The 288,358-nt window shown below is 34.6% G+C and overlaps 6 protein-coding genes and 2 long non-coding RNA genes across 56 annotated transcripts in view; 6 read left to right on the top strand and 2 right to left on the bottom strand.

The window, feature by feature from the left end:
• Positions 1-37,109: 37,109 nt before the first annotated feature.
• Positions 37,110-45,879, bottom strand: LOC112652095 (uncharacterized). Its single transcript, XR_003131245.3, has 3 exons — positions 45,784-45,879; positions 37,371-37,435; positions 37,110-37,209 (listed from the first exon to the last, which is right to left on the bottom strand). It is a non-coding gene; the product is annotated as an uncharacterized LOC112652095 (long non-coding RNA).
• Positions 45,880-46,432: 553 nt separating this feature from the next.
• On the top strand, positions 46,433-57,987 carry CSN1S1 (casein alpha s1). Of its 4 annotated transcripts, none has more exons than XM_025435685.3 (15): positions 46,433-46,588; positions 46,839-46,859; positions 47,262-47,300; positions 48,323-48,346; positions 48,745-48,768; positions 49,538-49,561; positions 50,601-50,633; positions 51,439-51,462; positions 51,565-51,609; positions 52,957-52,995; positions 54,480-54,497; positions 54,973-55,014; positions 56,015-56,172; positions 56,780-56,821; positions 57,638-57,987. In XM_025435685.3, coding segments are annotated over exons 1-14 (501 nt in total). In that variant the 5' UTR covers positions 46,433-46,579; the 3' UTR covers positions 56,781-56,821; positions 57,638-57,987. The 4 variants fall into 4 exon arrangements, with proteins under 4 accessions (XP_025291470.2, XP_025291471.2, XP_025291472.2 ...); XM_025435686.3 differs by having other exon boundaries at positions 51,568-51,609; XM_025435687.3 differs by lacking the exon at positions 48,745-48,768.
• Positions 57,988-62,359: 4,372 nt separating this feature from the next.
• CSN2 (casein beta) lies at positions 62,360-175,714 on the bottom strand. Of its 4 annotated transcripts, XM_049093024.1 has the most exons (10): positions 128,900-128,994; positions 126,165-126,287; positions 67,989-68,051; positions 67,222-67,248; positions 67,092-67,118; positions 66,011-66,034; positions 65,870-65,914; positions 64,141-64,755; positions 63,511-63,552; positions 62,360-62,590 (listed from the first exon to the last, which is right to left on the bottom strand). In XM_049093024.1, the coding sequence occupies exons 3-9, from the start codon at positions 68,037-68,039 to the stop codon at positions 63,547-63,549; spliced, it is 795 nt and encodes a 264-aa protein (XP_048948981.1). In that variant the 5' UTR covers positions 68,040-68,051; positions 126,165-126,287; positions 128,900-128,994; the 3' UTR covers positions 62,360-62,590; positions 63,511-63,546. The 4 variants fall into 4 exon arrangements, with proteins under 4 accessions (XP_048948981.1, XP_048948982.1, XP_048948983.1 ...); XM_049093025.1 differs by lacking the exons at positions 126,165-126,287; positions 128,900-128,994 and adding an exon at positions 175,650-175,714; XM_049093026.1 differs by lacking the exons at positions 126,165-126,287; positions 128,900-128,994 and adding an exon at positions 132,024-132,066.
• On the top strand, positions 128,834-184,419 carry STATH (statherin). 24 transcript variants are annotated; one of them, XR_007401737.1, is made up of 9 exons: positions 128,863-128,981; positions 131,514-131,577; positions 132,880-132,900; positions 133,394-133,420; positions 133,773-133,799; positions 134,566-134,592; positions 179,888-179,917; positions 181,183-181,255; positions 184,010-184,419. XR_007401737.1 is itself a non-coding variant. In XM_049093027.1 (8 exons), the coding sequence occupies exons 2-7, from the start codon at positions 131,527-131,529 to the stop codon at positions 135,713-135,715; spliced, it is 315 nt and encodes a 104-aa protein (XP_048948984.1). In that variant the 5' UTR covers positions 128,834-128,981; positions 131,514-131,526; the 3' UTR covers positions 135,716-135,723; positions 184,010-184,419. The 24 variants fall into 24 exon arrangements, 2 of the variants coding, with proteins under 2 accessions (XP_048948984.1, XP_035566741.1); XR_007401730.1 differs by lacking the exons at positions 132,880-132,900; positions 133,394-133,420; positions 133,773-133,799; positions 134,566-134,592 and adding exons at positions 176,502-176,522; positions 177,336-177,450; positions 178,274-178,300; positions 179,091-179,117 and having other exon boundaries at positions 128,870-128,981; XR_007401727.1 differs by lacking the exons at positions 132,880-132,900; positions 133,394-133,420; positions 133,773-133,799; positions 134,566-134,592 and adding exons at positions 176,502-176,522; positions 177,436-177,450; positions 178,274-178,300; positions 179,091-179,117 and having other exon boundaries at positions 128,878-128,981; positions 179,891-179,917.
• A 25,048-nt stretch (positions 184,420-209,467) lies between these two features.
• PRR27 (proline rich 27) lies at positions 209,468-224,662 on the top strand. Of its 19 annotated transcripts, none has more exons than XM_025435793.3 (8): positions 209,468-209,663; positions 212,031-212,172; positions 212,432-212,485; positions 215,337-215,464; positions 216,517-216,535; positions 216,984-217,042; positions 220,463-220,924; positions 224,566-224,662. In XM_025435793.3, exons 4-8 carry the CDS (start codon positions 215,417-215,419, stop codon positions 224,632-224,634), a joined length of 657 nt encoding a protein of 218 aa, XP_025291578.3. In that variant the 5' UTR covers positions 209,468-209,663; positions 212,031-212,172; positions 212,432-212,485; positions 215,337-215,416; the 3' UTR covers positions 224,635-224,662. The 19 variants fall into 19 exon arrangements, with proteins under 19 accessions (XP_025291578.3, XP_025291576.3, XP_025291577.3 ...); XM_025435791.3 differs by having other exon boundaries at positions 215,406-215,464; XM_049093033.1 differs by having other exon boundaries at positions 209,469-209,663; positions 215,406-215,464; positions 216,517-216,540.
• Positions 224,663-258,323: 33,661 nt separating this feature from the next.
• ODAM (odontogenic, ameloblast associated) lies at positions 258,324-267,191 on the top strand. Its single transcript, XM_049093082.1, has 9 exons — positions 258,324-258,335; positions 258,425-258,466; positions 259,871-260,104; positions 260,956-261,003; positions 263,106-263,210; positions 264,184-264,231; positions 265,005-265,086; positions 265,490-265,641; positions 267,132-267,191. Exons 1-9 carry the CDS (start codon positions 258,324-258,326, stop codon positions 267,189-267,191), a joined length of 783 nt encoding a protein of 260 aa, XP_048949039.1.
• An 8,217-nt stretch (positions 267,192-275,408) lies between these two features.
• Positions 275,409-279,556, top strand: LOC125752397 (uncharacterized). The gene is made up of 5 exons (XR_007401830.1): positions 275,409-275,475; positions 276,738-276,807; positions 277,212-277,244; positions 278,440-278,649; positions 279,471-279,556. It is a non-coding gene; the product is annotated as an uncharacterized LOC125752397 (long non-coding RNA).
• Positions 279,557-282,686: 3,130 nt separating this feature from the next.
• CSN3 (casein kappa) overlaps positions 282,687-288,358 on the top strand; it is a 15,484-nt gene continuing 9,812 nt past the window's right edge. For both annotated transcript variants that reach the window (XM_035711301.2, XM_035711315.2), the window contains exons 1-2: positions 282,687-282,719; positions 288,314-288,358. The exon at positions 288,314-288,358 is cut by the window's right edge and continues 98 nt beyond it. The gene's annotated coding sequence lies outside the window, so the exon portion shown is untranslated. The remainder of the gene's footprint in view (positions 282,720-288,313) is intronic.

The raw sequence follows: 288,358 nt of genomic DNA on the forward strand, positions 1-288,358 counted from the left end.
TTGCTGCTGTAAACATTTGGGTGCAGGTGTCTCAGCATGTCACTGCATCAGTATCTTTGGGATAAATACCCAGTAGTGCAAATGGTGGGTCTAGAGTAGCTCTCTTTAACATTTGAGAAACCTCTACACTGTTTTCCAGAGTGGCTGCAAGCTTGCATTCCCACCAACAGTGCAAGAGGGTTCCCCTTTCCCCACATCCTCTCCAACATTTGTGGTTTCCTGTCCTTGTTAATTTTCCCCAATCTCACTGGTGTGAGGTGGGATCTCATTGTGGTTTTGATTTGTATTTCCCTGATGGCAAGTGATGCAGAGCATTTTCTCATGTGCTTGTTGGCCATGTCTATGTCTTCCTCTGTGAAAATTCTGTTCATGTCTTCTGGCCATTTCATGATTGGATTATTTGTTTCTCGGGTGTTGAATTTGGTAAGTTCTTTATAGATCTTGGATACTAGCCCTTTATCTGATAGGTCATTTGCAAATATCTTCTCCCATCCTGTAGGTTGTCTTTTAGTTTTGTTGACTATTTCTTTGGCTGTGCAGAAGCTTTTTATCCTGATTAAGGCCCAATAGTTCAGTATTGCTTTTGTTTCCTCTGCATCCTTCATAGGATACATAGGATCCTTCATAGATGTATTTTGCGAGAAGTTGCTGTGGCCAAGTTCAAAAAGGGTGTTGCCTGTGTTCTCCTCTAGAATTTTGATGGACTCTTGTCTCACATTTAGATCTTTCATCCTTTTTTTTTTTTTTCTTTCATCCATTTTGAGTTTATCTTTGTGTGTGGTGCAAGAGAGTGGTCTAGTTTCATTCTTCTGCATGTGGATGTCTAATTTTCCCAGCACCATGTATTGAAGAGACTGTCCTTTTTCCAGGGATGTTCTTTCCTGCTTTGTCAATTATTAGTTGACGATAGAGTTGAGGGCCCATTTCTGGATTCTCTATTCTGTTCCATTGATCTCTGTGTCTGTTTTTGTGCCAGTACCACACTGTCTTGATGACCACAGCTTTGTAGGACAACCTGAAATCTGGCATTGTGATGCCCCTGGCTCCTGTTTTCTTTCTCAATATTCCCCTGGCTATTTGGGGTCCTTTCTGATTCCACACAAATCTTAAGATGATTTGTTCCAACTCTCTGAAGAAAGTCCATAGTATTTTGATAGGGATCGCATTGAACGTGTAAATTGCCCTGGGTAGCATAGACATTTTCACGATATTAATTCTTCCCGATCCATGTGCATGGAATTTTTTTCTATCTCTTTGTGTCTTCCTCCATTTCTTTCAGAAGTGTTCTGTAGTTTTTTTAAAAAAATATTTTATTTATTTATTCCTGAGAGACACGCATAGAGAGAGAGAGAGGCACAGACAAGGCAGAGGGAGATGCAGGCTCCTCACAGGGAGCCTGATGTGGGACTCGATTCTGGGTCTCCAGGACCACGCCCTGGGCTGAAGGCAGGTGCCAAACCACTGAGCCACCCGGGCTGCCCGTGTTCTGAAGTTTTTAGGGTATAGATCCTTTACCTCTTTGGTTAGGTTTATTCCTAGGTATCTTATGCTTTTGGGTGCAATTGTAAATGGGATTGACTCCTTAATTTCTCTTTCTTCAGTCTCATTGTTGGTGTATAGAAATGCCACTGATTTCTGGGCATTGATTTTGTATCCTGCCACTGCTACCGAATTGCTGTATGAGTTCTAGCAATCTTGGGGTGGAGGCTTTTGGGCTTTCTATGTACAGTATCATGTCATCTGTGAAGAGAGAGAGTTTGACTTCTTCTTTGCCAATTTGAATGCCTTTTATTCTTTTTGTTGTCTGATTGCTGAGGCTAGGACTTCCAGTACTATGTTAAATAGCAGTGGTGAGAGTGGACATCCCTGTCTTGTTCCTGATCTTAGGGGAAAGGCTCCCAGTGTTTGCTCATTGAGAATAATATTTTCTGTGGGCTTTTTGTTAATGGCTTTTAAGATGCTGAGGAATGTTCACTCTATCCCTACACTCTGAGGAGTTTTTATCAGTTTTGGATGCTGTATGCTGTATTTTGTGAAATGCTTTCTCTGCATCTATTGAGAGGATCATATGGTTCTTGTTTTTTCTCTTGTTGATATGATCAATCACATTGATTGCTTTATGAGTGTTGAACCAGCCTTGCATCCCGGGGATAAATCCTACTTGGTCGTGGTGAGTAATCTTCTGAATGTACTTTTGAATCCTATTTGGTAGGATCTTGTTGAGAATTTTTGCATCAGGGATTGTGTTCATCAGGAATATTGGTATATAATTCTCCTTTTCGGTGGAGTCTTTGGTTTTGGAATTAAGGTGATGCTGGCCTCATAAAATGAGTTTGAAAGTATTCTGTCCCTTTCTACCCTTCGGAACAGCTTTAGTAGAGTAGGTATTATTTCTTATTTAAACTTTTGATAGAATTCCCCTGGGAAGCCATCTGGTCCTGAACTTTTGTGTCTTGGGAGGGTTTTGATAACTGCTTTAGCTTCCTTGGTTGTTATTGGCCTGTTCAGGTTTTCTATTTCTTCCTGTTCCAGTTTTGGTAATTTATGGTTTTCCAGGAAGGTACCCATTTCTTCTAAATTGCCTCATTTGTTGGCATAAAGCTGCCCATAATATGTTTTTTAGATCATTTGTATTTCCTGTTGGTTGTGATCTCTTTCATGCATGAATTTATTAATTTGAGTCTTTTTTATTTTTAATAAATCTGGGTAGGGGTTTATCTACCTTATTAATTCTTTCAAAGAACCAACTCCTGGTTTTGTTGATCTGTTCTACAGTTCTTCGAGTCTCTATTTTATTGAGTTCTGCTTGAGTCTTTATTATCTCTCTTCTTCTGCCTGGTGTAGGTTTTACTTGCTGGTTTTGTATTGTGATGTATTTCCTTCATAGGACTGCATTTGCTGCATCCCAAAGATTTTTAATGGTTGTATCTTAATTTTCATTAGTTTATGTGAATCTTTTTAATTCTTCTTTAATTTCCTGGTTGATCCATTCATCTTTTAGTAGGATGCCCTTTAATCTCCATGTGTTTGAGTTTCTTCCAAATTTCTTCTTGTGATTGAGTTTCAAAGCATTGTGATCTGAAAATATGCAGGGGACAATCCCAATTTTTGGAGTCGGTTGAGACCTGATTTGTGACCCAGTATGTGGTCTATTCTGGAGAGTGTTCCATGTGCACTTGAGAAGAATGTGTATTCAGTTGCATTTGGATGCAAAGTTCTTTATATATCTGTGAAATCCATCTGGTCCAGTGCATTATTTAAAGCTCTTGTTTTTTAGTGATGTTGTGCTTAGGAGATCTGTCACTTGCAGAAAGTGCCATGTGAAGTCTCCTACTATTAGTGTATTGTTATCTAAGTACGTCTTTACTTTGGTTATTAATTGATTGATATACTTGACAGCTCCCACATTAGGGGCATAAATATTCATGATTATTAGGTCTTCTTTTGGATAGACCCTTTAATTATGATATAGTGTCCCTTTTCATCTCTACTATCGTCTTTGGGATAAATTTTAATTTATCTGATATGAGGATTGCTGCTGGAGCTTTCTTTTGAGAACCATTTGAATGGTAAATGGTTCTCCAACCTTTCATTTTCAGACTGTAGGTGTCCTTAGATCTAAAATGAGTCTCTTGTAGATAGCAAATAGATGAGTCTTGCTTTTTTTTATCCAGTCCAATATCCTGTGTCTTTTGATAGGATCATTTAGCCCATTCACATTCAGAGTTACCATTGAAAGATATGAATTTAGTGTCATCATAATACCTATTCAGTCCCTGTTTTTGTGGCTTATTACTTGGGCTTCCTCTTTCTTTTACAGAGTCTCCCTTAATATTTCTTGCAGAGCCAGTTCAGTGGTCACATATTCTTTCAGTTTCTGCCTATCTTTATCTCTCCTTCTATTCTGAATGAGAGCCTTGCTGAATAGAGCATTCTTGGCTGTAGGTTCTTCTCATTTAGGACCCTGAATATATCCTGCCAGACCTTTCTGGCCTGCCAGGTCTCTGTGGAGAGGTCTGCTATTAATCTGATTAACTTACATGGGGAATCTTTCTCCTCATATAAGTTAAGAATCTCTTGTCTCATGCTGGTTTAAGGATTTTCTCTTTATCTTTGAAATTTGCAAGTTTCACTATTAAATGTTGAGGTGTTGAATGGTTTTTATTGATTTTTTGAGAGGTGCTCTCTATCTTTTGGATTTGAATGCCTGTTTCCTTCCCCAGATTTAGGAAGTTCTCAGCTATGAGTTGTTCAAATATATTTTGTATTCCTCTCTCTCTGTCTCTGTCTCTTCTGGCATCCCAATTAGATGTATATTCTTCCTTCTCAAGCTATCATTTATTTCCCTAAGCCATTCCTCATGGGCTCTTAATTGTTTTTCTCTTTTTTCCTCAGCTTTCTTCCTTGCCATCAACCTGTCTTCTATGTCACTCATTGTCTCTTCCACCTCATTAACCCTAACAGAACATCCAGTTTGGATTGCATCTCATTTAATCTATTTTTAATTTCAGCTTGATTAGATCTCAATTCTGCAGTAACTAAGTCTCTAGAGTCCTTTATGCTTTTTTCCAGAGCACCAGTGGCTTTAAAATTATACTTCTGAATTGAATTTCTGATATCATATTGAAATCCAAATGCTGTATGTAACTCTGTGGCAGAGAATACTGTTTCCGGTTCTTTATTTTGTGGTGACATCTCCCTTCTCCTCATTTTCTCCAGTGCAGACTGGCTGTATGAGCAGGCTGAGTCAAAAATATCAACCAGAACCTGAGTAAAATATACCCTAGATGATTCTGAAGAGGTCAGAAACCAGAAAAATAAAATAAAAGAACAGAACAAAATAAAACAAAAGGACCGCTAAAGTGAAAAACAAATTTTAAAACAAAATAACAAAAGTAAAAAGCCAAAAATCAAAGCAAAGAAGAAAAAATAAAAAGAAAAAAAAGTAAAGAAAAGAGGAAGAAGTTGAAAAGAAAAGGAGGAAGGATGGTGGTGGTGAGGAAATGGTAGTGGGAAGAGAATGCAGTCTACCTAAGGGGTTCTAAAGGGTCACCTTCTTGGCTCTGAGTGTATTTTGTTCTGTAAATTATAAGATGCTCAAACCCAAATTTATATAAACCAGCAATACTTATAAAGCCCCAACATTGACCACTAAAACATAAAAAGATAAAAGAGGTGGGCAGTGTTGTGTCCAAGATTGCCTATCTGAGAAACCACCAAGGAGCTGACACCCATGCAAGTGAACAAGGGTTTATTTGCAAGCTTGAGCTTGGGTCCAAGTATACCCAACACAGCGGAGCAGGGACTTAGACCCCAAGGTTAAGAGGCATAGCAGGGATCCCTGGGTGGCTCAGCGGTTTCGGGCCTGCCTTTGGCCCAGGGTGGGATCCTGGAGTCCCAGGATCAGTCCCGTGTCGGGCTCCCTGCATGGAGCCTGCTTCTCCCTCTGCCTGTGTCTCTTCCTCTATCTCTCTATGTCTATCATAAATAAACAAAAATAAGTCTTAAAAAAAAAAAAAAGAGGCGTAGCAGTTTTGTAGGGACCAATGGCCAATGAGATTGTAACGCACACAGAAAGTTGCATAGTCATGTCAGTTCACACGCAGGTGGCCAATTGAATTACAATTTACCCTACAGGGACCTTTTGAACTAGCCTATCACTCTGGTCAGAATTGGTGCGCAGGTTTGGCGGGCAAAAGGTGGGGTTTACATTCTTATGAGCCGGTTTCCAGTAAGGGTGTGCTCAGCAGCTTGACTGGGATGGGGAGTGCCTTAAACAATAAGCAGGTCATGTGGGGGTTATACATGAGATGGTGGGTGTAGCACAAAATGGAGTTAGTCCAGCTCTGCTTGTCCAGGGGTAGGGGATTTTTGTTAAATTTCTTGGTCCCGCAGGCAGAATGGAAAAGAAGAGAGAATATAATCTCACAAAATAAACTAACATGGTGTTCCACTTGGTTCTGGGTGTATGTTGGTTGTGTTTTAGAAAGTACTAACTTCCACCATTATAAAACAAAATGAGGCAGAAATAAATTTAAAATAAAAAATAAAAAAATAATAAAAAAAACATATCTTGTATATCTACTGAAATTAAATTAAATACATTGAAGGGAACCCAGAAACGAAAAGTATATCTAAGACATGTAACTGTAAAAATATGAAAGTCAAAAAGGAAAAAACTTAAAAATGAGGAGCTGGTAAAATATTGTAAGTTAAGGTGAGAAAAGGTTAAAATATTGGAAATTTTTAGTCTGATATAAAAATAAGTCATAGGGCAGCCCGGGTGGCTCAGCGGTTTAGCACCACCTTCAGCCCAGGGCGTGACCCTGGAGACCCAGGATCCAGTCCCACGGCAGGCTCCCTGCGAGGAGCCTGCTTCTCCTCTGCTTGTGTCTCTGCCTCTCTTTCTCTCTGTGTCTCTCATGAATAAATAATAAAATCTTCAAAAAATAATAATAAATAAAATAAAATAAGTCATAATGGAAAAAGAAAAAAGAAAAAAATGGACCCTCTAGTTCTATATACTATTTTCCCTCAGTTCTGGAGCTTTCCAGTGATGCTTGGTCAAGAACTTGCTCTTCCCCTGTCCTTCCAGCTGGTCTTCTGGGGGAGGGGCCTGCTGTGCTGATTCTCAGGTAGTGTGTGCCTGGGGAAGCTGCCCCGCCTCCTGCCAGGTGCAGGGATCAGTGGGAGCTGTTTACCTGGTGAAGCCCCTCTTCCCTGATGGCTCTGCCTTTCCCAGGCACACAGTGAAACAAGGAGGAAGAACAACACTGGCAGCGGCCAGATCTCTAGCTCTGGAGTCAGCTCCCACAGTAACTAACCAGTCTCCCAGTCTGCACTGGCCTGGATGCTCCCAGAGTGGTGGGGGGCACTGATCTGCACAGCGTGGGGGCGCCCAGCAGCAGGAGAGTCCTCGCTGTCTTGGGCCCTCCCTGCCTCCACCTGTCCTGGGGGCAGCACAGGATCCCAGCTGTGTCCACTTGGAGCCCTGGGATCTGGGGCCTTGTGCTGCTGGAACTGTGCTCCCAGCGACTGTCTCTCCTGCAGGGAATAGGGCACCGCCACCTCCATCCAGAGGAGGCCCACCTAACCCACTGGTTTCTCTCAAATGTCCCAGAGGGCTGTGGTGCTCAGCCCTTTACGGATACCAGACCACGGTTTGCAGTGCCTTTCCCCCAGGCGCCGCTCCTCTTATGTGACTCTCGGAATCTGGAGGCTTCACTGCCCTTCCTGCGGTTCTGTCCAATTTCCCTGCTAAGCACTTTTCCATCAGGGAAAACTCCAGAGTGAATTTTTAAAGTTCCTGCTTCTCCAGGCCTGGGCTTTCCTGCCCTGGAGGCTTTTGCTGCTCCCCTTTAGCCTGAATACTCGTGGTTCCCCTCCCTCACTTTATTCTGTTTTTTTATTGTTTTTTTGTTTTTTGTTTATTTCCCGCCTTCCTATCTTGTTTGAAGCAAAAACTTTTCTCTGTTGCATTCCAGCTGTTCTCTCTTTAGGTGTCAGGTTGGAGATGTTTCAGGATGGTTTGAAAGTTATCTAGGTGAGTTGGTGGGGCCAGGTGAGTTGAGGACCCCTACTCCTCCACCATCTTATCCCTCCTTCTCAAAAAACTTTAAAAGGTGAATGATTGGTTTGCTCATCATTATTCAGTAGAATGTTATACCTATTTTAAAATTGGCTGCTTTGAAAAAGGAGAAATTTTTACACTTAGAAGTTAATCACATAATTATTGAAATAATAAATTCTCTAGATATTAAAGTAAAATTTCAAATCAGCCACCTAGGAGATGAAGTAAAGAATTTTGGGGGGACAGATTACTGCAAAGGTCAAGAAGACATAAAATGTAGAAGAATTAATATGTACCTGATATTCAAAGGTACCTAGATATTCAAAGACCCATTTAATAAGTATTCTAGAAAAATAGACATGAGAAAATGCAATGCAAAGGAAATAGAAAAAAAAACCCAGACAAAGTAGCGTTTTTTTTAAAAAGAACTATTATAGTGACAAGCAGTAAAAATGAAAAAACAAACAAAACCAAACAGACTAACAGACCTTTCCACATCTTTTTAAGAAAGAAACTTTCATTAATATCTTTATAAACAAACTGATTAGATTTTGCAAGGACTTTCTTCTATTTGCTGATAAGTAAGCATTTTCTGTTAAATCTGACCTTTTTCTCCATGTATGACGTAAATATAAAGAAATCAGAAAGGCAAATTATAAGTCATGTTGTAGACTCTTGACATCCAAAGGCAGAGGTCTGATGAGCTGCTTCTAATGGCTAGATAGAGAGTTAATTGCTCTCTGCATAAGCACATTTAGCACACCCACAGAAATGTTCTTTTCCATAGTGAAATAGCAATGCATACAGAAAAAACATAAACATGGACACCGATATAGGACATCTGAAGGTAATCAAGGAGAAAATTCAGAGCAGAGGGCCCAGTTAGGCATCAGAGTAAAGGGTAGAGCCCCTTGTCCAACATTATAACATAAGGCTTGGTTCTAGGATAACTTCACTAAAACTTTGGTGAATGGTGGTGCTGAAATTCTGCCTTGGGCAGATTGACTTACAGAGCTGCAGTGACTCAGCCCAGAATAGGTAAATGATTCTAGAATCCAACCTGCTGAAGGATCCAGGCTGGAAGAACAAGAAAATAGATACTCCCAATTCAACTTCCATTGTGGTATTTGGAAAAAAAAAAATAAACATTTGGCATATTCAAAGTTGCGTGAGTGTATTGCTAAGACACACAGACTCATTAAATTGCAAATGTGGACAAATAAATGTTTACTTTCTGAAAGAAGTCCTCTTTGCAGCTGTTACCTGGTATAACCTGGTTCCTCCCAGAAGAGATATTTAGATATGTACCCAGGTAAGTCAAACACAGTGTGACAAATCTAAGATGGAACTATGCACAAGGTTGGGTCACTTCTACCTGTGGAATTGAGAATCATGCAGTAGATGAGGTCCGAGCTGAGAATCAGTGCCCCAGGCTCTCACCAATCAGATGTAGAATGGGAGAGAAACAGCATCCCAGGCCATAAAGCAGTGCTAATAAGGATCAATGAGGAAAACAGACTAGAGCATTAAGAGAACTTCACACAGCTTGGGTCAATGTAATGCAAGACATGGCTAGCGAGTCCTGTGGGCAAAGACAAAACGTGAAGTGTTCGGTGTATATCCTGCAGGCAGGATATTCAGGAGAGTTTTATAGTTTTTAAGCAAGAAGTTGAATGCTCAGATTGACATTTTAAGTAGTTCTAAGACCAATTTCTAGGTAGAATAGAAAAGCTTGAGGCAGGAGGCAAAAGGCCTGAACCTTACTAATTTGATAGAGAGGAGATCACTGGCCGCATTTGATAGAAGGCTGTCCTTGGAGCAACAGTGAGAGCAAAGCTTGAAGAGTCACAGAAGTGGTTAGCTTTTTACTTTGGGAAGCTTCTAGCCACACCCATGACAGCAACAATGTGTCAGGAGGGTTACCTGCAGTTTTTTTTTTTTTCCCAGAGGGACATGGAAATAGGTGAATAAGTCTTTACAATTCTCTGACAAGGCAAGGCAGTCTATTCAAAGACCCCATACCTTAAAAGGCATCCATGAATTGTTAAAGGATTGTAGGATGCCACAGGTTTGTAATAGTCTTCCCACATAGTTTTAACCAAACAGTTCTCAAAATGTGATAGCCCTGGACCAGCAGCATCAATATCATTGACAGTTGAAAAATGCAAAATCTCAGATGCCACCTCAAACCCAGTGAATCATAAACTCTGAAAGTGGGGCATCTATAATTTGTATTTTAATTAGCCCTCGAGATGATTCTGAAGCATGTTATATTTGAAAACCACTAGTCTAACTCATTCCAAAGATCACATAAACAGATACATTAAGTAGAGGAACTAATTAAGGCCTAGTATCAACCCATTTAAGGAATTGTAATAATATTTTTTTTCAGCAATGTCACAATTGGATTTATTTGTGAATATTTATATCATACATTAAGTCAAATTCTATGACGTTGCTGTGCCCAAGATTGCGAATCTGAGAAACCACCAAGGAGCCGACACTGTTGCAAACACATGAGGGTTGATTTACAAGCTCGAGCTTGGGTCCAAGTACACCCGACACAGCGGAGCAGGGACTTGGACCCCCCAGGTGGGCTCCAGCTTAGTTTTTAGGGCTGGTCTAGGGGACCTCCAGAAGGGGGGGAGGAATTTCTCAAGTTCTGTTTACATTCTGATATGGGGCCCTCAAGGGCATTGAGCTCTGTTCTCATTCTAATAGGGGCTTCCTGCCCTTGGCCTGGGCTCTGTTCTCATTCTAATATGGGGCTTTCTAGTGTGTTAAGCTGTAAGCTGTTTTCTTCCTGTAACTGAAGTAAGGTAAAGTTCAGCTCTTCTTCACAGGGGCATGGGATGGCTGGACGTGTGCTAACGCTGAGCTTAAAGTGGAATGGCCTTAATTTTCTCGGCCTCCACAACGTCACACAGCTCTGTAAGGGCAAGCTTGAATAAAACTTGCCATTTGCATTTTCAGGCATAATCAACTCTGACTACAACTCGGTGATAAATAAAAATCTTACTATATGTTTCCCCACATCTATTCTATTAACAATAAAATCATGGTTAATAATCTGGTCTATTATTTTATTAACTCTGGTCGTCTTTGACAATACTCACCTAATAATTTTCCCTTTCATTTTAAGGAGACATCCCCACTGTATTATATTACTAGCTAACATAGATTGAATGTTACCATATGCCAAGTACTATTTCAGTCCTCAGAAAGCTCTATCAAGTCAAAAGAATTATCATCTACATTTTGTATATAAAGAAATAGAGGCACAGAATTGATAAGGAATGCATGCATCATCCTTCAACTAGAAGGTAAGAGAGCCAGGATGATTGTCCCAGAAAGCATAGTAGTCATCTTTCTAAATAATATTTTAAATTTTTTTGTTTGTTTTGTTTGTTTAAATCAGATATACTGAGGCATAGTGCTAGAGAGTAAAATTCACCATCTTTTATGGGCCAGTCACTGCCCACAATTCATTCTTTTCCTTTACAATAGTGGTTCTCATACAAAGTATGGTCCCCAGACTATTAGTCTCAACATCACTTGGAAAGTTGTTAGTCTACCTCAGTCTTACTGAATCAGAAACTCAGGAGGGAATGAAATCCAAACACAAGTTGTGTGTTAGATTTGCTAAAGTTAACATCAACAATGATAATTCATGTTAATAGTGTATATCCTTGATATGCTGAAATGAAAATAGCACTTACTCTGTGTGCTGCTCCTCCCCAAAACTCATGACTTTAGTCTAATGATGAGAAAACATTAGACAAATCCTAAGAGACATTCTACCTGGCAATTATCCTCAAAATTATCAAGGTCATTGTTGTGCCCAAGATTGCGAATCCGAGAAACCACCGAGGAGGTGATACCGTTGCAAACACACGAGGGTTTATTTACAAGCTCCAGCTTGGGTCCAAGTACATCCGACACAGCCGAGCAGGGACTTGGACCCCGAGGTGGGTTTCAGCTTAGTTTTAAGGGCTGGTCTAGGGGACCTCCAGAAGGGCTGGAGCAATTCCTCAAGTTCTGTTTACATTTTGATATGGGGCCTTCAAGGGCATTGAGCTCTATTCTTATTCTAATAGGGTCTTCCTGCCACTGGCTAGGGCTCTGTTTTTATTCCAATATGGGGCTTTCTAGGACATTAAGCTGCAAGCTGTTTTCTTCCTGTAACTGAAGTAAGGTAAAGTTCAGCTCTTACTCACAGCGGCCTGGGATGGCTGTACTTGTGCTAATGCTGAACTTAAAGTGGAATGGCCTTAATTTTTTCGGCCTCCACAGTCATCAAAACCAAGAAAAATTGTTACAGCCAAGGGGAGCCTAGGGGACATAAGGGCTTGTATGTAGTGTCCTAGATAGGGTCCTGGAACAGAAAAAAGGATATTAAGTAAAAACTAAGAAAGTCTGAATCAAATATGAATTTCAATTAATAATAATGTATCAATACTAGTGTATTCACTGTAACAAATGCACAATAGTAATGCAATATGTTAATAGAAGAGAAAATTGGGTTGGGTTATGTGAGAAATCTACTGTCTTCCATAATTTTTCTATAAATATAAAGCTGTTCTAAAATCAAAAGGCAATTAAAATAAACACATAATGAGATAATCGTTCAACTTAAAAGTTAGAAAAAATAACAATATATCAGAATAAACTTCAAATATGCAGAAAACAATTACAAACAAGAGCAGAAAATGAAAGAATACTTAGAGACAAAAAACAAAGACATGTAATCTTTCTCTTTAAATAAATATTACTCAACAAGAGAAAAACAAGAACCATATGATCCATGCAGAGAAAGCATTTCACAAAATACAGCAGCCAATCTTGATGAAAACTTTTCAGAGTGTAGGGATAGAGAGAACATTCCTCTGCATCTTAAAAGCCATCTAAAAAGCCCAGAGCAAATATCATTCTCAATGGGGAAATACTGGGAGCCTTTCTCCTAAGATCAGGAACAAGACAGGGATGTCCACTCTCACCACTGCTATTCAACATAGTACTGGAAGTCCTAGCCTTAGCAATCAGGCAACAAAAAGAAATAAAAGGCATTCAAATTGGCAAAGAAGAAGTCAAACTCTCCCTCTTCTCAAATGACATGATACTGTACGCAGAAAACCCAAAAGACTCCACCCCAGGTTGCTAGAACTCATACAGCAATTCGGCAATGTGGCAGGATACAAAATCAATGCCCAGAAGTCAGTGGCATTTCTATACACTAAGAATGAGTCTGAAGAAAGAGAAATTAAGGACTCAATTCCATTTACAATTACACCCAAAAGCATAAGATACCTAGGAATAAACCTAACCAAAGGGGTAAAGGATCGATACCCTAAAAACTACAGAACATTTCTGAAAGAAATGGAGGAAGACACAAAGAGATGGAAAAATATTCCATGCTCATAACTTGGGAGAATTAATATTGTGAAAATGTCAATGCTACCCAGGTCAATTTACTCGTTCAATGCAATCCCTATCAAAATACCATGGACTTTTTTCAGAGAGTTGAAACAAATCATCTTAAGATTTGTGTGGAATCCAAAAAGACCCCAAATAGCCAGGGGAATATTAAAAAAGAAAACCATAGCTGGTGGCATCACAATGCCAGATTTCAGGATGTACTAAAAAGCTGTGGTCATCAACACAGTGTGGTACTGGCAAAAAAAAACAGACACATAGATCAATGGAACAGAATAGAGAATCCAGAAATGGGCTCTCAACTTTATGGTCAACTAATATTTGACAAAACAGGAAAGACTGTCCACTGGAAAAAGGACAGTCTCTTCAATAACTGGTGCTGGGAAAATTGAACATCCACATGCAGAAGAATGAAACTAGACCACTCTCTTGCACCATACACAAAGATAAACTCAAAATGGATGAAAGATCTAAATGTGAGACAAGATTCCATCAAAATCCTAAAGGAGAACACAGGCAACACCCTTTTTGAACTTGGCTACAGCAACTTCTTGCAAGATACATCTGTGAAGGCAAGAGAAACAAAAGCAAAAATATGAAATATTGGGACTTAACCAAAATAAGAAGCTTCTGCACAGCAATAGAAACAGTCAACAAAACTAAGACAACCTACAGGATGGGAGAAGATATTTGCAAATGACATATCAGATAAAGGGCTAGTTTCCAAACTCTATAAAGAACGTACCAAACTCAACACCCAAGAAAGAAACAATCCAATCATGAAAAGGCCAGAAGACATGGACAGAAATCTCAGAGGAAGACATAGACATGGCCAACACGCACATGAGAAAATGCTCTGCATCACTTGCCATCAGGGAAATACAAATCAAAACCACAATGAGATCCCACCTCACACCAGTGAGAATGGGGAAAACTAACAAGACAGGAAACAACAAATATTGGAGAGGATGTGGAGAAAGGGGAACCCTCTTGCACTGTTGGTGGGAATGTGAACTGGTGCAGCCACTCTGGAAAACTGTGTGGAGGTTCCTCAGAGTTAAAAATAGACCTGCCCTACGACCCAGCAATTGCACTGTTGGGTATTTACCCCAAAGATACAGATGCAGTGAAACGCCGGGACACCTGCACCCCAATGTTTATATCAGCAATGGCCACAATAGCCAAACTATTGTGGAAGGAGCCTCGGTGTCCATGGAAAGATGATGGATAAAGAAGATGTGGTCTATGTATACAATGGAATATTCCTCAGCCTTTAGAAACGACAAATACCCACCATTTGCTTCAACGTGGATGGAACTGGAGGGTATTATGCTGAGTGAAGTAAGTCAATTGGAGAAGGACAAACATTATATGGTCTCATTCATTTGAGGAATATAAAAATTAGTGAAAGGGAATAAAGGGAAAGTAGAGAAAATTAGTGAAAATATCAGTGAGGGTGACAAAACATGAGAGACTCCTAACTCTGGGAAATGAACAAGGGGTTGTAGAAGAGGACGTGGGCGGGGGACTGGGTGATGGGCACTGAGGGGGGCACTTGGCGGGATGAGCCCTGGGTCTTTTGCTATATGTTGGCAAATTGAACTCCAATAAAAATTTTTTTAAAATAAATAAAAATTAAATAAATAAAAAGTATTATTGCCAAAACAGAATAAAATAAAATAAAATAAATAAAATAAATAAAATAAATAAATAAATAATAAATAAAATAAAATAAATTATTAAATTAAATTAAATTAAAATAAGTATGTTGGAAAAAAAATTAAATAAATAAACATAAATATTAAAATGGGATGGGCGTTTCACTGCATCTGCATCTAAGCAAATTGGACAAAGACAAAATATCACATGTATAAACAGTATCAGAAATGAGAACAAGTGATTTAAACATGAAAGTGATGAAGACATCTATAGGCACCTTTGTTTTTGTTAGCAAATTTAAAAAATAGATGAAATTAAAACATTCTCTACAAAATATGATTCTAATCAGCAACAAATGAAAACATCAAAACCATTATTTTGTTATATTTCTTTAATGATTATTGAATACTATATTGCCACATTAAGAAATTTAATAATTTATTCAGCAATTAAATAATATTGTAGCCTTTAAAGAAACTTAGTAAGCTATTTAGTACTTCACAAAATAAGTATCAGATTTGACAGTTTCACAGGAGAGATCTAATAAATATTCAAAGGACAAAGAATTGTTGATATTTCCATTTCTGCTTGTGTTGCAAGTGATATTCTCTTTAGTTCCAGTAGGAGGAGGTAAAACCTAAGGATTTTAAAGGGAAGCATCAGAAAAGAAACAAAACTAAGAGGAAAACACAGACTTCGAAATTTAACTCCACACACCTCTGTGAAGCATACTATGAGTCTTGAGGCAATTCCAAGTTTTGCCCCCTAGGTTACGTGTTTTCTGACCATTCTAAATGAAGATATTTGAATTTTGTGACTAGGGAAGAGTTGTGGTGGCAAAACAATATCAAATGAATGGACTAAGATTTGGAAACTACAAAGTACCACCTCTCCTCTCTTACACCTCCTTTTTTTCTCTGTCTCAGTCTTTCATTACATCTCACTCTCCTCTCTCACTCTCCTCTCTCTGTCTCTGTCTCTGTCTCTCTCTCTCTCTCTCACACACACACACACACACACACACACACACACACACACAAACACATTCATAATCAAGGGAGACTTAATCCACTCGGTACCCTATAGATTTGAGAAAGAATAATAGATCTATTTTCATTTTGATTCTTTTCTTTTCAGGAAAGAAGTATCACCTTTGATCATTAGGTGGCACCAAAGAGCAACATAATATGCTCAGATCAATAAATGTTAAGTAAAAGAGAAAAACTAAATAGGTCCTGCAATAATCATCTTCAATTAGACAGGCAGGACTGGACTGAAGTAATATTAAATGAATTTATTTAAAAATTTCCTGAAAGATCTGTCAATCACTAAAGATCATAGCAAAATACTTCAGTTAAAACTTCCACAAATTGGGCAGCCTTAGTGGCTCCGTGGCTTAGTGCCACCTTCAGCCGGGGGCATGATCCTGTCCCCGGGATCAAGTCCCATGTCAGGCTCCTGGCATGGAGCCTGCTTCTCCCTCCCTCTGCCTGTGTCTCTGCCTCTCTCTCTGTCTCTGTGTCTCTCATGAATAAATAAATAACAATCTTAAAAAAAAACTTCCACAAACATATGACTTGATATATGAATTATTTTGTCTTTGCTGATAAAAAAAGCATTACTAATTTGATTTGTCTAGATATTCCTATCACCAATGGATCAGCTTCTAGATATTTAAAATCATTAGTTACTAGACATGAAATGCACAAATAAATTTATTACCTACATGCATGTCTTTCTTTGTTTCTTTGAGTTTATGTTAAGACTATGGGGTAGGGATGAATAGCTAACTCAATTTCAGTTCAATTTATATTTCAAGTGCTGAATGTTGCTGATGAAACAGTGATGTCTGTTCTTGCCCTCAAAGATTTCACAATCGAGAAGGGAAGACAAAAGTGTAAGTAGGCAATTAAAATATGGTGTCAATATAGTACAATGTTGATTATGTGGAAGTTAAACACTGTCCAAAAGACCTCAAAGTAGGCGCACTTAAACAATGGAAGGGAAATGGTGACAAAGCAGGGGAAGGCCAGGAAGAGCAGGGATGTAGTGAAGTCATAGAACGTGGAGATATTCTACATGAAGGAAAAAACTAATGCATAGGGATGAAGGAGTAAGAGCTTCATGCATTATTGAAACCAAAAGTTTGTTGTGGATATACCTTTCAGAAATGATGAGTGTGCTGGTTGGTGAGAGATGGGGCTAAAGAAGTCAGCAATGATCATATCATGCAGGGATTTATGAGTGAGTTTAGATGGTTAACCATTATCCTATAAGCAATGGGGAGCCAATGGAAAAACAGGTACCATATCAGCTTTGCATTTTGAGAGATTCCTTGTTATTGGAACACAGATCAGATAGGAGCAATATTAGAGACAATGAGAGGACTGAAAGGATGACTGTTCAGTGAATTGATGATGGCACACTGTAGAGAACAAAAATGGAGTCTGTCATGTCAAGTAGGGTCCTGTGTCAGGCAATGATACAAGTAGTTAAAGGTTCTGTGTTACAAGATATCGCCAGGACCAGCACCAGCTGACCTCCCAGAACTGATAACAAGTAGAACCAGAGAAGGTCTGTAGGGGCCAGAGACTCATTAAAAATAAGGATTTGGGCAGGAAACTGTCAGTCTTCAGACATGACCCCCTCTATGTCTGACCACTTGAAATAGGCAACTGTCACCCAAAGTTCTGCCCACTTGATCTCCAAAAAGAACCAAAATCCTTCACTCCTTGAACACAAGAAGTAGTAAGTGCTAACAGCTGACTGGTACTTCAGACTGAGGCCTTATCTCAACTGCGCACCCACAGACTGACTTTGTGTTTGGTTTGTTGACTTTCTACACCCTTCTGTTACCTTGTTTGTTGTGTAGTTTCTCTTATGCCCTGCTCTGTGTGCTGTGTAAGAAGCCAAGTTTAATCACCTGGTGAAATGTCATTGAATTTGGAATCCTGCACCTGCTTTATAATTGTGATTAACCTTGCTTTATGATTGAATAAAGCAGACATTGTGGAAAGACACAGCTCATGTGTGCACCTTCATAATATGCTCTTGGTACGTAGACATCGGACATTTGGTAGGTAGACTCAAAAAACCATTAAGTACTACATTGGCAGTTGGGGAAAGAGAGAGCTGTCTGAACTGAACAATCGAGGGGAGATCTAGAGAAACAAGAGCTAGGCTCAGGCAGAAGGTGGTATGTTCCTCTTAGACTTACTGAGTTTGACATGCCTGTAAGGCTTTCCTGATCTTTTCTGCAGAACTGACTGTCAAGTGAAAAGGTCTAACACCTGTGTGTTATTTCCCTTACCCTCCATATCCTTGCTGTGAAGTTCATTACATGCTCAAAGTCTCTTTAATCTGTCCAGTTTTTTTTCCATCCCCACCAACCTTCTTATTTTAACATTATCATCTATTATTTGGATAACTTCAAAAGGTTCTGAACTGGTCTGCCTGTTTTCACTCCTCTATGAAGCCAGAGTGAGCTTTGAAGTACATATTTCTGATCTTGTTGCTTCCAACCATAATCCCACTTAAAACCTTTCAATAGCTCCCTGTTGTTCTCAGGATTAAGGCCAAATCCTTAAATTGGCCCACAAATCCCTGAATGGCCAAGCTCATATATCATATATCACCCCAACAAATAGCAGGTCCTCCCAGTCCCCAATTGCATCTTGATCTTTCTTCAATAGGCTTTGCACGTCATGCTCTATTTTTTCCAGAGTTTCCCTTCAATACTCATTTCAGCTCTCTCATTCTATTGACTGACTGCAGCTTTAAAAGCCAGTTCCTCAGGAAAAACACTTTAACAGGTCATGTCTAGATCAAGCATCTCTTTCACAGCATCCAGACCACCATGCAACCTCTCTATTGCTGAACTTGTCAAAATTGCACTTTTGCATATGTTTATGCTGATTGTGTCTCCTGACCCACTAAGTCAGCTTTCGTGAGGACAAGACTCAGTCTTATCTTAAGTCATTTTGGTGTTTAAAGAGCCTAGTCTGATGTTGGCAGATAGTGAACACATACTTTTTACTTGTTGAATAAAGAAATGAAGCAGAGAGGTACAGAGCATATTTTATATATGGATATGAAGCTTAAGAAACCAGTCTGCACAGGTCATATGAATCAGGTGTCTTTTCAAATAAAAAGTAATAATCATTATAATCATAGAAGTGAATCAGGTCACTCAAGGAATGCATGCGAGTAGAAAAGAAGGAAAATAGGAAGGGAGGGAAGAAGGAAGAAAATCAAGGCTATATTGATCACTATTCTCAGTTGCTGACATAAAAATCTATTCTGTGTTTAAGCAGGAAAAGAATGCATCAAAAGATATTTAGTAGTTTGCAAAATTTAGTTCAGAGATCCAGGCCTAGCACTAGACAGGAACAGTGCTAAAACCTTAAAACAAAGCATTTCTAGGGAAATACTGAAGCTCACACAGATTATGCCAGTTCCCTGAGGACTTATAGTTCATATAAATGATACTAGAGATAAAGCACCAGAAAGTCTACCACTCTGAAGAGCAAAAAACTAGTGCCCTCAACCATCATACTCACTAAGAGGTTAATTCCCCAGATACCTGCTTCTTTATGTTCACTGAATTTCCATATGTAGTACCTTGAGAATGAATCTAATGAGCAGAACCCAGGTCACATGTCTTACTGTAGCAGTGAGGGAGGCTCACAAAGTAAATTTTAGATTTCCACCATGAGAAGATGAGTCATAATATGAGAAATTAGCAAAATGCAGAGATGGCATTCTAAAGAAATTGAGTACCACTGCACATAAGAAATATATACTACAATGCCTCAGAAAAAAAAAAAAACCCTGAAAATATCAGTATATAAGGGATGGCTAAGGAAGTAGAGCTAGCTAAGGAAACGAGAGAGAAAAGAGGAAAACCAGAAGCATGTGTTCTTAGGGATGACATCTGAAGAGAGTGTTCTTTGAAAACAGGAGATCAGTGACACCAATGCTGCACAGAAGTTTAGCAGGATAGACTAGGAGTATCCACTGGGAACCCACCAGAGAAGGTCATTAGTAACCCTGGGGGAGGCAGTTTCTGGCAATAATGAGGCAAAGTTCAAATTTATAGTACATAAGGAAGTGAATGGGAAGAATGTAAGCAGCATAAGTGTAGGACATTATTACAAGAAACTTTTGGAAGCCTAGCAGTAGAATATGGGATTAAACGAGCCTTTATTGTTATTGTTTCTTCCGAAGAAATTCACAGTCCTGGAAAAAAATAAGTAAATGGCCACTATAATGAGATAAGTGTTGTGCTAAGGATAGGCATGAGAGGTTAAGAGTATAGAGGAGAGATACCTAAATAGCCTTAGAGATTATGGAAGGTTTAGGGGTTAAGGCAGGAGAGCGACATTTTCATATTTAAGCTTCAGAAACATCACTGAAGCTGCAATATGAAAAAGTCAAGTCCAGTCAGGAGGTGACTAGCAAATGGAGAGAGATGGAGTTGGTGTGAAGGTGGGAAGATTGCATTGAAGGGAATGGAGAGGAGGCTGATTTGCAAGAGACTTAAAGGGTAGTTCTGATTAATTTGTATTTAATTGAATGTAGGGGTTACTGAAAAGTGACAAGTCAAAGAACCCTTAGCCTACATCCCTGGTTCCTGAGGACATTCATTGTTAATATTAGTATCATAAAGAGGACACTTGGCTGGCTCAGTTTCAGGAGCATGTGATTCTTAATCTCAGGGTCATGAGTTCAGGTCCCACATTGAGTGTAAAGATTACTTAAAATAAAAAACTAAATTAAAAATAGTATCATAAAGGAGATAGTTTTGTTAGCCAGCTGATTAATATAATACATGATTTTTTCTTTAAATTCCCATTATTTAACATGTCATATTATATTGTATTAAGATGTAATTTCTTTAATTTCAAGAGAATAATTTAATGTTTAACAGGACAGGTTCCAGAATATTTCAAATTCTTGTTTTTTTGGTTTTTTTGTTTTTTTTTTTTTATCACAGTCGCCTGAGAATTCAGAGGAGGGTAGTGCTATTCATTTCTAGAAGGCGGCTCAAGATACTAACAAACCAGATGAAAAAAGTATGTGTCTTTGAGTTGTTGAGTTGTGTGAATTGTTGAGTTGTGATTTGAATGTTTACTCTTTTCTACTGATAAAAGAAGTTGCTATTGCAGAATCAGTCATTATATATCATGGTAGTGTTAGCTCTGAGGTTGAATATCTAGGTTCAGATTCTGGCTTTGCCACTTTCTACCTTGCCATGGATAAATTGTTCAACCTCTCTTAGACTCAGACTCCACATCTATAAACTACACATAATTTTATAGGTTGTTTAAGGAATAAAAGGCATAATTTATATAAAGTACTTGGAACTTTAATTATTCAATAAATGTGAATTATTATTATTATACTAAACAATCTAATGGTGATTTTCTAGGTGCATGGAAAAGAGTATAGAATATAATCATTAAAAACCTTGGAGACTTTCCAATAAAATTTCTGATACACACAAACACAAGTGATTAATATTGATATTATCTCTACATCTATATAGACCATACAAATATGTCACATAAATAATATAAATATAACACACATATATAAATTACATACATATGCATATACATATATACATATACATATAAATAAACCTAAATTAGTTTCATGTAATGCCTAATACTGACAGTCTTACAGAGACATAATATTTACCCTCTCAACATAACTCCATAATATTTACCTACCAGTTATCTATCAAGTTTCTGTTCTGATTCTACCCTGTTCATCAAGCTTTCCCAAATATTCCAACTGGAAATACATTCTCTCTTTTCTTTATAGTGATAAGATCTCTTGGAAGACTTACTTTCTTCTACTTTTATTATAGTTGATGTTGCACTCATTTATTTCCCTTCATATACTCTAGTTTCCACAAAGAGAAGGCCCATATTTTAAAGTATCTTAGTATCATTTGTACACTAATCTGCACAGCCTAAATCATTAATAAGTATTTTTGAATACATAAGTAAATAAATAACAGTTTAGTCGTTGGGCTTTGTGTAGACTCAAATTTCTATGGGACTAGGCAGTTAACAGCAAAAGGAAATGAACAAAGCAGGCTGCATATAAGTTGAAAGGGTCTAGTTGAACGTGTGTTAAATGAAAGTGCATACCCTGTATAAAGCAACTACTTACAACCTGAACTGTCAATATAGCCCTGTGGTATGGTAGACCTGGATTTGTCAAGTTATCTGCTATATCAAGAGAGGCTACAATTACTGAATTATGTATGAAAGATTTTTGATGTTTTTAACATTTGAATGTTTCAAGCAAAAGAAAATATTCAGCCTTTGGGATACTAGATAACCATCTCAGATACTGTAAATGTGCTGAGTAAGCCAGAGGTTCAAAAATTTATCTTCCCAAAAAAAAAAAAAAAAAAAAAAAAAAAAAAAAATTTATCTTCCCTATTTCCTCTCCCTTCTGCTTTCTCCTCATGACTCCTATTCCTGATGTTCTTTTCTTCTAAATTCCCACATCCTGTCACACAGTAAATTCACTTCTATTCTCATCTTTGATATGTTTGAGTTTGAGCCCAAAGGCATAGGTAAGCCTCTTTAGGATCGTTATGACCATTTAGCTACTCACAAAAGCAAATGCCTCATCTGCAAACAGGTGGTTACAGAGGGGAATTTGAAGGTGAAGTCTCAAGGGATCAAGGAAGACTTGGAATCATCAGCTGAATTGGGGGGATGAAGCATAGTACAAATTTCATCTGGTTAGTAAGGGGAAAAAATAGGTTTGAACCTCATGGACCAAACGATGAGATCAGGCCAAAATATATTGTAAGAAAGAACGAAGTCCAAAAGCAAAAACTGGGTGAAACTGATTTCTGATTGAGACTGTCAGGGACCTCAGTAGCTGCTGTGGTTTTATGCTAGCCATTTACTGGTTTGATATTTACTGGTTAGATAATGATCTAGGGTTGCTAATTAGAAATTTCAACCATATTTAGCAACCATGTTTGTTTTATGAATATTAAATATAAATATCACTTTTAGAATTTCATTTTCAAAGTATGTCTTTCTTCTCATTACCTAAGCCATTGATCAGTGCCCATATTCATATCATGAGGCATAATAGTATTATCTTTGATGATCAACATTTTTCTGTACCTCTTTTTCTTTTTCAAATATTAAAGGATTAACTTTTTTTTTCCTGAGCTCAATATGGCTTCAAATCCTGAGGATAAGTATTTATAAATTTTGCCAAATTATATTTTAAATGGTAAGAACTGATATATCAATATTAGCAGATCAGTAACAGAACTAAATTCTATTACACTGTATCATTCAAGTAGGTAACAATTTTCTAGCCCTTTCCTCTCCCAAATTCTGAGATTCCAAATTTAAAAAGCATGTGTGAAGTGATTACAGTTTGCCTCTAGATTCCAGTATAATTAACCTGTTATAGAGTCAAAGAGTAGCGTGTTCTTCTTCACATTTATACATTAGTCTTGGCTGAAGATATTGACACTGTAGATCTCATGTCACTGAAATATCCTTAGCAAAGAGTTTCCTGATTCTGTGTTTACCTTTACTTAAATAGTTGCCAGTTAGTTCAGAACATTTCTAGGAAGTGTATTGTGTTGATTTTCCAAGTACTTTATCTATGACATCCTAATTTCACAATGCCTCATTTTAACTTCTTTTATTATTTCAGATTATATGCCCCCAAACACAATATTTTCCTCATCATTTGTCTGTATTTAACCCTTTTAAAATATAACTCATATAATTTTATAAATAAATATCCATAAACATAACATATTTAGAGATCATAAAGTAATTAATGTACTCTTGAAATTGTATTTATCTAAACACTAACTTAATTTTTTTAAGTTTTCGTATAAATTCCATTTAATTAACATACAGCATATATTAGTTTCAGGTGTACAATATCATGATTCAACACTTCCATGCATTCCCCAGTGCTAAACACTATTAAAACCAATAGCAGAAACCATAAAGAGGACTAAATTTGATTTCTTAGAATAAAAATAGCCTTGTAAGGTATGGCATATCAATACAGAGTGAAATAACTTCTTTGTTATTTAAGAATCTCTAAATTACCATTTGGTAACCACGTTTTATTTCTTTTAACTGTTGAAATTCTACTTATTGGCTGTGTATATGGGTCAGGCACATTTTTAGGTGCTTAGCATACATTAGTGAACAGTGCTGGCAAGGACGGCTATCTTGTGGCACTTGGATTCTAAAGGAATGTAGTGGAACATAAACTTTTAATAGACATAACAAAAAGTATACATTACATTAGAATATGGCACAGAAAAGAAAAGAACTTGGGAGGCATGGCCAACTCTTGATTTTGGCTCAGGTCATGATCTCAGAGTTGTGAGATGGAGTCCACCTCAAGTCCCATGTTGGGCTCCCTGCTCAGTCTGCATGAGATTCTTTCTCTCCCTCTCCCTCCACCCCTCCCCTCTCTTGTACATGCTCTCATACAGGCACACCTGCATGTGCTCTCTCTCTCCTTCTCTCAATATAAAAAAGAACAAAGCAGGCTGACAGGAATCAGTATGGTAGGATACAAAGACTAAAGCTGTGAGGATAAGTGGCTTGCCACACAGAAGGCACTTGTCAAATGACAACTGTAATTCCCTTTGCTACCGATTTATTTATGACTTCAAGTAACAGAGTATCTCTATAAAATCAGATCTACTTAACATCAGGGTAAGCAATGTTTTCTGAAAGAATAAATTTGTTCACTTAGAAGTGATATCACTTTTATTTTGATAATCATATTTCGAAGGTTATCATTTTTATTTTATTTCCAAGTTCCAGGATTAAGTACATGCATGTGAAATAGTATCTGTTTGGTTTTAGATGAATATTAAAAGGCTATTCCTATTTATCTACCACCCTAACAAAGTCTAGAACTTAATTCCAAGTGGCAAATTTTTTGGCCAATAATTCAAATTTTAATTATGATATCACCAGTTGGGTTCATCTCGGCAGCTCAACTTTTTATAACAAAATAGTTAAATGGCTTTCATAGAAAGCTACCTAGATCTTTTATAGTTAAATGGCTTTCATAGAAAGCTGCCTAGATCTTTCAAACATTACCATGGATTATATTTTTATTATTCTTTGTGTTTCTTACCTTATTTTCCTGCTCTGTCTCTTCATTGGCTAACACGCATACCAAGTTTCAGATTGTTCATCATTAAATGATTGAATCATTGAATAATTCTAATTGATAAAAATGAAATACACCAGAGGGTAAAATATGTGAATAGCTATTGTTTGCACAGTATTATCATATTTATTTTACACCTAAAAGCTCAAATCCATAATTATAGGTTGGTAGTTGCTGTCTCTAAGACACAAAAAATCATGGTATATTTCAATACAAGAAATGTAATACTTCCCAGTTTTTAATATATTTACTCCCATATCTGTTTAGAAATATTGCATCTCTAGTAGATACAACATACTTTGAGGGTTACAAGAATAAATAATAATGCTTTGCCTTTCATGGAAAGAAAGAGAGAGGAAAAGAAAAAGAAGGAGCAGCAGGAAGAGGAGGAGAGGAAGGGAGAGAGGAAGGGAGAAAAGAGAAAGTATGAACAGAGACTACACAAACTTTATCATTATGGATGTTATGGCTTTTTAAATACTTTAATAGGAGTTCAATGTACTATAAAAGTTGAAAGTGAAGCAATCAGGGAGACGAGAACATAACAATCAGGGAGATGAGAACATGGCATTCTTACTGAAGCAATCCTACTGAAGCAATCAGGGAGATGAGAACATAGCATTCTTCGAGGGGAAAAGAGGAGTGAGGAATAATGAATTTAAAGTTATTGAACACCTCTATTCATAATATATTTCCAGATCTTTCTTTTTTTACTCTCCTTCTTTACAATAACATTAGGTGTCATATTATCATCATCTCCACGTTACAGTGGAGATTCATAAACTCTAACTTCCTAAAGTCACACAGTGAGTTTTCTCTTTTTCAGAGACTATCGTTTTCTCAAAATATCTTAATGAAACACCATAGAATCCCTTCCTGTGTCACCAAAGGAAATTGAGACCCCTCCAGGATATTGCTTTGGTTTTTCTAAACACTTTAAAGTCTTCATTCTGAACAGTTGCTCCTGGCATCAACTCTGGTGACTCCATCAAAATGTCTTCATATTGGATTCTTCTTAGTGTATTATTTTCATACAAGCATGAACACATGCTTCCTCTGCTTTCAGAGATATAAATTATACAAGGCTGTTGACTTTGTCAGAATTCCCTTACCACTTAATGTCAAAGGGGACTATAGTGCAGTGGAAAGGCAAAAACAACAACAACTCTGAAACTAAATGATCATAAATGACCCTGACATCCATTAGCTAAGCTCCAAAAGAAAGTCTTTTACAGGACTTCATTCTTCTTGACACCAACTAGCTGTCATATGCTGTTGTTTGTCTCTTCTGAAATCAGTTATTCATAACCTATCACACTTAGCTAGATTCAAGCTTCCTAAATCCTTGTCCTAAGGTACCTAATGGAAGCCAAAAATGAACTAGCATGTTAATATCTTTTTCATCTTTAACAGATGTTCTTTTACATCATTTTACAAAATAGTTCAACACCTCTTTAACCTAAGCTTTACCAGTCAAGGTTTTGCTAAGATTTTACAAAACTAAATGAAACTAAGCACATTTTTTTAGGAATGACAAAGGAAAGAAGAAATGAAAAAAAAAAAAAAAAAGGAAAGAAGAAATGTCTGCCTTTCATTTTATATTAATAAAAACACCTTTTCTGTTTGCCTAACTATGCTATTCTATGGAGCTTGATGCTGAACTGAAGTCTATGCTATTTCAGATCTCATTCTTTTTCCATTAAGTTACTTCTTTCACATAAAGGTAAGTATATTTCAATAATTTGGGAAGGAGTCACAAAGGCAGAGGTGAAAAAAAAATAACCCTAAAGGTAAGTTTGAGAAATGCAATTGGTCAGTTTAAAGAAGAACAGGTTATGTTAAAAACAATATTGTGAAAATTGGTTGGAAAGTTTCACTCCATATGTGAATAATTCAAAGTAAGGTATTTGGACATAATTCACCAAGTGCCATGCAGCCAACAAAATGGAAACTTGGGAAGATAAAAGAAGTTAGATGGATAAGTTCCACTGCCTAATGTAGAATATGGAGCTGTATCAGTTGTGTCCAAACCACCAACCTGGAACAATATCTGTTTGTCCACAGCATCCCATGTAACTGTACGCCTATCCTATTGTCTTCATTCCAACTTTTGAGCCAATAGTCTATATATTGTCTAGACACTTGCACAATATTCTCTTTATGGATTTAGTACCTATTCTATCGTTGCTATAGTAGAATGGAGGATCCAGACTATCCTTTGCTTTCCAAGATTGACCCAGACTACCTACTGAGTAACCTTGGACAGAAAATCAAGTAACAAATGAAACTGTGCTTTCATTTTAGAAAAGTTATGTTAAATTAGTATGTTTTAATGTTCAGTTAAATTTTTAAAAAATATTTTATCTCTTTAATTTTTAAAAACTTTTTATCTAAAATTTTTTTAACAATGGCTTCTAGTTTTCCTCAGAATGGTTATGTGTGGTTACATTGTTTCATTATATTTTTTATCCAGTCTCTTTACCTACTTTAACTATTGAATGGACTGGGCTCAAGCATAGATATATATCCATTTTTGCTTATAATTTTAAATTCTCCACCTCGCTGTTCTAGTTCTTTTAGATCTCTTACCTATAACACCAAAATTTGGTGATGAAATTGCATTCTTTTAATTCAGCATTATGTATGCAATAGCACAAAAAGTCAGGATTAACTTTTCTACTTTTCCCTTCCCAGCTTATATGACAACAACATGGTCCTCATCTCAAAATCATCCAAAACTTCAACGAAGCCTCCACCATTGTTGCTTTGTTAAAAACAAACAAAAAAATTACCAATAGAATAAAAAAATATGTATTAGATTAGAAATACTTATTCAGGTATTGCTAAATTACCTTTCTAAAAGAGATTATATATTTTTTCTTAGTTGTCTTTGTGAAAAGGGAAGTATTAGGGCCCTACGAGTAAGCTTAGACATAAATGTTCTTGGTCCTTGATTTTTATAAAAGATTTTCCAGTTCAAGAGATTGGAAAATGATCTAAATTCCACATCTAAAAAAATTAATTCAATTGTGTGAAACTTAGCATTTTAGTGATCCAGGTACCTTTGACAGATTACAAATTTTTTTCTAAGAAAAATATGATCAGTGTACAATGTTTTATATATTGTGTAAGTTTATGGATATTACTTTTGCAAAGAAGGTCACCATTATCTCTGCAATATTTGCCATAAAATTTGGTTTTATAAGTTATAGAATATTCTATAAAGTGGATTAATAACCTATACTCTTTTTGCCTATGAAACATAATTTCACTATATTATATGATTATAATATAGAACAATTCTGTTACTGCGATAATGCCACATAAAATTCTGTTAGTTAGAATATTAGAGCTGGAATGTTCTTTTGAATACTAAATTTAAGGAACCAAATATGAGTACTAGGACATTAAATCTCTATAAGCAGCCAATTCTATCATATATGTTGTCTTGATCTTCTGTCCTCAGGGACTATGATCTCAGTATTCTATTCATGTGTTTATTCATTTATTCAACCCAATAACATTAGTTGAATCTACCTTTACCGTAATTGACATCTACTGATAAATTACTGATTTGTTTTTATTACCATCAGAATTAGAATTTCTCTCAGCTATGAGATAATACAACCTATAGACCTCAACAGATCCTGGAAAAGTAAAGTTCTATATCACGTTATACAAATTGTCAAAGCTCTTATTCTGTGGTCCATACTACATTTGGATTACAACATGGCCAAAGAATACTCTATATCTTAGAACCACTCAACTTGCTAACTAAAACATTTTTATAGCACTGCAGGAATCATCATTTTATTTCAGAATAGCCAGTGGAAATGAATTTGACAACCTGGGAATGGACAACTTGTAGCAACAGGTGAGAATGGTAATAATCACAGCAAATAACTTATTTAAAAAAAATAAGATGCATCAACAAGGCCTCTTTCTAATTATTTGTCCTGGTATTTCCACAAATTTTCAAGGGCTTGTAATTGTAATCTCAAAAAAGAAAGAGTTCTTTTATCAAATATATTTTGGAAATACTGTACTGTATAACCTTTCTCTTGAAAAATTGTAAGGCAGATTAGTAAATTAAAGGATCTGAAAACTTTTGCAGGAAAAAAAAAAAGACTTTGATAGTCTTTAACCAATATTTACCAAATATATTTGATCATGGATCTTTCTGTCCTGGTAATATTTTGCAAAGTGCTATTTAGTTTACAAAATGCAGATTCAGAGTTATCAGTTGAATTCTGCATAGAAAAATGTAACTTCCTCAAGCTTGTTATAAAACCACTAACTGTTCCACAATTTTACTTATTTTATGCAGGATTCTTAAAGTGAAATAACCCTGACCACCAAGAAAGATGGTCCTTGTGTCAAACCTTATAAATTTCTCAAGGGTTGTATTTTCTCATTTAATTTTCTTGGAATTTGAAGAAAACCTCATCTTACAGCAATTATTCTCACAGTTATAAGGATATCCATAACAAATACATCATATAAATACTATTCTAGTGATTTCTTTTCATAGATTTGAAAAGCAGCCACATTTATTCAAATCAGAGCAGTGTTTTTTTATGCGATCAAAAGCCAGAAAGCCAGAAAACCATATATGACTTGTGGGGACTTCCAGTTTCTTTCAAGTTAATTAAACTAATTAGAGTGAGAGTGTTATCGTATAATATGAGAAGAACTCAGAAAATGAAATTCAAAGAACTTGTTATTCATTTCCTAACCATATGGGGAGTTATATTACCTCTGTATCTGGCACATACACTTTCAAGTATGTTGCTAGGTACTAAGACTAAGACAAAAAAGATTCCTGCCTACATTCTAATGGAGAATCCAGAAAAAAAAAAAAGCAAATAAATATATATCATTATTAAGAGATTATAAAATAGCATGCAGATATATGTTATCTATATTAAAATTTCCTTATGTACTAATTACTCCCTTTACCAATAAATGCAATTCTAGCTATATAGTAGATATCTAGATTTGCTACAATGCATCAAATATAAATGATTATAGAAATATAAAGCTACTGATTATGTGATTTATCAGTACAGTTGAGATCATTTCCATTCATGCTTCAGTAGGGTTTATATTAGGTAAATCTTCGAACTTCCACTTTTAAATAGCTTTCTGAATTCCTTTTGGAGATTCTTCTTTTCTCAATGGTGTGTAGTCTTAGTGTGAGAGTATGTGCACATACATTCTCACTATGGAAGCTCAAAGCACCAGATCCTAATTCTTTATGTTTTGTTATATGCAACATGACCAAGCTGGATAATCAGAACTTCTCACCTGCAATTTGAATCCTGATTGAATAATTCAAAAGTGAAGACAAGTCTATATATTTTCATTCAGCTGCTGTATAGAGCTCAGACTATTCTAGCCAGATGGACTTGCTGTTCTATCTTCTACCCTTAGAGTTATCTTGATCACTTAATATTAAAGTATTCTTTAATTCTGAATCCTCCTCTTCAATAACTTTTTACTTGAAGTAGTCAGTGTTAGTTTCAGGGGTTTGCAACCAAGAACCAAATCTTCCTGGTGTTTGAAAAATTCCTGACTCCCTAGTGCTATAACAAATACAGGGAAATTTAGATGCAAAGAGAGAAATAATGACTATTGTCCTGCAATTAAACAAAATGATGAAGTTTTAAGTTAGACACATTTCTAGTCTTTCTGTGATCACATAGGTGGCATTATTTTGCCAATATCACCAAATACTTAATAACTTTGTTACCCCAGGACCTCCCATAGCAGTACACCTCCTACAAATCCATACAATCCAGCCACTTCTGCTACTAACCTTTCAAAGTCTTTCCCTGTCTGCCACATTCAAGGTGTCCTAAGACTCTCACTGGTATAATTCTAATTTCTTCTAAATTGCCTAGTCTAAAAAACAAAACAAAATTTACTGCATATAAAAAATTAATCTATATCTTAATAGGAGAGATTAGGTGAAATGTACTACCTTTACCAAAATTCAGAATTTAAAACAGATAAAGTTGTAGGCGGGGATCCTTTATTATGCCAATTATAGCTCATAGGGCTTATTTATTTATTATATGTCTTTTGTTTGTTTAAGAAATCTGGGATTTTTATATATTTTCAGTAGTAATCTTAACATTTCTATATTTACATTTCCCTTCATTCAGAATTTTATTTTTTTTATTTTTAATTATTTTTTATTTTTATTTTATTTATTTATTTATTTTTCAGAATTTTAGATTAAAGTGAATAAGTCGTGATGCCTGGATGTCTCAGCGGTTGAACGTCTGCCTTCGGTTCAGGGCATGATCCTGGAGTTCCGAGATCAAGTCCCACATCGGGCTCCCTGTGGGGAGCCTGCTTCTCCCTCTGCCTGTGTCTCTGCCGTCTCTCTGTGTCTTTCATGAATAAATAAATAAAATCTTTAAAAAAGAGAGAATTAAGTCACAAACTTAAACAAAGTAACTGAAAGTAATGCAAAAAAGCATGGACTATCGGTTAACCAATAGTAGAATAGGAGAAAAAAAAAACACATCTAAAGAAACTAAAAAGGAGAGTCTTTTCACAAATATAAGTTCATAACCCATTTAATACTTTAAAAATGTCTCCTTTGAGTATTTCTATCCGTTTTATTTTATTGCTTTTTTTCTAGACTTCATTTTAAGAATTTTCCTTTCTTATTTCTGTTGATACTAATGTATAAAACAATTAAGCCCAAAAGGTCATGTGGTCTGTAAAAATTAACTCTGACCAAAATGTGATATAATTATGAATAAAACTGAAAGTCTTGATTCACAACTTTTTGAAGAGTTTTGATGACTTTTTTGAGTGATTTCCTGTTTAAAATTTAAATTGTTACATTTATCATATTGATTTCTAGATGCCAAGAGATTGATAATATCTTGAGTTGTATTGAAAAATCCCTTTACTCTGTTTATTAATTTGATGCTGTAATATCCATAATATTCCAAAACACTCATGGAAATAGTTCATACGAAAATTATCATTTTGCAAGGTAAATTGACTTTAGTCAATAACAAACTGCTTTGGCATTTTAGCCAAGTGTCCCCTTCAGTCTTGTGTTTGCTATCACTCTTATTATTTTCCTTTTGTTTATTTATTTTTTTTCAAGAGTCATTCATCAGAGAAAAGCTTAACCTCATTTTTGGTGGTCTCTCTAATATTTGTCTCCTTCCTTAGTTTCTTCTTTCCCAAAATCAAGAGCCCAAAACAAGATCTGCAAACTTCTCTTGCTTAAAAAGATTCCCATTGAGTGAACTCCTAAGTACTTCAAAATGTCTCAGAACTTTGGTTTCAGAAACTTCAAAGGGTCTGTGATTTTATTCTTCTTGTAAGATAATGAGACAGCCTGCCACAGAAATACCAGCAGAAGGCACTAGACTCCTGAACACAAGACAAAACTTTTATTACACAGCAATCACCGTAGAGTCTCAGCATCTGCACTAGTTCCTCGTCCCAGTTTTTACTGTGCTTTGTGAAAAGGGGCAGGTGATACCTGCATACACAGCAGGTTGTGTTACAGGGAAGAAATTCCACAAACTCCAGGAACTCAATTTTTCCATAATGAAACTTACCTGATATTTACTCTGGAGAGAGCCATTATCTTTATTATAACTGGACAGTAAGCAAGCCTGCCCTTTATTCTGAAGGAAGACTGTTCCTAGGATGTTTGCTATAAAAACATTCTTGAAAAGATAATTTAGAACAAAGGCAGCCAGTGTCTCTACTCACAAGACATTCAGAAAAACAAGAGATCCATGGGGACTGTCCTTCAATCTTCTAGGAAGATAGACCCATTTATGATTTTTCTTTACTTTTTTTTTTTTTTAGAGGAGAGAGAGAAGCAGAGAGAAAGAGAGAGAATCCTAAGCAGTTTCCATGCTACAGAGCCTGAAATGGGGCTCAATTTCAGGACCCTGAGATCATGACCTGAGCCAAAATGGAGTCGAATGCTTCACCAACTGAGCCACCCAGGCCCCCCATGATTTTTTACTCATTTTTTTCCTTAAAGACTTTATTTATTTATTTTAGAGAGAGAAAGTACAGTGGAGGAGCAAGGGGTGAAGAGTAGAGGGAGAGGGACAAGTAGACTCTAGCTGACCGCAGAGCCCCACACAGGCCTTGACCCCACAACCCTGAGATCATGCATGACCAAAATCAAGAGTTAGGCAATTAACCAATTCAGCCACCCAGGCAGCCCTCCTCATTTTTAAATTAGAGCTTATTTTTAACTTTATATCTACTCTCCAAAATGAAACCTGAATTTTAATACTGCTTGATGAGAAATATTTAGAGGGAGTTGTTTGTTAGACATACAGCCCTGACTCTTAACCCTTCTTCTGTAATATAAGAAGGGTAAAAATAAATAAATAAATAGATAGATAGATAGATAGATAGATAGATAAACAAACCAATAAATAAAAGACAACTTAAAGGAATACTGTTGCTTTTTTTTTTTTTTTTTTTAAGAGAAAGGAAATGGAAGCATGGAAAAATCATTGTTCTTATACTGTTTATAAGTTGTTAAAAAACAAATTTAACCAAGTGGATTTGAAAATCTAATTGACTTTATAAAGTGATTCATGAATGGGCAGTATTCCATCTAGGGAGCAGAAAGGAGCTCCACTGAGCTAAACAAAAGAAAGGCTTTTACAGGCAAAGAGAGGGCTTAAAAAAAGAAGAAAAAAGTAATTTATTAGCAAGGAATGCATTGTTTAGGCAAAATTGCCCTCCTCAGAGGAATAGGATGGGTCTGTCAGTAAATTTCTCAGTAGTGATCAGGAAATTCCATGTTGACTTGTTAGTGGTTGCATTCCTAGTTGGGGTTGAAACTACAGTTAGATTGGGTATTAAGTTGTGGTTTGCTAACACACGGAGCCTTACCTTAAGTAACTCCATCATGGGCCTGTGATTTTTTTTTTTTCACAAGATAAAGATCATATCCTATGTTATCCTCTCCCAGAATGTGAACATGACATTAAAATAAGCCCTTGTAAGTGACTATTACACTTAAAAATTATTAATGTTTAATAAATTTAAATAATATATACAGTTACAATTTTAAAATATTCGTATGTAACACGTTATGTATGAATGATAATTTAGATAAAAATTGCCCAAAATTATTGGATGTTTTTGTAAAATTTATATGCTGTAATAGAGACATTTGGTAGTTATTCCCTTTCTGACTTAATAAAGGACATATTTCTAATTTTATATCATAAAGCAGAAACTGCCCAGCCATTAGATAGTTCGTTGTTTTGAAGGACTGGCAAGCTATGCAACCTACCTAATGGAGACAAAGGCATTTTTAAGAGCCATACTGGATGTACCACAGAAGAGTTATTGCTTTTGTTTTTTAATTGAAGTATAATTAACATAAAGTGTTATATTAGTTTCAGGTGCACAATATAATAATTAAACAATTCTAAACATTTTTCAGTGTTCATGGGAAGAGCCATTGTATAATAGATGATGGATGCTTCTCTTATCTTTAGTGACTCATCTTAATACTATCCAAGATGACAAAAGAAATGTCCTTGACCTATGTCTTTAATGTTGCCTTAAACAAAAATAGAGCTGACTATTTTGACTTCCTGTTTTGTCTTAAAAATTAGTAACTCAGAGGCACTTGGGTGGCTCAATCCTTTAAGTGTCTGGCTTTGGCTCAGGTCTTGATCTCAGGGTCTGGGATCGAGTCCCACATCAGTCTCCCCACTCTGCAGGGAGCTTGTTTCTGCTTCTACCTCTGTCTCTCTTCTTTCTCTCTCTCTCTGTCCTTCATGAATAAATTAATAAAATTTAAACAATTAATAACTGAGAATTAAATATAAAGAAGGACAAAAGGGACAAGAAATTGATATTACAAGTAGTAATTTAGAAAATAAGAAAGCTAGGATCAGAACTGGGTGTAAGGCCAAATATCTCCCTCTGAAGGTTTGGATGCTTAGGATTTTTTCCCTAGGAATCAAGAAAAAATAATTTAACCATAAAAATATGAGGTTTTTAAAAAGTCCATTACAACAATCTATATTTATTATATCAACTCAGTAAATACAATATGAAATTATAATAAATATATATTTTTTAATTTTAGAGGCAATAAATACAGAAAAAAAGAAACACCAAATAACAAAAATTTAATTTGTTTGGTTATCTGAACATTGAAAACTCTTCAATATCAAACCTATCATTACTCTGAAAGGCAAGCTGCATGTCCACAAAGTTAATGACAAAACAAAAATATATTTATGATTAAATAAAAATATACAAAAACATAAAAGCATTCCCCTTTGAAAAGGATATGAAATAATGCAAACGAGTAGACATAGTATGCATGTTACAACCATACATATAATAGCAGAAAGCAAAAACTAAACTCTGAAAATATAAATCCCCTTTAAGGCAGCTAAATAAACTGTAACATGTCAATAAGATGAAATATTGTGGAGCCATTATAGAAGATTACATAGAACTATGGTTTTCCCATCTGTGGTCCACATAGCCTTAAGAGTCCCAGGGAAAGAAAAGGAGAATATTCCATCACGTGGGGAACTATTCCAATCAAGTAAGTACACGTTTATCTAACTTTCGTTTTGAATTTTGAAGAACCGGATCATTGCTCAAAATGTGTTAAATATTAGTAATCTCTAAATCTAGGACAATATGAGAAAATGATGATATGGCAGTGGAAAAAGCCGTTTATAAAATCAATGAAATTTACTGTACACAACACTCATATATAGCCAAAAACATACTCCACATTTTTTTTTCCAATGATTGGTTCTCTTTGGGTTGTGGGTTAACAAATTTTCTCTTTTCTCTTATTGATTTCTTAAAATTTTGTAAATGTTTAGCCACTAAACTCAAATTTGCAACTGTCCTACAAAAGTGAAAGCTGTCACTCAAACGCTGTATCTCACCTTACAAATTGAATGTTAGAAACCTATAAAACTGACTTCAGTGTTTCATTTAATCAACTTGATTATGAAAATTTAAATAATACAGCACAGAATACGATAAAGTTATTTGTTGGATTCTTATATAGAGAACGAAAAGTCCCAAAAGGGGTGTATTTTTAAAAATAAAGCACAAGGCTTAAGAGGGGGGCATTTAGGTAGAAAATAACTTGGTTCAAATAACTTGAGCCATTTTGTCTTAACCCAAGAAAGTTGTATAACTATTATAAAACTTAGTTTCCCCAACTCTAGCATTGAAATAAAAATAGTATTTACTTCCTTGGGTTGTCACAAGAAAGATCTTTATAATGAGCAAATCTTTAAAAAATGCTAACACACACTGTATGTTAACTGACTGGAATTTAAATAAAAACTTAAAAACATTTTTTTAAAAAGTGCTAACACAATGCTGAGCACTTGGCTTGTTAAACGTGCTCAGGAAAAGAAATGTTAGGCTGTTACTGCTGGAAGAACCTGATCGCATTAGAAGACTGGCACTATAATGAACAGTAAGTAGATGGTAGTGAATGTCTTCCCTTGTCTCCTCAGCAAAGGGCTTAGAAAGGAGAAAATCCGAAGGACAGCAATAGGGCATGGGAATTGTTGGGGGGGGGGGGGGTGAGTATGAACTCCTCTGTCCTTCTCAGAGAGCTTGTAGGCAGAGGAAGAGGAAGGCCTGGAGGTACTTTGGCTGGGACAGTCCATGACCTTCTTGATCTGAAACAAGAGGAAGTTAATGACATCCTGGAAAGAGCTGGAGTGGGAAGGACTGGGCAAAGGTGAAGAACACTGCAGAGCTTCACCGCCAGACCCTGGGGAGAGAGTGCCAGCCTTTCAGGCTTCTGCCTTCCTCCTAAGAAGGAAAAACTCCAGTTCTCAATATGAAGTCCAAACTCCTGTTTGTACTGTGTAGTCTTCCTACGGTTCTGCCTGTGGTGCAGTCACTGCACACCTGAACTACTGACACCTTCCCGCCGCCTCCTGTAATTCCCCTCTCCTCTTCCCTTGCTTCCTCAGCTCACATCTCATCTTCTAAGACTCCTTTCTTGCCCTTTTCATGGGAAACATAACACACTCTCTTTTGTGCCTTCAAAGTTCTTGTGTTCCTCACCAATGATAGCACTTTTCAATATATAAAATTTAATTATTCATGTTTGCTTCCCCAACAGAATAATTTTAGAATTTTAATTCCTCTGTCCGCGAGTCATTAGCACTGCCCTCATCTATAAACCTCCCTCGCTTCTCGACTTTCCAAATCTCACCCAAATATGACTGGTTGTTTCAAATTTTTGATCATCTCATCCCATCATCTGCGGTCTGTCTTCTGTACTTCTCTTGTGCTTCACTTATTGCATCAGCCATCTAGAAATTAAATCCTAAAATAAGTTCTACTTGTTACGTTTTTACGACTTTCCACGTGCCTCTGTGAAATCTTTTCCACCCCAGTACACCCTTCATTGCTCTGACTTAGTCACCTGCCATGTCAAAAATCCCCTGCCTGCTCTCTGCTCCTCCTTACTTACCTGAGAGCTATGCCTCTGCTGAATTACTCCAGCTCCACGGCCTCCGCATAGTCCCTTGCATATGTCTGCAAAAATTCAGTTATATTACTAGGAACTCCTTCATCTCTCACTTCCAAGAAAGACAGAATTTTGAACTTGAATTTTCCCAGATAAAAATACCCTATAACTCTCTCAAGTCGGAAAAGGTGCCCCTTCCCTATTGCCACTTCTATCCGGAGGTCCAAAAGAGGAGGTGGAAGTGTCATTGTGTCATTCCACCCCCACCACGGCCGGAGGACCTTCTGCTGACTGTGTGTACCAGGGGCCCCCAGACCTTGAAGTCTTACTCTCCTCAGGCCTCTTTCTTGTCTTATTCCTGCCACCTACTGTCCTTTAGGGTCCCTAACTCTATCCTTGTTCAGAGGTTTCTCACTCATTCCATCTATCTTGAAACCTGTCAGGATCCTGGACTATATTAGTACCCACGCAAATAGTCCAACTAAACTCCTGACCCATGTAACTTAAAAGACCTTCACCTGGAAATAAGTCAGAGAAAGAAAGTCCTTGTGTCTTTACTTATATGTAGAATCGAGAAAACAAAAGAACAAAGACCAAACAGACTCTTATGTACAGAGAACAAACTGGTGCTTGTCAGAGGAGAGGGGAGTGGAGTGGGCAAAACAGATGAAGGGGATTAAGAGGTGCAACTTTTAGTTGTAAAGTGATGAAGATAAAAAGTACAGCGTAGGGAATACAGTCAATAATATCATAATAGTGTTGGACAGCGACAGATGGTGACTGTACTAACCGTGGTTAGCACTGACGAGGGTATATAGACTTGTCAAAACAGTATGTTGTACACTTGAGACTAATATAACACCGTATGTCAACTATATATCAATAATAAATGATACAAAAGACCTTCACCTTACTTAACTAGTTGGCCTCTTTCTGGCAAGGGCTTCTTTACCTTTACATTTTTTCAATTCTAAAATTTTCCTTTCTGCTCTAATTTTTACTTTTAGGTACTTCAGTACTTCCCTATAGTGACAAATATTCTTACTAGCTATTAAAGGTCAGCTAACCTATGAAGAAACATTAATACTGATGAAGGTGTGGTTAGTAAAAGGAAAAAGGATCAGAAGAATGTGGTTGGATAATGTTGGAGTCAGGCAATTTGGTATCTGACAGTCTGCAGACTTCTCCAAAAGTAGGTGAAGTTTGTCTATAGTAACACTGTGACTTTTTTATTCTGCTAGTTCCTCTCACTCTCACACAATCTTCTGATGGCTTAAATCAGTTCATCTTACGTGGGTGTCAGGCATTCTTCTCCTTCTAGAATTTTACTTCCTCTATCACCTATCTAAGAATGCAATACTTTGTATACTTAAGTTCTCTTATTGAGTGGTATATTAGTAAGAACACAGGCTCACATGTTGGTAGCCACCATTTACTCATTAGTTGATGCATGACCTTGTATGGAAATAAATTTACTTAACTTAGGGACGGTTTGGTTTCCTTACCCTGCTTTCCCTACATTGCATGGTTCTTGTGAGGACAAAAGAGAATAATAACTAAGACTTTAAGAATTGTTAAGAACCATATAAATTAATAAATGAATATATTCCATTCTATTGCTGGATGGCTTATTATTCTGTCTGGGAAACTAACGGTTGACTCTGGTAGGTAATACCTTTTGTCAAAACCATTATATGTAATAATAACATTGTTAAACAAGGACATCCAATGATTAGATCCAGGAAAGAATATCCATTATGAAAACTATGTTCCATCAAGTCAGAGGAAGATATATTTCTGATAGGTAAAACTCCCTTGACACATCAAATTTCATGGCCTTTTAGAAAGAACTCACTAGGTAGCATTTCATAATTAAATTTTAACTCAGTTTTCTCAAATGTCTTGAGTAAGTAAACTCCTCATTAATGGCAAAATGAATAAATTTTGGTTGGCAGTGGCAAGAAGGTAGTAGTATTGGTAACACACAAACAAAAAGTTACTAATAGAATATCCTACCCACATAAAGAATATAAGGTTGGGTAAGAAAATGCTTTATTCTAGACCTTGTCATGAAGGTAAACAATGTCATGGAAATACGATTCAACACTTTTAAACATGTTTTTGCTATGTATGTTACATGTTTTTTTACAATTTTTACATGCTGTCAAGTATTTTTTTTTAACTTTTTTAATATGCCAATTTCACCATTGGTAAGTTTAAAGGAGACTATACATTACATTTTCAAATCTCCTAGTTCCTTGCTACTCAAGGTGTGTCTCACAGATCATCAGCAATGACATCACCAGAAAACTTGTTAAGAATGCAGGATCTCAGACACATCTCAGACCTACTGAGCGTGAATCTGAAATTTAACAAGATATCCTAGCGATTCATAAGTACATTAAAATTTGAGAAGCACGTTCTAATTCACAGTTCTGTGAAAATATCAAATAGTACAGGATTTCATTAATAAAAATTCTAAACTCTCTTTTCTAGTCCCTTCTCATATTGCAACTCAAATGTTCCCTGGTTTGTGGTCATTATTAGAAATTTTGTCTTTACCTTCTACACATTTTCTATGCATATACAAATATAAAAATGTAATTCATAAATTCTCAGAAGTTTACAAATCTATGAGGTAGGAAGACAATTTGAGCACAAAATAATTAGTTGAAATCTTTAAAAAATCATGTTCTAATAATGGATAATTTTAAACGAGTACCTTGTTTCAGTTACTGCACACTTCAAAGTGTGTAACTCATTTTTTTTCTCTCACGTAGGAAGTGGATGTTATTGAGCAGATGAGAACATTGAGGCACGGTGATTTATTCAAGATAACAGCAGGTTAATGAGTGCCAAGATTTAAACTTACAATATGACTCCAAAGCCCTACCTTGCAACCACTACTTATGCCACCTTACTCAGATTATGTGTTTTATTTTAGATCTCCAGAGATCTATTGAGAAGCCGCTGAAGAATTAAAAAGGAGCTTTTAAAAAATACAAACACAAAAGTAAACATGTTCCATATTTCCAGTGATGTCATATATTCATAGTAACCAACAACTTCCTGAAAAGAACTCTATTTTATTTCTGGGTACCAAGGTTCTGTTCATACAATACCTGAGAGTAGTTACTAAGCATCTATTGTTAATCCTCTGGTAGGTTCCAAATGACATGTGGGTTTCCAGAGAAAAACAAAGTTATCTTTCACATTTCCCAGTAGATTTCCTTCTGGAAGGTTAGCTGTTTATCACATAACTAAAGGACACTTTCCTAGAAGACTCACCAGCTATAAAGCCAAATGAGAGAATCATGACAAACTAATTTTGAAACTTTATGTTCTGAATTATTGACTGTCTCATACAAAGTAAGTCCACCAAAGAAAGTGTGAGTCTGGACCAGAACATGTTGCAACAATATACATAATCTCACATAGTAAATTTACCACTTAGTAAGTTTGAAAAATCTATGTCTATTGCTATGATACTTCTTTTCATTTTTGTGCTAGTTTTATTTTTTATTTTTTTTAATTTATTTTTTATTGGTGTTCAATTTACTAACATACAGAATAACCCCCAGTGCCCGTCACCCATTCACTCCCACCCCCCGCCCTCCTCCCCTTCTACCACCCCTAGTTCGTTTCCCAGAGTTTTGTGCTAGTTTTACTAACAAATATGAATTCAAGGAAGAAATTATTTTTCCAATACCAAAAAACTAAAAAGCAAAAAAGCCTTCTATTTAGTTGTCCCTTAACTAACCTATTTCCACTTTCATTTGTTGAGGGACTCCTGGATTTTCAAAACCAATTTGGTGTATCATTAGAGTGGCCATGCCATGGTGTGCCTGAAATAGTCCTAGCTTATGTTGTTTTTCTACTGTAATTACTAAGAGCAGACCATTTCATTATTAAGAATATTCACTGTTGAATGGTCAATTACATGTTCACCTCACTTATGACTCTATTACAACAGAAAATTGATATTCAGGTAATAATCTCATTTTTCCTTTACTCATGGGGCAAAAGCCAATTTGACTATAAATGGACCAAATATGTATTTCAAATCTAAGCTTTGCTTTACTGGCTGGAATAGATCAAATTTAACTGATAAAGCAAATGAAAAATATCAATAAAGATAAGTGAATTTAGGCTAAAATTTCGTAGGATTTGGCATTGTACAAATCTACAATGAACTCATGAAACCATGTTTTCTCAAAATTTAGTAAACAGTTATATTTTACAATGGTAAGAATAATTTATTAAAAATTATAGCCCAATCAACTATCTTCAATACCTAATTCAGACAAAGTGGAAATTAATCCTTATCTACGCAGATTATAGATAGAAAAATTTGAATTTTGAGTTCATGAGAAATCCCATGGTAGACATACAAATTCATTGAGAGATGGCTGCTCTTATTATGCAGATTAGACACTTCTAAAAGTCTGATTGTTTCCTTCTGATGACAAGCCTTATTATTATCAAATGTCTCCAAAAAGTATGGCCCCCAGACTGAACTGTCCATGGGTACTCTGGAGGTTCTGTTCAAATCTCTATTTATGGGCTCTCAAAAATTATATTATTTGCTTTTTGTGTGTTAATTACCACCATAGTACTAGGCCAGTGATTTTGTTTTGCTCAGCTTTATGTCCATAGTACCTTGTCCAGTTTCTTCAACTCCATGAATAAATAAGCAAATAAAAATAAATGAACAAATGAAGATATGATAGCTTTTTATAAATTACAGTACTTTTTGCTACAGTGTGATTCTGAGTAAGGCATAAATAATTCAGTCATTCTGGATACACCACTGAGAAAAGACAAAAATAAGGCATTATAATGCAGCTGAGGATGCTTGTTCTCAGCCCCTTGAATCAATCAGCGTACAGGCATACTTCATTTTATTGCATTTCACTTTATTGCATTTTTCAGATATTGCATATTTTACAAATTGAAGGTTTGCGGTAATCCTGAGTGCAGCGTCTATCAGCACCATTTTTCTAACAACTTTTGTTCGCTTTGTGTTTCTGTGTCACATTTTGGTAATTCTCACAATAATTCAAGCTTTTTCATTATTATTATATTTGAATTATTGCAATCTTGGTAAAATTTAAACAAAGAATTGCTTCCAATGGATGAGCAAAGAGAGTGGTTTCCTGAAATGGGATCTGCTCATAGTGAAGATACTGTGAAGATTGTTGAAATGACAACAGTGTGTTTAGAATATTAATAAACTTAGCTTATAAAGCAGCAACAGGGATTGAGAGGATAGATTCCAAATTTGAAAGAAGTGCTACTGTAGGTAAAATGCCATCAAACAGCATTGCACACAACAGAAAAATCATGTCTGAAAGGAAAAGTCAATTGATGCGGCAAGTTTCACTGTTATTTTAAGAGACTGCTACAGACACTCCTATCTTTGCAACCACCACCTTGATCTGTTAGCAGCCATCAATATCAAGGCAAAACTCTTCACCAGCCAAAGGATGATGACTCGCTGAATCGTCAGATGATGGTTAGTATTTTTTAGTAAGTATTTTTTAAATTAAGGTATGTACATTGGTTGGTAGACATAATGCTATTGCACACTTAACAGGCAACAACATAGTGTAAACATAGCTTCTACATGGATTGGAAAACCAAAAATTTATTTGACTCAATTTATCACAATATTCACTTTATCGCAATGGTCAGGACCCTGACCTGTAATATCTCCAAGGTATGCCTATAAATAGGAAACACTAGCAAGTTGTTAAAGTTGATAGGATGTAGTCAGCAAGGAAGATATAAGATATAAGAGCATCAATATGGAAAACCACAGTCTCTTCTGATTCCTGTTGTAGAGAACCTTAAACCACTCTGGTATTTCTTTTAACTCAGAATAATGTTCCTGTTATGATTGTGAATAGGCTGTAAACATCATTATAGCTTTATTTAAAAAAATTTAAAATATATGGGATGATTCCTTTCTGGTAAAAATGCACATATAGTTGACATTAATAACTTTTAAAACTTATGTATGGATATTTTCTTTAGCATATGATATTTTTTGTAAAATGTATGATGCCAGTTCATTCTAGGAATAGAATTGGTGATTAGATATAGGGACTTTTATATTTTTTCCTTTTATTCATTTTAAAAGATGGACAAATCAGAGGTATGGGGGTTTTTTTTGCAACATTTAAAATTTAATTCTCGAATAATTATTGCTTTTTTAAAAAATAATTATTGCTTTTAATTAAACAATCTAATAACTAAATTAATGAATGTTACCACAACTAATATCCACAAACAAGGCAAACAAAACATTATGTGATGTACTTAAAATGCAACCAAAATTTATAGGATAATTTTATTTCTTTTTTGGATAAAAAGATCTGAGCACATACAATGTAAGTTACCCCATAAAGTGAATAATTAAAAAAAATAATATATGATAAATTGAGTTTTAAGAGACAAAATAAATAATGAATTTTTCTCATGATCTAGTATGTTGGTAAAAATTGAAAAATTTTAAGACCCTAATTTGTCCCAAGAATTTTCTTTATAGGCATTAGATTTTTCAAAAGATAAAGAAAAGAGAATTTTATTGATATATTAGTCTTTCTAATTATCCATTTAATATAAAATCATGTTCTTATCATAACCATAAATCTAGAAATTTTTGTATTTTAATTCTGAATAATGCTGTTCCATTTCCTATATAGTCTGTATGATCTATTATAGCATGAATCACTCCTTTGTTGGAAACATTCCTCAGAATTTATAGTGAGAGAATTTGGACTGAAAATTAATTTCCTATTTCTAAGAGAATTCTTAGAATTTAAATTAACCTATTGGTTGAACTGAAACCACAAAATTAGCATTTTACTAATCACTAGCTTTAAATAGCTGTGAAGCAAAGACATCTGCCATCACCTTGATCATCAACCAAGGTTGCTTCTTTCCAGTCTTGGGTTCAAGGTATTGTCTTTACATTTAGCAAAACTACTTTGATCTCACATTGTCTAATCTCTTTCACTTTTCATTAAGATGCATCTGAAACTTTTCTGTGTGTTTGCAAATATTGATACCTTCTTATGATATACTGGTAGCTTAAAAATGCATTTGCAAATTTTGACACCATTCATCTCAGATCTTTAGGTGAGAAATTAATATAGTTTTGTAAAGGCCAAATTATTTTTTAATGACAGTAACTAAAACCTTGTATATTGAAAAAGTAGATACATAATTTCAGTAGAAACTATGGTGAAGTAGTTTGAATTATTTCGCCCAATTCAATAGAAACTTGTTAGGCAAAATAATTTCTGGTCTTTTTAATTACTGTAACAAAGACTATTTCTGATAGAATATTTCAAGGCCAGTTTTATTTCATATCATTTTGTTAATAAAATTAATCATATAAAGGTTATGTCAAAGATAGATATAAAAGACAACTTTTTGTAAAGATGGTTAAATTTGAATATTTGGAAGGATACAAATGGATAAAGATAGTAAATTCATTTTGGGTTTATAAATATACTTTCTTTACTAGTATGTTTAGATATTACATTTTATATATACTGCTCAGTATATATAAAAATGTCAGTATTAGCTTGTTGACTAAGGCATAAACAAATTGCACATATGATCTTAAAAAAATTATCTGTGAACTATTTTTCTACCGCATATAAATATCAGTAATTATAGATTACTGCAATTTGATGGAACTCCGGAAATCAAACACAACAAGGCACCTGAATCTTATGATTCTATCCAGTCATCTTCGTACAGTCAAGTCATGGATATTATCAGTATAGCTAAATATGAAGATTCTTTTAAAAAAATTGATAGAGGTTAATAGTTTCTACATAATGCACTGATATCATTTCTTATGAAGATTCTGAAAGAGCAAGATGCTCTGAAATAGGTTTAAAGGAGGAAGACATTTTCCAAAATTTTCAGATAAAATTAAATACTAGCTCTTAGGGGATTTTCATTTATTATCTATTTTGCAAATCTGATGCTCTAGATGGGAAAGCTTGGGTTTTTTAAAAATTATATTTAAATATTGATTATTCTCTATTTCTCTGACAAAACCATATTACCATATTCAAGAATCAAATGTTTTTTTTTAAAAAAAAAAAGATTCAAATGTTTTGTTTTAGAATGTTAGTAGATAAAATTATTGGTAAGCAATTGATATTTCTTAAAGCAAGCACTGAGCAAGACAACTAGAATCATAAACTAAATATATATTGAATAGCAAAATTTTAAAAATCATGTTAATTAAAATACCACTTCTCAAATGAACTTATTTTAGCATAAAATTTCCTTGCTGGAAAATCACAGATTTCTTTTTCATTTTTTATAAGATCTAACTTCTTTTTATTTCTCTTACATAGGCTTTGACAATCATGAAGTTTCTCATCCTTACCTGCCTTGTGGCTGTTGCTCTTGCCAGGCCTGTGAGTACAGCAAAGAATTTAGCAGGTTGTAGATTCTTGTTAGAAATGACCTGATATCTTATCAAACATAAAATATGGAGAATAATAATCTTAAAGCATGGGAAGATTTCTAATTAAAGTCTTGATATTAAAACTATGATAATGCTTCACAAGCCTCAACTCTAAATAAAATGTCTGCCTTGAAATATAAGCACTATTCAATAAAAAAAATTAAAAAATGAAAAGCACAAAAAGAAAATAACAAGATATTGCACAACACAATAAATAAGATCAAAGAATAGAATTAGACTCTTTCCCTGGATCCATTACAGAATTAGCAAATTTGTAGACATATAACAGGTCTCATTATTCCTTACCAAATAAACAAACCAGGGAAACTTGGTTTCAGATAAATTTTGCTATTAAAATATGAACCTTTCTTAAATAGCCATGTTTAAATTCATAGTGTATGTATATTGTGACATTATTATTATTGCATTCTAATTGCTTTTTTGTTTTGCTTTGTTTTACAATTCTCTTTTGTTTTTCACAGAAACTTCCTCTTAGACACCCAGAACTCACTCAAGTGAGTATTCTATTCTATGTTCTAAGAACTCTAACTATGGTATTTAAGTGATAATGTATTGGTAGATTCTAGGCCTGTTCTTCTCTTCTCTATAAAACAGTTTCACATTCACTGAGTTACAATATCTTCAGTTCAAGTGCCCACAAGTTTTTATTTGTTTTCACAAACTTTCTTAGAGAAGAGGCACATGGACTTACATAATGTTTATGGTAAATAAAAAACCTTAATATTCAAGAGAAATAATTAAACAGAATATGTTAACATGATTTATTTTAATGTATTCTTGCTTCTTTCTCTTCTACTTGTACTTTAACATGTGATTGATGATTTGGTTTCATTTTAAACACTGGATCTTAAATTAGATACCTCTACCACACATTTCTGCATGAGCCATGAATTCTCCACTCTGTCCACTGATTGAACTAATACCTTTTTATTTATTTATTTTATTCTTTTCAGAATGAGCTAGACAGCAGAGAGGTAAGATTTTACTCCACCCCAGTCCCCAAACTTTTCTGTTAGCTGTGATGGATAATGAATGTCTTTTTCACTCCAATTTTATCTATCTTCATATGTGTCCAAGTACTCAGTTACTTGGATTACTCTCTCAAATCTCTTTTTTGATTAAATCTTCATTCAATTCCTCCTTTAACATTTTAAGCATAGACTTACTAAATCTCTAGGCCTCGTAAAAAAAGGAACCAAATAGAAGGTCTCTTTAGTTTTAAAAATTAGATCATAAAACTAGAACTATTTACCTTTTCTTCTACCATAAGAAATATGTTACTTTATCTAATTAAAATTGATAACGTGTTCAAACGGACAAACATGCTCCTTCTTTGATATCTTTCATTTTTTATCACTCACAATTTAATTTGACAGGAAGTTCTCAAAGAAAGACAGTTTCTCAGGTTTGCTCTGGTGAGTATTATCTTTTTACCCTTCTTAAAGACAAGCATTTTTCTGGGAAATTTACTTTAATTTTAGTTTATAAATGATTTTTCACTTGGCTTGATCAAATCTCCCTTTCGTTCAGTCACCCAGGCACCCACAAAGAATATCAAAACCAGATATTCAAATATTAAAGAGCTGTTTTAGTTAGTACCTTATGCATTTGCTTCTTTGCAAAACACTCATGGTTTTTTTGCATAACCTAGGTAGAACACAGAACTTCCAAAAACATTACGATGGAACATTTTTTATCTCTAAATGATATCCCTTCATGTGTTGTATTTTGTATAGTTTTATGACTTAATTGCCAAATAAAACACAAATAGAAATTTTACTTCAAAACCAGTATTTTTTTGTATTTTTTTATTGGAGTTCGATTTGCCAACATATAGCATATCACCCAGTGCTCATCCTGTCAGGCGCCCCCCTCAGTGCCCATCATCCAGTCACCCCAAAACCCCGCCCACCACCCCTTCCACTACCCCTTGTTCTTTTTCCAGAGTTAGGAGCCTCTCATTTCTGTAATCCTCACTGATATTTCCCACTCATTTTCCCTCCTTTCCCCTTTAATCCCTTTCACTATTTTTTTATATTCCCCAAATGAATGAGACCATATAATGTTTGTCCTTCTCGGATTGACTTACTTCACTCAGCATAATACCCTCCAGTTCCATCCACGTCGAAGCAAATGGTGGGTATTTGTCGTTTCTAATGGCTGAGGAATATTCCCTTGTATACATAGACCACATCTTTATCAATTCATCTTTCGATGGACACTGAGGTTCCTTCTACGGTTTGGCTACTGTGGACATTGCTGCTATAAACATTGGGGTGCAGGTGTTTTGGCGTTTCACTGCATCTGTATCTTTAGGGTAAATCCCCAGCAGTGCAATTGCTGAAGACCACTATTTTAAGTTTGATAGGCAGCCCAACTTTGCTTGAGTGATTTTTAATGTAACTTTTCTTCTTTCTCTTTCTTTTTTTCTTTCTAGCCTACACCAAGAGAACTAAGAGAGGTAAGAAGATCTCCACAAAATATACTGTAGAGAAGCAAGTGTTGTGCTGTGCATTTATTGCCTTTTTATGGAAATAGATGCTCGGCTTATTGAACCAGACAGAAATGAGATCAAGAGAACTCAGAACTATAACTAAAACAAGATGAAAGATAACAATAAAATGTAGTGGGACAATTTTTAAAAATTATTTAAAGTGAATATTTTCATACAGCTTAAGCAAAGAACACTTAGCAAAGAGAAACTAATGTTAGAAGTGATATAGCAAGAAATATTAGTACATTCATAAAAACATTTATTTTTTAACTTACAGCAGCACAATGCAAGGTACATTTTCTTATAGATGTTCATTCATTTATGTCTCTGTTCACAACATTGTTCTTTTCTTTTCTATCCCTAAGGAATACTTCAGTGAACTGAGCAAGGTTAGGAACACCAATGATATTTAAATGATTTTAAAAGTTTATCCTTTCAAAAATAGATTTTATAAAGTATTGCTTATAAGCAATACTTTTTTAGCTTCAATAGAGAGAACTTCTGAGAGAAAAACAGAATGAAGGAATCAAGGTATCAAAAATTTTCTTAAAATAGTGTGGCAAAAAATATGTAGTCTTGAAGTAGGAAAACTGTTTTAATTTAGAAAAATTTAATTTTTCCATGGCATTTATAGTTTACTTGAACATTTCAGTCAGAAATTCAAAATAACTAATGAATTCTACTGAGAATTATAAAGAATACTGACTTTATTGCCATTACTTTATAGCTACAAGGAGACAAAACATTAGGATGGATGGATGGATGGATGGATGGATGGATGGATGGATGGATGAAGGAAGGAATGTGTGCATGTATGAATACAGCTATGTGCTGGCCAATTGTTTGCACTTGTTGCTAAAGCTGAAGAAATGCCTCATTTGGGACATTACATAAAGGAATATATCTGCTCCAAGAATGTTTTACGTAGTCACAGTTGATTATTCACTTTATTTAAACATGAATTTTAAATTCTGGATTGTCTACTAGATTTTTAATAGATTTGGTATTAAAAGATGACACTGGGTGTTTTTTTGTTTTTCTGATCACTTGGCTATTGCCTCAATTTTCTAATTTCTTGGCTATCTATTTTATTTAGTAACTATTATGTTACATTTGAATATTTATCATGAAACATAAAATTACTTCTCTTTTCCTAAGGTACAGGTCATGGAAGACCCTGAGGTAAGACACCTTTATTTTAATAAACACCACACTTACATATCATATGTAGTATATTCTGTATGCTTTATCTTAGCAAAACTATTTTCTCAAAGTGATTGAGATTTAATTTCTCAAACAGTCCTATTATATCCAAAAATGTACAATGCCATGCCGGATAAAGTTAAAATTGAAAGAGGGAATATGGCACTTGAATGCTAATCAATGGAAATATTGCTTATTTATTAAAATAAGAGCAAAAAGCAAAGTGTGCATGAATGTTCAAAAATGAACCATGAGGTTCCAACAAAAGCTTGCCTCTGCCATCCAGAGTATGAGCTCATTCAATTTTCAGGATAGTCCTTGGGCAGAAAAAATCTATTACAGCAATCACCTGGGATCGATGGGCTATGCTACCCAATCTAAAAATAGGGAAAAAACATCTGTTAGTCCATAATATATGGTTAATCGACTCTCCCAAGAGATGAACAGTCATTTGAATATTAAAATCAATCTTTTAAAATTGTATTTGGGAACAAAAATTATATCCATATATAAATTATAACATACATGACTTAGAAGGAAAACTACATATTCCAAAGGGTAGATGCTTTTAGAGCTAATGTCATATTAGCTCAATACTGAAATTGGTTGTAGTATTTTAATGTTTCCAGTTTATTCACATCAAAGTAGCTCCAGAGGTAGATGAGAATAAACACTGAACCCAGAACTCTGAGTAGCTCTGCTCAATAGGGCTTTTTCCTCAAGTTTCATTTTTTATCACAAAAATCCATATGTATTTTGCATCCTACTCCATCATATATCTGTGTTTATTTTAATAAAAACATTTTAAAATATTGGGTAAGTTATTATCCTCTTCCCACCATCTATTTTAAATAAAATTGACAATCCAAAAAAATGCATTACATTGGCCCTAAGCTTTTCACATCACTTTTTTCAAACCTGAAACCAAGACTTACCAACCCAGTATGAAAGTGTAGAACTTGTTTCCTTCCAATTCTAAAAGTCTCATGGTCAGTAACATTGGTTTTCTTTTTCTTAGCAAAGGCAATCCAGCAGCACTTCATCAAGCGAGGTAAATGATTTTGATGTTAATTCAATATCCCAATTACTTAGGAAACATTATGAAAGCTTATTGTACCATGAAGGTTACATATTCTATAAGTCTCATTGCACAAGGTGCTATGTATGCGGCTTTCTTTCAAAATTCTAACACATGTGAGTATCAACCCAACAGAAGTAAGAAAAGAACTATTTATCAGAGACAAAATTACAGAATTGTTTTTGGACAAACAATCATTATCTGGCCATCTGTGGTGTCCAAACATGTTTTTTTTTTTTTTTCCTTAGTTATCTTGCCCTTAACAGATTTTAGCAGAACTCAATCTTGTCATTAAAAAGTATAATGATGACTGTGCTTCTAAATAATGTAAACATGTTATATCCTGTGTAAAAACCAACCAATTTTAGGTTAATTAATCACAAATTCCTTGTCCCTTGTTAGCCTAAAGAAAAACAGTAGCAGGCATAGAAGGTGATGAAGTCCTTTTATTAACTTTGGGAGACCTGCTTGCAAATTATAAAATAAAACCAATCCAGTTATGTGGGGTTTCTGTAAATTCAATAAAGGTGACTATTTTATAACCACCTTCAACATTCTGAATAACCTGCCTGGTGACAGCAGGAAGAAGGGAAAAGGAAATCTGGATATAACATGTTATATCAAATTATTTATTTTGTCTCAGTAATGCATTATTTTGTGGCTAAAAATCAGTTAACCAGTTATTTAGTAATAGTGTCTAGTTAATTAGTATTCTTACCTTAAATATAAATTAATAAGTCACAAAATTAAAAGTGTGCTTGTTTCTGTTTTTTTGAAGGAAGTTGTTCCCAATAATACTGAGGTGAGATATATTAAATTTAAAAAATACTAGTATCCTAAGATTTGTTACAATTTACTTAAACAACATATATGTATATGTTTTGTTTGTTTGTTTGTTTTTTAGCAGAGGCAGATTCCAAGAGAAGACATACTCTATCAACGCTATCTGGTAAAATTTCATTAAAAGTTTATCAAAGGCAAATGTACCAAGGAATAAGAATGTTATATTGGTAAATTATTTCTCCATCTCATTACCTGCTAAAATCTAATCCATAACGAGTTGTCTGAAGGACTCTAGTTATTGACTGATCCCTCTCTGAAAGTAACACTAACAACTTTTTTATTTCAGGTATTTAATTCATACTTTCAGCTGAATATTTGTATTACATAGCCTGCTTTAGATCTGAATAGACTAGTATTTAAATGACAGTCTATAGATTTGACCAGACTTGAATTTGCCCCTAAGTTTTACCTTTTACCAGTGTGTGATGTTAGACAGTTTACTTTTTTTTTTTTTAAGATTTTATTTATTGGGACTCCTGGGTGGCTCAGTGGTTGAGCATCTGGCTTTGGCTCAGGTGTGATCCTGGAGTTCTGAGATCGAGTCCCACATCAGGCTCCCTGCATGGAGCCTGCTTCTCCCTCTGCCTATGTCTCTGCCTCTCTCTCTCTGTGTCTTGAATGAATGAATGTATGTATGAATGAATGAATGAATGAATGAATAAATAAATAAATAAAATCTTTTAAAAAATAAAGATTTTATTTATTTATTCATGAGAGACACAGAGAGATATGCAGAGACATAGGCAGAGGGGGAAGCAGGTTCCCCACAGGGAGGGAGCCCCATGTGGGACTCGATTCCCAGGATCCCGGGATCATGGCCTGAGCCAAAGGCAGATGCTCAACCACTGAGCCATGCAGGCATCCCAGACAGTTTACTTATCTGCTATAATTCTTAATCTAAATTCTAAAATGACCAATAATAATAAATATTAAATGATGTGAGAGCAGTTTAAAAAATCCATGCATAAAGTAAATGATCAATAAATGTGGCCAACACCAGAAGCATCAACATTTTTTCCCTCAGTTCATCCAATATTTTGATTTCATTTGACCAAGTTTAAATCTTTGATCAGAAAAAAAAAAAAAAAAAAAAAAAAAAAAAAAAAAAAAAAAAAAAAAAAAAAAAAAATCTTTGATCAGAAAGCAAAAGTCATTTCTAATTTTCTTAGTAATTCTGACACAAGATACTTTATAAGTAAAATTGCCTGAATACTCACTTATATCTGTATTTCAAGTTAAAAATAAGTTAAGAAAGTAGCTTTTGTAATGTCTTAAAAAATAATTGACGTAGTCCAAATTATTTGTGATAGAATTAACACTAAAGTACAATTAATAGTTCCTCATTCTTTACTTCTGGGAAAAACATTGTAGGATTCTAGCTTCATCACTTGATAATGATGGGATTGTACTGAATGGAACCCAAGCAACTGAGAATGTTTTTTCTTTTGAATAGGAACAGCTTCGTAGACTGAGCCAACACAACCAACTGCAGGTAGTAATATTTTATTTATAATACAAAATCATATTCTGCAGAACTAAAATACATTAAATTTTAAGTTGGATTCACTTTGAAAGTTGTATTCATCTTTCTCAAGAAATTACTCTAGCCTTGGTAGTTAACAACTGAAAGACTATTCATATGATTATCTATATATTTGCTATCAGAGCCATTTCTCTCTATTTATGCCTGGATTAATACTATCATATCCATAATTACTAACCATGGAGAAATTTACTTTGTCTAAATTCCACATCAAAACCTCTTACAGTCTCTCTGATGATGCATTATATTTAGGACTTTATCATGTGTTTATTTTCCCATGTCCAGCCCTGATTGAGAATTCTATAAACATTCCTGCTCATGAAAGCACGGATGTGTCAAATAAACTTTCCATTTAAGGAAATAGGAGGAACCTAGGAGTCCTAAACTTTCAAAACGTTTCTGTCAAACTCTGTAAGAAAGAATGGCCAAGTTGAGCTTGTCTCTGGACTTGTTTCCTTATGTATGTGAAATGGAAATATAGTTATTCTTGCTTCCCAGTGTTATTTGAATAATGAATTAACAATCTCCTACTCAGCTAGCCCTGAGTGGGGCTTGTAGCAAGTCCAATAAAATGTTCATTCCTTCTCCTCCTGTCTTTATTTCTCAGTCTCTATAGATTTTTTAAAATTATTTATGAGCGACATGAGAGAGAGAGGCAGAGACATAGGCAGAGGGAGAAACAGGCTCTCCACTGGGGAGCCTGATGCAGGACTCAATCCCAGGACTCCGGGACACTAGCTGAGCCGAGGCAGATGCTCAACTACTGAGCCACCCAGGGGTCCCTCTCAGTCTCTATAAAGTTTACTGTGCTCATGAACTTCTGACATTACGAAGGTCTTTTATCAAGAAGTGCATTTGAACTACAATATGGATAGATTAAAAACATAAATCAGCACAACCATTTAGTTTTAATCCTTTTGGTTATTATAAGGTCATTCACTTGGGAGGAGAAAAAAAAACCTTATTTTAGTTACATAAATCAACTTAATTAGTACTTTAGGGAAAAAGCCCTGTCCTAATTTAGCAAAATGACATTTTTCATTTTCTTCTCTTACCAATGTAGGAAAAGTCAATAATTAACTTAATTTGGACCCCAATTGTTACTCTTATATCAGTGTCCAAGTTGTTTGTGTTTAAAATAAAGTCCAATAAATTTAAATATATCAGTACCCTACTGAAATTTATCCTTAATGATCTAAGAAATTACCAGAATAATATATTTTATTATTTTAGCTATGATATGACTAAGCTATAAGGTTATAAGCAAGTATTATTATTATATTGGTCTTACAAAAGTGTTCATTGTATTTCATGGTTGTGTCCTGAGTGCTAAGCATAGTCATCCTCAAATATATGAAAGCACCTAGGAAATGTTCATTATTCATACATAAATAAAATCAATAGACTAAAACAAAATGTTTTCTCTTCCTTAGGGAACTATCCATGACCAGGTAAGATTATTTATTAAATATAAAATATCTTAATATTTTCTTCATGTGTTATGTTTTTATAATACGTGCTTCTCTTTTTTTAACAAATATATCCCAAAAGAAAAATTGTTCTGCTAATCATATTTGATAATATTTAAAAATTTACCAAAGATCAAATTTAAATAAATGATTATTAAATAGCCATGAAGAGAAAATATGTAGACAGAAAATTGGTAGGTTATTTTCCCTCAGTATGCGAACTTTACAAATTCTTTATTTTTCCAAACTATAGTTTGATTTTTTTTTCTAAAGTGCAAAATAAGAAGTGTTTTGAAACTTTTTCATAATTCTGGCATAGAATACAGTTTCTCCTGAATTTCATGGATCATGCTATATTTATGGGCATGAATTTTTTAAAATTTTATTTTTTGTAAAATGAATGTATTGTACCAGATGTATAAGTAACTCAAAATGTGCTTTATTCACTTTTATACAGCAACAACTTCGCAGAGTGAATGAAAACAACCTCCTCCAATTGGTAATATTTTGCTTAATAAATTGCACAGTAATAATATCCTGCAAAGTTTAAATGTGTTTGTTTTTAAATAGCCTCACACTTAGGAGGTGATTGTTTTCTTCTCCAATGGTTATTTTTCACTCCCAATTTCCACAATAATTTATATTCATTGATCTGAGAGATTAGAATTACTTGTCACTATTCTCTGGATGGGATCTGTTCTAGTCTGTCTGTTTTAGCTGATGTGAGAGCATTGTATTATAGTCATAAGCATTATGAAGTGTTAATCTCCTTGGTATATTAATTTCTCTTTTAACTTATTTCTTAATTATATATCTTTATGCCCATAATCTGTTTCTAAAACTCAGTTTCTATTAGGAATCTTGAACTCTCAAACTGGTAGACATACTTTTGTTTTAAAGAAACCATCTGGAGAGATACTGAACATCTCTGTAAAAATACTCTCTGATCTTGTTTTCTCATCTGTGAAATGAAATTGTCAGTAATACATAATAGATGCCAGTTTTTCCCCTGCCCTAAATTCCATTGATTTCACAGTGTTCCTAGGGATTCTGATTTCATTTTTAAGGCAATAAGTAGGTACTCTGTACTATGTGCTGCCATAACGGTTCTGATTCCTGTGAACAAGCAGGTCAATTCCATACTAGTTATGGAGCTCTCCAACCATTACTTGCCATTTAGTGAATCTTATAAAGGTTGCTGAAAATGTTTCACGTGTTTTAGAAGAAATTGACTTCAGGTAATATGATTGGCAAAATCAGTGTCACTGCCTAAGTCTCTAACATGAAAAGTATTTCAAATAGGTTGCTTCTTCCAATTTTGAAGCTTCATTCAGCCTTCAAAAGTAACTCTGACTCTTTTTCTTTCCAGAGATTTCACAGAGTAATCATCCCTTGTATTGCTAATAGCCATGTCAGAAATTAATGAAACAGTTCATTTTCAGAGATTCAAAACAGCAATTATTCATACCCTGTTGCTTTTCAATGGTCTTTCCTTCCAGCCTTTCCAACAATTCTACCAACTTGATGCTTATCCCTATGCTGCTTGGTATTTTCCTGCACAAATCATGCAGTATATTGCTTATCCACCATCCTTGGACATCACTAAACCCATTGCCTCTGAGAACATTGAAAATGCTGAGGTTGTGCCCCAGTGGTGGTAAGTTCATTTAAATTACTGCATAGTGATGTTCCTCCAAAAGACATAAAACAAAATCACTTACAGAATGTACCACAGAAACAGATGTAGAATCAACATGGCAAAGCAGTGTTTAGTGCCTCATTCTGAACCGGAAAATTGATAATACCTTCTGTGGCATCTATGGCTAACATTAATCCAATAGAATATGTGGAGCAGTGCTATCTATTCTATGAGTGAAATTCATTCTTGATGAGGTGGGAAAATAAGCTTTTCTCCAAAAAAGAATATGAAGAGTTCCGTTTTAGAATTCAGTTTTCTTCTCCTTGCACTTCTATTAATCTTTAAATGCCTTTCTTTTGGTTATACCCATGATATACATAAGAATAGAGCACAGGTTTTGGTATCCAGTAGTCCTAAATTCAAGTTCCAACTTTTTGCTTACTTAAAATAATAAAACAATGTTTATTTTTCATATCTCTGAAGGTGATTAAATATAGTCATCTTTGCAAAGTATAGTTCTGGGATAATAGACACAGGAAATAAGTAGCAGTCATTTTTTTGAGCTAATAAAATTTTATTGCTGACTATTTTGATCAAATAATTTTAATAATTTTTGTTCTTTCAGAAAAATTAAGAATTCTCAGGAACTCCACAATTATGGCTGTTGGTAAGTTTGGAAATTACCTGTCTAACCATTAATTGTATTTCCATTTGAAGGCAAAGTACAAAGATGATTGTAGGCTATATATTTTTTTTTTCTTTTTGTTGAAGTGTAGCTACTTGTGTGTGAACACAGTAGCACTTAAATAATTACATTAGCTTAGAAATTTATAATTTTTTTGTTTCCTAATCATACTATATTTAAACAGCAACTTAAAAATATCTAATTTTAACTAATATAATTTATAATATTGAAACGCCTATACAAATATAGAAGTGTGGATGTTACTAATTTTCTATGAAGATGTGACCTTGAGACTCAGGTGAACCCAACAGTTGTATCCAGTTCTTTGAAATCACTGCAGTAGAAATCCTTAGCAAGTGACATAGTGAAACCAAATGATCGTCTCTCAACAGGCAAATAGACTGAAATATCAACAGATTTTTTAAAATTACCTTCATCCACCATATTGGAGCTTTTAATTGTGTGTTTCCTTTCTCAATGGTGGAAACTTCTTTTTCAACAGATCAAACTAAAGTAAATGATAAATTCTGACCCACATGAAAATTTTATCTTCTAATTGCCTGCCATATGTTTTATATTACTGCAAAGGAGAATACTATCTACTAATAAATTCTTTTCAAAACTTAAAAATCAAGAGAAATGGATATACTTATTAGCAACAGGAAAGCACAAATAACATTGTGAATTTTATCTTAAAATGAAGAGAAAATGACAGTTAAAATGTGCATATCATAAAAGTGTCTCTTCAACTCAAAATATGTAGTATACCTAACCACATATTTGTTTTTCTATTTGCAGATGTGACTGAAAATTCCATTCTCTAAAATTTTCCTGTCTTCCATGTAAAACCATCTTATCCAAACATTTAGACTATTATTTTAGAAAAAGATAATCCCAAGTTTTTGAGGTCTTTACTGTGTATTAAACAGAATATCATTATTTTCCTTAAAACCAAAATTTCCTAACAGTTTATTGTCATGACATATGAAGGCCACTGAATCAGAGGGTATTGAAGTCTTTACTAAGTTTCTATTACGGAAATTTTGTTCAAAACTCTTTGAATTGCTTCTTCTGTGTCATCATTCCATGTAATTGTGTGCAGTGACTGAGATTTTTTCCTTTTCTTTTCAATAAATTACAATTTTAATGCACAGTCCACATTTTCTGTCTTTATTCCTATTCACCCGTGTTTACATAATCCTTTTAAGAATATATAGCATTTTGTTTTCACTAAATTTTATGATACTTTCAATCACATTTTAGTGAACATTAAAATGTCACTTCTGACTGATGCTGGCAAATTATAAACATGGTCCATGATCTTTCACTTGAAGTCAGTTGTTTGTAGAATATTTCCCATGAGTGTGGCTGCAGAGAGGACAGCACTGTGGCATTTGTGGGTATACTGGGAATTCGAAAGACCTAGTTATACAACTTATTTACACCATTAGGACCTATTTGGGCCCAACCTGCCTGATTATAGCTGAATTTATAGGTAGGAAGGTTAGTCATAATCATTTAAAGAGTTACCTAAGTACATAGTCACCTATTAGCTAAGTTGGGCTGTTCAGTAGCCTCCAGAGCCCAATGAAGAGCGCTTTCTCAAAATGACAATTGTTACTTGCTCTATTATCCTAAAAGCTCCACATGAGATATACTTTTGGGGGTATACTCCAGATTCCCAACTAACCTAACATGCCATGACCCTTTAAGAACCACTGTATCTACCAAGTGATAACATACAAGAGAGAAGGCCTTCTGTACCGTGGCCTAAGCCATAAACTGCTCTGCATCCTACCTATAATATATATTATATACACGTAACACCCAAACATAAATTTTTTGCCTTGAAAATGAAAAGAAAGCCATTTAGAGACTGGGTCTTCTCCCTTTTCTCGGGGTTAAGAAGTACATGCTGAAACAAGTTGTTTTTTTATCTAGAGAAGATTTGTCAACATACTCAGAGTACTGGACCTGCAGGAAGTTAATGGAGAGTACAGGCCCCTGTGTCTTCATAAAATTCATCTACCAGTTTCTGTCATTATGCCATTTCCCAAGCCCTCAAGGATACTGATTTTTCTGGTGTCATGAGTCCTAGAGAAATAAGGTCATCAAAGGGCACTTGGGTGGCTCAGTCTGTTGAGCCTTCAACTCTTGGTTTCCACTTAGGTCATGATCTCATAGATTGTGAGATCAAGTCCCATGTCAGGCTCTGCACTCAGTGAAGAGTCTGCTTGAAGATCCTCTCTCTGCCTTTTCCTTTGCTCTTTCCCTTTCTCAAGTAAATAATCTTTAAAGAAAAAATAAAGTCATCAATTTAATGAATGCATAATGATCGATGGAATAAAATAGTCATGTTTCCTGCAGACTAAACTGTGGTGCAAGACTAGAGTCGACTTGTCCTTAAAACTGTCCCATGAGGTGGAAGCCTCTGTTTGAAAGATAAAAAACAAAGACTAGCCATGTAACTAAAATATGCCTGCATAAAAAGATTTTTGTAAGAGACCCTCCCAACAAGTAGTTTTGAGATTCCTGGTACTGAGGTGTTTTGCTCAGTCAGCCTCTATGGATGGTTTAAGAGCTGGAGATAAAGTATATCCTGTGCTACCAAGCAGTGGGAGGACAAACAAGTTGCTCCTGAGATCTCAGCAACTTTTGTACTGTGTATCCTTCGCCTGCTGTTGCTGTCCTGTGTTTTTTGCCTGTCATAAAGCTGTTTTTATCACCGTATAAACTGCTTGGTCTTCTGAATCCTTTCAGCAATAAGAAACCTAAGATGATTGCATGTAATTAACAGAGGCTGCACGGAAGTACTGCACCTCTGAATAACATACAGAAAAAAATATAAAGCAGGAATTAATTTGCAAGTTCTCTCCCATCTCCTCTTTTCCATTTTTCAAATTTCACCCCATTAGGGGATAAAATCATACATTTTACAGTAGCATGATACAGCCATTCCATGGCTTCTGAGGAAATGAGGTCCATTGGCCTAGTATGGAATTATATTTAAGCCCAGAGGCAGAGAGGTGATTATTTATACATTGAGGAAGCTCCACTTTCAGGGAAACAGAAGGTAGGAAGACACTAATGAAGGAATACATGATTTTACATGTAATATACACTTAAATTTTGAAAGCAACAAACAAGCAATAGAAAAACACACACATCAAAATGTATTATCACAAAGTACCCATCATACAGGTTAAGGGAAAGAAGATCACTAGAATCTAAAAGCACCACTTCATCACTTCATGTTCCCTCCACCCCTCAGATAACAACTAGTCTGACTTACTGTACTATAAATTAATTTTTCATAGATTCTAATATATAATATTTATAGGGTTGTACTATCTTGTATTGAATGTGTCTCTGGCTACCATCATTCAATTTTATTTATATAAAATTCATCCATGTTGTGCATCTGTGGTATAACTCATTCATGTTAACTACAGTATAACATTCCACTCTATTGTATATTACAATTTACTTATACAAAATACTGTTGATTCACATTAGTGTTGATTTTAATTTTGGATATTAAAAATAATGCTGCTAGGAGCTTAAGTACTTATTTTTAGTGCACAGAATATGTTATTTCTGTCAGCTGTATACCAAAGAGTAAAACCTCTAGTCACAAAATATGCCAATGTTTATCTCTGACAAAGACTGACGGAGTTTCCAAGGGGTTTGTTCCAGTTTATATTTACATTAGCATTGCTTAGCCCTCCTATTGTTTGTTTTTGCCAGCACTCAGTATGGCCAATTTTTTTTTTCATTTTAATCATTCTGGTGATGTGTCGTGATATTGTATGGTAGCTTTAATTCGCATTTTCCTGAGGATTAATGATGTTGAGTACCTTTTCACATGTTTATTGGCCATTAAGAAATGGCCTTTGGTGAAGTCCTTATACAAGTAAAGCCTATTGCCTCTATACTATTGCATCACTTTTTTCTCTTACTGAAATATGCCCAAATAAATTTGAGCAAGTTAGAGACGGATCAAATGAAGAATTAGGCTTGGCCATGCCAGATTTGGGATATTAATTAGGTACTTAGACATGGAGGCCTAGAAGGCAAGTTGAGTATGTGAATTTGGTGTCAGGAAAGAATGAGTTTGGAGATATATATTTGAAAGCTTTCAACCCACAAATGGACTTAACAACATGGAACTAAACACTGCCAGTCAGAGTAAGGCTAAACCCTTAGGGTACTCCAACACTTAAAGGTTGGGAAAAAAAAATACAAGAAAGGAGACTGCAAAGAAATGGCTCGTGTGTTCAAAGAGAAGCCAAGGGTTTTAGTAGGTTTAAGACTTAAAATGAAGAGAAGTATGATATTTGCAAAAAAAAGGAGGTGATCATCTCTACCAAAAAACTGAGAGATTGGGTAAAATGAACACAGATTAGCAAGATAAAAGTTGTTGGTAACCTTGGAAAAAAAGTGATTTCCATAGGGTATAACCTTGATGGAAGCAGGTTAATGAAAGCATAATATATTTAGTATGGATAGTTTTTGTTTTTTTTTTTTTTGTTTGTTTTGTTTTTGGATAGTTCTTTTGTAACAGTTGCCATAAGGTAGCCTAAAGGACTGGGAGGGGTTTGGAAGTGTACTGTCACAAGATGGAATTCTCTCTAAAAATGAAAGATATTATAATATGTTTGACTTACACTTGATTCTTAGGTGAGGAAATTCTGGGGGATGGCAAGAAAGATGGAATAATTGCTAAGAAGGAGTTACTGTGTAAACTCAAGGGGATGAGATTGAGTGTGCAGGTGAAACTGGTAGAGGGATAATTCATCACAATGAAACAATTATTCTGCGATCAGAGAAATTGGGTATCAGAGCCTCATATAAGTCTTATCTCTTGGGCATTACCAGCTAAAACCACATAATCTAGCTCATTCTGATTATGGCACTGTCTCTTATTGCTCTGGTGTAAGTGAAGTCAATAATGTGGAGCAATAGGGAGCAATTATCCTGTAACTGTGCAATGAACTATCATCTTAAAACTTCAATGAAACCCTTGAATTGCCTATTTTATAGATGTGGAAATTAAAGCTCTGAAGGACTGAGTAACTTTCACAACACCACTTAGCTACCACGTTGCTGAGCTGTGAATCAGCTTTCGCATTAGAAGCTTTTTTTTTTTTTTTTCCTACAGTAACCATGAAATCTAACATCCAATGGTGGTATGTTTGAAAGTGAAAGGCACAGGTGTACTGGGCAATGGCTGTAAACCAAGACTTTCTAGAGCAAGCACAGTGTATGATCACCCTATATTTTCTTCCACTTTTTGATATTCTTTACCATTCAATTCAAAGCATTCTATTCAATTTCAATTCTTCCATGGCTATTTTTAACACCAATAATCTTAAGGCTAGTTTAGGTTTGAAAAATTAAAATAACGACAGAAAAACTTAAATATGCCTAAAGGATTAATTTATTGAAATGACTGGTTAGGAAATAGATATTTAAATAACAACAAACATGATTGCAAAAACTATACATATTTTTCCCATGCTTATGTGTATTTCCAACTCAAAATTAAATTTCTATGGTATAATTGAATTAAAGTTTGGAAAATGTAGAGTTTATGAGCCAAATTCAGATTAAGATGAATGCCAGATGGTACATAAAATAAATAAAGAAACAAATTTTCATTTTTTTCCATGTAGGTTCATTTAAAAATTATTAATTTTTGGTAACATGATGCCAAGTGAAAAGATGCCACGTTTCCAGTCACAGTCAATTCTGTAGAATATAAAGCACATAAAGAATTAGTTATGTTAAAAAAATAGAATTTGTTGTGTTATATGATAGATCTATTCATCCTCCTCATTTGTAATTTTGGTGTGATTGATCTACAAAGCAAAATCTGTTACAAATGCAAAATGTTGAGACCAACATTAAAAGAATATAAAAATTCCTGTTTGATTAAATATCAGCTTAACTGATATTTTTTAGTAAAATGTAAAATGTCTAGTCCATCATGATCACAGACAGGTTTTTATGAATCCTAAAGCTATTTCCTCTCCTCTTTTTAAATCTCATACCTGGAATAATTAATTTTATTTTGACTCATGAATTAAAGGATAATATGTAAATTTTTAGATTTTATTTATTTATTCATGAGAGACACAGAGAGGGAGGCAGAGGCAGAGGGAGATGCAGGATTCCTGCAGGGAGCCCAATGCAAGACTTGATCTCAGGACCTCAGGATCAATCCCTGAGCTGAAGGCAAATGCTCAACCACTGAGCTACCCAGGCATCCCATATGTAAATTTAAATGAGATAAAAACAATGGAAGATATGAGGCCTAAATCAAAATGAGAATGAAAGTGATCTTTTTAAAAATCTCAAATATATTCATATAAAAGTAGGAGAAATTATTTTCAGTTTTTCCTAAAAATGATGATAATCAAGCATCAGAATATAAGCATTTGAATGCAGACCAGTCAAATCTGTCAGCAGCACATCATTAAAATTTGATACATAATTTCAGGTCAGCAGATAATAGTCAACCATTGAGACCTCCATGACACTTTGATCATTAATAAACAAGTTAGTATATTGATAAAACTTGTCACTATCTTGGACTTATCCAGGAGAATGAAATGTGAAAAGATATCTATAAAAATGATCAATCTAATCTTCAAAATCTGAAAACTTACCAAAAGTGAGGAGGGGACATTAACTTTGGAATTCTTTTAAACCTTAAGAATTCAAAAAAATAAAAATAAAAATAAATAAATATACAATTCACATTTTGGCACACAGACATTGACACAAAGACATTTTCCTTAAGAATTCTTTGAGTAATGAAATAATTATCACAATTGCTTACCAACTTATGTACATATGTCAAAAGCAAGATGTGAAATAAAGCATTTGCAGAATAGATATGCACAAGGAAAATTTCAAAAATGTAGAAAATAATAAACCTTCTTTATTCCAAGCCCAATCAGACTATAAAATTTAGTTCTAGCTTTAATAAGCTTTAATCCTCTTTATCTAGATTTTTAATAGATCAATCAGAATCTCCTGAAGTGAATTTTCCCAATAGTAACTTCTACATAGAAAATCAGAACAATTATATCAGAATCTTTGTGGGTAGGCTAGACATTGGGATTTTGGAAAGAAAAAGTTCTACAGGTTTTTCTATTATGTTGCTAATATTGATAATCACTGATGTAAACGACCCATTCATTTTTCATTTACTCTTTCATTCTAGAGCTGTCACTTCCTCTATCACCATATTCATGTCATAAGTGAGACAGCAGAATTAATAAGTTTGGACTTACAAGAGCAGAGTTGACAAGTGGGGCAAGTGGTTGAGTCACAGGTTGGGCCTGGTGGGTAGATTCCTGGTATGGCAGAAAGGCTTGTAGGGGCATATCTCTCTGGAGGTAGGGCACCACTTGCTGAGGAAAAGGCAAGACTTTGGGCTGTGGGATAGACAGCACTGACTGAGGAGTAAGCATAGGAGTCTGAGGAAGAGGCTGAGGGATCTGGTGCATCAGAGGCTGGAGCAGAGGAAGAGGCTGAGGGATCTGGTGCATCAGAGGCTGGAGCAGAGGAAGAGGCTGAGGGATCTGGTGCATCAGAGGCTGGAGCAGAGGCAGAGATAGAGGAAGAGGAAAATGCACATTTTCAAGATCAGCCACATTCAGGATTTGGCTGTCCAAGAAGGGTGTCACTGGAGATTTAAGAAAGGGCATTACTTTGTGCCTAGGAAAGATGTTTTCCTTAACTTTAGGGACTTCCATTATTTCAGGCTGAAGGAAAGGCACCACCACAGCAGGCTGAGCCAGAGGCAGGATGTTCTGTGGAAGGATAGCATAGTGGATGGGATCAGCATAAGGAGAGACTAGAGGCTGTTGCTGGAAAAGGGGGTGGATTTTATTCTGGCGTTCATCCTGGAAAAAAGGAAAAGAATCTTTGAGTCTATGCTTCATCTATAACAGTCATTTGTGAGGAATTAACCTCCTCTCTTTTGAACAATCATAATTGAGTGAAAAGAGAGAAAGAACATCTTTTTCTGATCTTGGTTGAGAAATTATTTTCAGTCAGGTGAAGACTAATGAGTAAAATGCTCATTGAGGAATTTCTCAACTCACTCCCTTCATAGGTGGAATCTACAGACCAAACTGAAATCAATGTTTGGAGATTTCAAGACTCATTTCACCTTTTTCTGAATTGCCTAGATAGTGGTAGCTGTCCACCTTGGTCTTCATAGGCATAAACTTTTCAACATAATGTTTTGATAATAGACCAAATTGTGTTCATATAGTAAAGATCTATTTAAAAAGACTTAAAGGAGAACTCCAAGGTTTATTTGTTGCTGCTGCTGTTGTTTTAACGAAAATTAACTCTTAATTTACAGCTTAATTCAAGGACTTAACACCAGCCACCTTCTAGCCCTACTTCCCTTGGTAGAAGGTAGTTATCTTGAGTCTTTTGAGAGTCATCAGTTTGTAAATTCATTTTGATTTAGGAAATATTGGGCATAAGTTCCAAAAAAATACTTCACTGATAAAATAGGGAAGTTGAAATATTACAATTAGATAAATATGTTACCACAAATGTAATTTGATTAAATGAAGAATTTTATGTTGTCTAAGAAAATCCTTAATTTTAAGCAAGCTCTACTACTTAATAACTGTGATATTGTCAAACAGTTGCACTTATGTCTTCAATATATATTTTTAAAATATTTTATTTATTTTTTCATGAGGGACAGAGAGAGAGGCAGAGACATAGGCAGAAGAAGAGAAACTAAGCAGGGTTCCCGAAGGGAGCTCAATGCAGGACTTGATCCCAGGACCCTAGGATCATGCCCTGAGCTAAGGGAGATGTTCAATGGCTGAGCCACCCACGCATCCTTGTCTTAAAAATATTTTGACTTTGTCAAAACTTAATTTCCTCAGTGGCATTTGTTTTATTATCATTCTTTAGAGTGAATACGTACATATTTTGCATGTATTATATTTCATAATAATGTTAGAAATATAATTCTCAAGCATAAATTACCTCTCTTTGCTGTTGCTCCTCGTGTTTAAAATTCTCAAGTTTCTGCTAAAAACCAAATCACATGTAAAGAAATGTTACCATCTATAAAAATTAAACGTAGGAAATTTTGAAAATAAGTACATTTAAATACAAAGATGTTACCTTGTTGATGTGTGTAATAGATTCCTTAAGAAAAATAAAAATAAAATTAGGTTTAGTTTTATGAATGCTTCTTATTTATCAATATAAGTCAGGAAATGAAGGCATGTAATAGGTTAATGTGGACACTTTGATGATATTCTAAACTCAGGATAATTGCTGAAACTTATATGTTGCACTGTTCTGCATAAACTTATCATATAAAAGAAAAATGAATGCAGTTTTATAAGAAAATAGTGAACACAGTAACAAAAAGAAGTATTTAATAGATGTTAATTTCTATCACCATGCTATCTTCCTAGGTCAACAAATGATTACTTATACTCTATCTGATTCTAAAGAATAATATTTGTTGATAATATGAATTTTATCTTTTAATTCTTTTAATCATTCTTAGTTTACTTACTGTGTTTACACTTCAAATTAATTATAAGAAATAAATACCTCTCTTAAGGGTCTGATAACCTTGTAGAGAGGCAAAGTATACTGACATACTATTTAACTAACAGGTAATAACATATCCATAAAGAGTGGTGCCAAGGTAAATACCTACCTTATTCTCCCAGGCAGATTAAGACTATATACTACCTCTCACCATCTCTTATTTACTAAAGTGACTATTGTAATTATAAAAGGTGTCTATTTGCATGTCTGCTCACGTATTATATTGCAAGCTCTTTATTCTGGGCATCCCTCTTTTCCCTTTGTACCACAGCTCCTATTCAATGTCTGACCCACAGACAGTGCCCAATAAATATCAGAATAGGGAAATGAGGCCAGGGTAAAAACAGCTCAAGACAGAAAACAGGACTGTACAGTACATTAAAAAAAAAAAGAGGGGGTCACGATGACAATTTCAAGTAGTGAGACAATTTAGAAAGTGCTAAAATAGTGAATTCACCAGATATTTATTCTATCTTTATGCACATGCAATGGAAACAAAACATATACAATGGAAATTTACATCAAAACATGTCAAACAGAGCTGCATTGAAGTAATTGTCCTAATGTAACACAATAGAAAGATAGCACAGCATTTTACTCTTCTCAAACTGGGGAATTGCCTCTGAAAACATTTTCTTACCTCACTGCTTGAAAGGCTTTCCACAGTCTGTAAAGAAAAAACAGATCTATCAGCAACCAGCTTTTCCTAGATCATTGAAGAATGTTAATATTTTATGGTTGGAAATTTTTTGTGAATAAAAATATCCTACCTCATTGGATAGAGTGAGTTCTTCCTTCTGTAACAGAAAAAAATACCATTCTAGTTTCCATGGTTAACTCATTCTTAAACATTTTCCCTATATGATTTTTATCTTCTTTATGCAGAGCTATGTGTTTCACAAACTTGAGAAATAAAAAATGCTATATTGAAAGACTTGAAAGGTAGTTATTTTTATGTCTTTTATATTTAGTAACTTTATTGATATATTTTCTTCTTATGTGAATAAACGTTTTTAATGGCTAATAGAAAAAAGTTATTATAATTTGTTTTAAACAGTTTATTATTATTACAAATATATTTATGATTATGATTATCGTGTGATACTCCATCCTCTCTCTAAATGTCTTTGGACAAACACGGGTAGAATTGGGCCCAGGGCCATAAGGTAAAGATACATATATTTTATTACTGGAATAAGATATATTTATCTAGGGTGCACATGCCTGCAATCATATTTGTGCAATATTATTATTGTCATGTTTATATCCATTTATTTTTGTTTTGTCTGTTTGCTTATCTGTCCATTTGCTTTTCTTTTTGGGACTGATAGCACAGTATATACCACTGTATACCATTTGACCCAAATCTGTGCTCCTATTGCACACTGTCAAAATAATGTGTCATGCAAATCATTTTCCAGGAAGTCAAAATAAATCTGTTGAAATTCTGCTTTATTTGTACTTTAAAAATGTTGAGGATATTCTTCTCTCCACATGGGTAGATACTCCATTCTATCCTAATTAGACATTTGCTTACCTCTCTTGCAAGAGCAAGAGCCACAAGGCAGGCAAGGATGAAAACCTTCATGGTTATCAAGTCCTGTCAATGAGGAAATGGAAGAATGGTAATACCTTGGTCAAGCTATTTTCTTAATTTAGCTAGGATTACTTTCCTTTTAAAGAAACTAAAGATAATATGTAATAAAAAAAACCCTGTATTTTAGAAAAAAATACTAATAGATGCTTTATCATACGGGCAAGGTCAAAATCTACTGTGGCTCTTTACTCTTACATGTCATTTTCATACCATTCATATTTTTTCATCCATTACCATTATCCTACCTCACTCTTTTTCATCTCATTCACAGCACTATAGTTGGGTTTTTGGAAGGACAGAAAAAAAGTTATAAATATTTACAGAAATATTTACTAATTGATTCATTTGTTCAAAAATATTTATTTAACATCTTTTATTGCCAGACACTATCTAGGTACTGGGTTGATAGCAGCAAACAAATGTCTCAGCCTTGATAAAGCCTCAGTTCTATCAGGAGGTAACTGATCAAAGAAAATGTATATGCAGATTAAATTTTCTTTTATCTTTTTTTTTCTTTTTACTAAACCAATGGTTTCCATGAATATTTGTTTAGTCATTTCCATATAATAATGCCTCCTCTCTTTTGTGCACATAACTTTAGAGATTGTACACTGTATTTTTTTTTTTTTCTGATTTCTTGATGATTTACCAAAGTGTCTGGTCCCCTTGCCCAATCCCCACTTCAAACAACCTCTTCTTGTAGTATAACATGATATATATGTTAAAGTTTCTAACCAAAATGTACTAAATGCTTGATTTTGTTGCATTTCTGTAATTGCTTGTACAAAATAATGTTTGTACCACTAATATCATTTGGCATACAATCTTCAATCTCAGATATTTAAACAAATTTCTAAACTAAAAATGTCTCATGAAAAAAGTCCCTAATTCATCTGCAAAATATCCCTTCCAATATTTGAAGTCTGAAAATTATTCTTACTTCAGAAAAAGATTTTCTTTTCTAGATCTTTCTCATGGGTACTATATAAACTTTAATTTTACTTTGCCTAAGAGCTTCAGAAGTTTCCAAATAATTTCTCATTGTCAGGACCCCCAAAAAAGAATATAGCATTCTATTAGAGATCATAATGTGTAGGAAGAATCTTATTTCATTTTCTATATTTTCTAACTAGCATTTTATATATTAATTTTTTTAGCCAGAACCTCATTTTTTACCAATGTATTCTATAGTATTCTTTCTTTCAAATCTTCTCTTTCTTTTGCTTTAGTTTCAAGTCATCTCTGTATCATCTAGAATTTTTTTCCAAAGTAAAAACATTTTCCCTTTAACTTAATTCTGTATTTTATGTCTATTTTAACAATATTTTGAGCTATTATAAACCAAATGATAAAGGGGGAGGTTGGATACACTAAATAAATTTGAATACATATTTCTGAAAAAATATTTATAAACATTTCAAGTAGTGCATATCCCCAAACAAATTCTGCAGTTTCTTGACTCAATATGCTACCTCTAAAACTACTTTTGGGTAAAAGTTTCCCATTAATTATTCATATCCCAAACCAACAATTTAAGTATATTTTCTTTTATTGCTTTAGTATGTTTAACCAACTTGGAAGATGTATTAATTCAAGAAGTAGATTTTTTAATATAGCTTATTCATTGGCTTTGTATTAAAAATGGTTATCATTATTACTACATTTTTTAGACTCATAAAACATTTGCACTCATAATTTTTATCAAATCTTCTTAGATCTTTCTATTTTTTTAACCTAGGTATTGAAAATAGTGTCAGTGCTATTTTAAATACTCTTATTTCAAAGATCCTATTTTAAGCAATTATTTTCTTCATATAATTTAGCCTAGTTGAAATAAAAGTGAAGAGAGAATACATAAAATTTATATATGAAATTCTTACCTTTTTTCCAAGGTGGAGTACAGAAAGTGAAGGGGAAGCTAAGTGGATGATGGTCTGTCTGCTTTTGTGGTGGTTTATATACTGTATTTGGTGGTATGCTAATTTTGCGGTTTGAGATAAAATCAACGGTCAGCTTCAATTCCAAGAGGTCCACATGATTAGAATATGATTTCTGCCTATTATCTGTCCCCAGAAATTCTGAGGAGCATTTTAACAAGAAAGCAAATCACAAGCCAATAAAGGAAATCTGTCCAGGAAATGTAATTGTCTAATAACTGGAAGACATTGAGGCTCTGGCCCAATCCACAACTTATTGTGGATGCAGTTAAGTCTCTTCAGCCCTCATGGCTCCTCAAGATATTAACTGTGAGGGGATTTCTATATGAATATCAGACATACGAGGGACTTCACAGAGGCCATAACTTCACGCCAACCTAAGCAGTTGTTGGTGTTTCATGCTACAGTGGAGAAAATAACAAGATAACAAGTCCATGATGATAGTTTAGTCATGTAAGGCTAACTGCTAAGCTCCCAGAACTACTTGATTTGGGAAGAATAAATTTCTCACTTCAACATTCTGTACACAAGAGGAATAAATTTTCCTCTGTAATGAAACATCTTAGAAAAGGAATCTATCTGGATAGCTGGTATAGTGAAAATTCTTGGTAAATCTGTAACAAAAATTTTGTAAAATGTCATGCAGACTTATTTACCTCATAAATATTACCTTTTTCTATTTCAGGCATAATAACCTTTATTTTTTATGCTTACTATACCCCTATTCCAGGCACTATGTGTTTTACAGACATTATCTTGTATAATCTTTACAAAAATATCATGAGGTAGTTGTCCTTTCCATATTTTGGTTGAAGAAATTGAGACAAGAGATTGAGTAACTTGCTCAAATCGTATTTTCGTTAATTGCAAAGATACCACTTAAAACTAGATCTGTCTGACTACATGTATTTCTGTTTGATCATATGCAGTGTCCATGTCTTAACTCCTTTTATAAACTCTGTTATAAAACTTGTTCTTAATGTAGCATTTGTGCTTAAATGTGTAGGATTTAATTATGCTTGAATTGGAGGAGTGGGGCATTGGTGATGAGTGTGGGCAGGGGAATTGGTTATTAAAGAGCTGTGCTTTTAGTTAGACCTGAAAAGAATAAGTAGTATTTTAAGAAATGATAAAATGTGAATAAAGTATTTTGGCTGAAGGAAAGAGGAATTGAAGAGAAAAATACCACGTTTGGTGGGATTTGTACTTCAGGATATGTAGAAGGCAGAGAGTATAAAACTACTATTGCAAGGGTTTGATGGAGTCAGATCATAATGCCTTTGAATTTCAATTATGCAGGGTGACATAGTTCACTGGAAATAAGGAAAGATACTAGAGATTTGAAAGAAGGAGGGATTGTGAAATTTCTTGAATTTTATGACTTTATGACACTATCTTAGGGTAGCCTAGTAAAGGAGCTATTATAGTAACATGTTAGTAACATACTATAGTAGTTGAAGACAGACATTATGATGACATCAACTAAAAAGATGGTACTGGGCATCTTAAGCACTGAGAAGACAAATATGTCATTAAAATATGAGAAATGCAAGAAATCAGGGAAATGAATGAATAACATATGCCTGGGTTTTGAAAAGTTAATCATGTTGTAAACCAAGATAAGAAGCCAGGCTGAAATTAGAAAGGCTTAAATCTTGTATACGGTAAGTTTGAAGGTATCCAGAAGGCTTTGCCACTTAAATGTGATGCTTAGAGTAGTCATAAGTACGTTATAGAAATTTTTTTCCCGACAAAGGAATAAATGAACTTCCCTAGGGAAAGTGTGCAAGTGAGAAAAGAAATTGTCTAAGACTAGAACTCAAGCGCTCCCTGTTATTCAGGGGCTGGTAGAACAAAAGCAAATAGGAGAAATACAAAGTATCGAGGAGAAGAGACTGAAAATCATGGAAGCCATGGGAGGAAATAGCTAGAAGAAACAAGTGGAATTAAGAGGAAAATGCCACACAGGTGGAACTAAGGTGGAAACAAGGAGGAGGTTTTTGGACACAGAGAGTCATTATCATTGAAACCATTGGGATGCACTGCAAGTGGTTAAAAAGCAAGTAATGTGGGAGGAATTCAAAGCAACACTACTCTTCTGAGATTTTAGAAGAGGAAGTAAAGACACCTGTGGAATGGTATCTAAAACAATAGGGACAACCAGAAACACAGGAAGATAGTTTTAGGATCAAGGTTTGTGGTTCAAAATAAAGAGATCAATGGTGAGAAAGCTGAAACACACCAAAGGTGTGAGAATAAATTGATGAAGCAAATTCTGATAGATTTGGGGCCACAGCCAAAAGAATTAGGCCTGCACAAAATGCACCAGTTTTCCTGACACAGAAGAAGCGGAAAAGAAGTCAATATAATACATACTTTGAAATATAGGGCAAAGAATTTCAAATTAAATGATTTTAATTTTTAGATGTGGTTAATTTTAATTTTAAGATGTGGTTCATCTTAATTTTAGGATGTGGTTCTCAACAGACAGTGAGGCAAGCGGTTATGGGTTTGGGATATTTAAAAAAGAAGAAAATTCTGGTTAATGTGAAAATTAAAAATGAACAAAAGTATCCATATCAGTAATACATTCATTCAAACCCTTTTTAGTGTTTTGGTTTATTACTACTCAACTACTGGCCTCTCTGCCTTCCTAGCTCAACCAATACTTGGTGGTTAGTCATTTCAGCCCAAACACAATCAACGCCCCCCCTTCACCCAAACAATACTCTTGACCTATTGATATTATACTGCAACCATCTTGCCATACATCTACTTGGGTAAAGAAAACAATTTGATATCTAATATCATCTAGATATTACCTATTATCTATTCTGTAGACAATGGGGATTTGTTGAAGGGTTTTAGGTTGGAGATAACAGTAAGAGAGTACCTACTTCTAGAGAACGAATGCTAGCTGTACACTTTTATTAATACGGGATTGCTCAGGTTTGGGTTCATATCTTTTGCAGTAAGTCAAAGTTTATCAGCTAATGCTTGTGAAAGAGCAGAAGATGGAAGGAAGACAGGAAACAGAAGCGCAGAGAGGAGCAGGATTTGCCAGAAGTGCTACAATATAGAGTCTGCAGCAAACCTCAAAAGCACTTAATATGTACCTACTTAGAAAAGCAGTCCTCAAATTTCTTTACTTCCTTAGTGGTTGATGTTCATAATATAATTGTCTAATTGTGTATAAAGCTACTTATTTTTACAATGTTCTTTTTTTCTCATTACTGATAGTAGATATATTCAGGCCTTAAGCACAGATAGATGCCCTTTACAAGTAAACAAGAAGGGTATTAGCATAATGATTATGTAACTTGCATTCATACATATCATGCTACATGTAGGAGGGATGAGAACACTCCCGATTATTGCTTATGTTTTATATTGCTTAGAAAACTTAAATCAATATCTACTGTGTATTTGAATTATTTAACTAATATGCATTCTAAGACTATTTTCATATTAAACCAGGAAGAAGCTATGAAAATAAATGATGAAATGACCCCAAAACTATATGTCCAAGTAGAAAAGACCTTGGCTGCCCAGGGTGCTCTTATGTATTAGCCCTCAGTTGCCAAGGCCACTGGCAAAAGAGTGTAATTACTAAGAAAGGAATAAAAAAGCAAGCATGCCATACCCACTCAATATTGCCTTTGTGTCTTCTCAGCAATATGCTGTCTGTATTGTGCAATAAATACAGCATTTCCTTGTAAAACTCCTTCACCAATTTTGAGTTGCAGTAGTTAGTATAGTTATGGACTCATTTGGGCCAGAAAAGTAGGCAAGTGATCAAGGAAATCGCTAAAAATACACTAAAGAAAGAGGCTTGTCCAAGAAAAAATGGAAAAACCAGAGATTTAAGATCATACCTGGTACCACTAGCTGGTAAGCATTAGAACACAATGACAGGTAAGGAGCAAAGTATCATGTGGGCAACGTAAGGTTTTCTAGTGCATAACTTAACAGTTGCCAATTATAAAGTAAAATGAGAATTTCATCCATTGAAATTTTATGTGACAACCCTGGGTGAAGAGCAAGATACAGTCAAAGCAAGATGTGGAGTGCCTGGTGGGCTCAATCGATAGAGTGTGCGATTTTTGATCTCAGGGTTATGAGGTCAAGCCCCACATGGGGCATGGAGCCAACTTAAACAAAACAAAACAAAAGCAAGATGCAAAATGTTCTAGGACTATTTGTCATAAACATAATTTGTTCAGCCAAAGTACTTTCCTATATTGACTACTGAATCTGAAATATGCAAGCATGAGTTTTGGGTGAGGCACAAAGATAAATAACTAAAACCAAGTGAATAATATCCTGAAGAAAGAAAATAGATAAACCGAAACAAACAAAGCAGTATAAAGAGTACAATAAAGAGACCAAAAAATGTTCAGGAAGTAAGAACTGGAAGAGATTCTAAATATCATTCATATAATGTTTTAAATGTAATTTACAGAGAAGGAATTTTGGGACCTGAGAATTTGCATTATTTGCTCAGATACTACATTTATTTAGAGATAGAGCTGATCCTAAAACCTTTCTCCTAAGTAATATTTGAGAAACTGTTTAATAACTTCCAAAACACAGTTGGGGATGGGGGAAGGAAAATAAAACAACAAATAGCATGGATTTGTATAATGATCTAGGTTTATGACCAATATAACATAAAATTGGTTAACTCTAACAAATTATGAGGTAAGAATAGATAGCATTATTTATTTATAAGGAATATTTTCATTATTTCCATTAAATTATTTGAACAAAATAAAAAACTGTCTTTCTGTCATTGCTGAGGCCAAAAACTACTAGTCCTCTTTGATTTCTTTCTCTTTTTTTTCACATCCACATTTTATCCATTAGCAGATCCTTTTGGCTCTATTTTCCTTTACTTTTTTTGTTTCTTAAAGATTTACTTATCGGGTGCCTGGGTGGCTCAGTTGGTTCATTGGGCGCCCCGCTTAGTGGGGAGTCCACTTCAGCCTCTACCCCTTCCCCTGCTTGTGTGTGCTCTATCTCTCTCTCACACACACACTCTCTAAATAAATAAATAAATAAATAAATTAATTAATTAATAATAAATAAATAAATATTTAAAGATTTAAAGATTTACTTCTTTATTTTAGAGAGCAAGGAGGGGCAGAGGCACAGGGAGAGAGAAACTCAAGCAGACTCTGTGCTGAAGGCCTAGCCTGACACAGGTCTGGATCTCCTTCCTGACTGAGATCATGACCTAAGCTAAAACCAACAGTCAGGTGCTTAATGTACTAGGTATCCGCTTAGGCTCTATTTTCAAATGATATCCAGAATCTGACACTTTTGCTACCTTCATTGTTACCACTATTATATCTTGCTTGAAATATAAGAATGGCCTTCCAGCTTGTCGCACTGATTTTTTTCCCCTTCAGACAATTTTTAAAGGACAAGACAGGGTGATATTCTTAAGTGCAATTCATAGTATTTCACTGTATTACCATGCATTTTTCCATTGATTTCCTGTCATTCCCAGGTTAAAATCCGAAATCATTAAAATTACCAAAAAAAAAGAAAAAAAAAAAACCTTCATCAGGCCCTCTGATGCTACTCTAAGTCCTGTTCTATATGCTCCACTTATTTCCTGCTCTTGTTCTGCTGGCCTCTTTGCTATTCCTTGAGCTCTGTAGGTGAACTACCACCTAAGACCTTTCTGTTTGCTGTTTTCTCAATCTAGAGTTCTTAACCCCTTAAGAGTCTCTCATGGTTTGTTTCCCTCTTTTTTTTTTTATTCTCCTATTCCCATATGTTCACCTGTTTTGTTTCTTAAATCTACACATCAGTGAAATTATATGGTGATTGTCTTTCTCTGACTTATTTCACTTAGTGTAATACACTCTAGCTCCCTCCACAGCATTGCAAATGGCAATATTTCATGCTTTCTGAAGGCTGAGTAATATTCCTTTATATATATGGACATTGGACTGTGGACATCTGGACTGTGTGGATAGTCTGTGGACATTTGGACTGTCTCCATAGTTTAGCTATTGTCGACAATGCTGCTATAAACATTGGGATCATGTACTCCCTCAAATCAGTACTTTTGTATCCTTTGGGTAAATATCTAGTAGTGCAATTCCTGGATTATAGGGTAGTTCTATTTTTAACATTTTGAGGAACCTCCATACTTTTCTCCAGAGTTGCTACACCAGTTTACATTCTCATCAACAGTGTGGAAGGGTTCCCCTTTCTCCACATCCTCACCAACATCTGTTGTTTCCAGTATTGTTAATTTTAGCCATTTCTATAGATATGAGGTGGTATCTCATTGTGGCTTTGATTTTTTTCCCTGATGATGAGTAATGTTGACCATCTTTTCATGTATCTGTTAGTCATTTGGATGTCTTCTTCAGAAAAGTGTCTATTCCTGCCTTTTGCCCCTTTCTTAACTAGATTATTTGGTTTGGGGGTATTGAATTTGATGAGTTCTTTATAGCTTTTGGATATCTAGCTCTATTTTACTAATTTAAATCACTTACCTGGCCTCTAGAGTTCCTTGAATTTTTATTTTCTAATTTAGCATCTTTCATCTACATGATATTTTCTGTTATAAACATTATTGCTGAACTGCAATAACATGTACACACATCACGTATATATTGTCATCATCTTAAAGGCATAAAAATTGAAGACCAAGATTATTTTTTCAATCTACAGTGCTAATAAGGAGTGGATAGGGGTCCTATTATATTATGTGGCTTATCATTCAGGCAGATACATGTTTATAATTGGTAGATGGCTACCAAGTTTCAGTTCTTCATTCATGCAAATAATGAAGCACATTTATTTTTATAGGGATGCAATTTTATTACATATCCAAATGTTTTTCAGATACATGTTCAGAGAAAATTAAAATACATCTGGGAAATTCTTTTTGCCTATAGTCACCTAAATTTATACATATAAGAAATTGAGGCCAAGAGAGAATTAAGAACTTCCTTGAAGGACAGAACTAGCTCATGGCAGAGGTAAGCCTATATAAAAACAGAATGTTAATAATCAATACACATACTAGCATCTTCATTTCCTATTACCACGTTCTGAATCATACCATATAAAGCACTCCTTAGAATATGTGGGTACAAAAATTGGGCAAGAAAATAATAGGTGATCATAGTAATTCTTAGAATCTAAATGAGTTACTGGTATTTTAAACCACACAACTACCATATTATGGAGAAACAAGGTTTAAACAATATTGACATTATCCACTGCCTGGATTTTTTGTCTTCTTTTAGAAAACAAGGTATATTTTCATACATCCTTTCTCTCCTACTTTTATCTATGAAAAATGTCTATAAAGCCAAATAATATTACTTAGCAGAAAAATACAAACAATATTTTTAAAGATATTAAAATACAGTATTTGTAATATTTTTTTTTCTTATTAGCACAGTACTCTTATTTACTATTTTTTACCAGGGTTTTTTTTTTTTTAACAGAATTGACAAATAGAAACTGGGATTATATTGTGTTGGTTTTGTTTTATTATTATGTTCCAAGATCTTGCTTTTTGATGGTGGGGCATTCAAAATGAAGATTTTAGAAATTAAGTAATTTCTGTAATTCTGTAATTCATCTGTAAAACAGTGGGAAAATCTACCTTATAATATTCTTGTTCAGATAATACACATAACAAGTTTAGTACAATGTCTAGAAGAATGGCAGATGCTCAGAGATTAGTAGATCTTTTGTTTTATTTTTTAAATTAACATTTTAAGAATATTTCTTTTCCTTTTATTTCTTCTTCTTCTTATTATTTTTTAAATATTTTATTTATTTATTCATGACAGAGAGAGAGAGAGAGAGAGAAAGAGGCAAATTCAGAAGGAGAAGCAGGCTCCATGTAGGGAGCCTGATGTGGGATTTGATCCCCGGACTCCAGGATCACGTCTTGGGCCAAAGGCAGGCACTAAACCATTGAGCCACCTAGGGAATCCCTCTTCTTTTTATTATTTATTTGTTTGTTTGTTTAAAGTTTTTATTTAAATTCCAGTTCATTAACAAATAGTATAATATTGATTCCAGGTGTAAAATTTAGTAATTCAACACATGCATACAATAATAATTCTCATCAAAACAATAACACTTAATTTTTTTAAAACACCATTTATTTCATTAATAAAAAGGAAATTTCTAATTACAGGCATAGCTTGGAGATAATGCAGGTTCAGTTCCAGACCAACACAATAAAGCAAATATTGCAATAATGAGAACCAAATGACTTGTTTGGTTTCCCAGTGCATATAAAAGTTATATTTACACTATTTTGTAGAATATTAAGTGTATAATAATATTATATACTATACACTATAATACATTATACACTATAATAATATTATGTCTAAAAACCAATGTACATACCTCTTTTGAAAAATACATTATTCCTAAAGTATTCAGATGCCTGACTGGACTCAGTTAGTAGAGCATCCAATTCTTGATTTTACATTCATGAGTTTGAACCCCAAATTGGGTGTAGAGATTTTCTTTAAAAAAAAAGGGGGATCCCTGGGTGGCTCAGTAGTTTAGCACCTGCCTTTGGCCCAGGGCGTGATCCTGGAGTCCTGGGATCAAGTCCCACATCAGGCTCCCTGCATAGAGCTTGCTTCTCCCTCTGCCTGTGTCTCTTCCACTCTCTCTCTCTCTCTCTCTCTCTGTGTCTCTCATGAATAAATAAATAAAATCTTTAAAAAATAATTTAAAAATAAAATAAAATAGAAAGTATTAGTAATTATCACATCAATCTGTTGGTTTACTCTTTTCTCCCCTCTGTTATGCTATAACTATTCTATTCTTTCTTTTCATTATAATATTGGCTTCTATCATTTATGTTCATGACAGTTTTTACTCAGCTAGAATAAAATGAAGCTACTAACAGGTATAAGATAATGGAAGTAAAAACGATTTTTGCCATCATTTTCTAAGAACTTAGTGTTGGATTTATATATCAAGTATTCACATCAAGAAAATTATTTCAGCTTTCAATTTTGACTTTGTATAAGAGGAGATATGTGTTCCATGTTATTAACTGGAAGTGTAAATGAAAAAACTAAATGAAACACGTTTTTCTACTGAAGAAGTTAATATTATCTAAAGTAGTTCACACATGCCCTTTTCTATTTAAAATATGTGACAAGTTAATTGACTTTATTAAAATCCCAAGTGCCCAAACAATTGCAAAAAATAAGAAATGTATTAAGGAGAATAGAATTTACTCCAAATATAGAATTTTGAATATTTATATATAGTAGACAATTTTGCAAATGAACTCTCATCAATTAATGTTTCCCCTGGTAAAATATAGTGAAGGTCTTTCCCATTAAACAAAAGCAAAACAAAATAAAACCCAGAGATTCAATTTGGCTTTATGAATAAACCCAAAAAATTAAATTTTTTTCTTTTTATTTTTTCCTATCTGATGGACATAGAGGTCCTCACCTCTACTGAAATAAGGAACTTCATTAGCAATACAATATTCTGGAACTAAGTAACAGATACTACATTCTGTGAGATTCAATGCTCAATTGTCACAGAATATGGCAAATTTGGAGAGGTATGCCAACAACGCATGCTTCTAAATGTACCAGAGCAGTTTGTGCATTGTCAGAATCCTTAAAATCTTCCCCTTTCATTTTTTGGAGGTCATTTAATAGTAGTGATCTTTTCACTCAAGCCTTCATGTTAAATATACCTTGTAAACAGAGATGAAGTATAAAATACTCCTTTCTGGTTTCTTTTTTTTTTTAATTTATTTTTTATTGGAGTTCAATTTACTAACATACAGAATAACCCCCAGTGCCCGTCACCCATTCACTCCCACCCCCCGCCCTCCTCCCCTTCCACCACCCCTAGTTCGTTTCCCAGAGTTAGCAGTCTTTACGTTCTGTCTCCCTTTCTGATATTGCCCACACATTTCTTCTCCCTTCCCTTATATTCCCTTTCACTATTATTTATATTCCCCACATGAATGAGAACATATAATGTTTGTCCTTCACCGACTGACTTACTTTACTCAGCATAATACCCTCATCCTTTCTGGTTTCATTAAAGAGTTAATCCCAGTATCACTGGAGGATTTGTCTCATTTTTGTGCTTAAATGCATTGTCTCTAAAATAGAGGAAAGCAATTTGAGGGAAAAAAAATTTCTTCACATAGATCCTGTTGATTGTTTGCAAAAAATTTGTAATTAATCCAACTCTAGCTCAGCCTGAGAAGAAAATGAGTCAGCTCTCCAGAATATAACAAGTTAGTGAAGCAGAAGAGTTAGGTTCTTGTCTCACAGAGTCGAAGAATGACTCTTGTGGACAAGGGAGAGTGAGCAAAGCAATAGGAGTTTATTAAGCAAGGATACAGAAAAAAATCCCAGGAGTGAGAGGAGTCCCAATAGGGTTGCAAACATGGGCCTCCACTAACAATCTTTTATTGAGAATTGACCAGGGAGCATGTGGTCTTATTATTTTTGTGACATCTTGGTTTAAGTAAGATCTGGTGATAACATCTTTAATGGCCTACTTCTTTTTAGGGTCTGGTTACTTTTTGTTGGTCACAGATGACTGTCATAAAGAAGACACCCTCCCTGCCCACACCTAGGGCAGGGTGGTCTGGGTTGTTGCCTTTTCTCTGGTTTCCTTACACTCCAGCATTTTTGAGATTTCCATGAGCCTGATCACATAGCTCCCTATCTATCTCTTCCTATGTAGCACCTCCTGTCCCTTACTCATTAGATACATAGAAAAAAATTGACTTTATGCTATTAAAAATGTTGACTTTATAGTATGTTCATATTTTCATGAAATAGGCAAAATGTTGTACCTGGAGTTTCCAGAAAATGATTGTGGTTCTGTGTTTCTTTTGGATATATGGAAAAATAATAAGAAAAATAATAAGAAAGTAAATCATACAAATTTTTTCCCTGAGGAATCTGCTAGTATCTTCTAGGAAGTAAGTCATAACATATTTAAATTACATAAGAATTTAGAGTAGTTGTTTTTTTGTTTGTTCATTTGTGTGTAGTTTCAGCATTATTGTACTAAATATAATTTATTTTGCAGAAACATAAGTGGGTCGGGAATATGGACATTTCTTCCCAGACAGGTAAAATTTGCTTTCATTATTCTGATAATTTTTGATTTGATGAAATGTATCTTATTCCAGTAAACAGAAATGACTTTCTCAGTCACTCAGAATGAGTGTTGATTTTTGTATTTGAGTATGAAAGTGTGATTGTTTCATTGTTTTACCAACCATAGACCTATGTGGAAGGATCAAAGGCCAGAAAGTACCTCTTGGCCACACAAGAGCCACTCTGTCACAGCAAAACTTCTTCAAAAGGTTGTTAAATGTCCACTAACTTCACTTGTTTTTCACAATTCTGTACTCTTTTGTCACAATTTTGTGTTTTCCTACCTACTATTTTATACTGAAGAACACTATCCTGGCATTTCTGTCTCTGATAGTTTGTTCTTAAATCAAGAGTTAAACCAATGAACTGATTTATCTTTCTTTTCTTTTCAGAAGGATATTTACTCCACATTCCATGAGATACAACACCTTGACTTATATCATCATAACATGAATTAAAAATATCATTCTCATTTTTTTATAATACAGTGGCTTTTTATTGTTAATATTCAACTGTTCAGACATCATTATCTCTTTTTTGTTTTTTTTTTTTATATATTTTTCATTGGAGTTTGAGGCTGAAGAAAGAGCAATTAAGGAGTCAATTCCATTTACAATTGCACCCAAAAGCATAAGATACCTAGGAATAAACCTAACCAAAGATGTAAAGGATCTATACCCTCAAAACTACAGAACACTTCTGAAAGAAATGGAGGAAGACACAAAGAGATGGAAAAATATTCCATGCTCATGGATTGGCAGAATTAATATTGTGAAAATGTCAATGTTACCCAGGGCAATGTACACATTTAATGCAATCCCTATCAAAATACCATGGACTTTCTTCAGAGAGTTAGAACAAATCATCTTAAGATTTGTGTGGAATCAGAAAAGACCCCAAATAGCCAGGGGAATATTGAAAAAGAAAACCAAAGCAGGGGGCCTCACAATGCCAGACTTCGACTTGTACTACAAAGCTGTGGTCATCAAGACAGTGTGGTACTGACACAAAAATGGACTCATAGATCAATGGAGCAGAATAGAGAATCCAGAAATGGGCCCTCAACTCTATGGTCAGCTACCATTCGACAAGGCAGGAAAGACTATCCACTGGAGAAAAGACAGTCTCTTCAATAAATGGTGCTGGGACAATTGGACATCCAAATGCAGAAGAATGAAACTAGACCACTCTCTTGCACCACACACAAAGATAAACTCAAAATGGATGAAAGATCTAAATGTGAGACAAGATTCCATCAAAATCCTAGAGGAGAACACAGGCAACACCCTTTTTGAACTTGGCCACAGTAACTTCTTGAAAGATACATCTATGAAGGCAAGAGAAACAAAAGCAACAATGAACTATTGTGACTTAACCAAGATAAAAAGGTCTGCACAGCAAAAGACAGTCAGCAAAATTAAAAGACAACCTACAGAATGTGAGAAGGTATTTGCAAATGACATATCAGATAAAGGGCTAGAATCTAAGATCTATAAAGAACTTTTTAAACCCAACACCCAAGAAATAATCCAATCATGAAAAGGCCAGAAGACATGAACAGAAATCTCACAGAGGAAGACATAGACATGGCCAACAAGCACATGAGGAAATGCTCCGCATCACTTGCCATCAGGGAACTACAAATCAAAATCACAATGAAATACCACCTCACAACAGTGACAATGGGGAAAATTAACAAAGCAGGAAACAACAAATGTTGGAGAGGATGCGGAGAAAAGGGAACCCTCTTGCACTGTTGGTGGAATGTGAACTGGTGCAGCCACTCTGGAAAACTGAGGAGGTTCCTCAAAGGGTTAAAAATAGACCTGCCCTATGACCCAGCAATTGCACTACTGGAGATTTACCCCAAAGATACAGATGCAGGGAAACGCCCAGACACCTGCACCCCGATGTTCTAGCAGCAATGGCCACAATAGCCAAACTGTGGAAGGAGCCTCGGTGTCCATGGAAAGATGAATGGATAAAGAAGATGTGGTCTATGTATACAATGGAATATTCCTCAGCCATTAGAAACGACAAATACCCTCATTTGCTTCAGTGTGGATGGACCTGGAGGGTATTATGCTGAGTGAAATAAGTCAATTGGAGAAGGACATCATTATATGGTTTCATTCATATGGGGAATATAAATAATAGTGAAAGTGATCATAGGGGAAAGGAGAGAAAATGAGTGGGAAATATCAGAGAGGGAGACAGAACATAAAGACTCCTAACTCTGGGAAACAAACAAGAGGTAGTGTAAGGGGAGGTGGAAGGGGGGTTAGGATGACTGGGTGACAGGCACTGAGGGGGGGCACCTGATGAGATTAGCACTGGGTGTTATGCTATATGTAGGCAAATCGAACTCCAATAAACAATATCCAAAAAAAAAAAAAAAACAATTGGGAAGAACTAAAATTGCATACTTATTTTTAGCAATAGTACCAATGGATGTATTTGCATAAATTATTGTATATAAAAAGTGCATAATATGTTTGAATAAATACATACCAGTTGAAAATTAAGTTTTTTTCTTTTATAGTACAGTCTGGCATCTAAACAATAGGGGTAATCTTAAAACAAGTACATTTTTTAGCTATGAATACAAAACAAAAAAAACCCCACTCCTTTTGGTTTAATTCTTTGAATAATTAAATTAACAGAGGTTTATTCCTCCATAGCTCCACTAATTATTTAACTTCTCAAATTCTCTAAAGCAATAGAGATCTTGTTATTGAGTGTGCTGCATTATTGTAAGCTTCAGTTACCCCAACATGGCATTTCAAATGTTTGCTGTATGCATTTTTTATCTAGGATATATTTCAATATTTTAAACTTAACATTATTTAAATAGTTTGTTTTTAATAGGAACTTTATATAATCATAACCTGAGTCACAGGTTTACTATGTACTTATATGAATATTTTTCTAATACACATTAATATAAATTTTAAAAAATCCATTTAATTGTGTGTTGCCTAAAACCATCTTGTAAATTTATTTGTTCATGTAAGAAATATTTATAGAGCCTAAACTACATGCCAGACATTATAAGTGCACAAACTGACAAAATTTCTGCCATTACAAGTAGTAATGAAGTTATTTTTTCCTATTTCTTTTTTTTAGTTAAATTCAATTTGCCAACATATACTATAACACTCATTGTTCATCACATCATGTGCCCTTCTTAGTGTCCATCACCCAGTTACCCCACCCCTCCCCACCACCCACTTATGCTTCAGCAACCCTCAGTTTGTTTCCCAGAGTTCAGAGTCTCTCATGGTTTGTCTTCCTCTCTAATTTTTCCCCATTCAGTTTCCCCTCTTTCCCTTATGGTCCCTTTTACTATTTCTTATATTACACATATGAGCAAAGCCATATGATAATTGTCTTTCTCCAATTGATTTATTTCACTCAGCAAAATACCCTCCAGTTCCCTCCCCATAGAAGTAAACGGTGGGTATTCATCCTTTCTGATGGCTGAGTAATAGTCCATTGTATAAAAATATACCGTTTCTTCTTTATCCATTCATCTGTTGAAGGACACCGAGCTCCTTACATAGCTTGGCTATTGTGGACATTGCTTCTGTGAACATTGGGGTGCAGATGTCTTGGCTTTTCACTACATCTGTATCTTTGGGGTAAATACCCAATAGCACATTAGCTGGGTCAAAGGGTAGCTCTAGTTTCAACTTCTTGAGGAAACTCCACACTGTTTTCCAGAGTGGCTGTGCCAGCTTGCATTCTCATTCCCACCAACAGTGCAAGAGGGTTCCCCTTTCTCCATATCCTCCCCAACATCTGCTGTTCTCTGTCTTGTTAATTTTAACCATTCACATTGGTGTAAAGTGGTATCTCCTTGTGGTTTTGATTTGTATTTCCCTGATGGCAAGTGATATGGAGCATTTTTTTTTTGTGGACCACGTGTAAGTCTTCTTTGGAGAAATGTCTGTTCATGTCTTCTGGCCATTTCATGATTGGATTGCTTGTTTCTTTGCTGTTGAGTTTAATAAGTTCCTTGTAGATCTTGGATACTAGCCCTTTATCTGATATGTCATTTGCAAGTATCTTCTTCCATTCTGTAGGTTGTCTTAGTTTTGTTGACTGTTTCCTTTACTGTGCAAAAACTTTTTTATCTTTATGAAGTCCCAATAGTTCATTTTTTCTTTTGTTTCCCTTGTTTTTAGAGACATGTCTTGCAAGAAGTTGCTGTGACCAAGTTCAAAAAGGTTGTTGCCTGTATTCTCCTCTAAGATTTTGATGAATTCTTATCTCACATTTCGATCTTTCAACTATTTTCAGTTTATCTTTGAGTATGGTGTAAGAGAATGGTCTAGTTTTATTCTTCTGCATGTGGCTGTCCAGTTTTTCCAATACTATTTATTGAAGAGACTTTTTTTCCACTGGATAGTCTTTCCTGCTTTGTCAAAGACTCATTGATCATAGAGTTGAGGGCATTTCATTCTGTTCCATTTCAAGTAGTAATGAAGTTATTTTTTTTTAATGAATTAGTTTTTCTCTTTATGATAAAAAGATGCACTCTATAAAAATACTATAGGAATAGTAGGTCTAATTTTTGTTTTGTGTTTTTTTTAAGTGAACTCCAAAAAGGATAGATGATATAAGACATTTCTGTTTGTCAAAATATTTTAGAAGGCTAAATTTATATTATATATATTTTATATATATAATATATAATATTTATATAATAGAAAATAAAATATACTATAATGTATAATTATATATAATATATAATATAAATATATTATACGTATATATTTATATTCTTAAAATCTATTTCTAATATTTATAGTATTGTTATAAGCTAGAGAAATGTTTTTAAATTACCTTAGAATTGGAATTACACCCTGCCCCTTCCTGCCAAATACATTCCTTCTCAATTGTCCTGTATTCCTTCAGTTACAGTTCTTTCACTAAAGATAAGGTATTTATTATTTTTTCTTTCCTTTCTAAATGCAATTAATAATCTAGAACTAAAAGACAAATTATGTTGATTTTCTGAGCTAAAAATATTAATTCACTTTCTTTTTACTTTTAACACTAGTGATTATGTTCCTAACATGAGAGATATTTCAAGTACTCACGATGTTTAAATAAATAATGCTAAGATTTCAATATCCCCTTACGTCTGATTTTAATTTAAAAAAATAATTCTTTAAGGAACCTTCTAGAAGCTCATATACTGAGGTAATACTTCTTCAAAGTCAATGAACCAATAAATGGAGAGTACTTATTTCCTGTTGTTGTGTGGTGCCATGCTGCTAATTTTTAGCTAAACCAAACTTTCAATGAGGGGAAGGTAATGCAGAAGCTATTTAAACCATGTACACAGAATGAGAGTTGATTAGAGGGCTGAAATTGGCTATTGGAGCTATATTCTCAGTATTTCATATTCCGTGTTTGTTTTATTCTTTGGTCTTTGGCAATAGGTATCTAAACTCTAACTTTGAGTTTGTGCCAATCAATGGCAATTGTCTTCACTGGGACACTTTCTTACTGTTGAATGAAGGAGTGGGTTCGTAGTTAGGCCACTTACACAAACACCTGGAGGAAAAATGGTTGCGCACCATTGGAAAGGGTGTCTCAGGACAGACCCAAAGCCTCTGCTCTGTGTCTAAGGGTTTCCTGTATAGAAATTAATGACCATACTTTACCTTCACTCTAATTGGGAGACCTTAATCTGATAGTCTGTGGCCATAGATGGCTAGCAGTTGTCACCTTGGAAAGGAGATGCATTTCAGCTGCTCCACACCTCCTCTTGTTTATTTATGTCACCTACCTGCCCCCCTGTGACTATTAAACATTGTATAAACAATTCAGAATTTATTCTGACTTTAAAGCAATGTTTAGTGTCATTTTCTCTATCCAGAGTAAGGGCTCAGATGATGAGGATTTTCATATATTTAATTCTTAATAAATACCTCTATTGAGTAAGTTAGTCCTTTATATCTCAGTAGGAATGGTTGCTGATCATTGACACAAGTATTTTGAAAAGTATTTTGTTACAAATACTGATATCTCAATGAAGTAAAGTTATTCCTTATCTTCTTTTCCTAAGGAATTTGAAGATATAGTCACTGAGATAGTCACTGAGATAATTATTTTTCTTTTGATAAAATTAATTCAATATTATATATTGTGTGTTTTTGTAGCATGTGCTTTTTTTTTCTCTTAACAGAAGATTGAGCTGAGCAAAGCACTACCTAAACCAGCTGGTAAATTTCATTTATACTTTGTAATTTTAGTTAAAAGATTTTATATCTGTTTCCAAATGACCAGTGACCTATCACTCACTTTTTCCTATATGAGCTCTTCAATTTTCATTGTTTTCATTGTAATCAATAATCAGATTATTCCTAAATCTTCAGCTCCACTCTAGCCCTTTTCTTCCCAAATTAGAATACCATATTAGACACTTTCCTGGACTTTTACATCAGCAGTCATCTTTTATCTTGTCTGTTTCATAAATTATCAGATGTCTCAGTTAGCTAAAAGTGCTATAACAAAATACCATAAAGTGGGTGGAACCTGGAAAGTTCAACAACAGGGTGTCACCATGAGAGAGTTTTTGATGTAGACCCTCTTCCTGGCTGGCAGATATCCTCACATGGTGAACAGAAGAAGCTCTGAGCTCACTTGTTCTTCTTATAAGAGTGCTAATCCCAACATGAGGGCTTAACCGTCATGAACGCATTTAAGCCTAATGCTTAATGGGCCCTACTTCTTAATACAACATATTCAGGAGTAGGACTTCAACATATGAATTTGGGAGTGAACAAACATTCATAACATAAAGTGAACCCCTAAGAGCAGGAATGGGAGATTGTCATTTTGCTTTCCCAGTGCCCCAGAGATTCAATGTTATCTAGTAGGCAGTCATGTATTGTTCTATATTTGTTAGTTACAGTATTTTTTATTTTAGTAATTCACACAGGAATATAAAAAAATTTTATTTAAATAGATAAACATTGTGGGTTATGTCTGTAAACCATATTTTTATTGCAAGAGAGATGAAGGAGGAGGAGAAGAACAATAAAAGGAAAAGGAAGAGAAGGAGGAAGAAAATCCAGCAAAAATACTACCATAAATACCAATTCACAGGTTGCATCCTTATGCCACCAATTTAATGCCACACTTGTGATATAGCAATAGCTCTTTATTGATATTTCCCTTGTAAATGTAAACCCTGGCATTTTCAAATAGTATGGTTGGTTATAGAGGGAAATGATACCTGTTTTACTTAACTATAAGATGCCAGGACATGTTCTGGTTCATCAATATTCTAAAAAGACCTATTGTCCCTGAAGGATAGCAATATAACTAACACAAAGAGGCTATTCCTAAACTTAGAGTCCACCTTTTTGTTTCTCACTGTCACACATAAGCCCCATGCTTCCTATCATGTTGAGACAGAAAGTAATGGGTAGAATAATGCCTACATTTTAGTATCTACATCTAAGATAGGCTTTAATTGTAAGTTTTGTTAATTTTATTAAATTAACAAATTTATTAACAAGTTAACAAAAGTAGGATGCATGTGCAGAGTGGAGCCCAACATAGGCTTTGAATCCATGACCTTGAGAACAAGACTTGAGCTGAGATCAAGAGTCAGGCACTCAACCAAATAAGCTGTCCAGACACCCCCCTAATTGTAGGTTTTAAATGTGTTTGTTTACTTATTTATTTATTTTAAAGATTTTATTTATTTCAGAGAGAGTGTGAGTGGGAGGAGGAGCAGAGGGAGAGGGACAAGAAGACTCCACACTGAGTGTGGAGCCTGAGCCAGGGCTTGATCCCACCACCCTGAAATCATGACCTGAGCCAAAACCGAGTCTGATGCTTAACTGACTGAGCCACCCAGGCCCTCCTAAACATGTGTATTTAGATGTATATGTTAACATATATTTATTTTCATTACCTGGCAGTTTGTTTTTGTTGCTGGTGTTGTTTGGTAGCACCTTTGGATCATCAGATCACCTTTTGTTCATGAGGCTACGAATTTCATAGTTCTATTAGAATAGTGCCTAGTAGCATTGCTTAAATGAATCCATAAATACATAAGTGAAAGAAGAAAGTAAATGAGAAATGGAGGGATTGAGGGGAAAAAAAAGAAGAAAGGGAGTCCTCAACAATTCCAATATGAATAAACAGGGCTTATTTTTAAAAATCAGATTTTTTTTTTTAAATCAGATGTTCTATATTTGCTATATCCTATATATCTTTTTCCATTGAGAATATACTAGACATTGGATATTTTTTTGCAAATGAGAAGAGACTTTATATCTACGAGGCTTAGAAATAATGAAAAATATAACAAAAATCTAACTGAATTTGATTTTAATGTTTTTTTGGCCTTAATAAAACTTTTATACTTTGTATACTTCCCAGAGAATAACCATAATTTCTAACGGAGTTATTAAAATCTAGCATAGAAGATCCACCTTAAATATAAATAATATTTTCTTAAAACATGTGTTAAAAATTAAATCTTAAGTTTTATTTATGGGATCAGGTCTACAGAAAAATAATACATTTGTTAGTCTATTGTGTGGGTTTTCAAACTTTACGGACATACATAATCACCTGGAGATACTGTTAAGATGAGATTCCTAGTGCACATCTGAGATTCTGATGCAGTGAGTCTGGAAAAAGGGCCTATAAATTTGCATTTTCGACACCCTCTTAGATGATCCTGATTTTTACAGTTCCACATATCACCTTTCAAGTAACAATAGGACTATAGCACATAAAATTTAGCTAAACTTTAATGATTTTCTGAAATTCAGTACATTAAATTAGCCAACTAGTAGCAAAGAGGTGAATTTTTATGAATTTTGACTAGGAATTAGTGAACACAAGTTTTTCCTTCTAGGGTAATCATATGAGCACATGGCTTCCACTGAGGAATAAGAGCCTCTAAAGAATCAAAGGAAGTAAAGTAAATTCCAAAACATATGCCTCAGCTACTATGTGAGCTATAGTGCTGAGCTTCTAAGGTCATTTGACATGAAAATAATTGTTTTATCATACAATACACAAACGATTACAGAATTCTGGCCAACATGCATTTAAGACATAAAATATCCCATAGCCAATAGAATAAAAATACATTTTAATAGTTTGTAGGAAACACTTGAAATAAATGATGACTCCAATTTTATTATACCAGTATTGCCACGTATTAAACACAGATAAACTTTCAATAAGATGGTATCATTTTTGGCATAGAGTTGTTCCATCTTGAACAAGCATTTATTGAAATAGGGTGATTGGTGTTTTAATGAAACATTTTTACCATTTCAATTCATTTCTATGCTTGGTTTACTCTACCATACATTTCCCTTTGTCTTAGTCACATATGCCTAGACTAACACTGGGATTAAAATTTAATGGGTCCATTTGTTTCCTGGTCATCTGCTTTACAATCTTCTATTGTAAAATCACCATGTTAAGTTTATCTTGGTTTCTGTGGGGACAGATTTTGGGCATTACTTTCAGTTCTATAATATGATCTCATATTTGACATGATTTAGAAAAACAAATGGAGGACTTCAGTGCATTTAAATACATCAGTCCTCAGGAAAGCACATCATTCTTCTAAGGCTTCAGAATTTTGAGTTCTTTGATTTTTGATTCTGATCTTGGAAAAAAGGTAATATATTCATGTATAATCCAATATGGTCTGATTCTAATCTCTTGTGTGTTAGAATAAGTTGAAAACCATTTATAAAATGTAAATTGCTTATTGAAAATATAAAGAAAGAATTTTAAGAAGTAGTCACCTGATGGTCGGGTTTTGAACGTGAGTTCAGGATTTCAGTGCCTCTGAATTGACAGCGATCGTTGTACAAAGAGAATGATGTGCAAAATGGAGAAGATGTGCTCCATCATCTCTGCTGGTGCGATTTTCTAAAAGCCTTTTTATTTCCTTGACTAAATATGTGACATCAACTTTGTTAAGAATTACTTTTACCTTTAACTTAAAATTGGAGTTTAAATTTTATAAGAAAATGATCTCTTGAGTAGTGTAAGCTCACTGCAAATGTGTGTATTATTTTAAAAATTTTAAAAGAAACTCTTAATTGCAGAGAACAAATTGATGGCTCCCAGAGGGGAGATGGTTGGGGGAATGAGTGAAATAGGTGAAGGGAATGAAGAATACACTTATTATGATAAGCACCCATAGTGTACAGAATTGCAAAACACCATGTTGTATACCTGAAACTAATACAGCACTCTATGTTAAATTTTTAAAAATTAAGCAGTCTTTTTAAAAAATTACTTTATTTCCAGCACTAATTCATTTTTTGTGAACTTTTCATTATCCTTTTCATCCTTAAAAATAGTCTCTGATTTTTTTCCTTATGATTAACACTGCATAGCAGATTATTTTGTTTCAATTACTCACTTTTATGACACATTATCATTTTATTGTAAATTGGCTGAAAAAAAGTTTTTACTTTTTCCAAATTTAATTATTATGTTCTTTGGGAAATATTTTTTCAAAGCCCTAAATCAATCATCATTTTATCTATAGAAGACCACTTACTGTGAATTTCTCTCAATCTTCTACTTTCAATAAATTGCCAGGTATAAACAACACTGAAAGTTCCATACTATTTTTGTATCATAACATGACTTAATATTTGGTTTAACTAGTAGATGATAGAAAAAGTTCACCAAGAAATATTTAATCTTCATAATTTTTCAAATGCCACAGTCCTCATTTTCAGCCATTGAGGCGCAATAAGCAGATAAGAACAAGGAAAATGCCATTAGCTCTGAGTTCTATTTCATATGTTAAAATTTTATTTTGCAGAGGATCCCTGGGTTGCTCAGTGGTTTAGCACCTGCCTTTGGCCCAGGGCATGATCCTGGAGTCCCGAGATCAAGTCCCGCAATGGGCTCCCTGCATGGAGCCTGCTTCTCCTTCTGCCTGTGTCTCCGCCTCTCTCTCTCTCTCTCTGTCTCTGTCTCTCATGAATAAATAAATAAAATCTTTTAAAAAAAATTTTTTTAATTTATTTAGCAGAACAATGTCTTCTATCTATACACATAGGTTGTTACTGTAATGCTCTATCAAAACTGGTGGCTTAAAAATAACTTTATTTATTATTTACCTTAAAGTTTGAAAATGTTTTTTTATATGTCTTCAATTCAGAAATGAATAAACTGCTTTATTTCTTGTTCAACAGCAATAAAATTGGGTTCACTTGCATGGAGAGAATTACAGATAGATGTTAAAGCATCCTAGAGTATGTTAATTTGATTGAAGAAGATAATTTAGAAACTAAATCACTTTTACTGATTCAATTTGTCAAAGTATCTACAGATACTGTCCCTGAAAATTCTTTTCAATTTGATGTTTCTCTGCCAAGTATCATTCATTTTCCAATACCAGGGTCACACCATCTACACCCTTCTCAGCCAGGAACCTGGTTCCTTTTCACTCACTCTGTTAAGAAACCAGTCCCTGTTGCTTGTCATTCTGTCTTCTAAACATTTCTTTACACTCATGCCATTCTGTGGCCACCATAATCTCACAACAGTCTAAGGGCTTGGCCTGATCCCATCATTGTCCTCCTTACATGCTGAATGATGTCCCTTCTAGCATGCTACCCTCTCCTTCCTTTGTGTTCTTCAGCTGGCTCCCAACACCTCTCCTTTCTTCTATATAGCCTAGCACAAAAAAAGCCTAGCTTTTGCTTTATTTTAATGTCCTCATCCTCTTGGTCTCTTCAAGATGTCCCTTTTGGGTGTTTCTATAGCACGTTTCTATTTCCAATTCATGGCACCTATCTTGATTTAGCAATGTCCCCTGCCAATCTCTAAGTTCCCTCATGTCAGGCAATGTGCTTCCACTGTCTTTGTGTTTCCAGTGTGTTTCCCAAGGCTTTGGAGAATAGTCAGTCAATAAATGTTTGACTTGCAAATGCAGGAGTGAATATGCTACTGATTTTCACATATGCTTTCACAGGAATCAGCCAAATATGAAGATCTTTGTCTTTGCCTTTATCATGGCCCTCATGATTGCCTTGATTGTAAGTATATCAGGAAATTTTGAACAATATATTCTCAGTAGTTCTCCAAGGAGTTTCCTTATTTCTTGTGCTTTGGTTATTGTTTGCATTTTCCTGAACATGGCTTTATCTATTTTAATTTTAAATAGACATTTTCCTTGAATTAACCTAAATAAGTTCATTAGGGATTTAGAATAAATCCTGGGTACACACACACTATTGTAATTAGTTTAATGTAAAAACAAAATTTTTAGAAGAGCTCCATAAAGATGTGAGATTGAGAGGCACTTAAATATTATATTATAAAAGACACTAAAATATTACAAGGTGTAGACAAATCAAATGTCAGGAGCTCCTGCCTGTATTGTCACTTACCTGTGTGTCACCAGGTAAAATATGATGTCTCTGAAACTTTCTTCCTCTTTCACCTCCTGCCCATTATTTCTTTCTTACTCTGTTAACATTAGTAGTCTCTTTCACTTTGGTATTCTTACTGTTCAGTTACTGAGAAACTCATCAAGATATATGATACTACTCCAACTAATCCAATAAGTTCTAGTGGATTTCAAAAAAATACTAGTTTATAGTTTATCACATTATTTTTAATAGAAAGATAGAAGTGGGAAAAATAAAAATCTAAAGCAGAGAAAAACATAATACCAGACTCTATTAACACGTAAATATTTGAATGTGAATAGCTTTTGAGCAATTTAAACCATATCCATATAAAAAAATATATTTGTTTTGAAGAATTCTAAAACTTAGCATTTGAAATTCATTCCAGTTCATACATGATACATTTCTTCACTTTCACACACACAAAATAATATGTGCCAGAGTGAATTGATATTAAAATGCAGCAAGTTTAAGTATAAAAAAACATACTCTTCACTTACTAAGGTTCAAAGTTATTAAGACTTGCTTCTATTTTGTTTAATCATAAATATGGCAACTAATGTATTTCTACACTCAATTTGGAGTTATAAAATGAAGATGTTCACTACCTTTTTCTTTTCTTTCTTTCTTTCTTTTTTTTTTTTTGCAAGGGAGCTGATTCATCTGATGAGGTAAGGCATATTTTCATTCACTAGAAGACTTGATTAAGAAAGCATATTTAAAATTTTTTAATCTGTTCTCTATTTTAACAGGAATATGGTCGGCATAGAAAACATCATCATGTAAGTATTTTCCTGATAATGTGGTATAGTACAAAGATATTTTATATTTTTGTCTCTGAGTATTATTCTAGAAGGAGAATCAACTCTCTGGATATATTGGAGAACATATCTCTGTGACAGATTTATATAATGAATAATAAAATACATATTGATTTTATTTATTTTTATGATGAACTGATAAAAGACTGAAAAATCTTGTGTATTGGTCTATTTAAATGGAAACTCATAATCCTGAAGAAATTAGAACTTAGGTATCTTTGACGAATAATTGCTTTGGCCTTACGAATACTTGAAATTCTAATTCTATTAAATGTAATATATGCATATTTGAAGAATAGAGGCTGATAAAAACACACAGAAGGTGATAAGTTTCCACCTTCTGATTTTTTTGAAGAGTGTTGAATCTATTAGGTTAAGTTAAATTAACCATGTTAAATAAGATAATAAATTTCATTTATTTAACATTTTTAATGAAATATATCCTTGATATGTAATATTATTTTGACATGTCATCTCAATGTGATAAGCTTTCAAAAATTCTTACTAACGTAATAAATAGATGCATTTAAATTGGCACCAAGTAAGATTCAAGAGCAAAGATGGATGATATTTGGACTGAAAAAGGTGAATATTAAAGAATATGGGAGTTCTGAGAGACAACAAGTTCACTAGAAATCAAGAGTGAGAAGTAGCAGTTCCATCTGATGTGGAATTCTTAAATTACCTCCTTCCTGGGCTATTCTAAGACAGGCAAAGTTGGAGCTTCGAGGTTATAATATAATAAAGAAGGTTACAATATTATAAAGAATACATCAAACTTTTATGAGTGGCTGGTATTATAAAACAACAAAATGATCAGCAAGCAGTAAAAATGTGAATGCTGTGTCATTTCTATCTTCTAAATATTTTTCTTATAAAAAAATGGAAACCTAACCAAAAGTTTAAGGAAAAAAAATCTAGATGATATATGAGTTCCTTTCAACTTGTAAGATCCGGTTTTTTATTGAAATTATTGTGAAATATTTGCACTGTCTTTGTCTCATTTCTGTACCATTGTCCCTTTCCTTTTGTTTGTATGCAGAGAGGACGCTCTGAAAATTTTTATTATCAGCAATATCCAAAATTTCAGAGATATTATGATGATAAATAACCTTATAATGCTACACAGGAATCCACAACAGGATTACAGAGGTAAGCTGGGTCTAGTGAAATTTTATACTCCAGAAGCATCCATAGGGAGAGTCTGAATAAGAAAAAACAAAAGCAAGGCATCAAATCAAAAGCAGCCTCAGTTTAGGAAATGGACCCTGGTGTAGCTCTCCTAAAGGGTAGATTTTCTCTGTTTGCAAAAGAAAACTTCTGTCCTGATATGGTAAAAGGGCTGGGACTGGGGATGGGAACAATTGTGTTTGTATTCTCATACCGACAACTACAGTATTATTACCTTAAGTTCTTCCTAATCTTTTATAACTTCATTTTCCCATGGATAAACCAGCAATAAAATGACACTTAGCCAATTAACCAATTTATAGAATTGATGAGACTGTTAAAAGATAAAATACATAAACGGCTTTGATTAGAATTGTATATAGATGTTACCACAGGCAGCCTTGCTACTAAATCTGTGCCTAGATATTTTTTAAAATTTTTCCTTCTAAAACATAAACTTTGGAGTAGCTGCTAAAACACCATCTGGGAAAGTGTCAGAAATGTAGAATCTGAAACCACACTCAGACCTATTGAATCAGAATATCCATCTTACTAAGATCCCCATATGATTCATAACACAATAAAGTTTGAAACTTTGCCTTGAGGATTCTGATGAGCAATTAGAATGGGAACCACTGCTCTAAATAAAACCAACAAGGAGGAAAGGAAATATTAGCAAGTTTCTTTTGAATGACAATTTTTATCTAAAATAATATTGAATACTACATCTGAAATGAATGATGTACTATATGTTGGCTAATTGAATTTAAATAAAATAATACAAATAAAAAATATCAAATGTTCAAAATTCTATGAAAGGTTCAATATTTCACTATAAAATAAAGCAATATTTTCGGGAAAAAATAAGACTGTCCTGCAATTCAGAGTTGAAATAGTTCCAAAGCATTTCAATTATTTTTAAATGCACATGGAGAATTCAATTTAATTGAATTCTCTGTTGCCATTAATGACAGGACAAAGAATCTGAACTTGACTCCCTAAGCACTAGGTAATAGCAAACAATATTTGATCAAGGAAGGGTATTCTAAAAATATTGGTTGGGAGAGAAATATGGGGTAAATGAGTAGGTTATAATCAAGCAGGAGTGTGGTTGATCAGAAATAAGTCGGTGATAGACTGGCGAAATATGAGAAAGAGAGTAAAAAAAGGCAATCAACTAAATTTGATGATGGGTTGATGAAGACTACAGCAGGGAAGGATACAAAAAAGAAATGGATACAAGTTGTTGGAATTGGATTAGGAAGTAAAAGTGCTTAGTGATATGCCTTTCAGAAATTGACAGTGCTCTGCTGTTGCCCATCAGTTTCTTGGTTTTCGTTTTTTTCCCTTCAGGGAATTTTGCTGTGTGTATTTTTCTTGGTTTCAGTAAGGGATGTTAAAGACAATTTGGCTATGTTAAGTTTAAAAAAAGAATAGCATTCAAATTGAAAAGCCAAGTGAGCTAAAATGCATAACTAAAGCACTGAACTCAAGTGAGAAATGACAAAGGGAGAAAAAAAGATGGTAGAAGTTTATTCAACCAATTTTTCAATATTTGTTCAACATTTTTTTTAACTCTGTGAAGTACTGCAGTCATGAGAGATATAAATAACAGCCAGAGTCCCTGCACTCCACAGCTTATTATCTAATTTAAAAGATGGATATAAAAACAAGCAACCAAAAAAAAAAAAAAAGTAACCATAAAAAAAGTGATGCAAGTGGATGGTGACTTAGGCCTATCATACCAACAGTTCTATGGCAACTGAAGTAAGAGGGATCTAAATAGAAAACGAAGAAGGCCATTGAGAAACTACCAAAATAATTTAGGATAAGACATAAGAGCTTGAGGGAAAAAAAAAAGAATAGAGATTATAGTAAATTTCTCTACTGTAGAGTCTGATTGTGCAAGTTCTGTAGAATAATTCTGGTGAAGCTTTTTACTGTGAATAATTTTAACCATGGCACTGTTTTTGGTCAGGGTTTCTTTGTCATGTGAAATGAAAACAAATCCAAACTTAGATAAGGAGAGATTTTATCCAGGACAAAATCTATTGGATGGGAGGAATACTTAAATCTCAGAAATCTGCAAGTTTCTCAAAACCAACAGAAAAGGCTTTTCTTTGATAGGCTGAAGAGAATTAATCAAAGAATAACAGAAACTTTTGAGGGGAACTTGGGCAAGCAGCGGGAAAGGACCAGTATGATGTGATATGAAGTGTCTACTATGGTTTAGCCAATTCTCTGGATCAATTGATAAAGGGCACACTCCATCTTTAGTGCTTGTTCAGACTTGGGAGCAAGCAGAGCTCAGAGCCTGTAGGAAGGAGAGAAACTTGATGAACATTTAACCTGGACTAAGCAAAGGGTTATAAATGGGTACCTGTGAACACTTGGTCAGTCTCAGAGGAGTATATCTTAGATAAAACTCAAAAACAAGAAAGCATAAGGGTATTAACAAATAACTCGATCTGTAGCTCATATTTATTTATTTATTTATTTATTTTTATTTTTTGTAGCTCACATTTAATAAAAAGAATGTTTTCTCTTTCTACACAGGCTTCATGGAAAGTCCTACTTGCTCTCTTACTCATGATGATTCTTCCTATTCAAAAATCCTTTAAACATCTAGTAACATTAACCCCAATACAATACATACACCCAAAGTACTTATAAAATCATGTTTTAAAGTATAATTCAAAAAAGTACAGTTTTATTTTTATTATGTTATATATTATATTGGAATTTAAAAGTGATTTGACTTATCAATAATTTCTAGCTTTTCAGAAACAAAAAAGAAATCCAATCAAATAGTGTTATAGCAGCAACACACACTGAGATTAATGATAAATATTTAAAAAATAGTAGTAATGGTAGTCTCTGAACTGTTTGATTTTTCCCCTATTTTGTTCTCTGTATTCATAGCACTATAAAAAAATACTCACATATAATAAATTGATTCATCAAGCATTTACTGGTTCTCTCATTGTATATGTTTCCTTGGGTGTCCATAACAGATTACAAAAACTGGTGGTAAAAACAAGAAAAACTTATGATCTTTTAGTTCTTTTGGAAGAGCTTTGCTCTTTCTGACAACTCAATCTTTCTTTGCTTCTTCTTAGTTTCTGGCATTTGTTGGCAATCCTGGAATTCGCTGGTTTGTAAATGCATTATTTCAATCTCTGCCTCTCTTGTTTCCAAGCAATCCTCTCCCTCTGTGTGTCTCTCTTCTCATGAAGATACCAGTCAGATGAATTAATAAGTGCCCCCTCGACTCCGGTATGAACTCATTATAACCAATTATATCTGCAGTGACCCATATTTCCAGATAAGGCCACATTATGAAGCAATGCTCATATTTTGCACTATGCAAATTTCTAAATTTCTTTTTTAAAAAGATTTTATTTATTTACTCATGGAGACACACAGAGAGAGGCAGAGGCATAGGCAGAGGGAGACGCAGGCTCCCTATGGGGAGCCTGATGGGGGACTCCATCCCAGGACCCCAGGATCACAACCTGAGCCAAAGGCAGATGCTCAACCACTGAGCCACCCAGATGACCAAATTTCTAAATTTCTAAAGGAAAGACCTGCAGTGCTATTTCATAATCTTCTGGGGCAGTGATTATAGAGTAGTTTATGGCATAGTTGGGTGGTTATTTAAGGGGCATGAAAATCATCTAAGCAATCTCATTTTAACTTTGAAATATTCTCTACTAGGAGACATCCCAATTCATGCAACTTGCGTGAAATTGCTAGAATGCTAATCAAAATCTTGCCTTTAATTTTAATCATACTCATAAGGAAAACAGATGCATTTTTAGCAAGCAAATGTAAGGAAAATCTCAGCTGTACAATGTTTGTAAATATCAACAGCTAAAAATTTACAAATTATGCTGAATTCCAATTTTTATGAGATAGAATGTTTTATCCACCAAAATTCACGGAGACCAGGCTTCTCTTCTGGAGAAAAGCAGCCAGAACTCAAGGCAAATCCCTGATTCCCAGAGGCTTGCTCACCACAGAGAGAACCATGGTGGGACCAAAGACATTGGAAAGGAACACAAGAAGGATGCTAAAGCTCAAAGCTGAGGAGAGAACTGGAGATAAAGAAGTCGGTAGAATACTGAGTGGTGTGTGTTTTATTCATAAAGTAGTTCAGGCACAGTGCAGTTCCAAATACATATATCTCAATATGCCATTTGTAGTAAGTAAGGCAGTGAGAATGACTCTGCACTGTAGTTTTCTGTAAAAAAGGCTACTTTCAAGTACCGGCCTTGAAGAGTCTGATCAGTAGCCTCGCACTCAAGTAGATATCCTTACAGGTACATATTTTTCTAATGTTTTAATTCTGGTTCTCTCTCTTTCTGGGAACAGGATTCTCTTGTGTGAGGACAGTTTGGAGGTGTTGTTGGAAGAATTAGTAACATACATAAGTACAAAGTCTGACAGAGCAAATGCTTAAAAAATGGCAGTGAGAGTTATTAACACTTTCTATGCTTGAGAACAAAGTGTTTTCCTAGAAGTAATTTTATTAAATCTATACACAAGCCTCCTGAATAGGTATGATTACATCCAAAACACTGGTGAGAATTAATTTATATGCCCCAAATCACACAATTAGTCAATTGTTAGAGAAAAAAATATCAATATTGCGGCCCACTGAATCGTGAAGTCCAGGCTATATATAATACTCCCACACTGTCTGATTTAGTTTCCTGTTGCTACCACAACATACAGGCTTAAAACAACACAAACTTCTTTTTCATATTTTAAACCATTTTACTGAGATTAATATTGAGATGGGAAAGCTATACATATTTAATGTATGTAACTCGAAAAGTCTGGGGATAAGTACACACCCATGAAACCATCACCACCATCCAGACCAGAGACATATGTATCACCTCCCTATTTCCTCCTGCCCCTTATTTATTATTGTTATTACAATTTTGTGTGCATGTGTGTGGTAAGAACACCTAACATAAGATCTACGCCCTTAGTAAATCTGAAGTAGAAAGTACAGTTTGTTAGCTGTAGACATTAGGCTGGCAGTAGGTCTCCAGAACCTACTTATCATGCATGACTGAAAGTTGGTATTTTGGGACCACCACCCTCCCATTTCCTCATTACCCAGCCCCTGGGGCAAGCATTCTATTCTATGCTTCTTTGAGTTTGACTATTTTAGATTCACCAAATAAGTGAGATCATACAATGTTTGTCTTTTTATGTCTGGCTTATCTTACCAAGCATAATATCCTTCGGGTCTACCTCTGTTGTCCCAAATGACATGATTTCCTTTAAAAAAAAAAAAGCTGAATGATATTGTAATGTGTGTATATACCCCATTTTCATGATGTATTCATCCATCAAGTCACTTTTATTTCTGTATCTTGGCTACTGTGAGTCATCTTGCAATGTACACAGGAGTGCAGGTGTCTTTTGAGCTCTTTGGATACAAACCCAAAGTAAATTACTGAATAATATGAAAGTTCTATTTTTAATTGTTTAATATAATTAAACCTAATTATATAATTAACATACTGTGTTACATTAATTCAGGTCAATCCTAGTGGTATTGCTGGATCATATGGCAGTTCTATTTTTAACTTTGTGATTGACCTCCCTACTGTTTTCCATTATAGCCATATAATGTTCATATTTTTTTTTTCAGAGAGAGAGAGAGAAGAGAGAGAAAGCATGAGCAGGGAAGGGCAGAGGGAGAAGGAGAAAATCTAAGAAGGCTCCATGCCCAGGGAAGAGCCCAACATGGGGCTCGATCTCACAACTCTGATATCATAACCTGAGCCAAAACCAAGAGTTGATAATTAACAGACTAGCCATCCAGGGGCCCTATCTGTGCCCATTTATTTTCCTCCAAGGCACCAGGGTTCTGTTTGTTCCATATCCTCACCAACACTTGTTTTTCTTTTTTTAATAATAGCTATCCTGAAGAAACCTTACAAAGATGGACTTCCCTTTCTTTCTCCCACCCTTTTTGGTATTGCTATCTTACATGTTATTTTGTTTTAAAGTGATTTTCCTTTTAAAGAGTTTTAAGATATAAGTAATTAAGGTGATTCATATTTACCCCATTCCTACCATTTCTAATGTGCTTCCTTTTATTAGTTACAGATTTTTCAGCTGCTGTTGCTTCTGCCTGCCAGGATTTCCTTTAATAATTCTTGTAAAGCAAGGCTACTGGTCACTGATTTTTCAGCTTTGTAAGTCTGAGTCATTTTGTCTTCATTTAGAAGAATATTTTTACTATTATAGAATTTATTTGACATATATTTTTTCAGTACTTAAAAATTTTTGTCACTCTCCTCTCACTTGAATTTTTTTTTTTTTTTTGCAAAACCAAGTCAGCTGTCATTTTCATCTTTGCTACTCTGGCTACTTCTAGATGTTTTCTTTATGGCTACTTGTAAGCAATTTGGTTATGATGTTTGATGTAGTTTTTTCATGCTCTTGCACTTGTCATTTGGTTGAGCTTCTTGATCCGTGGTGCATAATATTCCTAATATTTAGAAAAATTTCAGCCTTTGATTTATTGACATATTATTCCTTCCTCTTCCTCTTTACTACAGTTACATATATATTCACACACAGGTTTCCCTCAGATCATTCAAGCAGTTTTTTGTTGTTGTTGTTCACTTTCTTTTTTCATGTTATTCTGGATAGTTTTATTGATATATTTTCAAGTTTCCTAGTCTTTTCTTCTAAACATGCTATTAACAATATTCAGTGTAGCTTTCATCTCAGGTATCATATGTTTGAAATATGCTCATGCTTTCCCTTACTTAAACATACAGAATATCGTTACAATAAGATTTTTAATACGCTAATTTATTAATTCTATCATTTGCATCATTTCTGGCTCTATTCATATCAATTGAGATTTCTCTTCAATTTGAGTCACATTTTTCATCTTTCCTCCATGCCTGAGAATTTTGGTTGGATTCAAGATTCAATTAAGGCTCTACATTCTTATGCTACAGTCTGTAAATTATTTCCAGGTAATAAGCTGTGACAATCACATGACCTATCTGGCTCTTTCTCCTTTTCATAAGGATTATATTTCACTTTCATGTTGTAAAGTTTCATAAAACTATTGTATCATATATTTAGTTCTTTTTTCAGTTATTTAAAGCAGGAGGATTAATCTAGTCCCTGATATACAAACTTGGCCAGAAGCTGAATGATGGAGTAAAAGCCTTTTAAAGTCCTTAAAATGTCGCCAAATTCTGTATCACTTGACCATTTTGCTTCAATGATCTCAGTTCCACCAAATATCCTCACTCCAACCACACTGTGCTATTTGCTGTATTTTTTTTTAATTTTTTTATTGGAGTTCAATTTGCCAACATATAGCATAACACCCAGTGCTCATCCCACCAAGTGCCCCCCTCATTGCCCATCACCCAGTAACCCCAATCCCCTGCCCACTTCCCCTTCCACTACCCCTTGTTCATTTCCCAGAGTTACGTGTCTCTCATGTTTTGTCATCCTCACTGATATTTTCATTCATTTTCTCACCTTTCTCTTTATTCCCTTTCACTAATTTTTATATTCCCCAAATGAATGAGACTATATAACGTTTATCCTTCTCCAATTGACTTATTTCATTGAGCATAATACCCTCAAGTCCACCCATGTCAAAGCAGAAGGAGGATATTTGTCATTTCTAATGGCTGAGGAATATTCCATTGTACACATAGACCACATCTTCTTTATCCATCATCTTTCCATGGACACCGAGGCTCCTTCCACAGTTTGGCTACTGTGGACATTGCTGCTAGAAACATCGGGGTGCAGGTGTCCCGGCATTGCATTGTTTCATTGCATCTGTATCTTTGGGGTAAATCCCCAGCAGTGCAATTGCTGGGTCGTAGGGCAGGTCTATTTTTAACTCTTTGAGGAACCTCCACACAGTTTTCCAGAGTGGCTGCACCAGTTCACGTTCCTACCAACAGTGCAAGAGGGCTCCCCTTTCTCCACATCCTCTCCAACATTTGTTTCCTGTCTTGTTAATTTTCCCCATTCTCACTGGTGAGAGGTGGGATCTCATTGTGGTTTTGATTTGTATTTCTCTGATGGCAAGTGATGCAGAGCATTTTCTCATATGCTTGTTGGCCATGTCTATGTCTTCCTCTATGAAATTTCTGTTCATGTCTTTTGCCCATTTCATGATTAGATTGTTTGTTTCTTTGGTGTTGAGTTTAATAAGTTCTTTATACATCTTGGATACTAGCACTTTATATGTCATTTGCAAATATCTTCTCCATTCTGTAAGTTGTCTTTTAGGTTTGTTGACTGTTTATTTGCTGTGCAGAAGATTCTTATCTTGATGAAGTCCCAATAATTCATTTTTGCTCTTGCTTCTCTTGCCTTCATGGATGTATCTTGCAAGAAGTTGCTGTGGCCAAGTTCAAAAAGGGTGTTGCCTGTGTTCTCCTCTGGGATTTTGATGGAATCTTATCTCACATTGAGATCATTCATCCATTTTGAGTTTATCTTTGTGTGTGGTGTCAGAAAATGGTCTAGTTTCATTCTTCTGCATGTGGATATCCAATTTTCCCAGCACCATTTATCAAATAGACTGTCTTTTCTCCAATGGATAGTCTTTCCTGCTTTGTTGAATATTAGCTGACCATAGAGTTGAGGGTCCACTTCTGGATTCTCTATTCTGTTCCATTGATAGATGTGTCTGTTTTTGTGCCAGTACCACACTGTCTTGATGACCACAGCTTTGTAGTACAACCTGAAATCTGGCATTGTAATGCCCCCGGCTATGGTTTTCTTTTTTAAAATTCCCCTGGCTATTCAGGGTCTTTTCTAATTCCACACAAATCTTAAGATGATTTGTTCCAACTCTCTGAAGAAAGTCCATGATATTTTGATAGGGATTGCATTAAATGTGTAAATTGCCCTGGGTAACATTGACATTTTCACAATATTAATTCTTCCAATCCATGATCATGGGATATTTTTCCATCTCTTTGTGTCTTCCTCCATTTCTTTCAGAAGTGTTCTGTAGTTTTTAGGGTATAGATCCTTTACTCTTTGGTTAGGTTTATTCCTAGGTATCTTATGATTTTGGGTGCAATTGTAAATGGGATTGACTCCTTAATTTCTCTTTCTTCAGTCTCATTGTTAGTGCATAGAAATGACACTGACTTCTGGGCATTGATTTTGTATCCTACCACACTGCCAAATTGCTGTATGGGTTCTAGCAATCTTGGGATGGAGTCTTTTGGGTTTACTATGTACAGTATCATGACATCTGCAAAGAGGGAGAGTTTGACTGCTTCTTTGCCAATTTGAATGCCTTTTATTTCCTTTTTGTTGCCTGATTGCTGAGGCTAGGGCTTCTAGTACTATGTTGAATAGAAGTGGTGAGAGTGGACATCCCCGTCTTGTCCCCATTCTTTTGCTTAGGGGAAAGGCTCCCAGTGTTTCCCCATTGAGAATGGTATTTGCTGTGGGCTTTTCATAGATGGACTTTAAGATGCGGAGGAATGTTCCCTCTATCCCTATACTCTGAAGAGTTTTGATCAGGAAAGGATGCTGCATTTTGTCGAATGCTTTCTCTGCATCTATTGAGAGGATCATATGGTTCTTGTTTTTTCTCTTGCTGATATGATCAATCACATTGATTGCTTTACAAGTGTTGAACCAGCCTTGCATCCCAGGGATAAATCCCACTTGTCATGGTGAATAATCTTCTGAATGTACTGTTGTATCCTATTGGCTAGTATCTTGTTGAGAATTTTTGCATCCATCTTCATCAGGGATATTGGTCTATAATTCTCCTTTTTAGTGGGGTCTTTGTCTGGTTTTGGGATTAAGCTGATGCTGGCCTCATAGAACGAGTTTGGAAGTACTCCATCTCTTTCTATCTTTCCAAACAGCTTTAGTAGAATAGGTATGGTTTTCTCCTTTAAATGTTTGATAGGATTCCCCTGGGAAGCCATCTGGCACTGGACTTTTGTGTCTTGGGAGGTTTTGGATGACTGCTTCAATTTCCTCCCTGGTTATCGGCCTTCTACAGGAGTTCTTAAATATGATCCATCACCTTCCCTTCCACTTCCTATTCTGGACTTTCTTGACCATCATTTTATTATATAAGCACACTTTCTGCTTATATAGAAATTGTGGAAAAGTGAGTCCCTCTTGAATCAGGATTCAGATTACCTTGATTTTGTTTGCTTTTAGGAGGGCTCTTGCTCTAAGTCCTAATAAGTATAACAGCTTGATTTTAAATCTGATCACAATGTGTAGTGTAATATTACTTGAATGAAATTAAAATTTACCAAAGATACCAGATGTATTCAGTATCCAGAATATATGAAAAAGGAGTACAGAAACATGCACTTACCTGAATTTGATGACTAATTTAACAAACGAATATTTATTTATATATGAATCAATATATCCAGTAAACACTTCCTCAGTTAGTTCCCCACAAGGAGTAGAGACCCAGAGATCTAGTCCTTTTGTGATTTTAATGAGACTAATATTTTATAGTTTCTCAAAATTTATTCTTTTATTTTTGAATAACTTTGCATTTAATTGAAATTCTATAATCTCTGCCCATTAATTACATAATTATTACAATATTATAATTTTAATTATTTGTATATAGTTTTTGTTATATGTTAAAATAAGTACATAGTAAAATAATAAAATAAAGCACATGAAGCATATAAAAACTACTGATATTCATTATTGTAATTTCTAAAAGTTATCCATGTACCACCTCTGTAAATTTAGTCCATTCATACATCAAATAAATATTTATGAGAAAAAAAATATGCCCCAGAGACTATCCTAGGCTCTGGAATGCAACATGAATACAACAGATAAAATCTCTCTCTCATGGTGCTGATATTTCAATTTACCACTGTTGGCAAATTTGTTTCCAATTGAGAAATTTTTATCTACTTCATACAAAATTATAAAAAGATGAATTGAAATTTTTATGCTGCTCTCCATGGAAGGTGGGTTTTTCTCTGTTTAGTCAGCAGAAAAAATATTATAAAAAATATGTGGGGATAATGTGCCTCATTTCTTTTTTTTTTTAAGATTTTATTTATTTATTCATGAAAGACACAGAGACAGAGAGAGAGAGGCAGAGACACAGGCAGAGGGAGAAGCAGGCTCCATACTGGAAGCCTGACGTAGGACTCAATCCGGGGTCTCCAGGATCACACCCTAGGCTGAAGGCGGTGCTAAACCACTGAGCCACCTGGGCCGCCCTAATTTTTTTTTTTTTTTTAAGATTCCCAATTTCTTTTTATTTAGGAAAGAATAAGGAAGATAGATGAAATTATGAGATACTATTTTTCCTATGAACTAAAATTAATTGGCATTACTTATACCTAATATTTAATGTTAACAGTAGTCTATACATTGTTTCTCTCTTAGTAAACCAGAAGATAATTTTTATAATGCATAAAATTATCACTTCACCCTGCCTGTATTAATTTTAGCCCCATAAATTTTACCTTATACTCATGAAGAAGATACTATTATTTAAATAGCAGATAATGTTTGTCCTTCCAAATGGTTTACCAAGGTTACTAGAAATAATTAGTTATAAAAATCTATTTAAATGTTTTATTTCACTGGAGGGTATTATGCTGAGTGAAGTAAGTCAGTCGGAGAAGGACAAACATTATATGTTCTCATTCATTTGGGGAATATAAATAATAGTGAAAGGGAATATAAGGGAAGGGAGGAGAAATGTGTGGGAAATATCAGAAAGGGAGACAGAACGTAAAGACTGCTAACTCTGGGAAACGAACTAGGGGTGGTAGAAGGGGAGGAGGGCAGGGGGTGGGAGTGAATGGGTGACGGGCACTGGGGGTTATTCTGTATGTTGGAAATTTGAACACCAATAAAAAATAAATTTAAAAAATTAAAAAAAAATGTTTTATTTCAATATATTTTGATGCTTCGTACTAATGACTAAGTAGGTAATTAATATGGAGCATTAAAAATTAAAAATATATAAAGTAACTATTGATATTCAAAAAATAAAAATAGTGAATAATAATAATAGTGAAGATTCCTTTTTTTTTTGTACCAGATATTTATGATTACCTTATTATTTAACATCTCAGGAATCTTCTAGCAGTTCATCTGTTGAGGTAAGATTTATTTTGTTTTGTTTTTGTTTTTGTTTTTGTTTTTTAGATTCATTTATTTATTGAGAGAGAGAGTAGAAAGTAGGAGAAGGGGCAGAGAGAGAGAATCTTCAAGCAGATTCCATGCTGAGTGTGGATCACAGCCACATAACCCATGATATCATGACCTGAGACAAAGCCAGGAGTTGGACAATCAACTGAGTGAGCCACCCAAGTGCCCTGATACTGCTTAAAGTCAAAGAACTATTTCAAGAAGTAGCTATTTTCCATAAGTGTTACACAGTACTTTGATAATTTGTAGTAAATCTACATCTAAATATGCAAAGAATGTAAGAGGGAAACCATGTGCATTCCCAGAATCATTTTTGAGTGGTTGAAACTGATAATCTTGTAGGATGCATTACTTACTCTACCCTGTTTTTTTCTGAAAATATGTATATGAAGCCATGGGAAATTGCATTTGAAATCAAGCCTGTGTCAAATCAGGAGCTCACCAATTGCCTTCACCATAGCCTCAATTTGGGAAATCCTCTCCTATCTATCATTTGAAGTTCACACAGGGTTGTCACCAGATTAGTTATATCAGTAACACCTGGAAAATTATGAGAAATACAAATTCATAGGCCCTGCCTCATACCCACTGAATCAGAAAGTATGAATAAGAGCTAAGCAGTCTGCATGTCAGTGAGGCCTGTAGGTGATATTGATCATGTTCCACTTTGGGAGCCACTATCTTTCATGGAAGTTGAGGTGAGGGTTTGGGTTAGGAAATATGTAGGTCACCACACAGGGAACACCTCCTGTGGTGGGAAAAGCCACAGAGTGAGTGTTCTGAAAGAGCAGGGAGCATCTTCATGGATCCTGGTCCCAAGCCTTGTACCTTGGGCAGCACCTGGATTCTCCGTGGTCTATGCCCTGGGAAGCCTGTCTTGTCTTTTCTCTACTCCTAAGCCAGATGTAAACTGAGTGTCTTGGGCCCTGTCTGTCATTTCCACAACGAGTCACCAGGGCTAGCATCCCACAGAACTCACCTGGTCTATTTTGCTATTTTTGGTCTCCTGCCTACATACTGTCAGCATGACAAATTGTCAATTGAGGATTGGTTATGCCCTTGAAATAAGGCACGTTAATTTTAGTCATGTTACTATGTTAACATAAAATAAGAGAGTTCTGAAGATAAATATTTTAACTTACCTGACTCATAATATATACGTGATTTCTTAAGCTAGTGGCTTCGACTCTATTCAATTATTGCCCCTAACTTTCTATGAAATGCTTTAGGGACAACCAGTTTAAGTAAAGCTATTTCTTTATTTGTCACTGTAGGAAATTGCTGATGTTCCCACTGATGTAAGTCAGTTTTACTGTAAAACTTTAATTTAATGGCATTAAATAATAGGATTTTTCTTGTCTTTGTCTAATATGTGCTTTATTTTCTAATAGAAAATTGAGCCAACTAAGGAAGAACAGGTCTACCTCAAACAGCTGGTAATTTCTCATACAATTTATTACTTCAGGTGAAAGAATATGTCATACAACTTTTTCTCCCAGATGATCACTGATTGTATCTTCTCAATGAGATAATTCACACCATTTATGTTAAAAATTACTTTTTCTACCGTTGTTACTGTGATATGTAGATATTATCTTAATAATAGACCTTTTAAAGAAAATGAATAAGTATCCAATTAAATTTGGAAGAGTTACAAGCCTCAAGGAGAGTGCTCTTAAGTTTAAATGATCTGAGATGCCACTATAGTCCAAAGCACATAATTGTTCACTGAACTCCTCTTTGAAGTAGCAAAAAACTGATATGTTAAGACTAAGAGCTCCCAACTACTATTATCCCACTTGTAAGAAATATGGCAACCCATTTCTGTAATTAGATGATGTGTAAAGTATTTAATGGTATTCCTGAAAGACAAAAAGGAATTAAAGATATCAAATATTATTGAATTTATACACATAGGAAAGATAGGCTCTAAATCTATTATAAGAGGAGCTACTACTTATTGAATATTTAAAAACAAGATCTCCAAAATGAAATTATTTATTTTTAGAATATTCTAAATGCTCCAATAGTCTTTCTGGATGTTTCTAATAACATTCTCTTTGTTCCATTCTTATCATAATTCATAATCATGTGTCTACCCAACACTTATCCACATGCAATTCTGAAGACATATTACACTGACTTTAACAAGTTGATTTTCTAATCATCAGTATGAACCAACCATTTGTAAGAGTTAAGATGCTGTGTTAAGTGACTTCATCTTCAAGTGTCCATTGCCAAATCAAAATAGAATTTATTCAGCTAAGCTTATGTGACATGTAAAACGCAAACCATTCTACATATATCAATTTACTCTAAGGTTACTTCAAGTCTAAAGTGTAAGTGATGTTCTTAGTGCCAAGGGACCAGCTGAGGACTATGGGAATAGAAGCTGAGTTTTCTCTCATTCTGGTCCATACCAGGATTAATCAAGATATGGGAAAAGAAATGACAAACTAGGGTGTTTTTTTTTTTTCCCACTCCATCTCTTATACAGTCTTTTCATTTTTTTATATTCAGTAATTTTCACCTGGAAGCCTTAGTCAGCTAGACTACATCTTTAACTCTGAAGTCCACTCTATGAATGTATACACTCTGATTATGAATTTTATATTAAAAATGTCTATTGCTTGGCCAATTTGGCATCATTTAAATTCTTCCAATTAAAGTTTAAATTCATTTAGTTTTGTCCAGTTATGTTCTGGCTGTAGAAAAGATCCCGTTCTGTTGTTACATATTGATACGGTTCTTTCATTTCAGAGCAAAATCAACCAGCTTTACCAGGAGTTGAACCTTCCCCAATATCGTCAGGCTTATAATCAACATCACATAGTAAGGAACCCATGGAGTCAAATGAAGATAGATAAATGACTACTATCTCTTTCCCCTTCTGGTGAGTTCTACATTTTTGTTTGTTTCTTACTTTATTGTAAGAAATTAAAAAAATTAACAAAAGAAAAAATATTTCAATCCCTTCAAATGTAGAAATGAAAGAAAATTAAATGTAATTTTTTAGGTCAGAAATGAGATCACAAAACATATAGTCAGAATACTATAGATATAGCACTATCAACACCAATTCTGAGTCAGGATAAGTTGAACTGTCCTAAGTATTCATTTCTATGGCATTTTACTTGAATCTGACAACTGTTTTTGAGAGGCAGAGGTAGAGAGTTTCATGTGCATTTTACAAGGGGAATTGAAACTAAAAAAAGGAAATCTTTACCAAAAAAAAAAAAAAAAAAAAAGGAAATCTTTGGTCAATAGTCCAGTTAACATCTCCACTTTGTTTTGTAAATCATCTTTGGCTTAGGGGACATTTCAGATACAAGCAGTAAGTGGCAGAGCAGGAAACTGAACATGGGAGCAGGCACTTAATTCTATACAATATAAGAATAGGGGTCAGAAGTCCAGGAAGTGAGTCCCAGGCCTGCCATGAACAAGCTATGAGAATTTAGGGAAATCACCTCCTTTTCTGTGCTTCTTAATTCTTGAATGTGAAAGGTTTTCCAAGGTAGCCCATGGAGGCTCTAGATACCATGGCTGCCATTAGGGGAGATAAGATCTTATGCTATTTGTTTGGATGCCACATGCCTAAGGAACATCCTAAATGTCAAAACATTATTTTACTTAAATAGAAAATCTTTGAAAATTTATCAACTGTGTAGAAGATGGCAGATATGGGAAGCAAAGACTATAGATTACATAGATCTGAGCTATTAATCAACAAATAAAGTAGTGACTTTGTCCAAACAGGACAGGAAAGTCAGCTACTTTTAATGACATTTTTTCTGGGTAAATCAAGGAAACCATTGAAGTCATTTAAGTCAATATCATGAGGAATTTACCTGTTTACATAGGGGAAGAAGCTTAAGTGATTTTATTGTAAATGAAAATAACTATACACATATAATATGCCAACACTATCATAATGATCATTTTTTAAAGATTTTATTTATTTATTCATCAGAGACATAGAGAGAGGCAAAGACATAGTCAGAGGGAGGAGAAGTAGGGTCCATGCAGGAGGACGATGCGGGACTCAATCCCAGAACTCTGGGATCACATCCCAAGCTGAAGGAAGATGTTCAACTGCTGAACCACCCAAGTGTCCCATAATGATCATTTTAAAGACAAAATATAATTAACCATTTAGGCGGAAAAGAGTAAGAAACTATACCAACCCCTCCCCAACCCTAAAATTGACTTCTCAGAAGAACACCAGTTACCTAAAGTGCTCAGAATCTTTGCTGCTTCATTTATTGCTGTATCTTAAATATGTGTCTTGGCCAACTTTGGTGTCTCCTTAACATTAAAGCCTATTCAACAGTAAAGCTAAGGCAGGGAAGTGCATATGCTGCACATTCAATGTAGGAAAAGAGAGAAAGATACTTACAGTGATCAATTTTACACATGGGACAACAACTCTTTCTTGCTAGACTTTACTAGTCTTAACCACCTTCTTCCTTATCTTTCTATTCTGTAGGTGGCTTCAGTCAGTGCTCTTAACAATCCTGCTCAGCTAAAATTAACTTTAGTCTCCAGCAGGTGACTCATATACTAGCTCTTCTGTCATGGTTAGAATTTTATGTCAGTCATTTATGTCAAGAAAATGGTTTAATGTTCAAGTTTCTCCTTGACAGAGAACACTTGAACAATATTATATTTTCAGTATTTAAGCCTAAGTATGTATTTCCTTACTTGAGAAACACATAATGATGTTAAAATATTGTAGAATTTCCACATACAGTGTGTACATTACAAGATGTGGCAACCTTAATATCACAAGTGAACACTTAAAGTAGCTCCTAAGTATAATAAACACATTAAGCTAGAACAATAATTTCTTTCAAGTACAGTTATTTGTATATTACTATTATAGGGAGCCACAAGATTTGGTGAGGAAGCCCAATTCAACTAAATTCCTCCTAAAAAGGGAAAGATATTTCACATGATGGTCAATTCATTAGACCACAAAATTGAAACTTATTTTCTATTTTCTATTTGAAAGGAGCAGGAGTACCACTTCTCCAGTGAAGTGAGGGGCTTTCCTCACTTTGAAGACAACAGCATGGCATCCAGAAACAGATATTAAGATTTGTAAAAGACTGTCTTGATTCTAAATTTCTTTCTTTTTTTTTCTCTCTTTTTTTTTGCATGCATCGAGTTAGTTAGGGAACTACAGAAAATGAAAATAAAGTGTGACAATGATCAGAACCATTTAGGGCAGAAGACTAACCCCTACATATTCAAAATGAGCAAGATATCATTTGTGTGCTCTTGGACCCAACAGAAATGCCCAAGACCATTGTCTTTGCTAGAAGTCACTGAATAATACTATGACCCCGGGAGCCATGGTGCCCATTCTCAATTTTATAAAACAAGTCAGAGAAATCCCACCTGGATGAGGACTCAAGTTCATACATTCAGTTTGAATTTCTAAATATTTTCCTAGCAATGGCACATAAGGTAAGTGCCTAAAGACACCCTGAAAACTGCCTAAGGATTTGCCTTCTGTGTTTCTTTTATGATAAAGTGTTTCATTTATGAGAAATAACATATCATTTCTTTCTTTCTTCTTCTGAGGAATCTACCAGCATCTCCCAGGAAGTAAGTCACCACTCTTAAAGTTAAATCAAACTGTAAAGTTAAATTTCATAATGGTTATAAAATATATGTTATTTACATTGCTTTAATAAATGCAGGATTCAGATGATCAACTATATTCCTTGTTTCCCTAGAGGAAAGGAGATGTTACCTTTAGTGGTTTTGATTTTTACAAAATCCTAGATTTTTCATTTATTGTGATTATATTTGTTTGCCTAAGCAAAACCTGACCAAATATTTTTCCTCAAATTTACTCCCCTAGAAATTTTACATAAATACCAAATACAAAATGCAGATGGGAATAAATACTTCTATATACAAATACTCAGCAAAACTACTTTGCAGTATCACAGTATCTTTCAAAATATTTCTTCACATTGCAAGTAAATTAAATTGTGTATAATTAGTTAAGAAATATGTATTGATTAAATACTATGTTCCTTACATAATGCTAGACCTTGATGATACAATAAAACAAAGAAGGAAACCAGACCCCAATGGTGCTCAAAATCTCGTAAAACATTGATTGTGTATTTCCATGATCGAGGAACTCAGATACAATTCAAACAATGGAAATAAATACATTCTTCTTCTTCCTTTATGGAATATCGATTTTCTTGAGGTATCCCAAAGAAAATTCTGCAAAATTAATGAAATGAAAATGTGTTTAACTTTGCTTTCTTTTCTTAAGGAAACCTCAAGGAAGGTTGTTGATATGGTAAGGTATTTTTATTTCTATACTGCTACTGCTATTTTAAACCAGCAGTTTAAAATATTAATGAGAAAAAGTGGCATACTTGCAAATTTCTTCTCTTAACAAACCATAAAAATATCATTTTAAATGCATTAAAATGCAATTTTCATTTGGCCCCTTGATTATATTTCCTACAGTTGTTCTTAATTCTCTCAATCAAGACATTTCTATTTATATCTAATTGTGTTTTCTATATTTTACACAGCTTTTTAAAATCAGATTGATTTTACAATTCTTTGAGAGACAAATTCTTTTTCCTTATATTATTTCTTATTTTTGTCTGCCATACTAATGATCAGGTTGGTACCATCAAATTTTATCCTACTACTGCTAGTCAAAAGAAGGCAATGCAGCAGATTCCACTCTTGACCTTCAGACTGTGATCAGTTTTACTCAATGTATTAATTTCTCAAGGACACCTTTCACAGTTCACTTTAAAAATGACACTTTCTTTTCAAGTCAGGGAAACAACTGATTCATCTAGAGCAGCACATTTTCCAACTGTCATGCTATTCAATGGTGACTAGAAGTTGCTAACTTTTTAACAAAGTCACATAAAAATATACCGCAAAAATAAAGAAAAACTGTGTAATAAATATGCTCAACTGAAAGTTAGTGAGGGTTATTCACTAACCGTCCCTTAGAGAACACTAACTGTTCTACTCCATATTCTTGGGTAATTCCCATCTTTACTCTCTGCCTCTTTAGAAACTTAATTTTTTAAAAAAACATCCCCATATGTAAAAAGAGCCTGTAAATTGCTTTCAGCAAGTTTTCCTCTCCCAACATGAATTAAGGATCGAGTAGTGGAGTGGGTCATATAAACTGTGTAGGTGAGGATTACAAGAAATACCTCCTGTGACAGGAAAAGCTGGGTGAGTGGGTACAATAGGAAGGTTGCTGGGAGGTGGTGAAGCATGGGTTGTGGCCTGGTGTCTTGTGGCCTGTGGCCCAGCCCTAGGTCTTCCTCATCAGAGCCCTGGGGATCATACAAGGCATCATTACTGTCATCCCATGCCTGGGTCTCACACTGCAAGCCCATGCTGCTTCCAGAAAGGACACGTAGGCTTCCCTTTACCTCCTACTTCACCAGGTGCTCACTGGGCCATCTGCTATGCTGGACACTCCTTCATTGTTTGCAGGGACATGGGGAAGACTTTAAGGACGCATGCCTTTAGCAGTGTGTTAGTAGGTTAACACCAAGTGTGTGTTCTCAGAATAAAAGTCTTAGCACATAGATTCCTAGTTAATTCCTACATCAGTAATTAAGACTATATTTCTCAAAAGCGATGGGTGGGCTCGGAATTATATCATTAGCCCTACCTCTTCTACTATAACTAGTTAGAGCAATTAACTGTTCTGTCATTCAAGTAGAGATGATTTGTGTTTTCTCTCCCTAAGGAATCCACTGAAGTAACCCCTGGGGTAAGTAATTTTTATTGAAATGGCATACATTTAATGTTACTCAGTAGTGATTTCTTTTGTACTTCTATAACAACTGCTTATGATTTTTAACAGGAAGTTAAGCTGACTGATGAAGAAAAGAATTACCTGAAACAGCTGGTAAACTTCAAATAAACATATACTGTAAATAAAAGAATAATCACTTTTTCCTCATCCAAATTATCACTATAATTTAATTCCAAATAAATATTTTAAATCATACCTTTAAAAAATCATATTTCTGTTACATAGTTCTGTATACTTGGTGGATATGAACTAATTGTTTTTGCAAATAGATAGGAATTGCTGTTTTAACAAAAATGATTTTGAGCAATTGTCTGATTGATTTTGAAGCAGTTGCAAACCTCAAATATATGTTTTGTTTATTTTTTTCAAATGATCGTTGGAACTGTGCTCTACCTTCTCTCTGATAGAATGCCATGACCTGATGTCTCAAAATTTAAGTCCCGTAGAGAATATTTTTGAACTTCAGGAGTTCTTAGGACCAATCATTGTGGCTGAGGACTCATGATTTGCAGCAAAAGGACATAGGCTTGAAGTCAGGAAATTTGTCTTCTAATTACAGCTCCACCACTTCTGATGTGTGTAACATTTCTTAAGTACTTACTCCTAGTCAGCTAGAGTACTAGCAAGTGAAATATAAGCATAGAATACATTGTTGACTGAGGGGGTTTTTGTGAAGATCATTTCAGCTAATATATGTAACCCATATAGCACAATGCTGGGAAAACAGATATACTAGAAGTATTAGGTATTATTCTAATCATCATCCTATACAATGTAAAAATATCCTCCAAAGATTTTATAAAAGAGCTACATTTACTTCAATGCATTTAAACTATAATCCTCCCACTGAAAACCCATCTAACTCTACTAGCTTCTCACTGGTATTTAGACTAGCATTCTTCTACCATATGAATCATATATTATAGCCATGGATGCACTCAATACTTGGTCCCTGGAAATTAAGAAAATAGGTTTCCAATTATAAGAACTGGAAATTATTCTCTGGGACATTGCTATTTTAATTCTATCTTTATTCCATTCAAGGGATATCCCATTTATCCTATGTGAAGGCTTATGAAACAGGCTTAAAGGAAGGACTTGGAAGTAGAGAACATTCTATGAATAGAAAATATGTGCCTGGTGCTGTGCAGAATGTTCTTTCTATACTTGACTCTGGTAACCCTGCAGTGTGATGCTCAGAGAGATTAAGCAACTGTCTCAGAATCCTAGATTCCAATGAATAAAATCATGAGAAATCCTACTGAGTTTATTGGACTCTCAAGATCAGAAATGGAAAGAGAAATTATAAACTGAGATACTTATCTTGGCTCTTCTTGAAAATTCTTCTTTTACTTTATTATGTACAAATTTTCTTTTCTTTTAGATATGTTTGCCTGAGTCACTGAATTAATTAGAAGATTTCTTCAATTTTGCAGTTCATGCTATAATATTGTTTACAGTGATTTCCATATAATTTCACTCTCCTTTTGTCAGGTCTAGTTAGAATACTTTAGAAATTATCTAAATAGGTGAAGTTATAACTCCTATCACTCTCTCTTTTGAACCTGGAGGGGATTACATGAGGACTTTTTAATAATTTTGTGTCTCTGTAGGTCGAAATCCACCAATTTCACCAGAAGTTCACCTTCCCCCAATATTTCCAGGCTGTTCATTCTCAGCAGGTAGCTATGAACCCTTGGTATAGCCTTAGAAAATCACCTGCCCATTTCTATATATATATATATATATATATATATATATAGAGAGAGAGAGAGAGAGAGAGAGAGAGACAGAGACAGAGAGAGAGAGAGATATCAAATAAAGAAAAAATCCCAAGGTCACACATAGAAATTAAATCGAATTTAAATTAAAATCTCAAAGCCAGTAATTAGAACAAAACATGTAGTTAAGTATAGCAATATAAGATCATAATAATAGTGATAAGAATTTCATTTATATTGGATTCTAATTTCCTAAACACTGGCATATAATATTGCTCCATTTCTGCAGCAATTCCTTGAGATGAGAAGATATATATCAGATTAATTTACAAAACAGTCTGAAACTAGAAGTGGAATATCCATAATAAGTTCGGTTAGCATCCAAAATCACACAAAGATTCAAAAATATAAAAAGAAAATTTTCCTCTGATGAGAACTGTTAGGATCAACTATCTTAATTTACATCTTCAAATTGAATTTCTAGTCAAAACCATATATGTATGTTTTATATCTATTAAAATAATAAATGGGTCAAAATGAAAAATATGCAACAGTGAATCCAAGAGAATTGCTGATATTTACTGAGCATTGACATGTGTCAGCCACAGTTCTACACCTTCAATGTTAACTAGGTTCATGTTCATATATACCTGTGAGGCTGTTAACATTATCAGCCCCTGTATGGGTGGTACCAACAGGCACAGGGAGGCTAAGTAATTGCCCGTGGTGATCACAGTGCATGTAATAATGAAAGAGGCACAAATCCCACCCAGGAGTTAAGCCCTAGGACCCTTCCTCTGAAACATTCCACGTCTGAGGCTACGCTGCACACACATACCACTTGGAGATTAAGTTGAGGAGGGGATTTTACCTTTCATGGCATTGGTCCACAGCTTGGTTTTCTTCTCCAGTTTGGTCATCCTGAGTGATGGAAAAGGATCAGACAACATTCCCAACTAACTCTATGTGAGACGAATAACATTACTGGTGTGAATAAAAGCTGGGCTGTGTTTTCAGAACAGGACCATTCGCTTTGTGGTCACTCCTTAGTTCTCTGTTTTGCAATTGCGGATCTTGAATCCCTTAACTGAGAGACTTGATAGAAATGAGTTACTGACTCACATATCCTGAAATTCATCTTTAGAAGGAGAAACAAATTTATAGAGACATTTACTAAGTGCTAAATTAGAATTCCAAGCACAATGAAGGAGTAGTATGGAGAGGCCAATTGATACCTAGACGAAGGCCTCATATGACCTCTAGGAAATTCAGACAAAGCAAGAAATATCAAAAGGACAACTAAGGTGGAAGTAAATGAAATTGACAGAATATTTACAAAATACACCTACAATAAATACATCTCGGGGGCCCTGGGTGGCTCAGTCAGTCAAGTGTCCAACTCTTGGTTTCGGCTCAGGTCCTAATCTCATGGGTTGTGAGATCTTGCTTCACGTTGGGCTTTGTGCTAATTTGGGAGTCTCCTTGAAGATTCTCTCCCTCCGCTCCCCACCCTACTCTGTCTCTAGAATAATCTTTTTAAAAAAATGAAATCTGGCAGAATAATTGTGAGGGAGTTGTTTTTAAAGACACTCAAATTTTCAAAGGATATTTTACTTAATACAAGTGTTTGAAAAATAGACATTCAAATTAAAACAAGGTATTGTCATTTAAGAAGTAGTAATATATTTTATGGCTGATAAACTACTAGGAAATTAAAATATTTCTTGAAATGTTGTCAAAGATATAAATATTTCTCATTTAATGGAGGATTAAATAGAACCTTGCAGGGCAGCCCGGGTGGCTCAACGGTTTAGCGCCGCCTTCAGCCCAGGGCATGATCCTGGAGAGCCAGGATCGAGTCCCACATCGGGCTCCCTGCATGGAGCCTGCTTCTGCCTCTGCCTGTGTCTCTGCCTCTCTCTCTCTCTCTCATGAATAAATAAATTATAAATCTTTTAAATAAATAAATAAATAAATAAATAAATAAATAAATAAGATGAACCTTGCAGAATCTGGCTATTATCTACCCAACCTTTAGTCATTTGCACAACAAATACATGCTAACAGCCTATTATGTCGGCACTAGGATATTAACTAGCAATAAATAAAAATAATTATATTTTTGCAAGGCCAGAATGTAGATTTGCCTGTTGATACGTATTATGCCCATATGCATCATATGCATGCATATGTACATAAATATATATGTATATTTTGAAATATAAATTTTATTGCTAATCCAATATTTTCTCCTGATTCATAGATTTGACTAGAAAAATCATTTCTACAGTTTCTACGTCTATCACATCACCTAAGATATGTTTGACTGTTTGTTGAAAAGGCAACAATCCTGAGCCAAAGCAAGATTGTGTGAAGTACTGTCTGTATAGTTTGTACTCTTCCTTTTGATCGTGTTGGACATGTCAGATCGGGATTGTAGTACCACATTAACTGTATTGATGATCAGCTGAAGTCTCTGTAGCACAACTGCTGAGACACAGAATCACACATCTCTTGCCAAAACATTAAAATTTCAAATGCACTTTTAGCCGTGTGGTCTTTTTATTTCCATCCCTCATAGGTAGAGACCAGGCCACTGTTGACTAGAATAGGTAGTTCTCTAACAGCTAAGTGAGGCCATCTGGACGTCACTGAAGGAACTCTGTGTACACATAGGGCCTTCAATCTCAAGTGTGCCTCTCAGACCCAATGTCTGAGAAGCTTCAGGCTATGGGCCTCACTACAGCTGTCCCTCAGCACAATTTTGTCCTCATTGTAACAAATCTGTGATTTGTTCCTGTTCCCATGTGTCTCTCCGAAAAAAACTCTCATCCAGATTCTCAAGTCACAGTCCCTGCTGGCCCAGAGAAGAGCCCAGAACATAACCCTCATAAGAATCTAATATTGGGAACCTAAACATTCTAAGGCCTTCCATTAGTGGCTAGACAGTTTTTCCAACAAGTGTCAAGCACTTTTGATATGCCAGATATTTTTTCTAGATGTCGTCAGAGGGCAGAAAACAAATTTCCCGGCTTATGGCACTCACATTCTAATCATTAGAGGAAGAAAACAAGCCAGAAAAGAAACAATAGGATCTACGCCAAGTGCTGATAAGCGCACTACAGAAGAAGAAGGCCATTCTGGCAAGTTCAACTTTTACCTCCTGAAACAAAAAGAATGTGAGAGTAGTGAAGGAACCCAGTTGCATAGAAGAGACAATAAAAGCAAATGCACTGAGGTAGGTGCCTGTGCAATGGGAGAGCAATGACAAGAATCCTCTTGTCATTTAAGGTTCCCTTGTAGTATTCCATTCCTTTTATTTCCCCTTGGCCTCCTTCCTTTCCCACTCACCTGGGCTTCACTCTTGATCATTTAAATATTCTCCTTAAAGTTCACATTGACTCCTTGCCTTTGACAGTCCTACCTGGAAAAGCCTAATCCTGGAAAATCTCTGAAAATCTACTTCTACTACACTTTTACCCTGGCAGTTAAATTCCAAAGGATAAGAAAAAAAAGAAAGAAAAAGAAAAAGAAAACCAAAAATGACTCCTGACCATATAATTTTTCCTTTTGTCAGTTTATGTTTTCTATACTCTATATTATAAAACTGCTTTCAAACCCTTCCTTCTGGAGTTAGAATTAGCTATATTTTCTTTTTGTTCCCCTCAAACTTTTAGTAGCTTCATTATTCTCCTCAAGCCTTCAATGATCTCTACCTCCTCCCCTCCATTCTTAGAAGAGCCTTTTCCTTTCTCCATCAATTGAATACCCAACCAATTCGTCATAAACACCCACCTCCCAGTGTATCCTTCTACCATGATCTTAATCTGGACACTGACGTTTCCCTTCTAGTTTCAAAGGTATGCTGATCTTGTGTTCCAGAGCCAATTTCTCTTTCTCTCCTTTTTTACTCCCTACCAAAGCTTTTGTTTTCAATAGGAATGGTTGTGGTGAAGTAGTAATAATGACTATAACATGAAAAATGTACTGAGCATCCATTATGCGCAATATGATTATATGCATTGTCTCAATCTCACAATGTTTAATGACTGCACAGAGATAATTGGAGCTTGCTCCCAAAGGCACTACTGAATTTGGTCCTGTTGATTCAGTCTTACTGCTCCGTAAGTGTCTGTGTGATTCCCTTCCTCTCACTACTTCTTTGCATCAACTGCGTTTTCTCAGACTTAACATCGATGATCAGTAGGGTTTCGACCTCAACCTCTTTCCTCACTATATTCTTTCCTCTATCATCTTGCCAGTTTAAGAACCTTAATTACCCCAATAATTGCCCAAATATTTCAATACGATCCTGAATTTCTGCCTCCAATGTAAACTGACATACCCAGTTGTCTCCTGGTCTTCTCTGCTTATTTTTGTATTTCCTTAGTTACAATATAAGCACGGTGAGTATGTTTTCTCTTTGGTCTCCTGTCCATAGAATGCATCCATGTGAGCTCATTTTTTCTTCTAAGTTTGTCAAGTCTGTTTTTTATTATAATAAAATGAAACAGGAATATATTATTGACTCTAGTTGCTCTGCCGGTAACTGAATAGGCTTGGAGGATTTGTAGACTCAGATAACGGTTGTGGTTCTATATTTCTTTTGGAAATGTGGAAAATAATGAAAAAGTAAGTCATCAAAAAATATTATTTTCACCTAAGGAATCTGCCAGAATCTCTCAGGAAGTAAGTCACAGCATTTTTATGTTACATAAGCATTGAAAATTATTTTTTCCAAACCATTAGAGTTATTTTATTACACATAATTTATTTTATAGAAATGTGCATGGGTGAAGAATGTGGACATCCTTCCTTGTTAGGCACAATGTATTGTCTTACACAGTTAGATATTTTATTCTATGTAAAAAATCTGCATTTTTTCCTAAGGAGAAAAACCAATGTTCGTGAGAACTCTACAGAGGTCTAACATATGTAAGGGCCTGTGTTCTAATACTATTCTAACATTTGGAAAAGTTAGTCTGCTGTCTAAATAATAGGGACAAACTTATAACATGTTCATTTTCTAGCTATGCACAAAATATCTGTGTTAGTTTTATTTCTTTGAGTGAATCAATTAACGGAGATTTATTCTTGCTTAGCTACACTACTATCAAACTTCTTGAAATTTTTAAATAATGGAGATCTTGCTATTGAGTGTCTTCCATTACCATAAGCTTGTGTTTCCCCAACGTGGTATTTCAAATATTTGTCAAATACATTCTTATCCAGGCTATATTTAATGAACATCTTTAATTTATACTGCTTAACACTTTAGTTTAAGAAGAAATTTTATATGATAACCGCAGCCACAGCTTTATCCTGTAGTTATATGTACAGTTTTCTGATACACATGAATATAAACAAAATGTTTAAATTCTTCTATTTATATACTACCTAAAATTGTCTTCTAAACGTATTTATTCATCTAACTAATATTTATCGCATATGTATTACATGTCAGACTCATTTTAGGACTCTGAAGATAAAGCAGTCTGTGACCCACAATATTTCTGTCCTTACCAATAGTTATTAAAAAGGAATTTGGGGGGGCTCCTGGGTAGCTCGGTCTGTAAATGTCTGCCTTCTACTCAGTTCATGATCCCAGGGCCCTGTGATCAAGCCCCACATTGGGCTTCATGCCCCACAGAGAGTCTGCTTCTCCCTCTGCCACCTCCATTATTCTCTCTCTCTCTCTCTCTCTCTCTATCTTTCAAATAAATAAAATCTTAGGAAAAACTGAGAGCTTGTCTCTTAAGATCAGGAATATGACAGAGATGTCCACTCTCACCACTGCTATTCAACAGAGTACTAGAAGTCCTAGCCTCAGCAATCAGACAACAACAAGAAATAAAAGGCATTCAAATTGGCAAGAAGTCAAACTCTCCCTCTTCACAGATGACATGATACTGTATATAGAAAACCAAAAGAATCCACCCCAAGATTGCTAGAACTCATACAGCAATTCAGCAATGTGGCAGGATTGCCACAAAATCAAATGCCCAGAAATCAGCGGCACTTCTATACAGTTAACAATGAGACTGAAGAAAGAGAAATTAAGGAATCAATCCCATCTACAATTGCACCCAAAAGCATAAGATACCTAGGAATAAACCTAACCAAAGAGATAAAGGACCTATACTCTAAGGACGAAGGACACTTTTTAAATCCAGGAAGACACAAAGATATGGAAAAACATTCCATACTTCTGGATTGAAAGAATATATATTGTGAAAGTGTCTATGCTACCCAGGGCAATTTACACATTCAATGAAATCTCTATCAAAATACCATGGACTTCCTTCACAGAGTTAGAACAAATAATCATCAGATTTGTATGAAACCAGAAAAGATCCTAAATAGCCAGAGGAATGTGGGAAAAAAACAAATCTGGGGGCATCACAATGCCAGATTTCAAGCTGTATTACAAAGCTGTGACCATTAAGACGGTATGGTATTGGCAGAAAAATAGACACATAGATCAATGGAACAGAATAAAGAGCCCAGAAATGGACCCTAAGGTCTATGAATAACTCATCTTGGACAAGGTAGAAAATAATATACAATAGAAAAAAGGCAGTCTCTTCAAGAAATGGATTTGGGAATATAGGACATCCACATGCAGAAGAATATAACTAGACCATTCTGTTATACCATACACAAAGATAAACCGAAAATGGTTCAAAGATCTAAATGTGAGACCATAATCTATCAAAATCTTAGAGGAGGATACAGGCAACAACCGTTTTGAACTTGGCCACAGCACCTTCTTGCAAGACACGTCTCTAAAAGCAAGGGAAACAAAAGGAAAAGTGAACTATTGGGACTTCATAAAGATAAAAAGCTTTTGCACAGCAAAGAAACAGTCAACAAAACTAAAAGACAACCTACAGAATGGGAGAAGATACTTGCAAATGACATATCAGATAAAGGGCTAGTATCCAAGATCTATAAGGAGCTTATCAAACTCAACACCCAAAAAACAATCTAGTCATGAAATGGGCAAAAGACATGAATAGACATTTCTCCAAAGAAGACTTAGACATGGTCAACAACAACAAAAAATGCTCCACATGACTTGCCATCAGGGAAATACAGATGAAAACCACAAGCAGATACCACTTACATCAGTGAGAATGGTTACAATGAGAAGACAGGCAACAAGTGTTAGGGAGGATGTGGAGAAAGGGGAGCCCTCTTGCACTGATGGTGGGAGTGAGAATGCAAGCTGGCAGAGCCACTCTGGAAAACAGTGTGGCATTTCCTCAAGAAATTAAAAATAGACCTACCCTATGACCCAGCTAATGTGCTATTGGGTATTTACCTCAGATGTAGTGAAAAGCCAGGACACCTGTACCCCAATGTTCACAGCAGCAAAATCCACAATAGCCAAGCTGTGGAAGGAGCCTCGTTGTCCTTCAACAGATGAGTGGATACAGAAGTAGTCTATATATACAATGGACTATTACTCAGCCAACAGAAAGGATGAATACCCACCATTTACTTCGATGAGGATGGAACTGGGGAGTATTTTGCTGAGTGAAAGAAGTCAATTGCAGAAAGACAATTATATGGTTTCACTCATATGTGTAATATAAGAAATAGTGAAAGGGACCGTAAAGGAAGGAGGGGAAACAGAATGGGGAAAAATTAGAGAGGAAGACGAACCATGAGAGACTCTGAACTCTGGGAAAGAAACTGAAGATTGCTGAAGGGAAGGGGGGGAGGATGGGGTAACTGGGTGATGGGCATTAAGAAGGGCACGTGATGTGATGAATACTGGGTTTTATACTATATATTGGGAAATTGAGTTTCAATAAAATATTTAAAAAATGAAATGGTACCACATTTTATAACTGCTAAGGGATAAATATCTTTTTCTTTTAAAAAACAATGAAAGGAGAACTTTAAAAATATATGTAACACAGAGAGTAGCCATTGTTCTGCTATTCTACCTAGCACCCTTTCCTCCTCTTCCTGATAAAAGCACCACTCCCTTCTGTCCCCACCCCCCTTTTATAGAGCTCTTGGTCTCAATAGGTGACTCAGGGGAGGCTACAGCATGGAGCACCCAGCTATGCCAATCCTATCCCTCCCCAAGCCACAGTGGTGGGTCTGTATTCAAACTTGGCCAGCGTATATCTTGTTCTACTGACCCCTGTGACAGTTTCAATGATGAGCTTATGACTATAAGTAGGACAAGTGGTATTATTTTCTGGATTGATTTCAGGAAATCAGGAGAGACAATATTTTGCCTTTTTCAGAAGTTATATAGTTGGAGTCATACAGAATGTAGAGTTTTCAGATTGGCTTCTTGCACTTAGCAATATCCATTTAAGTTTCCTTCATGTGATTTTAGAGGTTCACACCTAATTTCATCTTTTTTTTTTTTTTTTATGACAGTGTCCTTAGAGCTTTATAAAACAGGCAGGGGGGTGGGGGCGCAGATTTAGCTGATACACTATAGTTTGCTGACTTCCAATCTAGATAGCTTATTTCATTTTAGCACTAAATCATATATCATTGTATGGATGCACCACACTTTATCCTCCACCTATTGAAAGCCATCTTGTTTACTTACAAATTTTAGCAGTTATGAACAAAGCTCCTATAAACAAAAATAAAAAATAAAATAACTTAATGATCATTTAAGTTCAAACTCATTGTAAAAAAACTTTAGCTCCCTACTCTGCTTTTTATGTATATGCTGTCATATTTTGCATGTTTCATATTTGTGATTCATATTTTTTTACATCTAATTATGGCCATTTCTTTTGCACCAAAGAAGTCCCTTTAAAACTTCTTGTAAGGTTAGTTTAAGGCTGATAAACTTCTTTACCTTATGCTTGTTTCGGAAACTATCTCTCCTTCATTGTGAATGATAACCTTGTAGGGTTGATTGTAAGTTTTCTCCTTTCAACACTTGTGTCGTGTAACTCCTTTGTGGTCTACAAAGTTTCTGCTGAAAAAATCAGATGAAAAATAGCCTTTAGGGTTTCTCTTGTATGTAACAGTTGCTTCTATCTTGGTGCTTTTTAAAATGCTCTCTTATATTTAATATCTGACATTTTAATTATTATGTGTCCTGGTGTGGACCAGGATGGGTTAGTCTCATTTGGAAGTCTGTACAGTTAAACCTGATGTCCATTTCTTACCCCAGGTTAGGGATGTTCACAGGTACTAATTTTTCAAATTAGTTTAATGCCCCTCTCTTCTTCTGGGAAATTTATAATGCAAGTAAATGTTCATTTCCTTAATGTTGTCCAAGAGATCTCTTAACCTATCTTCCTTTGTAAAAACTCTTTACACTTTTGCTAGATAGTTTGGGTACTTTTCATTAGCCTGTTTTCCAGATCATTGATACATTCTTCAACATCTCCCAGTCTACTGTTGATTCCCACTTCATTTTAGTAATTCACAGGAGAATAGACACCAAATAGTTTTTTAGTTAAAATAATCATCATTGCAGAACCTATCACAGACTATAAACTATTTCATTGTGAGACAAATAAGGAAAGGAGAAAAAAGAAAAAGAGGAGGAAGAGAAGAAAGAAAATCCAGCAAAAATACCAACAGAAATACCCATTCACTGTTTGCACACTTATGCCACAATGTAATGTCAGACTTATGATACAGCAATAGCACTTTATTGATGTTTCCCTTGTAATTGCATTTTCAAACAGAACACTGGTTAGTTAAAGAGGAAATGATATCTGTTTTACTTAAGTGTAAAATATCAAGACATGTTCTGGTCCATCAATATTCTAAAATGACCTACTGTCCCTGGAAGATGGCAAGAGAATAAACACAAGAAGGTTATTCCAGTGCTTAGATTTCACCTTCTTGTTTCCCATACTCTCAGGCCATCCCCATGCTTTTATCATGTTAAAGCAGAAAGTAATGAGTGGGATCATGTTGACATTTTGGTGTCCAACCTAAAATATGGGTGAGTGAAGTTTAATTGTAGATTGTAAATGTGTATATTCACGTCTCTCTATTTTTATTACCTGGCAGTTTGGTTTTGTTGCAGATACTGTTCAGTATTGCCCGTAGAGAGTTAGTTCACTTCTTCATGAGGTTATGAATCTCATAGATCTATTACAAGTGTGCCTACTAACATTGCTTACATAAATCAATGAAAAATTAAGGGAGGGAAGAAATTAGGTGAGAGGTAGAGGGAGATAGATAGAAACTACTTAAAAAGAAAGGAAGTCATATGATAATTCTAAATGAAAAAGCAGGGCTGGTTTTTAAAACTCAGGCTTATTTCAATACCTACTAAACCCTTCATATCTTTTGTCCATTGACAATATACTAAAGATTAATTTTGCTTTGCACTTGAGAAAAGACTATATATCTTCAAGGCTTAGAAATCAATGAAGTTATGTTCAATAATTTAAATAATTTCTAATGTCTGGTTCAAATATATCATAGATTATTTACCATTAGGTAAATATTGTCTTGAAACACCTGATAAAAATTAAACCTTCAGTTTATTTATAGGACCTAATTTCTAGACAAATAATACATTATTGAGTCTATCATTTGGTTTCTCAGTCTTTATGCTACACACATAATTGCCTGAAGACACTGTTAAAATGAGATTCCTAGTGCATCTCTAAGCTTCTGATGCAGTGCATCTTGAAAGAGGGCCTATGAATTTCCATTTCCAGAAGTTCTCAGGTTATTCTGATTCTGATGGTCTCATGTATCACTTTCAGTAACAGTGGACTATCATGTAACATTTACAACCTCTAAAAATGATTTTCTGATATTCAGTTCTGACCACTTTGAATTACTTAACCAGTAGAAAAGCAGTGACTTTTTATACAAATTTACCTGGAGACTAAACAAAAATAAATTTCCTCCTTTCTAGAGTAAAATGTACACATGGCTTCCACTGAGGAACATGAGCCCCCTTAAAGGCTCAAGTAAATTCAATTCCAAAACATATGTTTCCAGTTACTTGTGAGGTATGTAGACTAAGCATCTATGGTCATTTGATTTGAAAATAAGAATTATTTTATCATACAGTACTCAATAGATGACTGAATTTTGGCCAATTTGGATATACATCAAGACTTAAAGCATGCCAAAGCCAATTGAAGAAAACACATTTTAATAGTTTGGAGGAAACACACGAGATGAATGAAGACTCCAATTTTGTTATGACAGTTGTCACCAGTTATTAGACACAAGTAGAATTTTAATAAAATGGTATCATTTTTGGCATAGAGTACTTCCGTCTTGGACATGCATTTGTTGAAATAGGGAGATGCTTTGCTTCAGAAACATTTTTACTCTTTCAATCATTTATTTCTATGCTTGGTTTCCTGCGATTTTCTTTCCCCTTTGTTTTATTCACATATGCCTAGACTAAGACTGGGATTAATATTTGATGGGTCCATTTGTTTCCTAGTCATCTGCTTTACAATCTCCTATTGTAAAATCACCATGTTCAGTTTATCTTGATTTCTGGGGACAGGTTTGGGCATCATTTTCAGTTTAATAATATGTTCTCATATTTGACATGATTTAGAAAAACAAATGGAGGATTTCAGTGTATTTAAATACCTCGGTCCTCTGGGAAAGCACATCATCTCTTAGGGCTTCAGAACTTTGGCCTCTGACTCCTGAGTCTTCTCTCAGTTAACAGGTAATATGTTCATGTACAATCAAGTATGAGGTTATATTTTAATCCTTTGTGTTTTTTGGAATAAGTTGAAAACTATTTAGAAAACGTATATTACTGCCTAGTGTTTTCTAATGAAAAAACAATTTAAAGACATAATGACCTGATGTGAGGATCTGAAGGTGAGTTCAGGATTTCAGTGCCTCTGAATTGACAGTGATCATTGGACAGAGAGATGGATATGTCAAATGGAGGAGATGTGCTCCATCATCTCTGCTGGTGGGATTTTCTAAAAGCTTTTTTAGTTTCTTGATTATGTATGTGACATCGGCTTTGTTAAGAATTACTTCTACCTTTATTTTAAAGTTTAAGTTTAAAAGAAAATGGTATCTGAATAGATCAGATCCCTTTTGGCAAACACGTGTATTCAATAGTATTAAGTCACCTTTATAAAAAGTTACTTTATTCCCAGAACTAATCATTTTCCATAATCTTTCCATGCTCTTTTCATCATTCGAAATAGTTTGTTTTTCTGCATAATAATAATGTATAAGGGACTTTTTCATTTTAATAATTCATTTCATTTAACCCATTTTAATTTTAATTTAATTTGGCTGGGAAAAAAAAAAAAACCTGTAGTGTTTCAGACTTTTATCATTCTGTTCCTTGGGAACTATTATTTCAAAGCCCTTAATAATGTATCATCTATCTATCTGTCTATCTATCTATGATCACTTCCTGTGAATTTCTCCCAATCTTCTACTTTCAACAAAATGCCAGCTAGAAACTTCCTATTTTGTATCGTAACATGACTGAATATTGGATTTCACAAGTAGATGATAGAAAAATTTCACCAAGAAATATTTAATTCTTATGAATTGTCAAATGCCACAGTCCTGAGTTTAAACTAATGGGGCAAAATAACAGATAAAGAACAAGGAAAGTGCCATTAGCCCTGAGGTCTGCTTTATATGTTAAAGATTTAGAGTTATTAGTAGAAGAACAGTTGCTTCTCCCTGTAGTCGTTACTCTAATGTTCTATCAAAACCAGGGGTTAAGAGAAAAAAGATTTGACCTATTATTTATCTTATATTTGAAAAATTTGGGATCCCTGGGTGGCGCAGTGGTTAGGCGCCTGCCTTTGGCCCAGGGTGCGTTCCTGGAGACCCGGGATCGAATCCCACATCGGGCTCCCTGTGCATGGAGCCTGCTTCTCTCTCTGCCTGTGTCTCTGCCTCTCTCTCTCTCTCTCTCTCTATGTGACTATCATGAATAAATAAATTAAAAAAAAAAAAAAAGAAAAATTTTTATTTATATGTCTTCAATTAAGAAATAATAAATCAGGGTTTCTGGGTGGTTCTATTTGTTGAGCATCTGCCTTTGGATCCGGTAGTATTCCAGGGGTTCTGGGATTGAGTCCTGTATGAGGCTCCCAGCAGGGAGCCTGCTTCCCCTCTGCCTCGGTCTCTGTGTCACTCATGAATAAAAAACTAAAATTGAAGGAAAGAAAGAAAGAAAGGAAGGAAGAAGAAAGAAAGAAAGAAAGAAAGAAAGAAAGAAAGAAAGAAAGAAAGAAACTATTTTTCTACAATAAAATTGGATTCACTTACATATAGAGAATTACAAATACATGTCAATTAATCCCAGATCATGTCAATTTAGTTGAAGCAATTAATATGGAGAATACATTATTTTCACGCATTCAGTTTGCCAAAGTATCTATAGATATTGTCCCTGGAATTTTTTTTAAGGTTTTATTTATTTATTCATGAGAGACACACAGAGACAGACAGACACAGGCAGAGGAAGAAGCAGGCTCCATGCAGGGAGCCCAATGTGGGACTCGATCCCAGGACTCCAGGATCATGCCCTGGGCTGAAGTCAGGCACTAAACCACTGAGCCACCCAGGGATCCCAGTCCCTGAAAATTCTTTTCAATTTGATGCTTCTCTGCCAAGTATCATTCATTATCCAATACCAAGGTCACACCATCTACACTCTTCTCAAGCCAGGAACCTGGTTCCTTTCACTCACTTTGTTAGGAAACCAGTCCCTGTTGCTTGTCATTCTATCTTCTAAACATTTCACTCTGCCTTGATTCTCCTCATGCCATTCTGTGGCCACCATAATCTCACAACAATCTAAGGGCTGGCCTGATCCCATCATTGTCTTTACATGCTGAATGATGTCCCTTCTAGCATGCTACCCTCTCCTTCCTTTGTGTTCTTCAGCTGGCTCCCAACACCTCTTTCTTCTATATAGCCTAGTACAACTGTAGCTTTTGCTTTATTTTAATGTCCTCATCCTCTTGGTCTCTTCAAGATGTCCCTTTTGGGTGTTTCTATAGCACGTTTCTATTTCCAAATCGTGGCACCTATATTGATTTAGCAATGTCCCCTGCCAATCTCTAAGTTCCCTCATGTCAGGCAATGTGCTTCCATTGTCTTTGTCTTTCCAGTGTGTTTCCCAAGGCTTTGGAGAATAGTCAGTCAATAAATGTTTGACTTGCAAATGCAGGAGTGAATATGCTACTGATTTTCACATATGCTTTCACAGGAATCAGCCAAATATGAAGATCTTTGTCTTTGCCTTTGTCATGGCCCTCATGATTGCCATGATTGTAAGTATATCCGGAAATTTTGAACAATATATTCTCAGTAGTTCTCCAAGGAGTCTCCTTATTTCTTGTGTTCTGGTCATTGTTTGTATTTTCTTGATAACAGCTTTATAGATTTTAATATTTTTATTAGCCATTTCTTTGAATTAACCTAGACATTCATTAGGGATTTAGAATAAATCTTGGGTGCACACACTCACATACACATGCACACACACACACGTTAAATACACATGGACACACAAGTGTAATTAGCTTAACATAAAAGCAACATTTTTAAATGAGCTCCATGCAGCTGTGCAGGTAAGAAGCTAAATATTACAAGGTCTAGACCAACCAAATGTCAGGAGTTCCTGCCTGTATTGTCATTTACTTGTATGTCACTAGGTAAAACTTGACCTATCTGAAACTTTCTTCCTCCTCCACTTCCTCCTCCTCCACCTTCTTACCTCCTTCTTCTCCTCTTCTTCATCCTCTTCTTCCTCTGCGTCCTCCTCCTCTCCTATTCCACTTCCTCCTTCCCTCTCCTTTTTACCTTCCTTCTCTTCCTCCTCCACTTCCTGATCTCTTCCCTCCTCTCCTGTCCCCCCACTCAACTTCCTGTTTCTGTCCTTCCCCTCAACCTTCCCTTTATTCTCCCCTCTTCTTTCACCTCCTTCTTGTTGACTCTTCCTACCTTTGTTTCTTATTCTGTTCAAATAATGTTCTTTTCTGGGTATTCTTTGTGTCTAGTTACTGACATATTCATCAAGAAATAATACTTCTTCAGTCAATCCAACAAGTTCTAGTGGATGTTATCAAAACAAATTGTTTATGATATCACAGTATATAATACTTAGTTTTCTAATAAAAGAACAGAAGTGCAAAAAATAAAAATATAAGAACAAAGAAAAACATAATACCAGACTCTATTAGCACAAAAAATATTTGAACATCAGTATCTCTTAAACTATATAAAACATAGCCATGTTAAAAAAAATTTGTTTTGAAGAAACCCAAAGCTTAGCTTTTCAGTATCTCTCTGTTCACACATGATAGATTTTCCTTCCTTTCACACATGCAAAAAACTTGCACCAGAGTGATTTGATACTGGAATGTAGCAAGTTATTTATAGCAAAAACCTACTCCTTACTCATTTTAAACATGTCATTAAACAACAACAATAAAAACTAATTTAGCATATTAGTTACAAAGAGTTTGTCCTCATTCTGTTTAATCATAATTATGGCAGCTTGGTGCATTTTTGTACTCAATTTGAAGTTATAAAATGAAGATGCTGATTAGTATTTTTTACTTTTTTCCCAGGGAGCTGATTCCTCTGAAGAGGTAAACATTTTCATTCACTTCAGGGAGCAGATTCATCTGAAGAGATAAGACATTCTCATTCACTTCATTTGATAATGAAGACTGTAATGAGATTTTAATCTGTCTCTATTTTAAAGGAGATAGTTTTTTCCTTACCATATAAGTTTTCCCCTGATAAGGTGGTATAGTGCAAACATATTTTGTCCCTGAGTATTTACTCTATAAGAAGAATCAAAACTTCTCTCTGAATCATACCTATGTGTTAAATTGTTAAATGCTCATAACATTTATCTTAATGAAATGTACCAATGATATCTCTTATTATTTTGACATGTCCTATTAATGATAAGGCCTCAAAAATTATTAGTCATTCATAAAATGAAGATGCTGATGATTATTTTTTACTTTTTTCTCCAGGGAGGCTATTTATCTGGAGAGATAAGACATTTTCATTCACTGATAAACTTGATAATGATGCCTGTATTAAAATTTTTATCTGTTCTTATTTTAACAGCGATATCCACGGTTTTATCCCTACCCTGTAAGTATTCCCCTGATATTGTGGTATAATACAAATATATTTTGTCCGTATTTATTCTTTAAGAAGAATCAATACTCCTCTCTGAATCATATCTATGTGTTAGATTGTTAAATGCTCATAACATTTATCCTAATGAAATGTACCAATGATATCTCTTATTATTTTGACATGTCCTATCAAAGATAAGGCCTTAAGAATTATTACTCATTCATAAAATGAAGATGCTGATTAATTAGCTTTTACTTTTTTTCTCCAGGGAGGCTATTTATCTGGAAGATAAGACATTTTCATTCACTGATAAACTTGATAATGATGCCTGTATTAAAATTTTTATCTGTTCTTATTTTAACAGCGATATCCACGGTTTTATCCCTTCCCTGTAAGTATTCCCCTGATATTGTGGTATAATACAAATATATTTTGTCCGTATTTATTCTTTAAGAAGAATCAATACTCCTCTCTGAATCATATCTATGTGTTACATTGTTAAATGCTCATAACATTTATCCTAATGAAATGTACCAATGATATCTCTTATTATTTTGACATGTCCTATCAGAGATAAGGCCTCCAAAATTCTTAGTCATATAGTAAATTGAAGAGTTTAGATGGCATCAAATAAGAAGGATCAGAAGGATAGATGAAGGATATTTGGATTAACACAAGCTAAAGAATATGGAACTTTTGAGAATCAGTAATCTTATTATAAGTCAAGAGTCAAGGTGGCTACGACCTTGATGACGTAAAAAAAAAAAATTTGTTTTGAAGGAATCCAAAACTTAACTTTTCAGTACCTCTCCCATTCACATATGATTTTCCTTCCTTTCACATGTACAAAAAACTTAATGTAGCAAATTCTTTTTAGCAAAAACCTACTCTTCACTCATTTTAAACATGTCAGTAAACAAAAACTAGTTCAGCATCTCAGTTATGAAGACGTTGTCTTTATTTTGTTAAATCATAATTATGGCAGCTTGGTGCACCTTTATACTTAATTTGGGGTTATAAAATGAAGATGCTGATTATTATTTTTTACTTTTTTCTCCAGGGAGACTATTTATCTGGAGCAATAAGACATTTTCATTCACTGATAAACTTGATAATGATACCTGTATTAAAATTTTAATCTTTCCTTATTTTAACAGCCATATCCACCCGTTTATCCTTACCCTGTAAGTGTTCTCCTGATACTGTGGTATAGTACAAACATATTTGGTCCCTGAGTATTTATTTTATAAGAAGAATCAATACTTCTCTCTGAATCATATCTATGTGTTGAATGGTTAACGGACACCTTGATTGATTGTACTTAATTATGATACACTGGTAAAAGACCCAAGTCTTGGCACTAGTAACAATTATATGGAAATTCATAAGGCCAACCTGAAGAAGCCAACTAATCTCTTGAGACTCAAGTATCTCTGTGTGGCAAATAATTGCCTTGGCCAAAAAGAATAGTTGAAATTCTAATTCTATTAAGTATAATATATGACTAATGCAGTATAGAGGCTACTAAAACACATAGGAGATGGTAAGTCTTCACCTTCTGATTCTTTTGGAGGGTGATGAAGTTAATCGGCTAAGTTAATTGACCATGCTAAATAAGTTAGGAAACTTCATTTATTTAACATTTTTCTTAATGAAATGTACCATTGATATCCTTTATTATTATTTCAGTGTGATAAGGTCTAAAAAATTCTTAGTCATAGAGCAAATTAATGATTTAAAATGGCATCAAATAAGAATCAGAAGGAAAGAGGAGGAATATTTGGATTAACAGAAGCTAATATTAAGGAATATGGAATTTCTAAGACATAGCAAGCTTATTATCAGTCAAGAGTCAAAGTAGAAATTCCACCTAACCTGGAAGTAGCAATTTTCCTTCTCCCTGGAATATTCAAGGATGGGCAAAGTAGGAGCTTGGAGGTAGTATTATAAAGGATATGTAAATCTTTTATAAATGGTTGGCTATCATTAATCCCTCATGTATTATAAAATGATGAAACTGTCAACAAACAGTAGAGCATAAATGCTTTATCATTTTACCTTCTTTTAAACATTTCTCTAAAAAAAATGAAAACATAACCAAAAGTTAGAAAAAACAATCATGTAGCTGATATGTAAGTTCCTACCAAGTTTAACAACCTAAATTCTTAATAGAAGTTAAGGTGAATATTTGCATAGCAATCGTCTCAATTGTCAGCCATTGTCTCTTTCCTTTTGTTTGTAGGCCCCAGCACAATACCCTCCTTCTTCATAGCCATCATTTTGAATATTAAGAACCCTAGGACATGATTATGGAGGTAAGCTGGAACTAGTGACATTTTATAGTCTTCAGAGGTATCAATGGTGGTGTTAAAACTAGAGAAAACAAAAACAAGATATTAAAACAAAAAAGCAGGGATGCCTGGGTGTCTCAGGGGTTGAGAGTCTGCCTTCTGCTCAGGGCACGATCCCAGAGTAGGGATAGAGTCGCACTGGGCTCCTTGCAGGGAGCCTGCTTCTCCCTTGGCCTATGTCTCTGCCTCTGTGTGTATGTGTGTGTGTGTGTGTGTGTGTGTGTGTGTGTGTGTCTCATAAATAAATAAATAAAATCTTAAAAAAAAAAAAAATGAAAGCAGCCCCAGTTTAGGATTGGAGCCTGGTGTAACTCTCCTAAAGTGTGGTTATTTATCTCAATGTTTCCAAAAGGAAAATGTCCTGGTATGATGAAGGGAGCAAGGATTTGGCTTGGAACACTTTTGTTTGTGTTCTGGTTCTGAGGATTACATTCACATGACCTTGAACTATTCCTTCTTTTATTTTTTTAAACTTCTTTTTCTCAAGGACAAAACGGGTATATGATGACACTTCATCAATTCATAGAATCTGTGAGCTATTAAAAGATATATTACATTAAAAATTAATTAAAATTGCTGTAATTTACAGCTGCAGCCTGCCCTGCCTCTAAATCTGTGCCCAATATTATTTAAAACTTTATCTTCTAAAAATGTAATCTTTGGAGCCACTGCATCAATAATATCTGGGAAATTGTCAGAAATGTAGAGTCTAAAACCTCACCTTGACCTACACAACATCAGAATCTACATTTTAATAAGATCTCTGTATGGTCATAACGCAATAAACTTTGAAACTTCCTAGGGGATTCCGACAAGCAATGAGAATGGGGACAGCTGCTCTAATATAATACCAATAATAAGAAATGGAAGTATTTCCAATTTGATTTTAAAATGTCAATTTTACCTAAAACAATATTAGATGTTCTAAATTCTATGCAAGTTTCAATATTTCACTGAAAACTAAAGCAGTTTTTTTGGAACTAAAAGAAGACTGTCTTGCAATTCAGAGATGAAACTGTTCTAGAGGATTCCATTATTTTTAATTGCACATGGAGAATTCATTCACCTTGAATTCCCTGTTGCCATTAATGACAGAACAAAGAATCTAAACTTGATTCCATAAGCATTATGTATCGCTGAGTATATTAGAGCAAGGAGGAGGAATATACTAAAACTATTATTTGGCAAAAATTAATTTGGATGAAATGAATAGAGTATAGTTAAGCAGAGAAGTGGTGGAACTGATGTCTTGGTGATAGACTCTGGAGAAATATGAGAGAGAGACCCTACGAAAAGGCAATCGATAGATTTGATGCTGGGTTGGATGAGACACTAAATCAGGGAAGGAGGGGAGAAAACAGATGCAAGTTATCAGAATTGGATTAGCAAGTAAAAGTGCTGAGCAGTATGTGACAGTGCTCTGTTGTTGCCCATTTGTTTGCTGGATCTGTTGTCATTCTTCAGGAAGTTCGGCTTAGTGCATGTTTTGCTAGGTTTCAGTAGGGATGTTAAAGATACTCTAGCTATGTTAAGTTTGAAAGACAATAGCAGTTAAATTGAAAAGTGACCAGGGGAGAAAAAGAAGACAATAGAAGTTCATTCAATCCATTTTTCTATAATGATTCGGTATTTTTTAATTCTCCAAAGTAGTAATAAAAGTAATCCCTTGATATGTAATTAATTTGGCTAGGAGATTTGAAGACATGGAAATAAAGGAATTTGTTAAGAGAGTGGAATGAAATATTGGGAAATAAATACAGTTCCTTGTATGCATTTAAGGAAATAAGGGTCAAACAAATTTGTGTTCATGAGCTGTTACTTGACCACATCATGAGCACTCAGTGAGACAGCCCCTAGAGATACAAGTACCAAGCCAGAGTCCCTGCACTCTACAGCTTATTATCTAGTTTTAAAGATGGATGTAAAAACAAGCAAGCATCAGTCAGAATATCATTTCACAAAGAAGTGTTGTGAGTGGATGGGTTCCTCAGGCCTATCAATACCAGCAGGTCCATGGCACCTGGAGGGAGAAGGATCTAAACAATGAAGAAGGCCATTGAGGAACTACCAAATTAATTTAGGATGAGAAATAAAAGTTTGAGGAAAAAAAGAATAGGGATAGCAGCAATTTACTGCAATACAGAGTCTGATTGTGCAAGTTGTATAGAATGATACTGGTGAAGCTATTTACTGTGAATGATTTTAACCATGGCAGGTTTTGGTCAGGGATCCTTTGTCATCAAAACAAACCCAAAGGTAAATAAGGAGAGAATTTCGTTAGACAAAGTCCATTGCTTTGGGAGAACACTTAAATCTCAGAAATCTGCAAGTTTCTCAAAATCCAATAGAAATGGCTTTTCTTTTACAGGCTAGAGAGAATTTAGCAAAGATCAGCAGAAACTTTTGAGGGGAACTTAAGCAAGCAATGAGAGATGGCCAATAGGGTGTGACACAAAGTGCCTACTGTGGCTAGCCCATTCTCTGGAACATCTGATAAAGGGCACACTCCATCTTTAGTGCTTGTTCAGGCTTGGGGGAAAGCAGAGCTCAAGGAAGGAGAGAAGCCTGATAAATATTTAATTTGGCAAATAGGCGTCTGTGAACACTTAGTCAGTCTCAGAGGATATCTAGATGCAGTTTGAAAAGAAGTGTTAGCAATGTTTGATATTTAATTCAAATTTAATAAAAATAATATTTCTCTTTCTCCACAGGCTTGGTGGAAAGTCCTATTTGCTTTCTTACTCAAAATGATTCTTCCTAAAGAAAAATCCTTTAATCATCTAGTAACACTTATTAGCCCCAATATACCACATACACCCAAAGTATTTGTAAAATTATGTTTTGGAATTTAATTTTTTAACAATACAGTTATATTTGCATTATATTATGCGTTATATCACAATTTAAAAATAATTGGATCCATCATAATTTCTAGATTTTCCGTAAGAAAAAAGAAATCTAATCAAATAATGTTACATGGACAACACACACCAGAGATTAATGATCAATATTTTGAAAATAGTAATAGTAGTCTCTGAACTATTGGAAAATCTCCTTTTCTCCTCTGTGTTAATAACATCATTAAAATGTTTAAAAACCTTATGCATAATAAATTGATTATCAAGCATATACAAGTTCTCCCATTGTATTTGTTTCTGGGGTAGCCATTACAGATTATCAAAACTGGTGGCTAAAATCAACAGAAATGTATGCTCTCACGGTTCTGTTGGCAGAGGCTTGCTCTTCTGACAGTTCTAGGGTTCAAGCTTCACCTCTACCTAGTTTCTAGCAATTTATTGGCAATCCTGGAATTCCCTGGTTTGTAAATGTGTTATTTCAATCTCTGCCTCTCTTGTCTGCAAGCAATCTTCTCCTTCTGTGTGTCTCTCTTCTTATGAAGATACCAGTCAAATGCACTACTTTTTGTTTGACTGCAAAGAATCCTGTCATTGCAGTTTCCCTTGTAGTATTCCATTCTGTTTATTTCCCCTTGGCCTCCTTCCTTTCGCACTCACCTAGGCTTCACCTTGGATCATTTCAAATTTTCTCTTCATATCACATTGACTCCCTGCCTTTGACAATCCGACCTGGAAAAGCCTAACCCCGGAAAATCTTTAAAAATCTACTTCTTGGGACCCCTGGGTGGCTCAGTAGTTGAGCGTCTGCCTTCAGCTCAGGGCATGATCCTGGGATTCTGGGATCAAGTCACACATCGGGTTCCCTAAACGGAGCCTGTTTCTGCCTCTGCCTGTGTCTCTGCCTCTCTCTCTGTGTGTGTATCTCTCATGAATAAATAAATAAAATCGTTTTTTAAAAAATCTACTTTTGCCACTCCTTTCCCTGGCAGCTACATTATAAAGGATAAAAAAAAAATCTCCCAACTATGTAATTGTCCCCTTTTAGCTTATGTTTTCTATTCTTTACTAGACACTCAGAACTGTTCATCAAACATTTCTTTGTTGGCGTTAGTTAGCTGTAATTTCTTTTTTGTTCTTCTCAAACCAAAGGCATTTGGTCCTGTTAATTAAATCTTCCTGATCAGAAGCCTCTTTGTTTCTCTTTCTTGAACTACTTCTATATATTCTACACTGACTCCCTTTTCTCAGAATTAATGCTGATATTCTCCAGGGTTCAGATCTCTGCCTCTTTTTCTTCTGTACACCTTCTTCCTCTGTTATCTTGCCACTCTGAGGACTTAATTCCCATCTATTGTCTGATGGTGCCCAATGGTCAGACACGATCCTGTATTTCAGCCTCCAAATTTAGACTGACATACCCAATTGTATGCTAGACATCTCTGTATTTTTATATTTCCCAAATTACAATGTAGACTTTGTGAATATGTGTTCACTTGAATCTCTTATCCACAGAATGTATCCTTTGGAACTCACATTTTGTAGCAAATTTATCAGGTCTCTATTTTTTTGTTATATTAAGATGAAACAGGAACATTATTATTTAATGTAGCTGCTTTTGCAGGTAACTATATAGGCTTCTAGGATTTGAGCTCTCCCCTGGGACTCACCGGACTCTAACTTTTCTCATTTGGATAAGTTAATTATTAGAGACTTTTTCCTACTAACTGGAGTAGTTAAAAAAAAAAAAATTAAAGTGGAAAAAGGTAATATAAAACCTCAGCAAGTACTACATCCTTAGGACACCGTTCTTAATGAAATTGCATTGGCTCTTCATTGAGTACATGCCTTCTAAATGAAACACCCTTTCATTTTCAAGGACATGGAATTGAGTAATGGAGACAATGTACTTTATTTCTCTCTTTATTCCCAAGTTGTAGGACATGTTCTTGCTCATTAGTCTTCTAAAACCATCTCCTGTTCGTAGAGTATGAGAATATAGTTAACATAAAAATACTATTTTTGCTTTTATCATTTCTTCTTACTTCTGTTAAGCATAATTTGTGCCCTTCCTATATCATTAAATTAAAAGGAAGAATCAATAATGCCTATACATTTCAATTTTCCAAGGTAAAATAGGGATACAGTTACATTTAGCTTTAGTTTTTACACTTCTTCATTTAACTGACAATAGCTACTTGTCAATTTCCAAATGTCTTATATATATTTAAAGATATAGTCTCTTCATTTCTATATTACTCTCCAAAGGGTCACATAACTCATATATTCCCAGTGCCTTTACAACTAACTGCTGTTCAGATGGTTAAATGGAAAAAAAAAAAAAAGAAAGAAAGGAAATAGAGATAGAAGGAAAGAAAAAGTAAAAGAAAAAAAAGGAAATCTGGTCAAACATACCATAATCCATTTCAAAATAACTAGTACAGGGTGTAGTTTTCTTTAAAAAGTATTTTTGAAGGGTTAATGAATAGTTATGAAGGGTGTAATAAAGATTATGCTCATTGGGATAAACCTATATATCTATAATGTTTAGGAATAGCTTGTGAAGATTATTGATATAAATTATCTAGTTGCCCTCTTCAGACATAGACCCTTTTCTCTCTATTAGCTGAAAAGGGACTAAGGGATATAATTTCTGGTCCGACTCTGGAAACATTTCCTTAAAATATGTGATACAAAATCAAATTTCAAATTTAATTTTGAGTTCAAACCAATAGGCAAATAGCATATTATTGAGTCTAGCATATTTAATCAAGAATAAGTAGAAATAATATTCTGTTTTCATTATACTTAATCATCCAACCAAAAGGAATTAAATTAAGGAAATGAATTTGTTTAAAGAGGTGGTGACAAGAGTTATTTTTCTATCACAAGCAAATATGTCACCAGCCTCCCTTGAAGGACATGAGCCTTCCAACACCCAAACTGAGTGGATTAAATTTCACATGGTAGGATTCAATTTGTTAAGTGTGACATGAATAAAGTTCTGACCTCAAGGCATATATTTTGTTGAAGACAAATTTATCAAATCAAATCTCTCAAGACATTAGATTTTGGTAGGAGCTATATTTATTTTATTGTTATAAAATGCTAAGACAAAGACGAAATAGCAGGAAATAAGTATTAATTTAATAAGTCAAAATAAATATGGTCAATAGTCAAATATTAATTTCAATAGCTAAAATAAGTAACAAGGCTCCAATCTTATTTCAATATTTACCTCCAAATATGAGAAAATGGAGTTAATAAAAGTTTGGATTTTCCTTTTCATACAAGGATGTCCACCTTGCACATGAGGTTTTTAAAATATTAAAGATAATATTTTATAGAAACACATATAGCATTTCAATTCATATCTACACTTGCTTTATTCTAACAGTGTTTTCTCTCATTGACCTCCTTTGTGGAAAATATTGAGACCATTAGATCATCAAACGCTTAGTTAGACCCTTCTATATAACTCAGCCTAAATCTGAATATTAGCCTTCCCTCCAGTCTCAAAGATATCTGGATTTTCCTCTACTTCAAAAGGAACTTCTCTGCCTTTTTGTTTCCTACTCAACCTATTTTTTTTCTTAATGATGGTAGCAATGATAAAAGTAAGAAAGACAATTATAAATTCTAAAATTTACTGGCCAACTTTACTGTGCAGTGTGATTTATATGCATTTTTCACCATTTTTTCTCAACACTATTACTATAAGATCTTGCAAATGAGAAAAATGACACTGAAAGAGATTAAGTAATTTGCACTTGAAAGTCTCTTTTATTCAGTTCTGTTAGTGGTTTTTCTTGGAAATTCTCCTCATAAATCTCTTCATTTAGTTATTTCTCTGAGGTACTTTCCTGTACTCATCTTCTTTTTCTCATACATAACATTAATGTTCTATAAGTTTCTGACCTCAGTCTCTTGATCTGATTGCATTTTCCCTATATCATCTTACCCACATGAATACCGTGTATATCTTAGGACTCCCAAAATATACTCAACTGTCTCCTAAACAGCTCTGCATATTTGCTTATGTCCCAGAATAGTAGGTAAGCATCTTGAGGGCAGTGTCAGTAACTTTCCATTTGAATTCCCTGTACTCTAAACTATATTTTATATCTAGCTGCACTCAAAGATTGTTTCAAATTTGTCATTTCACATCTCTATATTGTAGGAGAATGAGACACCTAACTTATTTGGGGCTTAAAAATATACTTGAAGAATTTGTCAGAGACTCTGCAGCTTTGGGTTTCTCTCATTAGTATGAACTGATAATTAAAGATCATTGGAGGAGATTTAAAAAACATAAAACAGGAAAATGCATTATAAAACTAGGCTATGGGTTACATCCTTAAGGTTTCTTTGAGATATCAACATCTCTTTGTTGAGCTTTCTGAATGCAACACCTTGACATTTTCAAGAGCATAGCATTTCGTCTTAGAGGAAAATGAATCATCCCTTCTTTATTTGAGGATAGCAACACAAATTCTGACCTATGACTTTTATAAAATCATCCACTGGTCATGGCACATAAGATCATAGATAAAATAAGAACACCATTTCTCTACTTACAATTGCCAGATATGATTTCTTAATGTCAAACATTATCCACATAATTCCTATCTTGTTAAATATAATTCAAGTATACCTTACAGAATAATGACACTATAATTTAGTATTCCAATCTAAAATGTAGAATGTGTTAAATCTCAATGTGGTTTATAAACATTTCTATTTATATGAAAGTAGGATTTGAATTTTAATTCCAAATTCCTTATGTTCACTTTATTCATATGTTCCTTCTGATCTCGGTAATGTGATCTCAGAGTCTGTAACAGTGCTTAATATCTGTTGTTTGAAAGAATAGAGGAAGAAATACAAAAAGGAAGAGAGAGAGAAAAGAATGAAGAAAAACTTAAAAGAAAAAGAATATAATCAAACATATTGCAATAAACCTTGAACATGACTTAGTAATGCACATTTATTTATTTATTTTAGAAAGAGAGAGAAGTGGGGAAGGGTAGAGGGAAAGGGAGAGAGAAACTCAAGTAGACTCTGCCTGAGAAGCCAAGGCAGGGCTTGATCTTACAACCCTGAGATTATGAGCTGAGTAGAAATCAAGAGTCAGACACTTAACCAACTATACCTGCCAGGCACCCGAATAATATATATTTGAAAACTCAGTCTGATTTAATAGGTATTTAGAGGGAGCCTATCTAGCTACAGTACTTAGAAGTCAAATGCAAAATAATTTATTTGAATTATTTAGCTGCCTTAGATATTGATATCGATTTTATTTTTTATGATCCAAACAAAGGATACTTGCCAAAAGGGAGAATAAGCTGCTAATGTATTGTTGTGAGTACTTGTAAGCTTATTTATTGTCTAAAAAGTCTAATATATATTCTGTTATAATTATTATATTTTTAACCTCAAAATATATTATCTCTTGGCTTACATAAATGGTCTTTTTGAAAAACTAACTATTGTTTTAAAGTTTGACATGAACTTTTCTAAATTATTTTATTCTTATATCTAAGTTTTACCTCTTCTCTATATTTTTATTTTCAGCATTATAGTTTCCTTTTTTGCATTATTAATAGCACACACTAGCTACTCATTCTTGTTTTATTCAATCACTGTATTTAACTGATTTAATTGTTTAAAAGGGGCATTTTCATTTTTTTTATGTTTAAAATTTTATCCTGCAATAGGTTTTTTGAAAGCCAGCAAATAAGATTTTTTGGTAGGAAAAGATCACTTTCTTCTTGATTCTAATTTAAATATAATATCAATGAAAAGTAGTACTATGTTTGTATTTTTTTCTTACATCATGACATTGCTGAAGATTCTGTACAGTGCCTGTATTTTGGAAAACTTCATTACGATATTCCTTTTTTAAAAAGACCTATTTACTTGAGAGACAGAGAGAGAGAGAGAGAGAGAATCAAAAGCAGGCTCCACACCCAGCACACCATTAGACATGGGACTTGATCTCATGACCCTGAGATCATGACCTGAGCTAAAATCAAGAGTCAGATCCTTAACCAACTGAGCTACCCAGGGGCCCCTTCATTAAGATAGTCTTAATATTTCTATCCTGAATAGTACCCAATGCTCTTAATATAAGTAAATGATGAAAACTGGCAGAGAAGAACAAACTAAAATAATGGATGGGTCATTATTATTTCTTCATGTGTTTGATGATTAAAATTTTTTAATAACCAAAAGGAGTAAGTGCTATTGCCCACCAAGAGACATGTTCAAGAAAGTTCATAGCAGTGCTATTCATAAAAGAAAAAAAAAGCAAACAAACAAATGTCTATCTGCAGGAAAATAGCTGATTTACAGTTACTCAAACAATAGGTTATTTAGACAATGGAAATAAAGCAATTATCACCTCATGTAATAACATGGATGACTCTTACAGACATGAGTGAAAGAAACCAAGTACAAAAGAAAATACATACTGTATAATACCATTTGCGTGAAGTTCAAAATCAGGTGAAACTACCATGATTTAGAAATTATGACAGTAGTCATCTTTTGGATGGATTATTGAAAGGGGTTAGAAGTGAGCCTCGGAGGTGCTGGAAAGGTTCTGTATCTTGACCTAAGTGGAGGTTACCCAGGTAAACACATATATAAAAGTTTTCCCATTTTAAACCTGTGAATGGTACATACATTTTTCTCTTTATGAATATCTCTTAAAAATGGCAGGACGGGAGCCTGTTAGCAGAAATGTAATACTTCCATTTTTAGGTGCACTATGTTTCTATACTCTTTTATCATTATTGACATAACAATATCAGAAGAAACCCATTTCTTATTCTCTGGCATTTTTAATTAGAAGAAATAATGAGAATTTTGTAAGTTTTATAATTACAGAATATCCCTCACATTATCTTTTTAATTTTCATGTGTCCAATTCAAATGTGGTTCATTTTCACAGATAGTAGATCTAAATTCACTTGCTTACAATTGAGCTACAGAACTATAGCAAATGATCCCATATTAAGGTTTTACCTTCTTTTTCATAAACTAGTAGAAAGAAGTTAACGATTTTCTCCAATCCTATTTCTCACAGTAGAGAAACATTATTCTACAATTTTTGATTGCGTGATAGTTTGCCACTTCTTCCTTTAAATATTTCTTCAATCTGTTTTTTTTAAATAATTTTATTTATTTATTCATTCATGAGAAACACAGAGAGAGAGGCAGAGACACAGGCAGAGGGAGAAGCAGGCTCCATGCAGGGGACCTGACGTGGGACTCGATCCCAGGTGTCCAGAATCAGGCCCTGGGCCGAAGGGAGACACTAAACTGCTGAGCCTCCCGGCTGCCCTTCAATCTGTTTCTCAATCATCACCCCATGCCATCTCTACAAATGAGCGCTTACTCTTACTACCAATCTATTCACACAGTCTTCAATGGCTATCCCATCTGCTATTTTCCCCTCCTTCAGTCCTTTTCTATGTTGATCCCATGGTGAATAATTTAAAATACAATTATTCTCAGCTTAATGTCTTCCATGCTGCCTGCTGACTCCAAAATGAGATATAGATAGACTCTTAGCTCCTGTGGGCCTGTACCTCAGCTCCCACCAATCTTTCTCTCGAACTCAGCTCTTTGCTCTTCTCCCACACTACAGCCTCCCTCATTTTTATGTCAGAGTTCCAATACCTCCCATTTCCTCACATCCTTGTTTCTGTAATTATCCTCATATTGTAGGATGGGGCACAACATTTCCTCCAATCTTTACCTAGATGTCCCCTGCTTTACTAGTTTAGGTGATAGGAACATTTCAAAATCTCATAACATTTTTAATTTTAACTATATTTTCTCCACAGCATTTTGGCTCACCTATCTTGTATAAATTCATGAGAAATTCAGCTCCTTGAAATCAGGGAATATAATCTTAATTTTGTTTGTATCACTAGTTTCACAACATTTTGGGACACAGAATGATCAATACATGTTTAAGGAATGAGTGAGTTAGCACTTTATCACAGCTACTTATTAGGAAGCAAATAAAACCAAGTGTCTGTTTATTACCTTTATTCTTGTTCTGGTGGTTACAATGTCTATAGCTACATGAGAAAACTTAGAGGAGAAATTCTTACTAATCACGTTAACAGTACCTAATATATTTGTGATCTGGACTATGTTTTTATCTATGTTTATTAAATTATATTTTTCACAAATTTGTCCTCAAATTAGCTTAAAAATTTCCTGAAGAAGACCAAATATATTTTTACACACACACACAGATATATTTGGCTGAAAATCAAAACTGAAAGATTGCTCAATAAAGACAGAGTACTTTTATTTTTTAAAATTTTATTTAAATTCAATTTGCCAGCATATGGGACAAAGAGAGCTTTTAAATGTAAAAATCATTGGAATAAAAGTCAGTATTTCTTGACCTGAGTCCAATGGTGTCCTTAAGCCCATCACATGTCTTCTCCGGATCTCAATTCTGCTTCTGATAAAACTAGAAGAGACTTCTACCTCTTGAGAGAGAGAATAACTCTTGTTATTCGAACTTGGAAAACATCTTTACTTTAATCTATATTTACTACTAGTTTTATACAAAGTCTTTAAATAGAAACAGCTAGTTTGGTATACAAATTATCCAATGATCTGCATCAAATCTATATTTAATCATTATAGTGACTCAGGGTCAGTTGTAATTTTACATTCAACCACATTGTAAAATTAAGGTATCGTTTTTCTCCTTGTCTTCCTATAAAAGTTAACAATTCATCTGAAGAGGTAGGATCTTTTTATTCACAGGAACTATTTACAGTCTATTTTTTCAAATATTTATGCTCTACTTCAACAGAAAAATCATTATAAAAAATAGATACTACATTGTAAGAATTCTCTGAGAAAATAGAATATATAATCTTGCACTGTCTAAGATACTTAGCGTTTATTTTATCTTCAGCATAGGCATTGTAAAAATGCCAACTTGAGGGAGCTATTTATCCCTTTTATATCCCACCATTTTCAAGAAAAATAAATGGATTCATCTGAAGAAATTCTGAGATTTTGATATTATTATGTATGGTATATGCCTAATTGAGGATTGTAAAGACATTTGAGGTACTATACATTTTTAGTGTGCATTTTTATAGGATTTTATATAATTTTTACATTTTTGATTATTTAAGTGGACTGTAATGAATAAGATATATAATGCAATGTTATTAATAAATTTCATTTCTTATAACTTTTTCCAGTAACGTGATTTGATACTTCATAACACTTTGATAGGGTGTAGCAATCAATGTTAAGGCTTCAAAAGGGTCTTCTTATTGTGGTGGGGTGGTTAAGCTTCTGCCTTGGCTCAGGTCATGATCCTGGGGTCCTGGGATCCCACCCTGTTGGGCTCCCTGCTCAGTGGTGAGTCTGCTTCTCCTTCTCCCTTACTCCTCCCCTCACTTGTGCACTCTCTTTCCCTCTCAAATGAATACAGAAACTATCTTTTCAAATGGTTTCTTACAAATAGATATGTTAAGTAGATGAAAAATAACTACGCTAAAGAAAATAGGCAAAATTTTGTCCAAAAATAATATAATTAAAGAATAAGAGGCATGTGGCTTCCGAGAAATAAATTCTAAAGGACGTAGGGATTAGTGCTCAACCTCTGTAATTATCAGGAAAATGCAAATTAAAATCAACATGATATATACTACCATACACATGCTATAATGGTTAAAGTCCGAGTGACTAAAAAACTAAATGTGGACTAGGACATAGAGTGATAGGAATGTTCACATATTGCCGGTAGGAGTGTAAAATGATTGCAAATGGTATGTTGAAAAACTGTCTAGCAGTTCATAAAAATATTAAATATTCATCTACTATATGACTCAACAATACTGTTCCTCTGTCGTATCCAAGAGAAATAAAAAGACACATCTCCAACAATCCTTGCACAAACCATATTGTGACATCTTTTTTCATGATAACCCCAAACTAGAAATAGCTAGGATGTCCTTCATCAGGAGATGGATAAAAAAACTATGTGGATTCTTGTAATAGATTACTTAGCAATAATTGCAACAACATGGATAAGCCTTAAAAGCATTTTGCCATATGGAAAAAGCTACACACCACAGAGTATACATTCTATGATTACATATAAATAATGTTCTAAAACAGGACAAACTAATTATCAATCAATTCAGGTGATTGTTTCTGAGAGGAATGATCAAGAGGGGAAGGAAGGGGGGAAATGATGGGGTGATGGAAATGATACATACCTCCACTCTGGTAATCCACTGACCGATAGACTCAAAATATGTGTATTCCACAAAACATAAACTATACCTTAATTTTTATAAAGCTCTTAGTTAGTGAAGAGATCGCTGTCAATACAACTGAAGTTTTGTTTTCCCCACTCAAGTCCATTTCCCACTAAGCTCCCTGGCAGTAAGCGTGATTCTGAAATTTGTTTCCTTCCCTGGCATTATTTTATACTTTTACTACACATGCATGTAGCTATTGGAGTGAGCAGTAGGTGTTTAGTTTAAAAGTGTTTTTTTTTTTTTTTTTTGTGTATGAAAGCAACATTTTGATTTTAAAATGAGAGACAATGAGCATGGTTTGAGTTGGCATCAACATTGCATTTATGGGTTTCTCAAAACATACCAAAAATGTATTGAATTAAACATTTACACAAATAGAAATGATTATATATATTTCTCATAAATTATTCTTCACAGATCACATAATTTAATGCTTTTTTTTTCTACCAGAGACCACTTCTTCTCAGACTTAGAAATTAATGAAAGTTTTCAACTCATTTCCAATGAGTCAATGTTTGATAACCAATTACTAACATTTTTAATGATAATTGACATTTTTTAAATCATTCCTAGCTCTTTTTAACCTGTGTTTGAGTTTGGCTTCCATTCTCAAAGGACTGTTGGCCTTTATGCTTGTTTGCTCATGACCCACCTTTTTATTCTTACGGATTTGCACAAACTCCTCCACAAATTATTTTCATTCTGGACAACCTGATTCTTATATTTGAGGACGTTCTGTATAGAAGTGTCTTGATGAACTATAGATATAATCACTGTAATGTATTAAACAAATGGGGATGCCTGGGTGGTTCAGTGGTTGGGTGTCTGCCTTTGGCTCAGGACACAATCCTGGGATCTGGGATCAAGTCCCACATCAGGCTCCCTGCGTGGAGCCTGCTTCTCCTTCTGCCTATGTCTCTGCTTCTCTCTTCCTGTGTCTCTCATGAATAAATAAATAAAATCTTTAAAAAAATACAAAAACATATGATTACAGGTACATAAACATGCCCAGTGAAATAATACAGGACATCCTACTCTACTATAGGACTTTCCTTTCTCTCTGTTTACTTATATTCTACTGAATTTCTCTACTGTAAGCTTTTTATTTCTGATGGTAAAAGCTTCCATTTCTTTCCATTCTCCTATTAGCTATACATTAGCATCAGCAAAGGTTGAAACCTCAAAGAGTTGACACTGAGAGGGGCCTTGTATTCAGTAGGTCCTTTAGTAATTTTCATCAATCGCATTAGGGAATTAAACATAACTGTACACTGTTTAATCGATATTCCAACTTATATTTATGATTGGTATCTGAAACAACTTTTTGTGAAACTAAGCTCCTGATGTGTTTCCCACAAACCAGCCCTTGTCTCCTTCTTTTTCATCTCAGAAAATGGTAACTAAATTATTCCCCATGATTAAGCCAAAAATCTAGAGTAATTACTGAACTCTTCTTCTTTCTGATACCTTTCTCCTTATCTATTAGATTCCATTTGCTCTGACTTTAAAGTATATTAAGAATATGACAATTTCCCATCATCCCCACTGTTGCCATGATCATGTGCCTGGAATATTACAATAGCCTCTAAACTCCTATCTCTTCTCTCAATTTTTCAGTCTATTTTTCCCCAAGTCATCTTGTGCTTGACATCAGTTTCCATTCAGTGTAATTGTTTTCCTGAAATCCTGGCAACACCATGAATTATGGCCTTATTTCCTCTTTGCCTTCATTTCCACCAAATGCACTAATTTTAACCCACACTGGTCTAGTCAATATTTCTGAAACTTGCCAGGTATACTCATACACCAGGGCATTTGCAGCTGAATTCCTCTTGAGCTATACGCAAGGTTTACTTCCTTATTTCCTTCAAGTTTTTACTCCTCTGCTCAAGGCGGCACTTCCTGACCCCTCACCAAATAGTGAACACCTCATCCCTACCAATATGTCTTATCCTCTTTCTTCTTTCCCCAGAGCATGCATCGTAATTGAACCAACGATTTATTATTTATCATGCATTAATATCTCAACCGGTTAAAATACAAACTGTACAAAAAACAAGTTTTCTTTTGTTCACAGCTTTCTTCCAGATGCCTAGGGTAATATCCAGCACATACTAGGTACTCAAGAATTCTTCACCAAATAGTGAGTCAACTTCAGTATCTATCCAGATAATTTGTTCATAGTAGATATGAAAAGTTCAAAGTACATCAAAGATTTTGGAGACCTTTTCACACATGGTTCAAATTTTAACTGGAGCTTCATAAACACATGGGTATTACAAGGCAGAAAATGTGGTGGAGAAGCATTCCCAGTTGGAAGGATCATGGGACATTTCATACTATGCTCTGGAAAGATTGTGATGAGGCATAAGACGTGTCACGAAGTAGGACCAGAAATGTCTCCTGAGAAGATTCTGAATGACCTTAAATTCTATGTTCAGTATCTTGAACATTACCCTAGACAGTATAAGAAACCATACAAATGTCTTTCTAACCGAAACATTTAGAAAGAAAATATTTGTGAAGAAGGTGTAGAAAATGCATTTTAGAGATAACAAGAAAATAGAGGATCTATTAGGAAGCCCATTACAATGATGTAACCAATGGAAGATAAACTGGTGTAGAAGCAATGGATTGAAGAGATTAGAAGGAAAAGCCACAAGTATGAAGTCCTCCAAGAAGTTTGGTAAAAGAGTGAAAGGAGGAATGTGTAACGTAGCTAGTGTGGTGGAGCAGAATGATTAGATGTATGGTACCTGTAGCCTGAAGAATTGAAGACACCCTAGACAAAGAAAAGGAGCCCAGTATAAACAAAGTAAGTAAAACGGTATGAGGAAAAGGGGGTAAACATATAGGTAAGTTCTTAGGTGGTGGGAGAGGTGCAGATGGACTCCTTATAGAGAAGTAACCCATAGAACATTAACTGGAGTCACAGAAGTCAACAGCTATCTGGTTTTCATGCTCTCAGAAATTAAAAGCAATAGGTAAAAGCAGAAGCTGTTGCTGCTAAAGGCAGGTAGTCTTGACTGTTAAGTGAAATGAAAGCATTTACTAAATATCAACCAGTGTCAGGCCAACCTAAGTGGCAGATAAGCGACAATGTAAAATTCAATTTCTTCTCCTCCGGAGGACAAAGTTACTTAAATGATTAAAAAAAAAAAAAAAAAATATATATATATATATATATATATATGGTTGATAGGAAGCAGCAAAGGAGTCATAAAATTCTGAAACATGAAAAAGATAGCAATTGCATGAAACATAATCTTGCAGGGGGAAACTGATTTAAGTGATTAAGTACCATGTATAACAATTGGTCTTTCCTAGGATTGAGGGTATATTCACATGTGTGGAAAATTATACAAACAGTTTTACACAAAATTAGTAGGAATTTTAACAACTCGGTGCATAAATATCAATGCTGCAGCTAACCAGAAGACCCGGTTTTCCGAATAATTTGGTTTCCAACAATTACGTGAGCCTAGAAACGAGCATTTTTCCAGATATCTCAGATTGGCAGCCCTTGAAACGAGATCCAGTTATGCTTGAGTTGTCAGCAGATGCAATATTTTTAAAGAATTTTAATTCGTTGACAATCAATACACAAAAAGATCTGAATAAATAATGACACATTTAGCTTATCTTTAAAAAAAGGAAGCTGTGGTAACAATGGAGCGTATATATTACATGTCAAAATTGACTGGGGTTGAGTTTTAACTTTTTCCTTCAGACCAGGCTTGCACTTTCAGGGAGTCCAGGGTCCCCACAATACCTTATTTTCCTTAAACCTGGAGCTGTTTTCAGCATTTGTGCTACCTGCCTGGTTACCATAGCCTTTTCATTTTGTGACTTCTGAAAAAGTAGGTGCCTTGTAGATACCAACTCACTTTGCATAAATTGTGGTTAATCATTAAATTTTAGAAATCAGATGAAATATGACATATTATTTTACAGATTGAGAAACTATCAAGAGAAGTTAAGAATTTCAATCCTTATGAAAGTTACTGCTAGTCAGTAACCACTATGTCACCTCAACTTGCCTCGGATAACCATATGTTTAGTGGTGGCAAATGGTAAGCAATGAATATGGGGAATATTATTTTTCATATACTAATGAAATTTTAATTAACATATCCAAAATGTCACTTTAAATATTTATTCAAGATGTTTTAGACTAGAAGACACACTGAGGTACCTCTAGGAAAAAATAAAACCTTATTGTGAGCCACATATGGCAGAGGGAAGCCACACAAACTCAGAATATAGATAATCACTCCACCTGATACCATCCTCATTTCCTGTTATCACGTTCTAAATCAACCTATAGTATCACGTTCCTAAATCCTTGGAATATGTGGTACAAAATGGAATGGAGAAACTATTTCTAATCATCATGGCTTCTTAGAATTCAAATCCTTTTTAGGTATTTTAAACCACAGAATTACCATATTATGGAAGAACTAAGTTTAAATAATGCTATGATAACCCAACTCAGACCTCCCACTGCCTGGAATTCTTACCTTTCAATTAAGAAGCAAGGTAATATTTTTATTTATCCTTTTGTTATTTTGTATGCATTGTAATATTGAAAAACCTAATAGCATTCTTTTAAAAATATTTTTAAAGAAACTAATGTCTGTATACTTTAATGTGCTTTTAGAAATTGTTCTATAACATAAGCTACTGATTTATCTCCTTTTTAGTACTTCTGGATACAATTAATGTTTTAGAAACTGTAAAATGTTTATTTTACTACTCTATTTTATTATGAAATGCCAAAGTCTTATTTTAAGAGCTAAGTCACCATAATTAGGTTTTTGGAAATCCAGGGTACTGTGTATTTAAGGTGTGGACTCCTGGATCATTTCTTTCATCTATTACTGAGATATTCACCTAACAATTGTTCTGGAGATGAAATAATATTTATAACATATCTGACACAATATTTGGTGTATAGCAGGTGCTTAATAACTGCAACTATTTCTGATTCTTGTTTATTAACAGGCTAAAACCATTTCTTTAACTCAGTTAACATTTGTCTATGTTCCAGTTTCTTTTATACAAGGAGAACAAACTGTCTAAGTAAAATTGAGGTACACTGCTATATATAATACATTTATTTCATATTTTAAGATGCAATAACATGTTTATAATAGTACTTTAAAGTATTGTCAGTATTAAATGCTCCTAAAATGAATACCCTATGCATCGTCCTATAAGAGTAAACAAATATACCTGAGATTTTTGGTAAAAATGAGAAATTAATAACAAATGTAGGCATGCAAATATTAAGACAGAATAATGCCTATATGTACACATTCCCCAGAAGTGCGTAGGTAAGGATCACCAGCAAATTTAATACTATTGGAGTAAAACAAAATTTTACCCTTTAAAAATAATGAATTTAATATTTCTGGATCCAGGTGGTAAGGCACTGTTATAGATCAAAAATGCATTAGAATACCTATTTTACTTTTCAGTTCTTTGTTTAACCACTGGGAAAGTTAAGTTGATACACAGTCAGCAAACCTTGTGGACTAATACACCGTCACAGTATTAGAGACTAAACTGGAAAAGATTTTAGAACTCTGTCTCCTTAGTAGTCTTTCTTTTGCTACACATATGCGATGAGGTGCAGTGATGCTCAGTGACTTGCTCAAGCTTCAGCAGCCTGGCTCAGGTTGAGCTGCACCCAGACCTCCTTAGACCTCCTTGCACCCAACAGTTCTATTTCCACCTGCTGCTTTTCATGAGGGAGTCAGACTGCATGTATGGGTTCAACTAATACGGATTTAGAAATGAGCTTTGGGCGCCTGGTGGCTCCGCTGGTTAAGCTTCTGCCTTCATCTCAGGTAGTGATCCAGAGTCCTGGGATGGAGCCCCGATGGGCTCCCTGCTCAGGGGGGAGTCAGCCTCTGGCTCTGGCTGCCCTTCTCCCTGCATGGGCGTCCACTCTCTTGCTCACTGTGTGTGTGTGTGTGTGTGTGTGTGACATAAATAAACAAAACATTTTTTAAAAATGAGTTTCTCCTCTATTTTGCATTTCTGATAGTCATTGTCTGAAAGATTGAAGAAGACTCATAAATAAATGGCCTAATAGAGTATACTTGTTGTTTCATCACTGTATCTTCACGTCTGGTATAGTACCTGATATGTCATAACAGCTCTTCATTGAATGAGTAAATTGTTGTGCCCGAGATTGCAATCCGAGAAACCACCCAGGAGCCGACACCGATGCAAACACACGAGGGTTTATTTACAAGCTGGAGCTTGGGTCCAAGTGCACCCGACGCAGCAGAGCTGGGACTTGGACCTGAGACTGAGGCTCAGCAGCTTTATAGGGGCCAGTGGCCAATGGGATAGGCAGAAAGTTGCACAGTCATGTCGGTCCACACGCAGGTGGCCCACTGAATTACATTTTACCTATAGTATCCATTTGAACTGGCCTATCACTGAGCCGATTTCCGATTAGGGTGTGCCCTGGGGCTCCACTAGGGTGGGGCAGCGCCCTAAGCAATAAGCAGGTCTGCACAAGGCGGGTGCAGCGCAAAATGAAGTCAGTCCTGCTCTGCTTGTCCAGGGGTAGGGGATTTTTGTCAAATTTCCTGGGTCCCACATAAATTAGTAATTTTTTAAAAATTTTATTTATTTATTCATGACAGACACAGAGTGAAAGAGAGAGGCAGAGACACAGGAGGAGGGAGAAGCAGGCTCCATGCAGGGGGCCAACGCCTAACGCTAGGTCATGGGGGCTGCCCAGTAAATTAATTAACCAGTTACATATAGGGCAGATAACCAACTAACTTGCTATACCTGAAAACTTCCACATTTTAGAAACCAAGATTTTGCATTATAGTCTATTAATAAAACTTCTCCTTACAAAGAACTTGTCAAATTCATATCCATGTGTCTCTCAAGTGAATATGCTTTTATCAAAATTTTCATTGGACTTTCCTAATTGTCTGGAACAAAGATAAATTAATATGTGATTAACGGGAAAATGTGTGATTTTTAAGAAGAGTGAAACTATTATTAATTTGCTATATACCTATATTACAGGACTAAGTAAATACGAAGTTCTTAATTTTTACCTGCCTTTTGGCTGTTGCTCTTGCAAAGCAGCTAAGTCTAATAAGATGTTTATGAGTATCTATTCTTATTTAAATATGAGTAAAGCTTTTATATAGATGGCAGAGGTAGGCAACAAAGAACAGAGACAAGTGTATGACCTTTAAAACCTATAATTACAGATATCTTTGGCCTTGTCTTATATAAAATAACAAAGTTGACAAAAACACTTTTTATAAAGTTTTCTCCTTGTAGGATTGAAGAGACATTAGCTATAGGTTAAAAGGCATACACTACCTTCCATATCTGCTTGAATGTACCGGGGAAATTTTGTTTTAATCCCAGGAACCGCTTTCTAAAAGTAAGAAATATATTTACTTTTGGAAGTGGTGATGGTAGCTCTGAATCCATGATGTTTACACAGGAAACAATGTGATGAAGAGTGGTTAACTTTAAAAATGTTTTGCAAAATAACTTATTGCAAAATAATCCCCTAACTTCCATAGCTTCATATTCTTCTAGTGAGACTATAGTAAATATTACATCACAACATGATAAGGTGGACTAGATGGGTCGTGTGAAGTGCTTTGAAAAGACACACCTATAATCTACTAATTTCCTCAGAAGTAACTGATTTTTTTTCCTCTCCTTGCAGCTCTCACTGTCAGTCCCTCACCTACATCCACTATCTCCTTGCGCACAACTGCACCACATCCCTGAGGTGATCAGAATTCTGTTTTCTCTGTGTTTCCATATCTGGCACATAAATCTTGAAAAGTTTATTATTTCTTCAATGTAGAGTCAATTCAAAAGCAAAACTAGAGTAAGAATTCCACTTAGAGAAATGGAAAAAAATAATCATAAAAACACTTTAGTGATCAATTTTACACTAACTTTGTTTCTTTTGCTTATAATCTACTAGGTTTTTTGTTGTTGTTGCTTTGTTTTGTTTTGTTTTGTTTTAAGAGAGAGAGAATAAGGCCAAGGGGTTGGGGCAAAGAGCAGAGGGAAAGGGAAAAAGAAACTCTTAAGCAAGAGTCATTCTCAGCATGGAACCAGAGGCAGGGCTCTGTTTCACACCTGAGATCATGACCTGAGGTAAAATCAAGAGTTGGCACTTAACTGACTGAGCTACTCAGACACCCTGATATAATCTACCAGAATTAATCACTCATCTCCTTTTCTCTCTAAATCAGTAATTGTCTTCAATCTTTCCTTTAAGATTAAATCCAAATATCACCATAAGCTAAATAAAATATAATGCCATGGTATTATAAATTTTAAGATTCTGTAGCACACCTACATTTATATTTTAAACCATGGCAGGATTAATACTTAAAAACCAAGAAACCAGTCACTTCCTAAAAGTAAAAATATTAAGCCAAATAAGGATTTATTTGAAGTATAGAATGATTTGTATATGAATATTATGGGAAACACTCTGCTAAACCCTAAACATTCCCGGAAACAGATTTCTAAAAGATCCATGTCACCAAAACAATGACAACATGGCAGATTTGCATTTTTAAAAACCGGTAAAACTGAAATTTTTTTTTTTTTTTTTAAATACAGAAGGTGAAATATCACTCCTCCAGTGAGATAAGACAATTTAATAAAACATAAAATCCTTTCATCTAGCAAAAACATAAGATGTGCTTGACTAATGAGTCTTTACAATAGTTTTTTTTCACCAATAAGATTAGAACTATAGTATCAGAAAAAAATTAGAAGTACAACTATAAAAAAATAAAGACCAATGCATCCAAATTACCAAGATTAAATTTGTATGGTTTTTTTTCCTAAAGATCTCTTAATATTAATGATATTAGAAGTCATGATGAACACTATATATTTTGTCAATCCATTCTATGTTTCTGCAATAAGGACTCCTGTGTTTCTGGATCCAAATTAAATGCTAATTTCCAAATGACTTTCTGGCCATGGATGCATAACAGTTGCCCAAAGATATCTTCAATGTTAGGGAAAGATTTTCATACTTCCTGTGGTGTACTTCACTTCTTAAAAAAATACCAACAGAAACAGGTAGTAATGAAAATAAAAGAAAATTGGAAATGGTTCAGCGGAAATAGAAAATTTCTCTATTCTCTGCGGATGATATTTGGGAAAACTATTTGATCCAGTTATTGATAACTCAAAATAGTGTGGAACGAGTTCATTAACTGGAATATAGTAAGTGAATTGTATAAAGAGAGTGAAACTTTGATCAACCTTGTTCTTTTTTTTTTTAAGATTTTATTTATTTATTCATGAGAGACACAAGGAGAGAGGCAGAGACACAGGCAGAGGGAGAAGCAGGCTCCATGCAGGGAGCTGGATGTACTTGATCACCACCTGGGCCTGAAGGCAGGCACTCAGGGATCCCTCAACCTTGTTCTTTAACTCAGACAGAGACTAAATGTTATCTACACAATGGATAATGGTTGTAGATGGACACTTGATTGCTAATATGAATAAAATCAATTAAGTGATCTTGTTTTTCTTTTTTTTCTAAGGAATCTGTCAGCATCTCCCAAAAAGTAAGTCCTAACTTCTTAAATTACTTGTAATTTAACTTTTTATTTAATGAAGATTATAAAAGAAAATATTTGTTCTATAGAAATTTAAGCAAGAAAAGAATGTGGTCATTTATCCCAGAAAGGTAGAGGTTAATCTTTTCAATGTGTTAATCCTTGATTGATGAGATATCTTTTTCTATCAAACATAGGTCATTTTCTCATTCACTCAAAATATGTATTATTTTTAGCTAACATTATGAAAATAGTGAAGTCTTTCATTGCTTTGCCAAAATGCTGTGGACTAACATAAAAGGGATTGTGGGAAAAGATTTGCGAGACACTTTGAAGGCATGCTGTTAAAGCAGAATACCTTTGAGTTTCTTTTTAATGGTCTATCATCTTCACTTTTCTTCCCTAGTTCTGTACACTTTTGTTCACAAAGTCGTATTTTCCGTGCTATCTCTTTAAGGACCAAGAATATTATATTTGCATTTCAATAAATGCCAAATCTCTCTTGGTATTATTTTCTTTTGGGGGGACATTGGTCCCACATCCTTCACATTTTACTACAAATGTGAAGTTAATATATTACTTTGAAAAAAAACATTGAAATTAATCTGGATTTGGAAAACATATTCCAAGTCAATCAAATTTGAAGATCAAGATTTCTTTTTTTAAAGAATGACACTGAAATTGTACCCTCTTAACCTAATTCTATAAATAATTCAATTGGAGAAAATATATTTTGCATGAATCGGCTAATACATCTGATTTCCAGATTATCTGAGGAATGGAAGACGTATCTTTTAGTGATTTTCATTCCTAAATCCTTCAAACTTAACATTTTCTTGTTTAAAAGTTGTTTTCTATTGTAATATTTTTCTTAAAATTGATTCATTTAAACTTAAGCCAATTTATCTTAGAAGCAATATATATTTACTTCCAAAACATATGTTAGTTGGCAAAGTGGTATATTTTTTATAATTCACAATAGGATAGTGACTACCAAAATGAAAAAGTGTATATATGCATTGCCTAAATTAATCTTTTGTATTCATTCATTCATTTGGCAAACATTTATTAAGAAGTATGTCCCAAACACTATCTTGGTCTCTAGGGATACAATAATAAATATAACAGTCTCTGCAGATACAACAATATATACAATAAATATGATAATAAATATTACTGATTGTATGTTTATCACCAAATGGGAAATTCTAATATAAATCAAACAAAACCCATAGAATGAAAATGAATCTATTCTAACACTTCTCTTTATGGAAGAGGATTTCTCCCTTTCATTCAGGAGAAGATATTTATAAACAATGCTGTGGAGATAAAAGATAAAATTCTTGTTCATCTCTCTTCAAGGAAAACACAAGGAACATAGATGAATTGGTGAGAAAATTGTATTTATTTAAACAATTTTTTTATTCATATCACCAATTTGTAATATTAGAATAATAATGGGATAGGGGAACATCTGTAAGTTTCCTCTTCTAGTAAAGAGGAAAGAGATTTATAAGATTTATAAAAATGACTATGTTTCCCCATTCACCTTAGTAGTAGCCACCTAAATTGGTCCATATTCTCCTGAGACACTTCCATTTAATTACAAGATCATTTTTATCTCTTCTACTTGTTTTCTAAAGGTGATTAATAATAAGCAGCCAAGAACCTGGTTTTATTGATGTAATTTCAATCCTTCTAATGATTACGTAGGTAATGTGAGAAATATCCCCCAACCACTAACATTCAAGAATAATACTGAGGATTTCATATGGTGGCTAGATTTTGATCTTTATTATTATTATTTTTCAAGGAATATTCTAGCAGGTAATCTAGTGAAGTAAAAAACCTTTTCTTTTAGCATCAAATAGCAAGTTCATCGAGAAATACCAGATTTCCAGCAAAGTGTGTCTTAATTTGTTAAAGGCATGTATAGGGTAAGCAATGGAGAAATCATTTTCCCAAACTCAATGTTGTTTTGGGGATATTAAGAGCTGGCTATAAACCCCACAGTGTACATTGGGGCTCTTTGATAGAAACATCAGATATGTTTGTCTGACTGCAGAATCCTAGATTTCAATGAATAAAATCATGAGAAATCCTACTGAGTTTATTGGACTCTCAAGATCAGAAATGGAAAGAGAAATTATAAGCTGAGATACTTATCTTGGTTCTTCTTGAAAATTCTTCTTTTACTTTATAACGTACAAATTTTCTTTTTCTTTTAGATATTTTTGCCTGAGTCACTGAATTAATTAGAAGATTTCTTCAATTTTGCAGTTCATGCTATAATATTGTTTACAGTGATTGCCATATAATTTCACTCTCCTTTTGTCAGGTCTAGTTAGAATACTTTAGAAATTATCTAAATAGGTGAAGTTATAACTCCTATCACTCTCTCTTTTGAACCTGGAGGAGATTACATAAGGACTTTTTAATAATTTTGTCTCTCTGTAGGTCAAAATCCACCAATTTCACCAGAAGTTCACCTTCCCCAAATATTTCCAGGCTGTTCATTCTCAGCAGGTAGCTATGAACCCTTGGTATAGCCTTAGGAAATCACCTACCCATTTATTCCCACTTTGGTATGTTTGATATTTTAAAAAAGTATATTGGCCTTTTGTTAAAATATATATATATATATAAAGATATCAAATAAAGAAAAAATCCCAAGGTCACACATAGAAATTAAATCGAATTTAAATTAAAATCTCAAAGCCAGTAATTAGAACAAAACATGTAGTTAAGTATAGCAATATAAGATCATAATAATAGTGATAAGAATTTCATTTATATTGGATTCTAATTTCCTAAACACTGGCATATAATATTGCTCCATTTCTGCAGCAATTCCTTGAGATGAGAAGATATATATCAGATTAATTTACAAAACAGTCTGAAACTAGAAGAAGTGGAATATCCATAAAAAGTTCGGTTAGCATCCAAAATCACACAAAGATTCAAAAATATAAAAAGAAAATTTTCCTCTGATGAGAACTGTTAGGATCAACTATCTTAATTTACATCTTCAAATTGAATTTCTAGTCAAAACCATATATGTATGTTTTATATCTATTAAAATAATAAATGGGTCAAAATGAAAAATATGCAACAGTGAATCCAAGAGAATTGCTGATATTTACTGAGCATTGACATGTGTCAGCCACAGTTCTACACCTTCAATGTTAACTAGGTTCATGTTCATATATACCTGTGAGGCTGTTAACATTATCAGCCCCTGTATGGGTGGTACCAACAGGCACAGGGAGGCTAAGTAATTGCCCGTGGTGATCACAGTGCATGTAATAATGAAAGAGGCACAAATCCCACCCAGGAGTTAAGCCCTAGGACCCTTCCTCTGAAACATTCCACGTCTGAGGCTACGCTGCACACACATACCACTTGGAGATTAAGTTGAGGAGGGGATTTTACCTTTCATGGCATTGGTCCACAGCTTGGTTTTCTTCTCCAGTTTGGTCGTCCTGAGTGATGGAAAAGGATCAGACAACATTCCCAACTAACTCTATGTGAGACGAATAACATTACTGGTGTGAATAAAAGCTGGGCTGTGTTTTCAGAACAGGACCATTCGCTTTGTGGTCACTCCTTAGTTCTCTGTTTTGCAATTGCGGATCTTGAATCCCTTAACTGAGAGACTTGATAGAAATGAGTTACTGACTCACATATCCTGAAATTCATCTTTAGAAGGAGAAACAAATTTATAGAGACATTTACTAAGTGCTAAATTAGAATTCCAAGCACAATGAAGGAGTAGTATGGAGAGGCCAATTGATACCTAGACAAAGGCCTCATATGACCTCTAGGAAATTCAGACAAAGCAAGAAATATCAAAAGGACAACTAAGGTGGAAGTAAATGAAATTGACAGAATATTTACAAAATACACCTACAATAAATACATCTCGGGGGCCCTGGGTGGCTCAGTCAGTCAAGTGTCCAACTCTTGGTTTCGGCTCAGGTCCTAATCTCATGGGTTGTGAGATCTTGCTTCACGTTGGGCTTTGTGCTAATTTGGGAGTCTCCTTGAAGATTCTCTCCCTCCGCTCCCCACCCTACTCTGTCTCCAGAATAATCTTTTTAAAAAAATGAAATCTGGCAGAATAATTGTGAGGGAGTTGTTTTTAAAGACACTCAAATTTTCAAGGGATATTTTACTTAATACAAGTGTTTGAAAAATAGACATTCAAATTAAAACAAGGTATTGTCATTTAAGAAGTAGTAATATATTTTATGGCTAATAAACTACTAGGAAATTAAAATATTTCTTGAAATGTTGTCAAAGATATAAATATTTCTCATTTAATGGAGGATTAAATAGAACCTTGCAGGGCAGCCTGGGTGGCTCAACGGTTTAGCGCCGCCTTCAACCCAGGGCATGATCCTGGAGAGCCAGGATCGAGTCCCACGTCGGGCTCCCTGCAGGGAGCCTGCTTCTGCCTCTGCCTGTGTCTCTGCCTCTCTCTCTCTCTCTCTCTCTCATGAATAAATAAATTATAAATCTTTTAAATAAATAAATAAATAAATAAATAAATAAATAAGATGAACCTTGCAGAATCTGGCTATTATCTAACCAACCTTTAGTCATTTGCACAACAAATACATGCTAACAGCCTATTATGTCAGCACTAGGATATTAATTAGCAATAAATATATATAATTATATTTTTGCAAGGCCAGAATGTAGATTTGCCTGTTGATACGTATTATGCCCATATGCATCATATACATGCATATGTACATAAATATATATGTATATTTTGAAATATAAATTTTATTGCTAATCCAATATTTTCTCCTGATTCATAGATTTGACTAGAAAAATCATTTCTACAGTTTCCACGTCTATCACATCACCTAATATATGTTTGACTGTTTGTTGAAAAGGCAACAATCCTGAGCCAAAGCAAGATTGTGTGAAGTACTGTCTGTATAGTTTGTACTCTTCCTTTTGATCGTGTTGGACATGTCAGATCGGGATTGTAGTACCACATTAACTGTATTGATGATCAGCTGAAGTCTCTGTAGCACAACTGCTGAGACACAGAATCACACATCTCTTGCAAAACATTAAAATTTCAGATGCATTTCTAGCCGTGTGGTCTTTTTATTTCCATCCCTCATAGGTAGAGACCAGGCCACTGTTGACTAGAATAGCTAGTTCTCTAACAGCTAAGTGAGGCCATCTGGACGTCACTGAAGGAACTCTGTGTACACATAGGGCCTTCAATCTCAAGTGTGCCTCTCAGACCCAATGTCTGGGAACCTTCAGGCTATGGGCCTCACTACAGCTGTCCCTCAGCACAATTTTGACCTCATTGTAACAAATCTGTGATTTGTTCCTGTTCCCATGTGTCTCTCCGAAAAAAACTCTCATCCAGATTCTCAAGTCACAGTCCCTGCTGGCCCAGAGAAGAGCCCAGAACATAACCCTCATAAGAATCTAATATTGGGAACCTAAACATTCTAAGGCCTTCCATTAGTGGCTAGACAGTTTTTCCAACAAGTGTCAAGCACTTTTGTCATGCCAGATATTTTTTCTAGATGTCGTCAGAGGGCAGAAAACAAATTTCCCGGCTTATGGCACTCACATTCTAATCATTAGAGGAAGAAAACAAGCCAGAAAAGAAACAATAGGATCTACACCAAGTGCTGATAAGCGCACTACAGAAGAAGAAGGCCATTCTGGCAAGTTCAACTTTTACCTCCTGAAACAAAAAGAATGTGAGAGTAGTGAAGGAACCCAGTTGCATAGAAGAGACAGTAAAAGCAAATGCACTGATGTAGGTGCCTGTGCAATGGGAGAGCACGTCCTGGCCAGCAAAGGCCATAATGGCCTTACAATGTATGTTAAGAGAGTCACTATGTGATGCATATTTGAGAAGGGTGAATGAGTAAATGTAGGGGACTTTTTGTTTGACTTCCAAGAATCCTCTTGTCATTTAAGGTTCCCTTGTAGTATTCCATTCCTTTTATTTCCCCTTGGCCTCCTTCCTTTCCCACTCACCTGGGCTTCACTCTTGATCATTTAAATATTCTCCTTAAAGTTCACATTGACTCCTTGCCTTTGACAGTCCTACCTGGAAAAGCCTAATCCTGGAAAATCTCTGAAAATCTACTTCTACTACACTTTTACCCTGGCAGTTAAATTCCAAAGGATAAGAAAAAAAGAAAGAAAGAAAAAGAAAAAGAAAACCAAAAATGACTCCTGACCATATAATTTTTCCTTTTGTCAATTTATGTTTTCTATACTCTATATTATAAAACTGCTTTCAAAACCTTCCTTCTGGAGTTAGAATTAGCTATATTTTCCTTTTGTTCCCCTCAAACTTTTAGTAGTTTCATTATTCTCCTCAAGGCTTCAATGATCTCTACCTCCTCCCCTCCATTCTTAGAAGAGCCTTTTCCTTTCTCCATCAATTGAATACCCAACCAATTCGTCATAAACACCCACCTCCCAGTGTATCCTTCTACCATGATCTTAATCTGGACACTGACGTTTCCCTTCTAGTTTCAAAGGTATGCTGATCTTGTGTTCCAGAGCCAATTTCTCTTTCTCTCCTTTTTTACTCCCTACCAAAGCTTTTGTTTTCAATAGGAATGGTTGTGGTGAAGTAGTAATAATGACTATAACATGAAAAATGTACTGAGCATCCATTATGCGCAATATGATTATATGCATTGTCTCAATCTCACAATGTTTAATGACTGCACAGAGATAATTGGAGCTTGCTCCCAAAGGCACTACTGAATTTGGTCCTGTTGATTCAGTCTTACTGCTCCGTAAGTGTCTGTGTGATTCCCTTCCTCTCACTACTTCTTTGCATCAACTGCGTTTTCTCAGACTTAACATCGATGATCAGTAGGGTTTCGACCTCAACCTCTTTCCTCACTATATTCTTTCCTCTATCATCTTGCCAGTTTAAGAACCTTAATTACCCCAATAATTGCCCAAATATTTCAATACGATCCTGAATTTCTGCCTCCAATGTAAACTGACATACCCAGTTGTCTCCTGGTCTTCTCTGCTTATTTTTGTATTTCCTTAGTTACAATATAAGCACGGTGAGTATGTTTTCTCTTTGGTCTCCTGTCCATAGAATGCATCCATGTGAGCTCATTTTTTCTTCTAAGTTTGTCAAGTCTGTTTTTTATTATAATAAAATGAAACAGGAATATATTATTGACTCTAGTTGCTCTGCCGGTAACTGAATAGGCTTGGAGGATTTGTAGACTCAGATAACGGTTGTGGTTCTATATTTCTTTTGGAAATGTGGAAAATAATGAAAAAGTAAGTCATCAAAAAATATTATTTTCACCTAAGGAATCTGCCAGAATCTCTCAGGAAGTAAGTCACAGCATTTTTATGTTACATAAGCATTGAAAATTATTTTTTCCAAACCATTAGAGTTATTTTATTACACATAATTTATTTTATAGAAATGTGCATGGCTGAAGAATGTGGACATCCTTCCTTGTTAGGCAAAATGTGTTGTCTTACACAGTTAGATATTTTATTCTATGTAAAAAATCTGCATTTTTTCCTAGGAGAAAAACCAATGTTCATGAGAACTCTACAGAGGTCTAACATATGTAAGGGCTTGTGTTCTAATACTATTCTAACATTTGGAAAAGTTAGTCTGCTGTCTAAATAATAGGGACAAACTTAAAACATGTTCATTTTCTAGCTATGCACAAAATATCTGTGTTAGTTTTATTTTTTGAGTGAATCAATTAAGGGAGATTTATTCTTGCTTAGCTACACTACTATCAAACTTCTTGAAATTTTTAAATAACGGAGATCTTGCTATTGAGTGTCTTCCATTACCATAAGCTTGTGTTTCCCCAACATGGTATTTCAAATATTTGTCAAATACAATTCTTATCCAGGCTATATTTAATGAACATCTTTAATTTATACTGCTTAACACTTTAGTTTAAGAAGAAATTTTATATGATAACCGCAGCCACAGCTTTATCCTGTAGTTATATGTACAGTTTTCTGATACACATGAATATAAACAAAATTTTTTAATTCTTCTATTTATATACTACCTAAAATTGTCTTCTAAACGTATCTAACTAATATTTATCGCGTATGTATTACATGTCAGACTCATTTTAGGACTCTGAAGATAAAGCAGTCTGTGACCCACAATATTTCTGTCCTTACCAATAGTTATTAAAAAGGAATTTGGGGGGGCTCCTGGGTAGCTCGGTCTGTAAATGTCTGCCTTCTACTCAGTTCATGATCCCAGGACCCTGCGATCAAGCCCCACATTGGGCTTCATGCCCCACAGAGAGTCTGCTTCTCCCTCTGCCACCTCCATTATTCTCTCTCTCTCTCTCTCTATCTCTCAAATAAATAAAATCTTAGGAAAAACTGAGAGCTTGTCTCTTAAGATCAGGAACATGACAGAGATGTCCACTCTCACCACTGCTATTCAACAGAGTACTAGAAGTCCTAGCCTCAGCAATCAGACAACAACAAGAAATAAAAGGCATTCAATTTGGCAAGAAGTCAAACTCTCCCTCTTCGCAGATGACATGATACTGTATATAGAAAACCAAAAGAATCCACCCCAAGATTGCTAGAACTCATACAGCAATTCAGCAATGTGGCAGGATTGCCACAAAATCAAATACCCAGAAATCAGCGGCACTTCTATACACTAACAATGAGACTGAAGAAAGAGAAATTAAGGAATCAATCCCATCTACAATTGCACCCAAAAGCATAAGATACCTAGGAATAAACCTAACCAAAGAGATAAAGGACCTATACTCTAAGGACGAAGGACACTTTTTAAATCCAGGAAGACACAAAGATATGGAAAAACATTCCATACTCCTGGATTGAAAGAATATATATTGTGAAAGTGTCTATGCTACCCAGGGCAATTTACACATTCAATGAAATCTCTATCAAAATACCATGGACTTCCTTCACAGAGTTAGAACAAATAATCATCAGATTTGTATGAAACCAGAAAAGATCCTAAATAGCCAGAGGAATGTGGGAAAAAAACAAATCTGGGGGCATCACAATGCCAGATTTCAAGCTATATTACAAAGCTGTGACCATTAAGATGGTATGGTATTGGCACAAAAATAGACACATAGATCAATGGAATAGAATAAGAGCCCAGAAATGGACCCTAAGCTCTATGAATAACTCATCTTGGACAAGGTAGAAAATAATATACAATAGAAAAAGGCAGTCTCTTCAAGAAATGGATTTGGGAATATAGGACATACATGCAGAAGAATAAAACTAGACCATTCTGTTATACCATACACAAAGATAAACCGAAAATGGTTCAAAGATCTAAATGTGAGACAATAATCTATCAAAATCTTAGAGGAGGATACAGGCAACAACCGTTTTGAACTTGGCCACAGCACCTTCTTGCAAGACACATCTCTAACAGCAAGGGAAACAAAAGGAAAAGTGAACTATTGGGACTTCATAAAGATAAAAAGCTTTTGCACAGCAAAGAAACAGTCAACAAAACTCAACGACAACCTACAGAATGGGAGAAGATACTTGCAAATGACATATCAGATAAAGGGCTAGTATCGAAGATCTGTAAGGAGCTTATCAAACTCAACACCCAAAAAACAATCTAGTCATGAAATGGGCAAAAGACATGAATAGACATTTCTCCAAAGAAGACTTAGACATGGTCAACAACAACAAAAAATGCTCCACATGACTTGCCATCAGGGAAATACAGATGAAAACCACAAGGAGATACCACTTACATCAGTGAGAATGGTTAAAATGAGAAGACAGGCAACAACAAGTGTTAGGGAGGATGTGGAGAAAGGGGAACCCTCTTGCACTGATGGTGGGAATGAGAATGCAAGCTGGCAGAGCCACTCTGGAAAACAGTGTGGCATTTCCTCAAGAAATTAAAAATAGACCTACCCTATGACCCAGCTAATGTGCTATTGGGTATTTACCCCAAAGATACAGATGTAGTGAAAAGCCAGGACACCTGTACCCCAATGTTCACAGCAGCAAAATCCACAATAGCCAAGCTGTGGAAGGAGCCTCGTTGTCCTTCAACAGATGAGTGGATACAGAAGTAGTCTATATATACAATGGACTATTACTCAGCCAACAGAAAGGATGAATACCCACCATTTACTTCGATGAGGATGGAACTGGGGAGTATTTTGCTGAGTGAAAGAAGTCAATTGCAGAAAGACAATTATATGGTTTCACTCATATGTGTAATATAAGAAATAGTGAAAGGGACCGTAAGGGAAGGAGGGGAAACAGAATGGGGAAAAATTAGAGAGGAAGACAAACCATGAGAGACTCTGAACTCTGGGAAAGAAACTGAAGGTTGCTGAAGGGAAGGGGGGAGGATGGGGTAACTGGGTGATGGGCATTAAGAAGGGCACGTGATGTGATGAATACTGGGTTTTATACTATATATTGGGAAATTGAGTTTCAATAAAATATTTAAAAAATGAAATGGTACCACGTTTTATAACTGCTAAGGGATAAATATCCTTTTCTTTTAAAAAACAATGAAAGGAGAACTTTAAAAATATATGTAACACAGAGAGTAGCCATTGTTCTGCTATTCTACCTAGCACCCTTTCCTCCTCCTCCTGATAAAAGCACCACTCCCTTCTGTCCCCCCCCCCGCCTTTTATAGAGCTCTTGGTCTCAATAGGTGACTCAGGGGAGGCTACAGCATGGAGCACCCAGCTATGCCAATCCTATCCCTCCCCAAGCCACAGTGGTGGGTCTGTATTCAAACTTGGCCAGCGTATATCTTGTTCTACTGACCCCTGTGACAGTTTCAATGATGAGCTTATGACTATAAGTAGGACAAGTGGTATTATTTTCTGGATTGATTTCAGGAAATCAGGAGAGACAATATTTTGCCTTTTTCAGAAGTTATATAGTTGGAGTCATACAGAATGTAGAGTTTTCAGATTGGCTTCTTGCACTTAGCAATATCCATTTAAGTTTCCTTCATGTGATTTTAGAGGTTCACACCTAATTTCATCTTTTTTTTTTTTTTTTTATGACAGTGTCCTTAGAGCTTTATAAAACAGGCGGGGAGGGACAGATTTAGCTGATACACTATACTTTGCTGACTTCCAATCTAGATAGCTTATTTCTTTTTAGCACTAAATCATATTTCATTGTATGGATGCACCACACTTTATCCTCCACCTATTGAAAGCCATCTTGTTTACTTACAAATTTTAGCAGTTATGAACAAAGCTCCTATAAACAAAAATAAAAAATAAAATAACTTAATGATCATTTAAGTTCAAACTCATTGTAAAAAACTTTAGCTCCCTACTCTGCTTTTTATGTATATGTTGTCATATTTTGCATGTTTCATATTTGTGATTCATATTTTTTTACATCTAATTATGGCCATTTCTTTTGCACCAAAGAAGTCCCTTTAATACTTCTTGTAAGGTTAGTTTAGTGCTGATAAACTTCTTTACCTTATGCTTGTTTCGGAAACTATCTCTCCTTCATTGTGAATGATAACCTTGTAGGGTTGATTGTAAGTTTTCTCCTTTCATCACTTGTGTCGTGTAACTCCTTTGTGGTCTACAAAGTTTCTGCTGAAAAATCAGATGAAAAATAGCCTTTAGGGTTTCTCTTGTATGTAACAGTTGCTTCTCTCTTGGTGCTTTTAAAATTCTCTCTTATATTTAATATCTGACATTTTAATTATTATGTGTCCTGGTGTGGACCAGGATGGGTTCGTCTCATTTGGAAGTCTGTACAGTTAAACCTGATGTCCATTTCTTACCCCAAGTTAGGGATATTCACAGGTACTAATTTTTCAAATTATTTAATGCCCTTCTCTTCCTCTTCTGGGAAATTTATAATGCAAATGTTCATTTTCTTAATGTTGTCCAAGAGATCTCTTAACCTATCTTCCTTTGTAAAAACTCTTTACACTTTTTGCTAGTTAGCTTGGGTACTTTTCATTAGCCTGTTTTCCAGATCATTGATACATTCTTCAACATCTCCCAATCTACTGTTGATTCCCACTTCATTTTAGTAATTCACAGGAGACTAGACACCAAATGGTTTTTTAGTTGAATAAATCATCATTGCAGAACCTATCACAGACTATAAACTATTTCATTGTCAGACAAATAAGGAAAGGAGAAAAAAGAAAAAGAGGAGGAAGAGAAGAAAGAAAATCCAACAAAAATACCCATTCACTGTTTGCACACTTATGCCACAATGTAATGTCAGACTTATGATACAGCAATAGCACTTTATTGATGTTTCCCTTGTAATCGCATTTTCAAACAGAACACTGGTTAGTTAAAGAGGAAATGATATCTGTTTTACTTAAGAGTAAAATATCAGGACATGTTCTGGTCCGTCAATATTCTATAATGACCTATTGTCCTGGAAGATGGCAAGAGAATAAACACAAGAAGGTTATTCCACTGCTTAGATTTCACCTTGTTTCCCATACTCTCAGGCCAACCCCATGCTTTTATTATGTTAAAGCAGAAAGTAATGAGTGGAATCAAGTTGACATTTTGATGTCCAACGTAAAATATGGGTGAGTGAAGTTTAATTGTAGATTGTAAATGTGTATATTCACGTCTCTCTATTTTTATTACCTGGCAGTTTGGTTTTGTTGCAGATACTGTTCGGTATTGCCCGTAGAGAGTTAGTTCACTTCTTCATGAGGTTATGAATCTCCTAGATCTATTACAATTGTGCCTACTAACATTGCTTACATAAATCAATCAAAAATTAAGTGAAGGAAGAAATTAGGCGAGAGGTGGAGGGAGACAGACAGAAACTACTTAAAAAGAAAGGAAGTCATATGATAATTCTAAATGAAAAAGCAGGGCTTGTTTTTAAAAATCAGGTTTATTTCAATACTTACTAAACTAAAGATTAGCTTTGCTTTGCACTTGAGAAAAGACTATATATCTTTTAGGCTTATAAATAAATGAAGTATGTTCCTTAATATAAATAATTTCTAATGTCTGGTTCAAATATATCATAGATTATTTACCATTAGGTAAATATTGTCTTGAAACACCTGATAAAAAATTAAACTTTCAGTTTTATTTACAGGACCTAATTTCTAGATAAATAATACATTATTGAGTCTATCATTTGGTTTCTCAGTCTTTATGCTACACACATAATTGCCTGAAGATACTGTTTAAATGAGATTCCTAGTGCATCTCTAAGCTTCTGATGCAGTGCATCTTGAAAGAGGGCCTATGAATTTCCATTTCCAGAAGTTCTCAGGTTATTCTGATTCTGATGGTCTCATGTATCACTTTCAGTAACAGTGGACTATCATGTAACATTTACAACCTCTAAAAATGATTTTCTGATATTCAGTTCTGACCACTTTGAATTACTTAACCAGTAGCAAAGCAGTGACTTTTTATACAAATTTACCTGGAGACTAAACAAAAATAAATTTCCTCCTTTCTAGTGTAAAATGTACACATGGCTTCCACTGAGGAACATGAGCCCCCTTAAAGGCTCAAGTAAATTCAATTCCAAAACATATGTTTCCAGTTACTTGTGAGGTATGTAGACTAAGCATCTATGGTCATTTGATTTGAAAATAAGAATTATTTTATCATACAGTACTCAATAGATGACTGAATTTTGGCCAATTTTGGATATACATCAAGACTTAAAGCATGCCAAAGCCAATTGAAGAAAACACATTTTAATAGTTTGGAGGAAACACACGAGATGAATGAAGACTCCAATTTTGTTATGACAGTTGTCACCAGTTATTAGACACAAGTAGAATTTTAATAAAATGGTATCATTTTTGGCATAGAGTACTTCCGTCTTGGACATGCATTTGTTGAAATAGGGAGATGCTTTGTTTCAGAAACATTTTTACTCTTTCAATCATTTATTTCTATGCTTGGTTTCTTGCAATTTTCTTTCCCCTTTGTTTTATTCACAGATGCCTAGACTAAGACTGGGATTAATATTTGATGGGTCCATTTGTTTCCTAGTCATCTGCTTTACAATCTCCTATTGTAAAATCACCATGTTCAGTTTATCTTGATTTCTGGGGACAGGTTTGGGGCATCATTTTCAGTTTAATAATATGTTCTCATATTTGACATGATTTAGAAAAACAAATGGAGGATTTCAGTGTATTTAAATACCTCGGTCCTCTGGTAAAGCACATCATCTCTTAGGGCTTCAGAACTTTGGCCTCTGACTCCTGAGTCTTCTCTCTGCTAACAGGTAATATGTTCATGTACAATCAAGTATGAGGTTATATTTTAATCCTTTGTGTTTTTTGGAATAAGTTGAAAACTACTTAGAAAATGTATATTACTGCCTAGTAATTTCTCATGAAGAAACAATTTAAAGACATAATGACCTGATGTGAGGATCTGAAGGTGAGTTCAGGATTTCAGTGCCTCTGAATTGACAGTGATCATTGGACAGAGAGACGGATGTGTCAAATGGAGGAGATGTGCTCCATCATCTCTGCTGGTGGGATTTTCTAAAAGCTTTTTTAGTTCCTTGATTACGTATGTGACATCAGCTTTGTTAAGAATTATTTTTACCTTTAACTTAAAGTTTAAATTTAGAAGAAAATGGTATCTGAATAGATCAGATCTCTTTTAGGAAACACATGTATTCAAAAGTTTTAAGTCACCTTTTTAAAAAGTTACTTTATTCCCAGCACTAATCATTTTCCATAATCTTTCCATGCTCTTTTCATCATTCTAAATAGTTTGTTTCTGCATAATTAATAATGTATAAAGGCACTTTTTCATTTTAATAATTCATTTCATTTAACCCATTTTAATTTTATTTTAATTTGGCTGGGAAAAAAAAAACTTGTAGTATCTCAGACTTTTATCATTCTGTTCCTTGGGAACTATTATTTCAAAGCCCTTAATAATCTATCATTTATCTATCTATCTATCTATGATCACTTTCTGTTAATTTCTCCCAATCTTCTACTTTTAACAAAATGCCAGCTAGAAACATCCTATTCTGTATCATAACATGACTGAATATTTTGCTTAGCAAGTAGATGATAGAAAAATTTCACCAAGAAATATTTAATTCTCATTAATTGTCTAATGCCACAGATCTGAGTTCAAACTATTGGGGCAAATTAGCAGATAAAGAACAAGGAAAATGTCATTAGCCCCGAGGTCTGCTTTGTATGTTAAAGATTTAGAGTTATTAGCAGAAGAACAGTTGCTTCTCCCTATAGACATAAGTCGTTACTCTAATGTTCTATCAAAACTGGTGGTTGAGAAAAAAAGATTTGACCTATTATTTATCTTATATTTTGAAAAATTTTTATTTATATGTCTTCAATTAAGAAATAAATAATCAGGATTTCTGGGTGGTTCTACTGGTTGAGCATCTGCCTTTGGATCTGGTAGTATTCCAGGGGTTCTGGGTTTGAGTCCTGTATGGGGCTCCTCGCAGAGAGCCTGCTTCCCCTCTGCCTAGGTCTCTGCATCACTCATGAATAAAATCTAAAATCTAAGAAAGAGAAGAAAGAAAGAAAGAAAGAAAGAAAGAAAGAAAGAAAGAAAGAATTTCTTTTTCTACAGCAATAAAATTGGATTCGCTTACATATAGAGAATTACAAATACATGTCAATTAATCCCATATCATGTTAATTTAGTTGAAGTGGTTAATATGGAGAATACATTATTTTCAACAATTCTATTTGTCAAAGTATCTACAGATATTGTCCCTGGAAATTCTTTTTTTTTTAAGATTTTATTTATTTATTCATGAGAGACACGGAGAGAGAGGCAGAGACACAGGCAGAGGGAGAAGCAGGCTCCATGCAGGGAGCCCAATGTGGGACTTGATCCCAGGACTCCAGGATCACGCCCTGGGCTGAAGTCAGGCACTAAACCACTGAGCCACCCAGGAATCCTAATCCCTGAAAATTCTTTTCAATTTGATGTTTCTCTGCCAAGTATCATTCATTTTCCAATACCAGGGTCACACCATCTACACCCTTCTCAGCCAGGAACCTGGTTCCTTTTCACTCACTCTGTTAAGAAACCAGTCCCTGTTGCTTGTCATTCTGTCTTCTAAACATTTCTTTACACTCATGCCATTCTGTGGCCACCATAATCTCACAACAATCTAAGGGCTTGGCCTGATCCCATCATTGTCCTCCTTACATGCTGAATGATGTCCCTTCTAGCATGCTACCCTCTCCTTCTTTTGTGTTCTTCAGCTGGCTCCCAACACCTCTCCTTTCTTCTATATAGCCTAGCACAAAAAAAGCCTAGCTTTTGCTTTATTTTAATGTCCTCATCCTCTTGGTCTCTTCAAGATGTCCCTTTTGGGTGTTTCTATAGCACGTTCCTATTTCCAAATCGTGGCACCTATATTGATTTAGCAATGTCCCCTGCCAACCTCTAAGTTCCCTCATGTCAGGCAATGTGCTTCCACTGTCTTTGTGTTTCCAGTGTGTTTCCCAAGGCTTTGGAGAATAGTCAGTCAATAAATGTTTGACTTGCAAATGCAGGAGTGAATATGCTACTGATTTTCACATATGCTTTCACAGGAATCAGCCAAATATGAAGATCTTTGTCTTTGCCTTTGTCATGGCCCTCATGATTGCCATGATTGTAAGTATATCCGGAAATTTTGAACAATATATTCTCAGTAGTTCTCCAAGGAGTCTCCTTATTTCTTGTGTTCTGGTCATTGTTTGCATTTTCCTGATAACAGCTTTATAGATTTTAATATTTTTTATTAGCCATTTCTTTGAATTAAGCTAGACATTCATTAGGGGTTTAGAATAAATCTTGGGTGCACACACTCACATACACATGCACAGACACACACACGTTAAATACACGTGGACACTCAGGTGTAATTAGCTTAATATAAAAGCAACAGTTTTAAATGAGCTCCATGCAGCTGTGCAGGTAAGAAGCTAATAAAAGACATTTAAATATTACAAGGTCTAGACCAACCAAATGTCAGGAGTTCCTGCCTCTATTAAATCATTTCCTTGTATGTCACTAGGTAAAACTTGACCTATCTGAAACTTTCTTCCTCCTCCACTTCCTCCTCCTCCACCTTCTTACCTCCTTCTTCTCCTCTTCATCCTCCTCTTCCTCTGCGTCCTCCTCCTCTCCTATTCCACTTCCTCCTTCCCTCTCCTTTTTACCTTCCTTCTCTTTCTCCTCCACTTCCTGATCTCTTCCCTCCTCTCCTGTCCTCCCTCTCAACTTCCTGCTTCTGTCCTTCCCCTCAACCTTCCCTTTATTCTCCCCTCTTCTTTCACCTCCTTCTTGTTGCCTCTTCCTACCTTTGTTTCTTATTCTGTTCAAATAATGTTCTTTTCTGGGTATTCTTTGTGTCTAGTTACTGACATATTCATCAAGAAATAATACTTCTTCAATCAATCCAACAAGTTCTAGTGGATGTTATCAAAACAAATTGTTTATGATATCACAGTATAATACTTAGTTTTCTAATAAAAGAACAGAATTGCAAAAAATAAAAATATAAGAACAAAGAAAAACATAATACCAGACTCTATTAGCACAAAAAATATTTGAACATCAGTATCTCTTAAACTATATAAAACATAGCCATGTTAAAAAAAAATTTGTTTTGAAGAAACCCAAAGCTTAGCTTTTCAGTATCTCTCTGTTCACACATGATAGATTTTCCTTCCTTTCACACATGCAAAAAAAATTGAACCAGAGTGATTTGATACTGGAATGTAGCAAATTATTTATAGCAAAAACCTACTCTTTGCTAATTTTAAACATGTCATTAAACAACAGCAATAAAAACTATTTAGCATATCAGTTATGAAGAATTTGTCCTCATTCTGTTTAATCATAATTATGGCAGCTTGGTGCATTTTTGTACTCAATTTGAAGTTATAAAATGAAGATGCTCATTATTATTTTTTACTTTTTTCCCAGGGAGCTGATTCATCTGAAGAGGTAAGACATTTTCATTCACTTCAGGGAGCTGATTCATCTGAACAGATAGCGCATTTTCATTCACTTCATTTGATAATGAAGCTTGTACTAAGATTTTAATCTGTTTTTATTTTAACAGAAACATTTTTTTCCTTACCATAAAAGTTTTCCCCTGATAAGGTCATATACTACAAACATATTTTGTTCCTATTTATTCTATAAGAAGAATCAATACTTCTCTCTGAATCATATCTATGTGTTAAATTGTTAAATACTCATAACATTTATCCGAATGAAATGCACCAGTGATATCTCTTATTATTTTGACATATCCTATCAGAGATAAGGCCTCCAAAATTCTTAGTCGTATAGTAAATTGATGAGTTTAAATGGCACCAAATAAGAAGGATCAGTAGGATAGATGAGGGATATTTGGATTAACAGAAGCTAATACTAAAGAATATGGAACTTTTGAGAATCAGTAAGCTTATTATGAGTCAAGAGTAAAGATGGCTATGACTTTGACTATGTAAAAAAAATTTATTTTGAAGGAATCCAAAACTTAGCTTTTTAGTATCTCTCCCATTCACATATGATTTTCCTTCCTTTCATACATACAAAAAATTTAATGTAGCAAATTCTTTTTGACAAAAACCTACTCTTCACTCATTTTAAACATGTTAGTAAACAAAAAAAAATAGTTCAGCATATCAGTTATGAAGACTTTGTCTTCATTTTGTTTAATCATAATTATGGCAGCTTGGTGCATGTTTATACTCAATTTGGAGTTATAAAATGAAGATGCTGATTATTATTTTTTACTTTTTTCCCCAGGGAGGCTATTTATCTGGAGAGATTAGACCTTTTCATTCACTGATAAACTTGATAATGATGCCTGTATTAATATTTTAATCTGTTCTTATTTTATCCACAGAATCTTCTTTACCGTGTAAGTTTTCTCTTGGTATTGTGCTATAGTACAAACATATATTGTCCTGAGTATTTACTCTATAAGAAAAATCAATACTTCTCTCTGAATCATATCTATGTATTAAATTGTTAAATGCTCAAAACATTTATCCTAGTGAAATGTACCAATGATATCTCTTATTATTTTGACAAGTCCAATCAGAGATAAGGCCTCCAGAATTCTTAGTCATATAGTAAATTGATGAGTTTAAATGGCACCAAATAAGAAGAATCAGAAGGATAGATGAGGGATATTTGGATTAACAGAAGCTAATACTAAAGAATATGGAACTTTTGAGAATCAGTAAGCTTATTATAAGTCAAGAGTCAAGGTAGCTACGACCTTGACTATGTATAAAAACTTGTTTTGAAGGAATCCAAACTTAGCTTTTCAGTATCTCTCTCATTCACATATGATTTTCCTTCCTTTCACACGTACAAAAAATTTAATGTAGCAAATTCTTTTTAGCAACAACCTACTCCTCACTCATTTTAACATGTCAGTAAACAAAGAAAAAAAAAACTAGTTCAGCATATCAGTAGTGAAGACTTTGTCTTCATTTTGTTTAATCATAATTATAGACATCATTATGTCCATAATGCCATAATGCCATATGCCATAATTATGGCAGCTTGGTGCATTTTTATACTCAATTTGGAGTTATAAAATGAAGTGCTGATTATTATTTTTTACTTTTTTCTCCAGAGAGGCTATTTATCTAGAGAGATAATACATTTTCATTCACTGATAAACTTGATAATGATGCCTTTATTAATATTTTAATCTGTTCTTATTTTAACAGCCATATCCACCAGTTTATCCTTACCCTGTAAGTGTTCTCCTGATATTGTGGTATAGTACAAACATATTTTGTCCCTGAGTATTTATTCTACAAGAAGAATCAATACTTCTCTCTGAATCTTATCTATGTGTTAAATTGTTAAATGCTCATAACATTTATTCTAATGAAATGTACCAATGATATCTCTTATTATGTTGACAAGTCCAATCAGAGATAAGGCCTCCAGAATTCTTAGTCGAATAGTAAATTGATGAGTTTAGATGGCACCAATAAAGAAGGATCAGTAGGATAGATGAGGGATATTTGGATTAACAGAAGCTAATACTAAAGAATATGGAATTTTTGAGAATCAGTAAGCTTATTATAAGTCAAGAGTCAAAAAAAAAAAAAAAAGAGTCAAGGTAGCTACGACCTTGACTATGTAAAAAAATGTGTTTTGAAGGAATCCAAACTTAGCTTTTCAGTATGTCTCCCATTCACTTATGATTTTCCTTCCTTTCACACGTACAAAAAATTTAATGTAGCAAATTCTTTTTAGCAAAAATCTACTCTTCATTTTAAACATGTCAATAAACAAAAATAAACTAGTTCAGCATATCAGTTATGAAGACTTTGTCTTCATTTTGTTTAATCATAATTATGGCAGCTGGGTGCATTTTTATACTCAATTTGGAGTTATAAAATGAAGTGCTGATTATTATTTTTTACTTTTTTCTCCAGAGAGGCTATTTATCTAGAGAGATAATACATTTTCATTCACTGATAAACTTGATAATGATGCCTTTATTAATATTTTAATCTGTTCTTATTTTAACAGCTATATCCACCAGTTTATCCTTACCCTGTAAGTGTTCTCCTGATATTGTGGTATAGTACAAACATATTTTGTCCCTGAGTATTTATTCTATAAGAAGAATCAATACTTCTCTCTGAATCTTATCTATGTGTTAAATTGTTAAATGCTCATAACATTTATCCTAGTGAAATGTACCAATGATATCTCTTATTATTTTGACAAGTCCTATCAGAGATAGGCCTCCAAAATTCGTAGTCATATAGTAAATTGATGAGTTTAAATGGCACCAAATAAGAAGGATCAATAGGAATAATGAGGGATATTTGGATTAACAGAAGCTAATACTAAAGAATATGGAGCTTTTGAGATCAGTAAGCTTATTATAAGAGTCAAGGTGGCTACGAACTTGATTGAATATGTAAAAAATGTTTGTTTTGAAGGAATCCAAAACTTAGCTTTTTAGTATCTCTCTCATTCACATATGATTTTCCTTCCTTTCACACGTACAAAAAATTTAATGTAGCAAATTCTTTTTAGCAAAAACCTACTCTTCACTCATTTTAAACATGTCAATAAACAAAAATAAACTAGTTCAGCATATCAGTTATGAGGCCTTTGTCTTCATTTTGTTTAATCATATTTGTGGCAGCTTGGTGGATTTTTATACTCAATTTGGAGCTATAAAATGAAGATGCTGATTATTATTTTTTACTTTTTTCCCCAGGGAGGCTATTTATCTGGAGAGATAAGACATTTTCATTCACTGATAAACTTGATAATGATGCCTGTATTAAAATTTTATTCTGTTCTTATTTTAGCAGCCATATCAACCAGTTTATCCTTACAATGTAAGTGTTCTCCTGATATTGTGGTATAGTACAAACATATATTGTCCCTGAGTATTTATTCTATAAGAAGAATCAATACTTATCTCTAAATCATATCTAGGGAACCCTTGGTGGCACAGCGGTTTACCGCCTGCCTTTGGCCCAGGGCGCGATCCTGGAGACCCGGGATCGAGTCCCACGTTGGGCTCCCGGTGCATGGAGCCTGCTTCTCCCTCTGCCTGTGTCTCTGCCTCTCTCTCTCTCTCTCTGTGTGACTATCACGAATAAATAAAATTTAAAAAAAATTAAAAAAAATTTAAATCACATCTATGTGTAATTGTTAAAGGACACCTTGATTGATTGTACTTAATTATGATACACTAGTAAAAGACCCCAAGTCTTAGCGCTAGTAACAATTATATGGAAATTCATAAGGCCAACCTGAAGAAGCCAACTATTCTCTTGAAACTCAAGTATCTCTGTCTGGCAAATAATTGCCTTGGCCAAAAAGAATAGTTGAAATTCCAATTCTATTAAGTATAATATATGCCTATTGGAGCATAGAGGCTACTAAAACACATAGGAGTTGGTAAGTCTTCACCTTCTGATTCTTTTGGAGGGTGATGAAGTCATTAGGCTAAGTTTATTGATCATGTTAAATAAGATGGGAAACTTCATTTATTTAACATTTTTCTTAATGAAATGTACCATTGATATCCTTTATTATTATTTCAGTGTGATAAGGTCTAAAAAATTCCTAGTCATACAGTAAATTATTGATTTAAAATGGCATCAAATAATCAGAAGGAAAGAGGAGGAAAATTTGGATTAACAGAAGCTAATATTAAGGAATATGGGATTTCTAAGAGTTAGTAAGCTTATTATAAGTCAAGAGTCAAAGTAGAAATTCCACCTAACCTGGAATTAGCAATTTTCCTTCTCCCTGGAATATTCAAGGATGGGCAAAGTAGGAGCTTGGAGGTGGTATTATAAAGAATACGTAAATCTTTTATAAATGGTTGGCTATAATTAATCCTTCATGTATTATAAAATGATGAAACTGTCAACAAACAGTAAAGCATAAATGCTTTATCATTTTACCTTCTTTTAAACATTTCTCTTAAAAAACTGAAAACATAACCAAAAGTTAGAAAAAACAATCATGTAGCCGATATGTAAGTTCCTACCAAGTTTAACAACCTAAATTCTTAATAGAAGTTAAAGTGAAATATTTGCACAGCAATTGTCTCAATTCTCATCCATTGTCTCTTTCCTTTTGTTTGTAGGCCCCAGAACAATACCCTCCTTCTTCTTAGCCATCATTTTGAATATTAGTAACCCTAGGACATGATTATGGCGGTAAGCTGGAACTAGTGACATTTTATTCTTCAGATGTATCAATGGTGGTGTTAAAACTAGAGAAAACAAAAACAAGATATTAAAACAAAAGCAGGGATGCCTGGGTGTCTCAGGGGTTGAGAGTCTGCCTTCTGCTCAGGGCATAATCGCAGGGTGGGGATAGAATCCACACTGGGCCCCTTGCAGGGAGCCTGCTTCTCCCTTGGCCTGTGTCTCTGCCTCTGAGTGTGTATGTGTGAGTGTCTGTGTGTGTGTGTGTGTGTGTGTGTCTCATGAATAAATAAATAAAATCTTAAAAAAAAAAAAAAAAGAAAGAAAGAATGAAAGCAGCCCCAGTTTAGGATTGGAGCCTGGTGTAGTTCTCCTAAAGTGTGGTTATTTATCTCAATGTTTCCAAAGGAAAATGTCCTGGTGTGATGAAGGAGCAAGGATTTGGGCTGGGAACACTTTTGTTTGTGTTCTGGTTCTGAGGATTACTTTCGCATGACCTTGAACTATTCCTTCTTTTTTTTAAAACTTCTTTCTCATGGACAAAACAGGCATATGATGACACTTCATTAATTCATAGAATCTGTAGCTATTAAAAGGTATATTACATAAAAAACTTAGTTGGAATTGCTGTAATTTACAGCTGCAGCCTGCCCTGCCTCTAAATCTGTGCCCAATATTATTTAAAACTTTATCTTCTAAAAATGTAATCTTTGGAGCCACTGCATCAATAATATCTGGGAAATTGTCAGAAATGTAGAGTCTAAAACCTCACCTTGACCTACACAACATCAGAATCTACATTTTAATAAGATCTCTGTATGGTCATAACGCAATAAACTTTGAAACTTCCTAGGGGATTCCGACAAGCAATGAGAATGGGGACAGCTGCTCTAATATAATACCAATAATAAGAAATGGAAGTATTTCCAATTTGATTTTAAAATGTCAATTTTACCTAAAACAATATTAGATGTTCCAAATTCTATGCAAGTTTCATTATTTCACTGAAAACTAAAGCAGTTTTTTTGGAACTAAAAGAAGACTGTCTTGCAATTCAGAGATGAAACTGTTCTAGAGGATTCCATTATTTTTAATTGCACATGGAGAATTCATTCACCTTGAATTCCCTGTTGCCATTAATGACAGAACAAAGAATCTAAACTTGATTCCATAAGCATTATGTATCGCTGAGTATATTAGAGCAAGGAGGAGGAATATACTAAAACTATTATTTGGCAAAAATTAATTTGGATGAAATGAATAGAGTATAGTTGAGCAGAGAAGTGGTGGAACTGATGTCTTGGTGATAGACTCTGGAGAAATATGAGAGAGAGACCCTACGAAAAGGCAATCAATAGATTTGATGCTGGGTTGGATGAGACACTAAATCAGGGAAGGAGGGGGGAAAAACAGATGCAAGTTATCAGAATTGGATTAGCAAGTAAAAGTGCTGAGCAATATGTGACAGTGCTCTGTTGTTGCCCATTTGTTTGCTGGATCTGTTGTCATTCTTCAGGAAGTTCGGCTTAGTGCATGTTTTGCTAGGTTTCAGTAGGGATGTTAAAAATACTCTGGCTATGTTAAGTTTGAAAGACAATAGCAGTTAAATTGAAAAGTGACCAGGGGAGAAAAAGAAGACAATAGAAGTTCATTCAATCCATTTTTCTATAATGATTCGGTATTTTTTAATTCTCCAAGGTAGTAATAAAAGTAATCCCTTGATATGTAACTAATTTGGCTAGGAGATTTGAAGACATGGAAATAAAGGAATTTGTTAAGAGAGTGGAATGAAATATTGGGAAATAAATACAGTTCCTTGTATGCATTTAAGGAAATAAGGGTCAAACAAATTTGTGTTCATGAGCTGTTACTTGACCACATCATGAGCACTCAGTGAGACAGCCCCTAGAGATACAAGTACCAAGCCAGAGTCCCTGCACTCTACAGCTTATTATCTAGTTTTAAAGATGGATGTAAAAACAAGCAAGCATCAGTCAGAATATCATTTCACAAAGAAGTGTTGTGAGTGGATGGGTTCCTCAGGCCTATCAATACCAGCAGGTCCATGGCACCTGGAGGCAGAAAGATCTAAACAATGATGAAGGCCATTGAGAAACTACCAAATTAATTTAGGATGAGAAATAAAAGTTTGAGGAAAAAAAGAATAGGGATAGCAGCAATTTACTGCAATACAGAGTCTGATTGTGCAAGTTGTGTAGAATGATACTGGTGAAGCTATTTACTGTGAATAATTTTAACCATGGCAGGTTTTGGTCAGGGATCCTTTGTCATCAAAACAAACCCAAAGGTAAATAAGGAGAGAATTTCGTTAGACAAAGTCCTTTGCTTTGGGAGAACACTTAAATCTCAGAAATCTGCAAGTTTCTCAAAATCCAATAGAAATGGCTTTTCTTTTACAGGCTAGAGAGAATTTAGCAAAGATCAGCAGAAACTTTTGAGGGGAACTTAAGCAAGCAATGAGAGATGGCCAATAGGGTGTGACACAAAGCGCCTACTGTGGCTAGCCCATTCTCTGGAACATCTGATAAAGGGCACACTCCATCTTTAGTGCTTGTTCAGGCTTGGGGGAAAGCAGAGCTCAAGGAAGGAGAGAAGCCTGATAAATATTTAATTTGGCAAATAGGCGTCTGTGAACACTTAGTCAGTCTCAGAGGATATCTAGATGCAGTTTGAAAAGAAGTGTTAGCAATGTTTGATATTTAATTCAAATTTAATAAAAATAATATTTCTCTTTCTCCACAGGCTTGGTGGAAAGTCCTATTTGCTTTCTTACTCAAAATGATTCTTCCTAAAGAAAAATCCTTTAATCATCTAGTAACACTTATTAGCCCCAATACACCACATACACCCAAAGTATTTGTAAAATTATGTTTTGGAATTTAATTTTTTAAATTGCATTATATTATGCGTTATATCACAATTTAAAAATAATTGGATCCATCATAATTTCTAGATTTTCCGTAAGAAAAAAGAAATCTAATCAAATAATGTTACATGGACAACACACACCAGAGATTAATGATCAATATTTTGAAAATAGTAATAGTAGTCTCTGAACTATTGGAAAATCTCCTTTTCTCCTCTGTGTTAATAACATCATAAAAATGTTTAAAAACCTTATGCATAATAAACTGATTATCAAGCATATACAAGTTCTCCCATTGTATTTGTTTCTGGGGTAGCCATTACAGATTATCAAAACTGGTGGCTAAAATCAACAGAAATGTATGCTCTCACGGTTCTGTTGGCAGAGGCTTGCTCTTTCTGACAGTTCTAGGGTTCAATCTTCACCTCTACCTAGTTTCTAGCAATTTATTGGCAATCCTGGAATTCCCTGGTTTGTAAATGTGTTATTTCAATCTCTGCCTCTCTTGTCTGCAAGCAATCTTCTCCTTCTGTGTGTCTCTCTTCTTATGAAGATACCAGTCAAATGCACTACTTTTTGTTTGACTGCAAAGAATCCTGTCATTGCAGTTTCCCTTGTAGTATTCCATTCTGTTTATTTCCCCTTGGCCTCCTTCCTTTCGCACTCACCTAGGCTTCACCTTGGATCATTTCAAATTTTCTCTTCATATCACATTGACTCCCTGCCTTTGACAATCCAACCTGGAAAAGCCTAACCCCGGAAAATCTTTAAAAATCTACTTCTTGGGACCCCTGGGTGGCTCAGTAGTTGAGCGTCTGCCTTCAGCTCAGGGCATGATCCTGGGATTCTGGGATCAAGTCACACATCGGGTTCCCTAAACGGAGCCTGTTTCTGCCTCTGCCTGTGTCTCTGCCTCTCTCTCTCTGTGTGTGTCTCTCATGAATAAATAAATAAAATCGTTTTTTAAAAATCTACTTTTGCCACTCCTTTCCCTGGCAGCTACATTATAAAGGATAAAAAAAAAATCTCCCAACTATGTAATTGTCCCCTTTTAGCTTATGTTTTCTATTCTTTACTAGACACTCAGAACTGTTCATCAAACATTTCTTTGTTGGCGTTAGTTAGCTGTAATTTCTTTTTTGTTCTTCTCAAACCAAAGGCATTTGGTCCTGTTAATTAAATCTTCCTGATCAGAAGCCTCTTTGTTTCTCTTTCTTGAACTACTTCTATATATTCTACGCCCACTCCCTTTTCTCAGAATCAATGCTGATATTCTCCAGGGTTCAGACCTCTGCCTCTTTTTCTTCTGTACACCTTCTTCCTCTATTATCTTGCCACTCTGAGGACTTAATTCCCATCTATTGTCTGACGGTGCCCCATGTTCAGACACGATCCTGCATTTCAGCCTCCAAATTTAGACTGACATACCCAATTGTATGCTAGACATCTCTGTATTTTTATATTTCCCAAATTGCAATGTAAACTTTGTGAATATGTGTTCACTTGAATCTCTTATCCACAGAATGCATCTATTGGAACTCACATTTTGTCCAAATTTATCAGGTTTCTATTTTTTTGTCATATTAAGATGAAACAGGGACATATTATATAATGTAGCTACTTTTGCAGATAACTATATAGGCTTCTAGGATTTGAGCTCTCCCCTGTGACTCACCGGACTCTTAACTTTTCTCAGTTGGATAAGGTAACTCTGAAAGACTTTTTCCTACTAACTGGAGTAGTTAAAAAAAAAAATTAAAGTGGAAAAAGGTAATATAAAACCTCAGCAAGTACTACATCCTTAGGACACCGTTCTTAATGAAATTGCATTGGCTCTTCATTGAGTACATGCCTTCTAAATGAAACACCCTTTCATTTGCAAGGACATGGAATTGAGTAATGGAGACAAAAGTACTTTATTTCTCTCTTTATTACCAAGTTGTACGACATGTTCTTCCTCATCAGTCTTCTAAAACCATCTCCTGTTTGTGGAGTATGAGATTATAGTTAACATAAAAATACTATTTTTGTGTTTATCATTTCCTCTTATTTCTGCTAAGCATAATTTGTGCACTTTCTATATCATTAAATTAAAAAGAAGAATCAATAATGCCTATACATTTCAATGTTCCAAGGTAAAATAGGGATATAGTTACATTTAGCTTTAGTTTTTACACTTCTTCATTTAACTGACAATAGTTACTTGTCAATTTCCAAATGTCTTATATATATTTAAATATATAGTCTCTTCATTTTTATATTACTCTCCAAAGGGTCACATAACTCATATATTGCCAGTGCCTTTACAACTAACTGTTGTACACATGATTAAATGAAAAAGCAAGAATGAAAATAGAGATAGAAAGAAAGAAAAAGTAAGAGAAAAAAAGGAAATCTGGTCAAACATACCATAATCCACTTCAAAATTACTAGTCCAGGGTGCAGTTTTCTTTAAAAAGTATTTATGAAGGGTTAATGAATTCTTATGAAGGGTATAATAAAGATTACACTCATTGGGATAAACATATATCTATAACATATAGGGATATCTTGTGAAAATTTTTGATATAAATTATCTAGTTGCCTCCTTCAAACATAGACCTTTTTCTCTATATTAGCTGAAAAGGAATTAAGGGATATAATTTCTGGTCCGACTCTGGAAACATTTCCTTAAAACCTGTGATACAAAATCAAACTTCAAGTTTAATTTTGAGTTCAAACCAATAGGCAAATAGCATATTTATGAGTCTAACATATTTAACCAAGACAAATGGCAATAATATTCTGTTTTCACTACACTCAATCATCCAACCAAAGGAATTAAATTAAGGAAATGAATTTGTTTAAAGGTGTGATAGATATTTTTCTATCACAAGTAAATATGTCACCAGCCTCACTTGAAGGACATGAGCCTTCTAACACCCAAACTGAGTGGATTAAATTTCACATGGTAGGATTCAACTTAAGTGTGACATGAATAAATTTCTGACCTAAGGCATATACTTTGTTGAAGACAAATTTATCAAAGCAAATCTATTGGGACATTGGGTTTTGGTAGGAGCTAAATTTATTTTATTATAAAATGCTGATAGAGAGTGAATGGGTGACGGGCACTGGGGGTTATTCTGTATGTTAGTAAATTGAACACCAATAAAAAAAAAAATGTGTGTTTAAAAAAAAAATAAAAATAAATAAAAATAAAAAATAAAATAAATTTTTCAACCGGAAAAAAAAAAAATGCTGATAGAAAACAAAATAGTAGAAAATAAATATTGATTTAATAAATCAAAAAAAGTATGGTCAATAGTCAAATATTAATTTCAATAGCTAAAATAAATAACAAGGCTCCAATCTTATTTCAATGTTTATTTTCAAATATGAGAAAATGGAATTAATAAAATTTTGAATTTTCCTTTTGATACAAGGATGTCTACCTTGCACTTTAAGTTTTAAAATATAAAAGATAGTATTTTATAGAAACACATATAGCATTTCAACTCATTTCTACACTTGCTTTATTCTAACACTGTTTTTCTCGTTGACCTCCTTTGTGGAAAATATTGAGGCCATTAGATCATCAAATGCTTAGTCAGACCCTTCTATATAACTCAAACTGAATCTGAATATTAGCTTTTCCTTCCAGTCTCAAAGTTATCTACTTCAAAGGGAACTTCTCTGCCTTTTTGTTTCCTACTCAACCTATTTTCTTAATGATGGTAACATTGATAAAAGTAAGAAAGACAATTATAATTTTAAAAAAGACCACACCAAAAAGGAGAATTACAGACCAATATCCCTGATGAACATGGATGCAAAAATTCTCAACAAGATACTAGCCAATAGGATCCAACAGCACATTAAGAAAATTATTCACCATGACCAAGTAGGATTTATCCCTGGGACACAAAGCTGGTTCAACACCCATAAAACGATCAATGTGATTCATCATATCAGCAAGAGAAAAAACAAGAACCATATGATCCTCTCATTAGATGCAGAGAAAGCATTTGACAAAATACAGCATCCATTCCTGATCAAAACTCTTCAGAGTGTAGGGATGGAGGGAACATTCCTCAGCATCTTAAAAGCCATCTACGAAAAGCCCACAGCAAATATCATTCTCAATGGGGAAGCAGTGGGAGTCTTTCCCCTAAGATCAAGAACACGACAGGGATGTCCACTCTCACCACTGCTATTCAACATAGTACTGGAAGTCCTAGCCTCAGCAATCAGACAACAAAAAGATATTAAAGGCATTCAAATTGGCAAAGAAGAAGTTAAACTCTCCCTCTTTGCCGATGACATGATACTCTACATAGAAAACCCAGAAGTCTCCACCCCAAGATTGCTAGAACTCATACTGCAATTTGGTAGCATGGCAGGATACAAATCAATGCCCAGAAGTCAGTGGCATTTCTATACACTAACAATGAGACTGAAGAAAGAGAAACTAAGGAGTCAATCCCATTTACAATTGCACCCAAAAGCATAAGATACCTAGGAATAAACCTAACCAAAGAGGTAAAGGATCTATACCCTAAAAACTATAGAACACTTCTGAAGGAAATTGAGGAAGACACAAAGAGATGGAAAAATATTCCATGCTCATGGATTGGCAGAATTAATATTGTGAAAATGTCCATGTTACCCAGGGCAATGTACACTTTAATGCAATCCCTATCAAAATACCATGGACTTTCTTCAGAGAGTTAGAACAAATTATTCTAAGATTTGTGTGGAATCAGAAAAGACCCCGAATAGCCAGGGGAATTTTAAAAAAGAAAACCATAGCTGGGGGCATCACGATGCCAGATTTCAGATTGTACTACAAAGCTGTGGTCATCAAGACAGTGTGGTACTGGCACAAAAACAGACGCATAGATCAGTGGAACAGAATAGAGAACCCAGAAGTGGACCCTGAACTTTATGGTCAACTAATATTCTATAAAGGAGGAAAGACTATCCACTGGAAGAAAGACAGTCTCTTCAATACATGGTGCTGGGAAAATTGGACATCCACATGCAGAAGAATGAAACTAGACCACTCTCTTGCACCATACACAAAGATAAACTCAAAATGGATGAAAGATCTAAATGTGAGACAAGATTCCATCAAAATTCTAGAGGAGAACACAGGCAACACCCTTTTTGAACTTGGCCACAACAAGTTCTTGCAAGATACATCCATGAAGGCAAGAGAAACAAAAGCAAAAATGAACTATTGGGACTTCATCAAGATAAGAAGCTTTTGCACAGCAAAGGATACAGTCAACAAAACTCAAAGACAACCTACAGAATGGGAGAAGATATTTGCAAATGACGTATCAGATAAAGGGCTAGTATCCAAGATCTGTAAAGAACTTATTAAACTCAACACCAAAGAAACAAACAATCCCATCATGAAATGGGCAAAAGACATGAAGAGAAATCTCACAGAGGAAGACATAGACATGGCCAACACACACGTGAGAAAATGCTCTGCATCACTTGCCATCAGGGAAATACAAATCCAAACCACAATGAGATCCCACCTCACACCAGTGAGAATGGGGAAAATTAACAAGGCAGGAAACCACAAATGTTGGAGAGGACGTGGAGAAAGGGGAACCCTCTTACACTGTTGGTGGGAATGTGAACTGGTGCAGCCACTCTGGAAAACTGTGTGGAGGCTCCTCAAAGAGTTTAAATAGACCTGCCCTACGACCCAGCAATTGCAGTGCTGGGAATTTACCCCAAAGATTCAGATGCAATGAAATGCCGGGACACCTACACCCCGATGTTTCTAGCAGCAATGTCCACAATAGCCAAACTGTGGAAGGAGCCTCGGTGTCCATCGAAAGATGAATGGATAAAGAAGATGTGGTTTATGTATACAATGGAATATTCCTCAGCCATTAGAAACGACAAATACCCACCATTTGCTTCAACATGGATGGAACTGGAGGGTATTATGCTGAATGAAGAAGTCAATCGGAGAAGGACAAACAGTGTATGTTCTCATTCATTTGGGGAATATAAATAATAGTGAAAGGGAATAGAAGGGAAGGGAGAAGAAAGGGGTAGGAAATATCAGAAAGGGAGACAGAACATGAAGACTCCTAACTCTGGGAAATGAACTAGGGGTGGTGGAAGGGGAGGAGGGAAGGAGCTGGGGTGAATGGGTGACGGGCACTGAGGGGGGCACTTAACAGGATGAGCACTGGGTGTTATTCTGTATGTTGGTAAATTGAACACCAATAAAAAATAAATTTATTGGGATCCCTGGGTGGTGCAGCGGTTTAGCGCCTGCCTTTGGCCCAGGGCGTGATCCTGGAGACCCGGGATCGAATCCCACGTTGGGCTCCCGGTGCATGGAGCCTGCTTCTCCCTCTGCCTGTGTCTCTGCCCCTCTCTCTCTCTCTCTCTGTGTGACTATCATAAATAAATAAAAATTTTTTAAAAAGTCTGTTAAAAAAATAAATTTATTATAAAAAAAGTAAAAAATAAAAAAATAAATAAAATTTACTGGCCAACTTTACTGTGCATTGTGACTTATAAACATTTTCACCATTTTTCTCAACACTATTATTATAAGATCTTGCAAATGAGAAAATCGACACTGAAAGAGATTAATTTGCACTTGAAAGTCTCTTTTATTCAGTTCTGTTAGTGGTTTTTCTTGGAACATCTCATAAATCTCTTCATTTGGTTATTTCTCTGAGGTATTTTCCTGTACTCATCTTTTTCTCATACATAACATTAATGTTCTATAAGTTTCTGACCTCAGTCTCCTGATCTGATTGCATTTTCCCTGTATCATCTTACCCACATAAACTATCCCAAAATATATTTAACGTCTCCTAAACTTCTCTGTATATTTGTTTATGTCCCAGATTAGTAGGTAAGCATCTTGAGGGCAGTGTCAGTAACTTTACATTTGAATTCCCTGTACTCAAAACTATATTTTATATGTAGCTGCACTCAAAGATTGTTTCAAATTTGTCATCTCACATTTCTATATTATAGGAGAATGAGACACCTAACTTATTTGGGACTTAAATATATACTTGAAGAATTTGTCAGAGACTCTGCAGCTTTGGGTTTCTCTCATTAGTAAACTGATAATTAAAGATCATTGGAGGAGATTCAAAAAACATAAAACAGGAAAATGCATTATAAAACTAGGCTATGGGTCAAGGCGGGGCAAGACGGTGGAGGAGTAGGGTCCCTAGGTCACCTGTCCCCACCAACTTACCTAGATAACTTTCAAATCATCCTGAAAACTTACGAATTTGGGTTGAGATTTAAAGAAAGAACAGCTGGAATGCTATAGTGAGAAGTTTGCGCTCTTATCAAGGTAGGAAGACGAAAGAAGAAAGAAAGAAAGAAGAAAGAAAGAAAGAAAGAAAGAAAGAAAGAAAGAAAGAAAGAAAGAAAGAAAGAAGAAAGAAAGAAAGAAAGAAAGAAAGAAAGAAAGAAAGAAGAAAGAAGAAAGAAAAGAAAGAAAAAAGAAAGAAAGAAAGAAAGAAAGAAAGAAAGAGAAAGAAAGAAAGAAAGAAAGAAAGAAAGAAAGAAAGAAAGAAAGAAAGAAAGAAAGAAGAAAGAAAGAAAGAAAAAAGCATTCAAGGGGGAGGGGCCCCGCGAGGAGCCAGGCTGAGGCTGCAGAGAGAGCCCCCAGGACAGGAGAGCCCCGTCCCAGAGAAGCAGGAGCTGCACCAAACTTCCTGGAGGGAGAGGCTCTCAGGGAGTTGGAGCAGGACCCCAGGAGGGCGGGGATGCCCTCAGGCTCCCGGGGGCACTAACAGAGCACCTGTGCCCCAGGGAGAGTGCCCAGGGCGCTGGGGACACAGCCCAGGATCCTGCGCTCCCCCCAGGACAGGCGGAGGCGGGGAGGGCCCAGGACAGCAAGGACCCATCTATTTGCTGTCTACAAGAGACTCATTTTAGACATAAAGACACCAACAGCCTGGAAATAAAAGGTTGGAGAACCATTTACCATTCGAATGGTCCTCAAAGGAAAGCAGGGGTCGCCATCCTTATATAATAAATTAAAGTTTATCCCAAAGACTGTAGTAAGAGATGAAGAGGGACACTATATCATACTTAAAGGATCTATCCAAAAAGAGGACCTAACAATCATGAATATTTATGCCCCGAATGTGGGAGCTGCCAAGTATATCAATCAACTAATAACCGAAGTTAAGACATACTTAGGTAATAATACACTTACACTTGGTGACTTGAATATAGCGCTTTCTACAATTGACATGTATTCTAAGCAACATCTCCAAAGAAACAAGAGCTTTAAATGATACACTGGACCAGATGGATTTCACAGATATTTACAGAACTGAGCAGAAATCAAGAGTCAGACACTTAACCAACTGCACCACCCAGACACCGAAATAATATATATTTTAAAACTCAGTCTGATTTAATAGTTATTTAGAGGGAGCCTCTGGCTTCAGTACTTAGAAATCAAATGCAAAATAATTTATTTTATTTAGCTGCCTTAGATACAGATATCAATTTTAATTTTTATGGTCCAAAAAAAGAACATTTTTCAATAGGGAGAATAAGCAGCTAATTTATTGTTGTGAGTACTTGTAAGTTTACTTATTGCCTAAAAGCCTAACATATATTCTGTTATAATTAATTATACTTTTAACCTCAAAATATGTTATCTCTTCGCTTACATAAATGGTCTTTTTGAAAAATTAATTATTGTTTTAAAGTTTGACATGAACTTTTCTAAGTTATTTTCTTCTTATGTCTAAGTTTTACCTCTCTTTTATATTTTCATTTGCATCGTTAAAAAGTTTCCTTTATTTTGCATTATTAATAGCACACACTAACTACTCATTCTTGTTTTATTCAATCTCTGCATTTAACATCTTAACTGTTTAAAAGGGACATTTTCTTTTTTTTTTTTTTTTTTAATGTTTAAAATTTTACCCTGGAATAGGTTTTTTAAAAGCCAGCAGATAAGATTTTTTGGTAGGAAAAGGTCACTTTCTTCTTGATTCTAATTTAAACATAATATCAAAGAAAAGTAGTACTATGTATTTTTTCTCAGATCATAATATTTTTTAGAATTTATTCATTAGAGAGAGTGAGAGACAGAGAGAGAGTGGGTGACAGTCTGCCACTTCTTCCTTTAAACATTTCTTCAATCTCTTTCTTAATCATCACCCCAGTGCCATCTCCACAAATGAGCCCTACACTTAAATACCAATCTATTCACACAGTCTTCAATGGCTATCTCATCTGCTATTTTCCCCTCCTTCAGTCCTTTTCTATGTTGATGCCATGGTGATTAATTTAAAATGCAATTCTTCTCATGTCACATGTTAGCTTAAAGTCTTCCATGCTGCCTGCTGACCCCAAATGAGATATAGATAGACTCTTAGCTCCTGTGGGCCTGTACCTCAGCTCCCACCAATCTTTCTCTCGAACTCAGCTCTTTGCTCTTCTCCCACACTACAGTCTCCTCATTTTTATGTCAGAGTTCCAATACCTCCCATTTCCTCACATCCTTGTTTCTGTAATTGTCCTCGTATTGTAGGATGGGGCACAATATTTCCTCCAATCTTTACCTAGATGTCCCCTGCTTTACTAGTTTAGGTGATAGGAACATTTCAAAATCTCATAACATTTTTAATTTTAACTATATTTTCTCCACAGCATTTTGGCTCACCTATCTTGTATAAATTCATGAGAAATTCAGCTCCTTGAAATCAGGGAATATAATCTTAATTTTGTTTGTATCACTAGTTTCACAACATTTTGGGACACAGAATGATCAATACATGTTTAAGGAATGAGTGAGTTAGCACTTTATCACAACTACTTATTAGGAAACAAATAAAACCAAGTGTCTGTTTATTACCTTTATTCTTGTTCTGGTGGTTACAATGTCTATAGCTACATGAGAAAACTTAGAGGAGAAATTCTTACTAATCACGTTAACAGTACCTAATATATTTGTGATCTGGACTATGTTTTTATCTATGTTTATTAAATTATATTTTTCACAAATTTGTCCTCAAATTAGCTTAAAAATTTCCTGAAGAAGACCAAATATATTTATACACACACACACAGATATATTTGGCTGAAAATCAAAACTGAAAGATTGCTCAATAAACAGAGTGCTTTTATTTTTTTTAATTTTATTTAAATTCAATTTGCCAGCATATGGGACAAAGAGCTTTTAAATGTAAAAATCATTGGAATAAAAGTCAGTATTTCTTGACCTGAGTCCAATGGTGTCCTTAAGCCCATCACATGTCTTCTCCGGATCTCAATTCTGCTTCTGATAAAACTAGAAGAGACTTCTACCTCAGGTATTCCTTGTATCTAGTTCCTGGGAAAGTCATGCATAATTAGAGACAATATTCCAAATACTAACATATGCTCTATTCTGAATTTAAAATTACAAATGAGTTATGAAACCAAAGGTTAGCACCTCACATGGCATTAGAAAACGAAGAGAGAGAGGAAAGAGAACATAGCAGAAAAGAATGGGGAAAAGCCAGAACACTGAACCTATAACCAAAACACATATATATTCTTTAAGATTTTATTTATTTGAGAGAGACAGCGAAAGAGAGAACGAGCAGGGGGAAGGTAAGGAGTAGAGGGAGAAGCAGACTCCCTGCTGAGCAGGGAGCCTGACTTGGGACTGGATCCAGGACCCCAGGATCAGGACCTAAGCTGAAGGCAGACACTTAACTGATGGAGCAACCCAGGAGCCTCCAAAACAAATATTTAACTTTTTTTTTTTTTTTTAAATATTTAACTTTTAAAAACTCTTGTTATTCGAACTTGGAAAACATCTTTACTTTAATCTATATTTACTACTAGTTTTATACAAAGTCTTTAAATAGAAACAGCTAGTTTGGTATACAAATTATCCAATGATCTGCATCAATTCTATATTTAATCATTATAGTGACCCAGGGTCAGTTGTAATTTTACATTCAACCACATTATAAAATTAAGGTATCTTTTTTCTCCGTGTCTTCCTATAAAAGTTAACAATTCATCTGAAGAGGTAGGATCCTTTTATTCACAGGAACTATTTACACTGTATTTTTTCAAATATTTATGCTCTACTTCAACAGAAAAATCATTATAAAAAATAGATACTACATTGTAAGAATTCTCTGAGAAAATAGAATATATAATGTTGCACTAAGATACTTAGCGTTTATTTTATCTTCAGCATAGGCATTGTAAAAATGCCAACTTGAGGGAGCTATTTATCCCTTTTAAATCCCACCATTTTCAAGAAAAATAAATGGATTCATCTGAAGAAATTCTGAGATTTTGATATTATTATGTATGGTATATGCCTAATTGAGGATTGTAAAGACATTTGAGGTACTATACATTTTTAGTGTGCATTTTTATAGGATTTTATATAATTTTTACATTTTTGATTATTTAAGTGGACTGTAATGAATAAGATATATAATGCAATGTTATTAATAAATTTCATTTCTTTTAACTTTTTCCAGTAACGTGATTTGATACTTCATAACACTTTGATAGGGTGTAGCAATCAATGTTAAGGCTTCAAAAGGGTCTTCTTACTGTGGTGGGGTGGTTAAGCTTCTGCCTTGGCTCAGGTCATGATCCTGGGGTCCTGGGATCCCACCCTGTTGGGCTCCCTGCTCAGTGGTGAGTCTGCTTCTCCTTCTCCCTTACTCCTCCCCTCACTTGTGCACTCTCTTTCCCTTTCAAATGAATACAGAAACTATTCAAATGGTTTCTTACAAATAGATATGTTAAGTAGATGAAAAATAACTACACTAAAGAAAATAGGCAAAATTTTGTCCAAAAATAATATAATTAAAGAATAAGAGGCATGTGGCTTCCGAGAAATAAATTCTAAAGGACGTAGGGATTAGTGCTCAACCTCTGTAATTATCAGGAAAATGCAAATTAAAACCAACATGATATATACTACCATACACATGCTAGAATGGTTAAAGTCCGAGTGACTAAAAAACTAAATGTGGACTAGGACATAGAGTGATAGGAATGTTCACATATTGCCGGTAGGAGTGTAAAATGATTGCAAATGGTATGTTGGAAAACTGTCTAGCAGTTCATAAAAATATTAAATATTCATCTACTATATGACTCAACAACACTGTTCCTCTGTCATATCCAAGAGAAATAAAAAGACACATCTCCAACAATCCTTGCACAAACCATATTGTGACATCTTTTTTCATGATAACCCCAAACTAGAAATGCCCTTCATCAGGAGATGGATAAACAAACTGTGGATTCTTGTAATAGATTACTTAGCAATAATTGCAACAACATGGATAAACCTTAAAAGCATTTTGCCATATGGAAAAAGCTACACACCACAGAGTATACATTCTATGATTACATATAAATAATGTTCTAAAACAGGACAAACTGATTATCAATCAGTTCAGGTGATTGTTTCTGAGAGGAATGATCAAGAGGGGAAGGAAGGGGGGAAATGATGGGGTGATGGAAATGATACATACCTCCACTCTGGTAATCCACTGACTGATAGACTCAAAATATGTGTATTCCACAAAACATAAACTATACCTTAATTTTTATAAAGCTCTTAGTTAGTGAAGAGATCGCTGTCAATACAACTGAAGTTTTGTTTTCCCCACTCAAGTCCATTTCCCACTAAGCTCCCTGGCAGTAAGCCTGATTCTGAAATTTGTTTCCTTCCCTGGCATTATTTTATACTTTTACTACACATGCATGTAGCTATTGGAGTGAGCAGTAGGTGTTTAGTTTAAAAGTGTTTTTTTTTTTTCTGTGTATGAAAGCAACATTTTGATTTTAAAATGAGAGACAATGAGCATGTTTTGAGTTGGCATCAACATTGCATTTATGGGTTTCTCAAAACATACCAAAAATGTATTGAATTAAACATTTACACAAATAGAAATGACTATATATATTTCTCATAAATTATTCTTCACAGATCACATAATTTAATGTTTTTTTTTCTACCAGAGACCACTTCTTCTCAGACTTAGAAATTAATGAAAGTTTTCAACTCATTTCCAATGAGTCAATGTTTGCTAACCAATTACTAACATTTTTAATGATAATTAACATTTTTTAAATCATTCCTAGCTCTTTTTAACCTGTGTTTGAGTTTGGCTTCCATTCTCAAAGGACTGTTGGCCTTTATGCTTGTTTGCTCATGACCCACCTTTTTATTCTTACTGATTTGCACAAACTCCTCCACAAATTATTTTCATTCTGGACAACCTGATTCTTATATTTGAGGACGTTCTGTATAGAAGTGTCTTGATGAACTATAGATATAATCACTGTAATGTATTAAACATATGGGGACGCCTGGGTGGTTCAGTGGTTGGGTGTCTGCCTTTGGCTTAGGACACAATCCTGGGATCTGGGATCAAGTCCCACATCAGGCTCCCTGCGTGGAGCCTGCTTCTCCTTCTGCCTATGTCTCTGCTTCTCTCTTTCTGTGTCTCTCATGAATAAATAAATAAAATCTTTAAAAAAATACAAAAACATATGATTACAGGTACATAAACATGCCCAGTGAAATAATACAGCACATCCTACTCTACTATAGGACTTTCCTTTCTCTCTGTTTACTTATATTCTACTGAATTTCTCTAGTGTAAGCTTTTTATTTCTGATGGTAAAAGCTTCCATTTCTTTCCATTCTCCTATTAGCTATACGTTAGCATCAGCAAAGGTTGAAACCTCAAAGAGTTGACACTGAGAGGGGCCTTGTATTCAGTAGGTCCTTTAGTAATTTTCATCAATCACATTAGGGAATTAAACATAACTGTACACTGTTTAATCGATATTCCAACTTAAATTTATGATTGGTATCTGAAACAACTTTTTGTGAAACTAAGCTCCTGATGTGTTTCCCACAAACCAGCCCTTGTCTCCTTCTTTTTCATCTCAGAAAATGGTAACTAAATTATTCCCCATGATTAAGCCAAAAATCTAGAGTAATTACTGAACTCTTCTTCTTTCTGATACCTTTCTCCTTATCTATTAGATTCCATTTGCTCTGACTTTAAAGTATATTAAGAATATGACAATTTCCCATCATCCCCACTGTTGCCATGATCATGTGCCTGGAATATTACAATAGCCTCTAAACTCCTATCTCTTCTCTCAATTTTTCAGTCTATTTTCCCCCAAGTCATCTTGTGCTTGACATCAGTTTCCATTCAGTGTAATTGTTTTCCTGAAATCCTGGCAACACCATGAATTATGGCCTTATTTCCTCTTTGCCTTCATTTCCACCAAATGCACTAATTTTAACCCACACTGGTCTAGTCAATATTTCTGAAACTTGCCAGGTATACTCATACACCAGGGCATTTGCAGCTGAATTCCTCTTGAGCTATACGCAAGGTTTACTTCCTTATTTCCTTCAAGTTTTTACTCCTCTGCTCAAGGGGGCACTTCCTGACCCCTCACCAAATAGTGAACACCTCATCCCACCAATATGTCCTATCCTCTTTCTTCTTTCCCCAGAGCATGCATCGTAATTGAACCAACGATTTATTATTTATCATGCATTAATATCTCAACCGGTTAAAATACAAACTGTACAAAAAACAAGTTTTCTTTTGTTCACAGCTTTCTTCCAGATGCCTAGGGTAATATCCAACACGTACTAGATACTCAAGAATTCTTCACCAAATAGTGAGTCAACTTCAGTATCTATCCAAATATTTTGTTCATAGTAGATATGAAAAGTTCAAGTACATCAAAGATCTTTGAGACCTTTCACACATGGTTCAAATTTTAACTGGAGCTTCATAAACACATGGGTATTACAAGGCAGAAAATGTGGTGGAGAAGCATTCCCAGTTGGAAGGATCGTGGGACATTTCATACTATGCTCTGGAAAGATTGTGATGAGGCATAAGACGTGTCACGAAGTAGGACCAGAAATGTCTCCTGAGAAGATTCTGAATGACCTTAAATTCTATGTTCAATCTCTTGAACATTACCCTAGACAGTATAAGAAACCATACAAATGTCTTTCTAACCGAAACATTTAGAAAGAAAATATTTGTGAAGAAGGTGTAGAAAATACATTTTAGAGATAACAAGAAAATAGAGGATCTATTAGGAAGCCCATTACAATGATGCAACCAATGGAAGATAAACTGGTGTAGAAGCAATGGATTGAAGAGATTAGAAGGAAAAGCCACAAGTATGAAGTCCTCCAAGAAGTTTGGTAAAAGAGTGAAAGGAGGAATGTGTAACATAGCTAGTGTGGTGGAGCAGAATGATTAGATGTATGGTACCTGTAGCCTGAAGAATTGAGGACACCCTTCACAGGCCTCTGTTTCACAACCTGAGATCATGACCTGAGGTAAAATCAAGAGTTGGCACTTAAGTGATTGAGCTACTCAGACACCCTGATATAATCTACTAGAATTAATCACTCTCCTTTTCTCTCTAAATCAGTAATTGTCTTCAATCTTTCCTTTAAGATTAAATCCAAAAATCAACGTAAGCTAAATAAAATATAATAAATACCATGGTATTATAAATTTTAAGATACTGTAGCACATCTACACTTATATTTTAAACCATGGCAGGATTAATACTTAAAAACCAAGGACCCAGTCACTTCCAAAAGTAAGAAATATTAAGCCAAATAAGGACTTATTTGAAGTATAGAATGATTTGTCTGTGAATACTATGGGAAACACTCAGCTAAGCCTAAACAATCCCAGAAACAGATTTCTAAAAGATCCATGTCACCAAAACAACAACATGGCAGATTTGCATTTTAAAAACCAATAAAACTGAAATTTGTGTTTGTTTTTGTTTTCTTATACAGAAGTGAAATATCATTCCTCCAGTGAGATAATTTAATAAAACATAAAATCCTTTCACCTCGTAAAAACATAAGATGTGCTTGACTAATAAGTCTTTACAATAGTTTTTTTTCACCAATAAATTAGAACTATAGTATCAGAAAAAAATTAGAAGTACAACTATAAAAAAATAAAGACCAATGCATCCAAATTACCAAGATTAAATTTGTATGTTTTTTTTCCCTAAAGATCTCTCAATATTAATGATATTAGCTCAGAAGTCATGATGAACACTATATATTTTGTCAATCCATTCTATGTTTCTGCAATAAGGACTCATGTGTTTCTGGGTCCAAATTAAATGCTAATTTCCAAATACTTCTGGTCATGGGTGCATAGCAGTTGCTCAAAGATATTTTCAATGTTACTGAAGGATTTTCAGACTTCCTGTGATGCAGTTCAATTCTGAAAAAATGCCAATGAAAAAAGGTAATAATGAAAATAAAAGAAAATTGGAAATAGTACAGTGGAAATAGAAAATTTCTCTATTCTCTGTGGATGATATTTGGGAAAACTATTTGATACAGTCATTCATAACTCAAAATAGTGTGGAACGAGTTCATTAACTGGAATATAGTAAGTAAATTGTATAAAGAGAGTGAAACTTTATTCAACTTTGTTCTTTTTTTTATGATTTTATTTATTTATTCATGAGAGATAGAGAGAGGCAGAGACACAGGCAGGTGGAGAAGCAGGCTCCATGCAGGGAGCCTGATGTGATACTTGATACTTGATCAGGACCTGGGCCGAAGGCAGGCACTAAAAGGCTGAGTCACCCAGGGGTCCCTCAACTTTTAACTCAGGCAGAGACTAAATGTTATCTATGGATAACAATGGATATGGTCGTAGATTGACACTTGATTGCTAATATGAATAAAATCAATTAAGTTCTATTGTTTTTCTTTTTTTCCCTAAGGAATCTGTCAGCATCTCCCAAAAATAAGTCCTAACTTCTTAAATTACTTGTAATTTAACTTTTTATTTAATCAAGATTATAAAAGAAAATATTCATTCTATAGAAATTTAAGCAAGAAAAGAATGTGGTCATTTATCCCAGAAAGGTAGAGGTTAATCTCTTCAATGCATTAATCCTTGATTGATGAGATATCTTTTTCTATCAAACAGGTCATTTTCTCATTCACCCAAAATGAGTATTATTTTTAGCTAACATTATGAGAAGAGTGAGGTCTTTCATTGCTTTGTCAAAATGCTATGAACTAACATAAAAGGGGTTGTGGGAAAAGATTTGCGAGACACTTTGAAGGCATGCTGTTAAAGCAGAATACCTTTGAGTTTCTTTTTAACGGTCTATGATCTTCACTTTTCTTCCCTAGTTCTGTACACTTTTGTTCACAAAGTCGTATTTTCCTTGCTATCTTTTTAGGACCAAGAATATTATATCTGCATTTCAATAAATGCTATATCTCTCTTGGTATTATTTTCTTTTGGGGGGACAGTGGTCCCACAACCTTCACATTTTACTACAAATGTGAAGTTAATATATTATATTACTTTGAAAAAACATTGAAATTAATCTGGATTTGGATCTTCAATCAAATTTGAAGATCAAGATTTTTTTTTAAAGAATGACACTGAAATTGTACCCTCTTAATTCTATAAATAATTCAATTGGAGAAAATATATTTTTGCATGAATCAGCTAATACATCTGATTTCCAGATTATCTGAGGAATGGAAGACGTATTTTTTAGTGGTTTTCATTCCTAAATGCTTCAAACTTAACATTTTCTTGTTTAAAAGTTGTTTTCTATTGTATTATTTTTCTTGAAATTGATTCATTTGAACTTAAGCCAATTTATCTTAGAAGCAATATATATTTACTTCCAAAACATATATGAATTGGCATAGTGGTATATTTTTTACAATACGCAATAGGATAAATAGTGACTACCAAAATGAAAAAGTGTATATATGCATTGCCTAAATTAATCTTTTGTATTCATTCATTCATTTGGCAAACATTTATTAAGAAGTATGTCCCAAACACTATCTTGGTCTCTAGGGATACAATAATAAATATAACAGTCTCTGCTGATACAATATATACAATAAATATGATAATAAATATTACTGATTGTATGTATATCACCAAATGGGAAATTCTAATATAAATCAAACAAAACCCATAGAATGAAAATGAATCTATTCTAGACGATTTCTCCCTTTTATTCAGGAGAAGATATTTATAAACAATGCTGTGGAGATAAAAGATAAAATTCTTTTTCATGTCTCTTCAAGGAAACCACAAAGAACACAGATGAATTGGTGAGAAATTTATATTTATTTAAACAATTTTTTATTCATATCACCAATTTGTAATATTAGAATAATAATGGGATATAGGAACATCTGTAAGTTTCCTCTTCTAATAAAGTGGAAAGAGATTTATAAATTGCTTAAAAGTGACTGTGTTTCCCTATTCACCTTAGTAGTATCCATCTAAATTGGTCCATATTCTCTTGAGACACTTCCATTTAATTACAAGATCATTTCTATCTCTTCTACTTGTTTTCTAAAGGCGATTAATAATGAGCAGCTAAGAACCTGGTTTTATTGTTGTAATTTCAATCCTTCTAATGATTATGTCGGTAATGTGAGAAATACCCCCTGAGCCACTAACATTCAAGAATAATACTGAGGATGTCATATGGTGGCCCGATTTTGATCTTTATTATTATTATTTCTCAAGTCATATTCTAGCAGACAATCTAGTGAAGTAAAAGACCTTTTCTTTTAACATCAAATAGCAAGTTCATCAAGAAATACCAGATTTCCGGCAAAGTGTGTCTTAATTTGTTAAAGGAATGTATAGGATAAGCAATGGAGAAATCATCCAAACTCAGTGTTGTTTTGGGGAGATTAAGCGTCGCTCTATACACCACAGTGTACATTGGGGCTCTTTGATAGAAACATCAGATATCTGACTGCAGACAAAAGAGCATTTTTAAAAAGATTTTATTCATTTATTTATGAGAGACAGAGAGAGATAGAGAGAGAGGCAGAGACACAGGCAGAGGAGAAGCAGGCTCCATGCAGGGAGCCTGATGTGGGACTCAATCCTGGGACTCGATCCTGGGACTCGATCCTGGCACTCCAGGATCACACCCTGGGCCGAAGGCAGGCGCTCAGCCGCTGAGCCCCCCAGGGATCCCCCAAAAGAGCATTTTAAATCAAGCTCGTATCAAATCAAAAGTCTACTATTTGCCCTTGATCTGGTTTTATCCTGAAAAATCTGTCAATATTGCTTAGAGCAGTGGTTCTCAAAGTGTTAGCTCTCATCTAGCAGCATCAGAATTACCTGGACATTCTGATACACTATAAAATTTGAGAATCTCTTGCTTAAAGCAGATGGATAAGGGAATAAATTAAGATGTGTAGGTTACTGGTATAAGAAACAAGTGATAAGATTATCCAAGTAAAAAGCATGATGAAAAGGTATCCGGTGAAGCAAGAAGCATAGGTGTTGCCCTCAGCCTTGTGGCCTGAGGCCCAGTCTGAAATCTTCCTGCTTAGTGTCTGTGAAGCATGTTTTTCTCTTTCTCTAAGTTGCAAGTTTATCTTAAATGGAGACCCAATGGTCACTTATAAATAATAATTATATCCTCTGGGAAGAATGTGTTGGATTTATTTTACCACACACCTCACTAGGCCTACTTTGCAATATTTTTTGTCACCTATATTCGCTCTAGGCATTTGATGAATAATGTAGAATCTATGATACTTTGACACAAAGCAAGGGTGCTGCTGATGACAGTTTTACTGTATTGAATTCAGAATAAAATGATTTACTTCTCAGTAGTAGTGACATGGTCCCCAAATATTCCGATAAATTGACCCTACCAGTCTGGTACAACTCTAAGGTTAATTATGCAGTTAAGTTAGTTCTTTTCTTCCCCTAAGGAGTCTGCTGAAGTTCCCACAGAGGTAAGTCATTTCCATTCAAATAAAATGAATTAATATCATTTATCAGTGTTTTCTTTTTGTGTATTTTTATAATAAACGTTTTTGTTTTCCTGACAGAAAGTCAAGCCCACTGTGGAAAGAAAGAACTACCTACAGCAACTGGTAAATTTCTCATACAAATTATAATTTTGAGCAAACCATCATACTATGGCTGTTTTTTCTCCCAAATGTTCACTTAACTCTTTGTATATCAATGAGATAATTATCCGCAAAATTATAGTAGTTAATATTTTTCCCCTTTTTGTTACTTTTAATTTCTAGCGTTACCTTGTCAAATGTGTAGATGATTGTTCTAAGAAAAATAAGTGTTGAACAATTATCCAACTGATTTTGAAAGAGTTACAAACCTCAGAAAAATAGTTTCATGCTTAAATGATGAAAATTAGATAACAATGCAGTTAAGGCATCGCATTATTGCTCACTCAACTTTTTTTTTTTTTTTTTTTTTTTTTTTTAAGATTTTACTTACTTATTTGAGAGAGAGAGCACAGTGGAGAAGGAAAGGGAGAAGCAGACTTCTTACTGAGCAAGAGCGTGATGCTGGGCTTGATCCCAGGCTCCAAAGGCAGAAACTTGAAACACCTGAGCCACCCAGGCACCCCTACTGCCTCAACTTCTGACAATGGCATCAGATATCTCTTTACCATCAGATAAAGGTTTCCAAACCATACATAGGAAATCATGTAATCTGTCCACTATGAACTAGAAAAATTTGCTATGGGCACACATAAAGGGAACATACTTTGGAGTCAGCAATTTGTGTTTCAACCATAATTTCACAAATTATTACTTAACTTCTCCTAGCTAGTTTCCTTAACTAAAAGTGAAAATAGCTATATTGACCCTGCAGAATAATATTAGATAATATGCATTAAATTATGTTAAAAAATGTTCGGAACATGTAGATAGATGCATCTAAAAAAAGTGACAAGTATTGTTGTTATCTTCCTACATAGAACAGACGTTCCTTCCTAAAACTTTCATAACAGGAGCAGTCTTTCTTTGAACACTTAAAAATGGGACTGTCCAAATAGAGCTTTTCTTTTTTAAAAGGAAATTCTAATTATTATGAAGGGCATTCCTATATTTTGTTTGACATTCTCCCTTTGTACCACTCTTAATGTAACTGTGGATTTATCTAGTAATTTTTCCCAGGCAATGCTAAAGGCCAATTAAGTAATTAATTAATTAAAGAAATTACAGACACCTTTATTTATTTTTTTTAAGATTTTATTTATTCATGAGAGACACACACACACACAGAGAGAGAGAGAGAGAGAGGCAGAGACACAGGCAGAAGGAGAAGCAGGCTCCATGCAGGGAGTCCGACATGGGACTCGATCCTGGATCTCCAGGATCCCACCCTGGGCTGAAGGCAGCGCTAAAACGCTGGGCTACTGAGGCTGCCCAATTTAAGGAATTTTTAAGGAACCTGGCAGCTTATCTCAGAAAGTAAATCAAAACCATTTATATATATATATATATGACATTATTTTTTATTTTGTCATGGCTATACAATAAATATATTTATGTTATATAAGCAGGAAAAGAATGTGGTTATGCATACCAGTCAGATAACATTTATCTACTTATGGCTAATTAATGAGATATCTCATTCTTTATTCATTTAATAAATATATATTTAGTAAGTACTATATTCCTTACATGATCTTAGATCTTGGGGATACAAAAGCTATTAAAAGAGTCAATAAAAATAAGTTTATATTTATTCTTCCTTTTTATAAAAGAAAGATTTTTTCCCTCTATATATTCAAGAGGAAATTACATATAACCAATACAGTAAGAATAAAGTATCTAATTCTTTTTTCATTTCTTTAAGGAAACCCCAAAGAAGACTGGATATGGTAAGCTATTGTTTCTATGTAAAGCTATATTTAATTCATATTTTAATATTAATTTTAAAATAAAAAGAATTTTGCATGAATTAACTTTCTTTGATTATATTTGTTTAGTATAATTTAGAATTTATCCAAACAAAACAAGTTTTAGTTTCTTTGGTTATGTCAGGTATCATCTGGCACATGCGATATTAGTGCAATTACTTACACTTTTTTTTTTCTAGAACAAAATCAACCAATATTATCAGAAGTTCACCTTGCCCCAATATCTCAAGACTATTCATCATTATCAGACAACAATGAAGCCATGGAATCACGTTGAGATAAATGCTTATCAAATTATCCCTGTTCTGGTAAACTCTCCTTTCTTATTTTTAATTTAAAAAATAGACTTATTTTTGTAGTAAAAGTAAGCTGAGAAAATGAAATTAAGAAATAAAATTCCAGAGACACCTGGGTGGCTCAGCAGTTGAGCGGCTGCCTTCCTCTCAGGGCATGATCCTGGAGTCGCAGGATCAAGTCCCACATCGGGCTCCTTGTGTGAAGCCTGCTTCTCCCTCTGCCTGTGTCTTTGCCTCTCTTTCTCTCTGTCTGTCATGAATAAATAAAATCTTTAAAAAAAAAAAAAAAAGAAAGAAAATTCCAACAGGTTTTGTTCAGTAGAAGCTAAAACAAAATTTTAAAAAATTTCTAGGCTGGAAATTAAATCATAAATCATAAAGTGCAAATACAGCTAAAAAAATAAAAATGATTAAAATGCATTAAAATGATTAATTGAATTTATATTGGATTTAAATTTCTTTTTTTTAAGATTTTACTATTTATTCATTCATGAGAGACTCATTTTACATAAGTATCTAAAATTCTAAATAGTCCAAGCTCTAATTACATTTTTCCTTTATTTAATTAAAAAAAATGTGACTCAGGACACCTGGCTGGTTCAGCGGTTGAGCGCCTGCCTTCAGCTCAGGGCATGATCCTGGTCCAGGCATGGAGTCCTGCATCGGGTTCCCTGCAAGGAGCCTGCTTCTCCCTCTGCCTATGTCTCTGCCTCTCTGTGTCTCATGAATGAATAAATAAAAATTTTTTTAAAAATCTTTAAAAATTAAAAAAATTTAAAAATGTGACTTAGGAAATGTTCCTTTTCAACATGAAGAGTAAATGAGAAAGCAGGAAATTAAACCCAGAAAACTATTTAACATAAATAATATGAAATTTAGAATCAGAAGACTTGGCATAAATAAGCTTTTGATTTTGAGAAGTGCCTCATTTCTCAGGATATCTTTTTAAATATGACTTAGTTTCTTAGATATATATGTAACATTTAAATATATCCTCCACATTTTTTGAGAAAATAAGAATTTAGTGTCTGTAGTTTGAATGTGAGATGCCTAAACTAAAATCTGTTCTAAATATTTCTATGGAGATGTAAATATTATTTTTTGTTTGTATGTGATGCAAAAGAGTCAGGCAACTTCACAAAATAATCTTCTATGAGGAAAATACTTATATAATTACTATAGATAAGAGCTGAAAATATAGTTGTATTTTTTATAAATAGAAATATTTCCTTTGTAACATTATTTATATGTTTATTCTACATTTTTAAAAAGCTGATCATGTGTTCCATCATGCGAGGGACATGAGATAGAAATAAGATACCAAGCTTTCTTATTAAACTTACTTATTAAACTCTGTTCTAGACAAGAGCACAGAAATGGCAATACAATGTGATAAACACTAAGTCAGAGGCATAGTATATGGCGGTACAGAAAGGTCAGGCGATACAGTTAAGTCTTCAACTTAACTTAAGTCTTAGTTGAGGCTTAGTTAAGTCTTCAACTAAGTACTCTCATGTAGTTAGACTAACCAAAGCAGTAGTAGGGAAAATAATAAGGCAAAAATACTGAATTGACAGAAAAATTACCAAAATTATGAAAGAAACCGAGAAACCAAAAAAATGTACAAACAATTCTGAAGAATTTAATAATTGTAAATTCTTAAATTGTAAAATATCAGCCCCAAGTCATTCTGCATAATAAAATTCCTTTATTAAAATCTAGATTTCAATTAGATCAAAAGCATTAAAATATAGGAAGCAGTAATATTTTATGTCCAATAAACTATTCAGAAAATAAGAGTAGTTAAATATTCCTTCAAAGCTGGCTGAAAATCTAAATGTATACCATTTAATAAATAAATATAAATATTGCTTTTTGTATGCTAGATTGAAGAACTTGGCTATTAACTTTCATTTGCTCATTAATTGTTCAACAAATAGTTATTAAAATCCTACTATTTGCTAGGTATCACTGGGGCATTAGAAAATAATAATGATAACTAATAATAGTTATAAATAGTAACATTATGTCAGAGTAAGATGGATGAATGTGTGTTCTTTATACAGACATACATTATTTAAGGAAATAAGTTTAATAAATAATACAATATTGTCTTTTTCCTTTTAGATTTGACTGGAAAATCTATCTTCTACATTTTCCTATCTACCACAATACTTCATACTACCAGCTTGGACAGACCAATTAATAAGACAGAAATATTGAGCCAAAAGAAGACTGTGCAAAATATTTCCTGAGTCATTTATATTTTTCTTGTTAGTTCATGTTGAATATACTGAGGGTCTGTATTGAGGTTTCATACAACTGAGCTGATGATTATTTAAGATGTTTTTACCATTCTTTGAGTTAGAAAATCACATTTTTTCCCCCTAAAAATAAAATTTAAATTGCATTCTTTGGTGTGTAATCATCATTTCCACTGTTCATACTGGCCCAGCAGGCTACTAATGATAATATAAGGAGTCCTTTAACAATTGACTTTAAAAGAGCTTGGCTATCACCGACATAAATGTACACTTACATTTTACTTCTCATAATGGATAAACTTGAACACTACTAATTATATTCTCCAACCACAGTTGGTTTTACAATACTATGCAGCCATCATTCTGCCATCTCTGATTTATTCATGCTCATAATTTGCCACAGCCTCAATCCCAAACCTTCCCCAGAGCCCTTACTTTTCCTCTCAGTTCACACTGTCCCACTGAAGAAGGGAGTCAGGCACCGAGAACATACACCTTCAAGGCCCCCCATTAATGTACCTAACAAATAAAGAAGCAGAAAGAGCAAACAAGTGGGTGCATGCATGTATTATAAGGAAACTCTCTAGGGGGATGAACATATCCAGAGAAGACAGAGAAGGAAGGGAAGTTAAAGAAACGTAGATCAGAGGTCAGAAAGGAAGAGATACAGATGAAGGTTATTGAGCTTAGAAATTTGTTAGGCATTTGGTTGTGATGGGAAGACACTGAAGGAGTGTTCACAGGAGAGTGACATGTGTCTTTGGTGAAAATTGGAGACTTTCTCTTTGACTTCATGGAATATTCCAGTCCTTTAACCCTCCCATTATATTCCATTCTATCCAATCCTTTTTAGGCTCATTTCCGTTCTTATTTAGGCTGAACACTAAAGGCTTTTTTTTTTTTTCAGAAGGCAGTAATATATGACATATACTTTGAAGGGACAGAATAGGAAGAAGCTAAGAGACGTCTTTTGTCTTCATAGAACATTCCATCCCTTAACACTCTGATTATATTCCATTCTCTCTATTCTATTTTCACTCCCTTTCTTACATAGCCCAGACTTTATCCTTGACTATTTCAAAATTTATCTTCGTAGTACATATAACCCTTCCGTCTCTCTGCACTTAGTCCTGTCTGGAAAACACCCAACCACGAACTCAATTTCTACTACCACTTCATCCAAGCAGCTGAATCCTAAAGTAAGTTCTTTTTCTAAATTTTTTTTTGTCACGAAAGACTGTTTATCAAACTTTGTCTTATTGGCATTAGTTAGCTGCCTTCCTCGACTCTCCTTACACTTACCACTAATCCTACTAGAAAAAAAAATTCCCCCTTCTATTTCATAGACTATACTGAGTCCACCAAGCCCAAACACTATCCACCACCTAGTATAATACTTCAATAACTTGATAAATCTCAACATTGACTGTCTCCTTCAAGTCTCAAAGAATATAGTGACCTTCCTTTATGTTAAAGCTAATAGCTCTTTTGATACTTGTAAAAAAATTCCCTCTATAATATCACCTATTTAATAGATTGTGGCAAAAGTAATAATGACGATTATAATATATGATCTGAGTAGCAGGGTAACTTATATATTTGACCCAATTAACCTTACAACTATTTTTATTACTATTACATTACTAATAATGATTAATATTACACTTTGCAGATGAGGAAAAATTAATTAATTAATTAATTAATTAATTAATTATTTATAGATGAGGAAATTTTAGTAGAAAATGAATAAGTTGCCCCTAGGCGCACTATTTTGTTTGGACCTATTGATTAAGATGTACTTTCTGGTAATTTTTATAATTCTCTTTCTTTAGCCATTTCTTCTAGGTATTTTGCATGGATGCCTCTTCTTTACACAAAAATTGATATTCTCTAGGACTCTGACTTCAGCCACTTCTTTTTAACTCTACATATTTTTCCTATATGATCTTATCCATTTTAAGCATTTTAATTGCCACATACAATCAGCCAACAAATATCAGCTCCTAATTCTCAAGATTCAACTCTATAACAGCCATCCCTCAAATTTAGATAGGTGAATCTAACTGAGGCCTGAATATCTCCATATATTTGTTGGCTTCCCAAATTAAAATGTAAGCAATATAAGAAAAGAAAGCTTATTTTTCACATCCATTCTTTCCAACCGTCAAATATAATCCATAGGTTTCCCATACTGTTGAATCACAAAGTAATAAACTTAATAATACCCATTTTTTTAGTATAACAGTGTGAAATAGGAGGTTAATTAAGTTTACACCTTTTTAAATTCTTCATTCATAAAAAAAAGTGATATCTTTGGAGCTTTAAATTCCAAAGCCCTTATTATAATTTTGTCCTCCAACTGCCTTTTATCCACTGGGTTACATCTCTTATATTCTCTAGGGTCTAGAACAGTAGTACTAAGTGACTAAGTGAATGATCAAGTGAAGGAAAAAAGGAAAGAAGAAAAGAAGAGTGGAATGAAAGAAGGAAGGAAGGAAGGAAGGAAGGAAGGAAGGAAGGAAGGAAGGAAGGAAGGAAGGAAGGAAGGAACATATCTTCAAGTTCTCTGATTCTTTCCTGGGCTGTGCTGAGTCTAATGATGAGCCAAATCAAATGCATTCTTTTTCTTTGTTAGTGAACTTCTGATTTCTAGCATTTCCATTTCACTCTTTTTTATATTTTCCCTCTCTATGCTGAAATTACCTTTGTAATCTTGCATCTTGTCTACTTTACCATTAGAGCCTTCAATGTATTATTCAAAATTATTTAAATTCTCTGTTTGAGAGCTCCAACAAGGCAGTTTAATAACTGACTTTGGTTCTGGTGATTGCTTTTTTTTAATCTGTAGACTATTTTTTTGCCTTTCTATATACTTATAATTATTTTACTGAATGCCAGAACTATGCTATAGTTTAGTAGATAATAAGGTTAATATTTGAATGGTTGTATGCAAGCACTTTTCCTTCTGCAAGGCTGTTGGGGGGGTATGTCAATTGATTCTACATAAAGAAAATTATATACTTGGGGTAAAAAGGGTTTTCTCATCTTAAACACTATAGCCCTTACTATGGTTCAAGAAGGTATCAAGCTAAATCACTTCACATTACTCTGATTATGACTTCGGCACTGCCAGCTGATATTATGTCTTTTACTACTTCTTATTTATATTGCATATTACCAGAAATACTTGGTTGTCAATAATAAATTTACATTACAGAAGAGCTCTTTTTAAAATATTTATTCATAATAGGTAATTCATGTTTGTAACACTAATATAGAAAAAAATACCACCCTGTTATTTTTAAAAATATTTATATTAAACTGTTTTCAGGTTTAACATAAAATGAATCAAGCATAAAATTCCTTCATCATACTTTCTGGAGATGTCAAAATTCAATCAAGTAATCAATATTTGCAAAGTGTATTTAGTAATTAAGTTTAATGGAGTTCCTAAATTTCTCTTTTACTGCCAAGTCATGGGAACTTGTCTATTTTTATGATTTTCTGAAATGAGGGGAGCAATTTACAGCCAAATAAGTCAAATTGATAGGTTTTTATTTTTTCAGATATTATGCTGATTTATTTCAAAACAAAAGAATAAACTTTAAATTAAAGACTTCTTATAAATATCACTGGAAGAAAGAGAGTGAGGCACAGTGTCCAGAGCAAGACCAGATCTCCAGTCATTAGTTTCCATCCTGGAACAAGGTATCCTCCCCTTGTGGCACCCTCCTGCCCCCCTCCTCCCAGTATAAAGATGCTTCCATTTTTAAAAGATTCTCCCTTAGGTCACAATTAGATAGAATTTCATAGAGTACCTGTAAGTGCATATTTACATTATCTCTCTTTTGTAGAAGTTAGTAACACAGGGTGTTGTGTACATTTAATCTAACACACATCTCAATGATCACTTCAAGACTACGTAAGAGAAGACTCATCACAGGAATTTTCTTTTTTAAATCTCTAGGTTCAGAGTGGATTCAGGATTTCACATAAACCCTAAAAGGATGGGGATACTCAGGTATTCTCATGTTCTGAACTCAAGAACTCAAGAGTGGAGTCCAGTGATCCCCTCTCACTTAAAAGCTATTTGAAGAAAAAAAAAAAAAAAACTGAGGAAAAGGAGAAGGGAAAATTGTTATTTGAATGAGACATGAATTCTTTGTTCCTTCTGGAGCATTCTAAAGTACTAAATCAAAAGTGATATATTGATAAATAAACTAAATGAAACAAGGAAGAAAAGGTTTTTAAATATTGCTAAATCTGGGATTTTTCCATTCTCAAATGATCTTTTTAGAACTCCAAAGTTATAACTGAGTTCTTTGTTAGCTGTTAAGTATTCTGATAGGAACAGCTTATTTTTTTTTATTCTTTGTGAAGAAGAAATACTTATTCATCTTTAACAGAACTGCTAAAGCATTAAGAGCTTCATTAAATTAATAGTCACATTAAGGCAAAAGTTAAATTAAATAAAACTATGCTTATGGGGGCACCTGGGTGTCTCAGCTGGTTAAGTGTCTGCCTTCAGCTCCATCATGATCCTGGAGTCTGGGTATCAAGCCCTGCATTAGGCTCCCTGCTTAGTGGGGAGTCTACTTCTCCCTCTGTCCCTCACCTGACTCTTGCACTCTTATTCTCTCTCTTTCTCTCTCAAATAAATAAATAAATTTGTTTAAAAAATAACAGATTATCTATAACAATTTAAGCTGGTACTATTTAAACCAATTATATAGATTTCTGTTCAAAGCACATTTAAAAAGGTGAATACGCACATTCTCACATTATTTTATCTATATTTATCTATATTTGGGGGCCATTATATATAATCAAATTAATAGGTTCTCAAAATAATAGTGGGATAAGGGAGGGATTCTTCTAAAAATTCAAGCATGATATAATTTGACAGTTATTAGATAATTATTAGACAAGATAACAAATATTATTTTGGCAAATTAGACATTTGCCATATAATATGTGTAGGAAAATCTGGCTCCAGCCAATTAAATCCTCCTATTTCAGAAATTCAGATAAGGCTTAAAAGAATGATTTTAGAGAGATCAATAAATACATTCATTAACTTTATATTGTTAACCTTTAGGTTATATGTGCTATACAATGAAGTATAGGATAATTTAAAAATAACTGATCTATATTAAAGAATAAAATATTATCTTCTTTAGGTATAAATTCATAGTTTTGCATCACCAGTAAAATTTTTATTTTCTTTTCACAAAAATGTTAAAATATACCACAGAAATTTTAGCACTATAAACAATTTTAGGAGACTTATTTGATTGCTTAATTTGTTCTTCTGTTTGTTTATAATATGACCCATTCTAAAAGGATTTAAGACAGCTTGCAAAATAAGTAAAACAGAATTTTTAAAAATATATATTAGTATTTTGATACAGGAAAAGCAAAATTAGGGGAAATAATATAAAGCCAGAGATGGAGTAAGCATTCCCAAATGAGGTGCCATAATGTCCTGTAGAGTTCTATATATAGCTAAGATATTTGACTCTGAAATTCCTGGTCAGCAAAAAACAAAACTACATACTAAAATAAGAGATAATTAATATTATGTATCTAGGACATAAAAGTATATCCATAGCTCAAAAAAAAAAAAAAAAAAGTCTAGGTGTTGGGATTTGCCAGGAATTTCTCCAGTGCTGTCTATAGGGAACGAGAATGAGGCACAGGTTGTTGTCCCATACATCTTTACAACTTAAAAAACAATAGTAAAACCTAACAGTTTCTTTCTTATGCAATATCTCAACAAAAAGCAGATGTGTAATACCAAAGAACATTATAGCAAAGATTATTCAATATATGATCAAAACCATGTTGAACAGGTAAATAGGTGATCCAAAATGTTTAAAATATGTTTTGAGAAATGGATGGAGTATATAATTTCCAGGGCTTCCCCCATGAATATAATTTTGCAGCCTAGGTCTTGTTACAAATTAGGCACTAAACCATTCATAGCTTCATCAAAAACTTGGAAATACTTCATACTATTAAAATACATTTAGCATACTAGTAATACATTCTCACTTCACAAAAAAAAATGTAGACTGTAGAAGACAAAATGAAATTGTGGAGATTATTTTAAAAATCAGCCATGATCTAATTAGAAATACTCCATCAAATACTTTAGCTATATTTAACATCTGAATATTCATGAATATTCATTCATGATATCATGAACCTGGTATCATTATTCTTAATAAAATACTTCTTGACATTTATATTTTTCTCACTTTGAGATATTAAATAATATTATATAAATGCCTTGCATAGGTATTTTTACTTTAAGAGTAGACATAATCTATATTTTTGAGGAAGGGAGAAGACAACCAACTTTAGATTGGTTTTACTTTCTTTGAAAAAAATTGAGCCTAATCAAGGCACACACCTGAACATATGGCTGCCCCACCACTTTTCAGAGACAGAGGGAAAAAATGGATGATTAAGAGCCTAAAGGTTTATGCCAAAGCATACAGTGGCAACAACTTTAAGAAGGGAGTGTTTCCAAGTGGTTGATATCCATCTCCCACTCAATCTGTAAAAAGAAAACCCTAATATAGCACCCATAGAATGGTTTTCTTTAAGCAATTTTATCTCATGGTAAACCCTCTGTGACAAATCGCATAATTATATCCCTAGGTAACTAAATGAGTTCACTCCTACTTAAAGAAGCTTAAACTTTAGAAGCCAATTAATTGTTGAAGGACATTTGCAGAAAAATAGTTTTGTTTTAGCATCATTCCTGTTAGGTCATGTGGACAGTAGTTAATAGCAGGATCAAATTTTCTGTTGAGGGTGCTTCTAATCAGACTAAGAAAGCCATGTATTCTTTTGTCTCTCTCTAGAAGAGAAACAACTAAAATATACATTGTGTGTTTTCTGAAACAACCACTTTATAAAAATAATCTTCATAGGGTCACTCAAAATGAAGCTTCTATTATGGGCCTGCATCTTGTGTGCTGTTCTTGCAAAGGTAAGTAAATAGACATCTAAAATTATAACAAGAGTATAGCCATCTAATAATTGTAGATAGGAATTCACATTATTGACATAAGTTATTATAGCGTTGATAACAATGAAGCAGAGAGACATGTTAACGGGCATGAGGTTCGTTGTGCCAAACTTTTCAAAAGAAATTTTTAAGAGCAAAAGAATAATATTGTGTTATCTAAATGACTAACCAGCAAGGAAAAGAGGTTAGCTCAAAAATGCAGTGGGCAAGAGGAGGATAAAGTTACAGGGAACCAGAATGCCATGTAGATTGTTTTAATAGAGTTTATGTCTTCAAATTCTTGTGCATAATCTGTGGTGAATTCATAAAATATATTGAAGCTTAATGGGAGAAGAAGTGAATAGATGATCCTTCTGAAAGTGTAAAGAAGTGGCACTTAGATGCACAAGTATGCACACACCCACACACAGAATGCAAACAAAACCTCAGGGTGAAAGAGAGCAGCAAAACCAAATATATAAATAACAGCCAAGTGATCTTTCAGTTGGTAAGATTTATGTACATGTAGAAAATTACAAACCAAAATCCTTCAGCCAAAGTAAAACTTTCTAAGACAATCATTGAGGTCAAAAACATATGTTGATAACAATAACAAACCATTTATACTAGTGATTCATATTTTAAAAAGAAATAAAGTGGGACACCTGGGTGGCTCAGTCAGTTAAGTGTCTGCCTTCAGCTCAGTCTCAGGTCATGATCCTAGGATCCTGGGATGGAGCTGGGCTTTGGGCTCCCCGCTCAGCAGGGAGTCTGCTTCTCCTCCTCCCTCTTAGATACTTTAGATAATTATTTAATCCTCAAAACCATTCTATGAGGTAGATATCAAAATTCTGTTCGCCCCACCCCACTTGTGTGCTCTCTCAAGCTCTTTTTCAAATAAATGAATAAAATCTTTAAAAAGAAGAAATAAACTATATTAATAAGACTGTACAAATTCTTCAGTAATATGGAAATCTGGGTACAGATGTTTTTAAATAAATAACTATAGTGTATTAATTTTTCCTTTGTTTTAGAAGCGCTTCCACTTCCTTGGTGAGGTAAAACTTTAAATTTACATATGAATGTATTTGTTTCTTACCTTAAAGTGTATTTTACATTTTAAAAATCTTTGATTTGTTTACAATGCAATGCTATTGCTGTTAAAATATTAGTACTATTAATCTATTCTTATTTGATAGAAAAATATTTATGGAGTACAAATATATTTGTGTTTAACATATTTCCCACCAGGTCTCTATTTCTTTTCATGAGCAGAAGTGCGAAGTACGTGCAGTCTCTCTGCAGTGTGATAGATTTTTTTGCTATGCTCAAGTTTCATCTTCATGCCTCTACAAAATTTATGACAATGCTTCAAACTTAACATTTTTAACTCAGTAATTCCAATTTCAAACTAAATTGGAAAGAAATATTATATACAATACTCAATTCTTTTTTTTCTTCAATGTTTTATTTGAGTATAATTGGCAATGTTATATATTAGTTTCAGGTGTACAACATAGTGATTCAACTTCTCTGTCTGTTATGCTGTGGTCACCACAGGTATATCTATAATCTGTCACCATACAACACTATTACAATGTCATTGACTGTATTCTCTTTGCTGTGTCTTTTATTCTCATGACTTCTTCATTCCATAATTGGAAGGTTTTTTTTTTTAGATTTTAAGATTTTATTTATTCATAGAGACAGAGGGAAAGAGGGGCAGAGACAGAGGCAGAGGGAGAAGCAGGCTCCATATAGGAAACCTGACGTGGGACTCGATCCCGGGTCTCCAGAACCCTTGCACCACCAGGGCTGCCCCTAATTGGAAGTTTATATCACATACTCCCCTTCACCCATTTCACCCATCTACCCACACCCTTCCCTCTGGCAATGATGAGTTTGTTCTTTGTATTTAAAGGTCTGATGCTAGTTTTTGTTTATTGATTTGTTTTGGTCTTTATAAAATATTAAATTTTAATGAGGAGCTGGATTGGCTGGAGATGTAGTAACTAGATCTGAATAAAGAAACCCTGTTTGTTCTTTTCAATACTTCGAATCCCAATATCTAGCACATGCATAACACATAGTAGGCCCTCATTTTATACTTTATAAAAATAAATCCCTAAAAATCCATGAAGGAAAAGCTTAAAATCCCAAAGCCACTGAGGAACCATCTGCCTTTATTGAGAATTTATATTGCAAAGCCTTATTTAGTCTCAGGGGACTGTGTAATGAACACAGATGATTCTCTAATGTAAATAGCTAGTGTAAAAAAGCCACTAGCCACAGAATTGTGCCCTGTACATGAAAGTTTACAAATAAATATGAATGAGAAATTTAATGATAGGGAAGAAACAATGACCCTAACAGAACATTAATATTGGCCATTGAATAGCTATTTTGCAAGAATGTATTTAGAATAACAGAAAAGTCTACATAGTCACAGGAAAACAAGGCAAACAACTCTATCACATAAAAAAGAAAATCCCAAGTTGCTTGGAGAGTTTTGTCAGTTACAGTCACTCTGAATGTAGGTCGAGATCTAAAGAATGGTATTTTTCAGTGGCATGAAATTTAAAACCAACATTATTTTCTTTGTTTTTAGAGATTTCTCTCATCTGGTGAACATGTAAAATATGTTCATATTTTTTATATTTTACAATATTAAAATGTAGTCTGTATTATTTTCTTTTTAAAATAGTATTTTCAAAAAAAGTAGTATTTTCTATCTAATAATGTTAAATAATTCAGTATTATGTTTTTCCTAAAATTAAGTAATTTAAAAACAGGTTCTTTGCTTGCTATAGTTCATTAAAAAATGAACATACAGGGGATCCCTGGGTGGCTCAGCGGTTTAGCGCCTGCCTTCAACCCAGGGCGTGATCCTGGAGTCCTGGGATTGAGTCCCACATCCGGCTCCCTGCATAGAACCTGCTTCTCCCTCTGCCTGTATTTTTGCCTCTCTCTCTCTCTGTCTCTCATGAATAAATAAATAAGATCTTTAAAATAAATAAAAATAAAAATGAACATACAAATATAAGCGTATGTATATTTATATATCCTGTAATTTTCCTATTCATACTTATATCCAGTTTCACTGCTTGCACTTTAGATTAAATGCTTTAAACTGAAATTTAATTGTATAAATAAAGTTATATATCACAGAAAAGTACTGTTAATAAAGAAGGCAATATTTTCTAACAAATATGAAAACTGGATCTATGTTCATAAATGGTGTCTGCTATTGACAAATTAACTTGGAATATATGTAAAGAAAATAAGTCTGTCCTAATTAGTTAGCATTAACATGAAGACATAAGAAATATTAAATATAGTTTATAATTTTAAAATATTTATGTTTTAAACATTTAAAATTCTTTATGTTACAAATTGAGCTATGCAATGAATCAAAGAATCTAGGATCTTGATAGATAAACCAACATATACCAAAACTGCTCATGAAAACTGACAAATTTATGATAGGAAAAAATTTTAGGTATTGAGACCAAGAAATGTCTTAATTTTCTGTAAATTTATTTTTTAATTTTTTTAAATTTTTTAAATTTTTTATTGGTGTTCCATTTGCCAACATATAGAATAACACCCAGTTGTCATCCCATCAAGTGCTCCCCTTAGTGCCCGTCAAATTTCTACATAATTTTGTGAACCTAGAGCTCACTGACAGTCTCACACACATGTAATAGACAACCCTGGAGCAACTGGAGGCTGTAGAGGTCCTTCAACCAAAAGAAATCATTTGAAATTTAATAGTAAATGCATCAGCCACATTAATAATGCTCTCATCTAAAACACAAACACCACAGGGAAAATTAAATTGGAAAAGTCAGTAGTAGATATTGCAAGATGATCACCACATTAAGTCTAGCTAACATCCATCACCGCACAGTTACAATTTTTTTCTTGTGATGAAAACTTTTAAGATCTATGATCTTAATAACTTTCAAATATACAACATGATCTTAACTATAATAAGTATATCTCAATTTTTTTTAAAGCCAGTAGTCACTCATCCACATCCAGTCTGCTTTCCTTCTTAATAATATTTTGAGATCCTTGGCCTTGATGAGCGGACAAGTATGCTGGAGGATGGGGAAGAGATCAAAAGAGCAGTCTAACTAAGTGAATGCTTCAGTGAGGCCCTTAAGACATCTAGGGGGACAATAAGAACAGTGAGCTGGGTGGAAGGTACTGAGAAGGAGACCTGGAAATAACAATCCTATACTGTGTACACTCTTTCCTTCTATTTTTATCCTGACCTAAGCTGGCATATTGTTCAGTTTATGACGCTCTGATTTACCCAAACACAAAATATTTCCCCCAAAATTGAGAATTATTCAGTTTTTTCAAAAAATTATTAGCTTCTATTGAAAAATTATGGAAGCAAATTAGCCTTACGAAAGAGACTAAAGGGTGGCTCAGTGGTTGAGGGTCTGACTTTGGCTCAGGGCATGATCCTGGGGTCCTGGGATAGAGCCCTGCATTGGGCTCCTCACAGGGAGCCTGCTGCTCCCTCTACCTGTGTCTCTGCCTCTCTCTCTGTGTGTCTCTCATGAATAAATAAATAAAATATTTAAAAGAGAGAGAGAGAGAGAGAATGAGAGACACTAAATTAGAATCCTTACAAAAATAATCTTTGGGCAGCCCAGGTGGCTCAGCGGTTTAGAGCTACCTTTGGCCCAGGGCATAATCCTGGAGACCTGGGATCGAGTCCCACGTCAGGCTCCCTGCATGGAGCCTGCTTCTCCCCCTGCCTGTCTCTTCCTCTCTCTCAGTGTGTCTCTCTCATTGATAAATAAATAAATAATAAATAAATAAATAATCCTTTTTTAAAAAAGGAAAAACTTAAAAAAAATAATCTTTACTTATTGAATATCGTTTTAGTGATAACATGGGTAATATATAGATAGGATAGGTAGAAGCAATCAACTTTAACAGACTTCTTTGCTTCTCCTTTAGGATTACAGTGGCAATCATTACCCAGTTAGCCCATCTCTGACTATTCCTTACCCAATATCAGACATTGATTTTGTTCCTCCTTTTCGCCCTTCAAAAAAAAAAGCCCCCAATTACCTTGGGAATCCTGACCCTGATACAGGGACACCACCCTATTCCTGGGTTCTCCCTTCTCCTGGAGCCCCCCTCTACCTCATTCCTAGTTTTCCCTTAACTACTTGGTTGAGCCCTTCTCCTCAGAAACCTTCCCACTTTGTCCCTCCTGCAAGTAGAATGGAAGGACCTTTTTCCACATTCAATGCTCCCATGCCTATGCCTGCAGAACCTTATGTAGCTACACCTCGTACCACACCTACTACATCACCTCCCAACCCAAAGCTTATTGCAGTTGAGCCTGGGCCCATAGAACCCGACGAAGCCGAGCCTGCTGCCGCAGAACCTCAGCCTTCTACTTCTCCTGACAAGGTGGGTTGCCTAAATCTTACTCCCATAATGCATGGAATTTGTAGGAGAGAGAAAGAAACTGAATCTCCCCATAAGCAAACAAATATCATCTTAAACATTTTGAACAGCTTTATTAAGAAACAATTGGCAAACAGCAAACTACAGGTACTGGAAAGATACACCATGGTAAGTTTGGACATAAGAATATACCAATGAAAAAAATATATCCCGGGCAGCCCCGGTGGCTCAGCAGTTTAGTGCCGCCTTCAGCCCAGGGCCTGATCCTGGAGACCTGGGATTGAGTCCCACGTAGGGCTCCCTGCATGGAGCCTGCTTCTCCTCTGCCTTTGTCTCTGCCTGTGTCTCTGCCTCTCTCTCTCTCTTTCTTTCTCTCTCTAATAAATAAATAAAATCTTACAAAAAAAAGAAAAAAGAAAAAAATCCCATCCTCCCCTTTCTCCTATCCCTAATCTATTTCTGTCCTTACAGATTAATTCACATTTTCTAGAACTGCATGTAAGCAGAATCATACTGTAAATACTTTTATGTGCCTGCTTTCTTTCACTCAACATAATTATTTAGAAATTTGTCCATGTAGTTAAGTACATCAATAGTTGTCTTTTTTTCCCAGAAAAGTGTTTCATGATACAGCCATATCATATTTTTTTACCCATTCATCTGTTAATAAATATTTTAATTTTCAAACTCTATGCTACTGATTTACTTCCATTTATTTATTTGTTAAGGCACACTGTACTGGCTTAAGCCTCCAGTTCAATGTTAAATAAAGGTGATCAGATAGACATCCTTGCCCTGTTTCTGATATTAGGGGGAAACATTGTTCTTCACATATCCACACGTTCATGAGCTTTACTTAAGGATGGCATTAGCTTCCTATGCTTTTAAGCCTTATTAAGCAGGAACAAAGAAACCTTTTTATCTAAGGCTAATTTTTCCCATTACAGAGATCAAGCCATTCTAAGTACTCAAGTTTATGCCCTGTGAATTTTGAGATTTTTTACTCTTATGAGATCAAAAATTTTTGCCTGCTCTCTGTGAGCACCAGATATTGCTCCATTTTGTCTTTCAGGTGGTTCTTGAAACCTGGCCTCACGTGATATCTTCAAATGAATAATCTATACTCAGTTGAAAATATAAGGGTAACCTCTTTAGATCATTTTATCTGTGTCTTTGTCCCTCTCTTTCCTCTCTGATGCTCTGCTGTGTGAATTTCAGCTACCATGTCTTCCTGGACCCCTAGCTCCATCTCCCTTCTCGAATACCTGGAATCTCTCCAGGCAGTAAGCAAGGACAATCACAGGGTTCACTTCAGTTGCTTCCTGTCTCTTAGGAATTCCTGTCCTTCATAGCTTAATGTTCAGATCTCAAGAAACTGCTGCTTCTCCTTTGTTTGGTATATTTTTTAAAATGTGTTCCAGATAAGAAGGTAATACCACTTTCTCTTACTCATCTTGCCCTAAAGTATAGTTCTCTAAGCTTTTGAAAAATATTCATTCTTTAAAAACTCTTTAAGAAGCATCCATTCCCTAAATTTTAGTAGACATAGTCCAAGCAATTGAGCTATTCTATAAAAGGATTCCAATTACATAGAAGATACTCTAAATTCAGGGAACAGGCTAAAAAAAAATGTGAACTTAAATCCATCAGTGAATAAATTCTGCAGTACATTGCCACTAATCAAATACTCCTGGCAATTGCTTTCTAGAAGGAGGTACAAATTTTCTTCCTGTTCCTTTGTTTTTGATAAAGATCAGGATCAAGCTAAAAGGTCATTTGAAATTGCTCCAGAGAAGTATAAAGAGCTAGCTTTATTCTACAATGTTCTACACAATAACATGTTCATTTAGTAGGTTTCTTTGATGCAAAGCACTTTCCATCTACAAACATATGCTATGGCTCACATGAGGGTAGAGGAAAAATGTGGGAAAGTATGGATAAAAAAAATAGGACTCAAGAAAAATGGGCCTTGAAAACACTGCTAAATATTTGGACTTTTTCCTTAGCCAAAGGAATTTATCAAGGACCTTCACTGAGTAGAATGATTTGACCAGTCTTCTATTTTCAAAGGCTAAGTATGGTGGCAATACAGAGTATTCTAAATAGGAGTGAGTCATAAAGAGATGACCAGATACAACTTCCTAGAGAATAAAAGTTATTCAGGAAAGAGAGACCCAATATTACGAAATGAAGCACATTTTATCATGCATGAAAAAACTTTTTTTTAAGGTAAAGAAATGAAATTTTCTAGAAAAGAGAGTACCAATCATTTATTTCTGTAAGTCATACATGATACTGAGATTTAAAAATCACACATTAAATAGACTAAATCTCATCATCTGAAACCACCTTGGAATATATTTTTACTACATGAAAACAAGAAAGTGGGGTATGGAGAGGCATTTGGTACCCTGTGTCCTAGAACTTCTGCAATTTGAATTCATGTCCTGTGTAATGAACTCAGGAACTGAGTAGATAGGTTTTCTTTAAATGAATCCAAATTGATTATAATGAATATTCTTAGATAATAGTGGTCAAAAGAAGGAAGAAAATTCCATAGGAAGTGTGGGGGTTGAATTATGCATGAGAGGAACCATTGCTAAAGTTGTCGCAGATCATTCTGTATTATATCCATTCAGCCTCTATCCTTAACCCACACCAGAAACCACTACCTTAGAAAACATAAACAATGATTTGTATCTGAAATCTCCCAATCCCTACCCCTTCCCCCCACAGACATGCCCTCCATCCCCCATTACACGTTATCCTGGGGAAAAAGGCATTGGTCAAAAAGCTCACTTGTACTCATTCCACCTGAGTTCATCTGAACAAAAAATTTGGTTAATCTCATTCCAAGTTCTCCTTCATCCCTTCCCAAAGCTGTTCCAATTTTACTGTTATAAAATTGGACAGGAAAATGTCAAGTCAAGGCTTTATTTTACTTTGTTTTATAAGCCGAATCAGAATTTCTACTGAGGCAACATTAGTAGTTAAAGTAGAATTGAAAACCAATTAAGAGGGCAGTTAATATTGTCGGTAATGTCTCTTATTAACACTATTGCCAAGGCGATTAAAAAGCTTCAAATTTTAATATTGCTACTTTCTTTCAGTTTTTACTTATTTTGCTATTATATAAGATAAAAAGATATTGGTAAATTAGTTCAAGATAGTAGACAAATTTAATAATTTCATGTTTTCAGTAAGCATTTATGTTTAGTTTCTTGCCCCATTAATTACTTAACTCACAACAAGTAACAGAGAAAGTATGCTACTTTTCTAGAAAAGTCTCTCAAGGCAGAGAAGGAATTCTATTTCGCCCTATTCAGTATTAGAAGATTATGTTGAACTGGACCCAAGACCTTCACACAAAGGAATCCTGTATAATACAGACATGCATGCAAATAAAGCATAATACTGGATTAATGTTGCATTTTAAAATAAAATTTTACGAGAGTGTATGCATAATCTAGTATGGATTTGTAGATAACTTGTCAATATAGTTTTTTAACATTAAAAGTGTAAAACAATATTTTGCTGTGTGAGTAAATTTGGAATTTTATTATACAAATACATAAACTTATTATACAAATAAATAAATTTATAATTTTATTATACAAAACTAATGTTATTTTCGTTTTTTTCAGACATTGTTGCAGAAATCAATTAAAATCTACAAAAATTTACTTTCTTTTCGAAAGCCTTTCATTCTGTGATATTAAAAACTCTAGTCTCACATATTAATTGGCTTGTGGTATTTTTTTCATTTGACTTCATTTATATAGAAATGATGTTAATGTTGTACTTTTTCCATTGAAAATTGTAAAAGGCTATTTCCTAAATACGTAAATAATTGTCAGAGATTTAAACATGCAATCGAAATGTGTCTTTCTTTTGAATCAACACCATCTAAAAAAAAAAAAAAAAGCACTAATAGAATTTTTTTTTAAAGATTTCCTTTATTTATTCAGGAGAGACACAGAGAGGCAGAGACATAGGCAGAGGGAGAAGCAGGCTCCCCAAAGGAGCCTGATTCAGGACTTAATCCCAGGACCCCGGGATCACGACCTGACAAAGGGCAGATGTTCAGCCACTGAACCACCGGGTGCCCTTTTTTTTTTTTTTTTTTTTTTTACTAATAGAATTTTTTAAGGGTTTGTTTCCAAATTATTTCTTTTGAAAATGTGACAGAAGTTAGTTAAATGGGAGACAACCATCATTCTATAGCTCTCCCCATTTTCTTCCCTTCGAAATATTTGATCTACTTTTAAAAATATTTATTTATTATCATCTTACATAACATTTGCCAGTTCCAGGCATTCTTCTAAACTCCTAACAATTAACTTAAGTCCTTATAATAACTACTAAATAGATAGTAATATCATCCCCATCTTACATATTAGGAAAGTGAGTAACAGAGAGGATAAATGATTATCAAAGGTTACACATTTAGAAAAGTGTCAGAAGCAGGATGAGAAAGCATATCATGGAGTTAGTACTTTATTAAAAATTAGAAGACATACAAACTGGCATGAAGTTGAACATGATGGCTATATTTGTTTCTTCTGCCTGTTGCAATAAATTATCATAAAGTTGTTAGCTAAAAGCAACAAAAATGCATTCTCCTACAGTTCTGGAAGTCAAATATCGATTTTACTGGACCATGGTCCCTCAATAGGCTTTTGGAGAGCTTTGGTTCTTCTAGCTTCTTTCTGTGGCTGCTAGCTTTCTTTAACTTGTCTCCCATCATTCTAATCCTCAAGGAACACATCATCAAATCTCTGTGCCGCACTTTCCATTTTTCCCTCCTGTGTGCATTCAAGTCGTCCTCTGCCTCCCTCTATAAGGATACATATGATTACATTTAGGACCCACTCATATAATCCAGGATCTCTCTATTTTAAAATTTAAATCACAGTTTAATTTAATCACATCTCTCAAAGACCTGTTTTACCCCAAGTAAGGCAACATCCATAGTTTCCATGGGATTAAAACAAAGATCACATGGGGAATCATCTCACACCCTATCATAGTGATAACAGATAGAATTCACACTGAAGGTGTGAATTAGGTATTGTGTTGATGAAAGAATAACTCCTTATTAAATTACCCTACTCAGACATAGGAAGATGGATGGTATTTGGGCAATGAATGAATATTTTGGTAAACTCAGAGCTTCATATCAAGTATATGAATCCCCATAAGTCAGTTCCCAGTGAAGTCTATTTGAACCTGAAAATCAGGGGAAAGAAAATGAATGTATAGGACTGAGATCCTGCAGAGTTGACCCTACATGAGGTACAAAGGAAAGGAAATTAAGTAGGTTAATATTTTTAAGGCCTTCCGGGGACTGCTTACAAGTAGTAGAAGAAGAAAATGGGGACACAGGAGTGCCAAAGTCCTGTCCCACTGCTGGCGGAAAAGTGTGGCAGAAAATCAAGTGTCTGCTGCTAGTGCAGTGACATGGATTACAAATGGCCTGGAAAATTCAGTAGATTTTGAAATCTTTGGGGTTCAAAAGTACACAAATTTTGACAACATTACAATTTGGACTCATTGGTAGGATTGTGCATTTAGTAACACAAAAAGAGCAACAAATATGTAATTAAGATCTTTAAGAACAAGGGAGGAACACTAAAAGAACAAAGGAAACCTTAGTTAAAAGTTAGATAATAGCAATGTCTCAATATGCGAAAATATTCAAAAATTTTGAAATCTCAATACCACTGTCTAAAAAGACCCTCTGGCATGGGTAAAATTTGCCCAATGAAATAGACAATGCTACAAAAGACAATCATTTGAGAAACTCCTGATGACAGCACTTACATTTATAATTAAAAATAGAAATAAAAATAACTGGCACAACTAGTTACTATCCTACAGAAGTAGTAACATTAATCTTCTGTTTTCTCTATCCTCCAACATACTGAGTTTTGACAAGCAAAAGCAATATGATGGAGATGAACTTTATACTCACTTCTGGGAATTCTCTTGGAAACCTCCTGTAAGAATGAGAAACCAGGGCTTAGAGTTCAGTTGTAGAGCCAACTCCATCCGGCAGGGCTAATGAAATGCTCAGACTCAGTTGAATAAGAAAATGAGGAAGTCTTTTGTTGTTGTTGTTGTTGTTGTTGTTGTTGTTTGAACTTTAAAAGAGAATTTTGAAAGGAGAGGAGAAAGAGATTTAAATTTTTGAGAGTTTAATAATTGGAAGGAATTTGTATTACTTTCAGTGCAATTATTTTATCACTGATTGTGGGGCATCCTTAACTAATAGGCTTGAGAAATATTCAGTTCAACCTATTCCCGAGCCTTCTAGGGACAGAAACTGAACTGCTCACCCTCCATGTTCTAAAGACAAGGCAACCTGTCTCTTCTGCTACCTTTCCTATCTCTCAGAAAACTACCACCCAATTCTTGAAGCTACCCTTTACCCATCTCTTTTACTCCTAAACTACATCTAAGCTCTCAGTATGCACTATCAGCTCTACCTCTGAAATATATGTACAATCTAAGAAATTCTCATAATTTCTACTGCTACCATGTGGCCAAAGACATCATCCTTTCTTACTTAGATTATTGCAATAGCTTCCTAACTGCTGCCTCTGCACACCTTGTCCATCCATTGTTTCTTTAAACCCTAAGTCAAATTGTGTCATTCCCCTAACTCTGAATAGTTGCATGACTTCCGGTATCAGAATAATTCCTAATCTCTACCCTTAATAACAGGACTTCTTATTATCTTTATGAATTTGGTCTTCTTTCAGGCAGTTGTTTAAAAAGCTGATTCTTGTAACATAGAGCCCCCAAATCTCAGCAGCTTCATGTAATAATTATTTCTCAATTACACCAAAGTCCACTGGAAGTTGGATGGTTTTGCTAGGGGCTTTTTCCTCAAATAGTGAATCAACATTTCTGTGTTGCCTTTAGTGTATGTCTTTATCTCAAAATATTCTGCTTCAACTAAAGCTGATAGGGGAAAGAAAGAAGGTGGAAGATTTCAAGGAAAGTTTTATGGCTGGGACTGAAACAGGAATCATCATCTGCCCATCTCCCATTTTTTAATAGGCAGTCATATGTTCCCAATGTAATAATAAGGGTAATTAAGGAAAACTAGGTTGATGAATATAGAATATCTGCACACCTTACCTTGCTAGGTTAAAAGCATCCATTTTACTCTTTCTCCCAAGCATAGAGCACTGTCATTTTCTTGCCACTAAGACAAAACTCAGGTTTGCAACTCTCCACCAAATTGTTAGTGACTTTTCCTACTCCTGAAAATTGAGCTAAAAAGACAAGTTATCTGCCCAAGAAATATACCCAATGTGCAAAGATAAAGCTGAGACAGGGATAAACAAAACAAACACTCTCATTTGGAAACAGTCATCACTGTCCATAAAAATAGTAAAATTTCACTCAGGAGATATAATAGACTTGAAATGAGGGAAGTTTCTCAATTTTTCTCTTTCTGGAAATAAATACTGGACGTGTTGTTCTCTTCAATCATACTTAAAGTGGATTTTCCATCCTTGGTGGCTGTCAAAGCCTACCTTCTGATGTGGAAGACTGGAGGCTCAAGAATACATTATTTTAGTTCTCAAATAGTCAAAAGATGTTTTTTAGTCTGAGCTCAAGTTTTCTCTAATAACCTAGTTCAATAAAAAATCTTGTAGGAATCTGATATACTTCCCTTCAGTCAGTTACATGTGCCAGTGACTATATTGAATGTTCTATTCTAAAATAATTTTGTCACCCTGTGGTTCTCTTTTAATTTGCTGATGACTTCAATAAAATCTTCAGGGAAAGTATGTGGGAATATGACTCCATTAATCTGACCTATTCCCTGAGTCACTTTTAAAACACTTTATTTGGCCTTTGTTGCTCAAAAACTTTTAAGTCTTTTTACTTACTATTTGGTGTGTGTAAGAAGTTAGCTTTCCAACCCTGCAAAGTCACAACATTCTGTATTTCCTCTATTCACTTATATGTCTGCTTGTAAACCAGCCAATTCTTCCCTAGATTCATTTTATTTCTTCTTTATATACAGGCAACAACAACTAACACACATCAGTAAGTTTGTATTTTCCAATTGCTTCCTAAAAGCTTTTGGTTTACCTGATAATAGACATGTCTGCTGCCACCTGTGTTACTTCAAAGATTAAAACAGATGACCGGATAAAAGGGTCTCCCAATCTAGCCTCCATTGTTTTGTTTTGTTTTTTAAAGTTCTTCTTAGATCTTATTTCATTCATTCATTCATTCATTCATCCATTCATTCATTCATTCATTTTAAGTAGGTTCTTTGCCCAGCATGGAGCCCAACACGGGGCTGGAACTCATGACTCTGAAATCAAGACCTGAGCTGAGATCAAGAGTCCAACGCTCAACCTACTGAACCACCCAGGTTTCCCTCTTCTTGAATCCTAAATCCTTATTTAAAAGTGGCCACTTTTCAAATTGTTTAAAACCTATAAGGATCAGTAATAACAAGTGGCTGCATTAAATACTAGAACAAATCATTTCCTTATTTTTTTTCTCTGTAAAGCCCGCAGTTAAAAATTCCTTCAATACTGTTGAGAAATTCCTAAACTCTATGCACTTATCTGATGTTATAGTCATTTTCCTGCTCCTCAAGCCAGATAAGGCAGGATCCTTTAAATAATGATGCCTGAACAGATCCTCTTTATTCTTCAGTTTCTTTAAAACACACATACATATATGTGCCCACACACACACACACACACACACACACACACGCACCCCACAAAGAGAAGTGCTCTTTATGGTTAATAGCACTCTGGAATCTCTTCCTGCATCTGCATAAACAGATGCTTTGTTTCCAAATACACTTGCTGGGAGACATTTCCATTGGGAAGTGAAGTATGAAGATGTTAAGTGATTGTGAGGTGAAACCTTACTGAACTCTAAGAGAGACTGAAACTAGAAGGGATTAGAAATCACACCATGTGAAAAGTGGATGTAGGAAGTGAGAGATTTAACCTGAAAAGGAAAAGTATATCAAGGGCACATGACAGCTGGCTTCAAATATCTGAGAGATTTCCACATCTTCATAGAATGATGCATTTTATTTGTTATGTAACAAACTCAGGATGATGTGGGAAGAGTTCGACAATTAGGACAATCTTAATATGAAATGGCTTGGCTTGCAGGAAGTAAGTCCCTCATTCCTGACACGATTCAAGTACAGACAAAGGTAAGGATGAGAGAAGACTCAGTTTGTGACTGAATAGCTGGTTTAAATTATTGGTAACCAGACGGATTATTAACATAATATTTGACAAAAAACAATAGACACCAATGCTTCCTATTCTCTTTTAGAGATGATAGTTCCTGTCAATAGTTTATTGGAGGAAATAAAGAATAGCCATCTAAAAGTATATTTTTAAAAAGAATTTTATTAGATTATAATAATTGACACACAATGTTTTGTTAGTTTCCATCATATAGTGACATAACATAGTGATTCAACATCTCTATATGTTATGCTATGTTTATCACAGTGTAGCTACCACCTGTCACCATAAAACACTATTACAATATCATTGGTTGTATTCCCTATGCTGTGTATTTTATTCTATTACAAAATTCACAGGCCAAAAAAATTGTTTTAATTAAAATAAAATGTAAGACTGAGAATTTAAAGTGGAGAAAGAGAAAGAAAACAAGCAAAGTGGTCAGTTATCAAAATCAGCCAAACACTCTAAAACAAAGGATTATGAAGGAAGAAGTGACAGCTGTGGCCTGGCTCCTTATCTAGTGGTATGGCGGCTGGCAATGTGTTTATTTGAAATAGTCATCTTGAATTGGATGCATTTTGTATAGGATGCCTTAGCACTCAAAGTTTAAATCAGGAACTTGGATTACAGAAGAGAAAACTCAACTGTCAGGACTTACTACAATATTTCTCTAGAAATTTCCTGGTAAAGAACATTTAGCCTTTTGGGGAGAACATTTTACCACTGTTGGTCATTAATACTTTCACAGGTTCTCTTAAGCTCAACAAACATTAAGCATCTACTTGAGTCCAGGCATGGTGCTAGATCACAAGGAAACAAAGATGAAGCCACTGCAGTAACTTCCCCCAAGCATTATCTGTGTGATAGGTTATTTATTTATTTTTATTCCTTCAGAATCAGAAGTAACTCCTGTCCTTAGAGAGTACTAGTCCAAAGACTGAGTTCTAGAGACAGAAAGATTGTATTCTAAGTCTCTGTCCTAAACCACTGTTAGCTTCGTGACAGTTGGCAAGTAACTTTACCTCTCTAAAATAGACTTTCAGACTCTGAAATCTCAATCTATTCAAAAATTGTAGAACCTATGGAAAGTCACAATATATACAAAGCACTAGGTACACTTAAGCTATGGCTTTTGTTGCCTTACCTCTAAATCATCCAGTGACAGAACGTGGCACACAGTAGTTACTTTAGGGTTTTGCGTTTTTTAAGACTTATTTATTAATTTGAGAGAGAAAAAGAGAGAGCATGGAAGTAGGGGGAGGGAAAAGGAAAGAGAATCCCAAGTAGACTCCCCCCGATCAGCAGGAGGCTCAACAGGGGGCTCAATCTCATGACCCTGATATCATAACCTGAGCTGAAACCAAGTCAGAGGCTTAAATGACTGCACCCAGGTGCCCCCACAACAGTTACTTTTAAAATGTGTGGTAAATGAATAAATGTTTCACGTGAATAGGTTACTTGCAATCAAACAGTATATAGCTACCTAAATATTGCAGCATACTTTTCTCTCTACCATTAAAAACAGGTATTTTGACAGCGATGGAATATTATCTATATCACCATCAACTCAGACTACACACTTAAATAATTCCCTTGAGTGTCTTTTGAAAAAATACTACTCTCAAGTACCTCACACACAAAAATGTAATTTAATTGGTGGGTTGGGTCTGGGTTAGTGGTATTTCTGAAGGTTCCCCAGATGATTCTAAAGTGCATCCTGCATTAGGAAGCCCTGATCTTTATATCCTGGAAAAGGAAGATATGCAAATTTCATTCAGTGACTTTCTAGAACAGTTTCATCCATTTACTTGCAAAAAGTAAAATCATCTTTAACTGAGCTTTTCATGGGGTGAAAGAACAGTTTTAATCCAAGAAAAATTTGGCATTTTTTAATAAACGTGATATTTCATCATAGAGAGAGATTTATCTTTTTTGCTTTTATTACAAAATACTATGAAACGCTCTGGTCTATTAGTCATGGGGGTATGAAATTTCAGTTACGTCTATCATTACAATAATATTTTGGCTTTTTCTTTAGTGTTCATTCTTTCTCTTTTGACTGTATTCACAGGGGTTTGATTGAGTGAAAAGAAAATGCGAATGCTTTAAATTGACTTCAGGTCCTTCGTGAAGAACAAGCCACTGAGAGTGAAAAGACAGGAATCAGGTTTGAGATGTAGGAAATTCATTCAAGCCAGAAGACTGAGAACTTTTGAAATTTCTCTGTCTCCCTCATTTTTTATATTCAATTTGTCAAAAATCTTAAATAGACATTTTAAAAGTTTTTTTTAGTGATATCTATGACACATTCAGAAAAGTACATTAAGTGTACATTATAATAAGTGATTCTAAAGCAAACATTCATGTAGCCACCATCAACTGGAAATTTCATATCAAGTTATAAAACATCTCTATAATCTCATAGGATGCCTTTATGTGTCTTTTTATCAATCTACTCCTTCCTTATCTCTAGAGTTAAAAATTAGTGGGTTAAGGTCATTAATTTTTTTCTCACTGAAAGTTTCTAGCCAGTAATCAATGACATTCATGCTACTAAATCAGTGGTCGTGTATTGGTTCTCAACTTACTTGACCTATTTATATAGCATTTGACTCATTTGCTCACTCCCATCTCCTTAAAATGTATTCTTCAGCAATCTTCCAGGATAACACATCTTTATAAATACAACATAAATATTCTCCAATCTCCAGAAGATTTCAAATTTGCTGATTCTTTTTTATCTCCCTGATTTCTTAATACTTCAGTTCTTAATACACAACATAGAATAGACAAGTTTGAAAAAGAAAAACAAAAAAGATAACTTACATTTACAAACATTAAACATAGTATTACTTAAGGTAATGTGTGAATACACAAAAAGATCATAGACTAGAGTGCCAAAAACAGGCCCATACATATCTGGTCACTTAATATTTGACCAAGTGTCAATTTTCATAAGAAAAATATGGTCATTTTAATAAGTGATGGATATCTGCATGGAAAAAAAATAAACATCTTCTACCTCACAACATACAAAAGTTAACTTTCATTATATCGTAAACTTAAAGTCAGGCTAAAAGATAAAGCTTCTGGAAGAAAACACGGAAGTTATTTCTGATGTTGGGTAGGGTAAAAATTTCTTGGACAAAATTTTGTTTGTGCTTTAAATGAATAAAGCATAAACAAAATAGCTATGGTTATAAATCTATAAGAAAATGACAAACAGTGCAATAAAATAGGCAAAATATGTAAACTTCCATTTCTCAAAAGAATATATCTAAATAGACAATAAACTTATGAAAAGTTAATTAGCATCCTTACCACAAAAATGTTACTTTTCTCTTAGACCTTAATCCTAATATGGCTTCATGTATTTCATTTTCTGAACCATCTGATACCCTTTCCTGAGACCCTTCCATTATACCCTATAAAACTCAGGTCAGTCACCAGTAAATCCACTATATCCTAAATCTCTGCATTTCATTTTATCCCGTGATCTGAATGAGACTTAGATACCAATTTTATCATTCTTAAGGATAGTATCATTGAAAAAATTCAAAGACCTAAATAACTGAAAAGATATTTCATGTTCATGGTTCAGATGACAATATTTTAAGAGGGTAGTACTCTTGAAATTGATGTATAGATTCAGTGAAATTATTCTCACAATCTCAAAAAAGTTGCCCTTTCTGGAAAAATTGGCAAGCAGATTCTAAAATTCATGTGTAAATGCAAGGGATCTAGAATAGCCAAAACAATCTTGTAAAAGGAGAACAAAGAGAGCTCACACTTTCCAATTTCAAACTTTACTGCAAGGCTAATCAACACAGCATGGTACTAACATAAAAATACACAGATACACCAATGGACTAAATTGAGTCTAGAAATAAGGCCTTATATTTATAGTCAATTGGTTTTCAATAAGCTGCCAAGAAAATCAATGGGGGAAAAACAGTCTTTCAACAAATAATGTTGGGATAACTATATATTCACATGCAAATAATTAAGTTGAATCCTTATCCCACCCCATATAAAAAAATTAACTAGAAATGAATCATAAACCAAAATGCAACTGCTAACATGCTAAAACTCATAGAACAAAACGTAGAATTGAATCTTCATTATCATGAGTTGGCAATAGTTTCTCAGATATATCAAAAACACAGGCAACAAAAGAAAAAATAAATAAATTTGACTTCGTCAAAATTTAAAACATTTGTGTATTAAAGAAAACCATCAAGAAACTAAGAAGACAATCCATAACCAATGAAGGATATACTTGTAAATCATACATCTGCTAAGGGTCTTATATGCGGAATATATGAAGAAATCTTCCAACTCAACAAGAGCACAACACAATTTAAAAACTTGGCTAAGGATTTGAATAGATTTTTTTCTCTAAACAAGCTATATAAACTGCCAATAACCACAATGATGTTCAACCTCATTAGTCATTAGGGAAATGGAAATCAAAACTACCATGAGATACCACTTCATACCCACTAAGATAACTAGAATTAAAAAGTCAGATAAATGTTTACAAGGGTATGGAGAAATCAGAACACTCATAACGCTAGTGAGAATACATAATGGTACATCCACTTTGGAAAATAGTTTGTCCGTTTCTCAAAATGTTAAGCATTTAATTATTGCTATCTTTTCACTTAACTATCCAGTAAACACATCAAATATAACACTTGTCTAAGCCTTGGGTACTGATTACCTCCACATCCAAGCTCTGCTTACTGTCATCTTCCTTCTCACAGAAACTCAAAAATTCTATCCTCCAGTTGTAAAAAAAAAAAAAGCAAAAAACACTCGAAGTCATTCTTGATTCTGACCTTTCTCTAAACTCTCACGTCTACCAGGACATACTTTCAAAGTGCCAACTTTATAAAATATCTTGAAACCCATTAATTCTCATTACCCCTCACCTGATGCTATACTATGTAACCCAACACAGTCTTGCTAATAAATTATTGCAATCATCTTCTATCTTCTCTCTTTACTGACCTCCTCCCCATCCCTTTAGTGTATTTTCTACACAGTAGTCAAAGGGATCGAGTCAAAGTCACATTTGTCCTTCTGAAATTCTGTAAGTGTCTCTGCCCAAATATAAAACAAGGGAATTTAAGATCTAAATAAACGAACTATATATTTAATATTTCTTTTCCCAGTGAAAATAGATAAACAATTTCACTATTATATGATGGAAAACCTTCACTTTATTTATATTGAGAAAGCAGTCCTTTGGCAGTCCATAACAACTCTGTTTAAAATTAGATGAAAAGATACAGTGGACATTTACAAAGCACATTCCAAGTATGTCATGCTGTGATTTTTCTTCATAATAAAAGAGATTTAAAAATTTCTTGGAATGAAAAAGATTATAAAAGCCACTAATTCTTTGACTAATCATATAAATATCTGGTGATGCTTGAATGAGAAGACGGACATGGTTGAAGATAACACCTGGACATGAATTTTAAAAAGGTTTTATACAGCTGTAAAACTAGACATTAGATCATTGTTTAGAAACAATACAAAGCATAAGCATTTTGCATTAAAAGTGCAAATATTAAACATTAACTAAGATTTCTTTACCATATTTCAAAAAGTAATTTGGAGTTCAAAAGCCTGAGAGAATTATCAATACTATATTGTTGATATATTATTATTATTCACATTTATTAAATATAGTATAATATTTGGCATAAAAATATTTAGTAAAAATTTATTGACATTTTCTCTGCTTTCCTCTTAAAATGTCATAATAGCTATTTATATACTCATATGCCATTTTTATAAAATCAGAATAAGTTCATTTTCTGTGTGAAGATAATCTCTTATAAAATGTGAATTAGAATTTAATTTTTCCCTGGTAAGTTTCTTTAGCACTTATCCTGGTATTTATTTCATCATTATTGCAAGAAGTATAAAATGTAAGATATTCCATATATCCATGAGTCTTCTAGAAGATTAGAATGACTATTTTAGACAAATGAAAATAATCTTTAAGTGTCTTTTAAAGGTTGAGAAATGGGAATTTAAAAATTCATGGAGGGGATCCCTGCGTGGCGCAGCGGTTTGGCGCCTGCCTTTGGCCCAGGGCGCGATCCTGGAGACCCAGGATCGAATCCCACATCAGGCTCCCGGTGCATGGAGCCTGCCTCTCTCTCTGCCTATGTCTCTGCCTCTCTCTCTCTCTCTCTCTCTCTCTCTGTGACTATCATAAATAAATAAAAAATTAAAAAAAAAATTCACCTTTAAAAAAATAATAAATAAAATAAAAATAAAAATTCATGGAGAAATAATTAGTAGTATAAATTACCTTTTTCTAATCTTAGATTACATTATTTTAGGTAGCATTAAGATAGGAAAAAAAACAATTAAGCAGTGTTATAAAAATAATTTAAAAAATAACTAAATACTGCAATTGGGGGTTATAGGGGGTGCCTGGGTGGTTTAGTTGGTGGAGCATTTGACTCTTGATTTCAGGTCTTGATCTCAAGGTCATGAGTTCAAGCTGGATGTTGAGCATGTAGACTACTTAAAAAAATTAGAGGTTGTGGATATTTCTTCATAAGGGTTCAATCCCAACCCTTCTACTTTCTAAAATTGTTCATCAGTTAGTTTCTCTGAGCCGCAGTTCCTCATCTTCAAAAAAAAAGATAATGTTTACAATCTTAAAATTTTAAGAATAGAATTGGTGAAAGAATATTTTAAAGAATTTAGCATAGTATAACCACACAAAAATGCTTATTAAATTATTATTAAATCATTCAATAGAATATAAGCCACTACTTACAATTAAAATGTGACTGAAGGTCATTTTCAATCTATAAACAAATGAGTAGTCATTATATTACATGATTTACATTATATTACATGTCTGCTATTGAGTATAAATAATTTCATACTAGTCTTTTTATGCATATGTGACACAATCAAAACATTATAATAGAAAGAGTCTGGAAAAGGAGTCAAAATAAGAGAGTAATAAATAATGAATTAATTAAGAAAATTAATGAGTTAATCACATGAATTTAATAACTGAATTGTATTATTATCATCTCCAGGTAGCTAATTCTTTTGACCGTGAGAATGTCCTTATAAAGTATTTCCTTGGAATATTTCTGTTAGCACCTTATATCTTTTCTCTTGTCTTATTCAGATGTCAGTGTTTTAAGACCACATTTCTTTTCAGATGCCTGGAAACATCCCCTAAGTGGTTCTGCCATTTATCCATTGTGTAGCCTTGAGCAAGATATGAAGCTTTTTTGAACCCAGGCTTTCTCATTTTTAAAATAGGGAGCTCAACTGACATTCACTCTTGAATTTAATATTTTATAAATGCATTGTATATTTTTTATTTATAATAATGTTTTACTGTTATTTTAAAATATAATTTCATTTCTTTTAGATCACAGAAAAATCGGCATATGAGGGAAATATCATTATTAAAGAAATTTTGTTAAATATGTATGTCAATTTAAACTGTATATTCTGGGGATCCCTGGGTGGCGCAGCGGTTTAGCGCCTGCCTTTGGCCCAGGGCGTGATCCCGGAGACCCGCGATCGAATCCCACGTCGGGCTCCCGGTGCATGGAGCCTGCTTCTCCCTCTGCCTGTGTCTCTGCCTCTCTCTCTCTCTCTCTCACTGCGTGCCTATCATAAATAAAAAAAAAAATAAATAAATAAATAAATAAATAAATAAATATGTATGTCAATTTAAACTGTATATTCTGGGGATCCCTGGGTGGCGCAGCGGTTTAGCGACTGCCTTTGGCCCAGGGTGTGATCCTGGAGTCCTGCGTGGGGCTCCCGGCATGGAGCCTGCTTCTCCCTCTGCCTGTGTGTGCCTCTCTCTCTCTCTCTCTCTCTCTCTCTGTGTGCCTATCATGAATAAATAAATAAAATCTTTTAAAAAAATAAACTGTATATTCTTAAACACCTCACAATTCTAACAATACTGGCAAGCAGAAACTGGGAAACATTTATATGGGTTTGCAGACTCTAATAAAGACCTTCATGGGTGGGTTCCTTTGATAAAACATGGCAAAGTTCACAATCATAGGTAGTATGCATGATCAGTTTATCTAACACTATTGAAAATTCTGGCTAGAACTACTTTTTGATGGGGCAAATTATAATCTTTATTTCTCCAACTGGGTCCCATAGACATTTGAATTTGCAACATCTATGCATAATATCCCAGGAGAGTGCAACTGCCCCACAAAAGACTTATTTGAAAAATATAATAAAATATACTTAAATATTACATGTACTTCCCCAAATGTTTTTAATCACAATGCCTGGAAAAATCTTAACTAAATACACAGTATAAAAAGTGCTTTTTGAAGCTTTTCCTTGATTTTCAAGTCAATCTCCATATTTCTACAACTCAGCCATGTCTCTGCTCCCGGAGTCCTGCATAGAAATACATAAGATTTTCATGCTGAATTTCTTCACTTTTGTGTTGGAGATCCTATAGGAGTACATCTTTTGCTGTTACATCTTCTTTACCAACCCGTGAAGGAAATAATGATTCATATTTTGCCTAAAATAAAAAGTTTAGATGAGAGTATAGAGTCATTGTAATAACACAAAAGAGATGGATAGTCTGACACGCTTTTCAAAGCTTATCCTTGGAAGCTCTGAATTTTGTTTTCAAGGAGGATTAATAAATGCTTTCATCTCAAAAAGAAAATTCATTGTTCTGAAGACATTTTTGTAAATATACCAGTTTGATATCATATGACCTAGCCAATATCATGAAAGTCACTGGAGATATTGTTTGGGGTGTCAGAAGATTTTCCAATGGGCTTCTCCTCTCTGTAGTGAACCTCTTCACCAACATCTTCATTAACAGTCTACTCCTAAGAAGTTTAGTTGGGAGTTTTTATCCTGCCCACCCATTATCCACAACAAATCTCTACAGAGTTGATATGGTAAACCTTCAGCCTTTATAGCAGAAGGCACTGGTACCAACACCATAGAATGAGCAAAGACAGAATGTTTGAGGATCTAGAATTAAAATCAGCAAAACACATGGAAGAATGTTATTCTACTCATCAGCATAAATAGTATATTTCTATTTTTTCCTTAGTACTTAAATAAACATGAACAGGATCTAAGTGATAATCATATTGAACATGTGACTGTAAAACGGACTCTCCCTGACTTTCTAGTAATCACTATTCCTTGGGTTAGGCACACCATTAACAGATACAAGGTAACATATGATTTACTTCTGGCTATAACAAATCAGGTCTAAGTTGTTTTGCTTTTAAATATTTAATAAACTTAAATTAAATATGTGTAAATATTTGTGCACAGTTATTGGTTTAAATGCTATGTAGTATGGATGCTGGAATCACATAAAATAGTTCAAATCCCAGGTTGAGTAATAAAAACAATGTAGCTCAAGAAAATTATTAAACTTCTCTTGTTGATTTTACCTAATAGTGTTGCATGTGTCATATGAAATAATGTATCTGTGATGTAGTAAGCACTCAATAAATTCTGCTATTGCTGTGTCCTTTCACATATTAATGGGATTTTTCCTCCAAAAAATTTCTTTGCCAAGTAAATATAATCAAACAATTGAGCATGGAAAAATAAAAATATTGATTTTTGGCCTAATCTTCTGACTCATTTATATAATAGAGAACATATATTTGCAGAAATAGTTGAGCATCAAGTTACTCTTGTGCTCTTCCATTTAAAAATAATTGTCACTTGACATTCCCATACCTTGACTACTTTTAATAATGCTTCCATAAAGATGGGAGTGCAGATATCTCTTTAAAGATTCTAACTTTGATTCCTTTGGATATATACCCAGAGGTGAAATTGATGGCTCATATGGCAGTTCTACTTTCAATTTTTTGAGGAATCTTCATATTGTTTTCTATATGGCCATACCAATTTATGTTCCCACCAATGGTAAACAAGGGTTTCTTTTCTCCACATCCACACCAACACTTGCCATCTTTTGATTTTTTTATAATAGTCATTCTAACAGGTGTGAGGTGATAGCTCATTATGCTTTTGGTTTGTATTTCCCTGATAATTAGTGATATTGAGCATCTTTACTATACCTGTTGGCCATTTAACTTTAAAAGGGGAGGAAATCAGGGTGTCTGGGTGGCTCAGTCAGTTAAGCATCTACCTTCAGCTCCGGTCAGGATCCCAGGGTCCTGGGATTGAGCCCTGCCTCAGACTCCCTGCTCAGTGGGGGAGCCTGCTTTTCCCTTCTCCCTCTGCCACTCCACCTTATGGTCTCTCTTTCTGTGTCAAATAAATAAATAGAATCTGTAAAATAAATAAAAATTTAATTATTTATTAAGATTTTATTTATTTATTCATGAGAGACACAGAGAGAGAGAGAGAGGCAGAGACACAGGCAGAGGGAGAAGCAGGCTCCATGCAGGCAGCCCAATGCAGGACTCGATCCTGAGACTCCAGGATCACAACCTGAGCTGAAGGCAGATGATCAAGCGCTGAGCCACCCAGGCACCCTATTTATTTATTTTTAAAAAGGAAGGAAATCCTACCATTTGTGACAACATGGATGAACCAGACTAAGAAAGACAAATATTTCATGATCTCATTTACATGTGGAATCTTACAAAGTCAAGTTCACAGTAACAGAGAGTAGAATGGTGGTTACCAGTGGCTAGGATGGGGAAAATGGAAAGATATTGGTCAAAGACTGTAAGCTTTTAGCTGTGAGAGGAATAAATTCTGGAGATGTATAGCATGGTGATTGATTATAGTTAATAGTAATGTATCCTATACTGGAAATTTGTTAGGAAAGGAGATCTCAAGTTTTCTCACCACACACGATTTTTATGGACTCTTCCGTCAATTTCGCTGAATTCTCCAAGAAATGTTCGGAGAGATGGAAGACCATGTCTGCAAAGGAAAAGTCGAAATTTGAAGATATGGCAAAAAGTGACAAAGCTCGCTATGACAGGGAGATGAAAAATTATGTTCCTCCCAAAGGTGACAAGAAAGGAAAGAAGAAAGATCCCAATGCTCCTAAAAGGCCTCCGTCTGCTTTCTTCCTGTTTTGCTCTGAACATCGCCCAAAGATCAAAAGTGAACACCCTGGTTTATCCATTGGGGATACTGCAAAAAAGCTGGGTGAAATGCGGTCCGTAAAAATCGTAACTATGTGAGATAATGGTATGTTAATCAGCTTGACTGTAATAATCATTTTGAAATGTATATCAAATCATCATGTTGTATATCTTAATATATAATTTTTATTTTATCAGTCTTACCTCAATAAAGCTAGGGGGCAAATTTGCAGTAAAATTAAGTGAAAGCCTTTCTGCAAGTAACTGTGTAATTCTCTATAGCAAAGCACAAGAGAAAACTGATTAATGGGTTAAAAACTATCAAATGGGCTAAAATTATCAAATGATAACAGGAAGAAGTTGATTCACTGTAACAAATGTAATGGAAAGCAGGACGGTGCATATGAAGAAGGAATTCAGGGCACCCGGAGTGGCTCAGTCGTTGAGCGTCTGCCTTTGGCTCAGGTTGCAATCCTGGGGTCCTGGAACTGAGTCCCGCATCAGGCTCCCTGAAAGGAGCATGCTTCTTCCTCTGCCTGTGTCTCTGTCTCTCTCTCTCTCTGTGGCTCTCATGAACAAATAAATAAAATCTTTTAAAAAAATGAGAAGAAGGGATTCAAGTGGGATATCTGCAAATCCTTTCATCTCTCTACAATTGTGTTATTAAAGATTCAGAGGTACAAGGAATTTTCACATTAAAAATGTGAAAAATACTTCTTTATATTGTCTAATTTCTTTTTTTAGTATTGTCTAATTTCAATCCCTACAGACTCATTATAAATTCTATTTTTATCACAAATTTCTTCTGAAGGAAGAAAACAAAGCATCCAATGGTGACTCCAGAAAAATCTTAAAAACAGCTTTCATACTTTAAGCCTGGGAAGGAAGGTGATATGAGCAAGAGGTACAAGACACCACTTTATCAACTTCATGCCATATGATTTCAAATACTTCTAGTACTTGCTAGTCCTAGTTTACATGGACCAAAAGATCTCAACCTTTTCCCTACATGCAGAAATCAATCTCCTAGACCTTTAATTATTTCATTTGTCTCCTTGGAATTCCATATTAATTGTCCAAATGTTTTAAAATCATAAATCTAACAATAATACAAATAATTGCATTTTAAAAATACTTGCATTTATTTACCTAAGTTATGTTAGCAAAAATTAAGCAAGTAAATGTTGTCATCTCGGGAAAGTTGTTCTTTAACCTCGGCCATCTTGAAGAGTCAAGAAAATGACAACACACAAAGTACAATTTTCAAAGATACTATCTCCAGGAATAATTATAAAGTGGTCAAAATCTTTAGATCCCTCCACCCCAGGCTCATAAAGAAGTGGTTACTTCTTTCTGGGGCCTGCCTGCACTTCCATCTCCAAACTTCTGAGAGTCTAAGCTCTTAGCACTTATTCATGTAGGTAAAATGAAAAGACAGCACTTAAACAGAGCTTAAAACTCTAATGTAAAAGATTACATTTGAGCAGAGTTTAAAAATTTTAATAAAAATGAAATCACACAACTTAAGGGAATATTCTGGCATCAGTGAGCAAATGATAAACAGATAAATCAAATGGATGAATAAAAAAATTTGGCCTTTGAAGTTTCCAAGCCACAAAGACAACTGGCAAAAATACTGTTCAACCACGTCTTTGGGTATGTACACAAGTTACTGGCCTCTGGTCTGTCCTTTGAAGATTTAATGAACCAAATGTCAGCTTTGTGTGTGAGGCACTTTAAGTAAGCCATTGGATTTATTTGGGGGTGAATTTAGATGTCTTGATTTTTCCTTATGTCTTTGTTTCCTTTGGCTTTTCTCTAGCTGGCAAACGACATACCTCTGTTCTTGTTTGTGAATGTCTTTATTGATTCTGTTGTCCATTTATTTTTCTTGTACTAAATTTTAATCCCTGGTATACGCTTTGAGTGAATTAGTCCTTTGTTGCCATAAATGACCTTAGTCTATTCTTTCCTTAGCCGATTTCCAATGGAAGTTGAATATACCTCCTAATATTGTCACAAGGATTAAGGAATCATTTTGTAAGCTTCTGAGTTGGCACTAAATTTCCTCTAGCATTTAAAATTCTAAAAGTCTGTTACATTAAAAAAAATCATGTCTAGATTCTGATTCTCACTGCAAAAGATATTACCATCTTATCTTATTTTTCAAGTGGTTTTATGTATTGGATTATTTATTAAACAGTAAAGGCCAAATAACTGACACCTACCCATCATGTGCTAAATTTAAACAGATACAGAACTTTTTTGACAGAAGCCTGAATTTTTCAGAATTTTACACCTCCATACTTATAGAAAAATGCCAGATATTCATCCACACTTATGATTAAAACTGAGTACCATAATCACAAATCTATTTAGTATAATTTGCATCTCAGCCCTAGCATCTGTATGTAGCCTTTCATATTCTTCAACATATTTAGTTGGCTAGAATTAAGCTTGAGTTATCTACAGTTATGTGAAATTTATTTTACATGGCATGGAAGAAAATTTAAAACGTATCATGATAAATTACAGTTTATATTTTCTATTAGGAAAAACAGAATTACACTGAAGAAAAAACACTAAATATATGTATACCTGATGAGGAGAGCGCCCCATGTGGTAATGGCCAAACATTTGGCCTGCACTGGTAAATGCCTACCTTGTTTTATGGCTGACAGATAATTTATGTCATGGGGCCCATCCTGTGCCCATTGCAGTCATTACCAGTTGATTTAGTCTTAAAATCTCAGTAGAGCATTCTATCTATATACGATAGTGACTGGTACTTAAGATAAAATTTTAGTTTCTTTAGCCACAAAATCATTTAGGTAAAATATCCAAGGATAATCATATTCACCAGGAACTAGTATTACTCACATGTTCAAGTCTGAATACACATTTCATTCAGTAATTTTATTTACATTTCAATAATTCTATGTTAATTATTTGTCCAAAAACAGACAAGAAAAAAAACTTAATCCTGCAACAAAACTACATCACCAACCATATATTCTCCCCCTCGCCCCTCAATTTGTCTCACACACACACACACACACACACACACACACACACACACTGTGCTTGGAATATCATTTCACTTAGGGACCTCTTGGCCTGCTACCTGTAGCTTATTCTTATCAAAGCAATGTAATGATATATATTCTATTATCCACCCCATCTATACACAAATAGAGTTATACCATTTGTAACACTGATTGGCTCTATGAATTGTTTATGGATAGAGGATTGTGCATCCTTAAGTAAAATTATTGACTATATATAATTATGAATGGGGATCCTCAGATACCTGGTAATGAAGTTGTAATTATAAATTACAGAGAACTGATACCATCGAGACTATCTTTAGATCAGTGAAGCTCAAAAATTGCTGAGACATCAGTAACAGTTATAAGACTTGAAGTTCAAAGGGAGGCCATGATTGGTCACTGAATTTATTATCTGTTAAAGAAATCGAGTGCCAAGAGTCAAGAGATTGAGATGAATGAAGTGGGAATATTAGCAATATTAATAATAATTACACCTTCTATTTCATGATTACCCAATATATGTAAAATGATGATACAGTACTTCCTAGAACATGTTTCAATTTTCACAGCATGTTGGTTCTAAACCTCAGGAACTTCCTGAATAATATCTGAAGCTGGATCCTGTACATGGATGACAAGGGGAGACAGAGGGAAGAATGGTAGACCACTCCAGACTAGCAGGTAGCAGTTATAAGAAGCAAGAATCTTAAAAGTTTATATAAATTTAACTGGGTTCAGTCACATAAATCATCCAGATGTTCTCAATAACATATTGCTCTCTCAAGGTGGCATCCTTTAAAATGACTCCAGCTATGGGAGTGGTAGACACAGTGTACCTTCCAAGGACAGAGGAAAGCCTCCAATTGCCCTGGTCCAGCTCTCAGATAAGTCAGCAGAAAACTAGGACTGGAAAGGTTGAATAGATCACTTGAAGTCATGTAGTCAATATATCACAGATCTAGAATGGTCTGATGTCAATGCAGTTCACTCACCCTACTAGAAAAACAAATGAGGACAGTCCAGGTGACTCAGCGGTTTAGTGCCGCCTTCAGCTCAGGGCCTGATCCTGGAGACCCCAGATCAGGTCCCACGTTGGGCTCCCTGCATGGAGCCTACTTCTCCCTCTGCATGTGTCTCTGCTTCTCTCTCTCTCTCTCCCTCTCTGTGTGTGTCTCTCATGAATAAATAAAATCTTAAAAAAAAAAAAAAGAATGAAAAAAATCCTCAGAAAATCATTAGTAGGTTTATGGGAAAAATTCATTCAGATGAAGTATAAGGAAGGTTTATGGCAAGGTATTAATGCCATAGTGTAATAATAAATACAAGTTAATTTATGCTGTGATAACAACCCCAAAAGTCCCAGGTATTTGCACATGATATATACTTTGCTTGAAGTTTTCATTCCACCTATGTCTGCCAGGTGAATTCCTATTCTTTCAGGGTTTCTCTGCCCTATAAATAGTCCACTCCATCCCTAGAGCACATGCAGCATGGCCTTACCTCTATTCTATTCTTATTAAACAGCATCTCACCCATTTGTTTATAAGTAATTATCATCTATTACATGTTATGAATACAGTATCTCTGGATCATTGCCAATACTCAATAAATACTGTTTGGTTGAAAGAAGAAAGTCATCTGCATTTTATTTTATTTTTAAGATTTTATTTATTCATGAGAGACACAGAGAGAGAGAGGCAGAGACACAGGCAGAGGGAGAAGCAGGCTCCATGCAGTGAACCTGACGTGGGACTCAATCCCAGGCCCCAGGACCACACCCCTGGCTGAAGGTGGCGCTAAACCACTGAGCCACCCAGACTGCCCAGTCATCTGCATATTAATAGGCGATACCAAAATTTACCAAAGAGACTATATCATGAATATTAAACTATCAATAAACCAGGAAAAGTATGAGAAAAAAATGTAGGATAGCAGGGGATGGCCATATAGGCAGTAGTTTTTTATTCTTTGTGAATAAATCTAACATTTTTCCAAGTAATTTTTTCTTTTATTTTTTAAAATGCAACGCAGTCATTTTAAATTAGAGGGTCACATATTTGTGAACAAGATTGTGAGGCTAATTTCAAATTACCTTTACCTCTTAGAAACTTCTTCCTGGAAAATGAAATGTGTCAGGTTTCCCCTAGTTTATTGGAATTATTACTATGGTAAACAATGCATTTTCACACTTAGCAGCATTTACTTTCCATAGATACCCTGGAGATAAGCATAAAATTTGTCCCATTTTATAGAGAAGAGAACAGTGTCAGAGAAGTTAGGCAACTTGCCCAAAGTTATATGGTTGAAATGCCTGAAGTGGGATTCAAACTCAAGACTTTTTGATGATGGAGCCATGCAATCAACAATGCCATTTTGCAATAAATGTAGTAAATAAATGTATCATACTCATGTATTCATTCTAATAAATCATCCTACCCTACATTTAATCAAGGATCTTCTCCTCACAATGTTTTTATCCAAAGAGCATTGATAAGTTATAAACTTCAATTTTGATCACTTAGGTGATAGTTTGATGAAATTGTACTTGACAAACAGCTGGGTTTTTTGACAAATTTAGGGCCTATGTTGGGCCTGGTGCTGCACAGTAGTTACCTATCCAGAAATCTTATGACCATTCCTCCTACTCCAACTGGCACGTATCACTGCATAGAGTATGTCCTTGAATTCTTTGGTACTTTTGGCATTGAAAGGAAAAAAAGCAATGCTTTGTTTTCTAGGAACCTCTCCTACCAAGAATTTCCTAATATCATGATGGAACTGCCAGAGATTTCAAAAACGCATTTTCTTAAGTGCATATAATTGGCCCTAGGCCAGGTCTTCACAAGTATTCTTTTCTGGACTCTAATTGTATCCATCTGTGCCAAAAGAATTTTTATCTGAAGGCTCATCTAATCTCTGAATCTAGGTCATTTCTCCAAAGTCCCTGTGAAGTGTACAGCCAGGAACTTCATTCCATCATCATCCAACATAAACGGATTCTTATAGTCCCTTACAGACATATTTTTACAAGGAAATATTAAAGTGTCTTCAAAAAGTTTTTTTGGATAGAAATTTTACTGTTTATTCCAGCTTTCAGTGATTTTTCTGGACTTAGAATTTGTGTGAAAGCCCCTAACAAAAGCAAATTGCTTGTTTCAGCAACAAGAAAACCCAATGAATATACTTCGTTGGGGCACATAATTAACATAACTACTCAGTAAATCTTACCTTCCAGAGAAATCAGGATGAGTAATTACTAAAGAAAGAGTGCCCAGGTAGTTCTGCTGTGCTTGCAAACCAAACAGACCATGCGACCTCAAAAGGATTTCCCACAAAACTTTTCATTGACATTTTTAAGAGAGTCATTTCAACCCAACCTAACACTTATTCAAAGTCCAGGCTTAGACAGATAACTCAACCTCAGACATTCTGCAAATTATTGCACAATGTTTATTCATTGACTATTTTAGTCTCATTTATAGAGATTAGTTGCCAATTTCGTTAATCTTTCTAAGTAATACTTTATTATTCATTCATACCGTCAGGGCTAGAACTTATTTTGTAACTTTTTAAATTAATTTTTCTCAAAGACAATATTTTTTTTTCATCTTTATCTGGTAAATGACCTCATTTCTTATTATATTTTCCACAATAATGTAAAGTACGTGTCATAGCGGAAAGGAACATTTTAATAATAAATATCATTATCCTATATCACAAAATAATAAATGATCAAAATATCGAAAATATAGAAAATAATAATGTCTTAAATTCTCATGTGTGGATGTCATACAGGATAGAAAAGGAGACAAATACATTTGTATAAATGTAGATTCATACCCATCAGACCCATGCCAAAACACTATTCAATTAACCTAAGTGATTTTTATAAGGGACGCCTACTGGCTCAGTTAAGCAACACACTCGATTCCAGTTCAGATCATGATCTCATGGATCATGGTCAGGTGCTATGCTCAGCAAGGAATCTGGATTCTCCCTCTCTTTCTCTCTCTCTCTCCCTCTCTCCCCCTGCCCCTCTCTGTCTCTCTGTCTCTCTCTCTCTCAAAATAAATAAATAAATCTTTGAAAAAAATAAACTAAGTGTTCTTTTAAAATGTGCACATATATGAAAACACAAAACACCAATGGTTATGGAATAGGTGTTTAACAAATTATGTGTTTCACTATAGTATGGTTATTAAGAAGATGATTTTGGACTCATACAGACTCCAGTTCAGATCCTGCCCCCTGGAACTCCTTAATCACATACTCTTGGGAAGATTTCTGAATCTCAGTGATTCCTATATTAGCCACCTATAAAATGAGAATATCAATATCTAAAACTCAAGGTTGTGGAAGAATTAAACCAATTGAACTGATTTATATATATAAAATAGTATACCACCCGGCATAATCTACATGTTAGCAAGCAATATTTTTGTTCTAATTACATCATCATTCAGAAACAGAAGGTGAATGTGATGCTTTATAGAAGTGATAAGTAAATGCATATTTGGTATACCATCTATGTATGAAAAAATAGAGAAAGCAAGAGCAAGAAGCTATGGAAGGTAATAGCACATACATTTAGAAATTTGATGATGGGCAGCCCGGGTGGCTCAGTGGTTTAGCACTGCCTTCAGCCCAAGGCCTGATCCTGGAGTCCCCAGGATCAAGTCCCACTTCGGGCTCCCTGCATGGAGCCTGCTTCTTCCTCTGCCTGTGTCTCTGCCTCTCTCTCTCTCTGTGTCTCTCATGAATAAATAAATAAAATATTTTTTTAGAAAAAGAAATTTGATGAGGCATCCAATATAGTCATGAATTTAATTTCAGAAATAAAGTAGAACTCTTTGTAAGTAATATTGCCATTTATCAGAAATCACATGCAATTCTTATTTGACAAAAATAGATTGGTAATTTATAAATGTTTCTGACTGCATAATCTAAAACATCCATTAAGCAGATACTTTATGAAGACACAATATTGATATTTCCACAGAGTGTCTAAACTTCTGGAAGCAGTCTTGATGAGGAACATTACCTATGGCACTGATTTCCTAGCTCTTGGCTTTTGCTGTTTTAAGTGATTGTTTTTGCAGATGGAAAATCTTGGAAAAGAAATAGAGAAAATTAAACTTCCTTCATTGAAATGTGACCAGAACAATAAGCACTGTTCTTAGGCGACCTTCATGGTTGATAAACTCAGCTGAGGGCACTTAAACTGTAGATTGGAACAATAATCCTGGACATACTTCCTCATATCAGTATGAGTTCCTTAAGAATTTTGAAAACACAGAAGTAAAATGTCTGGCTTAGTATCTGTCTTAGAAAACTCCCAAATGACCTAAGGCAAGCCTCTGAAAATCCAAAAATTGGGAGATATTAACGATAACAGAAAATATGTCAGGGATTATATTATTCAAGACATATGAGGAATCTTCAGTTAATAATGAGAAGGAAATTTTAAGCAAGAAAATCATGATGTTTGTCTAAGATATCTCAAAAGCACATGGGAAAAAATTATCTAGTATCTTCATTCCATAGAGAATGGTATAGTGAAAGTATTACCTTTGGGAAAAGACCTGGATTCAAATCAGAGTTTTATCACTAAATAACTAAGTCACATTGGGCAAATTAGTTAACGTCTCTGAGTCTCAGTTTCCTTGTAAGTAAGATGATAATGAAAATACTTTCCAGATTCTTATGAGGATCAATTGAAAAAAATGTATTTAGAAAACAGCTGAGAACCTGGTATAAGGCACTAAACATATGTCTGTTTCACATATCTCTAAACACCTACATCCTCAGCATAAATTGACAGTTGTGTGAGATACACCATGTAAAATACTTCTGACCAGGGCAACAAAACCATATTATTTGGGTAGTTCAAGCAAATAATCCATTATATCCATTATGTGAAGGCATTAGTTTGCTGAAGTTGGCTTTTATTGTATCTTGAGATTCGATCCTTAATATTAGGGATTTTAAAAGTCATTGTCAAACAATTGGAAACTTGAAATGGGCCCTGGTGGAAATTAGGAGATACAACAAAAAAGAGGTTTTCTGTTTGTTTGTTTGTTTGTTTGTTTGTTTTTTCTTGCTTGCTTGCTTGTTGTCAGAGATCCAGTTTACCGGCACATCACTGACTAAGAGAAAGAATGAATTCGAGGGCAACAGGAGTTGGTAAAAGGAAGTGAATTTTCCTTAATAAAACGTTGAAATTCGTATTTTGGAAAATTTTTCAAGAATATTTTTAATTGACAGACGAATTGGTTGATAATGTATATCTTAGTTTTGGTTCAGGGGCCTACCTTTTTACCAAGGTGCTCTGTGGAGCTTCTATTTCTCATATGACACTTGCTTTTCACTCTTGTTCTTCTGCACTAAGTGCCATTCAATTTCCCATGCTTGTCTTTGTAAGAAAAGGTATTTCTGTATTATGCTTCATTCTTTCATACATGTAACAAATATATATTCTGTGTCAATCTTGTGCCATGCTGGGCATGAAGCCTACTTTTAAAAGAAGTCTTTTTGGAAATTAAATTTCCACAGCTCTGGTTTATCTTATTTCCTAACTTTGTATTCCACAAATGTGTGCAGTGCTAAACTTCTGGTGTATGCATTGCAAAACTGCCAGGTGCTTCTTGCCCTAGTGAGATCTCTGTTTCTGTTTGCTTCTCTCTCTCTCTCTTTCTCTCTCTCCCTCTTTCTCTCTCCCTGAAGCTTGATTAGAAATGCTTTGCCATGAGGTGGGGGGGGGGGGGCAATTTTTATAAAGCATTATAAAAAAGAATAGCCAGCAATAATTTCCCATCACAGATTCTATATGTAGGACCTTGGAGTTTTCCTATTTAACAATTTTATGCCCATTATATCAGAGAATATTGGTTCTTATTCAATATATATCTAATTACTAAAATACATGAGAGTAATAAGTTTAATGAAAAGTTTAGTTTTGTATATGAGACCATGGCCAAAAGCACAGAAACAATAACGTTCACAATTCAACACATGGTAAATGAGAGTAGCACACTAGAGTCTACTTCTCAAAAGTAATCTATTCTTTATAGTGATTCAGAATTGGCTAATGTGATGAGAAATTATTAACACTCAATGAACTACGATCAAATCTTTAGAACATGTCACTAAAAGGTAATATTTATATGATGAGAAACTTGGTAACTGTCTCAGGCTGAGATCCCCAGGAAGCAGACTGAAGTGGGGATTAACAGGCAGGAAATGTATTAAGGGCCCTTGGAATTAACATCTATGGAATGGAAGAGAAGGAAGTAAAATCAGGTTAAAGAAGAAATCAGCTGTTATATAGTCAACAAAGGCTTTAGTCAATCCCAGGGGGGATTCTGGAGCTGGGATGACCAATGGCCCAGTCTTCAGTGTATTAGTTAGATGGTGTTTGTTGGCCAGGGAAGGAAGAAGCCTTTGAGGGAGGCAAGTGAGGCAAATCCTGAAGAGGCTGACCACTGTGAGCACTCCCAGCAGCTAGGGCAGTAAGTCCTTCACTCCTAAATAGGGCTCTGGTTGGGGTATCACAGCACCCATGACAGAGACTAATACAGAATTCTGAAAAAAGAAGAGTTAGATTTTTTTTCCATCAATAATTCCAAAGGACAGGGTAAGGTGAGTATGAGTGACCAACTGGCCAACACCAGTAATTCAGACAGAATTTTTCCCAGAATTTTCCTGTGGAGCAGAATGACAGAATAGTATCTCACAGCAATTTTATCTACAAGTCTTCAATTCTGAGTTTTTTATGTGGAATGAATCCAGCATACAGTTCCCATATATGGTGTTATTTTTCACAAACTTTATATTGATTGTTTTCCTGCTTCTGATCCTTCTACCAATTTAGCTCCCATTTCTTTCCTTAACTCTTCAGTTAGACTTGACACTGAGTCTTATTTTCCAAGCAACAAATATCAGTTCTCCTTTTACTGTTCAAATAGCAAGCAGGAAAAAAAAAAAAGAGTATAAACATTTCTAAAATTGCTAGGGTGTGGATTAAGACATTACAAATAGAGAAACACATAATTACAAATGACCACTGCTTCCCACCAAACTCTTCATGTAAGTTTACCAGAAATGAGGTAACAGATTCTATTATAGGAAAGTATTTAAATCAAGTCAGAGGTATATTTTTTGTTTGGAATATGAAAGACACTGTATTAGTAATTTTTGTATTGTAATATGCCTATGCAACAGAACGAGTTTCCAAAAGAAGAGTAATTTATTAAACAATATGTCACATTGACAAACACTTCAATGACTTTCAATATCTATCAGTGCTATAAGTAACATTTAATCTCACTCTGTAAAAGTGTATTTTGGACTTTCTAAATCATAGGAATTCCCATGCAATTGTTTGACAAATACTTGAGTATTTATTATGCGCCTGGCACTATTCTAGGCAATGGGATAAAATAGTAAAAAAAAAAAAAAAAAAAAAGATTCTGTTTCAATGCAGTTATATCATAGTAATGGAAGGCAAAAAATAAAAACAAGTAATTATGGATACTACTAAAAGGAATAAATAACCAAATCAGTAAACAAATAAAGTTAACACATTAGACGCAGGCTTTGCAAAGAATTTAAGTGAGATGATATGATAGAGGTGACTTCTCTAGGTTGGGTAGTCTGGAAACATCCTTCTGTGGAGTGACTCCTACATTGAATGACAAGAAGGCTTTGGCTCCTCAGTGATCATAGAGAGAGCATTCCAGACATGGATAACATGCAAAGGCCTCAAGGCAGGAATACATTTAACATGTTCAAAAATCAGAAAGAAAACTAGCATGGATTGGAGCTTGGGGAACAAGGACAGAAATGAGAAGCAGTGAAGTGAGAAAACAAAGCAAGGGGCAGATCACTGTGAACTTTGTTTTTTTTTTTTTTTTTTTTTTTGATCACTGTGAACTTTGTAAACTGGAGTAGGTGGAAGAAAAAGAAAATAAATGGAGTGGAAAACAAAAGAAGAAAAGAGTAAACAGATGGAAGAAGTCAAGGAGAAGGGAGGAGGAAAAAAAGAAAGGAAGACAAGACAGCAAACTTTTTGGAGCCATAAAATACTACCTTTATTGGATGCCTGGGTGGTTCAGTGGATGAGCATCTGCCATTGGGTCAGGGTGTGATCCCAGGGTCCTGGGATCGAGTCCCACATCAGGCTCCCCACCAGGAGCCTGCTCTCCTTATGCCTGTGTCTCTGTCTCTCTCTGTGTCTCTCATGAATAAATAAAATGTTTTTAAAATATGCTATTGTCAGAAAGCATAAAATCTGGTTAAGGAGATAAACTCTTCATGTAACAAAAAGACAACCAACAGAATTCTGAGAAAGAATTAAATCAGACTGGGCTGGGGTACTACTGCCCTTGACTGGGACCTTCACAAGAAGTCCCATGACCACAGCATGGCCTTGGCTAGATGTCATGAAAGACATGAGAGGGGAGAAAGGGGGAGAAAGGCAGAAATAATGGAAAGACATTAATCTCAAATCAAGTTATGGGCCACACTCTATGGAATCACAGGCAGTTCACAGTTTTTCAGCCCAACTTTAATTGTGTCTGGCCTCTCAACTACTCTGAAAGTCATGGGTCTTTACCTTATTTTTCTTATTATCTCTATTCCTGAACAAGTTACTCCTGGAAATTATACTTTATTTATTTATTTTTAAAGATTTACTTAGAGAGAGAGAGTATGAGTGGCAAGAGTTGACAGAGGGAGCAAGAGAATCACAAGTAGATGCCACACTGAATGTGGAGCCCAACGTGGGGTTTCATTTCACGACTCTGACATCACATTCTGAGCTGAAACCAAGAGTCAGAAGCTAACTGACCAAGTCACCCAGGAGCCCCCTGGAAATTATACTTTATAGTCATAATTCACATGCGTGTACCTACAAATCTGAAATATAATAAAGCTAGACTCATAAAATCAAGCAAGAGCCATGAAGCTAGAATGTTTTGTCATAGTGGACATGTGATGATTAATATTCAGCAACGTACACTGTTAAACAGAAGGGGCATTTTAGTAAAGTCTCACAGAAGTTAAAAGTAAACACTCTGTGATAGAAAAGATAGTGATTGACAGCTTGCTTATCCTCCATATTTATTGCACAAATTAATAATAAAGAAATTGTTAGAGTCACCTATCGCCTTGATTGAGCTGACATTCACTATTCAACTCTGGAAATATATGAAAATACTTTCATTTCTTATCATTTTATTTTTTTTATTTTTTTTTCATTTCTTATCATTTTAATCTGTTAATTATCTTTGGAATTGTGCTGTCTCTCTTCTGTCTGGTTAGGCAGCTTGGTGCTTTGGAAAGACTACTTGACTAATAATCAAAAGACCTGCACACTAGCCACAATTCTGGTACTTTTTTGACAGTGGAAGAAAAATTAGTAATTTCCATGAAGCAGAAATCAAGTCTGTTTTATTAAGTTCTCAAAACCCATTAAGGACATGGATACAGAAGTTACACAATAAGTATGTGTTGTATGAATAAATGAATGAATGAAATTGCTGAACCTTCTGTACCTCAGCTTTCTCATTGAAACATGGCAATAAGTATACTACATACCTTGACATGTCATTAGAAGTTCCTGAAAAATTAGAACTCATGCAAGAAAATCATTTTTATTATAAGCAGCGCTAAAATTCAAACTCTATTCTCTTGATCTGCAGAATATTGACCTACTTCACAATGGCTCTCTGCAAGCTTCTTAACTGATTTTTCAGGTTAGTTGAAAGGGGTAAAAAGCAGAGATAACCCTTTGAAAGGACTACTATATAACCCATTGTTATTTGTGCTTCATCATCTGTTATTGGAACAGAGCAAAGGTAAGGATCATTTTAATGGTACATAATCCAACAGTCATATGTACTTGGCACTGTTGTGTGTTTTTGTACTTTTATTTGAATAAAGGGTGTCTGGTGTTCTGGTAATCAAACTAAAACAAAGTAATGAAGTCACAGTCACAATATCTGCTTCAGGATTTCCTCCTTGTAAGGTCTCTTAGTTTAAGGTTCCTGTGTCTTAATCCATACAGATTGACATTGCTCTGGATGTGTGTCACCTTTTTCTCCTCTGAATAAAGAAACCTATTTATTTCACAAAAGCCATGGAATAACCTACAAAGTGAATGACATTGAACAAAAAAAACAAAAAAAAAAAATGAAGAAGTCAACATAGCTGAATGGGAGAAAGAGACACAGACAATATCCACACTTTGACTAGTAAGAATTAGATGAGAGCCCTTGGCTACTTCCCCTCTTGCACAAAAGTAACTTTGCTGCCAATAATAGGAGCTATCAGATAGGAAAGCATAGGTTGTTCATTTCCATCTCAATATACTATATAACTGAAGAGTTTCAGCTGCTTTTCTTTAAAATACTCAAGTAATGGAAAATAAAAACAAAAAGAAAACAATAACAGAAACCTCCTTCCAACTACTTTAGACTTGAGGACTGTAGCTAGGTGAAACTAACGATCCTCAAAATAATGTTTACAGTGACTATATTTTGGCTTTGTAATACAGCTCCTAGCTTCTTCAGCACTTGGCCTTAACAACTTTCTGGCTCAGTAGTGTCTAAGACCCCACACAATGCAACAGAAAATCTCCAAGACTGAGACCTTCATGGTATACTAAATTTAATCTGACATTCAGAGTAGACCAAGTTCATTAATTATAAATCCATGCCATCAGGCAATTTAGAGCCACCTTTCTAGTTCATCCATTCAACCAATCTACTGGATTTTCCAGACAACTGGTTACATTAGCCATTCAGCTCTAGTTAAAATCTGCAATAACATCTGAGGCAGTCTAACTATTTGGCTAAATTAAAAAGAAACTTTCATAAATCTTGGGAAAGTTCCTTTCTAACAGATATAAAATCCTGATTGTGGCTATGCTGCTTTAGTAAAGAAAGGGGTCTTATTATGTTTACTATTCCTTTTCCTTGTTGCTCTTTCTTTTTTGGTTATGCAACAAATAGCATATTCATTTTAATAATAAGCCTTGCAAATTCAAGAAGTTTCTCATCCTACTAAGAATGACAAATTTATTGAAAGGCAATAATGTTTTCCTGCATGAATAGCTGCCATTAGTTGCTCAAGATTAAATTAGCCAAAGAATTCTTTCAATGGAAATTAACTGATAATATATGGCACCACTTATGATCTTGGACTATCTACTAGAATGGGGTCAGTACTAACAGCAAAGAAAAACAAGACAAATGCCACACATACTATGAAGAAAATTTAACAATGAAGTACACATCATAACAGCTATATTTTGAATGCTAAAATCATATTTAGCAAAAGACACTTTTTAAACACAAAATATTCACCACTCCTTTTTAAAATGTAGGCCATCATGCTTTTTATTCATTATTTATTATTTGTTAAATTATTTATTCCAACCAACATGATCATATGGGACACATATGCTATAGATACATAGAAATTTAGCATTTTTTAAGGATTCTATTCCATAGGTAGACAAACATATACTGATATTTTCAAGGTTGAACTTAAATAAAATTAGTTCATATTTACTCAGTCCAACACTGACAAATCAAAGAATCTTAACTTCCCTGAACTAGGTTTTGAAATTTTGTCTTTAAAAAAAAAAGATTTATTTATTTATTCATGAGAGACACAGAGAGAGAGAGACAGGGACAGAGACATAGGCAGAGGGAGAAGCAGGCTCCTCTCAGGGAACCCATGTAGGACTCATTCGATCTCAGATCCCAGGATCACTCCCTGAGCCAAAGGCAGGCGCTAAACCACCATTAGTCCTTGAATAAAAGCTTAAAAGTTACTCTATTACTGTATTCATTTTAAGGACAATAAAAGGAGCAGAATTAAATTATTCTAGAGGATTTAGTCATAACTGAAGCAAAAGCCAGGAATGATCACAGGGAAACATTTCTCAGAGGATAATGTAATGATATTACTAAAAGTGTGGGAATCCCTATACCACCTAGATGATTAGGAAAGGGGTTATTAGCTAAGTCATTGTCTGAAACCCACTGAATCACTGGTCCCTTTGAAAAATGATTGGTCATTCTTTTTTAAAGATGGGTTTTTAAATTTAAGAGAAGCTTCAAGCAGCAGAGCTGAAAGATTAAAAGAACGCAGATCTTGCATGGGTCTAGATTTCTCTACTTAGGCAAAGGATTGAGGTAAGATATCGAAATCTTTGTTTTCATAGTTTTAAGAACCCAAATCAGTCAACTCTGCAGGATAATCCACCAAGGTCACCCTAAATGCTTATATAGATTGATAATATGAATTAGGATAGGCGTTTTTACATCTGGAGGACAAAAGATAATATGTTTCCACAGGTTGCACTATTTATCAATATTACAGTTTCATTTTATAATCTCTTTACCTGAGTTAGAAAAATATTGACTCAGTTGCTCAGTTTAAATATATTTTATGTTATTAGACTTTTAAATGAACTTTTATCTGTTATTGGACTGCTATTGTCAGATCTTTATTGTAGTATTTTTACTACTACATTAAATACACATTAAAACTGTTTTCATAATAAAGACCTATTTCACTGACTGTAGTCATGGGCCTCCCATGATCAGAAGAACCCATTTCCTTAGCTATAGAACAGCACAAGGGATGAGGCCATCTTGTTCATTAACTTATTTAACTATATCACATACCACCAAATGAATCATTTGGTCAAGCTAAAAGGACAAACAAATAATTCTGGTTTTTATAAACAGCTGCTCTGAGAAAAAGAATAGGTTCTGTTACAGATATTTATAAATCTGCCTTTTTAATTTTAAATCCTAATATATAAGTATTTACTATAGAATTCACTCAACTACTCTTCTGACTGAACAATACCAACGAATTATTGTTACCATGATTTTTACATAGAGGGTCTATTTAAAGCTCAATTTCACAACTTATTTTCTAGATATTTCATCTGAAAATGAAAACCATAATTCTTCTTGGGCTACTAGGAGCCACAATGTCAGCCCCAGTAAGTGATTTCATGGTACAACTAAAATCATCGTGTGAAACCTTTAACAAATCCTCTTTGACCATCTCATTTTTTTAATTATTTTTTAGCTTATCCCACAGCGCCTTATGTCTGCAAGCAACAGCAATGAGGTTAGTTTCAATACCTACAACAATCTCTCCATTTTGTTTTTGTTTTTTAAGGGAACCCAGTGCAGAAGAGACAAAAACACTTATTCGCTAGCTCTCTCTCTCTCAAATAAATAAATCTTAAAACCTGGGAAGGGGGGCCTGAGTGGTTCAGTTCGTTAAGCAAGGCAAGCATCCAACTCTTGATTTCAGCTCAGGTCACAATCTCAGGGTCATGAGATAAAGCCTCACCTCAGACTCCACTCTCAGTGGGGCGTCTGCTTGAGATTCTCTCTTCCCTTCTCTCTCTCCCTCCCCTCATGCTCTCTCTCTCTCCCTCTAAAATAAATAAATAAATCTTTTTTAAAAAAAGAAAAAAAACCTTTGTTAATTTATCCTGCATTCCTATCCACTAGCTCTTACATCCAAATGCATTTCCAGTGCTCATGTTTATTTGGTATACCAGGTTATTTCTGGAATATTATTTTGCTCCCCATGTGACTGTAAACTCTTTAAAGGCCGAGACAGTGTCTCGTATATCTTTTTATTCTAAGAGCACCCAATATAGGTGTATAGAGGTGTTTAACAGCTTAAAAATTACTGACTAAACCACTGGAATGGGCTGAAGTTGTGCAATCTCAGACCCAACAGGGGAGAGGTAGTTAAATTCCAATCTCTAATCACTGTAATTTATACAAGCCTAGTGAGAAAATACCCCTAGCAGGAAACTGATGGATCAGCCCTGGCTTGTTCTATATTTGTAGTAAACTTTGTTCTTAATAGTTTTAGCATGTGTAACCATCTTGTTTTCATATCATCTTTCCTTTTCCAGTTACTTCTGAATCTTAATAATGCTCAACTTCAGCCACTACCATTTCAGGTACCTTGATAATTATTTTAAGAATATCTGTCAACTGCTTACTTCTTACAGTACTTTGTAGAGAACAAAATGTTTCCTGATTTCATTTCTGAAATTTCCATTTTTAAGGTTATAGATTTATCCCATATATTCTAATGACCATTTGTTTGAAAACAAAAGTAAACGCTGTAATCTGATTAACATTTATTTATTGAAAACTTGCTAAGTGCCAGGCACAAATTCTCACAACTGTGAGACAGTTAAATGAACTATTTATACAAAGTCATACTCAGCTGTTAAAAAATATATATATTTAAAACCAGTCTGGCAACTGCAGAAAGCACACTCGTTATCCACTTGATTCTGCCCCATATTTTTTATGACCACTGGGAATTTAGCATTGTTCGTGCTATTTGCACAGCTCATATGCGCTAAGATGCTGTCCTTTTTTATAAGGCAGCAATGGGATTACAGAAATTATTTCATTTTGGATTTTTCTTCCTCAGGACTGATTTTAAATTCTTTTTGAAATGAAAGATAAATGCTTCCTTTCTGTTATGTCCTTCCAGGGCCCATTTAACTCATGGATTCCTCCTTTCTCTGGGATTCTACAACAGCAGCAGCAAGCTCAAATTCCAGGGCTCTCGCAATTCTCTTTATCAGCTCTTGATCGGTTTGCTGCACTGTTCCCAAACCAAACACCTTTCCCAGGACGGGTTAGTTTTGCCCAAGGAACCCAGGTGGGACAGCAGGACCCCTCACAGCCTCAAACACCACCACAGACCCAGCAGAGCCCTAATCATGTAAGTTGGGCCTCTCCCATCCTGTTGTTCTGGGGAGAGATAACACATGTTGGATGTGAAAATGAGTAGGAATCAGTTTTGAAATAAGACAACAGTTAATGAGAAAATTTATTCTCATAATTTGTTCTACCATCACTGAAAGTACTTTATCTTTTCTGATTTCTACATGAAAAGTACCATTTAAATCAGCTATTCTATTGTAGCCACAAATCAAAAGTGTTAAAAATATGTCTTAGAAAAGATAATTAGGGAAATTTAATCTTTAAAGAAGAAACAATTTACATTAATGATATACATATAATAGATAACCTTCGTTGTCATAAAAGTATTTAATAAAAATTATAAATGTGTATGGCTAGGTGTAAGAAAAAGCTCTGGAATTTTATGTTAAAAGGTCAAATATAACTGGGGTGTCTGGGTGTCTCAGCCAGTTAGGCATCCAACTCTTGATTTCAGCTTAGGTTGATCTTAGGGTCGTGAGGTCCATGTGTGGAGCTCTGTGCTGAGGGTGTAGCCAGCTAAGATACTCTCTCCCTGGGGATCCCTGGGTGGCTCAGCGGTTTGGCACCTGCCTTCAGCCCAGGGCATCATTCTGGAGTCCCGGGATCCAGTCCCATATCAGGGTCCCTGCATGGAGCCTGATTCTCCCTTTGCCTGTGTCTCTGCCTCTCTCTCTCTCTCTCTCTCTCTCTCTCTCTCTCTCCCTCTCCCTCTCTCTGTCTCCCATGAATAAATAAATAAAATCTTAAAAAAAAAAAAGGATATTCTCTCCCTCTCCATGTGCTTGGGCACTCTCATTCTCTCTCTCAAAAAACAAAGTCAAGTATAATTTTTTATGCCTTTTTTGGCAGGTTATGCCCTATGTGTTCTCCTTCAAAATGCCTCAAGAACAAGCACAGGTAAATGAATAGAATACTATCACTCCTACAGAAAAGATGGCTATATATACTATCTAATGCTTTCTTTTATATTTGAGAATATGTATACTATCCAATGCTTTCTTTTATATTTTATCTCTGACTCCTATAGCACAGCTATGAAAACTATTATCATAATTATATCATAATCATAATTATCACTGTCTAATACCGCTATTGCGAGGCTGGCATCACTTTGTTAATGTTAGGCTCACTTAATAACTCCTGAAGGAAGGACAGCTAAGGAGAGTCCCCAGAACCCCTGAGTTTCTGAAGCATGACTGCATTGGGAATTAAGAGCTCACTAAGCTGTAAGTCATGGTCCCTTTGCATGACATTTGTACTGGCATTTGGAAACTCAAGAGAAATACCATGAGCTGACTTTGCCCCACCCTACATTTCTTTCAAAGAGAGATGCATTAAACTGATAAAATATGATGGAGGTATGAAACACTTGCCACATTATTTGGTAGTTAGAGCATTCTGCTCAAAACATTTCCAGGTTCTTTTACATTTTCAATTTAATTTCATATTACAATCAAATGGTGGTGATTTCCATTAAATAAGAGACCTGAAAAAATGAATTCCAACTAGTGTGATCATGAGAGTAAAATGGAAAACCCTCTCAAGATTAGTTTCACTTAATTGACTTTATAATAGACTAGGTTCAAAGAAATAGGGACATGGATAAATTATTCACCAGCAGAGTACTGATCATTTCATAAAAGATTACACCACTTGGTTCTCATGTAATCATAATTATGTATTTTTGTTCCATGCTCATTATAAAATAAAAGTTACTCCTAGACATTACGTCATTCTATGCCAGAGCATTTAGAGAGGTAGGTATATGGTAAGTGGGATTACTTCATTTTAAGGATCAAGGAATTAAATCTAAATGAGATTAAATTCCCAATCCTGATGCAAGTAAATAGCTGAGTTGGAATATAATTCTTCATCCTTCCTTTAACCACTAAACCAATGGCTCTCCACCCTGGCTTTGCATTAGAATCTCTGGTGTAATTTTGAAAATTACAAATGCCTAGACCCTACCCACACCTAATGAATCAGACCTGATGAGTAGGTCACAAATATGATTATCTACTAAAATGCTGAAAAGGCGATTTTAGTTCTTAGCCAGAAGTAAAAATCACTGCATAAAATGTACTTCTCAAACCATAGTTGTTTTTTTAACTCTTATGTTTAATATAGTCTCTTAATTATGCAAGGAAACAAAACGTACTAAACTCTATGTATGTACTAAGATCCTCATTTTCTATAAACACATATGTATGTTTAGACACACAGGCATAAATGGAAGCCAATACATGATAATATGGGTGGTAAAGTTGCAGGTGATTTCTTTTGTTCCTTGTCCATTTCTGGATTTTCCAAATACTCTAAAAATGCTATGGATTATCTTAATAAAATGGAGATTATTAAAATCAACAAATTATTGAGGATTCACTCATTATCAAAGAACTTTTTTTTAAAGATTTTATTTATTTATTCATGAAAGACACAGAGAGAGAGAGGGAGAGACACAGGCAGAGGGAGAAGCAGGCTCCAAGCAGGTAGCCTGATGTGGGACTTGATCCCGGGACTCCAGGATCACACCCTGGCTCAAAGGCAGGTGCTAAACTGCTGAGCCACCCAGGGATCCCCTCATAGAACTTTTAATACCATTCCTATAGAATACTGATTCTCAAAAAATATAGGGAAAATGTCCAGTAAGTCAGACATGACTTCTTAGGTATTCACAAAGTAAACTATACGTAAAGTTTGTATATAAAGTACACAATTTGTGTACAAAGTCCAAGGTGCCCTTTCTTAAAAGCATATTATTTTACTACTTCTTTAATGTGTTTGACCAAGCAACCTTGAAACAAAGTCCAGTGTCATGTGCAATATGAGTTATTTCTTAAGTTTGACAAGGACAGCTTCATGAATTATTTTGTTTTAGATACAAATCTTTGTTACTAGATATAAAGCAATTTTAAAATAATACTGACATGAGAAGATATTTTTTAAAGGTCTATGCTGATCTAAAGGAAGCTCTCATCTACTTTTCTGTTTACAAATAGATGCTTCAGTACTATCCAGTCTACATGCTCCTACCCTGGGAGCAATCTCAACAAACAGCCCCACAGTCACCTCCACAAACAGGACAGCAGCAATTTGAGGAGCAGGTACTACTGTTTGATTTTAGTCTGAGAATAGAGGAGATATGGTAAATGTTCAAAGAGACTATATGAGTATATTTACAGCAAAAGCTCATCAGCCTGAACTGATGGTCACAAAAAGATATAGTGTGTTCTGCTCACATATCACTAATTTGGAAAGACTTGAAGGCTGGATTTTAAAAGAATGAAGTCAGTGAGTGGACTTCAGCAAAATCAGAGACCAAAAGATGAATCATCTTGGAAAAATTCTAACTTTTAAAAAGCTATCAGCATCCTTCTTGTTCTATTTACATATGGTTATCATTAAGAAAAAATTGTTCCCATGGTGGAAGGCACCCATGATCACTAGATACAATTAGATAACCTTAATACTGAATTTTGTGGAATTCTAGAATTCTAATATAATTTCCGGTGTGGCCCATACATAACTAGATTTCATTTAGTTAGAATGGAAAAAAATTGAATAGTTTATCACCACTCTAAAACCAAATTAGAGAAAACTGACAATTATGCTTCAAGTGACTGGTAGTAGTAATTCTAATTAATTTGTATTAATTTAAAGACAAAAGGAGAATTTTATTTATTTTTTATTTTTTATTTTATTTATTTATTCATGAGAGACACAGGGAGAGAGAGAGAGAGAGGCAGAGACAGAAGCAGAGGGAGAAGCAGGCTCCATGCAGGGAGCCCAGCGTGAGACTCGATCCCGTGTCTCCAGGATCATGCCCTGGGCTGCAGGCAGCACTAAACTGCTGAACCACCTGGGCTGCCCGAAAAGGAAAATTTTAACCTAGAAATCATATGGTATTAAAAGGATGCTTGGTAATTTAACAATAACCTTTACCACCTAGAACATATGAACTTTAAAAAAGGATTTAATATAATATAAAAATATATATAATTTTAAGTAATAATTTATTATAGACTTATGACAAAAATCATCACAGCAAATCTAACATATTTTCCAAAAACCTGACAGATGCCATTCTATACTCAGTTTGGATATGTTCCAGTACAAGTAGAACCTGTAAGTAATGCACACTTTTCATTTAAAAAACAACTAACTTTTGAAACAACTTGCTGTATAACGTGTTAAATCTATCAGTGCCCTTCAGACAAAAACCATCAGGAACACACCTATAGTTGAACAAAATTGGATTTATCTACTCATTGCAATGAGGGAGGACCCACGTGGGGAGCTGTGGGGTGTCTCAGTAGGATGGTGACTGGCTGTTCAAAGGGCCTGGGCTTCTGTCAGGGATTTTGGGGAGAGTTCAAGGAGTAATGGTTCACTCCAAATCGAGTATTCTCAAGAAGTGATGGACAATTGTATGGTTGGTAATTAAACAATTCTTACCTAGAACATAAGAACAGAGGGAGGCAAAGACTCCCTGATTGGTGACGAAAGGAGGGTTACTCAGATTATCCAGGATATGAGGATGGCTGCTATTTTTTTGGCTTGCATAGTGACCTTGCTTTAGACAAGATCACAAAGTGGGTTTTTTTGTCGCACTTCATCACGTGCAGACATGACTCTGTCTGATGTTGATATTCTGTAGGATTGTTAATGTTTGACAGAACTCCAGGGCCTAGCAGAGAATGTCCAGTAAACTCCCAACAGCACAAGCAGAGTTGTGTGTCTTATGTCAGGAGCTCCTTTTTCTCAAATCTAAATGATTATTTTTGTTTTTAAGAAACTAAAATTGAAGAAGTTGGGAATAGTGTGACTGCCTTGGATGCAAAACCCACAGATTTTATAGATGAAAAACTTAGACTTTTTTCAACTTTCCAATGTTACAGGTTATGCCAGGAGGACAGCAGCAATTAGCCCTAGATCCCGTCCTAGGCACAGCTCCTGAAACTGTTGTAATGGTAAGATCCCGTACCTCACTGTGCTGGCTATCAGAGATCAGCAACTGGCAGCCTACAGGTTCCTGCACTATTGTTCATCTTAACGGACTTTATTATTGTTTTTCCATCAACAATTATTACTCCTTCCACCTATAATCTCTTATCGGTCAAGATTCAATTTACTCAGTTCATCAATTATTCACTACTTTATATCAGATACATTCCCAGGAATTAAGAGACATCCACATTTGATGATACACATTTATAGTCATTCTATGACAGATTATAATCTAAAAGATTAATAAATCATTTACTTCCTAAATCAATGTTTTGCCTTGCATCTCAATCCTGTTGCTTTATAGTCTTCCTAATTTTGATCTTGTATTTGAACCTGTAACCACTTTGTGTTCTTTCTGATTCTCCATAGCCAGCAGGAGTGATACCATACTTACGAAAAGAAGTGATAAACTTTAAGCATGCCAATGGAGGAATTTTTGTTCCTTCAACCTCACAAACACCCAGCACTACAAATTATTTTGCTCCTGCTATTGACCCAACTATTACCCCAGAGTTGATGGAAAAGAAGGTAATCAAAGATTTGTTTTATGTAAGAAATTGTTATCTAATAAAAAAAGAACTTGTTATCTAATAGAAAATATAAAGTTACTGCTTAATTTATAAGATTCAGTCATAGAAATAGTGAGAGTTAATGATATAGTAAAATAAATGGTCTTTACCTTGAATAGGGAGGTCAATAATTGATTATTAAGAATCAATTAATTAGAATGTAATTTAACTTTGATTTAATAAGAGCTTCTTATGAATGTCCTTTTCTCACTAGGCCAAGACTGATTACTTAAAGGAACCGTAAGACACTGTCTTAATCATTCAGAGTTTTTGGTAAGTATCTGCCAAAAGGCATGCACTATGTTACAGGACACATCCTAAATTAAAAGAGAAAAAAAACAACTGTCAGGGGAACTATTGAAGAGGTCTTACCAAAATGAAACAACAATAACAAAAATTAGTGATTATATAGTTCTACAAAGCTAATAAGAATTGTGGGACTTTAGTAATTCTTTTTAAAGATTGGTTGATTGATTGATTGATTGATTGATTGATTTGAGGGGGAAAGGGGGCATAGGAAGAGAATCTCAGGCAGACTCCACACTGAGCCCAGATCCCTATGCAGGGCTCATTGTCATGACCCTAAGATCATGACCTGAGACAAAATCAGAAGTCTAACAGACTGAGCCACCCAGGCACCCCAGGACTTTAGCAATTTTTTAAAAAATAAAAATAAATTTCTTAGAATCACGTGTGCCTATGCAATAAATTTGGTATAAACTCTGAAAACACAAATAGTAAATATACTAGGTCCATGTAAAACACATTCTACAAACACAATGTAGAGCCAATTCTCCTAAATCATCACTTTACCTTGCAAACTAGAAGTTGTCACAATGCCAGTATATCTGTATTAGACTGGAATGAAATAAAGTCTCAAAGTGATAAGAAAAATTGCACAATCACATGGCAATTGAAAATTCCATGACTCTCATATCAAACACAACGTTAATTAACTACCTGTCTTAATGGGCTGGTTGGCTGTGAGGCACATGGGTATTTGATAGAAGGGGAGGCTAGGATAGCACCAAGAAGTAGAAAATATGCACTAAGAAGCAAATAATTTGGCCTGAAGGGAAAAGTAAAAGGTAAGAGTGTTTTGAAATATCCTTGTTGCTGCCTATGAGTCTTTGTTGATTCCTTCTTCTATGAAAAATGAACCTCAGCATTCTTCAGTTAAAAAAAAAAAAGTCTATAAAAGTACAGAGTGAATAGATTATCACCTCTTTGGAAAAGTCTCTCTTCTGTGACATTTTGTACAATACAAGTCAATTCAAGTTATTTAATCAGAAATACTAGGATTTCTGTATAGTGTGACCTTCATTCTATGTGACAACAGTGCCAGAAGTAAAGTTTTCTAGTTTTTATTAAGCATTTTGGAAAATATCTAGGAAGTGTTCCAGAAAACAGTCTAATGGCATTAAAATGCACTCTTATCTTATTTTTCAGAGAAAAAGTTATGGCAGTGCCTCGGATATCATTTTAGGCCATTTGATTCCTCGATGCTAACATCAGTTCTTTGAAATATACAAAATACTCTTCTCTTGAAATTCTTTTTACTTATAGTTTTACACTCTTTAAGGAAATCATAGAAAATAATACAATCATATAAGTCTTGTCTTTATAAAATTATGCTTCATTTCAAATATCCTATCACTGTATAATCTAGAAAATAACAATGAAAATAAAGCTAATAAAGATGGATCAACTAGATCATTGTATTTGTAATGTATTAAAGATAGCTCTGGAAAATGAGAATAAAGATACGTTGTTGTTGGATTTACGAGTGTGGTGATTGTGACTAATGAACTAAAGTATGTACCTTTGACATACCATCTTATTATTACCCCAGGGCCCATTCAGCTAGACTCCTGATGCACTTCTCCTTAGAATCAAAATTATCTGGTGGCAGATATCACGAAGTGCATGCTCCCAGTGAGACACAGCTAATAGAGAGATGGCTATTCTCACCGAAAAAATAGATCCCTAATATGTACGCTGGTTTGAGGAAGCATCATTCTGTACAGAATAGGGCACAGATTTCAGATTCCATCAGATCTCATTTTCATGTGGTTTTGAGCCTTCAGCAAGTCTCAGTATTCCCAGGTGTAAAATAGAGATAACAATACCTATCTTTTAGTACTTGTGAAGATACTACATACACATATATACATACATGTAAGATACCTGGCCATACAAAGTACTCAGAAAATGTAAATTTTTCTCCTTTAACTTGTGACTATGGAAGTACTAATTTCTCAGCTTTGGAGCTTCAACTGAAATTCTGAGAAAACTGGCATTTAATATGCTTTACATACTTGTATGTAGGTGTGTGCTGACATGTGTGGGGGGTATGCACACAGAAAGAAAGTCGAATGTATAAATGAGTGAATACATGAATGTTAAGCATTAGGTGGTTTAAAACAAATTTGGTTAATATTCTAGGCTTTAAAGTTGATCAAAATTCCTAGAATTATACCTTCTCCAGAATTTAGTGACATTATGACTCTGAAAACTGCTACTTTCCCTATGGAAGAGCAACCCAATAATCACCTATGCTATTTTCATCTTATTTTTTCTCCTTTTCCCCTAAATTGGTGAGTTGGATATAACTCTGGGTGGCTAACTGATCTTTTAATATTGGACATGACATTCAAGATTCACACATCAAGATGTCTGCTAAAGCAAGTATTCAGCACTTAGGGACATTGTGTCCCAAAATTCCGAGAGTTCACAAGGTCACTGAAAAAAATTGCATGAAGTGATTCATGCTGAGGGTTTAAAAAACATTCTGGAACATAGCACACATTCAATCTCTTTAAGGAGGAGGAGAAAGAAGACAGAGACTAAAGAGAAGAGATGAGCACAACATAGCTATTCTGTTCAAGGGTGCAGTGAAGAGAAGCAGGACTCAGGGAAAACTGAAAAACTCTAAGCATCAAACTAAAATCAAGTTAAGAGTTCTGCAATATCATGGGTTACAATAATAAGCACTGAAAATATGAGGTGGCATCCAGGTCATTAAGGGCCCAAATAGAACAAAAAGCAAGAGGAACTTGCCCCTTTTTTCTGCCTCACTCCTTGAGCTGGGACATCGCATTTCATCTTCTCTGCTTATTGAGCTGGGACTTCTAGCACAGGTTCTCCTGGTTCTCGGGCCTTCGGACTGAAGCTGAATTACACCATCAGCAATCCTGGGTCTCCAGCTTGCATATGGCAGATTGTAGGACTTCTCAGCCTCCATATCATGAGTCAACTCCTCATAATGAATCTCAACAAAGATATACAGATACAAACACAGATATATAGTTCACCCTTGAACAACATGAGGGTTGGGGTGCCAACCCCCCACACAGTAGAAAATCCACATATGACTTTGACTTCCCCAAATCTTAACTACTAATAGCCTACTGCTGACCAGAAGCCTTACTGATAACATAAGTAAGGCATATTTTGTATGTTATTGTATTGTAGTTATTGTATTCTTACAATAAACAACAGAAAAGAAAATGTTATTTTAAAAATCATAAGGAAGAGAAAATACAGTTACAGTACTACTATAAAACAACCCACATTTAAGTGGACCCACACAGTTCAAACCCATGTTGACTGAGGATCTGCTGTAGATATAGAAAACAGATATGTTATACTGGTTCAATTTCTCTGGAAAACTCTTACTAAAACACTTTGGATTCTTTTGAATATTTAATAATTTTTCATTGTATGTTGACTTTGTAAATGATAAATAGAAGAGACTGCATTTTGTTGCATTCTTCCAAAGAATGTTGCATTTTGTGCTAACATAATATGGTGGAGGATCCACACTGGTCTTGTGGAAGCTTTTTTTTTAACTTATTCATATATTCATTTCACTTTTAACTTCAGTGTAACTAAGTCCTATCAACATGGCCTTTATACCTATGGGTTGCCCTTCTGGTACTTGAATAGAAAAGTTATCATATTTATCAAGCTCCTCTAAGTTGATGGAACTCTAATTCCTAACTCAGTCTCCACGGCATTAGGAAGTTGCTGAAATCTCTACTGTGCTCTTAACTTTCCAGCTATTGTTTTTCCCTGGAATCCTTGATGTCGTGCTTTGCGTAGGCATATTTTAGTAGTCAGCCAAGAATTTGGGAAGACTTTAAATATCTATTTTGAGGTTTCCACCTCAGACAGTCCCTCTATTATGGGACCTCCCCACTCTGACATCCCCAAACTCTGTCCTCTGATATCTCAGGGACTATCACTTCCTCACTGAGGAAGCCCCCACCCCCATACCCTGCAGATGAAGAATGTCTATAAGGGAAAAGTAATATAAATGTAGATTTCACCTTTCTTGCTAGAGTTTAATTTCCTTAAGTTTCTGCCTTTGGTCACTCACCATTGCTTTCCAACCGGTGTTTTTCATATTATGTCCAGAGTTTATATAATTGTATTAGCAGGAGGTTTATGTCAATATAAACTTTTCTGTCACAGAACGTGAAAGTCTGTATTCTGAATATTTTCCTTATAAGTATCTTTTGAATAATTTATCTTCACTGTGTCTACCTTTCTGAAGGCCATGCTCATCTTTTATGAGGATTAATATATTACCACCTCCATATATGTTCACCCTAAAACAGAGTGATCATTCAAAAATGGAACTTTGACCATGCTGGCCCCTTGCTTAAAACCATGCAATACCCTCTCATTGGGTTCTGCTTTAACACCAAACTCTTTTAATTGTTTTAAAAGATTCATATTATTTGGTTCTGCTAATACATCAGTCATAAACCCTTTGATCATTACATTCCAACAAAGTAACTCCTTTACATATAAAATATTCTGCGAACCCTTGATATCTGAAATTTTACACTCTGAACCTCTGCCTGGAACATTATTACTCCTCATTCCTTTCATTTTCATATAATATCATTTCTTAGGTCTTTACTTTTTCTGGTATATTCTTTCATAAATCACTTGTATTAACCTGAATGCCTGTTTTATAGTTCTATAATGCCCATATTCCCTTAGTCATTTCTGTTTACTTGTATTTTCTAATAAGCTATCAGTTCTAGTAAGGCATTAATAGTGCCTTTGCTACTGAGTACTATAGAGCGATTTCCATAGTGCCTTATAGTTACAGGAAAAGAAATGCCTAATAAAATAGTAAGTTAATGACTATAACTCAGTTTGAACACAACCTGGTTCTCTCCAACAATAATTTCATAACTTAAATAGTAAGAGCCAACAGCTGAGAAGTCCCGTTTACTAATTCTCCAAAAAAATAAGACATGAAAATGTCACCAACATACTTTGTATATCAATCATATCAATTTCTATTAAGAATCCTGTATATTTGATAGGTCTTAAAACAGTTTTTAGCATGTGCCTTCAAAAGTGTCCAATCATAAAAAAATATTTTTGTGGCTGATCCAAAACTTCCCTTGCTCAAATCAAAATGTATTATCTTTTTGAAAATACAGTTACTATTTCAAGTATATAAAATTAAAAGACTATCTTTGTTATATATTGTAGCCTTATGTCCAAAGGAGTTGGAATGTAACCTCTTCTGATATAAAAACAGTTTTTAAAATAACAGATTATATAACTATTTAAAATCTCTACAGCTGCCTTGGAATTCACTAAGTGAATTTTCCCCTAATTCATTTCATGTTACTTATGTTATGGTTAGGAACTAATCCTTCATTCCAGTTATGCAGTTTACTAGATTTGTGATCTTAAGTATCTAACTTTTTGTTGTTTTCTTTCTCTTTTTTTAAGAGCTAAACTTCCAAGCTGCACTTTCCCAATCTGTAAAATGGGGATAATTACATAGTTTATCCCATAGAGCTATTGTAGATATAGCATATTTCATGTAAAGCATTTGTTAGCTTCTAGCACATAAGCATTTTTGACAATGTTACCCTTAGTAATGTAAACTAATAAAACATTTTCTAGCTTATACTAGAATCAAAATGATCCTTTAGGATCCTAGTATAATTAGAATCTCTATTAAATATAAAAGGCTTCTCATAGTTTAATAATTCAAGGATAAAAATAAAAGGGGGAAAATTCTTGAAATTCTGGACCATACATGATGATCAGATATGTACCTCAAAGAAACTAGCAGTTCAAATTCAAAACTTTTGATTTCAATACATTGCTATAGAAAATATAATTTTTATTTAAACTTTTAAGCTAGGAGGTAAATAGGAAAAATGTTGTTACTGTTCTTTTAATGCTGAATAAATGGGTGGTTATAAAAGGTTAAATGATGTGTGAAGTAAGTGGAGAGGCATGATTCAGATCCTGGCTCCAGACTCTAACTGGACACTTTCTTAATCTCTGCATGAAAAGCATGTGTCAGGGAAAAATGTCTATTCAGAAGTAACCACAGGCAGTATCTACAGAGCTCTGTACAGAGCAGGGTAATAACACCGTGTTTAGGTTCTATGCATTTTAGAAAAAGTGTAATACTGCATAGGAGATCATTAATTTTTAAATTTTGTATTTAACCAATATTAGTTTGATTTTGAGAAAATAAGCTACATATTTTGTAGAGGGAAAGGGAAGTTTTTGGAACGGGCTACATATATATATATATATATGTATGATGTATATACATATATATATATGTATATATGTATCATATATATATATGATGGAATATGGCTATTTCCATCATTTGAGTCATGTGAATAATATCGAATTATTAATAGAATTTTGTATAAAATTTAAATTATGCTGATAAAACCATGTCTCAAGAGTTTAGGGACAGTTAATAAATGGAGATTTTTAGCTATTGGGCTTTGGGTTTCAAGCTATAGTATGACTGATAAAGAGCACAAGAAATATCCAAAGCAACTTCTGATGAGACTAATTTGTTCACTCAATAAGTATTTCTTAAGCACATAATTAGTGCCATGGTAAACTAGGCCCATTCCAGGGAAAGTGTGGTGGTCATGGCGCTGTCTGGCCATGACTCTGGCACTTGCTGGTGCTGACTCCAGGCATGAGAACTCTATGATCACCTTCCTTTTTAACTACCGGAAGTTAAATGTGTCATGGACATTGTGGAATTGACAACCACTCAGATTCTACAACATTGACATCTAACTTTTTTCTTTTGCAGGAACCCACAATCACTAAGGACACTTCTAGTTTGAATATATAACATTTACAGGGGCTTTGGAGATAATTCATATTGATTTGCAACCTTTCTCTTAGAAGGAAGATGTTACAGACTTTTTTTAAATTAAAAATTCCTCCTGAACACTGAATATGTATGCAACTTTATTAAAGGTTAATTTCTCACAGTTTTCAATGACCAGGAAAAAAAAAAGACTAGAAAGTCCTGAAGAATGTGCATGTATTGAATTTCTACAAACTTTGTCAGCCACAAGATGCGGAACAAGGTATTTCTGCTCTCTTACTGAGTTAATCCACTGATAAGGCTTCCCATAGTGTGGCTTAAAGTGTACATTCCCTTACCACGAATTCTAATCCTTTAATGAGAATAAGCCTATGGGTCCTTTTTTTTTTTTTGATATATAACATCAACTGTTAAACCTGTTCCGGTAGGTATTCTCATCTCCACTTACCACCTCATCTGAGTATTATAATTGAAAAGGCACAGAGAGGTCATCTAGCCATTCCAAGATCCCCTCTGCTATACTACAGCCTGTAGTCACTCCAACATCTCCTTGAATACCTGGAGATAAGTTTTTTTACCTTTTAAAAAGTTTTTCCTTACAGATTATTTTTAATATTTTTTGAAGTATAATTGACATATTAGTATCAGGTATAAATCTAATGTTTCAATATTTGTATACACTGCAAGATAATCACCGCAGTAAGTGTAGTTTCCCCATCCCCATATTAACTTATGCAGTATACCGTGCGGTATTATTGACCGTAGTCACTCTGCTGTACATTACATTCCCATTACTTATTTTATGACTATAGGCTTGTGCCTCTTGATCCTCTTCCCCCATTTTGCCCATCCTCCAATCCTCCTCTCTGGCAACCACCAAATTGCTCTGTACATCAGTTATTTTGGTTTTATTTGGTTTTGTTTGTTGGCTTGATTTGTTTTTTAGATTTCACACATACGTGAAATCACACAGTATTTGTCTTTCTCTGCCTGACTTGTGTCAGCATAATACCCTCAAGGTCCATCTATACAAGATTTCTTTTTTATGGCTAAGTAGTATTATTCCATTGTGTGTGTGTGTATCACATCTTCTCAATCCTTTTCCATCAATGGACATTTAGGTTATTTTCATATTCATATCTTGATGTATTCATTTTCTTCTGCAATCTGAGTACCCCAAAAATAAATCTAAGCTCTCTTTCACATGATGGCCTGTCTAGCTTCTGATGGCCACTCACGACCTTTTTCTGGGGAAAACATCCTAGTTGCTCTTCCTTGGGTTACTCTTGCCCTTTGAAGGACACTCACATGCTGAAGATATTGCAGAGGGATTTTTGTATATATAATTTTTGTTCTTTTAGGTAAAGGTGTTTTCTGTTTATTAGATTTTGTCATTTGAATTAAGATTTAGCACGTGGAAGTAACAGCAGCTTCTATGGCCTGAATTCAGCCAGAATTACAGCTTGTTAGAGCTTGGTGAGTTGGTGTGGAGGATGCAACCAGAAAGAGTAATTATTCCCTCCTGATACTGCTTGATTTCAAAATTCCACTACTTACATTCAGATTTAACTAACATATTAAGCCCCTATCCAGTTCCAATTACTATGTAATGTGCTTTCCCATACCTTTAGCTGAGGAACCTGATTATCTAAAGAACCTTGAGTATGCTTAGCAGGAAGATGTCTCACTTAGTCAAAACTTCAGCTCTGGTGCTCATAAAACTATCATTTATGAAGTCAGACACCATGATGAGTGTTTTTATACATTTCATTTCACTTCATTACTGGTTCCAGAGATACTTATTTTTATATTCATTTTTTTAAAAGATTTATTTTAGAGAGAATGAGAGAGCAGGGGGAAAGGCAGAGTGAGGAGAAGAGAGTGAATCTTAAGCAGGCTCATGCTCAGCATGAAGCTGACATGGGGCTGGATCCCTGGATCCTGAGATCATGACTTGAGCTGAAATCAAGAGTCAGATGCTGGGATGCCTGGGTGGCTCAGTGGTTGAGCGTTTGCCTTTGGCTCAGGTCGTGATCGTGGGGTCCTGGGATCGAGTCCACATCGGGCTCCCCTCATGGAGCCTGCTTCTCCCTCTGCCTATGTCTCTGCCTCTTTCTGTGTCTCTCATAAATAAATACATAAATAAAATCTTAAAAGAAATAAGTTAAAAAAAAGAGTCAGATATTTAAATGAGCCACTGAGGTGCTTCTTAATATTCTTTATTTTCTTAAAATTACAACACTACCAAACATGCTTTCCAATAGGTTACAATCAATACCAATAGGATATTTACAAAATATTTTAATTATGGAAATTTAAGTTTAAAAAAAATAAGAGCATAGGGCAACATTATGTGAAACAAAATGCTCTGAATATATAAGACACAAAAATTGAAAAGAAACCACAAATAGATGTATTTGGTAGCCACTCATCTGAAGTTTTGATGAAACTGTTAATGTTGCTTATTCCCCAATTTCAACATGTTGTGATACTTGATGAGTCAACCAAGTAATAACTGATCCCAGGGAGAGGCCTTCAAGCCACAAGTTTCTCCATTCCATTCACCTCTGAGTCTATAAAATAGCTGTAGTATTCCTGGGCCAGTCACTTCTCATTTCTTACAACATCCAAGAGAAGGAACGGGTTGCAAAATTTGAGGTAAGAGAGGTCTCAAATATTGTAAACTAAAGTAGATAGATAGATAGATAGATAGATAGATAGATAGATAGATAGATGATAGATAGATGATAGATAGATAGATGATAGGTGATAAATAGATAACAGACATATACTGTCAAATGTCGAAATTAAAATTATTGAGACTGTCTCACAATGGTTACTTGAATTTGTAAGCTTAGTAATTAAATAATCATTGTGGGTATCATGCTTTATCACTGTACACCTGACAGCACCTATTATAATGCTTCATGCTTAAAATTTATTCTTTGTGTTTATTTATGTCTGTGAGGAATGTATGTTGTGCATGTGTGTAATATTGCCTATTCTTCCAGTTTTCTTATAGAATTCTGAACTTCACTGGAATTTTAATTCCTTTTCTCATTATAATTATAACATCATCTGGTATTTTTTTAATCCCAATTTGAATTTTGATCAATATGATCAAAAATAAAGACAGAGCTCAAAACTTGATTACATTTTTTCTTTTATATTTTATTTTTCTGTCTGATATTTAGGAAGCATTAAGAGGTGATGAAATCCCCAAATCACCTCGAAGCCACCCCAAAATAATAATAATATGAGCAACTGATATTTTCCTGAATGTGAAAGTTTAAATTAAATAATCTTCAGAAAATTTTGTAATGTGTTGACCTATAATTGTATAAATACTTAATTTAGCTCATTTTTCTCAAAAACTTATTATCAAGTATAACGAATATAACAATTTGTATCATAAGATAAAGAGTCTATCATCAAAATATAAAATGAAATGTTTTGGAAATGTCCTTTCCCAAATGTCAAAAATAGATCCCTCTAAACAGCATGGAATTTTTTGGGTTGCCTGAGAACCAAACCAAATTTCTGTCACTTAAATTAATTTCATAGTCATTATTACATTACTTTGAACTTCCTGATCAGTAAATAACTGCTTACCCCCACACTACCATTCTCTGTATAAACTGATGGCATATTTCATTCTAGAAATTTTTATTAGCATATGCAGAGATAATTCTAAAATGATATGTGAGCATTTATTTTTAAAGGAATTGAGATAACATAGTTATAAAGTTGCAAAGTACCTTTGATTTTATCCAAACAACAATCTGCTCCATTAACAAATAGATTGATGCCCTAAGATTAGGTGACTTGCCTAAAGTCAAAGAGTTGTTAGTAACATAATCTGTACTACAACAAGATCTTCCAAATTTATGCTAACATTTGGCCTTTCTCTTGACTTCTAGGACATTTATGAGTAAGATGAGAGTTCTCCTTCTGATCACAGCCATCCTGGCTGTAACAGCTGCTTTCCCGGTAAGTATCCATTTCTATATTCCAGAGTATTTATGAATTGTTTTGTCCTAATTCATGAATCCCAGGAATATTTTTCCTCCACAGACTATATTTCTACTTTACAAACATGCCTGATATCTGCCCCTTTAACATGATATTCTAGAAAATACTGTAAACCACATATTGTTCAGTGCTTATTTCAATTCCATATAGCCTGATACAGTGGTGAATTTTAATCATTTAGAAAACATATTAACACTTTCAGAAAAATGGTTACTATAATAGTTTCTGGACACTCAAATTCTTGATTTTAAAAAATGGATAGTATAAAATAAGATTAGGTAGTAGATAAATTATGTCCTTCATAGACAACATTGTGTGTTTCATCACTATGAGTTGAACTAATTTTACTGTTTGAGTTTTAGGTCTCTCAAGACCAGGAAAGAGAACAACGAAGTGTACGTTACATTTTTGCTTTTTAACACGTAAGATTTCTGTGTGAAATATCCATACTGTGGTTAAAATTCCTTTATCTAACCCTCTCAAACTCCAGAGTAAACCTTAAGGAGTTTAGGTATTATTAGCACTCCACAGAATAGACTTCAAGAATTTGATCTTTGTTTGTAAAAAGGGAATTATATCAGCATCTCATGTAACAGTGGGACCCAAACAAACTTGAATCACTCTGTGATAAACTGGGTTATGATATTTTTGTTAGAATTATCTAGGCTAATAGAAGTTCATAATTATTCATGCCTCCACTCTGCTTAATTCTACAAAACTCATTCAAGAAAAGCTAAATAATAATATATTTTTTTAAAAAACTTGAGAATTAGGGGCAGCCCAGGTGGCTCAGTAGTTTAGCGCCGCCTTCAGCCAAGGCATGATTCCGGAGACCTGGGATCAAGTCCCATGTCGGGCTCCCTGCATGGAGCCTGCTTCTCTCTCTGCCTATGTCTCTGCCTCTCTCTTTCTCTCTGTGTGTGTCTCTCATGAATAAATAAATGAAATCTTTAAAAAAACAACTTGAGAATTAAGAGATGTGTATCAACTTTGATGATCCCACCAGTGACAAATTCATTAAAGAATTATTTTAGTATAAACAATCAAAAATTTTTAAGAAAACGAAAATAAAATTTCAATGGGGGGTTGTTTAGGGATTTGTTTATACTACTAGAAATCCTATTATCTGAAAGGAAGAGTAGTTTTGAGGTCAAAGCTATAAACAGTGTTTAAAGATACAGAAATTGATAGAGGTATGGACAGAAGACAGAGAGGGAAAGAGGAAAGAATGAAAAGAGATAAAGAGGAGATTGCATCTAACACAGATTTGGGTAAAGAGCTTACATAAAAGCAAAAGTAGAAATCTGGTATCACCTCATCAACCCTCCCACTCCGACCTTATAGCAATTATTAGGAAAATTTGGCTATGAGTAGAAAGGTACAAAGATATAGTTTTCTTTAAGCAATTCCTAAAGTTTTCTAAAATGATGGAAATTAATTAAATCCCTGTTCATAGTACACATAGAAAAGGTAAGTGATCCTAGAATTTCTAAAATCTCTATTTAAAAGTGAAGATCCACATGTTAAAAGGCTATTTTATCTCTCTTAGTCATAAAGACTAAAACAAGTCTTTTTAATTTCTTTCAACAGGTCAGTGGGAGTGACGAATCACCTTTACAGTTTTACGGGCCCCCTTACCAATACCCATATGGCCCATATCCACCATTCCTGTATCAAAGATATCCATGGTTTAGATATTATTTTCCTTTTCCAATACCTCTCTCTGTCCCTACATCTATTCCTTCTAATGGACAGTAAATAAGAAAGAAAAGTCCCACTACAATTTAAGATGAAATAGTGGTAAGTATACCCAGTACAAAGCATGTTTTTTAAGTAGTTGCCTATGAATTATAATGTATCATTCTTTTAAAAAATGTTACAATGTTCCTACTTATCCCTTTAAGTTACAATTTGTTTCAATCTTTTTATCTGGTAGACATTGTTAGGTCTCCACTCAGAGTTACATACAGAGTCTTTCCATGATCAAGAGATCAGGACAGTTTGAATATCTCATTTGCTATGATGTACTAGAAATAAATCCTTTCCTTTCTTACTAAAACATTTCTAACTTTTTAAACATCTTCTACTATCATCAACATGTGTGCTTATTTGGGCTAAGTCAGAGGTCTAAAGGAGTCAAAGTTTCAACCAAAGTGGACATTGCAATAGATAAACTTGTGGATCTAGGGTCTAAGGCAGATTTCAGCCTATTTCTTAGAAAATATGTATTTTTCTAATTAATATTAAAACTTCAAACCTAGCTTCTGTTGGTCATATTACAATAAAATCCTAAGGCTGGATATCCCATGTATAATAGAGGACCCCTATCATCTCATCATCTCAAAAACAAAGTTACTAGATGAATTGAAGGAATGTAGACTACAGATTACATTAGGACCAAGAGGGCTGTTTTAGGAAAATAAAAACCTTTCAGCTAATGCCTACCACTAAAGGCCTCTGCCATCTTTCCTGCAACTACTAGTCTTTAGCAGAAAGTTTCCCAGTCCTTGACCCAGATTTACTTTTGAAGTACTCTTCATAATTGAGAAGCAAAAAATGTATAAGTTCACAAGCAAGTTACCCATTTGGATTAATAACTGAGTGCTTATCATTTATTTCAGGTCACTGTAAAATTGAATGTGAGCCACTTCCCTGAAGAATCAATATTCTTGCTAATAAAATAAAAATAAATGTAATTGAAACAGCATACAGTATTCTCTTGCCAATATCTTTAGTGGGCTTCTGTAGTAAATAAAAGAGAAGATCATGGTTTCCTATTTTCTAAACATACTTTACTGGTAAGAATGCAAAATACATTTGAACAGATTTTAATATACATTTCTTTTTGAGAGAGAGAGAGAGTGCATGAACCAGGTAGGGTGGGGGAGAGAGAGGGAGAGAATCTTAAGTAGGCTCCATGCTCAGTGTGGAACATGACCCTGAGATCGCAACCTGAGTTGAAATCAAGAGTTGGATGCTTAACCAACTGAGCCATTCATGTGCCCCCTAACACACATTTCTTGATGACCAGCTATTCTATGGAAAATATGGGGATTGAGGTGACCAAAAATTAACCAGTCCTAGGAATACCTTGAATAAAAAAAGTCTATCCAGCAGCTTATGCTGTATAGTTGCATCAATTGCATTAACAAGTGCCAAAGATTGGGATGCCTGGGTGGCTCAGCGGCTGAGCATCTGCCTTTGGCGAAGGGCATGATTCTGGGTCTGAGGATCGAGTCCCACACTGGGCTCTCTGCAGGGAGCCTGCTTCTCTCTCTGCTATGTCTCTGCCCCTCTCTCTCTGTCTCTCATGAATAAATAAATATCTTTTTAAAAAAGTGCCAGAGGTTGATTTAATTCAAAAAATATTTGAGTAATTGACCCTCAATTATTCAGCTGTGTCTGTAATTATAGGATATAAGCTTGATGTGTTGGCAAAGGATATCAAAAATGATCAAGTAACTTCTCTAATTTCAAAAAACTGATAATGAGTAAGATCCTAAAAATAGGTTTGATATCATGCTTGTAGGTTACAAAGTGCTTTTTTGAATCATTAGATCAACAAATCATTACATAATCTCTGTTCAGTATATGTGCTGCCGAAGCCAGCATTACATAATCTCTGTTCAGTAATCACATTTCATATGTGGGGAAACTAAAGATCATGAAGGCCCTGTGGACCTACACAAAGACCTAGTACATAGTAGAAACCCTGAGCTTCTTTTTGAATTCCTGTGCCATCAGCCAGCCTTTCTTATAGCCCCAAATGTTACACCACATTATCACCATTCCCCACAACTGGCTTTCATTCTCAAAGCACAGCTTTGATTATGGTGCTCTCTTTTCATGCAATGTCTTTTCCTGTTTCACCAAATCCAATTTATTGAGGGTGCCTGGGTAGCTCAGTTGGTTAAGTGTCTGCTTTCAGCTCAAGTCATGATCCCAGGGTCCTGGAATTGAGCCCCAACTTGGGATCCCTGCTCACAAGGGAGTCTGCTTGTCTCACCCTCTTTCCTCTTTCTCTTCCTTCTCTCTCTTTCAAGATCCAAATCCAAGATTATAACATTCATGAAAAACTTTCTCCTATTACTCTAAACAGAATGAATCACTAACCACTTTGACCTTCTTCCATTATACTTTTATTTCTTTTTTATAAATCTTACTAAAATGTCTAATAAAAACATTCATTTACATTTCTGTATCCTTCTCAAGGAGACTGTAAGTTCCTGTAGTACACAATAATCTAACTGTTCCCCAGTACTTAAGGGGAGTATAGGGTACTCAGTGAATGTTTAATAAATAAAATACATTATGAAAATATTCAAATTCCTAATGCTAAACAAAAGAGCTTTTTCATATCTCTGACCTATATGGGCACATAAATTAACAGATTATTCCTCTTTGTCCTCTTTGTAAAAAAAAAAAATTAAAATCAGTATATCAGTGGTAACATTTCTCTTACTCAATTATTTCTCCCTTATTCAATTACTTTGCTAGTTTTGTTATTAGCAAAACAAATTGGGTGACTTTGTGTCTATCCATACCTCTACAGAAATTGTAGTGCCCATAAAATTTGAAGTCATGAATAAAATTATTTGTCACAGGACAATGCAAAAATCATAATATATGTGTGTGTATATATACACACAAATGCACATACATATATATATAATCGTACATAAAATTTTATATATATATTACATGTATAACCACAGGATTTAACATTTGTGTCAGCTATGGAAAAAACAATTTCAGATATTTTAGTTAACCAAATATATATTCCCTTTCATATAAAGTAAATGCACACAGCAAAGATTTTACAAACTTCATTGAAGAATGACTTCTGATCATCGGTTTCCATAAATCTCCTGATGGACATTCTAGAAACAAACCCCTAAAGGAGGAAAAGGTAGCAAGTGGTGAAGAAAATAAACTTTTCTGCAGTAAATGACAAAAACATCCAACAAGATTCTACTTGTACAATGAGCCTTTTATTGTGTCACAATGACAATCTTTGTCCCCACAGGTCAGGAAATTAGAAAAATATCCTTTCCCTTATAATTCCTTTCACTAAGGGAAAGGAAGGGAAATGAGTTGGAAAAATTAGAGAGGAAGACAAACCATGAGAGACTCCTAACTCTGGGAAATGAATAAAGGGTTGTGGAAGGGGAGGAGGGTGGGAGGGGAGGTGGGTGGGGGGTTGGGGTAACTGGGTGACAGGCACTGAGGAGGGCACTTGATGGGATGAGTACTGGGTGTTATACTATATGTTGGCAAATCGAACCTCAATAAAAACAAAACAAAACAAAAAAAAAAAAAAAAGAAAAATACCCTTTGAACAAAGACTACACTTCTCTACTCCAAGTTAAAATTGTTCATAGCTAACAGCCCTAACATTAATGAGGGAAACTCTGCCATGATCCATAAGTTGGCTACAAATTAAGGCCAGCCTAATGAGCCTCTTGGCATGACTTGTATAGGGAAACTGCTGTCTCTCTTGGTTATTTTGAGGTATCAGACGTTTCTCAAACATTAAATATTAATTCTTTGGTATTAACATCAGCAATCCCAGTTAAAACTATGGGAGGGAGAATAAGAGGACCAAACTATCCTCAACATAATTTGGTAAATGAATTTTATAATAATTATTTCTTGAAAATGCCAGTTTAAAATATCATTTGCTTAACCAATAGAGCCAACCAGGCACTGCTCAAATTATTATTTTTAATGACATTTGGCTTCATTGGGCAAAGTAAAAGAGAACAAAAGATGGGAATAAAATAATTTAGAACCTGTTTCTAATGAATAAAAAAATAATATAATGTTCTCTTAATCTTAGGAATATCCTCTGACCTGAAAAACAAGAGAAGGTGATAAATATCTTATTATATCTTGTTCAGTACATAATACTTCTAATAATTTTTCATATAGAGAACCAGTATCACCTGATGAGTTATTTCCTTATATAAATGGCTAATATATCCAAGAGATAATATTTCTCCAGAATTCTACATGAATTCAGTAACATGGTAGCAGAGTTATTCTTCTGGGTAAACTTCTGGCCTAAGTTTGATCAAACCAAGGCAACTGAAAGAAAGTAGCTGCAATAGAACAAGGTGAAAAGTGAGGTAGTGGCAGCTAAAGGGCTCCTTCTTCCAATATCTTAAGAATGCATCCAATTTCTCTCAACTATCCAAGACTTAAGTAGAGGAATGAAATACAACCAGGGGCACACTGATCTCTAGCAGCAATCATTCCAAGCGAGAGCCCAGTGAGAGCTGAGATCCACCAACAATCAGAGGGAAGTCAGTTCTAATGCTCTCAGGAAAATCAATCCCAGAAAACTTATCTCTTATCCACATACACTGGCTCTTCAGTGAAATAAATCAGAATTCCAGGGAAAACAGATAATATACCTGCCTACTTCTTCATGACCAGGTTCTGGCATCATCCAGAAGAAAGTAATGAATCCCAAACTTTCAAGTGTATAAAAAGCTATTGAGGTGTTAATTTATTATACAGATTTCCAGGAATGCTCTTCTAAAAATTCTGACTCAATAGTGTGTGCTGACATAAGAATTTGCAACTTAAGCAAGTATCCAGATAATTAATAATTTGTGCAACAAACATTTGAGCGTATAAAATATGCCAGACACTTTAATTAACTCTATGCAGTGGTGAACTTAGGTTCTCATGAAAGAAGACAGAGAATAGTACATGAACATATATAAATTTTGAAAATAATTTTATGTTGTAATATGTTATGAAAAACATAAAAAGATAAAATAATAGAGTGATGAAAAGAAGGAAAGGCCTATTTAGAAAATGTGCCAAGAAACATCTCTCAGAAGACATTTGAGCTGAAATTTAAATAATATATATAAAGGAGACACTATTTGAGAAGTATAAGAGTAAGTTTCAGAGACTATGAACACAAGTAAAAAGTTCCTAATTCAGGAAAGAGTATAGTACCTTCTAAGAAAGAAAGGTTATTGAGACTGACACATAGTGAGAAAAAAAGTGGTGGAAGATAACTTAAGAGGAATAGAGACAATAAATCAACAGAAACTAATAGGTGCTGATAAGATGCTTGGAATTTATCCTAACTGCTAGTGAAAGCCACTGAATGACTTTAAGTAGGAGAATAACCATATCAGGTGTATGTTCAAAAGATAACATTTTTTATAACTATGTGAAGAATGTTTGTAAGTTGACAAGAGTAAAAGTAGGGAGAACCAGAAAGTACTGAGATGGTCAAGTGTGAGATGTCAGAAGCTGGGAATGATTAGAGCAATAAATGTAAGACTACAAAGTGTTGGCAGCTTTCAGGTATATTATTAAAATAGGTGTTTATAACTGTTTTAATGGCTTATTGAGGAGGGGACAAAAGATGACTCATGGGATTTTTTTTTTTTTTTTTTTTTTTTTTTTTGTCTTCAGCCACACAGAGTATCATGGCATCATTTACTAAAGAGGAAAAAGCTAGTAGAGGACTTGGTTGAGAAAAAGGATGTGTTTGGAAATCAAATACTGTTTTGTTCATATAAATGTGGGGCATCCATTTCACATGCAACTGGAGATTTTTTTTTAATTTTTATTTATTTATGATAGTCACACAGAGAGAGAGAGAGAGAGGCAGAGACACAGGCAGAGGGAGAAGCAGGCTCCATGCACCGGGAGCCCGACGTGGGATTCGATCCCGGGTCTCCAGGATCGCAGCCCTGGGCCAAAGGCAGGCGCCAAACCGCTGCGCCACCCAGGGATCCCCTGGAGATTTTTTTTAAGAGTTTTTATTTATTTATTCATGACAGACACACACACACACACAGAGATAGAGAGAGAGAGAGAGAGAGAGGGAGAAGCAGGCTCCATGGAGGGAGTCCCACTTGGGATTCAATTCCGGGTCTCCAGGATCACACACCCCGGGCTGAAGGCAGGCGCTAAACCACTGGGCCACTGGGGCTGCCTGTGAATGGAGATGTTAAAGCTACTGCTGGATACCTGAATCTGTAGTTCAATGAAGTTAAGAGAATGTGTATCATATTTAAAACCATAGGAATGAGTAGGTCAACTATAAAGGTATTAAAGAGAGACAAAAGGTAGAGTGGTAAACTCAGGAAGAATCCATGAAAGTTTTCCCAAATGTAGATAGAGTCTGAGAAACATAAGAGGAACCAAAATGTTAATTAAAAGCAGCCAATAATTTGAGAGCTAAAAACAAAAGAATAAATCATTACAGGTCAGAAGGAGCAATCACCATGCCAATGGCTCCAGAGATTGATTAAGAGAAGAATCTAAACATTTCCAATGGATTTGATTACATAGAGGTCATAGTTAACCTGGCTATATATTTTGAATGGTATCAGAGGAATAAAAGACCTATGGAGTAAATAAAGCAAAGAGTCCTAGGATCATATTGGATATATAATGCTTTACAAAACTGAGAGCTTTCTTGATTACCTTTTTTAAAAATCTGTGTTATTATAGCAAGCCCAGAAACTCTGGGATTCTAAAAGTTACTAAAGCATAAATTTATATGTGCACTAATGCCAAGGTCAAACAACACTCATTCTGGGATCCAGATGATATCCAATGTCTTCTTAGGGCCTCAAAAGGGTCTCTCCACCTATGTCCAACAGAAAGCATTATCTGTATACATACTCTCTGCCAGCAGAAACTATGATTGTCTACTACATTCTTCAAAGTGCCCTGTTTTTAATAAGAACTATATAAGTGTGTACTGTTGATTTAAATGCACTGTGTCATATTCCATTTTGCTAGTGTTGAAAAATGTTAAGAGCATTTTACATTACTTTCCCAGAATTTTCACATACAGCAAAGTTTTCCAAAGCATACAAATTTCTGCATTAAAATGTTAATTTTCTGGTGCCTTAATTAATCATGTTCAAAGTTATGTTAGCTATTTACATTGCACCTACTATCACAAACACTGTTATATTTCAAGCACATGATAGAGTATTGACATCAGCCTGGTATTAATGAAGTAGCTGAGAAATAAAATGAGATAGAAAAAATACAATCACATGCTGTGAATACCACAAAAGAAAAGATATAAGGTACATATCAGATATGAAAAATGATAACAGAAGAAGGATTTGTTATGGGTAAAAGAAAGCATAGGTGTCAATGATCACCATCTTATCACAAAATGATTATTTCATTGTGCTTGAAATGTGAACATATGAACTCACAATCACGTCTTACCCAGCTCCACTACGTCGTTATATAAACAGACATGATTTGGGACCTAAACAGGGGAAAGAAGCTTTAGCTAGACTAAGAAGCCCTGTTGGCCCTTTCCCCACAATTCAGGGATGTTTCAGGAGTAGACTATGATCCCTGAATTGAATAGATGACGAGGTCAAGGCTAGTGAATCAGTTTCAGATTGTAAACACTCTTAAGTTTTAGGACCTTGTTTATCACTATTCCAACTTCCTGAGATATTTCACATCCATGGGAGTTCTGATCTTCCTTTTATTTTTCTTTGGAAAATACCAGAGAATCTGAGTTGCTCCAATGTAGAGTTCAACTAGTTCATCTATACCAGCCAATCAAAACTCTTTAGCTCTCTTAGACTGCCTTAGGTTAATATATACATGCGGAATACTCCATGTCACTAGTATTCAGGTAAATGTTAGGACTGTAAGTTTCACAAGGGCAAGGATCTTGGCCTGCTTTGGTTACAATTTATTCCTAATGCCTGAGACAGCACCTGAGCTAATATAAGAACTCAACAGGGCAGTCCGGGTGTCTCAGTTGGTGTAGCGCCACCTTCAGCCCAGGGCGTGATCCTGGAGACCCGGGACTGAGTCCCACGTCGGGCTCCAGCATAGAGCCTGCTTCTCCCTCTGCCTGTATCTCTGCCTCTCTCTCTCTCTCTCTCTCTCTCTGTCTCTCATGAATAAATAAATAAAATCTTAAAAAAAAAAAGAAGAAGAAGAACTCAACAAATACCCAGTGTTTCAAGAAGGTCAGATTATTGTTTGAGGTAGATGGGTGACCCCACTGTAGAAATGGTTTTCTCTTGGTATAGGTAAGGATTCCTAGCATTCCCAGGTGAAATAAAATTACTGAAATATATTTTCCCACTAAAACAATATTATTAAAAGTGTTCTGACGTCTAATACTTGTGAATAATACTAATTTAAATAAATTCTGGTAATTGTGAATTAAATACTCAAAATTAGTATCATTCTATGGCTCTAAATCAATGACTGAGAAATTATCACATAGAAAAGAATGCCTTCATAATTTGGAGACTGACCAGTCCATAATTTTCTATCACTTGACCCTGACAACCAAAGAAAAAAGGTGTGACTAAACAGTCTATACAGAATGTCTGGTCTTAATACCCAGACAACTTGTTTTAGCAGTTTTGAATCTCTGCCATCTTTCTGCAAACACCAGAAGCCAACTATTCTGAGAAATAGAAAATCTCAACTCACTCTGTACATACTCAATAAGCATTCATTCTATGATTCTGAACACTGTTCCTAACTTTCTAAGACATGAGATTGTTCTAAGAAAAAAAAACAAGAATATAGGCAGAGCTACAATGATGATACTATTTCTTCTATTCTGGCAGTCTTACATTGATTCCTGTAAATACTTCAATCTTGCCAAGACCTCACAGCACAATTAACATTTTTTTTTCCCCAGAGAAATGCAAACAAAAGAAAATATCCTTTTCTGAAGTAGCTAAGCAAATTACTTGGTTAGCTATTTTACCAAAACAACCCCCATATTGGTGGTTTTATGATACTGACTATATATGTCAGAATGAGCTATCTCTAAAATAGAGCAATTATCCTCAACTCAATAATTTCATTTTGTATATCAAGAGTATTACTTGTATTACCAAAACCTAAAAATCTAAAATAAAATTTGATTCTTAAGAGCTTAATCAATGAACAAATGTATACTGAATGATTACACCATGAGTTTACTGAAAACTGTATGTTGCAGCTCAAATGCAAATGGCTATTTTATATTAATTAAAATATTTCACATTAGATTTAACTTGTAAGAAATTGTCCTGGGTGTATAAGAAATGGTCATTTTTCTAATTTTCAGAAATCAATAGTTGTAATTCTATAAAGAAGATCAACTAGAGCTCATAATGTATGCAGTATCACTTGATATCTATGTTTTAAATGAAAAAAACTTTAAAAATATGAGTGTTGTGGTTAGCTATTTTTCATTTTTACAACAGCTTTAAATTCAAATAGGTAGGGTTACTTAAGAATACAATTATTTTTTTTAGAACTCTTCTGTATCTTTTTATGAAACATAAAAATTCATTCCTTAAAAAGTGTAAGTAGTCTTTCTTCAGGTTTTACAAATGACAACTCTATTTCCCCCTCCACATTTCATTTACTAAGATTGACCCAAAGATGACCCTACTGTGATCAAATCTTTCCTTTTTGTCATCTTCCTATTCAGTGAAATGTAGGAGGAAAATAAATCACGTGAGCAAAGCACTAATAC

The sequence above is a fragment of the Canis lupus genome, chromosome 13, assembly GCF_003254725.2.
Source record: "Canis lupus dingo isolate Sandy chromosome 13, ASM325472v2, whole genome shotgun sequence".
NCBI lineage: Eukaryota > Metazoa > Chordata > Mammalia > Carnivora > Canidae > Canis > Canis lupus.

Coding starts and splice junctions, on each gene's coding strand:
- PRR27 (XM_025435793.3), top strand. CDS start 215,417: ATGAAGCTTCTATTATGGGCCTGCATCTTGTGTGCTGTTCTTGCAAAG. Junction 217,043..220,462: donor TTATGCTGTGGTCACCACAG/GTATATCTATAA, acceptor CTTCTCCTTTAG/GATTACAGTGGCAATCATTA. Junction 220,925..224,565: donor CTTCTACTTCTCCTGACAAG/GTGGGTTGCCTA, acceptor CGTTTTTTTCAG/ACATTGTTGCAGAAATCAAT.
- STATH (XM_049093027.1), top strand. CDS start 131,527: ATGAAGATCTTTGTCTTTGCCTTTGTCATGGCCCTCATGATTGCCATG. Junction 131,578..132,879: donor CCCTCATGATTGCCATGATT/GTAAGTATATCC, acceptor CTTTTTTCCCAG/GGAGCTGATTCCTCTGAAGA. Junction 134,593..135,650: donor CACCCGTTTATCCTTACCCT/GTAAGTGTTCTC, acceptor TTTTGTTTGTAG/GCCCCAGCACAATACCCTCC.
- CSN1S1 (XM_025435685.3), top strand. Junction 46,860..47,261: donor ATGAGCTAGACAGCAGAGAG/GTAAGATTTTAC, acceptor TTAATTTGACAG/GAAGTTCTCAAAGAAAGACA. Junction 50,634..51,438: donor GCAGCACTTCATCAAGCGAG/GTAAATGATTTT, acceptor GTTTTTTTGAAG/GAAGTTGTTCCCAATAATAC.
- ODAM (XM_049093082.1), top strand. Junction 260,105..260,955: donor CCCAGCAGAGCCCTAATCAT/GTAAGTTGGGCC, acceptor CTTTTTTGGCAG/GTTATGCCCTATGTGTTCTC. Junction 265,087..265,489: donor TGTTGTAATGGTAAGATCCC/GTACCTCACTGT, acceptor CATAGCCAGCAG/GAGTGATACCATACTTACGA.
- CSN2 (XM_049093025.1), bottom strand. CDS start 68,039: ATGAAGGTTTTCATCCTTGCCTGCCTTGTGGCTCTTGCTCTTGCAAGA. Junction 67,249..67,988: donor CTCTTGCTCTTGCAAGAGAG/GTAAGCAAATGT, acceptor TTTCTGTTACAG/AAGGAAGAACTCACTCTATC. Junction 65,915..66,010: donor CTATTACACACATCAACAAG/GTAACATCTTTG, acceptor TTTGGTTTTTAG/CAGAAACTTGAGAATTTTAA.